The 242,191-nt window shown below is 38.5% G+C and overlaps 1 protein-coding gene and 1 long non-coding RNA gene across 3 annotated transcripts; one reads left to right on the top strand and one right to left on the bottom strand.

Moving 5' to 3' along the window:
- Positions 1–11,087: 11,087 nt before the first annotated feature.
- On the top strand, positions 11,088–22,737 carry LOC139041159 (uncharacterized). Its single transcript, XR_011495955.1, has 3 exons — positions 11,088–11,262; positions 11,698–11,825; positions 19,080–22,737. It is a non-coding gene; the product is annotated as an uncharacterized lncRNA (long non-coding RNA).
- Positions 22,738–43,005: 20,268 nt separating this feature from the next.
- Positions 43,006–139,368, bottom strand: ANO5 (anoctamin 5). 2 transcript variants are annotated; one of them, XM_014841460.3, is made up of 22 exons: positions 138,588–139,368; positions 128,218–128,267; positions 116,233–116,280; positions 104,867–104,908; positions 102,795–102,908; positions 97,248–97,316; positions 95,917–96,201; positions 90,816–90,929; positions 88,116–88,231; positions 73,613–73,747; positions 73,160–73,265; positions 73,004–73,064; positions 68,469–68,620; positions 66,362–66,436; positions 64,554–64,776; positions 62,704–62,873; positions 61,998–62,095; positions 57,013–57,143; positions 54,607–54,812; positions 52,753–52,931; positions 51,265–51,370; positions 43,006–48,241 (listed from the first exon to the last, which is right to left on the bottom strand). In XM_014841460.3, exons 1-22 carry the CDS (start codon positions 139,351–139,353, stop codon positions 48,041–48,043), a joined length of 3,447 nt encoding a protein of 1,148 aa, XP_014696946.3. In that variant the 5' UTR covers positions 139,354–139,368; the 3' UTR covers positions 43,006–48,040. The 2 variants fall into 2 exon arrangements, with proteins under 2 accessions (XP_014696946.3, XP_070347456.1); XM_070491355.1 differs by lacking the exon at positions 104,867–104,908.
- Positions 139,369–242,191: the final 102,823 nt, after the last annotated feature.

The raw sequence follows: 242,191 nt of genomic DNA, 5'->3' as shown, positions 1-242,191 counted from the left end.
AAAATATACATCTCCTATAAAAAACTGAACCAAATTTTTCTAAAACTCTGGAATGCCTCAGAATATTTTCTATCCCCAAAGGCGATCAGTATGAGGATATAAAAACACATTAAACTACCTCCTTTCAAACAAAAGATTCAAGCTGCTCAGGACTTGACTCATCTAGGTGCTTTTCAAAATATGTATGTTTTTCAACTCTTTGGGGGCCAAATTCATTAAATTTAATTCATTTAAGGATACCCATGATTTTGAAATTCTAAAAAGTTATGCAAAAAATAAAAGTTGAATAAATATCTGTGAAGCCAGGATGATGACATAAAAATGATTCTCCTAAGCACTCCTGCTTAAGTCTGACTCCAGAGGACTAGAGATCTAACCCACCAGTAACCTGATTGCTAAGTCTGCACTGTATACATCTGAAGGGGCACAAAGCAACACAAATCCAACATGACAACGTTCTTTCCAGAGTAAAGTGCTTACATTCACCTTTATTGAAATAAATGTCATCTGACTCTCTCTTCCACTCTCTTGATAACAAGGTGAGTACTTGAATCAGAATTACTTCTAATATTGATTTATTCATTCTAAAAATATTCTTTTAGCACCAAGAATTGCACTAGGTTCTGGGAATGTCCCCTAAAAGATCTCACAAGCTACATGGGAAATAGACACATAAATACAATTACAAATAATTATGGGTGAAATTGGACAAGTTAAACAACCCAGCCTGGGAGTGAAAGTGGACAGAAAAACTTCCAGGAGGTGAGGTTTCCTTGTCTGTCTTAATATTTTAAGAGGAGCTTAGCCCTATGAAGATAATGGCAGCCCAGTGCAATTGGTGGGGAGGGATGATGCTACTTGGAGAGTATCCCAGCTAGAGGGGACATCTTGAGCAAAGTCATAAACAAGGGAAAAATGCTGTATGTGGAAAATTACAAGAATTTTTACTACGCTGCCTGAGACCAAAGAATGCCATTTAGGCTGTTCTTAAATTAATAGCTACTCTGAATACGAGAGATACATATTCAGACACTATTTACTAATCCAACCAATTTTCTTCAGGTGTGGTCCCAAAATCCGAACTCCAAACATAGACTTTTGTAACCTATTCACTAGATTATTCTTTATGCAAGGAAATGTTAGCAGTTATATATATGGTATTAATTTAGTGATATTGAAAAAGCCTTCCTTTTTCTGGACACCCTCCCTCACCCCCAACATCTTCCACCCAATTTTAGCAGTGCCTTAAGTTGAATTATTAGACAACTTTTCCTATTGGAGAAAAATTGTCCCCTCTTCCCAAGCACTCAAAAATAAAAGGAGAAAGTTTCATCGAATATACTTAACGTACGTAGTGTATTACAATTTATGAATGACTTTCATTTACATGATCTCAATTATCCTTATAATTCTTCTTCAAACTAAACTCATTTTATTCCCATTTTATTGAGGTGGCAAATGACATTTAATGAATTGCCGGAAGACATGCAACCAGTGATGAAGCAGCATGGGTTAGAGTAGTTTCTCACAATTTAATATCTTTAATGATTCTGATTCAATAGGTCTAGAATGGAGCCCAAGATTCAGCAGTTCTAACAAGTTTCCAGGATCACCTGCCAGTGGATCACACTTTGAATACCAATGGTGTGAACGTTGAAATGTGACATCAGTTGACTTGGGTTTGGGTCCTGATTCTGCTGATTATTATCCCTGTAGCTAAGAATCAATCACTTAATGTTAATAAACTTCAGTTTCCTTATTTGCACAAATGAGGGTTTATAGTAATCGATCTCTATTATCCCTTCCACTTATAAAATTTTATGACTGTTTCATTAATTTAACTATCAATGTAAAATTACTTTGTCTCTGTTTATTCTACCCTGAGATTATTCCACTGTATTTGAGCTAAAGGCTTAAAAATGAACTGAAAAAATGCTAATAATATAGAGAAATGTGCTCCCTTCTGAAGTTCTGTCTTCTGATATATTTTGAAAAGAGTAAATTTATTGCTTGTTTTACTATGAGTAGATATGGAGTTTTATTTGCAGTAGTCTAAACAATTGTCTTCATAGTATTCTTTGAAATTTGCATAAGATACCACCAGTAGCAATGTGATAGGTTTGCACTTGTGTATATCCTTGAGTGAGGAAATACTTTTGACAGATCATTTAAATGTCTTGCAAATGTTGCCCTCTGGTGGAAGGACATGTTATTATTTTAGAAGCAAATGTAGTCCTTAATTATGTAATTAAAACTACTGTATTCTTTCCACTTTTCTTTGTACTTGTTAAATTAATATCTACACCTAAAAATATGAAGGGAATACATTTGCAATTGCTGACCAGGTACAAAATGTCTTTAGAAATAACTTGAATGTCTGAGAACCTCTCAGTTAACCAAAGAGTTATTACAAGGAAACTTAACTCTTATCAAGATTTAGGAATGGTGTGGCTATCACATAGGGAAAGAATAGGTTAAAGTTTCTAATCCCAGTAGAATAAATTGTGATAATTTTATAAATATTTTGAAATAGTAGTACAAGTTTGATGCTTCTTTCCCCATTACCACAAAAATTATTTTAAAGGCATTATATTTACCGCTACTCATAAATCATTGCTAGGCTGTTTTCAAGGCAAATTTGTTTAGAAAAATACTTCAAGTTGTCTAACTCTGAGGGTATTTTAAATACAATATTTTCTATATATTATTTCAACAAATATTCACTCAACAGATACTTTGCACCTCTTGTGGGCTAGGCCCTCTTCTGGGATATAGTAAACCAATTAACTCAGGCCAGTTGTATAGCTTTTTATAATAGATGTAGAGATTGCACATTCTTAAAGAGAAAAGTGCCTCGAAAGCTTTTTTACAGTATTTCTTTATTTGATTTTGAATTCCTAAATCAACGTTCACTCTCATAATTACACACTTCTTTCAGGCTGAGGCTGTACAAATAAGCTGGAAGATTCATCTGTGACTTTTTTCTTATCCACAGTTTTTAAGTGGGTTGTATTTAGTCCAGCTTTATTTGACTTGGCTTTGCAGTGTTAGCCTCAGAGACATTTCCAAGAAATTATGATTATACAATTTCTTCAGAGCCAGAGATAGAATAACTTAGTTTGTCTTCCTCATGTCTGTGGACACAACTCAATACTTTTCACTGCTATATTTAATAGCCTAGTATAAACATCTTTTGATTTCTCTGTGACCTGTCTGATTAAAAAACTAGAAGCAAGAAGTTTTAAATAAAGATACATTGTAATCTTGAGTATAGGTTTTAACTACCAAAAATGTATGTACAGTGTATAATCATATACACAAAGTATCTTTCTTTTTGTGTGCATGTTACTCTGTATAATTTGCCACAAGAAAGATTTATACATCTTATTCCAGTCTTTTCTTTCTGTACTCAAGGAAAAATAACTTATTCACTACATGCCATTGTGCCTTGGAAAAACCTAAGTTTTAAAGTGAATAGAGACCAAATAGTGTTCTTCTAATTCCAGAAAAGTATTTCTAATTTTGAATCCTGCACTATATACATAGAGTAATGTGATAAATTACAGAATAACTTTAAAAATATTAGCCTCTTTAAACGTTCAAAAAATATTTTCTTAAAGTAAAAGATATGATTGTATAAGGCAATATTGGGAAACATTAAGAATGGGAAAGAGATGCATCTTGGAAAGAGAATAAAAGAAATATACACTTCAATATGAAGGAGACCAAAGAAGAGATCACCATGACTTAAGGTATTTTACATATAAATAAATAGATTCTATGACAAGTGCTATGTAATATTCTTCGAGTCTGATGACATCTCACCTCATTGAAACGTCTCTCTCTCTGGGTCCTATAGGGGTCCTAGTCAGCTGTCATCCTCCCAGGTTACTGATCCCTTCCTTTGGGTACCATGTTTATCACTGCAGATTGTGGAACATTATCTTCCATGAAGGAAAGCTTATAACATCATAGAAATCTCCCACTTGGCTGCAAACAGCTGGAGAATTTCTATTTAACTTCTTCACACTATTTTCTAAGTTACTTAAGATATCAGAGGCAGGAGGCGGGGGATTTCACTTCCAGAATATTTAGAGTGACGTTTTCAAAAGTAAAGATCTGAATACACAGTTTGGTAATAGGACAGAATATTTAAAGTATTGAATATTTCACTGCTGTAAGCATACTCTAATCATAATTTTGGAGAGGTGAAAAACATTAACAATAGCAACAACAAAAACAATGAAACGCAGTGCTGGCTAGAAATATTTTCTAACTGCTGCCCTCTTGTGGTGAAAAAAGAAAAAGATGTCTTTGCCTTAAAAAGGCAAACCTAAAGCAGGTTGATTTACATTGTTTTGAAAGGAGTGGGTAAACATGTTCCAAATAATATTCATATAAAATGTGTGGCTTTTTTTCCCCTAGCACAAAGGTAGAAGGGTGCTGATAAATCCGAATTGAAAAATTGTGCCACAACTTAATTTTTTGTGCCTTCCTGTGGATTATACTAATGGTAAAGACACTGTTAGACTGTGGTGAGAACCGTGGTGGGCAAATCTTATTGTGGAAAATGGAGAGGTTGTGGTCAGTCACTGAAATGCTTTTGGATATTGAGTGTCAACACCTTCAGTCATTCATTGTGGAAAAACAGAGTCAGAGATCTGATCAAACCACGCCTGAAACTTGATCTCTACCTAGACTGACTTTCCAAACTTTTGAGCCAATGAACCCCATTTAACTAATATTTAAGTTGGAGTTGGAGTTTCTATTACTTGCAACTGAGAGAATCTTGATATATCACCTTAAAAGTATTTTATGGATGGATGAATGGGTGAATGGAAAAAAGGTTGGATAGATGGATCCAAGGTTTAGAAGATAATTTAAAGCACTGGCAGGAAGGAAAGGTCATATAAGAGTAACCACAGAACAAAATACTAGAAAAGCAGACTAGAGTAAGACAAAAGAAAACCTTGAATTTTGAGCTAATTCGATTAAACTTTTACTCAACATTTCTAAGTTATGACAATATGCCAGGCCTTTTGTGGGACACCAGGGAAACAGGTAAATAAGACATAGATCTTGCTCTCAGAGAACTCAGATCTCAATTGAGAAATTTGGATTTTTTCTTATGGATAATTGATAAAAAAGTTAATTATGAGCAAAGCGATGCTTTGATCAAGCACAGTAACATTCTTAAAAGTTTAACCAGGCAATAAAGTGTGATAAATTGCGTGGAGAGAAGATGGAGGCAGGGCTCTCGGTTCAGGAGACAATAGTCTCTTGCAATGGTCTATGCGTCAGCTGGTAAAAAATTTTAAAAATTAGTCTTCTTTCCCACATGATGATCAGGGTTTCAACTCACTCAGGGACACACAGATAGTACACCAGAGCCAAAATTAGAACAATTGCTTACATCAGTTTGAAAATTATTGACTCAGATGTGCTTCTGTGGATAACTTAATTTCTAGCAAGCATATTTCATTTATCCTTAGCTGACTCTCCTGTTTCATAAATGGTATGACCCCAGACATTATAAAAGAAAAAATAAGAGCATTTATTTAGTGAGTGGACAAGAGGAAATGTCAACGGCAAATGGCATCAATCAACAGTCCTTACTCTTCCTACCCTTGTGCCTCCCACAGGACATTCCTCCCCAGGACAGCTGACAGTGGATCTGGTGTGACTGACTCCTCTTAGATGGGTTGACTTGGAAGCAAATGGACCCCCATTTTCTGGCCATTTGTGTTTTTATCCTAGGGAAAGCCTACAAGGTTCAACTGGGTCTTGAAACAACATCAGAATTGCAAAATGTGTACCATAGCAGGCCCACCATTTGAATGGAGCTCAGTATTCTTATAGTGCTTCCCACCCCGAAGGCTGGAACATCAGAGGCAGGGGGGTGGCAGGGACAGTAATTTTCAACAGCTCATTACTTCATATTCAAGGGAGGCAAAACTTTGCTAATGACAGAATTTAAAGCACTTTTCTATCTTAGCAAACAAGACAATACAAAATATCTCTAATCCATTACATATTTTACATTTAGTTTAGCTTTTATTTTATCAAAGTGATGCACGTACGTAGATTTAAAAGCTAAATCATTTTTTAAAAGCAGGAATCCTTTGACTTATTTCACCTGCTGACATTTCTTGCTACAAGATTGCACCACGTTTGTGGAGAAGATTAGATGATTGTGTGTGTGTGTGTGTGTGTGTCTTAAAGGATGAAGGATTTTCTGGACTAGAATAAGCACTATATGTGTCAGCTATTGTAATCATTACACTGCTGTTGGCTGATTTTCAATTTTTGATATGTTTATTGACATCCTCCTATGAAAGATGAGGAATTAATTTTAATTGTGCTTCCCCTTCTTTCTTTCTCTTTCTCTCTGTCACACACACACACACACACACACTTACCATCCCTCATCCTCTCACTAATTTTATTTAAATCAAAATGTGATGTTTATATAACAACCATAATGCTGTTAAACAACTCTCCCACGGTCACACAATTCAGCGGCAGAATTAGAATGGCCACTCAAGCAATCCTCCTCTTATTTCTCACAGCCAAACTGTACAGCAACTTTGCTTTCATTTCCTTTCTTAAACAGCATTTTCTTTTTCTTAGGGTTCCTAATTGCATCCTTCTATTTGTTGATGTGGTTTTCTTATGCTTCTTTGTTCCTGCCATCAATCCATCTCAAAACATTCCAAGAGTACCATAAAATTCCCTGGATATAATCAAACTCCTCAGGTAACCTATTGATTCCATTTTCTTCTCGGATATATTTCTCCTGGTGCTCCTCGCCCTCCTGCCTCAGTCTGAACCAGACGCTCTCCAGTTCTATTAGACAGATGCCAACTTGGAGTCATCTGTCACCAGCATTCTGGGAGGTCTTTCTGCCTTTCTTCTGAGTCACCTTCTTGTTTTCTGGACCCCATATCTTTCCTGGATTACATACTCCTGCAGTTTCCTGAAACAAAGCTCTGTTCATTCATTTATTAATTAATAACAAGGGCTTGTTATTTGAAAACTTGCATATCTGAAAATTGATCTTTTTCTATCTTCACACTTGGTAGTTGTGCTTCTGTGAATTCTAAGCACAGTAATTTTCCCTGATGATGTTAACGGCAATACCCCACTGCTTTCTATCACCTAGCGTCGTCATTGAACAGATCAATGTCATTCTAATTCCAGGAGCATTGTGTTTACTTTTTAAGAAATTCTTCTCTGGAAACTTTATGGTGCTCTGTGTCAAGTGTTATGAAAATTTATGACACATATTAATAGGGGACTTTTTTGTAGTCTCTCTGCTTGTCCCTCAGAGGCAGACACTTTCATGTCCTGCAAGTCTGGAAATGCTCTTCTTCAATATTCTTGATAATTTCCTCTCCTCCAATTTCTCTTCTTTCTGGAACCCTGCTAGTTGGCTATTGGTCATCCTGAATTGATCCTTAATGTTTAGGATCTTCTTCTCTCCAACTGTTTATTTACTTAAATTTTTTTGTAGATTTCCTTCTTTTTTCTTCCAACTTATCAATTAATTCTTAAAGCTTTTGCTGTTAGATTTTTGATTTCTAAGAGCCCTTTATTCTCGGAATCTTCCTTTCTTCCAACAGCATCTTATTCTTGTTTGAAGGATGCACTATTTTCTCTTTCTGAAAATATTAATTTTAACTGTTTCTATTTTTAGTTTTCTTCTGTTCCCTGTTTCTGTTTAGTTCCTCTTTTTCAGTTTGTTTTAGATTCTGTTAGTCTTTCCTTAAATTTCTAGTGGTCCTCGCTATCCATTTCTGTTCAACAGCAAGGCGCTGTGGGGATGGAGCTCACCAGCTGAGATTAACCACACGAGAGCTCCCCCTTCAATTACAGGCCCCAGATAGCAACAATATGACTTTTTTCTCTAGTTGATGAGCTTCTCCAGTCTCTTTCCTATAGGAGTCCTCCCATCTCTTTCTGAGAGAAGTTTATACATCTGGCAACCAGCAGCCTAGAAGCTGAGTGGAGAAAGGAGCTGGGGATAGAGTCATGCTATTCAGCATTCAAACCATCATTTCTCCTCCTGTTTTAAGTAAGGCATCTCACTCCAGACCTCAGCTGTGCCTGCTGTCCTCGAGGCCTGGGTCTATATGATTCTCCAGAGACGAATTTCTGCATTCTGCCATGATAGATGGGGTCCATTTGCTTGTCTGTATAGGCTGGGATAGGTCAAAGTCCTCTCTACATGGAATTGCAGCAAACCATCTGGTTTTAACCCCGGGCCCACAACGCTGCTTCCAGAGTTACTGCTCATTTCAACTGGCAAGCTTTTCCAGGGTTTGTGCACCAATCAGAGTGCTCCTTATTCGCTTCCCCCAAAAGGCATTTAGATTTCATCCTTCCTCGCTATCTGGGTCACTTTCCACTTGCCCATTAGCTTTCCATCTTCTGAATTCTTGTTGACATCTTCTAAATATTGTGGCCTCATTCTCTTTATCTTTGAGGGTTTATAGCTTTTTAAAAAACTGCTTTCCTATCATTTTAGTGAGGTCCCAAGAGAAAATGAACATAAACCCATATGTTCAATCATACTCAATTAGAAATCTGTGTCCATTTTATACTTAAAACAAAACTCAGTTGAAAACATGTCTACATGAAAACCTGAACATGGATGTTTTTAGTAGCTTTACTCATAATTGCTAAAACTTGGAAGCAACCAAGAAACAAGTGTCCTTCAGCAGGTGAATGGATAAATAAACTTTGGTCCATCTAGACAGTGGAATATTATTCAGAACTAAAAAGAAATGAGCTATCAAGCCATGAAAAGACATGGAGGCACCTTAAATTTATATTATTAAGTGACAGAAGCCAATTTGAAAAGGCTACATGCTGTATGCTTCCAACTATATGACATTCTGGAAAAGGCAAAACTATGGAGACAATCAAAATATCAGTGGTTGTCAGGGGTATGGGGAGTGGGGCTGGAGGGGAGGGATGAATAGCTGGAGCACAGAGAATTTTTAGAGCAGGGAAAACACGTTACCATATTGATGCATACATGTCATTATACATTTGTCTAAACCTGTAGAACATATAACACCAAGAGTGAACCCTAATGTAAACTGTGGACTTTGGGTGATTATGACATGTCCATCTAGATTCATCAATGTAACAAATGTACCCTTTAGTAAGAGATGTTGATAATGGGGGAGGAAGGGAGTATATGGGAAATCTCTGTACTTTCCCTTCAATTTGACTGTGAACCTAAAAGTTCTCTAAAAAGATAAAGTGTTAATTTTATATTAACTATATTTACTGTGTAAACTTTGAAGGAGGGCCCATGTTTCTCATTTTCAAGGGTAGAAAAAACATAACAACATTCATCACAGAAAAAATTCTACTATTTGAGCTTATGCCAATTTTGAATGTCCTCACTGTGACCAAGCTTGGATGATTACACACATTTTAAAGCACTTCCTCTCCAGTGAAAGCTACCTCTCCATCTTCATCTCAGCTGTTCCCATTCCTGCTCTGGACACACCATGAACACAGGCCGGGTGCCTTTCTGTGTCCAGGCCTTTTCCCTGGCTCACTACCATATTATCCTTTTTAATACCTTCTTCATTCTAGGTCATATCATTACCCCAAAATACCTTATTTTTCTGCTTCCTATCTGTTTTAGTTCCCTGTTGCTACTGTAACGAATGGACACAAACTTAGTGGCTTAAAAGACAATTTTCTTATCTCGAGTTTTGTGGGTTACAGGTCTGACACGGGTCTCACAGGGCTGAAATCAAGCTGTCAGCAGAGCTGCATTCTTCTCAAGGCTCTAGGGGAGAATCCATTCCTTGCCTTTTCCAGCTTCTAGAAGCTTCCTGCATTCCTCAGTTTGTGGCCTCCAGTCACCAGTCCAATCACTCAGACCCCTGCTTCCTCTACCACATCTGCCTCTCTGACTCCACTGCCTCCCGCTTTCATTTATAAGGACCCTAAGATTGCACTGGGCTCACCTGGATAATCTAGGACACTTGCTACGTTGCAAGATCCTTAATCACATCTGCAAAGTCCCCTTTGCCGCATAAGACATACTCATGGTGCTGTGGCTTTTGACGAGAACAGCTTGCCTATTCTGCCTACCACACTGTCTGTGGGTTCTTTGTTTTTTTGTTTATTTGTATCTTTCCAAGCCAACTAGAGAAAAATCCTAAATGGCAGAAACTGTGCCCATCCTAATTCTCAATTCTATTCCCAGCACCTAGAATTCTCCCCACTGCAAAGAAGTCACTCAATACATTTTGTCATTGTTGTCTGTTTGTTTTAAAGAAACTGATGTTTATTTTCAGTCAATCATATATCTGTTTTTCTGTGTAAGAGCCTGTGGGAGACCAGTTTAAGACCGCTCAGTGGTGTTTCCTACCCACTCGGTGGCCTGAGCAGTGGGAATTGCAGACCAGTCATCAGTGGCAGGCTGAGCGCTCCAGTCTTCAGTAGGTAACTGCTGGATTGACACGGAAGGCACCCACGCACCTTTAGACCAGTCTGCAACCCTGGGTTAAAGAGCAGAAAATTTGGGAGCGGGAGCAGTCCATTTACTCTGAAACTCCTCCTTGGCCACAGCCTTTTCAGCAGAGGCTTGCTCTTCCTTTTCCATTTCTTCAGGATCTCTGTAGAGAGGCATGACCTCTTCCTGGGCCAGCATCCACCACATCAGACCCCCTGTTGTTGCACAGGATGCCATGTCCACATGATGCAGAGGAGAATCTATGTTACTAGAATGATGTAGACAGGTTAACATAAGACAGCTCTGTGAGAGGCTAGTGGTCAGCCCTGGAATCAGTAACACCAGAAGACATGACTCCTGGATGAGGTTAGTGAAGGTTCCAGAAGTGAAGCAGCCAGAAATAAGAGTGACTCTAGCAGCAAAAGCAGACTTCAGCCCAGCCCCCTGCCCAGGATTCCTGGAGGATATGACACTGATTTTCAATGGGAACAATGGCACAAGCCATCAGCAGAAGCTTGTCCTGGTCCCCTTTATATTTATGACACAGAAGCCATCATTTATCTCCTTTTACGTATGGTTATTTGGAAGTCAAATTTTGTCGCCACCTAGGTGGATTCCTGCTGCAAGAAATTTGAGGACATCCTCTTTCTTCATTTTCAGGATATCAAGGGCTCCAAACGTTGTGAAAGTTTCCCTTTAAGTTATGATGGGAACCCAGGACGTTGCCGTTGGAACCCTGTTGGGTAGCATAGACAGGCTCAATGGACATTTTTGAATAAGTGAGTAATTGGAGTTTGGACTTAGAGTTATTTTCTAAGGAATGTGAATGGATTTGGCCCCTCTCTCTTATGACATTTGGCTCCTAAATGGATCTTTGGTGGCCAGTGTCTCCCAGTTAGCAGTCCATTTTCACACCCCTGTGGGATTCAGCTCCCTGAAGCAACATGTGGATCATTCCACTTGCTTTAGCAAAACCTTTCTGAACTTCAATCTCTTTAAAGAATAATTTCCCAGTTCCTCCTGACATTTGCTCCTTGGTCAACAACTGAATCTATCATTCCAAATTGATTTCCCACTTTCTTTGTCAGTGTTCTAGACACTCCAACAAAGTGGAGCACTCTGTTAGTCACAAATCCCCAATCTCTGCTCCTCTGCCTTCACACTTACTGTCATTCTCACTCATAATGCCCTCTCCCCTGCCCTCTGTTCACCAGAGCCCAACGTCACTCATCATTCAAGACCCAGATCAAAGGCATGCTCTCTAATGAAGTCCCTTCTTTTATCCTCACTGGAAATTGAGATCCTGCCTAGTCATTGGCAGAAATGCACACTCTTGAAGAAGGTAAGTAAATTTCATCATACCTCAGTTTATCTATTAAATAGAATGAGTCATATCTACCTTTTGCAGATCAAATTAAATAATGCATGTAAGCCACCTCTCACAGTGCCTGGAAAGTAAGTACTTAATATATGAGAGCAATTGTGATTATGATGATGGTTAATATTGTTATTAACCTGTACTACTTTTTTTTTTTTTGAGGAAGATAGCCCTGAGATAACATCGGCCTCCAATCCTCCTCTTTTTGCTGAGGAAGATTGGCCCTCAGCTAACATCTGTGCCCATCTTTCTCTATTTTATGTGTGGGATGCCTGCCACAGCATGGCTTGTTGAGTGGTATGTAGGTCCACATTCAGGATCTTAACTGGCAAACCCCAGGTCACCAAAGCAGAGCACACGAACTTAACTGCTATGCCACTGGGCCAGCCTTGTAACCTATACTTCTTATATGATCCTTGTCACTTTCTCCATTGCAGTCTTTGAAAATAGAGTCCATATTTGCACCACGTGCATTTTTCATTCCTCTTGCCAAAATATCTGACAAACAATATAAACAGTGAATAAAGTTGAATAAATAAATAATGTTCCTAAACTTTATTACTAGGCTCCCCTTGTGGCAAAGCGTATTGCGTTAGTTTCCTGGGGCTGCCATAACAAATTGCCACATATTGGAGAAGAAACAGAGATTTAAAGTTTGGGAGGCTAGAAATCCAACTTCAAGGTGTCAGCAGGACTGGTTCCTTCTGTGAGGGGGATTGTCCCGTGTCTCTCTCCTAGCTTCTAGTGGTCAGTGGCAATTCTTGTAGTTCCTTAGTCTGTAGATGCATCAATCAAATCTCTGCCTCTGTCTTCACATTGCTTTCTTCTCAGTGTCTGTGTCGTCTCTCCTCACAGGGACATCGGTCATTGGGTTGGGGCCCACCCGAAATCCAGAGCCATTTAATCTCAAGGCCCAAATAGGGTCACATTCTGAGGTTTGGGTAGACGTGAACTTTGTGGAGACTATTCAACCCATTGCAAGTATGTACAAGGCTCCCTCCCACTTACGTTATGATGAAGAATACGGATTCTAGCTGGGCTGCAGAGGTGCAGGCCTGTCCCACCCTTACACAATGTGTAGCTTTGGTTACATTGCTTACCTATACCCTGTTTCAGCCTCTGCACAGGTGAAATGAAGATAATAATAATAATATCCACCTTAAAGAGTTTCCGTGTGGATGAAAAGAGAGAAACCTTATAAAGGGCTTAGCGTAGCCTGGTTGTTATTAATCAGTTAATAAATGTTGGCCCCTTCTTTTATCTCTTTTTTCTTTTTAATAGGGCAGGTCTGTCTGCCTGGAAAACTCACCACCTCTCCCACTTTTTACCCGACTCACTCCCTCTAGACATTTGTGTCTCAGCTGAGGTGTCACTTCCTCAGGGAGGCATTCTCCGACATCTCAATAGAATCTAACAGACCTCAGTCCCTGTTAAAATTATATAATGATTGGTTAATTATTACAATCAAATAATAATTTAATACACTTTAGGTAACTAACATTTAATAGCCGGCTCCCCGTGGAGGTATCCACTCCAGAGGAAAAAGGGCTCTGTTCAGTTTCACATGGATTCAGATTGCCTGGGATTCAATCCTGGCCCCTTCACTCTGCCTCCTTGGCTGAGTTCCTGAATCTGCTCAGGTCCCAGTTTCCTTGTATGAAATGGCTATAATAACATTACTTACCTCCAGCAATTGTTGTGAGGATTAAATGAGATCCTGTATGTACCACACAGAGCCCACAGCGCCTGGCACATCCTAAGAGCTTAGAAACTGCTAATTAGTATTAATTTTTCTTTCAGCTCCTGGCATCTGTCTGGTTAAGTGAGTGAATTAATACCAAATGAATGAGCCAGGTTATTGGCCAAATCTAGGAATACAACCTGTGCCCTGGAATAGTGTGGCAATTCAATAGGTTCTAGTGACCTTGTCCTCATTAGGGATTTTCTCTAACCAGAGAAGCTAGAAAGCCCAAGGGAAGAGCTGCCTGCCACCGCTGCCCCCAAATAATTTCCTCTATTAGAGACTTTACAATCCCATTTAGAACCAAAATTAAAAAAAGAAAGGTTCAGAGAATCCAATTTGTTTCTAGCCGCAGGGTGGTCTTCCGGAGACGGAGCAAGGCTTCCGGGAAGGCGGTGGAAAGCTCAGGCCAGGGCAAGTCTGATTCCTCAGCAGGTGAAGCATGGCTGTAGGCACCAACGCCACAGCGGAGGAGGGAGAGAAAGTCATCAGGACAGTGTGGCCTTTCCTGTGCTTCTCTACAGTCCAGGGACAGAACAATGTCGCCTGAACATAAAAAGACAGCTTCAAAATTTAAAAGAAAATTATTCACTACCTGAGAATGAATTGGTGTTCTGGAAGAAATACACCAATTGAAGAGCATGCCGTATTTGTTTCTGCCTTGCCTGTACAGCAGGAGAGACAACTTAGCGGCACGGCTGTGCCATCGGACTGACCCAGTTGAAAACTCTGGTGGCAGTGTCACTTTCTTTTTTAAAGTGAGTCATGAATCACACAGGTCTCAATCCACTTTGCAGGGTTGATGATTTGATGGCTGAAGTCATTTATATTTCCTTAAATAGAGGTAGCTGAAACACAGTTTTTGCTGAGATACATAATTTTAGAACTTTTAGTCTAAAGCCCTTAGTTCACAAATGACGTGAGGAGGAGAGAGGTTAGGTGACTTGCCCAGGGTCACAAGGCAATTTGGTATTTTGGATTCAGGATTCAAAACTAGGTCATCTCACAGTTTTCAGAGACCTATCCTCCTGGCCCCCTTGGCTCACCTACCAGGGGAAGCTGTTCCATCTAAGGTTCAGACGCAGCATCATGCAACTCCTGGACCACAAGGGCTGTGAGGATTGATTTCACCTGCTCACTGAGTTCCAAGGGCACAGTTCTATGACCCCCACAGGTGAGAGTCCCTCCCTGGATTCCGTTTGTATTGTGACCCAGGAAAGAAGCTAGACTCTTGCTCTGTTAGTAACAGACTGTGTTTAATAACTGGGAAGGCTGTGTGAGTATAAATAAAAATGGTTTTATTTCTAAACAAACAAACAATATATATAAAATTTATTATATATATATTTTTTAATGAAGACTTCTTTTGCTCCACGAAGAGGATTTGACCCTCTTGTCTCCTCTGTTTTGACTTTCTCCCTTCACGTGACTATACGGAGCTTGGTACAATTCCAAAAACTAAATGGAGAGGAAGGCATCATTTGTCATTTAGGTCACAAGCTCACGTTCCATCTCAGAGCTCTGAACTGGGGTGCACCTATAATAAAACTTATAAACACTTGTAATAAAAATTATAATAAAGGAGTCCTTTGGTTCATCTTCGGAATTCTTAGGTACAAAGTCTCCTTAGTGAACATACAGAGGAGGAGAAACATGATTCATAGGGCAGAATTTAGGCATTTATGGATTCCTCAATGTATTTCCATCAAAATTCAATTTGCTCATTTATTCAAAAAACATCTAGGAAGCATCTGCTATGTGCCAGACTCTATTCCAGATACTAGGGATAAAGGGGTGAACGCGACAGACAATTTTCCATCGTAAGGGAGTTTTATTCTGGTTGGAAAGATAAAAAACAGCAATATGCGATCCCAATTTCTGAAAGCATTACAAATCATCAACCATTTATCAAGATCAAGACACTGAAATGCTTTATAAATGATGTTTCATTTAATCTGCATTGCAACTCTATGAAGTAGGTGTGTAACATTACATAACATGATATGAGATAATATAATATTTCATGGTATAGTAATGCAATATGTTGCAGATGAGAAACGTACAAAAACCCAAGGTCCCACAGTTCTTCAGTGTCTGAGGTAGGACCTAAACTCAGATTCATCTGAAGCAAGGTACACATATATGCATTTATGTTTTTTCATCCTTCATTTTCCAATATTATTAAGCAATCAATGTCTTGGGTGTTATTCTAAATACTGAAAAAACAAAGATAAATAAGACTGTCTTTACCATTAAGAAACATCCAGTTGGCAGAGGAGACAGACATAAAAATAACTCCTGCAATGACATGCTATGAGAACTTTGCTAGGGGACTGTAGAAGGAGCAGCGAACTAAGAGAGAAAGGTCTCTTCGATCTAGACAGTGACATAAGTCTCAGGAGGAAATGGCACCGAGCTGCATCCATCACCATGTAGAATTCCCTTTCTTTTCTTGGTGCCATTGCATCGAGCAAGGCGGCTGCGTGACTCAGTGGTAGAAGCAGGATGGGAGGGAGACACTCACCAAGGTTCTAGAGCCGACTTTGTTTCTAATTCACAGTGTGTGAAAAATGGCTGAAATTTCTGATAGCCCCTTTTTTCAGATATGGAACAGAGTTCATGATACCTGCCCCATTCCTGGAGTGGAGTAGCTTGCGAGCTCAAATAGGATAAGAAGTGAGGGATGACTTTATGAAAGATAGTGTCTGATGAAGATGTGAAGCAGCATGGTTATTAACATTAAGAACTCTGACCAAACCATTTCCTCACTTTCTAACCTTCTCTTTCGTAGGCCAAGCCATCTGACGGCCATAGTCTGTCTTCACACAGCTTGGTTACAGCCCTCTGTGCTCGACCTGCGTGGGGCCCACCCCACCACTCTTCCGTGGGGTGTCATCAGCATGTGGAGTTTGGCATTGTTCCCATAGAATCTTCTGATTCTGCTTCCACTTGTCATGTTATTCATATATTCATTCATTGCTTCATTCTTTCCTTCATTTTACTTTGAGCAAATTATGAGTGTTTTTGTTTGATTCTTCCTTTTTCAATTTAAAGACAGCATTAAAAAGTTGCTCTTGCTCATTCTAAAATTTAAAACAGTAAAATAAGAACAAAAAATTTTTAATTCCTCTAAAATTCTCCCACCCAGACATAACTTTTCTTTACATTTTAGGAAATGCATCTCCATACTGGCACTTCTCAGAGTTATGCACACCACAATCACCCAGGAAGTTGGCAAGAATGCAAGATCTCCCAGGCTCAACACCCAGGGAATTGTGACTTAGTGTATCCAGGGTGGGTTGAGGATTCTAAATTTAAAATATCAGGAGACGTTTTTGAAATCGGAGGCAATTCTGATGCTGATGATCTGCAGACCATATCTAGAAGCAAAAAACAAACAGCAGCTAGAAAATCACTGCTGCAGAGAACATTAAGTATCAATACAGAAAAGGTACGCGAATTCACACTTGTTCTTGTGACAGGCATGGCTGGTTGGCTCCTCCAGTGCCATTTCCAACGTATTTCTCCCTGTGGCCTTCACCTCTAGGGCTTTCCTTATAGGGGCCAGGCTCTCCTGCAGTTACTATTGGCCATATGATCCAGTTCTGGGCAACTAGAGCTTCTAGGAAATCTAATCTGTTTCCTCAGAGAACAGAAGGGTACAAGGGGGAAACTGATCCCCACTGCGCCATCAGCCTTGGAGGCAGACATTTATCACAGTTATGACTGCTCATAATCCTTTGAATTGCCTGATATAGAAGTTAGGATCTTGTAAGTGGGCAGGCATACAATCTAAGCTCCATCTTCAGACATCCTCATGAGAAGGCTGTGAAAGTGAGCACTCTTGGAAAACAGCTCTTATGGAGTTTCCACTTGCTATCACGGATGGTTGACGGTTGAGGTAGATGGATTTTGGCATCATCAGTGGCAATGGTGGCCGTTTGCTAGTGGTGGTGAGGTAGGGTGTCCTTCCCATCCTAGTTTGCCCAGGGCTTTCACAGTTTGCCACTGAAAGTCTTGTGTCCCCAGGAAACTGCTCAGTCCCAGGCAAATCTGGGTAGTTGGTTACCTTAAGGCTAGGATGACATGCTTGATGCAGGTTTAGTAGTAAACTCAAGTTTCAGTGCAACCAAGATCCTGAAATTTAGTGCTAAGCAATGGCAGTGGTTGAAGTTTCTGGTGTGTTTTGCAGTCAGTTTATCGGATTTTCTTCCAGAATCTCAACCAAGGGTCTTTTCCCCCACACTTCCAATGGTTTCACAAGCTGCTGAATACATTGTAAATTATTTTTAAGCTTAAACTAGCAAGAATGAACTTATTGTTTTCAACCAAGGTCCCCTACCAATACTCCTTCTTCCTGCTTCAAATACTACCACGACACCTAGAGATAGAGTAGCCATTTTGTAATATGAAATGAAAACAAGGACAAAAAACGACAGTTGAGGATGACGATGTAGAAAGAAAGAATGAGCTTACGTTCTTGCTGGTATGATTAAACAATGAACAAGTCCTGGAACTGCCTATCTATAAGATTCCTTGTACCTGAGATTACAAATGTCTGGTTTGAAGTCATTGTACTCCAGTTAAGTAGCTGTCTTAACTGATATGGGCTCATGATAAGCATGCTATTATGTAACCTGCTCTTTTCCTAACTCAGTACTGTGTGACTTCATTTGTCTCTGCCAATCATGTAGGTTGACAGCATCTATGATGATGGGAACCCTAACTTTCCTTGGATGCCCCATCCCCTTTTCCCACAAAGCCTCATTCATCTGTGTTTTGAACTGTTTTCTAATAATTTTTGGGTCCCTGTCTTATATGAGTTGGTTGATAAAATTTTAATAAAATATGAGAGTAAAAACGTTGTTATATTTGAATGTATTGATAAACACTAGACATAAAATACTTTTAAAAATGGTAAAAAAAAATTGCTATGTAAAAGCTGATGGATAATTTCTGTTGCAGCACAGATTTCTACAGAACTAAAGAATTACTTTACATCTTTTTTGCTCCCTCAAAACTTTACGTCCTAGAAGAGATACCTTGGAACATCTTATGCCTCTTCCAAACAAGAAAGGAGACAGTTTTCAGTTGTGAGAAATTTTACTGGTTTGCTCTGGTCAGATGATTAAGAGAGGAGAGGAGAAAGAAAGGAAAGGATAGGGAAGGAAGGAAGGAAGGAAAGAAGGAAGGAAGGCAGGAAAGGAGGGGAGGAAAGAAGGAAGAAAGGAAAGGAGGGAAGGAGAGAGGGAGCAAGGAAGGAAAGAAGGAAAGAGTGAGAAAAAGAACAAAGAAACAAAAATGATAAAGGATGTGAGAAAGAAAAGAGTAATCCAAACTGGAGTTCCAGTATGAAAAGCAAGTGATTATGAATACACATTACCTGACTTGCTTATAAGCTACACCCTCATGTGTCATCTCATTTAAAAACTCTTTCATTTAATCCTTGTAATTTTTTTTTCTCTTCGATGTGTTAGTGATTTCATAAGAAGCAAGGTGACCTCTCTCTTCCCAGAAAGAGCATTTTGCCGAGACAAGAAATTATCAGCAAGCACAGTGCTTCCAGCCCATGTGTCCTTCACCCTGGAATCTTCCTGCTGCCATGACACAGGCGATGCAGGCATCATGTTCCCACGGATCAAGCCCTACTCTCTCAAGGTCTGTGATCCATCAGAGACTCACCAAATGGACGTGCTGCTGATGTACTGGAGCTGTGTCTCCTGTATCAGGAACCTAAGCCGCCCTTACGTAGCCCCTTGTTGGTATCTTTGCTCCTGCTTTGATATGAAGATAGCAATCCTATTTTCCAAAACTGCATTGACAAATAAAAGCGAGAGAATGTGTAAAGCGCTTAACACAGGGCCCAGCACATAAGGGAATGCTGATTTCCCCCTCCTGGTTCCTACCTGTGCTAGCACTGGAGTTTCTAAGACTGTATTTTGACAGAGTAGAGGAGTGGGTCTAGAATATGTATTCTTAGAAAATTTTGTGACAAATAGCATGGCAATAAAATACTCAAAGGATCTGAGCTTGGGAACAAAGGAAGTTTCCTGGGATAGGAGGTGGCATCCCTTACAATAACCTGCTCTAGCAGAAGCTAATAAAGGAACTTTATCACTTATTTTTATTCTGCAGAAATTCCTCCAATAAAAATGCCAGAAAGTGGGGACATAGTAGAAAGGTCCCAGGTGTGGACCTATGCACCGCTTGTCAAGCCATGCTGTGGAAGGCGTCCCACGTATAAAGTAGAGGAAGATGGGCACAGATGTTAGCTCAGGGCCAGTCTTCCTCAGCAAAAAGAGGAGGATTGGTGGTGGATGTTATCTCAGGGCTAATCTTGCTCACAAAAAAAAAAAAAAAAAGAATCAGAAACACAGATTTGAACCCCGGCTCTGCCAAATACTTGTAAGAAGACCTATGGCTAGATATTTAATGCTCCATGAATGGATGGTATAGTGATATCTACTTCATTTTTTAAAAAGTTTAGTTAGTGCCATTGACACATAATTTATATATGTCACCCATTTTAAGTTGAATTGGATGAGTTTTGACAAATGAATACGCACGTAACCACAACCATGATCAAGAATAGAACATTTCCTTAACTCCTAAATCCTTCCTCATGCAGTTTTCTTGTCAGTGCCCTCTCTACATCTAGCCCTAGGCAACTACTGACCCATTTTCTGTGACTATGGATAAGTTTTGCATGTTCTAGAATTTCATGTCATTGAAATCATATAATATGTACTCTGGTATATGACTTCTTCCACTCAGGATAATATTTCTGATATTTACCCATGTTGTTACAAATATCAGGCATTCACTCCTCTTTATTTTACTCCATCGCACGCATATGCCACAGTTTGTTTATCTGTCAATCGTTCATGGACCTTGGAGCCGTTTACAGTTTTTGGGCATTATCAATAAAGCTGTTATAAATATTTGAGCATAAGTTTTTGAAGTGTATGAATGCTTTTATTTTCTTGGGATTTCTAGGTCATATGGCAAGTATCTGTTTAACTTTATAACAAACTGCCGATCTGTTTTCCAAACAACGGTAATTGTACTATTTTATTTTCTAATATCAGAGTTTCAGTACTCCATCCTTGCCAACCTTTGGTAGTGCCAGTCTTTGTTTTTTGTTTTTGTTTTAAGTTTAGTCGTTCTGGAGATTGGGTAATGGTATCTCGTTGTGTTTGTAATTTGTATTTCTCTGATTATTAATGATTATGAGCACAGTTTCAAGTGTTTATTGGCTATTCAGACATCTTCTGTTATGAGGTATCTGTTCAAATTAGTTGCCCATTTTTTAATTGGATTGTTTTATCATTGAGTTATAAACATTTGTACATTCTTACAAGTCCTTTGTCAGATATGCACATTGCTAACATTTTCCCTCGGTCTGTGGCTTGCCTGTTCACTTCCTTAACAGTGTCTTTGGAAGAGCAGACATCCCTAAGTTTGGTAAAATCCAATTTATTGGGGGTTTTTTCTTTAATGATTTGTGCTTTCTGTGATCTCTCTAGGACATTTTTGCCTAGCTTTGAATTGCAAAGATTTGCTTTTATTTTTTTTAGAAGTGTTATAGCTTTAGTTTTAAAGTTTAGGCATGTGATCCATTTCAAGTTATATTTGATGTAATGTATAAGGCAAGGGTTGAGGCTCATGTTTTCCCATAGGAACAGCTAGTTGTTCCAGCGCTATATGTTTAATAATGTATCATTCCCCATTGGATTACTTTGACACTTTTGTAAAAATCAATCCCAGATCTATGTACGGGTCTATTTCTGGACTCTCCATCTCTCCCATTCATCTATATGTCCATACTTATACCAACTCCTTACTGTCATTACTATTTTAGTTTTATTTTAAATCTTGAAATTATGTTATCTAAGGCCTACAAATTTATTCTTCTCATTCACAATTATTTTAGTTATTCTAGGCCCCTGAATATAAATTTATGAACCAACCTGTTAATTTGTAAAACAAAACAAAGCAAAAGAAAACACAAAAACAGCCTTCAAGGTTTTGCATCAGGGAGGCACTGAATCTGTAGATTGATTGGGGGAGAATTAATGTTATAACATTATTGGCTCTTCCAACCTACAGATGTAGTATATCTTATCATTTATGCACATCTTTCTTAATTTTGCTCAGCAATATTTGGTAGTTTTTTCTATTACAGATCTTGAATATGTTTGTTAAATTTATCATGAACTATTTCATCTTTTATTACTATAATAAATGGTATGGTTTTTTGAATGTATTTCATTTTTCAGCTATTTGTTATGATTTATTTTTGTGTATTGACCTTATTGCCTATAACCTTGCTAAATTCACTTATAAATTCTAACAGCTTTTTTGCATATTCATTAAGATATTCTATATACTCAATCACGCTATCCAAACTAAAAATTCAGTTTTATTTTTTCCTTTCCAATCTTTACGCTTTTGACTTCTTTTTTATTGACTTATTACACTAATTAGGACGTTTAGCACAATATTGAGTAGAAGTGGTTTAAGGCAAAAACCCTGACCTTCTTCTGAAATTTCCCCTAAGTTTGATGTGTGCTATTGTTTTTTGATGATGCTCTTTATCAGGTTGTGGAAATTCTTTTTTGTTACTGGTTTGCTGAGTGTCTTTTTCCATGAATGGGTGTTCAAGTTGTCATTTTTCTCTCCAAAATTTTAATTCCATCATTACATGGTTTTTCTCTCTTATTCTTTAAATGTGGCTAATTATTTTGATTAAATGTTGAATATGAAACCAACTTTGCACTTTGGGAATAAACTCCATTTGGTCATGATGTATTATAATATTTATACAGTGTGATTTGACTTGCTGACATTGATTTCAAGATTTTTGTGTCTATCTTCACAAGGACTAAGCCTGTGCTTTTACTCCCTTGTAATATTTCCTTTTGATTTTGGTATCAGGGTAATGCTGGCTTCAGAAAGTGAGTTGAAACTCGTCCCTCCTTTAAGTTGTTGGGTAGATAGATAGACAGGCGGACAGACAGATGGATATATAGATATTAGGAAATTTAAAATCAGTGACCAATAATTTAATCTGTCACTTCTGCATCTGTTTCTATTGACTAATTTGACTTGGTTATGAATTATAATTTCCCACCTCATTACATGTCTAATAATTTTTTATTATATGCTGAATTTTGTAAATGTTACTGTTGAATGTCTGGATTTTTCTTTCTTGCTTTAAAGAGTGTTTTTGAAATGCAGTTCAATTATTATGAATCCATCTGATTCTGTCATGGCTTATTTTTAAACCTTGTTAAATTGGTGTAAGAGTAGCCTAGGGCTAATTTAGATCTCCTACTAAGGTGTGACCTTCCTAGGCTCTCTCCTGATTGTCACGGGTGTTCACAAGTTCTCTCCACCATACAGTAGTCCCCCCTTATCCATGGCTTCACTTCCTGCAGTTTCAGTTACCCACGATCAGTCTTGTCCGGAAGCAGATGATCCTCCTTCTGACGTGTCGTCAGAAGGTCAGTAGGAGCCTAGCACTATCTCACAGTGTCTACGTCATTGACCTCACTTCATCTCATCACGTATGCATTGTATCATCTCGCATCATCGCAAGAAGCAGCGAGAGTACCATACAATCAGATATTTTGAGAGACAGATGGACCACATTCACAGAACTTTTATTATAGTATATTTTCATAACTCTTCTTTTTTATTATTAATTATTGTTATTAATTTCTTGTTGTGCCCAATTTGTCAATTAAACTTTATCATTGCTATATATGTATAGGAAAAAAACATACTATATATAGGATTTGGTACTATCTGTGGTTTCGGGCATCCACTGGGGGTCTTGGAACACATCCAGAGGTAAGGGAGGGCTATTGTACGTAGTCAGAACTGTAATGTTTCCCATGCAAACATGAGCTTTGAGAGTTGTTCAGCAGGGTGCTAGTAGAGTTCTCTTCATTTGTTTCCCTTCTTTCAAGGAGACCAAGCTAGTGAAGTCTAGTAGTTTATAGTTTGAGGGCAAGTCCAGGACTGGTTACTCTGATATCCAGAAGCAGAAGTGCACTTCATGGAGGCTTGACAATAGGTGAATATTAAGCTGGCGTTCATACGCGAGTCCTCTCGCGTGGTGTCATAAATGGTGGCGCTGATAGCTGTTGTTCTCCCTCGCTTGCCCATTTCTCAGTTCATAGTTGCAATAAATCAATGTTTAGTAAATTATTTAGTCTTATCTATTCCAGTCCCCAATCTCAAGAAAAAGCTCCTCTTTGACATTTTATGACTGTGTCAGAGGTGTCAAACTCGAGGTCCTTAGGCTGAACATTGCCCACAGACAGGTTTTGTTTGTCCCTGACAATTTTTTAGAAACAAAAATCCAGAGCATATATTTTAAAAATGGGAGAGTTCTCCAGAGACATAAAGTAGATTAGCGCTTTATCGAGGGCTAGGGGAGGAGGGGAGGGAGTGTCTTCTAATGGGCACAAGGTTTGTTTTGGGAAAGAACAATATGTTCTAAAATTATATTATGGCAATGCACATTTGGTGACTACATTAAAAACATATCACTGCACACTGTAAATGGGTAAATATGGTGGTATATAAGTTATATCTAAGTGAAGCTATGATTTAAAGGTGACATTTCATATAAAATTCTGGATTTCTGGCTTTTCTCCAATAACTGGAAGACCTGGCCACTATGAGCCTTAACTCATATCTGGCAGCGATTGTGTAGAGCTGAAGAGCAGCTGCATCCCTTAGATGGGGTATGAGCTCTCCCCTTTGCTGTGGTCCCGCTTCTATGATTTCCTAAACCTTATAATCTTTCATACTCTTAAGCTGCCAGTCTGGATTCTTAGGACATATAAGTTAGCTATTCTTCTTTAGAGTATTAAAGAAAAAAATTTCAATATCCCTTAATCATAATAATTACTAATCATAATGAGTAATGTTTCTACGTTGCTCATTTTTTAAGGATGTGTTATTTTTATATTTCTTAAATAGTCTTTTATCTTCTTAAACAACTTAATCATGTTTATTTTAAATTCATTATCCACAGCTTCCAACACTTCTACTTCAGAAGGTACGTGTTCTCTAATTTATCGTGTTTTGTGGGGACACTGGTACTCCTCATTTATATCATTATAGTGGTCTGTAAACTTCTCTAGATGAATCACCTCCTCTGTGAGGTAATGCCACTGGAGGAAGGCATGAATACTACCAGATAAAGCCTCAGGTAACATAGTATCCCCAACGGAAACTTCCCTTTTCTCCCACTTCAAGAAGCAACTCCTTATACTTCCAGGAAAAAGTCACTCTGGGAGGAGACAATCTCCTGAGGCTGTAATCATAATATCATTTACATAACACTAATTATGTAAACATAATAAAGGCCATATATGACAAATCCACAGCTAACATCATATTCAACAGTGAAACTCTGAAAGTTTTTCCTCTAAGATCAGGAACAAGACAAGGGTGCCCACTCTCACCACTCCTATTCAACATAGTACTGGAAGTGCTAGCCAGAGCAATTAGGCAAGAAAAAGAAATAAAAAGCACTCAAATCTTAAAGGAAGAAGTAAAATTTTTTCTGTTTTCGGATGACATGACATGATATATGGAAAATCCTGAAGATTCCACCAAAAGCTCTTACAAGTAATAAACAAATTCAGTAAAGTTGCAGGATACACAATCAATATGCAAAAATCAGTTGTGTTTCTATATACTAACAATGAACTATCTGAAAAAGAAATTTTAAAAAATCCCATTGATGATAGCATCAAAAAAGAATAAATTACCTAGAAATAAACCTAACCAATGAGGTGAAAGATCTGCACACTGAAAATTACATGACATTGATGAAAGAAATTGAAGAGGACAGAAATAAATGGAAAGATATCCCATGTTCATGGATTGTAAGAATTAATATTGTTAAAACATCCATACTACTCAAAGCGGTCTATAGATTCTATGCAATCTCTATAAAGATTCCAATGGCATTTTTCACAGAAATAGAAAAAAGGCTCCTAAAATTTGTATGGAACCACAAAAGATTCTAAATAGCCAAAGCAATCCTAAGAAAGAACAAGGCTGGAGGCATCACATCACCTGATTTTAAACTATATTTCAAAACACTAGTAATCAAAATAGTACGTTATGAGCATAAAAAAGACACCTATGCATATACAGTCAACTGATATTTGACAAGGGGGCCAAGAATACTCAATGGGAAAGGATAGTTTCTTCAATAAATGGTATCAGGAAAACTGGATATTCATATGCAAAAGAATGAAATTAGACCCTTATCTTACATTACTCACAAAAATCAACTCAAGATGTGTTAAATACTTGAAAATAAGATTTGACACTGTAAAACTGCTAAAGGAAAACATAGGGAAAAATATCCTTGACATTGGTCTTGGTAAAAAGTTTTTTAGATCTGACACCAAAAGCATAAGCAAAAAAAGCAAAAATAAACAAGTGGAACTACATCAAACTAAAAAGCATCTGCACAGTAAAAGAAACAATCAACAAAATGAAAAGACAACCTGCAGAATAGGAGAAAACATTTTCAAACCATCTGTCTGATAAGGGGTTAATATCCAAAATATATAAACAACTCATACAACTCAATAGCAAAAAAACCCAAATGATCTGATTAAAAAGTGGACAGAGGGGCTGGCCCCGTGGCCGAGCGGTTGAGTTCGCGCGCTCCGCTGCAGGCGGCCCAGTGTTTCGTTGGTTAGAATCCTGGGCGCGGACATGGCACTGCTCGTCGGACCACGCTGAGGCAGCGTCCCACATACCACAGCTGGATGGACACACAGCAAAGAGTATACAACTGTGTACCGGGGGGCTTTGGGGAGAAAAAGGAAAAAAAATAAAAAATCTTAAAAAAAAAAAAAGACAATTCATAATTGCTTACCATTTAAAAAAAAAAAAGTGGACAGAGTACTTAAACAGAAATTTTTCCAAAGAAGACATAAAATGGCCAACAGGTACATGAAAAGATGCTCAACATCACTAAACATCAAGAAATGTAAACCAAAACTACAACGAGATATCACTTCACGTTTGTTAGAATGGCTATTATCAAAAAGATGAAAGATAACAAGTGTTGGCAAGGACGTGGAGAAAAGGCAACATTTGAGCACTGCTTGTGGAAATGTAAATTGGTACAAGCCTTTATGGAAACAGTATGGAAATTCCTCAAAAAAACAAAAATAAAACTACTATACGATAGGGCAATTCCACTTCTCAATACATATCTAAAGGAAATGAAATCACTCTCTTGAAGAGATATTTGCACCCCTATGTTCACTTAGGCATTATTCATGATAGCCAAGATATGGAAACAACCTAAATGTCCAATGAATAGGTAAAGAAAATGTGATATATATATATATAATAGAATATTATCCAGCCATTAAAAAGAAGGAAATCCTGCCTTTGTGAAAACATGGATAAACCCAATGTGGATTCATGTACTTACCTGTATTTCCAAGTATATACACAATTCACCTTGAGGACATTATGCTGTGTTAAACAAATCAGACAGAGAAAGAAATACTATATGTTCTCACTTACATGTGGAATCTGAAAAAGCTGAACTCATAGAAAGAGAGAGTAGAATGGTGGTTGCTCAGAGGTTGGGGTGTGGGAAATGGGGAGATGGTGAAAGGTAGAAACTTCTAGCTATAAGATGGATAAGTTCGGAGGATCTGAATGTACAGCATGGTGACTATAATTAACAATACTGTATTATATATTTGAAAGTTGTTAAGAAAATAGATCTTAAAGGGTTTTTTCCCTTCTCTTCCAGTACATAGCTGTGTATCCTACTTGTAAGTCATTCTAGCTCTTCTGTGTTGGATGCTGCCACAGCACTGCCTGACAGGTAGTGTGTAGGTGTGCGCCCAGGACCTGAACCGGTGAACCCTGGGCCGCTGAAGCAGAGCACGCAAACTTAACCACTCTGCCAGGGGGTCGGCCCCTTGAATGCTAATATCACAAAAAAATGGCAATTATGAGAGGGTGAAGGTGAGAACTAACCTTATGGTGGTAATCATTTTGAAATACATGTGTCTCAAATCATTGTATTGTACACCTTAAACTTACATATGTTATATGTCAATATCTCAATAAAGCTGGAAAAAACCCAAAATCAAAACTGCAAGTCAGTTAAGGTAACACTACAAAGGATTCAGCCAATGAGATCTAAATACATGAGTCCCTCCAAGAGAAATATACCATAATATTTTGACTAATTTTCATCATGCATGTGGGTCATCCAGTCTTTAAAAGTAAATCTACTTCTTATATATTCATTGCAATAAAATTCATACAATAACCAATTTCAGAAAGTGAAAAAAGGAAGTATGGCTTCCCTATTTCCCTCAACTTACTCCTTAGGAGCCACCATTGACAATTTGGTTTATATCCTTACAAAGCTTTTAGGTTCATCAAAAACTTACATAATTTTTTACATGTGTAAGGAGAATAACATTTTGAAAATTATTCATGTATTTACCTGTATTTCCAAGTACATATGCAATTCACCTTAGTCAGAACAAGATGTTGGTCCAGCTGGAGTAATTAAGATTTATTCAAAAAAGAATATAAAGAGGGGCCAGCCGAGTGGTGCAGCAGTTAAGTTTGCATGTTCCACTTCGGCAGCCCAGGGTTTGCCGGTTCGGATCCCTGGCATGGACCTACGCACCACTTATCAAGCCATGCTGTGGCAGCCATCCCACATATAAAGTAGAGGAAGATAGGCATGGATGTTAGCTCAGGGCCAATCTTCCTCAGCAAAAAAGAGGAGGATTGGTGGCAGATATTAGCTCAGGGATAATCTTCCTCAAAAAAAAAAAATCTAAAAAGGAGGGGCCGGCCCTGTGGCCAAGTGGTTAAGCTCATGCTCCACTTCGGCGGCACAGGGTTTTGCTGGTTCAGATCCTGGGCATGGACATGGCACCGCCATCAAGCCATGCTGAGGTGGCGTCCCACACAGCACAACCAGAGGCACTCACAACTACAATATACAACTAGGTACTGGGGGGCTTTGAGGAGAAAAAGAAGAAAAAAAAAAAAGATTGGCAACAGATGTTAGCTCTGGTGCCAAGCTTTAGGGAAAAAAAAAGAATATAAAGTATAAGGTGATATTCAGCTTCTAAGATGCAAGGGAGAATCTTGCAGCAATTTAATAATACTGAAATACAGGCATTATATATAGGGAAAGTATTTACTAAATTCATTTGTTTTCTCAAATGATTAAGCATTGGTTTATCATATGACCCAACAATTCCACTCTTCGTTATACACCCAAGAAAAATGAAATCCAGGTCTACACAAAAACTTGTATGCAAATGTTATATCAGTATTATTCATAATAGTCAAAAGGTGGAAACCACCAAAATGTTCATCAACTGATAAACAGATAAACAAAACTTAGTATGTCCATACAGTAGAATGTTATTTGTCTATAAAAAGGAATAAAGTACTGGCACATGCTACAAAAGGGATGAATCTCAAAATTATTTTGCCAACTGAAATAAACTAGTCATAAAAGGCCACATATTATGTGATGCTGTTCACAAGAAATGTCCAAAATATGGGAATCTACAGACACCGAAAATAGATTAGCGGTTGTCTGAGGCTAGAAAGGGGTTTTGGGTGGAGGGGAGGGTGACAGCAAATGGTACAGGGTTATTTTGTGAGGTGATGACAATATCTTAAAATTGACTGTGGTTGTGATCACATATATCTGTGAATATACCACAAGTCACTGAATTGTGCTTTAAATTATTGAATTGTATGTTATGTATTTATACCTCAATAAAGCTGTTTTTTGAAAAATAAATTTATGTGGCTTCCATTTGACAATCGAGAGCTAAACTTAGAGGTGTCGCTCACAGAGTTCTTCTAGTGCATAGAGAAAACAGTCTCGGTTTTTGCCAACAAAAAAACTTACGCAAGACTCGATTTAGAAGAGGGAAGAAGCCAGATATGATGAGGGGGAAATCCTACTGCTCGTGGCTTTGGAGGATGTGATAAGAAAGACGAAGTCAACGGGAGGAAAGCACAATAATTAGACATGAATCTCAATTTTGTCTCGTAGGCCTCAGTGGAGAGAGGAATACCTGTCCTAATAAGGTGAGGGGATGTAAGAAGATGCCATTGGTACCCCACCCATTGCCCTCCACTCATTTAGAGTTCACCTGCAGCCTCAGTGGACAATTTCCATGACTGTTGCCATTCTACCCCAAGTACTTGCATCTCTTTACCTGAATGATTTTTTACTGGCTGCAGAAATGTGAGCCCTGGTGGGGCAGGTAGAACTGCTTAAGAGTCATCAGTCCTAGAATCAACCCTCAATCAGTGAGCGACGGGAGTTGGTGGATAAAGACCCCCACCTTGTTCATCTCTCAGTGAGATAATTCTGAGCTTTGTTTTAAACAGTCCCCAGGAGGACTCTCAGTGATGCTGAACCCTAGTTTCCTGTAATGGTAACCCATTAATAAACACGTGCCTTATTCCCTGTCTCACTTTCTCACTCCCTGGCATCACATCCTAAATACAGTGCTTCACTAAATCCCGATTGCAGTCTCTGCCGCAAGCAGGGGAGCACTGAAAGCAGGAAGGTATTTGCCTGATTTCCAGTTGGGTCTCTAAGAGGACACTAGGAGGTTATACAGAGGACGCCACATGAACATGGATCAGCCCAGCATAACAACAAGGACGGGTGTGATCAGACAGAACATCTAGCTCTCCTCCTAAAGCCTCCCTCAATTTTTGTGCATATGGATCCTAAGCTGAGAACCCGTGAAATTGCCATTTAGTGCACCTGGAAGACTGAGGGCACTATCTAGCCGAGACTGATAGCAGGCCACTGGGTCAGGGGAAGGGGGTGGGGGGTGGGGTGCTAGACAGGTACATGACATAAGCCTAGGGGCTTTTAGCTAACAAAAGCTGAAGGAGAGCAGAGCTGGCTAGTGGAAGATAGTTGCTCCTGGCAAGGATTATTATTCAAGCCAATCCCACAGACTCACTTGCTGTAGGATGCTAGCAGATCTCCCAGTGACCACACCTACGAAGGTTATTTTGCCAAAGAACAGTGGAGAGCGGCGCACACTCTTCAAAATCACAGCGACACCAGAGACTCTTCTCCCATGTCACATTTCCTTCCTAATAAACTGGAACACCATCTTCGCAGTGGAAATAAGAGGGGAGGCAGGCTATCTGAGAGACTGGGCATTTTCATCCAGGAATTACTGAGACCCACTTAAAGTACACCTTTGTACAGTAAACCTCGGATCCAGCTAAATCGGAAATCTGGTAACGGTTAAAAATTATATTTCTCCGAGCCTGCCAGCAGGTGGCGATCGAGATGAGCGTAATCACAGACAGAAACAAGGTATTTTTGTTGCCTTTCTTAGTTTCTAGTGTGACTTAAATTGTGAACTCAACTGTACGCAAATGAAATTACTGTTTTTGCAGAGTCTGCATATTAATTTTAATATGGAGCCCTTAATATTAACTTATTTAATCATTTCTTTACTAATTACTTCTGTTATTTCCAATATTTGCCTGTTATAAACAATACTGCAATGAAAAGAATATACATGAACTATCAACTTTTTACTATCAATTTCCTATCTGCAGTTCACAAATTTGTATTTCTGTAACATAGATTTCTAGAGTGAAATTGCTGGTCAGACAGGATGTAGTTTGTTGTTACCTGTTTATTGTGAAAAATTTCGGACATATACAAAAGTAGAAAACATAGCTCTTAAAACCCCTATGTCCCCATTACTGAATGACAACAAATGTGAACACCTGGCAGTCTTGTTTGGTTTATATCTCCTTCCATTTAACCTGCCCTCCTCCACCCAGGATTATTTCAAAGGATGTAATCACCATGTCATTTCACCTGCAAATATTTAGGATGTATTTGTAAAAGATATGTACTCTCAAAATTATAGCAATAATACCATCACCATACCTAGAAATTAGAAATTATTCCATCTTCATTTTGAGATGAAAATGGTGCTCAAATTTCTCTTTCCCTCATAATTCTGTGCGGCTGCTGCTGCTTTTCCTCCTCCCCTCCTCTCGATACAGCATATCAGCCCTTTATTAAATGTCTTTTGCAAATCTTTTTTCCCAGTCTGTGGCTTGTCTTTTTCATTCTTTTTTTTTTTTTTTAAGATTTTATTTTTTCCTTTTTCTCCCCAAAGCCCCCCGGTACATAGTTGTGTATTCTTCGTTGTAGGTTCCTCTAGTTGTGGCATGTGGGACGCTGCCTCAGCGTGGTCTGACGAGCAGTGCCATGTCCGCGCCCAGGATTCGAACTAACGAAACACTAGGCCGCCTGCTGCGGAGCGCGCGAACTTAACCACTCGGCCACGGGGCCAGCCCCTTGTCTTTTTCATTCTTGACAGTGTCTTTTGCAAAGCAGAAATTTCTAATTTGAATGAAATCCAGCTTATCAATTCTTTCTTTCATGGATTGTATTCTTGGTGTTGTATCTAAAAAGTCATTGCCAAACCCAAGGTCATCTAGATTTTCTCCTGTTATCTTCCGGGAGTTTTATAGTTTTGTGTTTTACATTTAGGTCTGTGACTCATTTTGAGTTAATTGTTGTGAAGTGTGAAGGTCTCTGTGAAGTCTTAATGTCTGTTCTTTCTTTCCTGTTTTTTGCATGTGGGTGTCCAGTGGTCCTGGCACAATTTGTTGAAAAGCCTGTCTTTGCTCCATTGTATCGCCTTTGTTCCTTGGTCGAAGATCAATCGACTGTATTTATGCGGTCTATTTCTGGACTCTCCATTCTGTTTCTTTGATCTATTTGATTATTCTTTTGACAATACCACACTCTCTTGATTGCTGTAGCATTACAGTAAGTCTTGAAATAAGATAATGTCAATCCTCCAACTTTTTGATTCTTCAGTATTGTGTTGGCTGTTCTGCGGTTTTTGTCTCTCCACGTAAACTTTAAGATTTTATTTTATTTTTTTTTTCCTTTTTCTCCCCGAAGCCCCCTGGTACATAGTTGTATATTCTTTGTTGTGGGTCCTTCTAGTTGTGGCATGTGGGACGCTGCCTCAGCGTGGTTTGATGAGCAGTGCCATGTCCGCGCCCAGGATTCGAACCAAGGAAACACTGGGCCGCCTGCAGCGGAGTGCACGAACCTAACCACTCGGCCACGGGGCCAGCCCCATCCACATAAACTTTAGAATCAGTTTTTCAATATCCACAAAATAATGTGGGATTAAAAAATTGTTTTTATTGAGATATAATAAACTTGGTGTGATTTTGATTGGAATTGCTTTAAATCTATAGATCAAATTGGAAAGTACTGACATCTTGAGAATACTGAATCTTCCTATCCATCAACATGAAATATCTCTCCATTTATTCAGTTCTTCTTTGATTTCATCAGTTTTGTAATTTTTCTCATGTAGATCTTGTATATATTTTGCTAGATTTATACCTAAGTATTCCATTTTGGGGGTGCTAATGTAAATAGTATTGTGTTTTCAATTTCAATTCCATTTGTTCATTTCTGGTGTGTAGGAAAGTGATTGACTTTTGTATATTAACCTTGTATCCTGCAACCTTGCTATAATCGCTTATTAGTTCCAGAAGGTTTTTCTCCCCATTCTTTTAGATTTTCTACATAGATGATCATGCCATCTGTGAACAGACAGTTTTATTTTTCTTCCAAATGTATATCTCCTATTTCCTTTTTTGTTTGTTTTACGTTTTACTGCTGTAGCTAATACTTCCAGTATGATGTTGAAAAGCAGTGTTGAGAGGGGATGTCCTTGTCTTGTTCCCAATCTTATTGTAAAAGCTTCAAGTTTCTCACCATTAAGTATGACGTTAGCTGCAGGATTTTTAGATGTTCTTTATCAAGTTGGGAAGGTTACCCTCTATTCTAGTTTACTGAAAGTTTTTCTCATGAATCTGTGTTTGATTTTCTCAAATGCTTGTTCTGCATCTATTGATATAGTCATGTGATTTTTCTTCTTTAGTCTGCTGATATGATGGATTAATTAATTGATTGATGAAGACTGAAGCAGTCTTGCTTAAGTTGGATAAATGTCACCTGGTTGTGGTGTATAATTCTTTTTACACATTGTCGGATTTGATTTGCCAATATTTTGAGTATTTTTATGTCTATATTCATGAGAGGTATTGCCTGCCATACTAATGATGTTGAGCACTTTTTCATGTGTTTATTGGCTATTTGGAAATCTTTTTTGAAGCATGTGTTTAAGCCTCTTGATCATTTCTGTAACAGGTTGTCTGCCATTCTCTTATACATTTGTAGCAGTTTCCAAAAATATTGTGGGTACTTTGTCAGAAATATATGTTGTAGAGCCAGCCTGGTGGTGCAGCAGTTAAGTTCGCCCATTCTGCTTTGGCGGGCCGGGGTTCGCCGATTCGAATCCCAGGTGTGGACCTTTGAACTGCTCATCAAGTCATGATGTGGTGGGCGTCCCACATATAAAATAGAGGAAAATGGGCACAGATGTTAGCTCAGGGCTAATCTTCCTCAGCAAAAAAGAGGAGAATTGGCGGCAGATATTAGCTCAGGGCTACTCTTCCTCAAAAAAAAAAAAAAGAAATACATGTTGTAATATCTTCCATTCTATGGTTATAACTTCAATGGTTTTTTCTTTATATTGAGTTTAACTTACATAGAGTACAGTGAACAAATAAGTGTGCAGCTTGATGATTTCACACATACGCATACACCTATGTAACCACAACTCAAATGAAAATATAAAACATTACCAGCACCACAGGAAACTCCTTCATGCAGTCTCACAAATGATAGTTACTCCTCAAAGTAACCACGATTCTGACCTTTACCATCATAGGCTAGTTTTTCCCTGTTTTTTTAACTTTACATACATCAAAAACATGTGCATTACACATGCAAATGTACTCCTTTGTGTTAAGCTTCTCTTGTTTTCTGTGAAATTTATCCATAAGTACTTCGTTTTTTCATTGCTGTTAATATTGTATTTAATTAATATAACATAACTCTCCATTATATTGTAGTTGGATTTTTAGATTGTATCTAGTTTATGAATAAAGCTGCTATGGACATTCTTCATGTCTTTTGGTGGATATACATATTTAAGAATTACTCTGTCAAAGGGTAAAGCAATGTTTAGATTTAGCAGCTCATCCCAAACAATTGTCAAAGTGAAGGTAACAATCATCAGTCCCATTAGCAATGTTTGAGAATTCCAGTTGCTCCTTTTTTCCAACACTTGGTATTATCCGTTCTTTCATATTTGCCATTCTAGTAGGAGTGTGCCCATCTAATTTGCATTTCTCTTATGACTAATGATGCTGCTACCTTTCCATATTTTATTGGCAATTTGGATAACTTCTTCTGTGAAATGTCTGGTTAAAGTCTTTTTCCACTTTTAAAATTGGACTGTTAGTCTTTTTAATTTCACCTAGAACTTCTTCCTATATTCTGGGTATGAGTCTTTACTTTGAAAATATCTTCTCTTTGAGGCATGTATTTTCACACTCTTTTTTTTATTGGGTCATAATAGCTTACAATATCGTGAAATTTCAGTTGTACATTATTATTTGTCCACCGTCATATAAGTGCTCCCCTTCACCCTTTGTGCCCACCCTCCAGCTGCCTTCCCCGTGGTAACCATTGAACTGTTCTCTTTGTCCCTGTGTTTGTTTATCTTCCACATCTGAGTGAAATCGTATGGTGTTTGTCTTTCTCTGTCTGGCTTATTTCACTTAACATAATACCCTCAACGTCCATCCATGTTGTTGCAAATGGGACGATTTTGTCTTTTTTTATGGCTGAGGAGTATTCTATTGCATGTATATATACCACATCTTCTTTATCCATTCATCAGTCGATGGGCACCTGGGTTACTTCCACATCTTGGCTATTGTGAATAATGCTGCAATGAACATAGGGGTGCATAAGTCTGTTTGAATTGTTGATTTCAAGTTCTTTGGATAAATATGCAGTAGTGGGATAGTTGGTATTTCTATTCTTAATTTTTTGAGAAATCTCCATACTGTTTTCCACAGTGGCTGCACCAGTTTGCATTCCCATCAGCAGTGTATGAGGCTTCCCTTTTCTCCACAACCTTTCCAGCATTTATTTTTTGTCTTGGTGATTAGAGCCATTTTTAACAGGTGTAAAGTGATATCTTAGTGTAGTTTTGATTTGCATTTCCCTGATGATTAGTGATGTTTAACATCTTTTCATGTGCCTGTTGGACATCTGTAAATCTTCCTTGGAGCAGTGTCTGTTCATATCATCTTCCTATTTTTAGATCGGGTTGTTTGTTTTGTTGTTGTTCAGTTGTGTGAGTTTTTTATATATTACAGAGTTTAACACCTTGTCAGATATATGATTTGCAAATATTTTCTCCAGTTGTTAGGTTGTCTTTTTGTTGTGATCCTGGTTGCCTTTGCCTTGCAGAGGCTTTTTAGTCTGATGAAGTCCTGCTTCTTAATTTTTCTTTTGTTTCCCTTGTCTGAGAAGACATGGTATTGAAAAAGATCCTTTTAAGACTGATGTCAGAGAGCGTACTACTTATATTTCCTTCTGGAGGTTTTATGGTTTCATGTCTTACCTTCAAGTCTTTGATACATTTTGAGTTTATTTTCATGTACAGTGAAAGATAACGGTCTACGTTCATTCTTTTGTATGTGGCTGCCCAGTTTTCCCAATACCATTTATTGAAGAGACTTTCCTTTCTTCATTGTATGTTCTTAGCACCTTTGTCAATGATTAGCTGTCTGCAGATGTGTAGTTTTATTTCTGGGCTTTCAATTCTCCTCCATTGATCTGTGTGCCTGTTTTTATACCAGCCCATGCTGTTTTGATTACTACAGTATTGTAGTATGTTTTGAAGTCAGGGATTGTGATGCCTCTAGCTTTGTTCTTTTTTCTCATCATTTCTTCAGCTATTCGGGGTCTTTTGTTGCCCCATATGAATTTTAGGATTCTTTGTTCTATTTCTGTGAAGAATGTCATTGGGATGCTGATTGGGATTGTATTGAATCCGTAGATTGCTTTGGGTAGTATGGACGTTTTAACTATGTTTATTCTTCTGATCCATGTGCATGGACTATTTTCTTTGTGTGATCATCAATTTCTTTCCATAAAATCTTATAGTTGTCATCGTGTTTGAAACCAAGGTCTTTCACCTCCTTGGTTTAATTTATTCCTAGATATCTTATTCTTTTTGTTGCAATTGTAAATAGGATTGTATTCTTGAGTTCTCTTTCTGTTAGTTTGCTATTAGAGTACAGAAATGGAACTGACTTTTGTAAGCTGATTTTGTACCCTGCAACTTTACTGTAGTTATTATTTCTAACAGTTTTATGATGGATTCTATAGGGTTTTCTATATATAAAATCACGTCATCTGCAAACAGTGAGAGTTTCACTTCCTGTTTGAGAGTTTCATTTCCTATTTGGATTCCTTTTATTCCTTTTCCTTGCTAATTGCTCTGGCCAAAACCTCCAGTACTATGTTGAATAAGAGTGGTGAGAGTGGGCACCCTTATCTTATTCCTGTTCTCAGAGGGATGGTGTTCAGTTTTTCCCCATTGATTGTGATGTTGGCTGTGGATTTGTCATACACGGCTTTTATTATGTTGAGATACTTTCCTTATATCCCCATTTTGTGAAGAGTTTTGTCATAAATGGTTGTTTGAGCTTGTCAAATGCTTTCTCAGCATCTATTGAGATGATCATGTGGTTTTTATTGCTCATTTTGTTAATGTGCGGTATCACATTAATTGATTTGTGGATATTGAACCATGCCTGTGTCCCTAGGATAAATCCAACTTTATCATGGTGTATGATCTTTTTCGTGTATTGCTGTATTCAGGTTGCCAATATTTTGTGGAGGATATGTGCATCTATATTCATCAGCAATATTGGCCTGTAGTTTAGCTTTTTTGTGTTGTCCTTGTCAGGCTTTGGTATCAGGGTGACACTGGCTTCATAAAATGTGTTAGGAAGTGGTCCGTCTACCAAAAGTTTTTGTAATAGTTTGAGAAGTTTGGATATTAAATCCTCTTAGGACTACTTTTGCTGCATCCCATATGAGTTGGTTTGGTATGTTTTCAGTTTCATTTGTCTCCAGATATTTTTTGATTTCTCCATAAATTTCAATGATCCATTAGTTGTTCAGTAGCATGTTGTTTAGTCTCCACATCTATGTCCCTTTCTCAGCATTTTTCTTATAGTTAATTTCTAGTTTCATTGCACTATAGTCAGAAAAGATGCTTGTAATTATTCCAGTCTTCTTAAATTTATTGAGGCTTGCCTTGTTTCCCAAAATATGGTCTATCCTCAAGAATACTCCATGCACACTTGAGAAGAGTGTATATCCTGCTGTTTTTGGATCAAGTGTTCTGTGTATATCTATGAAGTCCATCTGGTCGAGTTTTTCGTTTAATTCCTGTTTCCTTGCCTTTCTGTCTGGATGATCTATCCATTAATGTGAGCGGAGTGTTGATGCCCCCTACTATTATTGAGTTGTTGTTAATACCTCCTTTTAGGTTTAATAGTTAATAGTTAACAGTTCTTTGGTGCTCCTGTGTTGTGTGCATAGATATTTATAAGTGTTATGTCTTCTTGGTGGAGTGTCCCTTTTATCATTATATACTACTGCTCTTTGTCTCTCTATACCTGTTTTAACTTGACTTCTGCTTTGCCTGATAGAAGTACAGCAACACCTGCTTTATTTTGCTTACCATTATCTTGGAGTATGATGTTCCATCCCTTCACTCTGAGCCTGTTTCACAATTGAGCTGAGATGTGTTTCCTAGAGGCAGCATACTGTTGGATAATGTTTTCTGTGTTTTTTTTTTTTGAGGAAGATTAGCCCTGAGCTAACATCTCTGTCCATTTTCCTCTATTTTATATGTGGGATGACTGCCACAGCATAGCTTGATAAGTGGTGTGTAGGTCTGCACCCAGGATCCGAACTGGTGAACCCCAGGCTGCCAAAGTGGAACCTGCCAACTGAACCACTGAGCCACCAGGCCACCCCTGTTGGGTCTTATTTTTAATCCATCCTGCAACTCTGTGTCTTTTGATTGGAGAATCAAATCTAGTTACATTTAGAGTGATTATTGACATATGAGGGCTTAATGCTGCCATTTTATCGCTCATTTTCTGGTTTTCCTGCATTTCCTTTGTTTTTCGTCCCCTGGATTTAGGACTACCAATTTGGTTAAGTAGTTTTCTTAGTTTTCTGTTTTTTTATTATTTGTGTCTCTGTCCTACTTATTTGCTTAGTGGTTACCATGAAGTTTGTATGAAAAATCTTGTAGAGAGATAATCCACTTTCTGATAAGCTCTTATTTCCTTAGACTAAGCTGATTCCATCCCTTTCCTTTTCCCCTCCTAAGTTCTTTTTGTTATGTCTTATTTCATCTTGTGACTTTGTGGTTAAAATGACAAGATTATATTTATTTTTGGTGTCTTCTTTCTCTTTCTATTTAATGTTTTACTTGAGTGTTTGCTAACCTGTTCTGAAGGAGAGCTATGATTTTCTGCTTTTTTTACTTATTTGTGTCCTTATTCAGGGTTTTGTGGCCCCTTTCTTCTTCTTTTTTCAGGTATGAGTGCCTTCCTGAGGATTTCTCGTGGTGGGGGCTCTTGTGGTGATGAACTCCCTTAGCTTTTGTTTATCTGGGAAAGTTTTTTATTTCTCCATAATATCTGAAGGGTATTTTCGCTGGATAGAATATTCTTGGCTGAAAGTTTTTGTCTTTGGAGATTTGAATGTATCATTTCACTCTCTTCTAGCCTGTAGAGTTTCTGCTGAGAAAACTGCTGAGAGCCTAATAGGAGTTTCTTTGTAAGTTATATTCTTCTGCCTTGCTGCCTTTAGTATCTTTTCTTTGTTATTGACTTTTGCCAGCTTCACTACTATATGCCTTGTAGTATGTCTTTTTACACTGATATAGTTGGGAGAGCTACTGGTGTTTCACTTGCATTTCCAGCTCCTTATCCAGATTTGGGAACTTCTCTACTACTATTTCTTTCAACAAGCTTTCTGCTCCATTCTCCTTCTCTTCTTCTAGAATCCCTATAATCCTTATGTTGCATTTCCTAATTGAGTGGGATATTTCTCGGAGAATTTCATCATTTCTTTTTAGTCTCAATTCTCTCTCCTCCTCCATCTGAAGCATTTCTTTATTTCTGTCCTCAATATTGCTGATTTGTTCCTCCATAATACCAGCTCTATTGTTCAGGGAATCCATATTCTTCTTTATCTCATCCATTGTTTTTCATCTCCAATACTTTTGATTGCTTCATCTTTATAGTTTCAATCTCTTTTGTGAAGTAGCTCTTGAATTCATTGAACTGTCTGCAATTTCTTGTAACTTGTTGAGTTTTTGTGTGATAGCTATTTTGAATTTTCTGTCATTTAGATTATAGATTTCTATGACTTCAGGGTTGATTTCTGGGCAATTGCCATTTTCCTTCTGGTCTGGATATTTAATATATTTCTTCATACTGCTATATGGCATAGATTTGTGGTTCTGCATTGTGGTCGTATTTGATTGCTGCTTTTACTTGCTGCCATGAGGAGTGGACAAGAGCTGTGTATTCTGAGCCCACTATGATCTGCATTTCAGCTCCCAGCTGCTGAACTGGGGCACTGCGTGGGGGGAGGGGTGCTTTCTTTCTTCTGCACAGTCTCAAGGGCTTCTTGCTCTGCTCTCCTGGGGTGTTAGCTTATGAAGACATCCCTGTGATAGCTAGTAACCTCTGTGTGAGGCTTTTCCTCGGGCTGTGAGGGAACCTAGAGAGTAATGGCATTCCCTTGGAGGGCCAGCGCCCCTCCCCTTTCCTCTTGGTGCCACATGCAGTCCCTGAGTTGCTGTCCTTTGGGAGGAAGAGGTTTCTCTTACCTTGTTCCACTTCCTCAGTGGAGGGGCTCTCCAGCACTTCCACCTTCAGAGGTTATGGCTGTGTGGGTCTCTCAGATGTCTTTTGTGTTGTGTGCATGTCCTCTATTGGAATATGAATGTCCTTTTCATTGTATCTTAGAGGGGAGAGTTTACCAGGAGAGCTCACTCTGCCATGATGGTGACATCACTCTCCTATTTTCACAATCTTAATGTTGTCTTTTATTGAATAGAATTTCCTAATTTTAAAGAAGTTAAATTTATCTATCATTTCTTTAATGCTTATTGTTTTGCCTATTCCCAAGTGCTGAAAATGTTCTCCTGATTTTGGTAATGTGGGATATCTCTTTTTCTTGATCATTTCTTGCTATTTATCACTTTTGCTAATTTTTTCAAAGAATAGACTTTTGTCTGTTAATTTTCTCTATTGTATGCTTGCTTTCTACTTCATTGACTTTTATTATTTACTCTTTTCTCCATTCTTTGGGCTTATATTGCCAACTTCTCTCCCTATATATTCGAGATAGAAGCTTAAATAATTGATTTCCATAATTTTTTTCTAAGGTATGCATTAAGATTTCTAGATGTTTTTCTTAAAAGTGATTTAGCTGCTTCACACAAATTTTGAGATGTCAATATTCATTTTAATTTAAAAAATGTTATCTAATATCCATTGAGATTTCTTCTCTGATCCATATGGCATTGAGAACTATGTTCTTTAATTTAGAAACATTTTGGGAGATTTTCTAATTATCTTTTTGTTGCTGGGTTCATTTAATCCCCTATGGTCAGAGAATATACTCTGAATGATTTCTGTTTTTTGAAATTAATTGGGTATGACTTATGGTCCAGGATATAATCTATTTTGGTAAAAGTTTCATGTGAATTTGAAAGGAATGTGTATTTTGCCATTGTCGGATGTAATTTTATCTATATTTCAGTTGCCATGTTGATTGATTGCATTATTTAAATTTTCCATATCTTTATTGCATATTTTTTCTTGTTTAGTCTTCTAGGTATTAAGAACATGTTAACATCTTCAAATAAGTTGTGTATTTATTATCCCTTTTAGTTCTATCCACATTTCTTTTCTATATTTTTATACATTTTACTAGATGTGTCCATATTTAGAAGTTATGTATTCTTTTAAAAAATACCATTTTTTCATTATAAAATATCTCAATCTCTAGTATTGTCTCTTGCCTCACAATCTACTTTGTCTGATACACATATAGATCTATTTTATTTCATTTATTTTAGTCAGTGTTTCCATGGAGTATCTTTTTTCTGTTATGTGACTTTTAACCTTTCTGTGTCCTTATAGGTGATGTTGCAACAGAAAGCTCTGGAATTTTATCAGGGCTATGTATCCTTGGTGGACACTAAACTTAAATATTTTTCCTAAGCCCTGAGACTGCTGAATACTCAGCTGAACGTCTCTTCCTTTCAGCTTTACTTTAGCTTTTGGAATCTCCAATTTACTTGAGGGAAAAATGACCACAAACACAGGCTTAACTCTCTGACTGTTTTTCTCTCCTTTCCTAGATATTGATTCTATAATGCCACAAGTCCCCCTTTGCCTTGTAATTTGCTTGATATTTTCAATTTTTTAAGCATTTTACCCAATTTTTCTAGTTGTTCTAAGGGTTTCAATGGTCTGAGCAAAATCCAGGATATAATTACTAGAAGTGTAATTTCCCATTGCTGATTATAAAGGAGCAGACTCTAACATGTTTTCCTGAAGAATAATGTTTTCTGTATGCTTTTCATTAATTTCTCCTCTAAATTGATTTTTCGTTTCTCCTATTTTCTATTCGCATTACTGTTCTCTAACTTCTTTCAATGCTTAGCCTGTTTTTTTCTGTCCACGTTCTTTCTGAATAGCCTAATTAAAGGCTATATATTTCCCCTAAAAACCACCCACAGGAAGTATTTAGTGCATGCACAAAATTTGAGCTGTACAGCACTTTTGTTACCATGTAATTAAAATTGTCTTCTAAATTCCATTTTGATTACATTTTGATCAAATTATTTCAAAATTTGTTAAATAATTTTCCTAGTTATCTTTTTATTATTGTCTTCTAGTTTCATTTTATTGTGGACAGAGAAAATTATCAGACTAATTTTAGTCCTTTGAAATTTGCAGTGTTTTTTTGTTTAACAGCCTGATATTTGGTCATATTTTTTTTTTCTTTAAAGATTTTATTTTTCTCCTTTTTCTCCCCAAAGCCCCCTGGTATAGTTGTATATTTCGTTGTGGGTCCTTCTAGTTGTGGCATGTGGGACACCGCCTCAGCGTGGTTTGATGAGCAGTGCCATGTCCGCGCCCAGGATTCGAACCAAGGAAACACTGGGCCGCCTGCAGCGGAGCACGCGAACTTAACCACTCGGCCACGGGGCCAGCCTCTTTGGTCAGATTTTTTAAATGTTTAGAATGTGCTTAAGAAGAAATTCCTGTTCTTCAGTCATTGCATACAACATTTTATGAAGGCAAATTAAGTCTATTTTTTAATCACAATGTTCAAATGATCAATAATTTTATTAATATTTTTTGGTCTATACGGCAGTTTGTACTATGTCAACTTGGTTAAGCTGGAGCTGCAATTTCCAGAAGCCTTTTCCCTGTTTGGTGTCAGGTCAGATTTGCAAAGCAGGCAGACAGAAGTGAAGCAGTAGTTATTTCTCTCTCAAGGTCTTCGAGGCCTGACATGGTGAAGGACATACAGTTGGCTCCAGCTTGTCCTCACTCTTTTCCACTCCATGTCCAGATCTTCCTGAGCAGCAGTGGCCCCAAGCCCATGAATGAAACTTGGCTGAAAATTCACAGCAGTCATAGCTCTACAGAAGCAACAGCTGCCACAGACTTCTCTAGCTGTCCTTCCCAGTCTCATTTCAGCACTTGGATATCCACTTAGATATCCACTACTACAGGAGTGTTTCAGGAAAGCTGAGTGGCCGCCTTTTCTCTGACCCTTCAAATCTCCCTTCCAGACCATTACTTCCCAGTTCCTCCCACAATTTCAAAAGGTCTATCTTCTATAACAAATCCTTTATTCTACAATAGTCATAGTAGCTTTGCTATCCAGATTAAATCCTGAGAATCTATTTCTTTCTTTCAAATACTTACAATGTGATGTAGTCATCTTAATTTCTGCTCAGTATGCACTTTATTTCCTTGAGTATATTGGTAAAATCAAATACATGATATCTTTACCTTTCTTAAGCTATTTTTTTTTAATAAAGTAGCAACTACAGGTCTAGGGTTCTTAGTGTATAAGATTTCAACTACTTCTTCATACTGCAGGATTAGAGCAATTCTACAGATTTGGAAATCCTGAGTCTACATGACTTGACGTATTTTCCTGATGGGTTGGAATGATAAATGAATATTTGAGAGTTATTAGAAAAAAATGCTTTAGGATAGAGAATTTGGCATTTTATGAAATTCTCATCAATGTTATATCCCCAAAAGGTAACCCTGGAGATTTTCTAAAGCCCCTCTCATAGAGTCTCTTCTCCTAGCGATCTGGGGCAGGATCAAGGGCTATGCATTTCTCACAAGGAGCCCAGATGACTCTAATGAAAGTGGTTGCCAATTTCCTTTTGGGGAAGATGGGACCAGAAAAAAAAATCAGACAACATCTCAACATACTATTTTCCCCTTTTGGTCTTCCTCTACACCTTTATCCCCTCCCAAAGTAGAAAAAAGAAAGTGAAAAAACAACAAAATAAACCTACCACCTTTTCCAATTTTTCTGGACCAGCAAGCCTCTTACTTCAAGGAATTTCCATCTTTAAATGTGACAAATGTAACTTCATGAAACGTTACATGCAAAGCATATTAATGTTTCTAAACAAAAAAAGACTTAAAACGTCTTAGAGCACTCAAATTTGGAAAAATCATATCAACATTTTACTGTAAGAATAAATTGAGTTCATATCAAAATGTAGTTTAAAATTAAGCATTACTTTATTCACTGAGTGAATTTGAATCTCTTGAGATTTATGTACATGTTACTTAAGAACAAATTTCCCTGCATACCTGCATACCCTAAGCTCCTTGCAAAAAAAAAGAAAAAATTAGAAGAAAGAAAGAAAAGGAAAAGGAGCACTTATTGTTTTGGTGAACACCATGGTACATAATCACTCACAGGAAAGACATACCTAATTGAATATTTGGGGGTGATGGAAGCAGGTACCTCACACACACTGAACCATGCGATCCTTGATATTCTCATGAATTTTTACATAATGCTGGACGAACCGACATACTTTAGTTATTACCTATGATGTAGAAGCGTAAAACTGTCTAGAAAAAGAATGATACGATAGTTATAGTGAATCATGGGAGCAGGCTTCTAAGCCTGGCCAATGGTACTATTTGAAATGCTACTTTCCCTAATAAGATTCTTTGATAACACAACTATTACTAATTAAAAACAACTATTAGAGAGTTCCTTTCAAAACAGTAAGTTCTTGTTTTGAATGAGCAGGACAACTTCCTCACCCTCAGCTGGAGTCAGTCAACAGAGATCCGGGGCTACACAGCACTGAATGCTGCAAAATCGCTTCGGAATCAAAGTTTCACTTTTGACACATAATAGTTTTCAATTTGAAATTTCTTTGCTGTTTCTCTCACCCTCATTAGATGGCTTAGGACAGAGATGTCCATCTTACCACCCACAGCTGCAACACGCCGCCTCATGACACCTCTCCCCACAGAAGCATGCGTGGGGTGGGTTTATAAGGAGAGACCTTTTTGATCTCTTTTCCTCTGTCCCTCCTCTTCATCTTCATCTTCTCTCCTTCTTCTCCATGATAACTTGCTTAATGGCTTCGTTAAAAGAAGAGTGTTACAGCCAAAAGGAGTCACGAGATGCAGCAAAAATGAGACAGCATTGCATTTAATTAAGACACTCCCTTCTTGACGGATTCTTCTAAAATAAATATTTTGAAGTGGCTTCTGCATCTTGTGTGCAAAGAGAACTGATGGAAGCAACAATTGGTGATGACATCTGAAAAGAGTTGTGAATTTTTTGGCTTTTGCACTTAAAACTATTTCAAATAAGATCTCAAATGTTTCTTGGAACAATTCTTAAAAAAGTAATTATGGGTTTGATTAGATGCACATGTGTGCCATGGTGATACATATCAACTTACATTTGGTAGTGAGGCACTCTTGATTCAGCCCTCCCATAATGACCAGTGGGTTTAATTAGATAAGACAAACTGCTTTGAATCGATTTGGCTTCGGATTCTGGTTAGCAAGCTTTTAGGAAAATGAGGGATACTTGTATTTCATTTTAAAATTTGTGAAACAAGAAGAAACTTTTTGGTAGAAAATTAAAACATGATATAAAGTACTTGTGAATAACATCTTAAAAGGAAAATATATCCCAATCATAGGAACTATTTACTTTTCTTGAAAACTATTTTCTCCCTGGTTAGTTCTCCATACATCCTCGAAACTCGACACTTGAGTTGCTTTGTTTTAAGATAATTTTGTGAGTTAAATTTGTCTTTATTTATCTTATGATCTAGCTCTATATGTAATGTTCAGCCATAAAAATTAAAGCTTATATCCAAGAAACCAATTCCATGCTCTTCCTTATTTTTATTAGCACCCAGGAAAGAAGCAATATGAGCTGTGTGCCACGTACAACATCGTAGTAACACAGAGTTTAATTTCACAAGCCAAAGATACTGCATCCGTGGCTTATTTCATAGCAACACTGACTCATTTTCTCAAGCAAGAAATATATCTCCTCAACATGTGAAACTACTCTTCAATAATGAATTTCAAATTACGCAAAAATGTTCATAAAATCTACACAGAGGATGACAAATCATTACTACCAATATTGGGGTAACTGTCTCATGGTCTTATAAAATTTATAATCCTCAGTTCTAAATGCTTAATATTGATCATTAGTTAATACTACCTGCCATATTCTTAATACTGGTACTTTCACAAAAATGTATTAGCATTAAATAATGAACCACTACTTTAAAAGAAAACATCTTGTGATAAAGTTTCTTCTTTTGTATGCAATTAAGAAAACACTATTCTTTTGAAAGTGGAGTGTAATTTGAAACTACAGATTCAAATACTATGTAACTGCACAGTATCTCTGACTCTAAAGTGTTAAAAATCCAAATGAAGTATTTTGGGAAAGAGGAACAAGAACTGGTGTTCATGTGCCATAGGCCTAAGTATGAAAGAAAGAATTCAACAAATATTTTATTTCACTTAGCTATCAAATCCATCACCTCATTCTCACTTGGTTGATCCCTTTTTGGTGTTATACTCTGGGATTGATGTTAAACTGATAATTTCTCTAAAACAAGCTCACATTTGAGATGTTACACCATGTCATATTAACAGCCAATAATAACACTTCTTGTGTGTCAAAGGCATAGGAACAAGGCACCGAGCGTTGTATGAAGCGATGCCTCAATAGAAAAGACTGTCAATTCATTAAAAGATTTGAGATTTCTTTAAACAAAGAGATCAAATTTTATAAACAACTTGTACCTAACTTATACAAATAACTAATGCTCAAACAGGCTTCATGATGCAAAATAGGTATTGCAGAATAAAAAGGATTTTTAAAAATAATTCAACGATTTTTTTAGATGAAGGTCAGTAAATTAATCAATAGACATTGTCTTGCATTTGTTAACCACTAAGAAGACACATTTACTTCTCTATAATGTCTTTCATTTACTTGAAGACCTGAAGCAATATAACCACTTCTTAATGCTGTTTTCCAGATAAGACAATCCAGTTTTGAAACTACTGTTACCAAGATGTTATCTTTTAAGAACTGAGTTGTTAGTCTTGAGTTGGAAGCCAAACATTCTGTCTCTTGAAAAATCAACTCGGGAAGGACCATCTGGGATTTTGATGGAAGTTTAACTTATTCAGGATGATTTCAGGAACAAACCCCTGCCATGATATCTACCCAATATTTTTAATATGTGAGTTTCCTTACGTCAGGTGATTTTGGTTTTTCATTTGCATAGTCTAAAATGGCAGGATATATATGGATCAGTAGGCCTCTTGACTTCTTTTCTTTTTGTCCCAACATTTTCTTGATGGGAAAGAGGTATAAAACAACCCAACAGAAGACCATGAACATGTGCAGAGGCTCTGGAGGCGATGGGACAGCCCACGTCCAGTGTTTAATTCTAAGCTGCAACATCCCATGATTTTCCAGTATTCTGATTCCATGTGCACTTTTAACAATCATTTATAGAAGCCCAGAAAACAGTATCTGGGGAGGGCCCTGCCAATGCAGCAGACAAGTGGTATTCTTCCGACCTCATAAAGATGGCCTCTATAAAAGTATACAAAAACTTTTGGAGTTAAAAAAGAAGAAGAAGAAGGGGTAAAACTGACACATGGCTTCTGGCCTCTGGCCCTAAAACCAGGGGAGAGTTGTCTGGCCAGACAGGCCACCAACTGCTCCTCAATATGGTGATGAGAGTGTTGACTTGCCCAGCTATACTTGGTTTTCTTGGATCATGACTCGCTTGGAAAATTCAGCAGAACTAGTTCTCAAGTTCTCTTTTAATTTGTTAAGCTCAAAGTCATGGAGAATCTTGATAGTTATTAACTTTTCTCGCTTGATTTTCTCCAGAACATCTTTTGGAACATCAGGGATCATCCAGGCCAACAAAAATTTAACTAAAAACACAATGTGCTGGAGGAAACAGAAAAGCACATCAGAGACATTGTTAGACTTGTCAAATGTCCAGCAGGAAGTTCTTACAAATCATTTCATTCATTCAATAAACTATACTCGACACAAAAGGTACAAGGAAAAGCAAGAAGATGAAGTCCTTGTCCTGGAACTTTCCTACAAAGATTAACATTAAACAAATATATACTAAAATATGTAATTACAGAAATTCCAGTTGAATACAGTTATTGAATATACTGTTTATCTACGCTCCCTCCTGAAAACCTACTAACATATTTGTAAGGGAATTTTAAAAAAATGGTATAACTCACAAAGACAAAAAGAAGAGAGAGGGAACAGTGACAACAGAGTCAAGAGAGTGAAGAAAGCTGGCACCTAAGCTTGCATTTGGTGACTTGGTGACGGTAGAAACCAACCAGACAAAAGCCAATTTTGTTTCAGATCATCAGAAAAGTTCAGGAAAGAAGGTCCTAAGGACTCTGCAGGCATAAGTGTGGGTGGAGTTGAAAATAAGGGGACTAGTTAAAAATCTGTACAAGGAGGAGTTGAATTTTCAGAACCTCTCCCATCCGTATCCAGGAACTACTTTCTGACCCCACCGTGGCAGTAACTGAGTAATTTATTTTCTGTAGAAATTAAAAGAGAAAGCTGTGGACTCAGGGACACCAAAGCTAGTGGAGGATGGAGGTGCGGTGCCATATTGAAAACAGGGCAGCTAAGTGGAATTTGGCACACTGAATCCCAGGATCCCTAGTCCCTCCTGCCTTGCTCAGCTCTCAGAACACAGGCAGCCATGAGATGGCTCAACAGACAGGCGGTTAGAGGATTTTTCTCTGGGGACATAGTCTGTGAAATTAGAACTACAGATATCAAAATTTTGTAGGTCTCAAATGAAAAAGTCCCTTCACTACCTTATCATCCTACAGTGAAATGCAAGAGACCTTCCCCCTGTATGCACACAAAGCTTATAGTCAGCATTCACTGCTTGACTCTTATACATAAGCAGATTACCAAGAACCACCAAATATGTAAGAAAGTCTAACATGAAAGAAAAAGATCGAAACACAGAAATAGGAACTAAGGGGAAACAGAGGTAATGAAGGAAGCAAAAGAATAGTAGAATAAAAAGACAAAAGTATGAATCCCTCCATTTTTTTTTTTTTCAAAGATTGGCACCTGAGCTAACAACTTGTCAATCTTCTTTTTTTTTTCCCTCCCCAAATCCCCCCAGTATATAGCTGTATATTTTAGTTGTGGGTCCTTCTAGTTGTGTTACCTGGGACGCCACCTCAACGTGGCCTGATGAGTGGTGCCATGTCCGCGCCCAGGATCCGAACCAGGGAAACCCTGGGCTGCCATAGCAGAGCACGCAAACTTAACCACTTGGCCACGGGGCCGGCCCCATGAATCCCTCCATTTATAGGAGAGAAAATAAATGATAATTAGAATTTCAAAACAGGAAGTATAACATCCGAATAATAGGAGTCCCAGAAAGACGGAACAGAGAAAAGAAGGAAATTATCAAAGAAATAACACAGGCAAGTTTCCCAACTTGAAGTGTAAGCACAATTTTCAGATCCACAGGGTTCAGTGAGTGTTCAGAGCAACGAAATGTTGTCCAATATCAAGGCACTGTCTTGTGAAGCTTCATAAAAGAAGGGCTAGTGAAAGAATGCTCAAAGCTTATTGATTTGTAAAAGGATCATAAAGACTGAGGAATCAGAATGACAGTGGATTTTATCACAACACTGGAAGCTGACAGAAAATAGAGCAATGTCTTAAAAAACTTCAGGAATACCTAAATAAAGTCGGTTAAAATTTTTTCAGGGAGAATGAGCTTTCATCTTGAATTCTATACCAATTAATCATCTATGAAGAAAGAAAAGAAATTTTCAATATTCAAAATTGATGGCCTATAACTTTCCTCAGAAAATTACTGAAAGATGCGCTTCATCGAAATAAGCAAGCAACCCAAGAATGGGAGAAACACAGATTGCAGAAAATGCAGGATTCAATACAAAAGAAGGTGAAGAGAAGTTTTAGGGTGATGGTGGGTCAGACAGAGCCTGGGATGATTCAAAACATTAAAAGGAAAAATAAAGAAAGAAAAACAAAAAATCAAAAGAATTCTGGGGCAATTTATCAGAGTGAAAGGTAATCCAAACTTCTGATGGAAGATGTGGAATGAAAGAGTGATAAATTCATAAAGAAGTGAGAGAGAAAGAGGAAAACCACAGGCAGGAATATTACATAAGACTGCTCTTTTTTTCATCATGTGGAATTATTTGACTTTAAACTATTTACATGTATAACTTTGATAAAAGTAAAATAAACTGAACAAAAACTGACTGGAATTTGTGTGTGCTTGCATTTAACTTGTCTATTACTGAGCTTTGCTGGAAAGTGAAAAAATGCCTTCCATCTACTCTCTCCCTCACTGGCCACATGGCTGATGGTCTGTAGCTTATTCAACCACCCTCTCTGTGTCCGTTCTCTCTTATTGCATGCGTTACATCCATAACTAGACGAGACAGTCCACAAGGGAGGAAACATGGTGGGCGGAGCAGAGGCTTGGGAGTGAGACCTCTGGCGTTGAAACTCAGGGCTAATATTAGCTGATTATCTTTAAACCAATTCCCTAATTTTGCTGAGTTTCAGATTCATTTTTCAAGGGTGAATAATAAAATCTAACTTACAAGGTTGCTATCATAGCCTCTGGCACCAGTGTACAATAGGTATTCAGTAAAACCAGTGGGTCCTCTGCCCTTTTCCTGAACTCCAGGGAAGAGGCCATATTTTTTCTTTTCTTTCCTGTCACCTTAATATCGTCAGCAATAGTAAGTGAATAACAGGCAATCCATTGTACTGAAAATATCTCTAAGTTGCTTTTTGTGACAACAAATACTTATTTCAAAACAATTTACTGATATAATGCTAATTTTTCTGCTGAGCAGATACTTTTAGAAATACATGCCTAAAAGGAGAAAACAGACTAGCTGGAACGAAAGTTAAGACAGGCTTACTTCCATAACTATGATGAAGGTCATCTTGGCAGCAAGGACATGCCAGTACTGCATATTATGAAAATATTTCTGATCATGATCAGGAGGAAATCTGTAATCTCTGTACCTGAAAAATACAAGTAAATGCAAAAGTGAGCTATCACTTCAAACAGCGAGGCCCAGCAGAAATTCTTGTTATTTCCCTTAAGACCCTTGTAGTTGATCACAAAAGTCAAGTCATAGGAGGATAACTGCTCTCATGAAACATTTATTTTTCTTGTATGGATAAAAATCATGGCCATACGTTACTTATGTAGAGTACTGATGCAGCTCAAGTGAGACGGGGAGACTCAGTGAAACTTCTCTCCTGCCCTTCAGAGACAAATTTCTCCAGTCAGCAAAATTTGTGGTCTCCATTTCCTTTCTTCCTACTCCTTAACATACTTAGCTCTACCCATCGCTCCACCGAAACCAACTGTTTCCTGTCATTAAATTGAAGGAACGTTTTAATCATCATCTCATTTGATCTTTCAAGGATAGGACTTGACATTGTGGGCCATCTACTTTCTTGAAACTCTATTTTCTCTTGGCTTATCTGACGCTGCATTGCTTTTGTTTTCCTTACCATCCTTCTGGAGTTTTCTTAGTGCTCAACTTGGTAATCTCATTGTTTTCTACAAAGTTGCGAGATGTTGATGTTCTTCAAAGACTTAGTCCAGCTAGGAAGTGATGACATCAAGAAATCGGACAGAAGTGTCCATGCTCTTAAACACTATCCTATAATTCTTCTATATGCAAATATAGACTATAACAATGATTTTGTCTACCTGTGTTGCAACATTTTGCTGTTTCTGTCTTGGAATCCCAGATGAAGCTGTTGGTTTAAGGGTTAAGTTAAGGGGCTTTGATGTAATATATATATTTATGTAGTAAAATATAATTATATATATTATATAAAGATTATATGGAAATATAATCTTTCCATCCCAGAGTAAAAGATCCTCCTAGTACATGATACACTGAGTGTGGAAACAGTAGGTTCACAAATCTAGTTTCCTGTTCTCCGTGAGGAAGAAACCCTCAGGTGGGGTGGCCGGTGAACTCGTCATATTGTTATTTCTCTTTCTCACTCTCTCTTTTCAAGGATATATAGTTAAATTTGAGTAGATTAAATGCATATATACAATGATCATGCTGTATGATCTATAGATATTACAATTTGGGACCAAGGGGCATTTCTTGGTGAGAAGTCTTTCTAATAAATTTAGAAAATAAGAAACAATTGAAAACTGATATTATCTCTACCCCTAATTTTCTCTTACTTTTGGACATTCTACTTTTCCAAATCAGAATCACACAACGTGTGAATTCTAGAACTGATGCACTTTTTTCATCCAGGATTTTTACTGCTCCAAGTAAATCTTGTTCATCATAAGAAATGAAGGAAACAGAGAACTTAAGACATATATTTAAAGGGCAAAATTGAAACCTAAGAAAACAAGAGGAAACCTGCAAGTGGTGAAGTCTCGTTTTTCTGAAGGTACAGTGTGGTTTGGAAAATCAGCGATCAGGAATGTTGACAGGCTGTTATTGATATATCCTTTCATGGGCTCAGTGGCATCTGTTGAGTAGGCATAGTAGTAAACTAAACGAGGAATGATGTCTGACGTAAACGCTACAATAAAAGCCTGAAGGACAAAGCAAGAGAGAGATCATGAGCTAACAATCCAGTTTTAAAAATGTCCGATTTGTGCATCTCAGTTCCATGTGCCATGTGGATGCCAAATGATTAAAATGTTATTACAAATCATGTTAATCTATAAGTCTTCGGCTTAAAAGATAAAATAGTTCATTTACAGTGTATGATTCGTATTCCAAAATTTCATAGCTAGAAAGTGGCTAAGTTGAAAACTGAGCCTAAATGTATCTGTCCCCAAACACCATGCTGTTTCCACCATGCCTTGCTGTTTCTTACATTTCTCCTTGTTTCACAGTACAGTTCACACTCTCCTTAACCAAATTCCCTTGCCTAGACCAACTCCACAGGTTAGGGCAGTGATTGTGTGTGTGGGTGCGCGCATGCAGGAGGCCGGCAGGGAGGGAATGGAGAGACAGAAGACCCTGTGCTGGTAAATTTCCCACAGTTCAGTGCAATTAATCAAGTAACTATTTGATTCCCCAGGAATGGTGTTTTCTCCTCCTTTCCTAAGCTCTGGAATAGTATCAATAGCATGTTTCCTTTAGGTTAGATAAGTCAATTTAAAACCATCTGGCTCTGCCATCTACATTTTTAGTGGTAGATTTTTTAAAACGTCTAATATTACTTCTGTAGCTATTGGTGCACTCAGGTTTTCTATAACTTACTGAATAAATTTTGGCAGTTTTTATTTTCTAAAAAAGTGTCAGTTTCAAATAGATTTTAAAAATGTATTGGAATAAATGATTACATAGCAATCTCCCATAATTTTCTCACTTGCACCTTACAACACTTTTCTCTTGTTAGAGTTTTTCAGAGTTTTGCTTGTTTTATTTGTCTTTTCAATGAACTAACTCTTTATTTATTTAGCAATTATATTGTTTTTTGTTTGTTTCCTAATTTGATTATTTCTGATTATATCTTTATTAATTCTTACTACTTTTTATTGATTAGTTTTACATTTTGCCTTAGTTTAAGGTATATACTCAGCTCACAGTTTTCAGTCTTTTTTAATAAGGAAAGCATTTATTGCTCTGAATTTTTCTGTAACTGTGGTTTTAGTTGATTCTCATAGGTTTTCATTTTAATTAAGCTCTCTATAATTTCAATTTTGTTTCCTTTTTATACGATAAAGCTTACTTAGAAGCGTGGATGTTGAGCAGTTAGATTTTCCTTTTTAACTAGTTTATTATCAACTTCAATTTTTAAACCATTACTGTAGGTGAACATGGACTGCACAAATTTCTGCTTTGGGGAATTTGGTTTTATTATTATTGTTAATAAGTGCTCCATAAATGTAATAGGTAACTGTTGTGTATTCTCTGTTTGTAGTAAACAACTTTATGTATAATCAAGCTTTAACTGCATTACTCAAACCCTTTATACCATTACTGATTTTCTGTCTACTTTGTCACACCCTATGAAACTGTTATCATAGTATTTTAACAAGAGTGATTTCATAATTTTCCTTGCATTTCTAAGAGTTTGTCTGTCATAGATCTCTCTGTGTTGTTTAGTGCACTGAAGTTTAGGGACGTTTTATTTTATGGATTGTCACCATGAAGAGATCAATGTAAATAAAGAGTGAGTTAAGCATCATTCACATCTCCCCATCCCCAGGAAAACAAAATAAAATACAAAGTCACCCCCGAAATAGGTACACTTACATTAGTTGCCACAGAAAGGACAGCCATTCCATAAAGAATGTCTTGCCAAACACCTATGCTATGAGCTTTAGCAGCTACAGGTCTCCTGTACTGAGTAGTAAGTTTCCAGGCATCCACTCGGATCTCTATGATATTATTCAAGAGAGCAAGAAGAGGAGCCAAAGGAAAAGAGGCCACAAATAATGTCACAAATCCAAACTGGATGACTGCAGAGAAAAAAGAAAAATTCACACTCATTATCGTGGAGGGGAAAAGAGGGGACACTCCACCCAACTCTGGCCACTTCCCTCATTTTGGAGGGATCTACACCAGCACAACAGTCCAGGTCTCTTCCATCTGCCAACTCCCTCCTCCCTGTGGGAGGCATAGGGACTTATCTGCTTGCTAGAATAGGAAAGAGAAACTGCGTACACATAGCTCAGCTCCGACCTTGCTGTTTTGTTTTGAGATCTGCTTGTCTGAAGAAAGCATCCATTCTTATTAGATAGGATATACTTAATCCTCTTAAAACACAGCCTTTTATAGTGGGCTATGTTTAGGTCTATGCAGGTCTAGCCTTTATATCCTGGTATTGGCACATCAGCAAGGCAATCAAGGTTTACTCTCTTGGTAATCTATGTACTTTTTTGTGCTCAAGGATAATGACTGGTTCATTTGGATGCTTCCAATGGCCAGCACGTGCTGGGTATATAAAAGCACTCAACTACAAGCCTTATCAACAAATGCATCATTTAAGATTTAAAGAAGCTAACAGATGAAAAGGCAGTGCAAAACAAGATATTTGAGAATAAATCAGAAAATGATCTAAAGCATCAGAAACATAAATTATATGTGGGCAAAGGAAATACACATTTTCTGGAATGAGGTATTTGTCGAGGTCCTCATCCAATGTACTATCTTGACATCTTTCTAAATAGGTTTTACTCTTTCCTCTTTAAGACTCAACGCTTGTGTAGAAGCTGGCTTCTCTTCCAATTTTTGTTCTTTTGTTTCCAACAATGCTTGTGGTAAAAGACTCCACGCAACTGGCAGCCTGGGTTTCACACAAGTAAAGAAAAAACAGTCTGAGATACAGGAATGGCTTTCCATTGAAGGAAAGAAGAAAGAAGGAATCTCCTGCTAGTCCTCTATTTCAGGTGGGTCTTGGTTGTGTCTAGATTTCAGCTTATCTCATGAGACTGCCTTATAAAACTCAGTCTTGTCGTCACTAAACTAAGTGAACAAACCACCTCTTTTCTTGCCTTCTCTACTGAACCAAGCGATAGGTTAAGAGGAAGCGTCATGTAGAAACAGCTTGAATTTTCTAGGTTCAAATCCCAGATCCGTATCTAAAATCCTGCAGCCCGTGGCAAATTAATTAACCCATCACAGTTTCAGTATCCTCTAAAGTAAAATGCAGCAAACAGTGACTACTCTCTAGAATGTTTCAAGATTAGAGATAACGGATGTGTAACACATCCAGAATAAATTGACTCTTAGATGTGTCTCAATAAATGGTAATCTTGTCATGAAACCTTGATTTCATCTTTTAATTTCAGCTACCTTTAATGCATTTATGCACAATTCATTTGAAATTTACATAATTAATTAAAAATTACAGCCTTATCACTCCATAAAGCAAGGACTACCTAATTTTACAAGAAGCTTATAAAATAGTCTTCTTTCTATTTGTCCTAAATTTACCTATTTCAATCCAGATATCATATGTATGTATTACGGTGGAGAATCAGAAATAATTTCAGATCATTTCGTTCATGCCACCATGATTTTATGGGCCTAGAAAGTAAGTTAAGAAAATTGTCCTCCTAATTCCACCAGAGAAGCAGAGAAGGTCCCTTGAGATGAAGCACTCTGAGTAGACTACACAAGCAGCCCCATCATTATTTCTCCTAAAATGCCACCTCGAGATCTCTTCTTTGTTCCGTCCCTAGAATGCCTTATGCATTTCTCATGGTCAGCCGGGCTTTCTGTTGCACGCGTGCTGTTAGCCTTCTTCTCAGCCTGACACTAAACGTGTGTCAGGCTCCAGAAATGCTTTTCAACTTATTCTCTCTCTGAGCTGTCACTGAGGCAAACAAAAGGAGGAAGAGCTATTTAAGCTAATTTGAGACAGGTGTTAAAAAGTGATCCTTACTTTATTTGGTTCAACAATATTAACATCCAACTGATAGGAAAAATATCTCTAAGATTGGTGTTTTGAAACTAAACATCATTCTTCATTCTATCGGTGAGGAATATAAATACTGAGCCAATCTTTTCTATATTCGTCCATCTAGCTTTTCATCCACCATCCAATAACTTATTGAACATCTACTATGTCCAAGGCAGGAAGAAATATTAAGAGCTGGAAAAGCACTTACTTTGCCCAGCCTGACTCTGTGTTTCAAGACAGTGGTAGAGAATTACCTGTTTCTAAGTACTCATAGAATAGCCCAAGAGACCCAAAAGTCTCAAGGTCGTGATCCTGCTCCCATCGACTGTAAAGCTTTTCAGAGTTGGTCCGAGCTTTTCGGCGTCTCCACCAATTCAGAATCAAGCTGTAGGAAGTAACAAGAGTAAACACATGAAATAGAGTTAAAAAAACAGGGGTCAGAGAATCAGAGAGTTAGATTAAGAATTTGGTAGAAGGGGAAATTAAGTAACTTAAGATCACGGAGCAAGCAGAGCTATGACTACTGCTAAAGTCCAGATCAGAATCTAATTGTTCTTTTCACAACACATGCTGAGGTCCAAAGTTCTTTATTGGGGAGATTAAGAAAATAAGACAACCCTGACTCTCCCCATGGAAATACATTTATTCTGAGAGAGTTCTGTTAAAGAGCATGTGGAGGAGAGGGTCATCATAGGATCATTTTTTCTGTGTAATTCACTAACCTTCATTTTGTCAGGCTACTCAGGACACTCAAAGAAACGAGAAATTGGTTACAATAGAAAATGTATGACAAAGGAAATACAGAGGATCAGGTAACACATGAAAATGCATGCAATAATCCCAAACAAAATATTACCTAACTAAATCCATACTATATAAAAAATAAGGTATCATGATAATGTTGGACTACTTTAAGGAAAAAAAAGGTTTTTTATTAGAAAATCACTGTCATAGACCACATTAACAGATTTAAGGAGAAAAACATAAAATCATGTCAATTGATGGAGAAAAATTCATTTGATATATTTCCAGCACCTATTAAAATCTATTTATGACAGAAAAGTAGGAAAAGAAGGAAATTACCTTAATCTGATCAAAAGCATCTACCAAAATCCTGGGGCAGACATCATTCTTAACAGGGAAAAGTTAGAAGCATTCTTGTTAGAATCAAGAACAAAATAAGAGTGTGCATGGTCACACTCAAGGCTCTGCTGGAGGTCTGAGCCAACACAACCAGACGAAAAACAAACAGGTAAAGAAGGGGACGTGAAGGAGAATCTATGATGACTAACAATGATGTGATGGATTGTCTGCACAGAAAATCCAAATGAAGTCAGACAGAAATTATTAGAAATAATAATAGAGTTTATCACTATATTTCGTTTCTATACATCCACAAAACACAGGTAGAACGTAAGTTTTAAAAGATACCATTGCAATAGCAACTAAAATTAAAAGTACCTATAAATGGATTTGACAAAAGATTTATAAGATGTATATGTAGAAGTTTAAATCTTTCTTTAAAGTCATTTAAGTGCAGGGGACAGCCCCATGGCCTAGTGGTTAAGTTTGGCGTACTATGCTTCAGCAGCCTGTGTTTGGTTCCTGGGCGCGGACCTACACCACTCACTAGACATGCTGTGGTGGTGACCCACATACAAAATAGAGGAAGACTGGCACAGATGTTAGCTCAGGCAGAATCTTCCTCAGCAAAAAAAAAAAAAAAAAAAAAAGTCATTTAAGTCCAAATAAATGTTCATGAATAAAAAGACTTGACATTATAAAAATGTCAGTTGTTTTTATTGAAACAACTGAAATCTAATTTCAAACAAAAAATCAAAATATTTTTCCATGTGAAATCTGACAAGATGTTTCTAAAATTTATACAGAAAGACGAAAGATCAAGGATAGCCAAGATACTTCTATAGATGAACAATCCATTGGTAACACTTTCCCCACCAGATGTCAAGACTTAAAGAGCTGTATTAATAAGAGAGTGTAGTACTGGTGCAGGGACAGACGCCTGGAACAGCATGGGGACCCAGTAACAGCCTTGCACTTGCTGTCTGGCATAAATGGTATTGCAGATCACAGAGACCAGGGAACAAGAGCTTCTCCATCAACGGTAACATGACAATTATACCTATATGTGGGCATGAGTGTAAAAAATTAAATTTGAATTTCACATCAAACACAAAAATCTTTTCTATATATATTAAGAATTTAAACGAGAAAGACAATAATGTTACAATGCTAAATGTATGAGAATATCTTTTTGATCGTGGGGTAGGGAAGGATTTATTAAACAAGACTTAAAAAATGCCACCTATGAAAGAAAAGATGGATAAATTTTACTATATTAGAAGGATGTACTGTTGTCCATCTACAGCAGTGGGTCCCAACTAGGAGTGAGTTAGCCCACAAGGGAACGTCTGCAATGTCTGGAGAGATGTTTGGTTGTCACAACTGGCGAGAGGGTGGGCTGCTGGCACCTAGTGGACAGAGTCCAAGGATGCTGCCAAACCTCCTACGTGGCAGAGGGCAGCCCCCACAACAGAGTTATCTGGCCCAAAACGTCAATAGTGCTGAGGTTGAGAAACTGTGATCTAAGGATACGATTAAAAAAATGGAAGGACAAAACTTATGTTGGGATAAAATATTTGTAACACATATAACCTAAAACAAACTAACAAAAACACAGCAACCAGAAGTTATAAAGTATTCCTACAAATCAACTTAAAAAAAGACAGACAAGTAGAAAAATGGTTAAGCAACATGAGCAAGCATTTCATTGAAGATGAAATACCTATGACCAAAAAATGCTCATTCATGTCATTACTCAGGGAAATGCAAAGTGAACCCAGACTGAGATATCATTTTGCCTCCAAATGGGCAAAAATTAAGCAATGAGACAATACGAAGTACTCTAGCAAATGCAGATTAAAAGGAACACATATACTGCTTATATCTAAACTGAAAAACACAGAGAAAAAAAGATAATGAAAAGGGAACAGAACCCCTGAGATTTCTGAGACAATGTCAGACAGATGGACATGTGTGTAACTGGAGTCAAAATGGAAAAGAGACCACCCAGTTCAAGAAGAGAACTTTGCCAGGAATCCCACGTGCTCCATTCCAACTACAAACTCCTCGATCCCCACAGAGTAACCACTATCTTGAATTTTATCCTCATCACTTCCTTACTTTCTTAAAAATAGTTTTATCATCGGGGCTGGCCCCGTGGCCGAGTGGTTAAGTTCGCCCGCTCCGCTGCAGGTGGCCAAGTGTTTCGTTAGTTCGAATCCTGGGCGCGGACATGGCACTGCTCATCAGACCACGCTGAGGCAGCGTCCCACATGCCACAACTAGAAGAACCCACAACGAAGAATACACAACTATGTACCGGGGGGCTTTGGGGAGAAAAAGGAAAAACTAAAATCTTTAAAAAAAAAAAAGTTTTATCATCTATAATCCATTTTGAGTTAATTTTTTGAATGAGGTGTAAAGTTCACACCGAGTTTCGTTAGTTTGCATATGGATGTCCACTTGTTCCAGCACCAGTTGTTGAAAAGACTGTTCTTTCTTCAATGAACTGTTTTTGCACTTCTCTCAAAAATAAAATGGCCATATGTATGTAGCTCTATTTCTGCAGTCTCTACTCTGTTCCACTGATCTATGAATCTATCCCTTTGCCAATCCCAGTCTTGTAAAACTAATATAGTTTTACAGTTGTCTTAAAATCAAGTAGTGTAATTCCTCCAACTTTATTCTTCTTTATCAAAATAGTTTTGGCTATTCTAGTTCCTTTGCCCTCTATATAAATTTTAGAATCCACTTGTCTATATCTACAAAAATCCTCTTGATACTTTGTTTGGAATAACATTAAATCTATATATCAATTTTGGAGATAATTGGTTGAGTCTTCCAATCCATGAATACAATGTTTCTCTCCATTCATATAGATTTCAAAATAACCTTTCAGCATACAAATTCCATTCCAGTGTGTAACTGATCCCATCTGTTCTACTCTATTTAAAGTACCAGTTTTCATTTACGTGCAATTGATTCTTTTTTTATACTCATTTGTTCTTGCTTAATTTATATGTTTTTACTTAAATGACTTCCTAATCCTTTTTCATGACATATCACCTCCTCATATATTTTTAGACTTTGCCAGAATCTTCTAGATAGAGTAAGTTCACTTTCTAAAACTTGATTTTGTTAGCAGCCTTTGTAGCATTAAATCTCATTATAAGTTTTGGAATTTTGGTTTGTAGGCTTAATTTTACTTGTTTCTTTTTTCTTTTACTCGCCTGTCTGCCTGTCTCTTATCTTGTCTGTGCATATTTATCGCCTCCCTTGTGTTTGGTTTATGTCCATTCTGTCCTCTGTGTTCTCAATCTGGAGCCAGCACTTAAAACAACGGCTTGGAGTTATTTCTCTGTGGCAATACTAGGAATGTCGTGGATCAAATACTGCTTGAAAGGATGTCTATGTCCTTCGTCAGCACATGAAATAGAAGCCCGGGAGCACATGGAACTGCGCCAGGGCAGCAGAGGGAAAGGATCTTTTCAAGCTTCTTTCATGAATAAGTGAGAATGAACCCAGTCCCTGGCTTCAAGTACATGTAGTGAAGCTGCCCCATCCCCCAACTTAAGCAGGGCATTTTAATCCACTTCACGCTGCAGGTGTGAGAACCTGACACTGTCATTTCCTAACAAGGAGCCCTGCAGGACCACAGGTGTATGAGCCTTCTCTTTTTATCCATGGGGATGTTCATCTTATATTGAAGATCAACTGTCATTTTGGTTGTCTCTTTTTATAATGTATTCATTATTGCTGTGCTTTCGGAACAGAGAGCAACCTCTTCACATACCAGCATTTCATTCACAACCAATTTTTGTGCCTAGGTGTGTCCATGACATATAGATCTGTTTACAGAGTTCAATGCTTAGTAATCCTGAGAATAATGTGCATCACATAGAATAATCTACAGCGGAGATAATGTCTAGATTTCCAGTGGAACCTTCACAGGAGAGGTGGATACTCAGTAGAGATGCATATTTAAAAGCCTCTGTTACCTTAATTCCTTCTTGACTGTTGATTAAAAATGAAGTTTTTTTATTGACTAAAATATTTGCTAACAAAAGCACCATGATAATCAAAGAATTCCATTTTCTTCCAGAGGAAATCTCTCATGGTTACTTAAATTAAGCAAAAGCTTCCAAGTCGTACATACGGATAAATGGCTTCTTTAATGTTTCCGAAGATCTGTTTCCCAGTCATTATGATGGTCAACTGGGTTGTTAATTCTATCAGACAGCCTCCAGGATCACACTAGTCAGAAGCAAGAAGAGAAAAAAGAAGTGAATGATGAAAGATGGACTTTTGCAACAAAAGAAATCCCAAACCAGAAGATCAGAACCTGAAGATTTTGTTTGGCATGGATAGCAAAGGGATATTTAGCTCAATAGGTCCAAGTGTGACCACAGACCAGCACCAGGCTAGCTGTATTAGATTCAGCTGGGGATCTCTGAGTCTCATTGTTAGAAAATTCTGAATCTTTATTTGGATGCACAGGCAGGTTTGGAAAGCACTGATCTGGTCTAACTCTGTAACTCCTGGTGGAGCCCTTTCTGCCACAGCTCCAGAAGTTGTCATTCATCCTTTGCAGGGAGCCGTCGGCTATACAGAACGTACTTATCCCATTTCACAGCTCGTTTTACTGCCAAACAATAGGCATAATATAACTTCTTGCCCAGAAGAAACTGGAAAGTCTATCTGATGGCCGGATTCTAAGACTAGTACCCTCTGTGGACAGGATCAGCATCTCACACTTCTCTTGCAACTTGACAATATTGGAGTTAGCGGTGGCCACACAGAAGGCATTTGGTTAACACTGAGTTACTGAAGCCACAAATCTCCGCTCTCAAGGGAATTCTTACCTCTTCACTTCTCCACACATTGAATAAATATGTGTACTTTCCGGGATAGCCCACGAACTTCCCTTTAAAGAAAGCTACATAGAAGCAGGACGAGTAAAAATTTACAAACTGAAACAGGAACATTTTCAAGGTAAGACTGCTCTCATACTCCTGGTAAGTTCGAGGAATTTCTGTTAAGTAAAAAAACACCAAAGTTTAATGATGTACCTTCCTGTTTCTCCTTACATTTCATACTTCCTGGGACAAGCGGCTATCTACTCATCTTATTCCGAGAGCCTGCTGCAATGATCCCCACTCCACCCATAATAGACCAACAGTAAGTAACTGTTGACTTTGTGCCAGACTTTCTATTAGAGACTTTGTATTACTCTATCACTGGAGAAGCCTGGGAAGCCGTCATTATTACATTTCGAGGGGTGAAATACTTGCCCAGGGTCACCCAGTCAGAATATGGAATTCAAACCCATATCAGACTACAGAGCCTCATACTCAACCCCTTACAGGACATGATGTCCTGTAAACACATCAGCTCCCTCTCGTGTGTTTTCAATCAGGTTTAAACAAAGCAAACTCCTGTCAAGGGCAGGGGATGATTTCCAAACCGAACTGCGTTTCCTCTCATGAATTAACTGGCTCTATCAATTTTGAAAACAATGCCACGCAAATGGCGGCAGTTATAGCACACATTTCCCTCTCTATTTAAAATGCATGATCTACCATTTAATGAATTCCAAAGACAAGAAAATATGAGATCCTCTTGACCCCACAGCAGGGTATCATGAGGCAGATAAGAGGAAGGGAGCGTGTTTTTCTGAGCTGATGATTTCCCAAGCGCATGAGCTGATCCAGCCAAATCCATCCCATTTTCAGCAATGCGGAGAGAGTGATACAGATTACTCTAAACACACAGGCAACTTCTCCCTTTCAGTGAAATTTAGCTGCATTCCCACAAAATCTCTGATGTGAATATAAGTGATTTTTGTCATTGAAAAAAGCTGTGATTTTTCAGGTGCTGCCTGCGATGAATGGTTTTGCTGCGGATAGCACAAGAAAAGTAAAATTGAGAGACGGGAACTCCAAACCTGAAGAGAGTGTCTAACGAAAGTTGCTCCCCAGTGCTCACTCCAGTGCTGAGGGAATGACGTGCTCGTTTTGTACCACTGGGCACGACCTCTCTGCACAGGTCTGGAGGCGGGCACGGCTCCTGGAGAGCGTGCTCAGAGAGGCTGAGGCCTCCAGGAGAGTCTCTGACCTTATTTCCGAGTGGCGGGGGCAAGGCCAGAAGCACCTGTGCTCCGCGCTCCCCTCCCTCACTGACTCTCCCACTTCACCTGTCACCCCGCCACCTCCCCTCATGGCCTGAGGGGAAATTTTAACATTTTCTAAAAGAAAATAATCCAGGTTCGAAGACATGGCAACTGAAAAGAGAAGTGCGAAATTTTAGATTTCTTCAGGAGGAGCTAATGGTTCTGTTTTTCTCATGATCGTTTGCAAGATCAAATACCTTCTAAATACCACACACATGAAATAAAAATTATGTCTTGAGAAAAGTGAGGATTTTTCGTAGGATTCAGCTAGCCCTAACAAGGGAGAATTAAGACAAGAATACTCAAAAAGATCTACAGCATCCTAATTCTTCCTTTTAGTTCTTCTTCCTGCTTCCACTGTGATGGGCCTGAATGTCGCTGTTAGGTGATTCTGCCGCACCGGGCTACGGGTCCACCTATAGAGTAGAACTGCCTTAAAGTGTACCTTTAAAAAATGAACTCCCTGCAGGAAGGTCCAAAATGGATGTAGAGCACTGGTAGGGACCCTTGTTCAGAGTCACACTAACGCTCTGGGCAACTTACCCATTTTTGTAATCCAGGCAGATATCTTTTCATAAAAGAAATTCAAGATCAAGATGACAATGAAGTTCAAGCACGATCCAGTGAGTGAGGTGGTTATCTGGGGAGTGAGGAAACTTTTGACCTGCTTTAAGGATGCTTCACTTTCCATGAAGCTGGCAAACGTGGCAAAGACTGACAGGCGGTATACAATCACAGCTACCATACACGCGATGACGAGAGACATCTGGGGGAGAGAAACAACGAATTGGTCACCCTGGTCTCTGTGTCTCTGTGATGCACACATATCTGCAACACACTGTTCTCTTTGTCTCATACATTAAGTTCAGCAGCTCTGACATGGAAAGCAAACCAAGTCAGCCTCTCGCCCCATAGACGGCAGGAAATGAATACCAGTAAAGTAAAAGGGTTAGAGATGAGGCATATGGCAGCAGCTGGGGAAGTCTAAAAGAGAAATCTACTGGCTGCCCATCCTCTAGCAAGAGCTGGAAAACTAGTCAGAAGTCCCAATTCTGCCCATGGCCTTACCTATTCTTAGATGGCCCTGGAGTTAAGGATGTTTTTTGCATTTTTAAAGGTCATAAGGAAAAATAAAGACAATTATGCGCCAGAGACTATTTGTGGCCTACAAAGCTTAAAATATATCTGGCACCCTTACAGAAAATGTCTGCCAACCTCTGCTCTAGGCTGGAGTTAAACACGTGGTGTGAAGATCACTTATTTCCCAGAGAAAAATACATTTAAAGATTCTATTTCATTTCCTCTCGGAATGTTGCCATTAGTGGTCTGATACGCCTGGTAGTGTAGATATTTGTGTAGAGTCTGCATAAATTTTATACACTTTCCAAACCACAAAAACACAAAAATCTAGGGATGGCTTTATAGAGATAATTGGAGAGTTTTATTCTGAAAGTTGAGGAAGAGACTCAGATTGAATGAGTACTGAAAACAAAAGGAAGAAAAATCTTTCTGGGACCAGACTCCAGAGTAATTCACGAGGGGCATTCCAAATGGATTACTGTCCCCCTTTTATTCTACCATCTCTCCTCCATGATTGTTATATCATCTAAGAAAATGCATTTAAAATAGGAAAATTAATACCTTCACCAAATGCTAAATGCCAAAGATAAAAAATCATGAGACAATATGGATGGTGAGGTTAAACTATAATCTACAATTGCTAATGATATTTCAACCTGCTAAACTGTCAGAGGGTAACATGACCTCTTTTCCTCAAATTAAAGGCTGCCTGTAGGAGGGCACGAATTTGGAAAAGGGAAGGCAGGAAATAGATTATGGTGATGGGGGAATCTAATGGCTAAAAGGCATGGAGAAAACCCGACTCCCTCACATGGGATAAGCCAACTGAATTTTTCAAGGAGAAGAAGGAAGATTTTCTTCTGTTTATCTCAGCAAGAGAATGAACTTCAATAGTATATGCGAGTTTTTTTCTTTCATTTTTTGCAGATATTTTAAGTAGAGATAAAGATAAATGAATGATTTTTTAAAAACTAACCAGAGTCTGCAAATTGTCATACTGTTCTGGTTTCAAATTCTCCCCTAATCAACGAAGAGCTGGGAGGGGAGAGGGTCAGGCTCTAAGACAAAGCTCCTCGCTCTCCCTCCAGCTCTTCTTCCAAGGTTCAATTGTGGCACACTCAGGTGGACTACGGTTTATTTTGTAAAGAGCTCTATTCAAGATAAAAGGACGGGGGAGGGAGGGACTCAAGAGCTTCTGCAGATGAAACTGTGGAGATAATCCTAATACGACTGCATGTCAGAGATGATATCAGTTTTTAAAGAACGCTTACCCATAATGTCACCGTGGCTCCTGACAAAAAGTACCATGGAAGACGACTACATAGAGGCATGTAGGGTTCCATCTCCTATAATTTTGAAGAAATCACAGCAAAATTCAATGTCTACTTCAAAGTTGGGACTCCAAGCAGCAGTCAAAATCACAATGCCGAAAGCAGAAACTTCCCCAAAGCTTCCACTACAGCTCACGGAAGACTACATTCTAACAATGGTTCCTTCCCTTTAAGGAGAAACCTTCCGGGATCTCAGATGAGATGTGATGGACACACACTAGTTCCTGAGTGTTGCATCAGAGTGGTATTCAGGGCCTGGGAGCCAGGAAACAAGTCAACCCCTGAGGGCTGCTGCTTGAGTGGACATGCTTTAACGATGTTACAATTTTATTCTAAGTGAATTAAGTTGAATTGCGTTGCTCTGTAATTGCTTGGCATGATATTAAATAGGGGGCCTTCTTTATATTTATAGGGTTGTGTTCTTCCACATAGTCCAGGGGCCAAGGATGTTCTCCCTTGATGCTTTTTTAAGTCATTAATGGAAGATATTAATGATATCAACTGACATTCTTAGCTATATCAAGGGGCAGTTAGATCTTACCCAAAAGAATACTGCCATATGGTAAAAAAATAGTTGTCAGTAGAAATCTAAATCGTGCAATTCTATCTAAAACATAAGATTTTATACCTTAAGGATTTAAGAGGGAACTGAATGCAAACAGAACTCAACAGGCAGCATAGGCTGTCCACGAGCTCTCTTAAACCCCAGGATATGTGTGCACATATGTGATTATACATGTGTGTGTCCGTGTGTGCGTCCATGCAGGCATATGTGTGTTCCCTACACAAACTCAAATGTGAAAGTTCTGGTTGTACTCACCACTGAGGAAACACTGCACGTAAGTCAAAAAAACTTGACTTCAAAACCATTAAAGATAAGGGAAGTCCATAAGTCATTGTGAATCAATACATATTATTTTTCATCTGGTTTCAAATGTAAACATTCATCACATCTTGTTTTTATGTCAATAATTTTTGGTAAAGCCAATAGGCCTGCTTTTAATTTACTTTTTTATCCCATAAAATATGAATAGATACACATGTCATTATTATGACAATATCTCTTTTAATATATTTTCTTAATTTCAAAATGCCACCCAAGTTGTTAATGTATTTTCTGAGGTGTTTTTTCCTTTATTCATTTCCTGAATTTTTTGTAATGTTTCCATGCAATTTAGTAAAGGTTTAGTAATGTCTAAAGTGTGAACAGAATTTTGAGTATCACACCTCAAGAATGTGTCCTGAACAGAGTCGGGAATTCTACTGCAGAACCTGTTAGAAACATATTCTACCCTCCCTTTAGTAGCATCGGTAACACAGTGATGTCAGGTTACGGAGAGGGAGGGGCTCTAAGAATACGTGGCCAAGAGTCTGGTCTTTGAAGGCAAAGTACCTTCTATTTTCACATAAAAAATTGAAGTCCAAGAAGTCAAATTGCTCAGTCAACAATACACAGCTGGTTTGCCAGTTAAGGATCTCAGAATCTGAACTACCCCCCACCCCATACACCAGTGCAATGATCTTCCCTTTATAATCAATTAAAAAGCATTAGGTGAATAAAATTTGATCTAATGAAGCCATCACCCATAAGCCCACTATCTTAATACAATGTTATTCAAATTTTTGCATATTAACTTAGCATCATTTCCATATGCACATTTATAATAAAACCCACAGTACATATACTAGTCTCGGTTTTCTTTTTATTTCACTTAGTATTAAAACTAAGTATTTCATAATATGATGTCTTGGATTTGCTTCAAAATAGTCTAGTGGCAGAGAGGAATAGGTGTATAAATGTAACAAGACTGTCCAAGAATGAGTATTAATTTAAGATGGCTGAGCAGTCCATCCTGGGGTTCATTTTACTTTTCTATCTACTTCTGTATGCATTTGAAACATCTATTAGAAACAAGTAAAGAAGTTTTTATGATTTATAGTTGGAGAATATATTAAAGGCAAATTAAAATACACATTATTATTTGAGAGGCACCCTACAGCAGTGTGTCCACTGAGACATGCTGCCCATTTCTGTTTCCTAATCTACCTTAGTCACTGGATTCATTTTCCTGTGTGTGCACATCGCTTCAAATTCCGGTCTCAGCTGAAGCTGCTGCTGCTCCTCTTCGAAGTCCACCAGGTCCCACTCATACTCTAGTCGCGCTTGTCGCTGTTTCCAAAACTCCAAAAACAATGTGACTACAAGCAAAGAAATGTATAAAAACAACTATAATCAAGAGACAGAGAAATAAAGTGACTAAGAAAATAACTGGGTTTTCCTCTACTTTTAAAAATCATTTGGCTGCATGATTGTTCTGTCACTATTAAGTTGGACGATAAAATTATAAAATGATTAATGTTGGCATAATACATGTAATAATGTTGAAATAACTCATATATAGAAATTCAAGTTATGAGGTCGGCTCTGTGGCATAGTGGTTAAGTTCATGCCCTCCTCTTTGGCAGCCCAGAGTTTGTAGGTTCGGATCTCGGGCGTAGACCTACGTACAACTCATCAAGTGATGTTGTGGTGGTGTTTCACATACAAAATAGGGGAAGATGGAACCAGATGTTAGCTCAGGGCCAATCTTCCTCACCAAAAAGAGGAAGCTAACAGATGTTTCCTCACCACAAAAAAGAAAAATTCAAGTTAATTTCTTAAACAGTAGTCCATGCAAAGAAAAAAATTTTCAGGCACATTGCTGTCTCTCTTCATTCAGATAATGTAAAGTAACATTTAAACTTAACTTTTTACTAACATCTAGAATTTGTTTGTATGCTGTTTATTGAAATCATTCACAACTGTACCACTTTCTTAGGCTTAGGGAAATTTAAAGAAAACATAAGAGCCATTCCACAGCACAATCTCTCTCTCTCTCTCTCTCTCTATATATATATATTTGTATGTACACACAAATATATATTATATATTACATACAATTTTAACAAACTTTCATTTGAAGAGTAATATATTTCCAGAAAAGTATATCAAACATAATTGCACAATTGAAAGAATTTTCACAAAATAAACACATTCATGTAATAAACATCAGCATCAAAAAATAGAACACCACCAGCACCCCCAGAAACCCTCCCTTATGTCTCTTCTGAACCAGAAATTTAACTAGTCTCCTAGCTTCTAATATTATAGGATAGTTTTGCCTGTTTTTGAACTTTACATAAATGCGGGTTTTATGTCAAGTTTTGTTTCAGTTCAAGTTTGTTTGTAAACTGAATCCATGCTGCTGTGTAAAGCAAAAGTTCATTTCTTTTCATTGGTGTATAGTATTCCATTGTATCACTAAATGACAATCTCGTCTGTCTATTCTTGGGTTCATGGGTTAAAGACTTGAGTGTAAGACCTGAAACCATAAATCTCCTAAAAGAAAACAGAGTGGGTAAGCTCTTTGACATCAGACTTGGCAATCATTAGCTGGATTTGACATAAAAGCTAAGGCAACAACAGAAATGTAAACAAGTGGGCTACATCAAACTAAAAATCTTCTGCACAGCAAAGAAAACCATAAACAAAATGAAAAGGCAACCTACAGAATGAGGGAAAATATTTGCAAATCATATTTTTGATAAGAGGTTAATATCCAAAATATATAAAGAACTCATACAACTCAATAGCAAAAAAACAATAGGATTAAAATATGGGCACAGGATCTATTAGACATTTTTCCAAAGAAGACATACAAATGGCCAACAGGTACACAAAAAGGAGCTCAACATCACTAAGCATCAGGAAAATGAAAATCAAAAACACACCTGTAGAATGGCTATCATCCAGAGGACAAGTGTTGGCGAGGATGTAGCGAAAAGGGAACCCTTGTCCACTGTTGGTGGGAATGTAAATTGGTACAGCCATTATGGAAAATGGTATGGAGGTGCCTCCAAAAATTAAAAGCAGAAATACCATATGATCCAGCAATTTCACTTCTAGGTATTTATCCAAAGAAAACAAAATCACTACCCTGAAGCGATATCTGCTCTGCTTCCTTGCAGTGTTATTTACAATAGCCAAACCATGGAAACAACTTAAGTGTCCATCGACGGATGAATGAGTATAGAAAATGTAGCATATATATACAATGGAATATTATTCAGGCAACAAAAAAGACAAGGAAATCTTGCCATTTGCGACAACATGGATGGACCTTGAGGGTATTACATTAAGCGAAATACGTCAAACAAAGAAAGACAAATACTGTATGACCTCATTCATATGTGGAATCTAAAGAAAATCATTGAAACAGAGTACAGATTGGTGGTTGCCAGAGGAAAGGGGTGGTGGGTGGGGGAAATGGGTGAAAGTGGTCAAAAGGTACAAACTTCTAGTTATGAGACTAAGTTGTGGGGATGTATGCACAGCATGGTGACTACAGTTAAAAATACTGTGTTGCATATTTCAAAGTTCCTAAAAGAGTGGATTTAAAATGTTCTTACCACAAGAAAAGAAATTTGTAACTCTGTGAGGTAATGGATGTTAACTAAACTTATTGTGTTATCATTTTGCAATATATACACATATCAAAACATTATGTTGTACACCTTAAACTAATTCAGTGTTATATGTCAAATATATCAGTAAAACTGAGGGGATAAAAGTGGAAGTGACCTAAATGTCCAATAGAGAACTGGGTGGATAAAGTGTGATAAATTCATAAAAGGCAATCATATTCCATTAAAATACACACACACACCCATCCACATATTATTGTTATGGAAGGAGTCTCATCACTCGTTGTTGAAGAAAAAGTAGGCTTAAAACTATGCATATTTTTATACCATTTATGTAAAATTATATGAACACATGTGCCCACACATATAGAGTAAAAGATTCTGAAAAATCGTTGCCAAAATAATGATTCTATTTCTAGTAATTTTAACATTATTTTCTTCCTGCGTCTACACACTGCTTGAAGTTCCTAGGATGGGTATGTATTTTTATTACAAATAAACCAAAAAGTTAAAAAAAAAAAAAAGTATCTCCTACCATCCACTACAAAGCGTGCTACGCATCATTTTTAGGTCTCGACCCCTTGGATTAGTGTTGTTTCTTTAAGGTGGAATACTTTTCCTTCACACCTAGTCTGCCAACTCACCCTTTGATTCAGCTTAATTGGTTATTAGTTGTTGTACTAAAACAAACATCCTTGAAGTTCTTTCCATAGAATTTGGCCAAGACCCTCAAAAACCAAAGCTAAATCAATTCGCTGCTATGATCAACTTTTCCGAAAGAGTGATGGCAGCGCCCTTCAGAATCCTTACAGTCATGCTAGGTGTTCCATATACAGCTGCTCCTCCATCTTGCTGGAAGGTAAGTTAGTGTTGGTGCACAGTCTCTCCCAGTGAAAACAGCTGAAAACTATTACATTTGTCGTAATTTGTGTGCCTATCACTCACTTCTGATTCCAAGTAATGGTACAGGCAGGATTTGGCAGCACGTGATGAAGAGATGGCCCTACACTAACGTACCAAACTCGGGGTTGCTGGAGAAGTGTTAGTAAGCTTTCTCTGTCCTCTGTTCTCCCTTTGAATCTGGGCTGCTCTCTTCAGGCCACAGCCAAGCAGAAGTGAGAGAAACTCATAAAGCCCTCTGCTTCACACACACTCACAACTTTTGGTGCCTTTTTGCCTTGATCAAGATGCCCTTGCTCCCTTGCCCAGTTTTTAAATGCATATATTTGTGTTTGTTAAAGACTTTTTTTTTTAATTGGAAAGAAAAAAAGTCTATTTTTTCCCAGAGTCCCCTAGATTTTGAGACATATTTTAGAAGTCTTCAGACTTCCTCTTGCTGAGTTATTCTTACAGAAAATATTTTCTTCACTGATGGTAGGAACAACTTCATGACACTTCTATTTCCTGTGTGAAAGGAGAAAGACAAACTACGGGGACATTTCCAAAATTAAGGGGAATTCCACTTTATATGGAAGATTTTCAACAAATGGAACTGGAACCTGAAACTAGAATTAGACACTGAGAATTCAGACTCAAACATTGATTTTCATCCCTCAGCAGTTTTTGATTCTTGTTTCAGTTTGTATCCGTGACTCAACATTTTGCAGCTACAAAATATTTATCTTTATTCTCTCCTGAATTAAGTACTTATTGAGTTTTTACCACAGTGCTGAATACACGTAAAGTTTCAAAAATTATATTTCTCTTGGGGCCAGCCCAGTGGCATAGCAGTTAAGTTTGCATGCTCCGCTCTGGTGGCCCGGGGTTCGTGTGTTCAGATCCCAGGTGTGGACCTATGCACCGCTCCTCCAGCCATGCTGTGGCAGGTGTCCCACATATAAAGTAGATGAAGATGGGAACAGATGTTAGGTCAGGGCTAATCTTCCTCAAAAAAAAATTATATTGTCTCTCAGAGAAATGAACAGATGATCAATAGAGACCATTTTTGGACCAAGGACTAAAGACCACTGATGTGGACTCCATCAGTGTATCCATGCCAGCAAAGACACAAAGATCTAAAATTACCTTTGGTACATAAGGTATGCCATCTGTACATGTTATACGGATGGGTCATATAACATAACGTGGAGAAAGTTTTTTACACGACTATTTACTCACCCCAAATTCCCATGAATATTGCAAAGAACACTGTTGACTCGTTATCAAATAAATGGGAAACCTTTAAAAACAACATCACAAAGAGTACTTAGTATCAGATGCAATACAAAGGAGGGAAATTGCAAGTCTTTTCAACATATCACAATACATCCTTACCTGTGAGGCCAAACACGTAGTATTTAGTCTCCAGTAATCACACACGAAGTCACAGAGTGGGCACATGATAATCTGGCCTCCAATCAGAGGGTCACAGATTTCAGTGCTGCAGACGGAACAGCAAAGTCATTTTAAAAATGATGCGTGTTTGAGAGTTCTTATCAGAACAACTGTTTACACAGCTTCTCACATATGGCAGAGGGGGCAACGAAACAGCCATTTCTGTAGTAGGTCAAGCCATGCTCTGAAGAACAAAATCTTTAGAGCTGATCATTAAGAACAGATTTTCCACAAAGCACCAGATGAGGGGTAGCTGCTATGTTTGGGTCTTTTGCGGAAAAACGAATTATATGCTACCATGAGGAAACATTCTGAAACAAATGCTGGGAAATAACAGTTCCATTAGCATAAGATCACGACACTTTCTCTACACGGGAGACTCAGCTCACTTACCTGCTTGATGTATCGCTCATTGATAACAAGCCGTAAATAAAACAAGCTAAGCCGACTACAGCGGCAAAGGTCAGCATTTCTGTGTAAAATCCGAGAAAAACAAAATAGATGCCAAATTTTTCTCCGAAATAATTCCTGTGAAAGAGGGTGAAAATAGAATCAGAGGTTGGAAGAAGGATGCAGCCCAGGGAGGCTTGGTCTTGCATTCAGACAGGCCTGTGTTCTAATTTTGGCTCCACCGCTTTCTAGCCCTGTAATTTTGGTCAAGCTGCTAAGCTCTCTAAACTTCACTTTCTACATCATAAAATGCAGGATGACGCTTCTCCACAGCATTGGTGGAAGGATTAAAAGAGAGAACGCATATAAGTAGGAAGCCAACTGAGCGGAAGTTAAGTTTTAATTTTGAAATAATAAGGTAATTTGAAAACTCCTAAAGAGTTTAAACGTTTTGAAATAAACTGCAGAAGATTCTCCAGTGTGACTTCTAGCAGTTAGCTTAAATCAAAATGACATTCACAATCTGCACCGACCTTTGCTTTCTCTCTCTTTCTAAAACTGAACAATGTACTCTGACCACAGCAGGCGAAAGCGAGTGTGTGTATAAACTTCTATCTTCCTTCAAGTGTGGCTCTCTGATGGATGCTTACAGAATTGAGATGCGTAGCAAACCAAGGAATGAAAAGTGACAGCTTGATAAAAGTTCCATAGAATATACAGTTCAGCTCTTGCATTACAAAGAGTTGAAAAGTGACAGCATTACTTGGCATAAATGTTCGAATCTCACAAGCAAATTATTTTGTTCTTTTTTTTAAACCGAGTCCCCCTTACGGAATCCCTCAGAGAACCAGAGAATGTCATTTTCTCTACCTCAAAAAACTAGTTTTTTTTTTTTAAAAAAGAATCATGTTCCTCATTCATAAAGAGCTCAGCTCACCAAATCTGTGAAGGCTTTCCACCGTTTCCTATGATCCGATAGATGTGATCTCTCTTGGGTTCACGTAGCATGCTATATGTAAATCTATTAGCATATGGAATGTGCCATAGCATGGCTTAATGAGCGGTGTGTAGGTCCATGCCCGGGATCTGAACCCGTGAACCCCAGGCCACCAAAGCGGGGTGCACAAAATTAACCACTACACTACCAGACCGGCTCCTCCCAATGATAAAATTTTAAAATATTTTTCTCATATCCAATATTAATTTTATTGAATCTCCTTTATTCAACATCTCATTCTTCTAATCTTTTCTAGTTAAACAGGCATCTTTCTGCTGGTACCGTCTTTCATTCTTTCCAGTCATAATAAACATTTTTACATTGTTCTTTTCCCTTGTTCTGCTCTTCAAACTACTATAAACCTTGAAACTAAACTATGAGTCCATCATATCCCCTTGCTAATTTGCCATTCACAACTTCCTTTGGTTTTCTCACACATAGGATGAGTGAACTTGCTTTTTTCCTTTTTTTTTTTTTTTGCTGAGAACTATAGCAATTACTGTAAAAAAAAGTGAACACTGCAATATGGCATAACATCAAAATCTAGAATAAAAGAAAATTATTTGATTTTGTAGAATTTACTATTCACCATATGTATTTCCATTTGATGCTTTAAAAGTTACAGAATCGATAATTTTTGTAAAACATCAATACCACTGCCATAGATTTAACCTAAAAATTCTTCAGAAATTCATACAGAATTGGATATTTTAATAGCCTTACTTTTAAAGAACTACATTTTCTCCCTTTAAAATTTCAAGAATCTTATTTCATAAGAATTAGAAAAGAACAGTCCTCAAGAACTGCAGACTTTTAATTAATATTCAAAAGATTCTCAAGGGGCCGGCCTGGTTGCACAGTGGTTAAGTTCACATGCTCCACTTTGGCGGCCTGGAGTTCACAGGTTTGGATCCTGGGTGCAGACCTACACACCACTCATCAAGCCATGCTGTGGTGGCATCCCACATACAAAACGGAGGAATATGGGCACAGATGTCAGCTCAGAGCGAATCTCTCTCACCACAAAAAAAAAAGATTCTCAAAAAGAGAAATACTGAGGTAAGCATTTATTTTATAAGGGTTTATAGAAATTATTTTACTAATCGTTGGGTTTAGGGATCTTAACAACACATTAAGAACTAAACCATCTCTTAAGAGGGCAAAAAGTAAGAGACAGGTCCTAGATCTGTATTATGGTAGAAATGTATACATTATTAAAATAACATTTAAGGTGTTAAATTATCTTATTGTTCAAAACAAAGAAAATGAGAGAAATCTAATAACATGAGACACTCTATAAAGACTGAAATATACGGAGAACCCTTTGTTTTAAGTATTAATATTTTAGAAAAGTGTGCCTTATATTTATACCTGTGGTATTTCTCAACTTGTCCATTTAACTGACCAGACTTTCAACTCAACAGTGGCCCCAGACCGTCTAGCATGGCATTCGGTAGGCAGAAGACATTCGCTAATTCTGGTTGAGACATCTTGTGAGAAGGCACTCATCTAATTTTGTATTCCTAGGACCTAGGACTTAGTCTGAGGCACAGCACATAATCAAAGGAATGATGATAGAACTGAACTGAATACAGGCTTGAGGAATGAATTAAAAAAGGCAAACATTCGGTCTAAAGAGATTCATTTTTATAGTGAATCCACAGACATCTGAGAAACTTAGCTTAGCTATTACAATGTCTTGGCATTTTAATAGCACCATTATCATCACTGTAAATACATTTATTTAAGCTATTTGCTATATAGCAGAACATCAATTTTATTTCTAAGTATCAGGCCACTCAAAATAGGTGCTATCAAAAGAAAAATTATATGAAGCTCTTGAATTGGAAAGAAAAATTGGGATCAGAGGGCATATAAAATTGAAGACGGATAAACCAATGATTGCAACCTTGGCATTTCCATTTTTCCTGAAAAAATATAATCTATTATGACAAAATGATCAGTGCCCCAAAAAAGGCAGTAAAACTATTTACAAAGATTTGGACACGGAACTTAAGTTTGGCGTAGAGATAACAGAAAATATGTGAAATCTAGGAATTTGAATTCTTATATTCTAAATCTCTTTCTAGGCACCCCAAGACATCCTGCCTTCTTTTCTGTTTTTAATCCTCCATATCCAATCTTCTACTAGGTCCAAGAAATTTTGTCATAAAAACCTTTTTCTAATCCACAGTGCCCTCTCTTTCCTGTCACGAGTGGCTTGGATATGACTTTCAACATCTATTACTGGAAAATTTTAACAGCCTCCTACTTTGCTGACTTCAGTCTTGTATCCTTCTAAACTACCTTCCTTCTTTCCAATAGGGTGAGGTTTCCAAAGCAAAAATTGAACAATGGCCTTTCCCTCCTTCACAGGTTTCATCCTTTCATCTTAGCAGTGTTCTTCATGATTTTGTTCCTGATAAACATTCATCCATCTCACTACTATTACTTCTACATAAAGAACCCCGTGGACAATGCTCTTCCTCAGCCCAGGGCTCTGTACTTATTCTCTCTGCCTGGGATATTCTTACCTAACTTGTTTACCTAGCTACTTATCTCTCAAGACACAGCTCAAGAAGAAGCGTGTGAACCTTTCTCTGAGGTTGTCATACAGGCAGGTGCCTTTCCTCTGTGTGCTGTTCTCTGATGAGTATCACTCTGCTTTAATTATTATGCATTTGTGTATCTTCCTGCAAATACATTCATGTCAGGAAACCACGTTCTGATTATCTTCTCAGTCCTAGCCTCCTGCCCGATATCTAGTGATGCTTCATAAATGCTCATTAAAGGAATGTGTGCATTGTAATTATATATCTATGGATAGTTTCCTTCTCTTTTAAGGATATTTTTATCAAATTTTCCCACAAAACCTTCCTCAAAACCGTAAAAGCAACAAGGAGAGGAAAGAAAACCACACCTGATACAGGCCTTCAGGATCATGACAGAGAACACCATGATCTTCAAATGACCCATAAGTGAAGAAATAAAGCCAATTCCAACACACCACCTGCCACCTGTTGCCACAAACCTGAGGTACAGAGAGCAGCGAGGAAGATGCTTATGGGATTCTAGGCACAAAAGGGAAAGCAGGGTGGAGACATTAGACAAACAGACAAGATCAAGATGACTCCCGGAACTAAAGACTAACTAAATTCATAATACTGACCACATGTTGGGACCTGGTCATTCATAGCACCAGCTAAAAGGAAGGGGTCTGAAAATGAGCAAGACTGGAAGTGGCAGCCTCAGAAAAGCAATGTACCTGGGGAAGAATCAGATACAAAGCGTGGTCCTCCTTAAAGGTATGGAAGTAAAGAGAAAGAAGGAAATAAGAGGGATAATTAGGATCCTGTAGAAATGAAGAAATGGCACATGACAACCACACACCATCATCTGCAAAAGAAACTGCATGGAATAGGAAAGAACAAACCAAAGAGGGAACTCTGATGCTAAAAACTCTGTGAAATAACACAACAGAAAAAAGCAGACCATGTCCACACAAAACTACATTTAAAAAACCGAAAATGTGGAGCTAGCCCGGTGGCATAGTAGTTAAGTTCGTGCACTCTGCTTTGGCGGCCCAGGGTTCAAGGGTGTGGATCCCAAGCACAGACTCACACATCGCTCATCAAGCCATGCTGCCATGCTGTGGTGGCATCCCATGTACAAAATAGAGAAGTACTGGCACAGATGTTAGCTCAGGGACAATCTTCCTCAAGCAAAAGGAGGAAGATTGGCAACAGATGTTAGCTCAGGGCCAGTTTTCCTCATAAAATAAATAAATGAAACTGAAAGGGTGAAATAAAGGATTTCAGCTAATGAAAATTCTCCCAAAAGAACATGAGAAATACTATAATAAAGCACTACAAATTGAATTAAATGCTCTCAAATAAATAATTGTAAATATAGGAAAACAGCATAAATATAAAAATAAGAAGAGAAGTGGGAAAAACAGGGATAAATTAAAAAAGAAGTGAACTCCCAGAAAAAGAGGAAAAAGAAAAATCATATAAAATCATATCAGAACTGATGCTGAAATTATGAGGTATTCAAGAGAGAAGAATGGGAGAATTAAGTGAAAATCTAATAAAAGACAATAAGAAAAATAGGAAACCTATGAAAAGAATGAAAATCACATAAAGAAGTAAAAAAGAGTCTCAGAGAAGTTGTGTGATAGGAAGATAGACAATAAAAGACCAAACATGCATATGTTTGGTCCAAAGAAAATAATTAAAACACTGGGAAAAACTAATACTTTAAAATTATAACCCAAGAACACTTTCCAGAAAAAAACAAGAACAAAAATAGAAGCTACATACTGAAAGGATCCATGAGGACCAGAGAAAACTGACTTAGAACAATCAATTCCAAGGCATAATCTGTTAAAACAATCAAACTTTAAAACAAACAAACAAGCAAACTCTCAAAGACCTCTAGCAAAATGGTAAGGTAGTATACAAGGGCAAAAGCATTTCCTACACGAGGCATTTTCACAAAGATCAGGAACAAGAAAAGGAGACTCATTATATCCACTATTATCTAACATTGTTCTGAAATTATTAGCCAATGCAACTGCACAAAGGAAAATACTTAGAGATCTAGGAAATAGTAAAGAAAAAAAATATTTCTATTTAAAGATGACGATAACATACCTAGAGAGCCTTAAAGAATCAATGATAAAACTAATTCAATAAAGAATTCATCATGGCACCAGAATATAAAATTAATACACAAAAATCAATAGCATTCAATATATAAATAACAACCAGTTAGAGGATATAATGTAAGAGAATACATAATTTGTAATAGGAACAAAAAATATAAAATACTTGGGATAAAACTTAAGAAAGTTTCATAACCTATACAAAGAAAACTCTACAACACTCTTGAAAAAGCCAAAAGTAGGCTTGAAAAAGACATCTCTTTTCCTTGATTAGAATGTCTTAATATCACTAAAATATCAAGCCTACCTAAGTTATTTTATAAACTTAATGCAACCCCCATAAAAATACCAACAATTTTTGTTGGTAAGGAGCTGAGCAAGTTGACACTGAAGTTTATATGGAAGAATAAACATACAGAACGCACAAGGAAACACTGTAAGAGCTATGATGAGGTATTAGCCTCAGCAGATGTTGAGACATTACAGCAAAGCTGCTCGGAGTAAAACAGCCTGGTACTGATGGATGAATAGGTAGCTAGACCAACAGATTAGAACAGAACATCCAGAAATGAACTCGACTGCATAGCAAAATCTAGTATGTGATGAAGGTAGTACCTCGAATCACTGGGGCAAGAACGAACTTTTGAATAAATGGTGTTGAGACAAATGGATCAAATTAGATCTATTCCTCACAGGATATGCAAGAATAAATTCCAAATGGATCAGGAATCTAAACATAAAAAATGAAACTATGCAAACAGAAGAAAATGTGGGTGAATTCCTCTTTAACTCATGCATATAAAAAGGCATTCTGTCACTAAAAATCCAAAAGCAATAAAAAAAATTGATAAATTTGACTTCATGTAAAAAAAGAGTACTTCTATGTAGCAAAAACCAACCAACCAATGAAACAAACAAAAAACCCCGTAATGAAAGTTGCAATGCAAATAAACTGGAAGAAAATATTAGGAATATATATCACAGATAAAGAGTTATAAATCTTCAGTATATACAGAACTTATAAACATTGAGAAGACAAAAATCCTATAGAAAAATGGACAAAAGATACGAATAGTCAATTCATAAAAAAAGATACAAAAATGTCCCTTAACATACAAAAAGAAGTTCAACTTCATTCGTAAAATGGGAAATGGATATTAAAATATACTAAAATACCATATCTCAACCATCAGCTCGGCAACAATTAGAAAACTTGACAGTGCACTCTGTACTTTCATACAGTGCTGGTGGGAATTCCAAACGGTCCAATCCCAGTGAGGGGGAGTGTGGCAACATTTAACACAGCCACACATGCATTTACCCTGTGACCCAACGATCTAAGGTACAGGGATCTAGTCTGAAGATACACTCCCAACAATACAAAAATACACATGCACGTGGTTATTCATTGAAGCATCTTTTAATAAGTATGAAACACTGGAAACTACCTAAATGTCCAAATACATATAATGCCGTACCATAAAGCCATACAATGGATGAGGAATGCCTCTATGAATGCACGTGGATTGATTTTCAGGATACACTGTTAAGTGAAAATGGCAAAGTTCGAAAGAGTCTATATAGAATGCCACTTTTGTTTAACAATGAAGGAGAAATTTTAGCTAATACATATATCTCCTTCTTTTTATAAAAATAAACACAGGCAAGATAAACCAGCAAACACTGAAGTAGGTTAGTTCTAAGAGATGACTGGAGAAGAGGGCCAGCTGGTGCTGGTGTCTCACAGCGGGCCTGATGGGGCTGGTTCTTCAAGCGCTGGGAGCAACTCTGAGGCAGCAACAGGCAGGCACTGCCACAGCACTGTTGGGGGAAATGCTCCCAGGAAGCAAACAGGAAACCCATTACAAACAATGAAAACAAATCCTTTCCTCCTCCTCCAGCCTTTCAGTCTCTTCAGTGCCTCTTTCTGGCAGAGCCTAACAGTGAGCCAGCTGGTAAAGCATGTATGTGGTTTTCAGAGGTCCAGCCTCAACTTCACAAAGCAGACTATAGAAAGGTGGACTGGAGTTTAATAACTGGCTCAAGGCACAAATGAGATCCCACTAAGTATGCAGCCAGTATTTAACCATTCAATTGCCACTTCCTACCTGCACAACTCAGCCCCCATCCCCTGCTTCATCTCCTTTGTGGTGTCTTGGGGAATCCCAAGATGTGTCTCACCTATACCAGGAATGTCTTTCTCAGACAGCTTTCAATACTGTCTCCAGGCCACGTATAAGGATCTCAGCTCGTCCAAGCCAATGCTGCTCAGTTCTCCAAGGAGAAGTTCTCCCTCCCTACTCTGAGATTCTTCGCCAAACCCTATCACATCTGCCATCCCAGAAGGTAACTCCTCTTAGAGGAGTGGTTTTTCTTTTCAGTCAAATTGACTGAGGTATAACTTACATACAATAAAATAAACCTGGCTTAAGCGTATTGTTCAATAAGTTGAAACGCATATGCACTCATGTAACCACCATCAGAATCAACTCACAGAGCGTCTCCATCATCTCCCAAGCTCCTTGTAGCTAACCCTTTCCCCAACATCCTGATGCGGGTAACCACTACTTTGGTTTGGGTCCCTAAAGTTATGCCTTTTCCAGAGCAATGTTTCATAAATGAAAACATAAGAGTATGTAGCCTTTTGTGGCCTGTGTCTTTTCTTTAGTATAATGCTTTTAAGATCCATTCTTCATGTTGCATGTACTAGTAATTTCTTTCTTTCGATTTCTGAGAAAAAAATCTATTGTATGGATACATCATAATTTGTTTATCCATTCTCCAGTTGATGGACATTAGGGTGGTTTCCAGTTTTTTATTATTGTAAGTTACGTTGTTACGAACATTGAAATAATGGTGTTTCTATGGACACACACTTCATTTTTCCTGAGCAAAGACTTAGAAGTGGGAGGCCGGCCAAGTGAGGCAGTGGTTAAGTTCATGTGCTCCCCCAGGGTTCACCGGTTCTGATCCCAGACATATACCTACACACCACTTAACAAGCCATGCTGTGGAAGATGTCCCACATATAAAGTAGAGGAAGATGGACACGGATGCTAGCTCAGGGATAATCTTCCTCAATAAAAAAGAAAGACTTAGAAGTGGAATTGCTAGGTCATATAGAAAGTACATATTTAATTTTATAAGAAACTCTCTTGCAAAGTTGCTATACTGTGTTGCATTCCCACCAGCAATGTTTGAGATTTCAGGTTGTGCTGCATTCCTGTTAGCACTTATGGTTGTCGATCTTTTAGATGCTAGCCATTCTAGTGCATGTATAGTGGTATCTCAACAACATTTTAATTTTTGTTCCTCTAGTGGATAAAGGTGCTGTGCATCTTTTTATGTACTAATTGGTTATCCATAAATAGATTTCTTTGGTGAAGAATCTGTTATAATCTTTATGTACATTTTTAATTATTTTGTATTATTATTGAGTTGTAAGAGTTCCTTAAATATTCTGGATAAGAGTCCTTTGTTGATAGTGGGTTGCAAGTATTTTCTCCAGTCTGTGGTTTGCCTTTTTATCTTTGTAACAGTGTCTTTTAAAGTACAGACATTATTAATTTTAACAAAGTCAAATTTATCCATTTTTTAAATTGTGCTTTTTGTGCCTCATCTGAAAAGTCCATGCCTAACCCTGGGTCACATAGATTTTTCTCCTACATATTCTTCCAGAAGTCTTGTAGTTTTAGCCCTTACACTTAGCTCTCTGATCCATTTCAAATTAGTGTAAATTTTCATACAGGAAAGGGTCAAGATTCATGTTTTTCATAAGGATATTCATTTGTTCTAGCACCATTTGTTGAAAGAACTATCCCAATGAGTGACCAGGCACCTTGCCGAAAATCAACTGAACGTATATGTACAGACCTATTTCTGGACTCCCTTTTTATTAAAGTTTTAATTTGGAAATAATTTCAAATATATAGAAAATTTGCAAGAATAATTCAAATAACATCCATATGCCTTTTAATTCTTTTATTGTGAAGATACTGTTCCATTTGCACTCTCTCCCTATATATGTTTCCTTTTATAACTATATATACGTATATATAAATATCTTTTTCTGAACCATTTGAAATTAAGTGGATTAAACACATTACATTACTTTGCCCCTAAATACTTCATTATCTATTCCTAAGAATAAGGATGTTATCTCACACAACCACTGAAAAGAGACCCTAGGAATACCTGCTGTTTTCTGCAATTGCTACCTCTGTGATAATGTATTGTTTTCTTTTTTGCCTTTTCAGTTACCTCGTTTAAAACTTTACACCTAGTATCACTCTTGGCATTAAATTTTGTTAAAAATTTAAATTTATTAAAAAAATTATTTCACTATAGAAATGAAAAAAGAGTATAACTTTCTATAAATGGAAAGTTATAACAGAATGAAAAACTTTAAAAAGTTCCTAAATTCATGCTAGACACTGTCATCTGATGGATCAGCTGAGCTTCCCCTTTGTTGTAACAGGAAATCAGCCAAGCGCTAGCAATGCACACCCACACTGACCTGCAACATAATGTGTTTGCATATAATTAGGGTTATACATATGAATCTTTGGGGAATACTTATAGCAGAAACATCTGTAGACAGTTAAAAACTGTTAGGTGAATAAATACTCTCAATATATTCTGAATAATGTAAAACATGTAAACCTTCCTTCTCACAACTTTGCTGCTTTGAAAATATTCTCCAAGGGCACAGTGTCCGCAGATGCTTAGCAGTACTGATTGTAATAGTGAAAACTTGGGGACAGCATAATGTTTTTCAATAGAAAAACAGATAAATGAACTACGCGAAATTTATAATATGGCACTCTGTGTTTGGTTAGAAAGCATGAGATAGATCTGTGTGTACAGGGAAGGGTACCAATAATATATTATTCAGTGAAAAAAGATAATCTCAGTAAAAAATAAATAAAGATGCCACTGCTCTAAGAGAAAAAACGTGTTTGTGTACATGTTTCATCATGCATGCAGCAAGACTGAGTGGATATGACCAAATCTTCAAGAGTAGTTACTTCTGCAGAGTTCAATGGAAGTGAAATTTCGCTTAAAAGTTTGAACATCTCTTTATTAGTTGAAACTCTTTTTGATAAATGTGCTACTTTTACAATTTAAAAAATTAAATGAGCATTATTCAAAACAATTAAAACATCCATCTAACAAAGAGTTCATACAATGATCTACAGAAAGCACCAGTTTATACATGCTGTCTTTTATTTATTCTCAAAAATTTCCCACTTATTTGCCTTAAATGAAGCTGTCGAGATAACATTTCAGTTGATTTGGATGTGTGCATTGAAATCAGTCTCCTTAAAAGGATGCCATTCTGCTGCGCAAACATAGCAGCACAAACATAAATCGTCAAGTGAAAACACTGCCTAGGAGGAAGAACCCATAATTCTAGAAAATGAAGTGAAAGCTGTCCTGAAAGCACTGGGAAGAAATAAGTTGCCAGGGGTAGATGGGAAATCGATAGATTTATTTCGAGCCACAGAGACTGAACCTGTCAAAATCCTAGCAAGAATATGTCAACAAATATGGAAAACAAAACAATGGCCTGTGGACTAGAAACACTCAATATATGTCCCAATCCTCAAGACAGGAGATGCCAAGGAGAGCAGTGACTACAGGACCATTGCTCTAATTTCCGGCGTAAGTAAAGTGATGCTCAAGGTGCTGCAACAAAGGCTTTTTTCTTTTTTTGGGTATGCTTTTTGGTGAGGAAGAGTGGCCCTGAGCTAACACCTCTTGCCAACCTTCCTCTTTTTTTCTTTTTTTTTCCTCCCGAAAGCCCCAGTATATGGTTGTATATCCTGGTTCTAAGTCCTTCTAGTTCTTCTATGTGGGATGCCTCCACAGCATGACTTGATGAGCAGTGTGTAGGTCCACGCCCAGGATCCTAACCAGCAAACCCTGGGCCACCGAAGTGGAGTGTGCAAACTTACCCACTACACTATGGGGCCAGCCCTGCAACAAAGGCTTTTATATGGAGCAAGAAATGCCTGATGTCTAAGATGGATTTTGAAAAGGGACAGGCACATGAGATTTAATTATGATTATTCACTGGCTACTGGAGTGCTCCAAAGAATTCCAGAAGAAAGTTCGTCTATGTTTCATAGGCCACAGTAAAGCCTTTGACTGCATGGCTCATGAAAAGCTACGGGCTGCTCTGAAAGAAATGGGTGTGCCTCCACACTTGATTGTCATGATTTGTAACCTGTATTGTGGACAAGAAGCCACTGTCAAGACAGAATATGGAGAGACAGGATGGTTTCATACAGGCAAAGGTACATTTTGTCTTCATATTGTTTGTATCTATCAGACAAGGGTGTATTTTATCCGTTTCATCTGCACACAGAACATATCATACGAAAGCTGGGCTAGACTCAGAGGAAGGAGGAGTGAAAATTGGTGGAAGAAATATTAACAATCTAAGATATGCAGACAATACCATCTTACTGGCAGAGAGCAACAATGACTTGAAATGACTTCTGACAAAAGTGAAAGAAGAAAATGCCAAAGCAGGACTGAATTTGAACATCAAGAAGACAAAAATCATGACTGCAGAACTACACAAGCTTAATGTAGACAATGAGGACACTGAAACTGTTAGAGATTGTGTTTACCTTTGTTCAGTCATCATGTAAATGGAGACTGCAGCCAAGAAATCAAGAGAAGACTGAGACTCAGAAGGGCAGCAATGAGAGAATAAGGAAAGATCATCAAATGCAAGGAAATGTCATTGGAGACCAAGGCCAAAGTTATCCACGCCCGCGTATTCCCAACTACTATGGACGGGTGAGAAAGCTGCACAGTGAAGAAGGCTGACAGGAAACAAATGGACTCATTTGAGATATGGTGCTGGAGGGGAGCTCTGCGGACACCCTGGGCTACCAGAAAGGTGAACAAGTGGGTCCTGGAGCAAATTAAGCCTGAACTATCGCTGGAGGAAAACTGATACAACTGAGGCTGTCCTACTTTGGGCACATCATGAGAAGGCCAGGTTCTCTAGAAAAGGCAATAATGCTGGGAAAAGTAGAAGGCAGCAGGAAAAGAGGAAGACCAACCATGAGATGGGTTGACACCATAAAGGAAGCCATATGCATGAGTCTACAGGAGCTGGGTAGGACTGGTGAGGATAGGACATGGTGGACATCACTCACTCAGAGGGTCCCCAGGAGTCAGACCCGACTTGATGGTGCATAACAACAAAGAGCAGCCAGAGGTCTGTGATCTGATGGATCCTTACTGAAATCATATCTGGACTCTCCTAATATCCTGTATCTATGTAGTTTTATTATGGTTCAAAGCAGGAAGCTGCAACCACAGTCTTCTTGCTTAGCTAATAAAACTGTCTAAAGAAATAGGCTGAGAGGGGCTGGCCCCATGGCCTAGTGGTTCGGTTCCTGCGCTGCGCTTCAGCAGCCAAGGGTTTCGCTGGTTCGGGTCCTGGGCGTGGACATAGCACCACTTGTTGGGCCATGCTGGGGCAGTGTACCACATAGCACAGCCAGAGGCACTGACAACTAGAATATACAAGTATGTATGGGGCGGGGATAGGGGGGTGCTTTGGGGAGAAGAAAAAAAAAAAGAAGATTGGCAACATATGTTAGCACAGGTGCCAATCTTTAAAAAAAAAAAAGAAAGAAGCTGAGAGCCTGGAACTCAGACAGGGTCAGACACTAAGCCTGTTGATTACCTGTGCCAAAAGATTTAAAAAAAGAAAAAAAAAAAGAATTGAGGTTATATAACAATTGTCAGCACCGCTCTCTGAGATTGGCACACACACATACATATCCATATACAACCTTTCTGCCATCTTCTAAATTCCTGGTCTCAGACAAAAACAAAACAAAACTTGTATATATTGTGGGGGACTGGAATTGGCCACCCCAAGATATGTCTCTTTGGCATGAGGATTATCTTGGGCTGGTTACTTTTAAAAACTGCAGACAGGAAAGAAACTCTGAAAAGTAGAATTTACTTACCCTTTGTTAAGAGACATTTACAGTTGTAAAGGAAATCTCCATCTGTAAAGGTGTCTCCCACTCTGTACCAGGAAGAAGGGGGGATGACCTTATCTCTAGAAACTCTTAATCAATGTGGAAGGCAAGGACTTACATCTGCATAATAATCTTACCCTTGTTCACTGTGCTTTTCTGGTGCTCTCCCATAACTAACTCCTCCACCCCCAACATCCTCCTTTTGTCCTTTAGCTGAGGGTGGCATTTAAGGTGGTGGCTTCAGCCATTTTGGCAAGTTGCTCAGTTAGCCTGAGCCTCTCCCATGTATACATGCTATAAAGCTGTGCTTAATATTCTCCTGTTATTCTGTCTCATGGGAATTTAATTCATTTTCCGGCCAGAAGGACCCAGAGTGGGTAGAGGAGATGTCTTCCTCCCCTACAATATTAAGCACTAAGTACTAGGCCCTATGCTAAAAAATATACATCATCTCATTTAATTATCAAATAACCCCATAGGGAAAGTACTACTATTATTCCCATTTTACAGATGAGCCTCACAGAGGTTAAGTAACTCAACCAAGTTTACACCAGCTTCTAAGAGGAAGAACGTGGATTTGAACCTACCTACCTAAATATGAAGGCCAATATCTTAACCACCAAATTCTATCTGCATGGTGCTTTAGAGCGCTCTGGCAACAGCAATCTGCTCACAAATGAATGAGCAAATGACAGTGTCGATATAAAACTGGGAAGGTGTAAAATGCAGTGGGTGAAAATAGTCGTAGAAAGAAAGAATATGATGCCAGTGCGAATAAAAACCACATCATCAAGTTTTAATCAGTTTGATCCTGTGTACGAAACTTACCTAATCAAATCTAAAGGCTGCTCCTTGTAAAAATAGGAAAATCGAGCCCAATTCTGGCGAAGTATATACCTTTCATTGACAGGGTTAGGAGGTTCTGATGGCTTCCAATATTGACCCTAGAGATAGTGAAGAAGAAAGTACTTGAATGACAAAGCAAAAGACCAGGGGGAGTAGACAAACAGTGCTTTTAAAAGAAGGTTTGTAAATGAAGCAAATGCTTTCTTACTTCTAGATTTGGATTTTCATATTCCATTGATGTGGAATAATTTGCTAAAATCTACCATGCACTATAGTAACGCTTCACTTACTGAATTCTTCAACCCAGTTATTCAAAAATACAAGTTAAACTTTGAGACTTTGCCTTTACTCAAGCTCTTCCTTTCACCCAGAATGCCCGTTCTTCTCTACTCAAATTCTAATAGAACAGCCACGGCTCAGGGATTCATATAACTACACAGCTGGCTGGGACTTTAGAAACAGGCTAACGCTTTCATTTTACAGGTGGAAAAATTAAACCCCAAGCAAAGGTAGGTGAGTGACCCACAGTCACACAGCTATGACAGGAATCTCCTCTATGGAACCTGTCTTGTCCTCGCTGGCCATCACTGATAACCATTTCCCGAAAAACTTAAAATATATACAACAAACTTCAGCACTTAAGAGCCTCAGTATTGTTTCATGCCTAAGTTTTCCCCATGGTAGATCCTGCAGGGCCTTATTCACATCCCTTTAGGGCCCAGCAGAGCACTGACTACACAGCCATTCAAAGCATTCTTTTTAAGCGTTAGCCTACACAAGTGAACCGCTGAAGACATTCAATAAGTATCCAATTTAAAATTAAGCACAGGTGAAAATCTCTATGTGACAAGGTATAAGATTTTATATCATCCAAATCCTAACTTTTTTCTTCTTCTGTAGCTAATCCCACTGAATCCTGAAAAATGGTACAAAAAAAAAGAAAGAAGCAGCCTATTTGGGAACATTGAAAAATAATTCTTTAAAGTATGTAACGGAAAACCGGTACCTAAAGTTGCATTCAGGAAAGAAAGAAAAAAAAGTAAAATTAACAGTAAATTACTGCTATCTCTAATAAGAGCTCAGTAACCCCGATTTCCTAGTGAGCACAAAGGACTCTACAGGAATACTAGATGCATGGATTAAAATTGCTGGTGACTGAGGATACTAGTTTGGCTCTATGACCTGGTAATAGTAAGAAGAGAATGAATGGCCTAAAAACAAATGAACAAACAAACAAATTCTCAAAATCTTCAAAAAGGGGATGAACCCTTTTGTGAAGAAAGATTGACAAAGAATGCATTGCAAAGTGTTTATTAACCCACCGTAGATCTCTCTACATCACCAAATGCCAGTGGCCTTATTTAGAACCCATAATCCTCTAGAAATTCTTTTGTCCCAGGGAAAACTTGTGGTGGTGAGGAGGATGGTTTCTCTGACATTTAAGTTAAATTCACCTGAATTGATACTCCTGTATCATTTTGGAAAATATTGCTGTATCCTTATAGGAAACATATCAAAGATAAATAATTAATCAGTGTTGAACAGACCTAGAGTCAATTCTCATACTATTGAATAAATACTGATAAGGAAAGCTGGCACAATAGTTTAAGTCCTGGAAAAGAGATAGTTTGGCTCTGTGCTTTTGGAAACAATTACAGCAAAATTCCCTTCAAAACCTGGCCAATGATTTGATGCTGCTTGTTTAAATGAAGATGCTCCGTTCTTCTATATTCCTGGGGAATGTGTTTCTCGAAAAGAGAGGACATCATCAAAAAGTCTTTTAAGTATGAAAGAGAGCAACGGAACAAAAGAAATGGAAGTTCCAAGGGGTGTGAGCTCTAAGGAGTGTACATAGGTTCAGTCACATAATGTCTACTGCCAACAGGTGGTGAAATTTAAACAGCAATATCCAGAAGGAAAGGTTTCCCTCAGAAACCCCCAGAAACTAGGCTGTCTTGGTTGTCAAGCCAAGTTTTCAGATTTGGTCGAATAGGTGTATCATATAAAATGTCACTTCTTTGTTGAACTTACAAAGCTCAATATTTTTGTACGATGATCTGTTAGGCCCTAAGAATTACTCTTCTCAAATTCAGTTGTCTCAAGCTTTCTTACAGGCGGAAGTCTTTAACTCGTTTTGCAGTTGTACATGTACTTTATTTCCCAGAAATCCCTGGTCTGTGAGCTTGGATTCATGGTCGTGTTCCAATAATACTTAATAGGATGCTTTATATATAATTAAAACCAAAACTATTTGATGAATGAATACATGAATGTATGTAATTCAAATCCTTTACGGCTTCAAAACTGTATAAATGAGAAAAGATCTGATGGATTCAGATAGAAATTTCCAAATATGATGTTCTAAAAGGTTCCTTTAATATAACAGCTATTTTCAATATGGGTTCTAAAGAAAATTCATGTGAAAAGGTAACAGTTTTTTTTAATGAATTTCCAATGAAATCCCGATGTGAAGAGGTACTAACTACGTGTTTCAACATAGCTGGTCAAGTTCTCAGCTTAGATCGAGGGAGACTGTAGGGATTTCCCCAACATGAGAGAGAATTAACCAACCCGCCATGAAAGAGGAAGCAAACTGAAAATGTCTCTCCCAACAAGGCAACCTCTGAATGTGGAAGAGGGAAAATGAATGGGCTCATAATTCAAGACCACGAATATACTTACATCATGGAGTGGATAGGCAGAGGAGTAAGTGTGAGAAGTGAGCAGTCTTTCAATCCCAAATCTTTTCTTCCCGTCTTCTATGCCAAAAGGACACCGTGAAAGAATATAATAAACCTACAAGGTAAGCAATAAAGAGACACACATTTCAGAACTTTATACTTTCCACATTTTTTTTCAATCACAATTTAACAATGTCCTACTTGGTCTGAATATAGATACAGGCTATGCTTACAGAAGGAAGCTTCCCTTTGATGTTTGGGGGAAGACGTAGAGGGTGAGGTTGTGTAGAGTTTGAAGGTATTTTAGCTCCTGGGTATGGGAGCACACTATTCCCTTGGGGAGAAGGGGCTATGGATCATAAGTGATCTTGCTCCTCCTGTCCCAAGCTCCTCTGGGAGTCCCTTTGCCAGAATTCCTACGATAATCAGGGCTTCAAGTTGGAGTCTAATATCACTGCTCCCAGCAGTTCAGTCAGGGGAACATAAGGTAGAAGTGATACTTGGCCAAGCTGTCTTTAACACTTCTTCCTTTAATTACTCTGATGATTTCTACAGGGCCTTTTCCTGATATGTGAACATATTAAATCAACATTATCTCTATAATTACTTCGCAATCACTTATATCTTTATACCCATTTTCCCCTCCATGTAATTTGGGCTTTGGTGTCCTCTGCTCTTGGATTTCTATCAATTCAATTTTCTCTGCTTTTTGGCTTCCAGCAACTTTTCAGAATTTTTGCTTTTCTGATTTCTGAATTTGGTCTTTTTAGCACTGTTTTAGATATATTTGCCTTCTCCCTCTGTTTTTTTACATTTCACCATTTAAGAAATTAGAGATTGGAATGGCTGTTGTCCTTGAATCATCATTATCTAATCTGGTTATTCATTTTAAGGGCAGCTTAATATTCCATCTTGGTAAACAAATCATAATTTCTGTAAGGCGGTTTTAATTTTTATGAAAAATATGATAAATATTAACTATTCTACATACTTCCGATTGTTTCCTTAGGAACAATTCACCGAAATAAGAGCTCTGTCTTGGGGTGTTAATAAAGTGGAAAATTTTACTCTACCAGATAGTAAGACTTAGTATAAAGCTATGGTAAAAGAAACACAGCATGGTATTGTCAAATAAAAACAAATCTGGACTTAGGGAAGACATTACTAGAAAAGATCATTGTGAGTGGGTGAGGCAGACTATTGCAATAGGAAGATCTGTGAATGTCTGAAAGTCAGACAGAAAAGGGCTTTTCTTTTATAGGGAGAAGTAAGTTCAGGTTCCGGAGCGTCTTCCTTTGTGTTAAGGAATGGCTATTCCACAGGCCAATGCTGGCTCAGGTTGAGGGTGCCTCATAGCTTAGGGTCCTGTGGGAAAGAGAGAAGTTTAATGAAAGTTTGGTCAATCCAGCTAAGAAGTACTTTGTTTTGATGGATCAATGGGGATAAATAGTTCAGCTGAGCATCTATGAAACAAAACACAGGAACAGGGAGTGCCTGTGTCTGACTTCTATTACTAGAAGGTGGTAACAAAAGGAAGAGACTGCAAGAGTAAGAATAGATCTAAAAGAACTGATATTTCTCTGGTGTCTAAAGAGAAAGAGACTTTCTCCGCCTCCTTTTTTCTTAGAGCACTTCCTTTAGAGAAATTATAAGTTCTTTATCCTTTTGAGATGTACATAAATCTTTATAAAAGCTAGACAAACCTCTTGCCAGTTTTACAACCCAGGAGTGTTTTTCTGAAGTTTTCTGGGTGCCATCTCTTAAATGTTAAAGTCAAGAAAAAGAGCATCCGTATCCCCTCGTCTCTATGGGAGTAGAGCCTGGGCACCTGGCTCTAAGTTGTAACTACCTGCTCGACATAGGATATGAGAAGTTTCATTTTTTCCTTGGATAAAGACAACTAACACAGAAGGACGCTTCAACTACCGAGTGAATTTAGGATGAACTATGTGGTAAATGGTGCTATCAAGTCACACTGTGGGGAGTTATTGATGAATATTCTTGAAGTCACTGGGGAAAGGGTCATTCTTCATGATAAGCAGTTTCTCAGAACGAGAAGAGTGGGGCATATCTTTAATTGTCCCTGTTTTCCAGGACTACAGAACTCAGGTAAAGTTCAACCTTGTCAGTATTAACACAAAAATAGATAAAAAGATCAAAGCAGTAGAATTGAGCCCAGAAGTAAACCTATGAATACATAGATTCTTGAGTTATGACAAAGGTGGAACTGTAAAACAGTATGAAAAGCTGAATATTTTCAGTAATTGGTATAAGTTGAATGACTATACATCTTACAACAATAAATGGGGGGAAATTATACAACGATATATGGGGGAAAAATTGACCTCTATCTCACACCCTGCACAAAAATTAATTCCAGATGGATCGTAGTTCTCAACGTGAAAAGTAATATAATATAACTTCTAGAAGATAAAATAGGAAATTAACTTCATGATCTTGGTGGTAGTTAAAGATTAAGAGCATTATTCATAAAGTAAAGGCTTGAGAAAGTAGACTACATTAAAATCAAAAACATTGTTTATCAAAAGAAACCATTAAAAGAAAGAAAGGGAAGCACAAAGTAGGAAAAAAATCAGTAAAATATACAATGATCAAAGGGCTCGTTTAAAGATTATATAAACCGTTCCTACAAAACAATGAGTAATGGGAAGATCTAACTGAAAAACAGACAAGAGACGTTAGCAGGGACCTCACAGAAGCACGTATCTAAATGCCCAATAAACATACACAAGGTGATGGATCTTATTTATGTCAGACAAATGCAAATTAAAACCATGACACAGACACAAATAAATTTCCATACAAAGTAATGAAAATGAATAAACAAAAACTTACATAAGAGCTAAATTAATCACCCAAATGAACTTTGAGCCAAAGAAGCCAGACTCAAGAGAATACATACTATATGATTCCATTTCATAAAGTTTAAAAACAGGCTGAACTAGTCTCTGCTCTTAGAAGTGGCAGTGGCCCTCTGCTGAGAAGGACAGAAACAGTGACTTGGGGGCAGCACTGGGGCTTCCGGGGGAGACGGACACTTTCTGTTTTGATCTGGGTGATGGTTACACGGCTGTGCTAATTTTGTAATAATTTAGTGAATTGTACACTTATGATTTGTAGGCCTATCTCTATTTATGTTATGCTACAATTTAAAAAGAAAGATTGGCAATTTCCAGTATTAGGAGAGATATGTGGATAACTTAGCACGCTCATATGTTGTTACCAGGAATCTACAATAGCATATCTTTTTGCAAAGGGTGATAGTGTAATATATCTAAAATTTTACATATGCATGCCCTTAAATCCATAAATTTTACATGTGATATCCATTTTGCAGAAAAACTTAAATATATGCTAAAATATGTAAATACCAGGTTGTAAACGGCAGAATTGTTTGTAATATCAGAAAAGTTGGAGACAAACTCAATAGCTGTCAGAAGTGGAAATGTTTAATGAAACTACGTTGTATCTATGTATTAGATATTACAAAATACATAGCATGAGACTCAGATGTCATGATGATTGTGAAGATGCTTTGAAAAGCATAAAATTCTATACTGACGTAAGATGCTCTTGTGATACTATTCAACTTGCACATACATAAACAATAGTGTTCTGGATGAGGGTAGAAAGGAAGGGATTTTTCTACTAGTTTCCCAAATAACTTCCTCAACAAAGCGAGAAGAGTACTGCTCCCCTCAGAAGGGGGGAAAACTGTTGTGTTTTAATGCTGAATTAACCTAAGGTAGCGGCACTCTTTACAAAGAACAAGTCAAGATAAATGAATACTGGCATGTCTGCACCTGATCCAGTTCCTCATCTGTTCCTACAGGGTCACCGGCCTTTTGTTAACAACTTTCTAAGGCAACAAGCATATCAGAAGTGCTTCACAACTTGCAGAGTGCTTCACATACACTCTCTCATTTGATACTCCCAACCATGCCAGTATCCATTGTTATCTCTGTTTTAAGAGAGGTTATCTTATTGAGAAGGTAGCAGAGTTAAGACTTGAAACCAGGTCTTCTAATTGTGTGTCACGTGCTCCTTATTCCCTTAAAAGCTGCCTCTTAGGATTGTTGTTGTTTTTTAATCCTGGTAAGAAAAGGGAGAAACTTTCCAGTTTGTGGATTCACATTTTTATATGTAAATTCTAGGCATTACATTTTGTTTAATATTCCTGTCAGTAAATTTAGGAACTAGAAAAAATGATTATTTCAAGATCCTTCTTACACACTTAAATGTGCTGAACCTAAAGACCTCTAGCTCCTCAGGGCAGAGGGCAGGCAGCCCCAGGGGAGGGTCTCGTGATTGCTGGAACCCTGTGACCACATTAATAGGCAACAGACAGAAGGGTAAGAGCAACAAAGACCCTGAGCTTTTTCCTTCTAAAGTCAGATCAACGATAACAACATCTAACACTCATGGAGCACTTAGCATGTTCCGGAAACTGCTCAAAGCAAATCATTCAATTCTCAGGGTAACCTACGAGGGGGATGTTATTCCTATCTTTACACAAAGAAACTGGCACAGAAACCGCTATTCTTGAGGAGAGAGGGTTTTAGTGGGAAACTTAAAGAGCCTAGGACTACAAATAGAGAGGAAATATTATTATTCAAAAGACTGAAAATGGTTTTAAATGAAAGTAAAAAGTTCTGAGGTTTCTCAAATGCTATCTATATATAAAGAAATTAAAACCTTCCATTTCCATTTGGAATGACCAATATTCCTCCTACAATGCACTGAATTTATAAAACCAAACTCTAAGATTACGAAACCATTTTACAAAGATCTTATACACTCAAAGTCCTCTGGCTCTCAACCAAGTGCTTCCCCAGATCACAGGATGCCTCTTTCCTTCCTGTGTCCACACTGTCAAGCATTCACCTTTAAACAACACTTTGAGAAGTAGGGAGGTTAACAGATTTGATTGGCCCAAGTGGACTTCCAAACCTGCCCGATACCACCAAATGCTTATCAAAATGTACGCAGACACACCCTGCAAACATAGTATCTCTCATATGCACGTACACATCACACGTCCCTCACTGGAAGGGATGTGCTCCCAGCACTTATCTACCTACAATTCTGTTTCTCATTGAGGATGGAAAGAAGCTTGACTCGTCTTCAATGAGGAAGAGTTCCTGCCGATTTCTGCTGAACTGGGCAGTGAAATATTCAGGACGAGGATGCTTCACATTCCTTGGGAGCTTCACAGGGCCAGCCAGATAGCTCAGGGACATTTTCTCATCTCGGGGAATCTCAGTCTCCTTAATGGGCATTTTGACTCCCAGCACTTCCGCATAAGTAACTAATACCTCCCATGGGGCATGGATCTTGACAAAATAAGTTCTTCCATCTTCAGAGTTCTGTATAAAAAGGAGGCAAAATAATAGAAAGCTTACTGATCTGTTTGTTACTGAGCTGATTAAAGAAACGAAACAAAATTTGATACCATCTCAAACAAATCAAAGATATCACAGCATTTTCAATTTATTGAAATTTTTCAGCAGAACTTTTAGGCATGCAAATTCTCAAAACATATATATATATACATGTGTGTGGGTGAAACAGAGACAAAGACTATCTTTTTAAACATATTTCAGGGTCAATATACACTAGACCGAAATCCACAGATACATATGTAGTTCCTGGCAATGTCTTAAGTTTTCATGCTTAGGGCATATGAGGGACACATACAAAGTGTAAGACCTACTCAGTCTTCTTACTCAGATTCTGTGTACAGCCAGTACCCAGAGGAAGAACTTTAGGTAAAAAGGGTTCATTACACAGGAGAATAATTAAGTTATAGATTGTGTGGTATAATATATATTTATTAGTTTAGTAAAAACAGGAATAAGTAAGAACTAGAAAGTATTAATTTAGAACTAGAGACTATTAGAGTTTCATGGACAGAGTGGGATCTCAAACAGGTCTTTAAAAACAATTTTGAAGGAAATTCTAGAAAACCAGTAAATGGCAGGAGATAAAAAAAAAAAAAATGAACTTGGCATATTCATGAGCAGAAAAAGCATCTTTTGCCCTACCTTGCAGCTTGTGCTGCAAGCTAGTCAGTTAACTAGTTAGGGCATCTTCAAAACGAGACAGATTAGAAACAAAAACCATTATAGGCAGCCTTCAAAATGAGACACCTATGAAACAAAAGCCATGTCTTCACTGTCTTTGTATCCTGAATAGACTGACATATGTCTGTTTTTAAGTGTTCCACTCGTTATCTCATATTCAGAGCACTGACCTACTTACCCGCCTGCAAGCCCATCGGCCCTACCATTCCCAGTGTACATATCTGCGGCCAAAAAGGCTACTGTATGGCTCCCAAACTCAGTCTATCCAGTCAAAGGCCAGAGGAGGAGGAAACAACACTTAAAACACCAAGATTCTAGTATAAATTTACCCTTTTGTCTTCAGTTTCCAACTCAAGGCCTGTTTTTCTGAGATTTTGCTCAAATAGTTTTCTTCTTTCCTATGGAAAAACAAATCAATACAATTATGTAGAACATTTCTATTTGCCCAGTGGTAAACAGATTTGTTGTACAATGACCATCCCTTCAGCTGGTCCTCTGCTCTTCCCATGGGTGTAAATAAATGTACGTTATGTATTACCCCCTTTTCGTGCCATGTACTGGTTTTCCCCAGTACTATAATTCACAATATAACTATAAAAATTCAGTACATCTAGGAATAATCTCCAGGAAATGTGCAGGATCTCTACCTGAAAAAAATGCACAAAACTTTACTGAATAACATGAAAAAAACTGGGTAATCAGAGAGACATATCCTGCTCCTAGTTGAGAAGATTCAGTATTACAAACCTAACCGTACTCTTCAAATAAACTATATATTTAATGCACTTTAAGCCAAAATATCATCCTGACATTTTAATCCTGAACAACAGAATGGCTTCAATTAGAAAAAGTAAAATTAAATTAAATACAAATAATCATTACTTGTAGAACGTAAAGCATTGCATTGATTGTTGAAAAATCTTTTGGCCTTAATTATGATTTAACTGTAAAAAATTTCACAGTCACGGAAATTTTAAAAGGCTTCCTAGGATATTACAGGACATTCATTTTCGAATGGACATGTGCACCTTGAGATATCTTCAAACTACACAAGGAACGAAAGATCATTTTCTTGTGTTCTTTTTCTCCACTTCCAGTGTTGACTACATCTGAAGCTAAGTCTGTTCCCACGTATGAGAACAGGTCTATGACGATGGAGCAAGCTGTCCTTCTCAGCTCCCCTTCTGTAATCGCCCTTCCTCTATGCTGCCAAAGTAAAGCAAACTGCCCGCTTCTGGGAAACAAAAAAGGGGGAGGGGCAGGAAGGCTATTCAGAATATTTTCAGTATTGAAAAAGTGAGTAACTCTTCTCATTGTAGTAACAAATGCTTGTGCAAGTCATATGGTCACCAATTCTGTAAGTTCAACAAAATTGAAGGCAGAGCTAATAGGATTGTTAGCTAGGAGACCATTAAATAGTACACTTACGACAAATCACTTCGTAATTTGGGGATATAATTCAGGAGTTAAAAAAAGATTAAAACTGCTAAAATAATACTCTTTCTATTACAATTTACTTATCTAGCTGAACAAGCTTAATTGATACTAGTATATATAAAAACAAAAGAGGAATATAGTTGAAACAAAACCATCTCATTCGAGGAGTAATTTTCATTCATTTATGAATAAAGAAAATATTTTTTAAAGCCCCTCTGTCCATCTCGTTAATTGATGCATTTACGATAAGTTTGCTTTTTAATCTCTTTATTTTATTTTATTTTAATTAATTAATTAATTTTTTTGAGGAAGATTAGCCCTGAGCTAACATCTGCTGCCAATCCTCCTCTTTTTGCTGAGGAAGACTGGCCCTGAGCTACCATCCATGCCCATCTTCCTCTACTTTATATGTGGGGCGCCTACCACAGCGTGGCTTGCCAAGTGGTGCCATGTCCACACCAAGGATCCAAACAAGCGAACCCCAGGCCGCCAAAGTGGAACGTGCAAACTTAACCGCTGTGCCACTGGGCCAGGCCCATGATGAGTATGCTTTTTATATTAGATAATTACTTGTCAAATTTTATAATATATTCATGATGTTTCATCAATTATGCATTTGTATAATTGTTAAAAAAAACTCAAAAGGAAAAGTTCAAGGCTTAGACTGTTATGGCTAAAGGAAACAAAAATATTTCAATGTATATACATATATTTGTTTTAGCAAACTTATGACTGAACAAACAAAAAAAGATTCCCAAAGATAAAACATTTACATTGGGAAAAATTTATGCATGGAAAGTGGAATGGAAATTTTAGGTGAAGGAGAAAAATAAATGATGTCAGATTTTAAGTGTTATAAAAGGGTTTCTTCATATAATTTCTTTTTTTAAATGAATGATGGTGGGTGTCAAATTTCCATGGTATTTACTTTATTTGGATATATGCCAAAAAATGATTTAACTGGACCATTTACAATATTTTGTAAATTACATCTTTTGCAACTACTGAAATGTATGATGAATAACTGTAGATGGAGAAGGCCAGTAAATGGATGGGGCTTTCGAGGGAGGTTCAGGAGTTCATTTCAGACCTGTTGAGTCTGAGATGTCTCTCAGACTTCCAAGTAGAGATGCAGAATGGTCATATGGGAGAGAAGTATGGGCTGGAAAGGTAAACTTTGGAATTAACACAGACTTGGTTTTAAAACTGGGAGACAGGATGTATCTTCAATGAAATCGATGCAGGTTGAGAAAAGAAGAGGATTAAGGAATGGAGGCTGAGGTGCTATAATAATAACGGACCAGGGAGAAGAAAAGATTGAGAAAGAACAAATAGCGTAATAAGAGAAAACTAAGAGAATGTGGAGTCCTGGAAGCCAAGCGAAGAGCATACGTAGTAGAAAAAAGAATGATAAACTGTGGCAAATGCTGCAAACAGGTCAAGTAAGATGAGAGTTGAGACTTGACCACTGCATTCATTTATACAAAGATGGTGAAGGCCTGATAAGAATGCGTTTAAGAGAAAATTGAGAAGAAAGGAATTTCAGAAATGGACAACAGCTGGCAGGGAAATTAAGATCAAGAGAAGATTTTTGTTCTTGCTTTTTTCTTTTTTTTTTTAACATGGAAGAATTAACAGCACATTTCTTTATTGAAAGAAATGATCCCACAGGGGCTGGTCCGATGGTGTGGTGGTTGAGTTCGCGCACTCTGCTTCAGTGGCCCAGGGTTTGCAGGTTCGGATCACAGGCATGGACTTACCACCGCAGGTCGGGCCATGCTGTGGTGGCATCCCACATAAAACAGAGGAAGATTGGCACAGATATTAGGTCAGCGACAATCTTCCTCAGTGAAACAAAAAAAAAGGATCCAATAAAGGACAACAAAAAATATAATTTAGGAAAGAGAGGCAAGAATTGTAAGAGCAATATCCTGAAGCAGGCATAGAGAAGAGTCAATAGAACGGGCTTGAAACTGCTCTCCTTAGAAAGGGATCTGCCTGCACGGTTGGCTCTGGCATCTGGGAACTTGGTATTCAGGAAGGTTCCCATCACTCCCAGAACTGATCAGAGTGGTTCACTTTACCTAAACTGTTTGTACAAACACTATAGTTTATGCTGAACATCTGTTTTCCTTCTGGGACTATGAAACGTTGGTATGTGCTAGGCAGAAGGTGACAAGGTGACCAGCCCCCAATAAAATCCTAGGGCTCTGAGTCTTTAATGAGCTTCCCTAGTAGACAACACTTTCCATGAGATGTCACTGTTACTAGAGGAATTAAGCACATCCTGTGTGACCCTACTGGGAGAGAATTCTTGGAAGCTTGCTCCTGGTTTCCCCCGGACTTTGCCCCGTGCATCTTTTCCCTTTGTTGACTTTACTTTGCATTATTTCATTGCAATAAAACATAGCCATTGAGTATGACTACATGCTGTGTCCTGTGAATCCTTCTAATAAATCACCCAACCTAGGGGTAGTCTTGGTGACTCCTGAATTATAGGCAAGAAGAAATGAGATCCAGGGCACAAGCGGAGGTGTTTGCTTTAGGGAGAAGGATAGTTTGACCGTGCTAACGGGAAGAAAGGTAGATTATACAAGTGAAGATGCTGGTGGATGGACAGACGTGGTGATGGAAATTTAGAATTTCTCTTCTGCTTGCTTCATTTTTCTCAGTGAATTAGAAAAATGTGGTCAACTTAGCTTGAAAATGGGGAGGAGGTATTGGAGGTATGAGAAAAGAGGAAAAGTTACAAAGCAGTCATCCAGGAGAGTGGGAGGCTGAATAGAATAAGGAAGTCAAGTCTGATTGCCAGACAGCATTAGGGACCCAGCAGAGGTTCATGGGTACAAATATGTGGGAAAACCAGTAAGTGAATCTTATGTCTTTCTGCATGGCTCTGGCACATGGTAGGTGGAGAGCTGAGGTTAACTAAAGTTGTTGTTTTGCCAATTAAGTACAATTGAGAGAGGGGCAAGGAATTTGATGGCATGTAATAGAGTGATTCCATTTATTGAGCATGAGATTTAAGCTGGATAAGCATACAAAGAGCTGAATAAGAGCAGCAGTGACAAGGGGCTAAGATCAGTGTATCTTTTCTGGTCCTGGCACAGCTGAAAGAGGAACCCTACTAGTCAGAAAGGTCTGAGGGCTTGTTCAGATAGATGGATGCCTGGAATGAGATTATAAAGAGTTGCAGTTAATGCTAATGACAAGTTCTAGGGGAATGGATGGCTGAGTTAGAGACAAAGATAATTTCAGGAAACAGAGACGCTGGGATGCTGACATAATCATCTATGTACACATTGAGATTATCAATAATTAAAAAAGGAGAGCCTGGCAGTGAACTTGGAGCTAAAACTGTTGAGAAATAACAGGGAAGACCCAGGGACAGATTAATAACAACGATACAGGGGAGTGATGACTCTGCTGAGATTTAAAGCTCAGGAACTCAGGGATAAAGGAAGGAGAATGAATGCAATCCTCAATAAGACACAAGGAGGGCAGGCATTCACTCACCTGCGGAAAAAGGCTCCACAAGGAAAACACCACCACTTGGGAGGACGGGTGGGGAAGGCAACGAATCTCCATGAAGAGCCGGGTTGGAGGGAGCCATTCAGAGAAGAGGTGAAAATGCTGATAATGAATGAATTTCAGAGGGCTGCTGGAAGAGTTTCCAGGGAAAAGGTGGAAGAAAGGGACAGAAATGGATACGTTTTGGGTCTTATGGAGATAATATCTATAGCTGTTTATTTTTACTTTATATCACATTTATTTCCTATGTAAGTATATTAGTAAATGTGTGTGCATATATACATGCTTATACATATGGATTAATATATTAATTCAATATTTCAAATATCTAATATTTACTGAGCATCCATTATGCTCCAACCACTGTTCTAGGCATTTGGGTATACAGCAATGAACGAGACAAAATCCTTGGTCTTATGAACTTAATTATGGTGTCGGATACAGCAAACAAAAAAAAAGAATAAGTAATATAAGTTCAGAAAGAGATGTGAAAATGAAAAGACAAAAGGATAAGAAATAGGGCATAGTGTGAAAGCTGTTTCCGATAAAATGGATTAGCCAAATGTCTTCAAACTGAAAACTGCATATAAAAGATAAATATTACATTCAGACAAACTCAGATTTTGAATGTCACGTTTCATATCTAAGGTGAGCTGTTTAAAAAAAAATCAGTTAGTTGGAGGCAGAAGAAAAGGAAGTTAAGTGTCTGAAATGTCCAAAAAAATAAAGTCGAATTTACACATCCATTCTTAGGCTGCCCGTGTCGTAGTCTTCTCACAGAGTTTTGGCTTTCAGTAAACACTTCAGAGGCCTCTGACTTTCACTACATAATTCAGCGGGAACATCCCTGTGAAACTCTTGCAGGGGCCTCTTTCTATTACTCTCGTTTCTCTCATGTAAGCACTTACCGCCTTTAACTCGGCTTCTTTCTTTATGTCATCAACATAGGAAAGCACGAAATCAATTTGCCTGATCCCATCTCGGAAGAAGATAGAATCTTTGCTTTGTTCATCTCTTTTAAACTGCAGGAGACATGAATGACACAACTTTAAATCAATTTCATTTTCAAATGGCAAAAACATGAAAGGGATTAGCTAAAATTTGGTCACCATCTAATTTTTTTCAGTCCCCAAATGGTGGTGAAGGCAGATAACCAGAGTTCCCATCAACAGAAGATGACGCTCGTTTTAGAAAGTGACATCCCATAAAGGAGATATATACGAAACAACAGGGGCTAAGCATGTTAACTACATGCACACACAACAAAAATGCTGCAATTACACCAAAGTAGGAAATGAATATATGCATACACTCACCCCAAAACGCATATTTAGAGAGAGACTTGTTATCTTCATTAAACAACATGCCCACTAGTCCAACAAATAATTCATGGTTGCACACTGCTTTAGGGGTGTGATTAATTACAGACCAATTAATGAATCTCACAGTAAGAAAATAAACTTATGATTAATGTTTATACTACATTTTCATAAAATTGCCAATTTATAATTCAACTTTGGAGGGTTAAAATAAAATCAAGGTGCAGTTAAAAACGAGAAAGCAGGTAGCTTGCCAGCCGGCTTCTCTATAAGTAAACTCTCATGCAAATCACCTTTCAAAATCAATTTCCTAAATGAACCAAAATCAATCCTTTGTTTGAATTTGTGTTATCAATTCTCTCAGTATAATAGTTAGACTTAAAAATTTGCTTTTCACATGTTTTATAGTTCTAATTCCTTCCCTTTCAAAAGTGAGAAAACACTAGAGAGCTTCAGAAAGAAGAGATTTTATGTTTGACTGATTTGATCTTCTTCATAGTTTATATGTAATTTTTGATATTTAGTACTGGAATAGCCTGCGTATAACACTTAGAATGATACAAAGAGATGAGGTATGGACATACGTGATCTCTCTAACCCTGTGATGCAAAGTTGTAATACAGGCAACTTTCCAGGCGCTTTAACTAACCTGTGACTGGGGAACCGGATGTTTTTAATTTTCATGACTGGTATTTATATTAGCTTATGAGTTTCTTTTATGGTACTTTATGCTTTTTTTTCACCCAAGTCAGGCCAGGCAGACCTCCCATAAAAAGGAATGGATATAGATCAGTCATGTAAAAATAAGACAAAAACCTCCTGTTGGATCTGCGGTGTGTGAACAGAGTAACTGTATTTTATCTATATGAACGCATAGCTGACATGTCTCAGAAAGGGAATGAACAAAGCAGCTAGAAGAACAGTGACTCCAACGATTTTTCTGAGTGTTCAGTCAAAATGGGTATATCCAGACTTCCCTTCTGAAAGCCAAAGGCTACCGAGGAAAACCCAATTTCTAGCATTATGTCGTGCCCCAACTATGAACTGTGACATTTTTTAAAATACAGAGAGATCACTGGTAGCCTTGTAAGTCACCAGGAGGTACATGTCTTAGGACTGTTAACAAAAACTGGGTAAAGCCAACCGGGGCAGAAAAACCTCACCATTTTGTTATGTATAACTGAATACTATTAAAACACATCCTTCTTTTGTTTTGCTCAAGACATGACATTAAGACCATATTTTTCAGTGTGTGTATGTGTTTGTGTTTACATTTGATTTGTTCTTAGAAATGCCTCTTTATAATGAGGCAAACATCTGGGCTGCTTTTCTCCGAATGAGGTCGTTATTTTGAGGTTCATAGACCTCAACTCCTGATGGAGGTTCATAAACCTGAGACTGTATGTAAACTGTGTATGTATGTGTGTATATACATATGTGTATGTAATATACACACACACACAGATTTTTGGAAGAGGGTCCATAGCTTTAATCAGATCCAAAAAAGATTAAGAATCACTATTGTAAAACCTCAATTGCCTGGGGACTAAAAACCAGTGACAAAGTCCCCCAAAATCAATAGTGTTCATTGAAAGAGAAATGACTCCGGCTATCACTGCAGCATCCAGAGCACAAGCAGCATCATTCCACACCAGTTTTACCAGGACACGTCGCCGCAGGAACAAATTGAATCGCTTTGCGGGCTGTGGAGCAATCAATGGAGAGTTAGAGAACCCTGCCCAGGATTAAAGAAAAGTTTCCCCCAAAAAGGACACGCACACAAACCACCCCTCAGTACAATCACCCGTGTGAACTCGTGTGTGTGATATTTAAAGCTGGGGTGGGGGGGAAGTTAGCAAGAAGGAAAGAACAAAAAACAGGAAGAAAACAAAGAAAGAAAAGAAAAAACCAAAGACTTCCAAGTAATTTTCCCTAAGTTCTTTATACAGTAACTTTAAACCATACATATTTGTGGAACTGAATTAAGGAAGAAAGGAGAGAGAAAAAATAAAAATGAAGTGAAACGCAAATAATGAAGATGTAAAGCAAAATAGGTATTCTGTTAAGTGTACCCCTATCAGGCAAAGAAAGCAAAGTTACTACAATTATTCTGGGATTATTTGTATGGTATGGAAAGTTGACCCAATAGTGTAAAACATTTCATAGCCTCCCAAAACACTGGGGGGAAAAAAGGAAATGTCATTGGATTATTCCAACGCTGAGTGATCTTCAATCTTCAGTTACTATGACCACTATTTTTAAACACCAAGGCAATTACCTAAAAACATCTGGAGTAATCAATAATATTTGAAAGAAAACCAAACCTATGGTACAGAAAGGCAAGTAGTCTGTGCATTTTATAGTCCATGAAATGATAGCTAATCTAATAAAATGATCAATAAAGGGTTTCAGTTCTTATCGTACAAAGTTTTGCTTAAACTGTTGTTTCCTACAATAGCCTAACATTGGAGAGAAAATTCCTGCTTTGTAAAATGCCAAGCCTACTATGACAGATGAGTTAACACTGCTGTTATTTAAAAACACGACAGATACATGATGGATGCTGGTCATTGAATAAAGCAGATTTTGAACTATATTCTTCTGTTGGGCTGAAATTTTTCACCTCAGCACTTTGATTTTCCTGGAATCTTTCATGAGATTTACAAGTTACTGTTTTTCTCAGATGTTCTCCCTAAATTCGTTACAGAATTGTTAAGGGAAATGTAACAGGCGTACCCTAAGGGGCCATGCAGGACTACATTATGACTTCCATGGGCCCTGGCCTGTTTGCCTTTCATGGGCCCCTTCCTCCATTAAAAAAAATTAAAAATTAAAATAGATATACATATACACACACATACAGATAAGATACATATTATTATATTTGTGATTTTTTCTTCTGATTTTAAAAGAAATTAAAATTAAGACATTTCCATGGGCTCCAAAAAAGTATTGGGGCCCCTTGTCGGCACTGTGCCTACTGTGCCTAAAGGATCAGTTGGCCCTGGAGTCAGGTTACCTAGGTACCACCACGTTCAAGAGCTGCTGGGAGCTCAGTGTACAAAAATCACCTAGATGATTGGTAGAAAGCCTTCTGTGATAAATACATCTAATATCAAGTTAGTTTGCAGCTTCTCCAATACACATGATATCTTCACATTATAAAAACCAATGGGCTCAATACCAGCAATTGGTCCTGAAAAAGTATTGACTCAATAGTTAATATTTTTTTAACTTGATTTTAAATATATTGAATGAAGATCACCAAAGGACTTGATTAAAAAAGGTAATATTAACATTCTACACAATAAAAATTCAGAATAAATAAATAGAATAAATAATAGAATAAAATAATAATCTATTATATATTTCCAGCTTTTGCTGAATGTGTTCACTTTGTATTAAAAAAATGGATAACACTGAAACTAATGAAAAGTTACTTTTAAAATCATTCCTATTTTCTTGTTACCTCAGTATCTATTTGATGTATTTATTTCTGGTTTTGTCTAAGCACTAAGTACATATTTAATGTACACAATTTTCTTGCCTTTTTCATATTACTGTAATATTAAAATAAATTTTCATATATTATAAGCTTTTCATAAACATAATTTTGTCTATATAATTTTGATTCATTAAATTCAATCTAATTTATTTGTAAGAAGGTACTTTAGATTCCCTTCTCTAGGAGCAGAGTTGAAAACCTATATTGCTGTGCTATATTGTAGGAGTTGTCAATAGCATCTTTCTCTCATTAGATACAATTTTTGTCACTCTTCTGGATTATTATTCCTTTCTTTCTCATTCCTCACAGCCTTCCTTGGCTGTTTTTGAATGTCCTCAAGAGGCCAGCCACTGACCAGTGTAGGCGCTACCTAGTGTGGGAGTAGCAGGCAGCCCTCAGGTAGCTGACTCCAGTTGCTGTCTCAGCTCCCTGATCATTAGTGAGAGTTTAGGGAGAAAAAAGTCCAGTATTATAGACATTTCCGGATTGTATATTCTAAGAGAATGAAAATCAATTCATGGAATTATATAACAACCCATTCAATGTTCTGAATTTCTAAGCAAAAAAAAAAGTCCAACTGCTCTTGAGACTTGAATTTCATATTAGAAACTATATCATCCCTTGATGTTAAGGATATAGATATTCAATCTACAAACTATAAAACCTCTTACTGAGTGGACCCTTCACAAGTCCTAAATTTAAACAAAACCACAGCAATTAAATAGTAACTAGCATACCCTGATTTCTTCGTGCCAGACACTGTGTATTCTGTATGTTTAATAGTGTTATTGGGTAGATCCTGTTAACTTTCAGCAAATGGCAATGAAGACATATAAGCACCTTGGTACACCAAAGGCTGGGCAGTGGTGCAAGCAAAACGAAAACAAGGAAACCGACAAAAAGTCAGTTACCAGCAAATTCTAAACAACATCACTGACAAAATAGTCCACCCTGAAAAATATAATTTTGTCTAACTCCTAAACAGTTGCTGAGCTTTTGTTGAATTTTAATAACCTATATGTAAGTTTCAATTTTGTAAATGGAGGTTAATTTGGAGAATCCCCAGTTATATGTGACCAGATCCGGATATGCCAATGATCGTGGATTCAGCAATAGACCTCGCTTTGAGAGTATACGTGTAATTGTCTTGAAGATTGCTTTGAGTGCATGTCATGTTCCCGGCCTCTGTGGTCTACATATTCCTATGTTTAAACTATAACTTCAAAATAAACAATAACAGCTGTGTGAAATTTTCCTTCCTATTTTTCTAGTGCGAAGTACTAGATGAATTAACCAGACAAAAATATTTGCAAGCACCTGCAAGGAACCTTGAAGTTTGTACGGTGAAACGTCAAGCTTTAAGCCTGTTCCTTGAAGACTGGCACAGAGAAATTGTGAAGAAACCATTAATGATGCAGCAAAAAATTTAAGGAAATGGATATCCGCACATAAAAAGAGAATCCAATTTATAAGGACAATGCCAGGGAAAATGACAAAAGACGCCTGTCTTACATGGCCAGAAAAAACCAGAATTTCAATGTTTGAATTCATCAATCAGTTTCACCAAAAACTAGACATTCCTTCTGTGGTAATGGGACCAATAACATCAATATTCACTCTCATTTAGCCATTTTCTCTGTTTTTCGCTTTTGTTATTTTTGCAGAAGAAGAAAAACTGAAAGTTTTTATCAAATATAATTGAATTTAGGATGGATTTTTCTGGTGAAGATCCTTCTACTGGAATTCTTTTTCCACGGCAAAAATATTTGAAAGCAGATACAACAGATCTCAAAACAACAAAGACATGCACAGTATTATGATTTCCTTAGTTAACTGTGCAATGGGATTTTGTGAATCTCTAATACTCTCATCCTCATGTTCAAAACTTTCCCTAACTATTGGTATAGCTGTTGCTTCACGTTAAAGAAACTTTTGAAGTTAAAAGTAATGAAATATATTCTTTGATCAACTATGAGTATACTTTACAACTCTGGCTATACACTGTTGAACATAAATATGCAAAGCTCAACTTTAAGTACATCACTGACACATTTGCAAAAGGTCCCAAAACAGGCACTATAACACTATTATTCATTTCTGAGATAGACTAATATGTAGGAACAAGGTTTTCCCTCATTTCTTCAGAAAAATTAATTAACATAATTTAAAAGTACTGATTCATCTTTTTTGTAATAATATATTTACTTTTAGTTTTTACTTTTTTAACTGGCAAAAATATATATATATGTAAATTCAATAATACAAATTTTTCACTGTATGCATTTCTTTTCTGGCCATCATTATTATTTATTTCATTTCATGATTAGGCCTGCAATATATTTTGTCGTGTAGAAGAGGTGTGTTAAGACAAATTAACTATTCTGGGTGTCAAACAAGGAAGAGACTGGCTCAGAACTTTAAAACAATGAATATTCTGGTGAAGCTTCTGCATATATTTTATTAAATACCATAACAACTAACACAGAAAAAAATAATTCAGAGTAAATATCTCCTAATACTACCACCATCTTTTTAGGTTATGTGAGACCACATAAAGGAATGCTCACATGTAGAACAAAGCTTAACATCAAGAAGTTAAAGAAATGTGGTCTAGAGCCTTCTATATGCTTTCATTTCATTCAAGTCAACCTCCCTTTTTTCCAAGAGCCCATTCTGACTTCTTCATGACTTCCCTCCGTACAGTGAGGGCTCTGTCATCTGACATCCTCCTGCCCTCGCGCCTGCACTGCTCACGTGGCACTAGCACGCTGCTTTAGGATGTCTCATATGCTGACTGCTGTCATCTTTGCATGAATGCACCAACAGAGAGAGATCTAGAAGATAAAGTCAAGGAGAACTCCAAGAATAGAGAGCAAAGAGACAACAAAGTTTAAAATGAGAGAAAATTCAAGACAATCCCAATGGTTCAGTATTTGCCAATAAAACTTTCCAAAAGAGAGCATATGGAAAATAAAGGAAAGAAATGATCAGCAAAATACCAGAGAAGAAGTTTTCCTTAGCTGAAAACAAGTGCATAAGTCTTAGGACTGAAACTGCCCTCCACGTGCCATGAAAAATCAATGAAAGCAGATTACATTCAGAGGCACGTCAAAGCTCTGAGGCTAAAGACACAAACCTAACAGTATTTCAGACATACAAACCTAAATCAAACAAACTGAAAACAATAGATTACCTATAGTAAAAAGCAAATCAAATTGGCCCCAGACTTCTTATGAGCAATGATGGATTCATTAAAATAATGGAGCTGTACTTTCAAAGGTTCCAAGGAAAATTTATTTCAAACTTAGAATTCCAAATGCAGAAAGACTGTACTGTGCTATATTCCTTTCACTCTTCCTTCTCACCTACTTTTGAAATTATTCAATTTTACCCTCTAATAGTTGGCTATTCATTCCTTTACTATATTTTGCCCAAAAGATAATACATACACCTCTAACTTATAAGGATCTAATATAAATTAGCATTTTTACTACTTCCTGTACAATGAAAATACCTTTGAACACTTTAAGTCCTACATTTTGAACTATTCTGCCATGTATTTCAAATCTGTATGTCTTTTAAAACCAAGATAATAATTTATATATATATAGCAATATCCAATTGGAAATTGAAAAAAAAAACATTTACAAGAGTATCAAAAAATATGAAACGTTTATGGAGAGATTTAACAGTATATGTGTAAGACTTGTCTACTGAAAATGAAAATGTTGCTGAGTTAGATTAAAGAAGATCAAAATGAGATATATTCCATGTTCATGTACTGAAAAATCAATATTGTTACGATGTAAATTCTCCTCAAATTGGTCTACAGATTCTATGCAATGCAAATCAAATACCAGTAAATTTTTTAAAGAAATTGGCAAGCTGATTCTAAAATTTACATGGAAATGCAAAGGATCTAGAATAGCCAAACAATTTTGATAAAGAACAAAGTAGGAATAATTAATCTATCTTATTTTAATACTTACTATAAAGTGAGAGTAATCAAGACAGTGTAATATTGGCACAAGAACAGAGATATGATGGGACAGAATAGAGAGTTTAGAAAAACTCACACATACATAGTCAGTTGATTTTCCACAAGGCTCTCAATGTAATATATGGGGAAAGGATAGTCATTTCAACAGATGCTGCTAAATATGCATATTAAAAATAAGTACATAAACTTTGATCCTCATCACAAATCCTCTATAAAAGTTAACTCAAAATGGATCACAGACCAAAAGTAAAAGTTAAAACTACAAAACTGAAGAAAATCTGAGAAAATTTCCCCGTGCTCTGATGTAGACAAATATTTCTTATAGGATACAAAAAGCAAGGATCTTAAAAGAAAAAGGATAAGAAACTGAACTTTGAAACTTTTCAAATTTGCTTTTCTAAAAGTATTGTGAAGTAAATGAAAAGGAAAGTCACAGATTGGGAGAAAATATTAGCAATAAATACAGCTGACAAAGGACTTGCATTCAGAATAAACAGCTCTGACAAGTCAATAAGAAGAGAGTCAACGCAATTTTTAAAAACGAACAAAAGAGTTGAACAGATAGTTTAGAGAAGATAAATGAATGGCCAATAAGCCCATGAAAAGGTGTGTAATATCATATTCCTCAAGGAAATTAGAACTGAAATCACGAAATACCACTACCGTCCATTAGATTACCTAAATTAAAAAGTTGACAATATCAAGTGTTGGTGAGGAAATAGAGCAACTAGAACTCTCATACACTACTGGCAGGAATGAAAATGGTACAAACACTTTTAAAACAGTTCCATAGTTTCATATAAAGTTACACATACACTTTGCATATGAACCAGAAATTTTACTCCTAGGAAATTAACCAAGAGAAACGAAAATATATGCCTACACAAACACTTCTTACATGAATGTTCCTAATAGCTTTATTTATAATGGTCCCCAAACTGAAAACAATCCAAATATCTATCAACAAGGGAATGGATAAACAAATTTTGGCATATCCATAGAATGGGTAAACAATAAAACAAACAAAAGAACTCCAGGTATATTCAACAAGAGTCAATTGATCAGCATGATTTGAAGTTTTGATGAGTCACCAACATCATGATGAATGAAAGAAGCCAGAAGGCAGACATAGAACAGTATATACAGTTCGAGTCCATTCACATACTACTTTAGAAAAAATCAAGAACAAATCAGTGGTTGCCTAGGGCAGGGGTGAAACAGCAAAAGGAAGCTCTTTGAGGTAAAGAGAATCTATATCTTGATTGCTGTGGTTTGTTAATACTCATCAAACTGTATACTTAAAATGAGTGCATTTCATTGAACGTAATGTCTAACAATAAGGATGACAGCTTTAAAAAAATTTTGGCTTGAGCAACCAGAAGGATGGATTGTTTGTAGCTGAGATATGAAAGACTTTAACAGAGCAATTTTTTGCAAAGAAAGAGAAAAATTTGCATTTTAGGCATATTAATCTTGCGATGTCTTTAGACAACCGAATGCATATGATTGGAAATTACTTGGATATTTATGTCTGAAGCTCAGGAGAGATGTCTATACTGGAAACTGAAATTTGAGAGTTGACACCATGCCAGTAGTATGTAAAGCCATGAAACTGAATGAGATCACCAGGAGACTGAATTAAATGTCTGAACTCTGGAGCAATCATCTCTAAATATAAACACAGATCAATTATAAACACTATGCTATATTCATACTAATTGCTTCTGGTCCATTTATTCATAAGTACCTTCCGGTTGGTATGAACTTGTGCTATACAAGTGGTTAAATAATTGGACTATCACTCCTGAGGTTAAGGAGACCCAAACCACTTCAAAAACTGAATGGCATGTTCATTGTTGTTTAAGCATGCCTCTAGAGTGCCTTTCCAATTCCCACTCCTCCTTCTTTAAATTCTAAGTGCTTCTCAAACTATTCCTCCCAAACACAAAGGGCACTCACTCTGAGACAAGTTCTCTTAGGTACAATTTTCTCCATTTTTCTGTATTTCATTTAATGACTTTAATACTAGCAATTTAGCTAGCCATTTAGGATCTCAATCAAATCCAGTGTTGACTACTTTATTTCAAATAAAATGTTAAATTATGATAATTTTATATTTATAGAATCATAAATAATGAAGTTCTATCACAATAATAATGGTAAGAACCATACGATTCCATTTTTTCCCCTATAGAAAATATGTCCAATGATACATATTCTGCTGGATAGCTCTGATTTGTCCCAGAAGATCCCCTCTCTATCCCTCTCAACCTTGTTTTTTTCTCATGAAGGTGATTGGTATAGCTATCAAAGAGTTCCCTTGACCTCTGGCTTCCCACAAATGATTGGATTCCTTCCTGTGGCTGGATTCAGGATGGCTGTATCCCTCCAGTGAAGGCCACTGAGCCTCTCAAGAATGTCTTAAGTACATGACTCTCTCCTCTGGGTACTAATAATTGCTCCCTTCAGTTGGGGTGATAACAGATTGATGGTTACTAGATGTATACATCCTGGGACTGTCCTGCACCCTATATTTGTAAAAGCTTTTTTTTCTTAAGCCCTCCTCAAATTATCCTACTTAGAGTATGCTAAATAGGACCCTGACTGATAACGAATTTTTCTTTTGAGATATTTCTGCGACATTAAAAGAGAAACGTCCCTAGAGAAATGGTTGACTCTAGGACCGACACAGGAAAAGTACAAGATGAGCTTTGAGCATCTTGGAGCTCCAGAAAGTAAAAAAATGCTAAACACAAAGCAAAACAAAATTAATGGGGATATGTCAAAGGGATAAAGGGTCAACTGAAAAAGCTCTCAAAAGCCAGAGCTAGAAGAATCTGGGCAACAAAAAAAGTAGTATTGGGTTTATAACATAAAATATAAAAGAAAGATCCATGAGTCGATAGAGATATAAATAAATACACAAATAATACATAAATAAATACAGGAATAAATAAATAACAAGATACAAATCTCCCAGAGAGAAGAATTCCAAATAATTCATTTACCCTTAAAGAGGTGGAGCACAGCCTCCCGATCCTTGAGTGTGGGCTACACATAGTGACCTGAACTTCTTCCAAAGAGCACAGGAAGGAAAGGGAAATGAAAAGAACAACTTTACAGCAAAGCAACCTGACCAACGCTCTTCAAGCCAGGCATCAGGGTCACGCCAAGAGCGAGAAGTCATATTGACAGGATGCACCCTTGATGTAACGTGATGAAAACAGCACTTTACTTCTACTGTCTTCCTCCCCAAAACACATCACCCCAGTCTAATCAGGAGAAAAACACCCAAAAAGTCCTAATTGAGCGACCTTCTACAAAATACCTGACACGTACTCCTCAAAACTGTGAAGGTCATCAAAAACAAGAAAAGTATGAGAACGTGCCACAGCCAAAAGGAGGCTGAGGAGACGTGACTACTAAATGCAGTGTCGTACCCTGGATGGGCCCCTGGGATAGAAAAAGGACATCAGGGAAAACTAAGGAAATATGAATAAAGTACGGACTTTAGTCAATAATAACGGACCAACGTTGGTCCATTAATCGTGACAAATGTACTAATGCAAGATGCTAATAACAGGGGAAAATGGATGTGAGGTCCAAAGGAACTTTACATAGAGTATTCATAATAAATCTAAATTAAAACTATACTAAAATAAAAAGTTTTTTAGAAAAAGAAACTGACTTTAATTTTAACAAGTTACTGTTCAACCAAAGACAATGCCATCATAAAAAATGAAGCACTATAAATCACTTTAAAATTATCTGGAATCTAAAATTTCAATTATTAGTATATGATGTAATTGGGGAAATTATTTGAAATTTTTACCACAGACCAGGTGATAATAATAAATATGTAAACAGCTCCAAGAGAAATCAAGAGAAAAAAGAAAGACCTACCAGCTTGACAGGAAAACAGACAAGATATAAGAATAGAATGGTCCAGTAAATTAAAATGACCATTAACATAGAAAAAGATGAATATCTCACTCATATTGAGAGAAACACAAATTTAAACTACACTAAAATATAGAGCTAACTGAAAAAGCTCCCAGCAACCACCATCACACTGTCAGATAGGCAAAAGTCTAAAATCATGACAACACACTGTTGACGAGGCTGTGGAGAAACAGGCACTCTCACACGTTGGTTCGAAATGCAGAATGGAGGGAAATTTGGCATATATGGCAAAATTACATACGACTTTATTCTCTGATTCAGAAATCCTATTCAGAAAGATACACTGGCCAAAATAGTATAAGACTGATTCCCAAGGGGATTTATTGTGGCAATATTTGCAACAGCAAAAGACTGAAAAAAACTCAAATGTCTATCAGTAAAGGGAGTGAATGAACAACACGTCCTGCTGAACCCCCACAACAGAATATTATGCAGCTTACAGATGAATGAGAATGAATTCCCTACACAACACAGAGGGAACTCCAGGATATGGTTTTAAGTGAAAACCAAGGAACAGAGCAGTATCTACAGTAGGCTGCTGAGTGTAAGAAGCAGGTGGAATATCAAGCAGGTGCATATGTATGTGGACACACACGCGCTCTTTGAAAATGCGTTTCATGGTTTCAACCCAAGATAGACTGAGCTTCAAGGTAATAAAGTCCAAGCCCCAGGGCCTCTTACTTTGAGCAGCCCCTCTAAGATTTAGGGAGGCCTCTAGCAATGTGTTCTCATGGTCAAACACTCTTGTAAACTTTTTAAAGAAAATTATTGTTCCACTATTGTGCTTAAAGAGTGATACCAAAATAGCATAAGCTTCAGGCTCCACTAAATTTTATTTGATCTATGGTTTTCAACTCTGGAATCATGTAAATGCTTTACATGGCCAAAAACCAAAAATAAATAAAAAAGAAAAACAAGCCAATAAAATTTCAATTATAATTTGATCAACCCACAACCTTCATTCTGGAACAATAGTGAAAAGCAAAACATCAAAATTAAAACTGTCAATATAAGAATGTAACTCTATTTCCCCATCTTCCCCAAAGCACCTTTTATCTACTAAGCAACTAATGAAAAATGGTGAATCCCTTTACTAACCTCTTAATTGATATTCAAATTTGATTTTTAAATAAATTGCACTTCTTCATAATCAATCTTAGGCATGCAGTACAGGTAGGAAGTGTGATGTATGGAGGAGAAAGAATACTGGACTAGGCCTCAGAAACCTGAGTTCTAGTCCAGGATCTGCCCCTTAGATATACGGATAATTTTGCCAAGTCATTAAACCTCTCAGACCTTGTATTTTCTCGATTGTAAAAGTGACAAATTAAAATGCAAGCAAAGTGCTTTGCTTTATGTGTCATTCTCATTAATATGTCTGATGTGACTTTCTTTTCCCATAAGAAAGTGATTTTTTCCAAGGTAATAAATTCTCAAACATCATGTATGAGGACCTAAAAAATAATTCTGAACTGGTGAGGAGAGCATCACCATCACAGACTATAAAAAGAGACCCCATTTGTGTCCACGTCAAAGAGTGTAATACTGATGTTGCTTACCTCGGATTCTTCAGTGATGAGGAAGCTGGTCTCTCTGCTGCTCAGGCTCTGCCAACAGCACCATGGGGAAGACAGAGTGCTGTTAATGACGCAAGTGCGGAGTATGCAACTGTCAACAACAAAAACTCTAGGTTCTCTACGCAGAAATACTAAACCTGCAACTCATGGGAGCCATGATACACTTGAAATTGAAAGGAAAACTGCGTGTATATGAGTTTATAAGTGTGTGTATGTGTTCACGCATGTGTGGGTGTATATATGTGTGTGTATGCATGTGTGTATGTGTGAAGAGAGAAGCTTGAGAGAGAATGAGAATTTTGGAGGCAGCTTTATCAAATCATAAAAAAAAAACACACAAAAGAAATACTTAAGCACTACTATATTACAGGGAAATAACAGGAAGCTCCATTCTTTGAATGATGCTGAATTCTGAACAGGACCAAAGGGGCAGAATTAATTGGCTATTTTAGGCCTTCCATAACTTTTTGAAATTACTAAAGTGAATATCTTGGAAAAATGCACCACCAGGATTCTTAAGGATTTATACTTACAACCCAAGAAAGAAAGCCATACGTGGATATAAATACACATGAGCCACTTGTAATTAAAGCAACAGTGATGCCTCCCTTGGTGTACAGTGGACTTTAAATCCACACGTCCCACGACAGACCGCATACTGCAGCACATGCTCCTGAGACCATGGCCAATCACTTCTCAGCAATCTCTAGTGACAGGGACAGTAGGGTGCCAGGGAGAGGTGGTAGCTGGCAGAAATGACCTCAAACTCATGTCCAGACTGGGAGTTCACCTACCTGATTCTTGGAAAGTCACAAACAGCCTCTCATTATACCCAGGTGATGCTGGGCAGACCAGTTTTGAAAACAGGGGATAAAATGTGCTATGGATATATTTAAAAAGAGCTCAAAGGGCACCTTGGAAATATACTCAATGCTACAAAAAGAAGCAGAATGTGCCACAGAAAAAGCAGTAACTCATCCACGCTCCTAAGGAGGATGAGGAAGTGAGCATTGAATACACATCAATCTTCTTACCACTGTATTCAATATGAATTCCATAAAAAGATGAATGTCATCTAACGTATTAAAGTTATACTGAAACAGAAGGAAGAGTTGTGGGAAGCTGAGAGTCTATGATTAAATATATGCTCAAAATCCTATTTCACTGTTATGTGATGCTATCTACCTGTGGACCTTGAATGAATTCCATTAACTCTTCTAAATACATCAGATATCAAAGAAGGCTAATGAATATCTTGATTACTCAATTCTGAAATAGAAGCCTCTGATCTGTATTTCTGCGTTTAAAACAATATACAAATTTATTATAGATTCACTGTATACTGACTCTTCATTACATGATTTTTTCCACTATGCTGGAGAACAGTCAGTCGTCGCACTTCTAGAAGGACACAAGAATACTGTGTATTAAAGGTTCCAAAAGCAACCAGGCTAGTCACTTTACAATCTCTCGCTTTAGGAAAACTGAGTTTGCTGTGACTTTCTAGTCAAAAACTGTGGTTGTATCTTCAGTTTGCAAAATGTAAAATGAAATAACACAGGTTTCTTCATGCTTTCTGTTGAGTACTTGCCACATCTCATTTCTCACTGACCTTAATCTCAGGCAAAAGGAGCATCTGCGCTGTTCCCAATTCTACACGCCCCTCTCCAGGGGTCCTGGCTTTTAGATCTCAGGTGCCTCTTTCCCTGACCCCAAGCATTAAGGAATTGAATGAAGCGGTACAAAACGGAATGAAATGAACGAATGATACAAACTCTCACTAGCAAGAAAAGATGGCAATATTCAGAAGATCTATAAATCATCATAGAAACTGAGTAGCCATCTTGAATATTCTAAACATAAGTAGCAATGATCTGGAGACTGAAATTCAGAAGAAAATACTCGTAGGCAGGGTTCTTAGAACAGCATTCTTAAAGAAATAATACTGTAGAGTGCTTAAGAGAGCATGCTCCAGAATAAGAGTGTCTGGGTTCAGAACCCCAGGACCAAGGCATTATAACAATAAACCAATTTATATATTCTCAGTTTACAGACTCCTCATAACCTTCTTCTTTGATTATGCAAAATGAATTACTCCATATATGTAATCTCAAGCAAGTTAACTTCTCTATGCCACAATTCCTGTACAGCGACATTAAATAAGATAAATGCATGAGAAGCGCTCAATAAATGTCGGCTTTTTAAAATTAATTTTTGCTTAATTTCTAGTGATCATAAGTTTAATATGTTTATTATATCATAAATTTTTAATTCACATAAGATACTTTGAAAGTATAAACCAATTTTTAAGTAATGAGCCTGGAATTTCTACACATTCTTCCATCTTGTAAAAGGCCCAAACATTCATCATAACTATAAATTCGCTAATGGGCCAAATCAAACTATGCTAGTCATCTCTGCCTCAATCCGAAGCTTGAATGAATTTTCTGTTATCGATGCCTTTTTTCAAAAAATTGACTGCAATGTAGAGTTTGTGTTTCTACAGCATTTGAGCGTCAGTAAAAGAAAATCAAGACGGCATTGAGGAAAGTTAAATAAGTTGTATCCAATTTAATTTTTTTTTACTTTTCGTTTTGAAATAATTATAAATTCACAGGAATTTGCAAAGATAGTAAAAAGAGATCCCATGTACCCCTCCAACCAGTTTCTCTGAATGGTTACACCCTACATAACTATAGCAGCATGTCAAAACCAGGAAACCGATATGAGTACAACGTGTGTGTGTCATTCTATGCCATTGTATCATGTGCACATTCGAGGAAGAACCAGCCCAATTAAGCTAGAGAGCTATTCCATCCGCAAAGATCTCCCTCAGGCGACCCTTTAACATTATGTCTACTTTCCTCCTCCTCAACACGCATAACCCCTAGCAACCACTAATTTGTTTTTCATCTCTGTAGTATTGTCATTTCACTGAAAATAGAATCATACAGCATGTGGTCTTTTGAGATTTTGTTTTTCCACTCAGTACAATGTCCTGGAGGTCAATCCAAGTTGTGCGTATCAGTAGTTTGTTACTTTTTATTGGTGGGTAGTATTCCACGGTGAGGCTGTGCCAGTTTATTTATCCAGTCACCTACTATATGACATTTGGGTTGTTCCCATTCTTGGCTCCTACAAATAAAGCTGCTAAGCACAGGTTTTTGTGTGAATATAAGTTTTCACTTCTGTGGGCTAAATGCCCAAGAGTGTGATAACTAAGTCACATGGTATGATATATGTTTAGTTTTTAAAGAAACTGTACCATTTTGCATTCCCACCAGCACTGTATGAGAGACCCAGTTTCTCTGCATCCTCACCAGTATTTGGTATAGTCACTATTTTCCATGTTAGTGGTTCTAACAGGAGAATAGTGATATCTTACTGTGGTCTTATTTGCAATTTTCTAATGGCCAGTGATACTGAACATCTTTTTATGTACAGTCATGTGTCACTTACCGAAGGGAATAAATTCTGAGAAATGCTTTGTTAGGCAATTTTGTCACTGAGTGAACATCAGAGAACGTACTGAAGGGGAACAAAATTTGCCACCCCAAAATGTGTCTCTTTAACATGAGGATTATTTTAGGCTGATTATTTTTAAGAAATCAAAGACTCTGAAAGTTTTTCTTGTTACCTCCCGTTAACTGCCTAAAACAATCCAGACTAAAAAAACTTGACTCAGGAAGTGAGCTATCACCTTAGCATGATATGAATTAGTGGTAGGCAGGGAAGAACCTGGAAAAGCCTGTTTGTTGGGCTCCCCTCTGTGTTCTTCTGTTTCTGGTTCGCCAAATACTTGTTTTCAAACATTTGCTCCTTTTCGCCTACCAATGAATTGCCTTCCTTCTCTTTGAAGTCCCAGACATTCCCTAGCTCCAACATCTTCTTTTGTCTGTAGCTGAGGATGGTATCTACGGTGAAAGTTTTCACCATTCCAGTGAAACGTTTTCCTGGGTTTCACCCATGTATACATGTTTTAAACTTCTGTGTGTTTTCCTCCTGTTAATCTGCCTCATGTCAATTTAATTCTTAGACCAGCCAGGAGACCCTAGGAGGGTAAAGGAAACTTTTTCCTTCCCTACATTACTCACACAAACCTAGATGGTATAGCCTGTTACATATCAAGGCTACATGGTACTAATCTTCTGGGACCACCGTCATACATGCGGTCCATTGTTGACTGAAACGTCATTATGCAGCAAATGACTGTATTTATTTGCCATCCATATATCATCATTAGGGAAATATCTCAGTATGTATTTTGCCTATTTGGGTTGGCTGTTTTTCATTTTTTTTATTTTTCTAAAGACTGACATCTAAGCTAACAACTGTTGCTAATCTTTTTTTTTTTTTTCTGCTTTACCTCCCCAAATCCCCCTGGTACATAGTTGTATATTCTAGTTGTAGGTCCTCCTGGTTGTGCTATGTGGACGCTGCCTCAACGTGGCCTGAGGAGCAGTGTCATGTCCGCACCCAGGATCTGAACCAGCAAAACCCTGGGCTGCCGCAGCGGAGCCCGCAAACTTAACCACTTGCCCACGGGGCCGGCCCCTGGGTTGGCTGTTTTTTAATATTAGGTTTTGCCATTTCTTTATCTACCATAGAGACTAGTCCTTTGTCAGATATGTGATGTGCAAATATTTCCTCCCAGTCCGAAGCTTGTCTGTTCCTCTTAATAGAATCTTTCACAGAACAAAAGTTCTTAAATTTGATAAAGGCTGATTTATCAATCTTTTCTTTTATGGATCATACCTTTTGTGTCATGTATAAGAATTTTCCACCAAGATCTAGTTTCCAAAGATTTTCTCCTATTTTTTGCTCAAAAAGTTTTATAGTTTTATGGTTTACATTTAAATCTATGATCAATGTTGAATTAACTTTTGTACAAGGTGTGAAGTTTAGGTCGAAGTTCATAATTTTGCCTATGGATTTGGATATCCAAATGTGCCAGTACCATTTGTCGAAAAGACTATCCTTCCTCCATGGAATTGCTTTTGCACATTTGTCCAAAAAAATTTGGCTGTACTTGTATGGGACTATTTCTGCAGTCTCTACTCTGATTCATCAATCTATGTGCCTCTCTCTGCAAACACCACAAAGTCTTAATTAGACTGCAGCTAGAAAATAAGTCTGCAAATTGGGTAAAGTGATTCCTCCCACTTTATTCTACTTTTTTCAAAATTGTTTTATCTCTTCTACTTCCTTTGCATTTCCATATGAATTTTAGAACTACCTTATCTCTATCTACAAAAAGTCTTGCTGAGATTTTGATAGGAATTGCACCAACCTATACAGCAATTTGGGTTTCCACGTATTCATTACTGGTATATAGCAATCCAATTAATTTCTGTATGAAACTCACTTAGTTCTAGGAGGGGTTTTTTTTTTTAAATAGATTTCTTGGGATTTTCTATTTAGACTGTCATGTCATCTGCAGATAGGGAGAGTTTTATTTATTCCTTTCTGATCTACATGGCTTTTATTTTCTTTTCTTTCCTTATTGCAAGAATTTTCAGTACTACATTTAAAGGAGTGGTGAGTGAAGACACCTGTGCCATGCTCCTGATCACAGGAGGAAAGCTGTCAGTCTGTTACTATTAAATATGATGCTGTTGTAGGTATTTTGTAGATATTCTTTATCAGGTCAGAAGTTCCTCTCTAGTCCTAGTTTTCTTAGAGTTTGTATATACATATAGGCATTGAATTTAGATTTTTTTCTGAAAGAAAAAGAGACAAAATCATGTGATTTTGATTCTTTAGCCTTTTAACATGACGAGGTACATCAACTGAGTTTTGAACAATAAACGTGTCTTCCAGCATTGGAACAAACTCCACTTCACCATGGGACTCAATTACTTTCATATACTATTTGCTATATTTTACTAAGCATTTTCACGTCCATAATCATGAAGGATATTAGGCTGCAATTTTATTTTTTTGTACTGTTTTTGTTAAGTTTAGTATCAAAGTAATGCAAGCTTCTAAAATGCATTGGGAAGTGTTCAATCCTCTCCTATTTCTTGAAACAGACAATATAAAATTGGTGTTAATTATTCTTTAACCTCTTGGTAGAAATCTCCAGTGAAACCATTTGTGCCAAGAGATTTCTTTTGGGGAAATTTTTAAATTACACATTCAATTTCCTTAGTAATTATAGGACTATTCAAATTATTGATTTCATATTGAATGAGTTGTGCCCGTTTGCGTTTTTTCAGGAATTTGTCCATTTCATTTGTCAAATGTATACGTAAAGTTATTCTTAGTATTCTGTTATTATCTTTTTTATATCTACAGAATTTATAGTGATATGCCTTATTTTATTTCTGATATTGGTTATATGTGTGTCTCTCTCTTTCCCTCTCTCTCTTTTTCCATCTCTATATCCTCTTTTTGTCCATCTAGCTAGAGGTTTGTCAATTTTATTACCTTTTCAAAGAACCAGCTTTTTGTTTCAATGATTTTCTCTAGTATTTTTCTGTTTTCAATTCATTGATTTCTGCTCTTATGTTTACTATTTCCTTCCTTGTGTTTTCTCTGGGTTTATTTTGCTCTTATATCTTGAGATGGAAGTTTATTATTGATTTGAGACTTTTCCTCCTAACTAACATTAATATTCAGTGCTATAAATTTCCCTGAGCATTTCTTTGGCTACCTCCCTCCAAAATTAATATGTCACACTTTCACTTTTATTCAGTTCAATGCTTTTTTGTTTTGGTTTTGGTTTTTCCTTGAGACTTTCTTTGACCCTCGGATTGTTTAGAAGTCTGTCGTTTAGTTTCCAATTGCTGGAGATGTTCCTGTTATCTTTCTGTTACGGATTTCTAGTTTGATTCCATTGTGGTCAGTGAACATACTCTATATGATTTAAATTATTTTAAATTTGTAGAGGCTTGTTTTATAGCCCAATATGTAGTCTATCTTGGCTTTTGTTCTGTCAGCACTTGAAATGGATGTGCATTCTTCTGTTGTTAGGAGAAGCAGTCTGTAAATGTCGACTGTATCCTGTATGTTGATGTGTTGATTTCATCTATCTCCTTGCTGGTTTTCTATTTAGTTGTTCCATCTATTGTTAAGAGGTGAAGTCTTCAGTTATAATTATAGATTTGTATATTACTTTTTTCTATCGGTTTCTGCTTCACATATTGTGATGGTATTATTTGGTGCATGCGACTTTATTTTTGCTATGTCTTATTGTTGGATAGACTCTTTTTATCATTATACAATGTCCCACTAAGTCCATGGTAATTTTCTTTGCTCAATAGTGTACTTTACATGATATTAATATAGCACTCCTGCTTTCTTTTTAATGTTTGCATATATTTTCAGCCATAATGCATATTTTTTAATCCTCTTTCATGTGTCTTTTTAATCCACTTTGCAAATCTTTGTCTTTCAATAGCTGTGTTTAGACCACTTACATTTCATGTAATTATTGATGTAACAGGGATTAATTCTTCCATTTGTTTTTTGCTTTCTATTTGTTCCCTCTGCTTTATGTTTCTCTTTTATTTTTCACAACTTCCTGTGGGTTATTGGAATATTATTTTTCATGATTCCATTTTAATTTACCTAAACAGTTTTTGAGTGTATCTCTTTGTACAGTTTTTCAAATGGCTGCTTTTGATATTACATTATATATATTATTGCAGCCACAGTGTACAAGTTTTATCTGTCAAGTGAAGTATAGAATGCTCACCTCCTTTTATATCCCCAAATCTTCTTTGTTTGTAATTGTCTTAAATGTTTCCCTGCATACACTGAGAACCACATCAGACACCGTTAAAATTTTTACTTCAACTGTCAAATATAATTTTGAAAACTCAAGAGGAGAAAGTCTATTGTATTTAATCATATTTTCACTCTTTCTGTTGATTTTTCCCTCCTCCCCATGTTACAAAATTCCTTCTTATGCCATTTTCTTTCTGGTAAAGGACTTCCTTTGGCCAATCTTTTAGGATAGACTTGCTGGTGAAAAATTTTAGTCTTCCTTCATTTGAGAATGTCTTGATTTTCTGGTCATTCCTGAAGAATATTTTCACTGGCTGTAGAACCCTGGATTGGCATTTTTTTGAGCACTTGAAAAAATCTGTGCCACTTCTTTCAGCCTCCATGGTTTCTGATGAGAAATCTGTCATTTTAATTACTTTTCCCCTACAGTTAAGGTGTTGTTTCTCTCTCACTATGTTTGAGATGTTTTTTCTTGTTTTTAGTCTTCTGAACTAGTTTTAGTTTGATTGCTGTGAATCTCTTTGGGTTTATCTTGTGGTTCTTGAATCTGTAGGTTTATGTATTTTGACAAATTGAGATATTTCCAGCTGTTATTTCTTCAAATCTCTTTTCGGCCCACTCTCTCTTCTCCTAGGACTACAATAACACAAATGCCAGATCTTTTATAATAGTCCCACAGGTCCGTGGGTCTCTTTTCATTTGTTTTTTCAGTTTCTTTCGCTCTACTGTTCAGATTGGGTAATTTCTATCCTATTTACATTCAGTGGTTCTTTCTTCTATCCCTTCCACTCTGCTATCTAGTTTTTTATTTCACTTATTCTATTTTTCAGTTCTAAAATTTCCATTTTGTTCTTCTTTGAAACTTCTCTTTTTTTGCTGAGATTTTCTAATATTTTATTTGTTTCAAGAAAGTACACAATTGCTCACTGAAGCATTTTTATGATAGCTGCTTTAAAATTCTTATCAGATAATTCTAATATCTGTGTCACCTCAGCATCGGTATCTATCGATTGTCTCTTCTCATTCAGATTGATATCCTTCTGGTTCTTGGTATTAGATGTGACTTTCTAAAGAAATCTGAACTTTGGGAGGATTACATTATGAAACTCTAGATTTTACTGAAGTCTTCTGTTTTAGCACGTCTCCTGACACCACTCCGGTGGGGTAAGTGGGTGATGCCTCACTGTCTGACGGGGGCAGAAGTCCTCACTCAGCCTCTGTGGCCATGAGGAGGTGGTGGGGTGGTGAAAGGGTTTCTTGTTACTGATAGGTGGGAGTGGGAGTCCAAGCTTATTATTAGTCCTTCAAAGATCCCAACCTAGCTTGAAAGGGCAAGGTGCCCCCTTAGTCTCCCCTCATGGCCTCCGATGTCACCATGGCAGGGAGTGGTGTGGGGGTGGCTCCTCTACCTCTAGACAGTGGTGAAACTCCTGGCTCTCTACCGGCCACCTCTGACACCAACCCAATAGAAAAGAGTTGAGCACCTTGCTACTGCTGATGAGAGTGGAAGTGCAAGCTGCCTACCTGGTTTCCAGTGACACCATGCAGAGGGGTGTGTGAGAGGAGCACAAGATCACCCCGTGGGTATGAACGTCCTGGCTGCCCACTCAGCCTTCTCTGACACCAACTGTACAGGGAGTTTGGACACCCTCTTACCATCAGGTGAGGGTGAAAGTCTATTCTCCCCACTTAAGCTCTTTTGGAAGGGATGGTGGTAGGACCATAATTTTTTTCTGTGGTATTTGGCTACAAAAAACAGTTATTGATCCAAAGTTTCCTGTATTCCTGGGTCACCCTTTTCCTGGTCCATTGGCTAAAGAGAGTAGGCTTTTCTTGATGCTTTATCTGTCTGGATCAGTTAGCATTCCTGCATTGCCGGCTTCTCCAGCACCCGGTCTGCAATATATGCAGGAAAGAGAAAACCCAGGGAACTAACTTCAGTCTTATTCTTTGAATCCCGTGGTTGCTAGCCATTCTGCCTTCTTCCCTCTAACTTTCATAGTCTTCTTATGTGTGTTTTATATATAATGTTCAGGATGTTTGGTTGTACTTAGCAGAAGGAATAGGGAAAATTTTGTCTGCTTCATCTTTCTGGAAGCAAAAGCTAGAGTCACTTTTGAACTGTTTAATTCAATAATATATCCATTTAATCACTCTAAACTTTATCAGCCATTCTTCATTTTTGTTTCAGGGAGGTGCTGTTTTTACTCCAAAGTACTTTATATTGAAAAGGTAAGCTATATATATTGGGGCCAGCCCAGTGGTGAAGTTGTTGAGTTTGTGCACTCTGCTTTGCTGGCCCAGGGTTTGCAGGTTCGGATCCCAGGCACAAACCGACACAGTGCTCATCAAGCCATGCTGTGGTGGTGACCTACATACAAAATAGAGGAAGACTGGCACAGATGTAACCTCAGGGCCAATCTTCCACACCAAAAAAAGGTATGCTATACAAACTACAGATCAAGTCTACAAGGGAGCTTGGCATGGCAGTGCTCTTCTCCTAGGATTGAATCCATTCCCCTTTCACTTGTGGCCTTCCTATAAAAGTAACACTAAAAAAAACTATTAAAAATTATGACATATGATATTTCTAAAATACTATGGTTTAAATTTAATTAAATAAGACTTCTCAGTTTGGCAAGGCAAATGTAAAGCTTAAGAAATCTGAGCAAAATTGTTTCAAATGAAGACCTGTCTGAGGTTGAAAGCAAGGAAGCAATATCCATTACTCTTGAAATGTGCAAAGGGATGGGGAACTGCATAAATATGACTGGATGAAGTGGTTTTTCTGTTATAGAAGTTTAAGTCTGGAATATATAGAAATATGAAGGATACACACAAAGCAAACAATATGAACTGTAATTGAAAATAACTTGAGCAATACCTATAAAGATCTCTGAGGAGTATATTATTATTATGTTAATATGACCAAAATGAAAATGACAATATATTTCGTATCATTTAAACTGGATCAATCTCACAAGGTAAATCTTTCCTCAATCTGCTCCAAAGACATGAAGACTTTGACTTTGCGTGTTCTTTATCTTCTAGATAACTGTCTTGACTCACTGACTCAATACACATTTCTCTGTGCCACAATTATGTCACTTTCCTTGTGGACACCCTGCTTTATGACACTGGTTTTCAAACTTTAAAGGTCTAAGAATCACCTAGGGTGCTTTTTTAAAGTCATGATTCCTTACCTTATTTCCAACAATACTGATTGTCTGAGGTTGGGCTCAAGAGTCTGCATTTTTAAGAAATTCTTCATATAATTCTTATTCAGGTGGTCTACAAATTACACTGTAAAAATCACTGCACTAAATGATTTTAATAGTCCCTTCACTGCTCATACTCTGTTGTATTCGGCATTTTGGTCACTGAGTTTTTAAAGGAATCCCAGAACTTCTGGGAATCTTGAGCCAACCAGCTTATCCAGCCAGTTTATCCAGCTAACTAGCACACAGCCAACCTTTTCTAGTAGGTTGTGTTTCCCCAGGATGGGAATTTCAGTCATTCTTAACAAGCTATTTTTAAAGAAACTTTTTCTACCTGGCTAGACACCCACAACCCAGTTCAAGGATATATATTTATCTCCAAGAGTGTTGCTCTGGGTCAACTAGAGAACTAGGGAAGATTATTTTATCTGAAATACTGTTAGAATACTTCGATGCCGTATATAAGAAATCTGAATTGTTGGTATCTTTTTGCAAGTTTATGTAAGTAAAATAAGATTTTTGATTAAGACAATTTTGTATATTTACAACTTATATTTAATTTGATTTACTCTTTTATTTAATATGTTTCCTTAGTTTGGGTTGACTCTCTTGAACTCCTGCACAGTCATCGATAAGCATTAATCACACACTAATAACTATATGATAAATGCCGTCACTGCATTATACTCCAGCAAAGTGTTAAGCCAAATATTATTATCTTGCCTACCAAGTCTCGGTAGAGCTGGGTTTATTTCACAGGGAGCCTTAAAACAAATCCAAACTTCTGTTTGCTCCCTTTTAACATCTAGAGAGATCCAATATTAAATCTACGTGAAACATGGAATTTGCTTTGCTTACTGATAAGTGAACAGGTTAGAAGACAAAATAGAGACAATGTAGTGTGAGTCCTAAGTAACTGAAGGACAAAGACCTAAGTATTCGTATGAAGGACATTTCTAACCTTGTGCTGATTTTTCGTTCTGACTCACAGGAAGCTAATACATACAATTTAACTTACCTCATCATTTATATGGGAAGCATAGTCTGGTTCTCTACTGGTTCTTCTCCCTAAATTAAATAAGAAAGAAAAAAAGAACATGTCAAAACGGCCAGCTAATCAGAATATTTTAACAGTCTGTATAAAGAGAAAACAAGAACTCAAAAATCAAACAAAAAAGTTCAAAGAAAAAAATGCTGGGAGAAATTGTCCAAGATCTTCCTGGAGCTAAGCTGTTCGAAACAGCCTTCAAAGGAAGTCAGCACCAAAAACCGTCTAGAATCGAGGGGAGAGCATCAAATACTGATGTGTAGAATATAACCTCACCCATTAAGAAATCAACTTAACCCTGATAAATGCAGCTGTTAACCCACAGCTACAAAACTGCTGGGCGTTAAACATCCAGTAGGGACGTCCGTCGCCATCTCTCAGTTCTCACTCTGTGACATTTAATATTCTATCAGCATGTTTTCCAGGAACTGAACCAAACCGGTTGCAAGTAAAGCCCTAACAGAGCACCACCATTTCTAAATCGGCCGGATTACCTTCCTGATGCACAGACATCTTCAGGATGTTATGTGTTGAATCATTTGGACTGGAATGCATCTTCAAATAAGTTTCTGACACTAAAACAATGTTCAATATGGAATTCAGATTCTTATTCTCTAGTGATTTCAACTTGGAAAAACATTGAGAAAAATTTCTCAAGTCAAAAACTTTCCATGTAAAAAATTTTGGAGAAAATCGCAATGGAAATGGAATAAAATATTGCTACCGCTTACGGTCCATCTACACAGTAACTGTAATTTTAGGAAGTGTTAGTATATATTCTGAAAATACAGAAAATACAAACCTACCATTTGTACAGCTTTTTTTGTTCTTTCCCAGTTTTTTTCATTGTGATAAGATCTACCATTTTAACCATTTTTAAGTGTACAGTTCAATGGCATTACACACGTTCATAGTGTGGAACAAACATCACCACCATCCACCTCCAGAACTATTTTCATCTTGTAAAATTGAAACTCTATACCCATTAACAACAACTTCTCACTCCAGCCCAAGGCAACCACGATTCTACTTCCTGTTTCTATGATTTTGACTCTTCTAAATTCCCCACATACGTGGAATCACACGGTATTTGCCATTGTGTGAGTGCCTTATTTCACATAGAATAATGTCCTCGAGGTTCATCATGTTGTAACATAGGTTAGAATTTCCTTCCTTTTTAAGGCTGAATAATATTAAATTGTATGTGTATACCACATTTTGCTTATCTATTCATCCGTTCATGAACATTTGTGTTGCTTCCACATTTTAGCTCTTGTGAATAATGCTGCTATCAACATGGGTGCACAAATATCTCTTTAAGATCCTCCTTTCAATTAGTTTGGGTATATATCCAGAAGTGGAATTGCTGGATCATATGAGAATTCTATTTACAGTTTTTTGAGGAACCAGCAAACTGTTTTCCACAGCAGCTGTCCCATTTTACATTCACCAACAGTGCACGAGGGTTCCAGTTATTCCACATCCTTGCCAACTCTTACTTTTTGTTTTTTTGATAGTAGCCATCCTAACGGATTTGAGTGATATCTCATTGTAGTGTTTTCATTTCCCTAATGGTTATGATGTTCAGCATGTTTTCATGTTCTTATTGGCCATTTTTACACCTTCTTTGCAGAAATGTCTATTGAAGCCCTTTGCCCATTTTTGAATCAGATTGTTTGTTTTATTGTTGAGTTTTAGGACTTCTCCATATATTATGGATCAGATATATGACTTGCAAATATTTTCCCCCATTCTGTAGGCTGCCTTTATACTGTTTATAGCATCTTTTGATGCAAATTTTTTTAAATATTCATAGGTACATTTGTCTATTTCTTTTTTCTTGCCTGTGTCTTTGGTGTCATAGCCAAGAAACCAGTGCCAGATCCAACGCTGTGAAAGTTTTCCCTGTTTCCTTCTAAGAGGTTTATAGTTTCAGGTGTTACAGTTAGGTCTGTGATCCATTTTGAGTTAATTTTTGTATGTAGTGTTAGGTAACGGTCCAACTGCATTCTTTTGTATGTGAATATCCAATTTTCCCAGCACTATTTGTGGAAAAGACTGTTCTCTCCCCACTGAATGGTCTTGGCACCCTTGTAAAGAAATCATTTGACTATGTATGTCAGAGTTTATTTCTGGGTTCTCTTTTCTATTCCATTGATCTCTAAGTCTGTCTTTATGCCAGCAATACTGTTTTGATTACTAGAGCTTTGTGGCAAGTTTTGAAATCAGGAAGTGTGAGTCCTCCAGCTTTGTTCTCTTTCAAGATTAACTGGCTATTTGAGGTCCCATGAAAAGCCATATGTATGATTAGGATGGGTTTTTCTATTTCCTCAAAAGACATCATCGGAATTTTGATGAGAATGGCACTGCATCTGTACATCACTTTGGGGAGTATTGATAGCTTACCAATGTAAAGTCTTCCAATTTACTAACTTAGGATGTTTTTGCATTTATTTATACCTTTTTAAATTTCTTCCAACAATGTCTTTAGTTTTATTTGCACAAGTCTTTCACATCCTTGGTTAAGTTAATTCTTAAGTATTTTATTCTTTTTGATGCTACTGTAAATTGAATAGTCTTCTTAATTTCCTTTTCAGATTATTCATTGTTAGTCTACAAAAACGCAACTGATTTTTGTGGTGACTTCGTATTCTGCTACTTTGCTGAATGCATTTATAGGTTCTAACTGGTTTTTGGTGGAATTTTTAGGGTTTTCTACATATAAGATCATATCATCTTCGAACAGAGATAATTTTAATTCTTCCTTTCCAATTTGGATTCTTTTTATTTCTTTTCATGTGCTTAACTCATCTGGCTAGACCTTCCAGCATTATGTTAAAGTGGCAAAAGTGGCTATCCTTGGTAAATAACAGTAGATATAACTCACATAAACAAAAGCTCTTTTAAGTTCCTAGTAACTGTTAAGAGTATAAAGGGGTCCTGAGAGTTAAAAGTTTGAAAAGCGCTATTTTAAGTATAAACTGAATCGAAATACGTGCACATGCGAATGTACAAGAATGTTCACAAAGTACTATTGGGAATAACTAGGAAACCAAAATCATCTCAAATATCAAGAAATAGTAGAATGGATATTCACAATGTGGTATAATCATACCACATATTATATTTAGCAACAAAATCTAATGAATTTTCCAATAGTGTGCAAAAACATGGATAAATCTCCAAAACTGTTTAGCAAAAAAAGGCAGAAACTGTAATATTTCAATTATATAAAGTTAATTATGGAAAGCCAAAGTATGCTACTTACGGATGAATACTTAAGGGCATTTATTGTTGGGAGACAATTCTCCTTGGCTCTCTCGTGTTTCTGTGCATCTTGCAAGGAAGACACTGACGGCTCTTTGTTCTGGATTATCTTTTCAAGGATCTTGGTTGAGTGAAAAGCCTTGGAAGATGGAGACAGTGTCTCTTTCTGGAGCAAAAGGTAGGTTTGCTTATAGTCTTGGAAGATGGGAGCAGTGTCTCCCTCCAGAGCAAAGGGAGCGAATAATTACTGACCAACACAAAAGACTAAAGTTCCCTAAGCTTAAACTGCTCTCCTGTGTTGCAACCCATCACACATGCAGGTATTATCTGGCCCTCTTTGTGTTAATCTGTGGCAACCTGGGCTTGGGAAAGTGGCACAAAATGCGGCTACTCTGGTTACAGTTAATACTGTGAGTAATAAATTGTCCTTTATCTCTGATCCAATATCCATACCTATCTCATGTCTTCTACCAGTATCCACGAAACTGTGACGGATTACCTGCTAACTTCCAAGTTCAGTAAAATCTCAAACCTATCACAGTTCTTGACAATGACCATCAATATAATAATGATAACGATGGTGATCATGGCTAACATTTGTTGATTCTCTATTGTCAAGAAATCTACAGTACTGTGGAGGGAACAGACCAAAAATTGTGATAAAAGCTATAAAACAGACAGAGGTGAGAAATGGGAGTCGGGGGAGGGGCTGTAGTTTAGATATGAGAAACTCTGAAAATCTGAGGGAGTATATTTATACTGATATCTGAAGGTCGAGAGGATGCAAGCCATTTGAGAACACATACAGGCTGGAAGGCAGGAACAATGTGAGGTGTTCAAAGAAGTGAAGGTGAGGCTAGAGATGAATAGGTAAATGGCAGAGGGGCAGGAGAAGATGCTGGACAGGCACGGTGCGGGGACAGTTTGTGGAGGACCCGGTACACGTGGATTTTTCTCCAAATGAAGCAATATGCTATAAAAAAGCTTTTAAATAGTATTTACATTTACAGTTTATAAAAAGCACTAGTTGCTGAGTGGAGAAGGGGTTAAAAGAAATCAAGCACGGAGGAAGGAGACAAATTATGAGGCTGTCGCACTGAAGCGCAGGAGATGCCAGCAGTCTGCACAGGGGTGGGGTGGTGCACGTGAAGACACGTAAACGGATTACAGATATTGAGTAAAAATTTGAAACAAACTGCTGTCAAATTTCAGATGTCCAAGTTGAGGGGCAAAGAGGACGGAAGCAACCCTAGGATTGAGCAATTCAAGAAGATTCCATTTAATGAAATGGGGCAGATTATTAATGGTGGGCAATTAATACAGCAGGAGCTGCGGGCCGCCCACAAATATCCTTTGTGTGCCTTCTTCTTTACTAACAAAACCCGAATTATGTGATGCAGCAATATGCTCTAACAAAAAACACCCAAAAAACAAAAGCCACATTTCCTAGCCTTCCTTGCCACTTAAGAATAAGACACAGATTCAAAGCTATCAAATATCATATAAATGGTACTGAGGTCTATCTCATGAGGTTTGTGTAATCATTAAATGAGATAACGCATGTAAATTGCTTCACGAAGTCATTGGCACATAGGAAGTCAATGAATGTTGGTTATTCTTGTTGATATTATTATTAGGATATGTTTTATTCTTTCATTAATTTTCAAAACTGTCTTAAATTCTTTGGGATAAGTTTTAGAGTGTCAGAATAAAGACAAAATTCTTTTTTGTACCCAGATCTCCTTGATGCAGGATCTGTCATTAAAAAGTTAATAGTTATTGTAAATCAAGTATGAAAACTAACAAACTTTAACTAACTATAGCTCTATTACTAACTTTCCTGAGTGCAGGTTTTCTCATCTAAAAGATTAAAAATGTAAGTAAAAATTATTTGAAGAATCTAAAGCTTCATAGGGTTCTACCCATAAATACTGTCTAGATGCACAGCGCCAAACTCCGCAATGTCTTGACCACGTCTCATTGGATTTTTGAATGAAAAGGAGACCAAGCTAACAAACTCATATACTGAGTAAAGAATGGGCTGCTAAGAAATACATGTCTTGCTTCACCAAGTATTCCCCTGGAGCACTGACTCATGGAGGCTTTTGTTTTCTCGAGGACAAAAACAGTCACGATTATGCAGAAGAACTAAATACAGTCCCAAGCACAGAGCAGACAAGTGCAAGCCCTAAGCTAGGGTTCAAAGAGTATTCATAATTCTATTTTTTAGAAGAGAAAGTTGAAAAACTGCAAGTACTAATTCCTCCCTCCTATAACTATTTTTGCTCCTTTTAACACAAAACAACTAGTTGAAAAAGCATTTTCAAACCGGGACCAGGACTTGATGCAATGTGTTCATTTGAGAAAGTGTTAAAGGGACGCTAGGGTTCCTCCAGATTATCTCCTACAGCTACTAGTTCTCTCTTAACGCCCTCATTCAACCTGCTGCTTCCTTTCCCCAGAAGTAACAACTGTTCTCTTCCTTGGTTAACGCTTGCTGATTTTTCACATTTTGTCAGTTTTGACATCGTCCTCTCAGGCCTGGCCTGAAACCTCCTCACCTGCTCCCCAGGTTGGCCTCCTGCCTGCTCCCTCTCTGGGAACCTCGGCCAATTACGCCTCACTCCATAGGGGAGCACACTTTGTATAAACTCTATCCTTTTCTGAAAAGCAGAAAGATTAAAGAGGATAGATGTGTTTCCTCTCACACTATGCTCCCTCTCACACACAATGCTCACTAGCTCCCTCTGGGTTGCACACACACAGATATTCACACATGCCATAGACGAAGACACACTTTCACACTCAGTGAGTCTAAAAAGCTGTAACAATTATGCCTAATCACCAAACTTCTGTCAAAACAGAGACCTGGCTGAAGAGGCAGGAGCTGAAGCCAACACCTCTAAGTCAGCTGCTTGTCATTCCTCCAACTTCCTCTAAAATCAACGGACATGACAATAGTCTTCCTATGGGCTAGAAACCAGATATGACGGGGTTAATGCCAATCACTTGGAGAAACACAAAATATGAGATAAAAGTAAAACCAGGCCAAAGACTGAGCTTTGAGAGCACATTACTAAGAACACACACCCCAGCAAATGCAGAAGCCAAAAATAGCCCTTGCATTTACCAAATGGTCATCTCAGTTTACACTCCCTCCAGCAGCATAAAATAAATACATGCGATGAAATATTCCCTTACTAAAGGACAGGTGGTTTGGTTAAATACAATGCTTAATGTAGATGGAAAGATGCAAGCAACTTTACATTCAACTGAAAAACTGTCTTTTCCAAAGCTGAATGAATCATTAATCAGCCAAAGATGAATATTTCAAATCATAACTTCCCTACAACATCAACCAGTCAATAGTTCGATTTCAGCGACACTGGCATTTTACTACAGTCTTTGTTTACATAGCTATTTAAATTTTCTTTTACACTTTGCCCTGAGAATTTCATTTTAAAAATTATTAGATAGTGGGGAAAATAGCTAATTGGAGATCACTGATTGCTTAATATGTTCAATTGTGAAGAAAATAACCTCAGAGAAAACGTAACGAAACCCAGAAATATCTCATTAACTACTATGTCAAAAAGGCAAAATGTTCACATTCTCTCTCTGGGAAGAAATCTTATCACATGTAAATCAATTGTTTAACTTTCTCATATTTACTCTTTAAAGGCAATTTCGGAAATACATCATATACAACATGTAGGCTTACCGATATCAGTAAATTTACTTTAAGAAATCCATTTATATTTTAAAACACAGAAATGAAAGTAGCTCCTAAAAATTCATGTGGTGGAACCCAGCATTTTTCAGGCTTCTTCAATCAGCACTTTTGTTTTCATAACCGTGTCATTAAACTCCAGGAAGAAACATATTTTTAGAACTGGGCTTTGAAAAATTCATTCGATTGTCACTGTTAAAAAATATATTTTCAGGGACCTGCCGAGTGGCGCAGCGGTTGATTGCCCATGTTCTGCCTTGGTGGCCCGGCATTGGCTGGTTCGGACCTTAGGCGTGGACCTATGCACTGCTCATCAAGCCATGCTGTGGCAGGCCTCCCACATATAAAGGAGAGGAAGATGGGCACGGATGTTAGCTCAAGGCCAGTCTACCTCAGCAAAAAGAGGAGGATTGGCGGCAGATGTTAACTCAGGGCTAAATCTTCCTCAAAATAAATAAATAAATAAATAATTTAAAAATAAAAACAAAATACATCTTCATTCAATGCCGTTTTCATATAACCCTAGTAATAATACAGCTCTCAATAATAGGCAATAAAACCAGCCTAGCAAAATAACTGAGAAACATTTAGAAAAATACGAGTCATCTGAATGGCCTGGACCACCCTGCTGCTTAGGTTCTGCTCACGCCAGTGCCACACTCCTCTGCTGCTTGGGTTCTGGATCTATGAAGAAAACGGGAAGCAGGAATAGGGGCAGGATGCGGTCATTAGATCCGCTCATCAAATGTAAGGTATTCCACATCAATATCTTTTTCTCCTATCTCCACCAATATCAGTGGCAAAATCTGCAATCACAACAAGGGGGAATATAAATCAATTATAAAGGCCTTTGCCAAGAAAAAGGAAAACTGAAATCATCTTGGGAAAAATTCTAAAACCTTCCTGGGATGGCCCCAAGCTGCTGGATCAGCTCATGCTGAAGTAAGACTAATTGCAGTACACATTGTAGGAAGTAAAATCATGCTGACGTGAACTTAGATCATACTTTTCTAACACCTGAAAGAAAGTAATGGGCAATCTCTGTAACGCCATACTAATACGTTTTTCCTTCATTATACATAGAAAGTTACATACTCCACATTTTTTTCCTCCACTCTTCCCTCAGTGAAGAATGTATTTCTGTACCTTCTCATAACTTTACTTCAGAAGACCTAATCATAAGGAATTAGTGAATGCTTTAAAGGAAAAAAAAATCTATTTCGACCTTTGGATTACTGAAACTACAACAGAAAGTAATTCTCAGCAAAGGAGGAAACTATTAAATAAGTATAGAAAGAGGACTACAACTTTATACACCCGAAAGTCATTTAACTTCTTTTGCACCACTCAATACGAATCATTTTCCCTAACAACTAAAGTTATTGTATCGTTTAGCAGAGCCATTAGTTAAAGCTTAAAGTTTTCATTAGTTATATTTCCCTCTATCTTTAAAATATTTTTTGATTTTAACAAGAGGGGAGTTCCTTCAAGTGACACCATCAAGAACATGCAAAGACAACCGACAGAATGGGAGAAAATATTTGCAAATCACATATACAGAATACATAAAGAACTTGTACAATGCAGTAATAAAAAGACAAACGATTCAATTTTTTAAATGGGCAAAGGATTTAAAAAGACATTTCTCCAAAGAGGATATGTGAATGGCCAACAAGCATAGGAAAAGATACTTGGCACATTAGTCATTGGGAAAATGCAAACCAAAACCACATTGAGATCCACTTCACAACCACTAGGATGGCTATAAATAAAAGACAGACAATAACAAGTGTTAGTGAGGATGCGGAGAAATTGAAACCCTTATGCATTGCTGCTAGGAATATAAAATGGTGCAGACACTTAGAAAACAGTTTGCCAGTTCCTCAAAATGTTCAATATAGAGCTTCACATGATCCAGCCACTCTACTCCTAGGTATACACCCAAGAAAAATGAAAACATACGTTCATACAAAAACTCGTACATGAATGTTCATAGCAGCATTATTCATAGTAGCAGAAAAAGTGGAAACAACTCAAATGCCCACCAATTGATGAATGGATCAAGTGTGGCATATCTATACAACGGAATGTTACTGGGCAATAAAAAGGAATGATGAACCAATACAAGCTACAATACGGATGAACTTTAAAAATATTATGCTAAAGCAAAGAAGCCAGTTACAAAAGATCACATTCTGCTGGTCTATTTACATGAAGTGTACAGACCAGGTAAATCTAGAGAGGCGGTGAACAGATGAGTGGCTGCCTGGAGCTGGGGGTAGGCAATGGGAAGTGATGGCTGAGAAGTTTCTATTTGGTATGATGAAAATATTCTAAATTTAGATTATGGTGAGGATTGCAAAACTCTGTGAATATACTAAAAACCATTGAATTGTACACTTGAAATGGGTGACATCTACGGCATGTAAAGTATATCTCAACAGAGCTGTTAAGAAAGGGAAGGAGGATCCAATGACGCATTGTATTTCTTGGGGCGTTTGAAGACTGAATAGTAAAACTGCTTAGATCTTTCATCACTTAGAAAAACTGTTTCCATGTGTAGATCTAATACTAAACAAGACATAAAAACCAGTGTCAATGAGGTAACTGCGTGTCATTTGAGGCTCCCGGAGATAGACTCAGAAAAATATGTGCATTTTTAGGAAAATGTGTGCACTGAAACAGAGCCAGCGAATATAAACCCGTACAAAGGCCTTCGCAAATAATAAGCAAATATTTCTCACTGGAAATAAAGATGCACTGAACGCTGGTAAAACAGCAGCGTTCCCAAGCGCCTAAGGATCCCAAGGTGATCCACCTTAGATTCCGCCCCTCCTGTAATTAAGAAGGGTCTCAAAGCGTGAGCGGTAATCAGCAAATAAAGAGAGGCAAAAGGACTCAAGCGAGGGCCGGCTCCGCACACACGGGGCCGCTGTCATGCACCCACGGCTGCGCCTCTCGGTGGGGATCCTTTCTTCCCGGCGCCCGGGGTCAGAGGCCCGGGCCCCTCAGCTCCCACGCTCGGCGCGCTCGCCTCGCCTGCCTGCATCACCTCACCGCCCCGCGGCCAGGGGAACAACGAGGGTGGTCTCGGCACCCCGGGGGTCACGGGACACAGGTCCCAAGCTTGCGGGAGAAGCAGGGGAAATCGCGGGGCGCCACCCCCGCCCCGGGCAGGGGCCGTTCCTCTCGCAGTCCCCGTCTCGCGCAAGGCGCGCCGTTCCGCGAACGTCCCCGGGATCCAGGCCGCGGAGCCGCCAACGTCCCCCGGGGTCCCTGCGCGCATGGTGGCGGGGTCCGCGCGGAGCCCGATCTGCCCCTGCGCCCTTCCGCCGGCTCCCACCTTTCTCCTGCACCATTTCCAGGACGTCTGGGTCTCCCATCTTCGCCAGCTCGTTGATGACACTGCCCGAGGGGCGGCAGGGAGAGGACCACTGCGACTGGCGGCGAGATCGGGGGCAGAGAGTGAATCGGATCGTGGGCTGCCGCGGTTCCTGGTCCGGGACCCAGCCCACCAAGGTCTCCTTTGTCTCCTCCGGGAGGACGTCGCGCTCCCCGTTGTCCACCGCACTCGGCTTCCTCAGCCCCTGGGGCTTCCTCTCCAGCCGGTACTTCCACTTGGTGCCCGGCGTCCACTTCCTCTCCGTCCTCTCCCGGTAGCGCGCCCGGGACCCCTCCCAGTACCTCTCCCGGAACGTGCGGGGCGGCCGGCCTCCCGGCTTCTCCGCCTCCTTTCCACTCCCGCTCTCCCGCGCCTCTCCCCGCCCCTCCCTCCTCCTCTCGACCTCGGGGGCCGCCATCTCCCCGCCCCCCGGCCCGCCCGAGCCGCTCGGCCCCGGCTCCGCCGCCTCCTGGGGGCTGGTCCCCTCGCCTCCCTCCTCGGAGCCTGTCTTCTCCCGTCCCCGCTCGGGGCCCGCCGCCCCCCGGCTCTCTTGGCCGGTCGGCTCCATTGTCAACAAGCCTCGCTGGTCCCATTCCCCCGGGTCGGCCCCCGTCCCGGACTCCTGGTAACCCGCGGCTGCCGCCTCCCCTGTCTCCGAACCCTCCTCCTCCGATCCCCGCCGCCGGGCCAGCTGCGCCCTCAGCCAGTTGGCCTGATCCTCCTCCATCTGCCCAGCCTTGCGCCTTCAGCCGGGTGGCACCGGAGGGAACCCCCTCCCACTTGGGAAGTTATTTTTTGTCGGGTGGGTAAAAGCCCTGTTTCCTTAAGGAACACCCCGCCCCGCCCCTTAAGACCCGCGCCTCCAAGATTCTAGCAGCCCCCTCCTTCCCTCCCGCGTCGGGCGAGTGGATTTTGATTTTTCTCCTGGTTTCTGGACGCCGAACTGGATCTTTGTTTAATACAGTTGGGGGAAAGTCATATATTTTGGCCTGAATTTGAATTTAATCTTACCCCTTAAAAGTTGGATGGCGTTGGGCAAGATTCTATAAGCTTCAGTTTTCTCATCTTTAAATGAGAACGATAGCAGTTCCAACCTCTTAGGGGTGTTTCGAAGAGCAGGTGTAGCATCCTGGCATAATGTGCTAACAATTTAGCTGCTCTCAAAACTAACCCATGTACGCTGAGCCCTGGTCCACCTCCAATGTCCTTAGTGACTCCGGCGCTTCGACCTCAAGCAGCGTGAATGGTCCCATTCTTCACAGGCTCCTCTGAATTGGTTCTGTGTTGTTGAGACCCTGTCCACTGCCAGCTCCCTGATAATTGAGAGATAAGAAGAATTACTGTCTAATGGGGAGAAATGTGGATGACCGATGATGAGCTAAGGGTGAGGTGCAGATCTGAGCTGAGGGCCTTGAGAGTGCTGAGGAGGTGGGGAGCTTGGGACAGGGATGGGAATGACAAGGAGGAGATGACCAAGGAACACTTGACCTTTCTTCAGTTTAAGCTAGTCTATTTTTTCCCCTTTCTGTTGACATTTTAGAACTGAGAATTATCTTTTATAGGTGAAGAAACAGGCCTAGAGAGAAGTGTTTAGGGGAAGGTCATGGTTAACTGTGGAACTAGAAATCACGTTTTATTTCTGTACCTTGCTATCTGTTCCCTATTAAAACCTCTGGGAATACATCAGTTCTGGTCAAGCGATTTGAAATTAGGTAATTCCTTACTTGATGCATTTGGAATTATGTTTGAAATGCCAGTATACATGTGACAAAGAAATGAAAAGCAATAGGATATATTGGAGTATATGAGGAAGCCATTTGGTTTAAAACTAATTCGGCCTGAACTTGTTTTTCCAAAAGTGCCTGACGTGGCCTGTTAAGCATGCACTGTACGTCTGCTTTAAACATTTTCTATATCCCAAAGACAAGAATGATGCCCTTACAGATGGAGATGTAGCTCCCCCCATATTGGCATTTCTTTAAGGATAAGCATCTCTTCCTGGAAACTAAAGATTAATTACTGACCTGCTGTGCTCACCTTGTGACCACTGACCTGCTGACCACCGACCTGCTGTGCCAGTTAAGCATCTGGTGATAGCAGTAAAAGAGATATTCCTGTCATATTTGATGTATGCACTTTGTTCCAAGATGCTATATAACCACTCTGTACACCTCACTTCTTCGATGCCCTTCCTTCCTTGGGGAAAGAAGGTCCCGAGCTATAGTTCTCAAACGTGGCTCAGAATAAACTCATCTCAATTTTGATTTGTAGATTGACTATGGATTATTTGCATCAACATGTAAGTCAAGCAATAGACTTGCACATAATTATAATAAATTGCTGCTTGCATTACAAGTATTTGTTTTTACCTCTTGATTATTAATCATTGTTTGATTCTAATAAAATGTTTACAACGTGATTTGTTTCATGTTCTTCCTGTATACCAGGTACTCTGCTAGGTGCTGTGGATATTGTAATTTAACAGGCGAGAACAGTCTTTTCTTTACATAGAATAAATAAAAATAAACACAATAAAATTACTTTTCTATAATTTTATAAATTATACGTTTTACATTTCTTGATTCTGCACCATGTTCTAAGTAGCACTGTAAGATGACATTCAATGTTCACATTTTGCACGAAATTAAATGGAATATTTGAATGCTGAATTAGTTGATATTTTATCAACTTCCGGTAAACTTTGTTAACAAAAAGTTGAAAGCTCCTTGTGTTCTTTTGGTGAAGGTCTCTATCTTATCCACACCTCTTTAGATCTGGAGAAATTTTCTCTGTATTCTTATCACTAACAAATTTTATGTTGCTTATCCATTCATAATTTTAGGATCTGTCCATTTCCTCCATCGCTACGCCCTGCCTCTTTAGACACAAGCTTCAACCATAACATTTCCAGAAGGATGTTCTGAATCATGAATACCTGTTCCCTTAATGTAATTGACCACACAGTTAAGTATTGGATTGGGGTCCAAAAGTTGTCTTTTCTAGCCCTCCAAATGATTTCAGCCTGTGTTTCAATGCTATTACAATCCGCTAATAGTGCCTTTTTTAAAAAAAAATGCCCTTTGTGTCCTATACTAAGGATGGTATACAAAAGTATTCAAATGATAATAGAAACACAGCCGTAAAGATATAAATGGTGATACTTAGGAAAGTAAACTGTCAACTGGAAGCTCAAGATACTTGCTTGCCAACAGATAAGTAAAAGTGTGAATTTGCTATGGGAAAAGCCCTTTGGGGGGGGGGGGTCTGTATACAATGTGAGAAAGCCTGAGCTGTATGAAAGGTAAATGTGTACACGTGAGCGACACCCGCATGGAAATATTTCTTATTCCGGCAGCCTGACTGAATAGATGGATTTAACTCTGAAGAGGGGAAGTTCATGAGCTCAACTCTGGAGGCCAGAAAAGGCTCCGGGAGGTCATCTAATGCATCCTTCTCCCCTCTGGTGTTTAAAGCTAGGATATGGCCCCTCGGTTCTGTGATCTGGATTAATCTACTTTTCAATCTCTCCACATATCAAGACTTTAACTCCTAGAATGTATTTCTTCCTCCTTTTGGGCGACCAGGCATTCATTATTTTTTTAAGCCACTAAAAATTTCATTTATCCATATATTTTCAACATCACTACCATCCAGGTAAAATAGTGTGCTCTAATGTATGGAGCTTTGAATCAGGAGTCAAAAGACCTGCATTCTATCTCTGTCTCTGTCCCTTAATGAGCCAAACAGCACAGTGACCGGGAACAGATGACTTTGCTTCTTTGAGCTCCAGGTCCTCCATCTGTGACTATTAAGGCTGTTAGCCATTCCGCCCACTTCCCAAAGTTGTTAAGAAAGTCAAACAAATCACACTCATGAAAGGGCTTTGGAAACAATAGAAATGTAACAAACATGAGAAAGTTTTATTGACTGGCAGAAGGAAGGTTATCAATTTACCAGTAAGTAGGATCACTAGGTGTGGGGATTGTTTTCTCCTCAAAACGCTGCTTTAACTGTTTCTCTGGAATTTGTAGGCTCTTTCTGACTCCATACAGATTCCTCATTCAGTACCCCCTGGTTTCAGAGGCATGGCGAAGTCTCTTTATTTGCAAAATTTCTCTCTTTGAATCCTGACTTTTTTAAGCCCTAGTCCTGTTTACTAGCACTTTCATTGCTGCCCACCCTCTTGCATTCTTCCCTCTCCTAGAAAAAGCTCCCTTTACAGGCTGGCCTCTGAAACCAGCGTGGTCATCAGCCAGCCAGTTTAATACATAGCACTCACATGTGTGCTTGATATTTGCCATTATATATAATATATATGTGTGTGTGTGTATATATATATATATACATATTTATTGCCTAGGATGGTGCGTCTATTCTGCCTTGTAACTAGAAAAATGGCACTGATTCCCAGACTAAAGAGATGTCACTGTCTCAGCAAAAGACAAAGAACAAGGATGTGTTATTCTCTCCCAGGCCTGCTTACAACAGCAACTGAAGTTACAAAGGGCACTGTCCTGCTTGCCGTTTTACCTCTAGGGGAGCCCTAAACCCCTTTCCTGTCAGCACGACTGCAACACTATATGTGCATGATCTGGGCCTGGCTAAATCTCTATTAATAATTTCCCACCTCTCTTGTCACGTTCCAGCCACACGGTCTTGTTGCTGTTCCTCAAACACGATAAGCACTTTCCCAACCTTTTCCCAAGCACTTTGCACTTGCTGTTCCCCACGAAGATCTTCACACAGATGCTTGATGGTTCCTTCTCTTATACTATTCAGTTTTCTATGCAAATGTTACTTTCTTGGAAAGAGCTTTGCTGAGCACTCTAAGACAACCATCTCACATCCCTCTCCTCTTAGCTGGCATGATTTTTCTCCATAGCTGTTATCTCTTTCTGACTTTGAATATCTATTTGCTCCTGCATAATTATTTGTGTATAAGCTCCATAGAGGCTGAGGTTTTGCTGGTTCTCTTCACTTGTATCTGTGGCATGTAGGTTGGTGCCTGACACAGAAAGGTTCTCAATAAATATGTGTTGAATGAAGGGTATGACCAAGGTCTATCATCCAATTTCCTCTTCCCTCAGTCGGGAGCTGACTCCTCCAAGGCCCTTTGCTTTCTAGCAGCTGGAGGAATAATTGGATTACACACTTACAGTGGCCTGTGGCTCTGAGAGCGCCAAGCACCATTCTGAGAAATAATTTTCTAATTCTGAAGAAATTATAAAAATGATCTAAAGAAACTAGTGGAATCAGCAGAGAGAGAGACAGTAAATCAGGACTTTGTCTTTCCATCTGAGCACCAATCTCTTGGCTTCTCTTTGAAGACAGATGCTGGACCTTTGGCAAGCGGGGGCAGCAAATGACAGAAGAGGCAAGCTCAGACCTCTCTGTGCTTTATGCTACATATTCCCGTAAGGACAAGTGGCTTTCAGTATAAAGCAATCACATCCTCTTGTTTAAATGGCAGATGCTTAGGATTGTTGTTTCTCTTTGGCATACACATAAACAGGGGATTAAAAGAAAATGAACCCATATGGTCTACACTGGGTGCATCAAATAAGAATCTGGATCTTGGGCCTTGAGTGGATATACCTATATTACTATATTTCCCTTTCATCGTTTACAGATAAAGTTTTCCAATAAAGAGTCTATACCCACTGGCTCTACATTTTCTTTACCATCAAAGCTTTCTTGGAACCTTCTCATGTCACCGAGAAAAACTGTTCCCCTTCAAGGTTATCCTTCACTGCCCCTGTATCACTCATTACATCCAGAGCCTCTTTCCAAATCTTCACAATGATTGGCAGGACCCATGCCATGCTGAGTCTCCATGCATAATTCTGACTCTCGCACTTTCCAGGAAGTGTGATGCGGAAGAAAGAGCATGCATGTTAACATCAGAGCATTCTGGATCAGGCACACTTGTCCCGACTCTTCTATCTATTTCAAAGTCACCAGTATTATCTCAAGTTAGTGATTAATAATTGCTACTATTATAATATTGTATTTATATTGTAACTATATCTTATAGTGATTATAATTATTGGTATAGCTGCTATTATTAAAATATGCATTATGTGCTTTGCATGTGTTACTACAGTGACTCCTCATGATGATATGAGGTGGGTCCTTATGATCAGACACCTCTGGTATGTGTGCACAGCTTCCTGGCTCATCCTTCTTTTAAAACCAATTTTATTGAGGTATAATTTATGTTAATAATTATAATTACATTAATAATTAAATTCACCAATTTTAAGTGTGCAGTTAGATAAATTTTGTGACATGACTACAATTATGTAACCAATACCACATTCACAATACAGAATATTTCCCAAAACTACTCCATGCATTTGTAGCCAATCCCCGCGTCCCGTCCACTGGCCCCTGGCCATCACTGATATTCTATCACTAGTTTTTTGGTTCACCTTTTTGTTCCAGTCTTTACTGTGGCAACTAGATGCACACAAGGATGATTTGACAGGACCTTGCCTCAGCTCTCCTGAGTATCCCATGCTTTCTGCCCTGGGGTTTCTCCACCACCATGAAGTGGGTTTCTTATGTGTGTCCCCTGTGCCACTCTAACATATGTGCAAACCTTTGAGTTGGAGGAAGTTAGCACAACATGAGGCAACTCTGACCAATAGGGGACGATAGATAAGTATTCCTCTCCTCCATTCCTTGGAGGGGCAATTCTGAGGTGCATTCAATAAACACAGCTCTTCAAGGTTCACTGGAGGGACCGACCCCCATCTGCCCTTGGACTGGCTTTTCTTCCCAACACCCCCACTACCCCTCAACTCCTCTTCCTTAGGATCATTTCCCAAAATAATTCTCCTGCACATAAGTCTTATGTCAGGCTCTGCTTTTAGTGGAAATTCAGGCTAAGACAGAATTACTGTATTCCTATTTTAAAAAATCATTTAGTAAACTGAGGCTAAAAGAGGTTAACTGCTCAGAATTGCACAGCTGTTAACACACAGCACAAGAGCTTGGATCCAGAACAGCCTGACTCCACAGTTCATGGTCTTAATCACCACATAGCTTTTCAAGGTGGAAACTAAAATCAGCTCCGATTTTGTCCAATATTTTTATAACACACACCTAAATTACTGTTATTTCTTCTTTTGAAATGTCTTGCTCATCAGTTATTGAAAATGATTTCACCTGGAAGGAAGCCACAATGGGTAATTTCCTACTGCTATCACTGTACAGCCTCTCTGATTCCTATGAAGCCTCATAGTTGATTTTCTTCCTTCCCATCAGGCAATATTGTTTGTGGATAAGTGTGTTGGCTTTGGGTTTTGATGGAACTGATTTCAAATCTTAGCTCTCTCAGTTCTTAACTGTGTGATATTTGGTGAGACTTAATCTCTCTGAGCTTCAGTTTCCTTATTTACAAAATGGAGAAAATTCACAGGGTTATTTGGCGAAATACATATTAATAACTCGTTTTCACTTGTTCAGATATGAAACTACAGGAAGCCATTTTCATTTTATTGCGTTTGTTATTATTACTGTTGAGTTGATTTTAAGTGGTAGGATTTTGGAGAAGCTTGGACCTTTGATTGTTAATAGTATATTCATTCCTTTAATTTTCAGGAAACGGTTTATTTTTCTCAGTCGAATACTTCTGGTAATCTACGAGGAAAACCCAGAAATTTCTGGACTATGAAATCAAGTGCATAGTGCATAAAAATGTCAATACAACTATGGCTAGAAGCAGTGAAGGAACTTAAGACCCAATGGACTCACATATTGATTAAAGTACTCCATTACATAGCATTAAAATGATCTTTAGTGCTGTGGCAATGAAATAAAAGCCTCTGAAAAATAGTAGGTTTCCATTAAAGATGATTTAATGCTTGGATTCAAATATACTCTTGGCTAATTCATGTTTCCTGTCGACCTTAAAAATAAAACAGCCAGTCATTTTACCAGCAAGACGGGTTTATTCAGAAATACCAAAGGAATTACAAATCAGAACAAACAAGCTATAGCGAAAGCCCTAGGCAAGTCCAGCAAGCAAAAAAGAGGAACAGTATTTTACAGAGAAAAAGGAAGAAGTTGAGAGGGGTTGTTTTGGACAAAAGTCCATTGGTGGAAAGCAAGAGTGACAGTTTCTCATTAGCTGAGTTGCTGGGGTATTTGATGTCTTGTAGGAGATGTAATGTGCATCTTTTCCTTTTAGGGTCTGTAATTGGTGATTCATTCCTGTTGACTTCTTCTGTTGGGACCTGTAATTAACAATTCTTCCTGTAGTTGACATCACGTGGTACAATGGGGAGTAAAAACTCCCCATTCGAGTCTCCCAACTCCATTTTAGTAAAGTTTCTCTTTATTAGTTTTCATATCCCTAAAATACATTACGCCCGCTACTTAAATTCAAAAGGAGTCCTTAAAACTTGGATTAAATAGAAAACCAAACTTGATTGAAATACGGGAGCTTCAAGTTAGTGAAAACATATGATTACGTATACTAAAATTGCTCAGGCCTTCTATAAAATATGTTTATGGAAACAGCCTATTTTCAAAGTGTCTAATTTGGTTACAGTTTCAACCAAGAGTACAAAGAAAATGCAATTAAAGAGTTTCACTACTTCAATTACATATGTGGTTTTGTCCACCTAATTAAATCCTTTTTCGTGTGCTCCACCCAGTGGCTCTAAGTTTTTCACAGTAGCATAAGAAGCATCAAGAATACGTTTCATTCTTCCCAAATCATGAGCATACTCGTAACTGAGCCTGCTGTGGTTTGTAATTTCGTGTTTTAAGGAGAAAGTTTTTAATCACATTCTTTATTTAGTTCCCCCAAGTTAGACACTTATTTGTAGTTTCAAGCCGTCACTCACAGAGAAAATGAGCCTACTCTGCTTAATTACATATTTGTTTTACATTAAGGGGATGGCTGTAATCCTGAACTGCCAGAAAAGTCATCTTCAAAGGCGAAGAAATGAGAGTCTGTAAAATGAAAACAGGCTGCTTGCCAAGTTAACTGACCGACATCCACGCCACTGAGGTCAGAGAAGTCCCCTCAGAGGGACCATGAGCAGGGTCAGAAGGACCAGGACTTGTCCAGGAAGGGAGTATAACCAGAAGAGAAAAGAACTCTGGGCACTCCAAGCATATTTTACATCTGTGATTATTTGGTTGCTCACTGATCTCTCCTCCGTCGCCCCATGAGGACAGGAACCAAGTCTCTTCCTCATCACTGCAGCCACCAGAGGCAAGCTCAGGCCTTGACATAATTAAATATACGTTGATTGATGGACAGACAAATCTCTCGTCCATTGTTTTGCTTTCTGATGGTTTCTTCGGCGACTGTCTTATCTCCCCAACTAGACTATAGTCACCTGAGAGCAGAGAATATATCTTATATTCCTCCAAAATTCTTCCCAGTGGTGTTCCATTCAAGTCAGTGACAACATCTATCTCATGTGAGGCTGTGAATCTGAGAAAGCAAAGGAAAAGAGAGGGAAGAAGGAGTGGTAGGAAAGGGTTGTGATGATTTCTACACAGCACATCTCTAAGTACACATGGAAGTATATGAAATTCCTGAATGTGACCATTTTTGACCTATAAATTCCTATAATTTCATATAGTTCCATCTAACTACTGTGAAGTGATAAAAGTTGAGAAATCAAGAAAAAAACATGGCATTTTGGGTGGGCAAACTGGAATTTAAATCATAGTTCTGTGACTTACTGGCTTTATAATCTTGCTCAAGCTTCCAACTCTCGTCGGATCCCAGCTTCCTCGTTTGTGAAATGGGCATAATGCCATTTTGGGAGGATCGCGGTGGTGAGGCAAGGAAGCATGTAAGTCTCTTGACACGCAACGAAAGTAGCTCCGCTCCCCAATCATCTCACGCAGATATCTTTATAGCTCCTCGTCTCAATCTGCCCATCTGTAAAACAGTTAAAGAAATGAAGCACGGCTCAGAGCTCATGCTCATAACTACTATACTGTACTATGCCATACTATAGTGTTTAATTAATTTCTAGTTAGTTTTTATAATTGTTTACATTTAACTTGTTTGAAAATTAATAGTCCTTGAGACAACAAGATATAGAGCTAGTGTAAGAGAAAGACAGAAAGAAAGATGTGTGTGTTTCTGTGTGTGTGTAAAAGAGAGTGAAAGAGGCTAAAGACATCTGTGTCTGGCTTGGGTCATCTATTTTCTTCTCAAGGCGTGAATGAGTGCCTAGTATGTGTCACACTTCAGAAATCTTGGTGTGCCTAACCTTCCTTTGGTAGGAGCGTGAGGTATGTATCTCTGAGTCAGAATTTGCAAGTCTGCTCACACTGTAGGTTTAGCTGTTTTGAACAAAAGAAGATTAATAGTACAAGCCTGTGTATTATTTTCTTTATATATAGGGATCTTCCTCTTAACCATTTTATTCAACTGATTTCAATTCCAACCCTGGCACTGCTCTCAGGGCTTTATGGATATGAACTTATTGAATCTTTTTAACAACCTCATACAATAGACGTTATTCGCCCTCTTTTTCTGGTGAGGAAACTGAGGCACAGACAGTTTTAGTAACTTGCCTGAGGTCACACAGCGGGTAAGTGGTAAAGCCAGTATTTCCAAGGAGGTCAATAGGCTCTGGAGATTATGTTCTGGCTTTCTGCACTATTCTAAGTCCTAATGGTTTATTGATTTTATACATTACAGCTGAAAACTCTTAATACCTGGCAGATGTGTTGTATGCAAAAGGGATCTCTAGTTTATGTTATGGAAATGCCCCTAGGGATGCCCTAACAAAGATTACTCTCTAACTGCCTGTAATTGCACCATTCAAGTTTCATTTGTTGCATCACAAGTTACCTCTTTTAAGATGCATCTGGTGGGTAAGAACGTGAGGCTGGGCATGGGGAGGGGAGAAGGTGAGAAATGAATCCTGGAGCAATGGAGAACTGCTGGGTGCTTGGGACTGGATTTGGTGCCTCAGTATGAGGCAGGCAGAGGAGAAAGAGAGGAACTGCCCTATTAGGTTAAACTGTTCACAATAGTGAGATGTTACTATAAGACCAGTTTGTGAACAAGGAAACTGAACATCGCACAGGTTAAGGACTTGCCCATGGTCACATAGCTGGTGAGCAGTGGAGCATTGGCAATCACATCTAACTGACTCCATATTTAAGTACTGTTTCCTCCATTACCTTGCGTACCTCCTAGGGAAGGGGAGAAGAAGTGAAAGAGGTGTTTCCAGGGTCCTGAAAGGGTCAGAAGGAGAGGATGGAGAAAAATAAACCTCTTTCTAAATGTCTAACGTTGCCCTGCTCTTTGACTTTTTATTTATATTCCTTTATTATAAATTCATGTCAACATGTTATCCTCTTGGCAGTATGGGGTAGGAGTGGGGTGGAGAGAGAAACATTTTATCCTCTAAACCTCCAAGGAACTTATGGCCTGGTTAGAGAAATAATACGCACATTATCTCCTGGATAAAGCCCAAATTTCTGAGCCTGGCACACAAGGCTCTTTCTTACTGGATCACAGCCTTCCCTGGTGTCCTCAAAACTCTCTACCCCTCCTCACTTTGACCTCGTTTGAGAACATCCAACTCCTCAACATGCAGGCTGGTGCCTTGGTGCCTCGGCAAGTACAGGTTTCTGGAATGCATCTCTCTTTTGGGGTACTCCTTCCCCTCCTGACACAGAAGCTGATGGGGTAGAAGCTAAGGAGTGGTCACATGACTTTGCCAATTAGATGTTCCCATTTAGTTCTTTGAAACATGAGCAAATGGCACCAAAACAAAGAAGAATATCCGAATTCATTCACCATGGCGGGAGGTGGAATCTAACAATGCTGGTCTGAACAATGCTAATCTGAGCAATGACGTGCTCAGCCGTGTCAGGACGGCAGTAACAACATCTAGGATGGGAGGGTGTCCTGGCTAGACCATTCCTGCCATAGGATGGTTATTGCCTTCTGTTCTGGACACTTTGAAACTGCTTTGACTCCTGACTCTTTCCTAAGCCTGGCCCTCCTGTGAAGTGCTGAATCACTGAGCCCTGATAGTCTTTCACTAAGTCCCCTTATGTTGCTGTAACCAAAAACAGCTAATTATCTGTCCTCAGACTGAAATCTTTTTCTCTAAAACATTTTCTATCTTTGATCTGAATTACATATTCTGTTCTTTGTAAAATGTGCCAGTTACTATGTGAAGTACATTGAAAAAGACAGGAAGGAATTTGAAAGTATATTATTCTCTCAGAGTTAGTACAGTACAGTATGGTATAGTTCATATTAGGTCCTTTTATAGAACAAAGACTCAGGACTTAACTAGCGAAAGTTTATTGTCAGTAAGTAACAATGATCTTCTCGGGTGTTCTACCATTTCTCACTTTCTTTCCCTCTTTTCTCTCATTCATTCATTCAACAACTATCACTGAGCATACTCAGTGTTGACTGGCATTGTTCTAGGCTCTGGGGACAGAATAGTGACCAAGACAAATAAGGTCCCTAGTCTAATGAAACTTCCAGTGTCTGGAGGAGAGATAAATAAACAGGTAAAAAGATTAAAATGATCATTTCAAAGGGTTATAGGAACAACAACAGAGTAATGTGATAGAGAATGATTGGGCTGGGGGCATGAGAGAGGTTACTTATGTGTAGTTTAAATAGGGGCTTCTAGAAAGGCTTCTTTGGGAAGATGATGTTTAACCTAAGGCTGAATAATGAGAAGAAGCTAATTGCAAAGAATCAAAGGAAGAGTAAACCAGGTAGAGAAAGGCCCTGCAGTGTGTTTTTGTGTTCAAGTCCAGGAAAGAGACTAGTGTGTGGGAACAGAGTGAGTAAGGTGTGAATGACAGGAGAGGAGGCAGAAGGCAGACATAGGGGCTCTTTCATTAGGGCCTAATGGGTTACTTTGAAATGTGCATTTTTACCCTTTCATTCTTCATGTAATATCCCCCTGCCATTCTGTGTGTCTGGATTTCAATCCTAATAATTGAACAGATTACTCGTCACCCTAGCTGCTTGTATTAATTAAGAGGATGTTTACTCCTCTGATACAGAATTCTCAAAATCTCAGTGACGTAATACTGAGTGGAAGGGAATTGTATTTCTTACTCCATTCCTGATCAGTGTTGGGGAGCTCTATTTACTTAATCATTCAAGGACTCAGACTGATGGAATGTTGGCCATGATCAACACATGGCTTCCAAGCTTTCCCCGAATGGAGATATCCAGACGGAGGTGAGTTAGGGAGCGTGGGGGGAGCAGTGAATGTGTGATCTCATGAGAGGGTTTGATGGGTTGGCTGAAGTGATGAGCAACATTTCTGCTCACATTCCTTTGGGCAGAATTCAGTTACATGACCAAATTCAAGTAAATATGATTTTTTCTAGAAAATAAAAAACGCTAAAGTTTTGATAATACAAACTATAGAAAATATAGCTGGACAAAATTGTCTTGCTTGGTTGAGATGAGCAGAAAATCTAGTGATTCTCACCTGAAGGGACACATCTGTAGGACAGGGTAGCAGGTTGGATAGTGTCCGCCTCAAAAGATATGTCCAAGTCCTAGTCCCTGGTCCCTGTGAATGTGACCTTATCTGGAAACAGGATCTTTGTAAGAGCAACTAAGTTAAGTGTCTTGGGATAAGATCATCCTGGATTTAGAGGTCACTCTACATGGACACATGAGGCAGAAACGAAAGTAGGTTCCCACCTTGATATTGCCCCCAGTCAGTACTTCCGAAGTACCCTACTCCTTTGCCCAGCAAAGTGTCTCCCCATACCATTTCCAGGGATCTTTAAAGAGTGCCCGTAAAACGTGCTCAGAGTTCACTCTCCCAGCTTAGCCACAGCCAGCAAACTACTATATAGCATCTGCTGCTTGTTGCTCAGCTCTCCCTTGTCAAATCCAGTATTTCACAGCTGCTTGAAGGAACCTCAGCACGCCTGTGACAATTCAGGCATTCAGTTAAGCCAAAGCTGAGGATGTCCCCAGAGGTCAGAGCAAGGTATTTTTAGGAAGGGAGGGGAATGATTCTCTCCTCAACTCTCTGGCAACTGAGCTCCAAGAGGCTGTGCCAGTTCCTAGACTGTCACCAGGTCCCACATGACAGGGGCTCCATCACGCTCACATCTTAACTCCTCTCTTGCCCAGACGTTCTCATATGACCCAAGGGGGTTAGTGGGCTGCAAACATCACCCCATTGCTTCTACTCTCTCCATCTCTTCCACTGTCTTGGCATCTCTTTCTAAAAAAAAAAAAAAAAGTGGAAAAACAATCTTTGTTCCTCCAGCCAAAGCCAAAGCCCCATGTAAGACAACTTACGTAAAGAGAACCCTTGGCAAAGGAAGGAGTGTCACCTAATCCCACACAGCTCCACTACAGGTAACTTGCTCACTGCATAAGGAAAAAGAAAGTGGGCTTCAGTTTTCTGGAGACTGAGAAGTCCAAGATCAAGGTGCTGGCAGATTCTTGGTAAGGGCTCTCTTCCTGGCTTGCAGACAGCTGCCTTTTTGCTGTGTGCTCACATGGCCTTTCCTTGGTGGTATGTGAGGGAGATCTCTCTTCCTCTTTTTATAAGGGCACTAAGACCATCACGAGTGTTCCACCCTCACGACCTAATCTAAACCTAATTACCTCCCAAAGGCCCACTTGCAAATACAGTTACACTGGAGGTTAGGGCTTAAATATATGAATTTTGGGGGACACAAACATCAAGTCCATAACAGACACAGAGGCATCCTGAGTAGGCTGGATGGGTTTGTGAACTGAGATGTTGGCAGACGTTACTGGATCTGCATCCATATGAATCACCATCAACGAGCACCTCTCTCCATCAATTCCCTTGACCTAGGTAGATGATTCCTTATTCCAAGTAGTTGTTTATGGTTCATTTCCTAGCCCCTCAGAAGTCTATTGGCCATATCCAACTTCTTGCAGCTGGGGCTCCTCTGCCCTTCCAGACAGCTTTGTTGGCCAAGACCTAGGATAATCCAATACTGTCTCTTGGTCTTGCATGGTTTACATCAAGTTAATGGGAAAACTATCTCATTCCCCTCACTTTATTGAAGTCTGAGAGTTCAGGACCATCTCAGTGTAGCCCCTACTACTTTGTTCTCATAGACTACATTGGCATTCTCGGATACAAATCAGTTACTGGTCCTCAAGGCTTCTTGAATGCAGCAACACATTTTAAATCTCCTGAGTGGTCCTATGAATACTGCCTGTGACTCCACAGCTTCAAGTAAAGGTTATCCAAGGTCTGGGGTGGGGTGGGCTGACGACTCCCTGTGTAGAAACAGCTCTCTCCAAGGACATCTCCTCACTAATTTTTCTGCCTACCCTCCAATCCTTCTATGTTCTTGATTTAGCTTGAGACTTTCAAGAGTCAGTTCAAATTTCACATCTATTTTATTTTGAGATCCTGGTCAAATCTCACATATATTTACCCAAAGAGAGTCAGCGAATGTGAGAGAGAGAAAGAAAAGTATGCTATAAACATTAAAAAAGATGGAGATAGAAATACAAGGATAAGGAGGAGAGAGGAAAGAAGGGAAGGAGAAAAGGAGGAGAGAGAGAGAATAGAATATGCTAAAACTATTAAAGGTATTTATGTAGGAATGGTGGAAAAGGTGATTTCAGTTTTCCTCTTCATATATTTTGCATTTTCCAATCTTTTTACACTGATATTTAAAGTAAATTTTATTTTAGAATAGCTTTAGGTTTACATAAAGAATTGCAAAGATAGTAGGGAGAATTCTCATATACCCACAACCAGTTCCACCCATTACTAACACCTTACATTATTACAGTACATTTGTTACGTTAATGAACCAAAATTAACACATTGTCATTAACTAAAGTTCACAGTTGTTCACATTTCCCTACTTTTTACTTGATGCCCTATTTCTGTCCCAAGATTCCACCGAGAATACCCCATTACATTTAGTAGGTCATGTCTCCATAAATTCCTTTGGCTGTGGTAGTTTCTCATTCTTGCCCTGTTTTTGATGACTTTGACAGTGCTGAGGGGTACTGGTCGGGTATTTTGCAGAATGTTACTCAATTGGGAACTGTCTGATGTTTTCCTCATGATTAGATTGGGGTAATGTATTTTGGGAATGAAGATAGAGGTAAAGTGTCATTTTCATCCCATCATATCAAGGATAAGTACTATCAACATGATTTATCACTGTTGATGTTAACCTTGATAACCTGGATGATAGCGTTTGATAGATTTCTTTACTGTATAGTTATTCTTTTTACCTCCTTTTCATATTGTACTTTTTGGAAGGAAGTCAAAATGCTCAGCCCACACCTAAGGAGTAAAGAATTATGCTCCACCTCTTTGCATATTAAAAAAACTATATAAATTATTTGAGATTATTCTGCCTGGGAAACTTGTCTCTTGTCTCCCTTTTATTTACTCAATCATTTGCTTGTATCAGAATGGATTCATTGATATTTGTTTTATATTTGGGGTTATATGATGTTTTTCCTCCTCAGAAAAAAATAAACACTAAAAGCTAAGCAAATAAAAATATTTCTAATTTGGCATTGAATTGAAATGCATTAATTATCTTATAAGAGAGCCAGCCCTGATGGCCCAGTGGTTAAAGTTTGGCGCACTCCAGTTCAGTGGCCTGTTTGGTTCCAAGGTGTGGAACCACACCACTCGTCTGTCAGTAGCCATGCTGTGGCAGCAGCTCATATAAAAAAACTAAGACTTACAACTAGAATATACAACTATGTACTGGGGCTTTGGGGAGAAGACAAAAGAGAGGAAGATTAGTGACATATGTTAGCTGAGGGCAAATCTTTCCCAGCCAAAAAGAAAAAAAAAACAAAACATAAGAAACTTCAATTTAACTTTTTCAAGTAAGCTAAATTTAACAAAATATAAGTACTTTTGTAAAAAGTAGAGATGCAAAGATAATTGTAAAAAGTAATTTTTCAGATAATATAACTTTACTGAAGGGGATAGAAGAGCTAACCAAATAACTTTTAAAAATGATTTTTAAGCCAAATAACTTTTGAACTATACCCTTAATTCTAAAGACAAAAAGAACTGTGCACTAATCTCAAATTCTCCTGTAGGTCTGCATTTCACATAGTATGAGTGTAGCAATTCTGAAACTTCTTTCTGTGTACTCAGGATTAAGTCAATGAGTGAAGACCCTGACGATGTTTGGAGCTGGGGTTTCCCTCTTAGGGAAGGGAGATAAAAGTGTGGAATAGAGGAAGGCAGAAAAGCACCCTGGAGCTTTCGATTGGAATTTTCCAGGATTGGGAGAGGAAAAGCACAAAATGAGCTTGGAACATTTTGTGATGTCACAAAATAAGGAAGTGGTCAAAAATAAAAAAACAAAACAGAAATGATGGGAGCATGTCAAAAGGACAAAGGGCTAGCCTGAAGGGGTTTCCAGTGGCCAAATCTGGCACAACTGGAATATCAAAATAAAATATGATAGTGATGGATTATAATCCATTGACTAAAAGAAAAATCCATGCGCCTTTACTGCTAATAAGTAAATGAGGGAAAAAGGAAATCTTTTTAAAACAGTAGAATGCCAACTATTAAAAGTACAAGAGATGATGGTATTAGAAAGTCATCATCTTGTGATTTTCATAGTAATAATTGATTCAGGTGTGAATCATCAAAGGATGATAAAACTATAGCGTAAATTTTGATGAGATACAGGGCACGTACATTATCTCAAAACATCTTCCTGGAAATTACTTATTAATCACCAAAAATGGGACATCTGATGTGACTCATTTCATTAGTGTCCCAGACAAAAATGCATAACCTGAATTGAATTATAAGAAAAGAAAAACCGCAAATTGTTGAGAGACAACCTACAAAATAAATGGCTTATAGCCTTAAAAAAAATTTCAATTTTCCAGGGACAAAGAAAGCCTAAAGAACTCTATCAGGCTAAAGAAGACTAAGGAAATATTGCAAGTAAGTGCATTGTGTAACCCTGATTGCTTCCTTGATTGAAGAAAAATTCTACAATGGAAATTATTGGTATAGAGGTGAAATTTGAATTTGGACTGTATGTTAACCTAACAGAAAACTCAGGCAGTAGTAGAATTACTAACAGCCCAAAATATCACAAGACGTATATTCAACTTCAACAATAATCAAGCAATGTAATATAAAACAAAAACATATTATTCCATCCTGGTAAGTACATAGCAAAATAGGTGCTCTTGTACACCACTCATGTGTGTGTCTTGATGGATGGACGGATGGATAGCAATATATCTCTTAAGCTGAACACTTTCGGCTCTTTAAACCTATCCTAATAAGAGGATTTTTACTATTCTTGAATCATTGTGGAAACTTTGATTTTTTCTTCAAAATACAAGTTAAAAATGTTTATTTTCTCTAATTATGAGTGGCATGTTGCCCATTCTAGAAAATATTAAAAGTTGGAAAAGAAAATAAAAAGGATCTGTAATTCTGCGGTATAAATCTAATGATCAGTAATAAAGAACATTTAAAAAATATATTGGCAATATATGGTGTATATAATTTTATTTTCCAGTTTTTAAAAATTTAACATTATAGCATGTTATCAAATATCATTTAATAATTTTTGAAGACCTAAATTTCAATGAAACCATAATATTCTATCTACAACAGTAATTTATCATACCCTTTTCTTTACGGTGAGGCATTAGGTTTATTTCCACTTTTTACTACTCTATTGTTTGGCAAATGTCTCTGTACATTCATATTGTAGATATCTCATTATTTTCTTAAGGCAAATTTAAAGAAGTGAAAATTTTCACATTAAACAAATCTATCTATCTACACACATTCATCTCCACATTGCTTTCTGGATCTTTTTTTAACCAATTTAATTTTTAACCAGTAGTGTAATGAGTGCACCTGTTCTGCTATGTACTTCCTAGCATTGAGCACTATAATTTTTCTTTTGTTTTACATTGTATTGCTTTTTTTACTATTACATATACATGAACCATTTTTCCTTATAAATTTTTTGCCGTGCTACTTCTGTGAATTCTGCTTTCATGCTTTGCTCGCTTTTCTATTGAGATGTTAGAATTTTTCATTATTTGCTTTGTGCAGTATATATTGATATACATATCAATATCAATATACATCTAAAGGTATAAAGCCAGACCCACAGCTGGAGATGGAGGTAGACACAGAGGCGTCAGTGTAGAGGGAGGGAAGGACAGAGACAGAGATGGGGGATAGCAATGACAGGGATGATACGGATATAGATTCTCCGTCACTTTAAGATTCCTGAGGAAGAGATCATCTTTTCTGGTTGATTTTTGTTATAATTCTCCTGATAGTAATATATTTCTTAAATTAACTTATGTTAATCTAAATATTGTAAACTAAAATAGTAATTCATTTACATTAAAATAAATATTTGTTCTCCTGTCTTAAAGTAGCATATATATTTTATATAAACTCTTTCAAGACTATGTATTATATTATTTTAACGTTTTCTTTGCTCCCTCTAGTGAGAAAATCTATTTATGTACACTTCGTAAAATTTCCGACTTCTTTTTCAGTATTTAGCGCCCTCTGGCGTTTGTACAGGGGTAACAATATATTTTGCGTCCAGTTTGTTTTCAGCTTATTAGAATTCCTTGGTATGGATGAATTGTATCTATACAAATTGAGCTCATGCTGGAAGATTGTCAAATTTACTTCAGAAATAAAAAAGAGTGACAGACATTTGCTGTTATTTTGGGAGAGTTCTGGCATTTAAAACGATCTGGAATTTCCATTTAGAAAATGACAGAATAAAAATTGCCCGGGGAACTTTGTTAGCAGAGTGGCTCTCCTTTACAAGGTCAGAAAAGGAGACATTCACTTTCAGTCTGTGAAGTGCATTTTTTGGTGACAGAGTAAGTCTTGTGCAAATAAAGACAGCAAGAGAGACGGGGAACTGCCCAGGAGGAGAGAGGAGCGATTTTTCTTTGTTGCTAGAGGACTGCCGACTGCATTCTTTACAGAGAACTGTCCTTCTCTTGAGGGCTTTTCCTTTTTCCATCTAATGTACAGATTCCACGTTGGCCACCTATGCAGCTCAGCGTTATTTCACTTATTTAAGAAAGTAGAGGAAGATGGGCATGGATATTAGCTCAGGGCCAGTCTTCCCCAGCAAAAAGAGGATTGGAGGCAGATGTTAGCTAATGGCCAATCTTCCTCAAAAAAAAAAGAAAAAGAAAAAGAAAGAAAGTGAGCTTCAGTTTTCTTATCTGTCCACTGAAATTTACCTAGTCCAATAATTTTCAAGCGCTTTTGAGGGAGATGAGGAAGAGCAGGCGCTTATTCAAGCAAAGTATTTCATGGAAGTCTAATGTATAACACAAGGAAAAACAAAATCTGTCCGATTCAAGTGGAGCAGAGGGCTTGGGCAGGGTTTTGGTTCCCTGCCATTGAAGCTTCCCCTCGTCCACCTCCTGCTGAGCTCTGGGTCACCTCTGAGGCTCCCCAAGTTCTGGAGGAGTACATTTTGGCCATTAGGGGCAGCCAAAGGGAAATCCACAAAATGCCTGCTCCCCATAAGTGGCTCGATGTTACCCTCAAATGTAGAATGTCTGCTCTCTGTAAGTGATTTTGTATTTCAAAAACTGGTAAAAGTTGGGGCCGGCCTGGTGGTACAGAGGTTAAGTTTGCATGTTCCGCTTTGGCAGCCCATGGTTCACCAGTTTGGATCCCAGAAGGCAGACCTACACACTGCTTGTCAAGCCACACTGTGGCAGGAGTCCCACATATAAAGTGGGCACTGATGTTAGCTCAGGGCCTATCTTCCTCAGCAAAAGAGGAGAATTGGCAGCAGATATTAGCTCTGGCTAATCATCCTCAAAAAAAAAAAAAGAGAAAAAACTAGTGAGAGTTCTTTCATTTATTTATGTACTTAACAAATACTTAAGGATAATCAGACATTATGTTAGATCCTGGGGGCAGAATGAGTTGATATGTTCCCTGTCCTCCATAAATGTATAGCCTTACAGGGGAGATAAAGATTAACAAAATGATTACATGAATACATATAACATGATAAGGTGCTACGTTTAATGAGGAGAAGTAAATGTCACCATGAGGGCATCTGATAGGAAGATTTGATCTGGACAGGAATACCAGGAAGGCTTTCTAGGAGAGGTGATGAGAGAGAGAAGCTAGGAATCACCCTGCTAAAGCAAATGAGCAGGAGTGTTTCCCACAGACCACAGGGCAAGAAGCAGCATGGCACTTCAATTAATCGTAGGTGGTCAACATGGTTAAAACAAAGAAAGCAAGAGGCAGGAGAGGGTGGGGTGAGTAGGGGCCAGGACAAACCGAGCCTTGTAAGCTACTCGAGGGTTTTGATCCAAATCCTAAGAGAAGTAGAAAGCCACTAAAGTGTTTTAAGCAGAGGTGACCTCATCAGATCACTGTGGCTACAGCACGGTGAGTGTATTAGGGTGGGTGGGTGAGAAGTGCAAACATGGACAGGGATGCATGTGGGCAGACTGCTGTCAATGTCTGGTAGAAAGACTATGGTGTCTTAGACTGGGATGGGTCCCTGGAGATTGAAGAAGTGCATATATTTAAGAAATTTTCAAGTGATAAAATTGACTCAACTTGGTGATGGATTGGATATAGGGTGTAAGGGAAAGGAGGGCATCAAGGAAAACCTCCAGATTTCTGTCTTAGAAACCGAATGGATGCAACATGGACCATCACAAGAAGAGTAAAACTTTTGATGAAAGGGAGTCATAAGTGTGGTTTGGATGTGTTATGCCCGAAGAGCTTTAGACAATTTGTCAAGTTGACCATTGCAAGTTCATTCTTGAAATACAAAGGAGCTCTCCGAGCTGGCAATATAGATTTTGGACTCATCCATGCTTAGGGAGCAACGGGCATGGGAGCATAAATGATGGTTCCAAGAGAGAAAGTGCCAAGTGACAATATAATAGGGTCTCTGATAGAACTTTTAGGAGCTTCAACACTAAAGGGCTAAGTAAAGAAGGCAAAAGAGTTTGCAGTGAGCAGCCACAGCTATGACCAAATCAAGAGTATCATGCCCCGGGAGGCTGGGGAAGAAAATGTTTCAAGAAGGGAGTGGTTAGCAGAGTCAAACAACGCTGAGAAGTTAAGTAAGAAAAGGCCCGTAAATATCCACCGGATTCAGCAACAGGAGATTTTGGGTGCCCTTCATGAGACCTGCTTCCGTGGAATGACAGAGGCAAAACTCTAGACTGGCGTAGTTAGAGGAGTGAGTTGGAGGTGAGTTGAACACTTCTTTGTACAAGTTTGACCTTAGAGGTGAGGAGAGAGTCAGGCTGCTAACTGGTGCAGGAGGTAGCAGAGAGGGAAGGCTTTTATTTTTAAATGGGCGAGACTCAAGTATATTTAAACATCAATGGAAGAACCCGGAGAGATGTTGCGATGTACAAGAAAGAAAAGGAACAAGAAGGACAACTAATAATGCAATTTTCCAGAGAAAAGTGAAAATGATGAGACTGAAAACATAGAGTCACTGACCCTGGATAGGCAAAAGGGCCGTACTTGTACCTTAACCAAGGACAAGCACTGTATGGCAAGAGTGAATATTAGGCATTTGTGTGTGAGTGTGCATGCATGTATGTAATTCTTGTACTTTCTCTCTAAGGTAAATGGTGACATCATCTGCTTAATTTTTTTTTTTTTTGAGGAAGATTAGCCCTGAGCCAACATCTGCTGCCAATCCTCCTCTTTTTGTTGAGGAAGACTGGCCCTGAGCTAACATCCATGCCCATCTTCCTCTGCTTTATATGTGGGACGCCTGCCACAGCTTGGTTTGACAAGCGGTGTATAGGTCCGCAACCAGGATCCGAACCGGTGAATCCTGGGCTGCCACAGCAGAACGTGTGAACTTGACCACTGTGCCACAGGGCTGGCCCCTCATCTGCTTAATTTGAAGAAGAAGGGAGAGTTAAGATCTGAGCTTAGAGTAGCAGATCAAAACAAGAGAAGAAGAATGAGTTGACCAGACAAATGTAGAAGTATGCCTGGCAGTGTTGAGGGCATATCAAGGTTGGTTACTATGAATTTATGGATATCCAATCTACTCTCCTTAGCCAGTTCACCTTCATTTCCTTTTGCCTTTTACCACATACAGTTTAGCTGGAACAAACGTAATAAGAAGGTAACCATGGAAATACAATTCCATGTCTATTTCAAACAATCTGCATGGTATTCTGCTATTCACTATATATAATGACATTTTGAAATTCCCTGGAGCCATCCCTGATATAATTGAATAAGTAGAAATGTAGAACAGTGATCTAAGCATTTAGCATATAACACCACTTAGAACAAGAGGCCAGAGGCCAGAAGAGACCACAGGACCACAGAACTAACGGGGCAGTGAGATTTTATATCCTAACCCTCCCTGTGGTTGGGCAGGGATGACAGAGGCAAGGAGTGGTTTCTTCACGCTTTCAGAATGCTTATAGAGGCAAATCTACAACACGACAAGCAGGCTGGTGTAGACAGACGAAAATGCTGTTATGTAAAAAGAAGGGAATCGGAATTTAATGTGACTAATGTCTCTTCTAAATCGATTTTTCATGCCATTGTATGAAACCTTGGGTCCCAAAGCTGAAAATACAGGTGAAAAATGGTGAGGGGGCAAATCCTGGAACATTTTGCTGCTGCCTCCTCTATTTTATACGCAATTTATCATCCTTTCAATAAGACTCACCTTATGTCAACAGCTACTTTCGTTTCCAATAAAATCTGGCTATAGTGTAATAACTACTATAGCTTCTCTTACTTTAGCTCTCCAGTGTATTTGGTGCACAGGTACTAAGGAATTTGGCCTGCACAAAGAGAGATCTAGCCTTTGTTCCAGATTCCTGGGGGTAAACTCCTAACCCTTGGAATTTCCTGAGTGACAAGAGTATCTTTGTTATTCACGGTGGGACCCTTGGACTTCATCTGATAGGGTATGCTACCTCCTCCCAAGGTGGCTCATGTGGGCCCCCTGGCTGTGTGAGGTGAGCCCAGTCTCTAAGGAGGAAGAGGGTAGAGGAGATTGAGTCAACCACGTGAGCAATGATTCGATCAACCATGCCTATGTAATGAATCTCAATAAAATCTCTGGACAGCAAGGCTCAGGGAAACTGTCCTGGTTGGCAATACTTGTGCATATTGTCATACATCATGGCCGGGAGAAGGTAATGCTGTCTGTCCTTAACTCCGTGGGGAGAGGATGACTAGAGGCTCCATGTTCGGACCCCTCCCAGACTTTACCCTATGCACCTCTTCCTTTCGCAGCTTCTAATTTATATCTTTTCTCTGTAATAAATGTGACCTTAAGTCTAATGGTGAGTTCTGTGAGTCTTTCCAGAGAATGATCAAACCCAAGGGTGGCTTTGGGAACTCCCAAACTTGCCGTTGGCATCAGAAGGTGTGGGCAGACTTGGTGTCTGAAGGACTGTGCCCTTAGCCTCACAGTTTGGCTGACTCCTGGCTATGCAGAACCAAATCAAAGCTTTGGAATGCCCCCTCGATTAATTTGGATGACTTTGGACTCTAAGAAGAATATCTCTTTTGCATCTTAAATCAAAGTTTATCTGTCCTTCAAATATAGTTCTCCTCTTCCAAAAATCTTGTTATCCTCCACTGACATCTCACTTCAGAAATCATGTCCCTCTGGGAGGCCCAGCTGTGAGATTAGAAGGCCCCTTTCCTAATAACATCACGTCTAAAATCAGTATTGCTGGGTCTCAAAATCTTAGAGCTGTATATCAGTCAATGCGCAACCAGAAGACCAAAAACTACACAATACTGAATAGAGAAAATTTAATTTAAAGAATTCTCAACGGTTAAGGGATTGGAGCAATGAGGGTTTGGAGAGTGAGAAGTAAAGGGAGTTCTAAAGAAGACAGGGCTAGCAGATATAGGGAGCAGCCAGGCCCTCTGGAGCTAACAGAGCACCCCAGGAGATCCTCCCTCACCCCCAGGGTCAGATCCAGACCTCGCTGGAGAAGGTTCTGCTGTGGACCCCTGGATGGTAGGGAAATTGCTGTGGTGTCTCGCTAGTAGAACTTGCTGGGAATCTGCCCCTTGAACTTGTAGGAAATCCATTGTCTAGGGTCTAGAGAAAGTTCTTCACAGAAAGCTGTCCTACCTGAGGCACTGTAATACGAAACTGCCTGGGGGAGAGGAGTCTGAGTCGGGGGAACGGCTTCCCGCTGTTCATCTCAGGAGCCAGGCTCTGGGGAAGCCACTGTTGCTGCGGGAGCTGGGTGCTGGAGAAGCAGTGTGTGCCGCAGAAGCCTGCTTAGCAAACAGAGCGTCACTAGGAGGGAAAATCCGTTTCTTCCGCACTGTCTTTCTAGCGCCCTCTACTGACAGAGCTTACTATTGTGCCCGCTGACAAAGAAAACATGTTTAAGGGGCCCAGCTCAATTAACATAGGCAGGCAATAAATTATGCATTTGGACCTGAGAAGAAATAGATTGATAACTGGCAAAAGCTTAAAGCTATATGAAAAGTTTTTTTTACTATCTGGGAGATTAAGGGACTTGCCTAAGGTCACACAATGAGGAGATGGGACCAGGTCCCAGATCTTCCAAAGCCCAATCTGGTGTACTATATATATTTTACCATGAGTTCATCCAACTGAAAATTGGGTTCTTTTTCCCTCTAAATTATATTCTTCTAGAAGGATTTGCTCTCTTTAAAGTGATAGCAACAGAGACAGTGGCTATATTTATTGGGCAGAAAGTGTGTACTCACAAAAACCCAGTGAAGAAGGTAATATTATCCTCAACTTACAGATAAAGGAAGTAAGGCTCTGGGAGGTTAAGTGATTTACAAGGTCAGACAGTAAGTGGCAGAGTAGTTTGTCTGATTCCAAACCTGGCTCTTAACTGTTATGCCAGTTGAATCAAATACACTATTAATTACAGCAAGAAACTCTTACCAAAGCAGAATGGGAGTGTTCCTAGGATTAGGGGAAAGAAGACAATTATGGAGCAGTTATGGGAGGAGAGACAACTGTGAAGCAGAAGACCATATACCAGCACGAGGGGGCTGCTTACTTGCATAGAGGAGGGGTGGAGGGGTGGAGGGGTTGTAGACGAGCGTAAGTTAAGGGAACCCTGTTTCTTGGCAGCTGGGCAGAAGCTGGAGGGCAGTGGGAAGCAGGAATTGGAGTCAGAGTGCGTGGCAAGAGGCCTTTCCAGATCATCAATGCCTCTTTCACAGCTGGCTAAAAATACAGCTTTCTGCTTACTGCTTCCACCTGGGGCTGATCCAATGCTCTGCTCTGTGGTAAGATGCAGGAATGTGTGTGTGTGTTAATCTCCCCTTCCCCATTCTGATGACCAGCTGGGTTTGGGAACCACTGAGCTAGCCCAACCCCCTCATTTTACAAATGGGAAACTGAGGGCTCAGGGAGCAGACGTGCTTTGCCCCACACCACGGAGGGAGCGAGTGAAACTTGTAATCTCCTCCTCTGCTCCAGTGTATCCTAATCCATAGGATATAAATTCAGCTGAGTTGTAGATTTCTTCTCTCCTTCTTGCCTTGCTTCTTTAGCTGTGTACTATAAATTTTATTTTTATATTTGGAAGTGGGTAGCCACATCATTTAAATAAGGGAAGGCTATGAATTTTGAGCAATTACTCTGGTTTTACAATGCCACCACACGTCGCATTCTCGATGCAGAAGGGTCCAGAAATTCTGCCAAGTTCTTCAAAGTACCTGTGGTATACGTGCAACCTTTTTTATGGAGCATAACTGCTAAAATGTGGTTTCATTTGAGTCCTTGGTTAGAAAATAAATTCTCAGTGAGATGAATTAAATGTCACTTGAGGTTGGGAAGGGAACACTTTAATATTCTTGAATCAGCTATATTTAAATCAGCCTGGCCAGGAAAGGCAGATCTCCAGGTCAGTGCTAGTTGTGGACTCAGATTGGCTGCTTCTGAGCCACTGAAGTTATCTGTGCTTAGGGAATGTAAACAGATTTTCTTATGAATTTACAGGGGCAAAAAAGAATAAATATCGGTAAGCATATTTACAGTTGAAAGGGATGAGAAAAACAAAAACAATTTCTACTATGGGGGAGCAGAATTTGCCACTCCAAAATGTATCTCTTTGACTTGATTATTTTTAAGAACAAAAGACTTAGAAAGAAAGTTTGACTTTCCTGCTAACTGCTCAAAGGAAGTTAAGATAGAAGGCCTGTTCCAGGAAGGAGCTATCCCCACAGATAACTATAGTATAATATAGACTAGATGGGGTAGACAGGGAGGAATTTAGCAAGGCCCGTTTGATCAAAGGCCTCTCCATGTCCCATTGCCTCTGCAAGGCATGGCCAACATTGTTTACCAGATATTTTTGCTTTTCCATCTCCATGTGAATTGCCTTCCTCCCCTGTGATGTCCCAAGCCACTTCCCCCAACATGCTGCTTTGTCTTTAGCTGAAGATGATATTTAAGGTGGTAGCTTCAGCCACTTTGGTGAGTTACTCAATTTTCCTTGGTTTCTCCCATGTACACATGTTAGTCAATTTGTGTGATTTTCTCCTGTTATTTTGTATCATCTCAATTTAATTCTTGGACCAGCCACTGAAGAACCTAGAGGATAGAGGAATATTTCTTCCACCCCTACAGTGCAATAAAAACTGCAAAATTCTACAAAAACTGCAGTTCTACAAAACACTTTGTAGAATAATAGAACTGGAAAATATCTTAGATATAGTCTCATCTGGCCTCTTAATTTCATGCAAGATGAACATGAGAGTTGAGTTTTTCCTTTGATGGACAATTTTGCCTTCAGAAGTCCTTTTAATAATGCAAATTACTACCACATGATGTACCATATGGACACGGAGTCAAAGCTGTAATTATCAAAACCACCAAAGCAAAACCACAAACTTAGAGCTAACAGGAACCTAAACCTCGCCTAGTCCAGCCTTCTCATTTCTAAATTGGGAAAGATGGAGGCTTTTCTGAGCCAAGAGTATAAATCATTTCTCCTGCTTTTCTGTTGGTAGCTCTCACATTTACTAGGCGTAGGACTTCAGGCACAACCTTCAGTGGCCTTCACTTATTCCCTTGTAAAATCAGGATAATAATTCTTTTTTTTTTTTTTGCTGAGGAAGATTCACCCTAAGCTAACATCCATCGCCAATCCTCCTCTTCTTTTGCTTGAGGAAGATTAGCCCTGAGCTAACATCTGTGCCAATCTTCCTCTATTTTTTGTGTGTGGGACGCTGCCACAGCATGGCTGGTGAGTGGAGTAGGTCTGTGCCTGGGATCTGAACCTGTGAACACCGGCCACCAAAGCAGAGCACATGGTACTTTAACCACTCAGCCCCGGGGCCAGGCTTGGGATAATAATTCTTTATAGTATGGTTATGAGGATTAAATGATTTAATAGCTAGAAAAGTAGTTTCAAAATGTGAAGTACCACATATTCATGCAAGTAAATATGAGTATACTGTATACTAATATATAAAAGCAATGAAAGTATTATTTGTTTTTAATATATAAAAGGAAAAGCCCTAGATAAATCTAAGCACTGAATAGAGCTTTTACTTTCAAGCAAGGAAACTCAGTTTTTAGAAAAGCTGAGCTCCAAAGAAAACAGGCAGCATTTAAGGCAAATACACAAAGTATATCATATAAATTGATAGCATTGCAGGAGTGAAAAGTCACTGTTCTTGTTCTGAAATGTGCCTAAGGCTTCATCTATTTTAGTGCTAAATGGCAGACCGTTGATTACTTTTAAACTATGTTATCAAATATCTCTTATGCTTAGCACACCTTCTATTATCACCACAAAAATGCATCTGTCAGAGAGAGCAGATGGAATGTGGGGCAAGTTCACTGTGATGAAGGCAGCCTGGAAAGTCCAGCTTGGGAGAGCTGCGGAGAAACGGCCTGGAGAGTTCTGCCCGTCCACATCATTTCTACCTCTGTACTTCTCTCTCCCTTATCCTACATGATGTTCTTTTTAAGCACTTACAACCATTTGCTATATAATTGTTTTATTATTCGTATCCACCCAATAAATGTAAGCACCATGAGAAAATAAAAGTTAGATAATTGAGAAGAAAGTCTGGACCTACTGGCTGCTCGGTAACCATTTGCTGAATGAAAGCTACAAGTCAGACTATGGGAGGGGGAGAAATTGAGGAGTCAGATGTAAGCACCAATTATTTAAAGCTTGTTTTGGAATCTCAAGTACGGTGTTTACTTGCTGTGTTTTTCTCATTGCATTTGAAGGATCTTCGGCACTCCCGCTTCTCCTAAGGTTCGATGCTACTTCAGATGTGTCCACGTAATTCAATTACGGTGCAGAGTAGGTTTCACTTTATACCTCCGTTTACTTGGTGAGAATTTAATTATTTTAGGAAGCGAAGCAAAACTCTCGGCTCACAGTGAGTTTGAGTCAATTCTAACTCTAAGTTTTATTTATCTGAAATGGTGTTGGGTGAAATGTCTACGTTCTCGAAAATGTGTGTTCGTTTTTCAAATCTAATTCAGGACTTTACTCTGTTCCTATTGCAACTTGTCAAAAGCTTTTCTAATATGTTAGCTGCCTTTTTCAGTCGTTATAGGTTGTTTCTGTCTGGATTTAGCCTTTCTGACACTATTCGCACAGTTTCCTGACGTGAGCTTGCATAAGTGTGAAAGAATGGCCCCTGACCAAGACGGCCTTAACATTCCCCTCAGCTTGACTAAACTTTGGACAGGCTTCCTCCTGAGTCTAGGCCTCTGACCTCCCTTCTCTTGGAGTATTTACTTTAGAAAACTTGCAATCTCAAATCCTTTCCCTGCTCCTTTGAGATATAAATCTTTTTAAAAGTCTATTGCTAGTTTTACAACTCAAGAATGTCTTTCTCAAGGGCTTGAGAATCATCTCTTCCAAATGTAATTGTCAAGGAAGTTAGGGCCCCTGTCTCCCAGTTTCTGTGGGAGGGTAGGAGACTAATTTCAGTTGGCCCCTTGCTCCAAACTGGAAAACTGCCTCCACTCATGAAGGTACGAGGAAGTTGACTGTTCTTTGAGTGAGGCCAGTTAGCAAACACGTGGCCTGCTCTCCCCACCCCAGGTCTCAAAGACTGTCCAGCTCTTTTTCTCACGGGCACTGGGCATCCAGATGTGGTCTGTGCTCTCTCCCTGACTGCAGGTAATGGTCTTGGAATAAAATCAACTTCTGTCTGTTCATCGTATCTGCTGTGATTTTTCCTGAACACCCTCTTTCTACACTTGTTTTCAAAATCGGAACTCATTTGGATGCTCTGTGAAGACCCCAGCTGGGCTCTCTGGGCACCTCCCTTGTATCTTCCTCACAATATGTAATCATATAGTGAGGATTTATTTCTAGAAACAATTCCTTGAATTCAATTTTTTTTTTCTTTTGGAGCTTCCTGCCATGGTGCTATGGCTACAGCAGAGTGTACGGAGATTTATTTCATCATTATTATTCTTGTTTACATTGGCAATGACCGTTTAATAAAATCATTACATTTTATACAGTAATTTGTCTAGTGCTTATATATGTATATATGTCTTGAAAAATATGTATGTGCCCAATGAAATTCGAGAAATTTTGCTTGAAGGGCCTTCCTAGTATGCTAATATATTTTGGGGACAGTTGTCTGATTCCAGTTTTTAGTAAAAACACATTTTTGAGAAATGTCTAATGGAGCAAGAACCTTAGAGCTCAGGGTAATTCCATTCAGATAAGATCCTTTGAGAAACAGGCACCATATAAATCAGTATTTATGTGGTGATTACTTTGCCAATCAGTCAAATGACAGGAAGCCACACTCAGCAAGAGACACTAGAGAAGCAAGGCTTATAAATAATACTTTTCCTGGAGTTTTGCTGAAGACAAGTATAAATGACAGGTAAAAAAAGGGGAAAAGTCAACTTCAATTCACCCAAAAAAGAGCTTGGGCATTATTCATTTTCTAGCGGCATTGTTAATTCTTGATCTCAAGACTTTTGCTCACCTTCTCATTGTGTTCTCTCCCTGGGCCTAGAGCAATGCTTGGTTAACAACAGGCCTTAATAAGTGAATGAAAGAGATTCTCTGTTCTAATCTCATTTTAAATTCTTAGCTGGTGGAAGCAAAGCAAAGAGATTGACATATTTTTCTTCTAATGATGCCAAGTATGTAGTGTCACCAGGAGGGGAGTGTCCATCACTCTCCAAGAAGTTAGATTCTTCGCTGGAAGGGAGGAACCATAGGGTTACTTTCTGGGCAAAATTTTGTTATAAAAATGTAATAATAGTAAACATTTATTGGGCACTTTTATGTGTCAAGGGCAGTGCTAAATACTTCATATGAACTATCTCCCTTTTTTTTTTTTAAAGATTTCAGTTTTCTTTTTTCTCCCAAAGCCCCCCAGTACATAGTTGTGTATTTTCAGTTGTGGGTCCTTCTAGTTGTGGCATGTGGGATGCCGCCTCAGCCTGGCTTGGCAAGCGATGCCACGTCCACACCCAGGATTCGAACTGGTGAAACCTTGGGCTGCCAAGGCAGAGCGCACAAAGCCAACCACTCAGCCACAGGTCCAGCCCCAGAAGTATCTCCTTTTAATCTTCACAATGACAGTATACATTATACCCTATTTTTATCCCCATTTTACAGAAGAGGATTCTCTGGTCAGTGGCTTGTCCTAGAACACACTCATGCACCATCCCCTATTTCCCCATTTTTTTCCTACTGTAAGTTCCTAAGAGCTAGAACTGATAAGTCTTGGAAGGAAGAGACTAAAGATTAGACAAGATGAGAGGTTTTACCACATGGAAACTCTATTGAAGATGTCAGAAACTGAGAGCAGAGTGCTAGTTAGTTGTGGGAGAGTGAGGAATTTGGATTCAAATTTTGTGCCCCCCCCCCCCCCACATTTACAATTAGGACAGAATATAGATATTCAGATGATTTTAAGCTGGAAACTTAATTGGATTGATTTTCTTGCCTTTCTTTGTTAATCTACAAGAATTGAATGTAAATGTTCCTTCTCACCTCTGGGACCATTTGAAGATTAAGCCCTCTTTTCTCTCAAAGAATGGGTAATAATTTAGGATCTGAGTTTAATGAGCCTCCAAAGTTAATTGAGAAAAATGAGAAGAAAATCTAGGGTTTGATGAAAGAGGATGGGAGAAAGGGAAGACAGAGGAACACTTCCCTCAGGCCAGGGCTAAGGGAGAGAGAGGGAGGTGTGTGGATCCTGGGGCTCTGGGGATCCAATGCCTGACTCCTGGCAGTGCCCTGAGAGGGGACTAAACCTCTGAGAGAAGGGCTCTGTGAGGAGGGCACAGAGGAGAAATTCTTTGTCCTTTGCTTCCCCTCACTACGCAAGTGAGGACTGTAAAAATTCCCCCCATGTCTCCATTGAGACATTGTTAAGTCCAGCAAGGGATGGCTTTTGCCTTTTATAAGCCACAGTGTTCAGCAGGAGGTGATGTAAGAGGTGGGGCTTAAGGGCAGGATGCCTGTGGGATTCTCATTAAGAGACACTCGCTCCGTCCCACCCCAAGGGGAAGGTGAGTCTCTGGACCTCTTCTGGATGTGCCTTCTGAAGGCTGGAATTGTGGGGTCTAAGTTTTGTTTTATTGAGGTAGTCTTATTTAGTCCAGTACTCTTAGGAAGGATCCCTGATATGACATACCTGCATTCTGAATATAAGCTAAGTACATGCTAGTTTATTAAGATTCTTACACTTAAATTTTTTTTTTTTTTTGCTTTTTTGGTTTGTGGTTGCAAGAAACACTGAGCTAAAATAATGTTCTTTGTGTTCTGAAGGAACCAAGATAATCAGATTCCGGTTCCAGTTCTGCAGCTTATCCACCAGGAGGCCTAGATGAGTCACAGCCCCTTTAGGCCTAGATGGGGCAATGTAAAAGAGGTAAGGGGTATTGTAAAGATTTCCCCTTTCCGAAAGGTAGAGAGTGAGCTGGTTGCCATATAAAGTTCCAGTCAATTCTGATGACTGTGAATCCCCTTAGTCTTTCATACAGAGCCATGTTATTCAAATGTTACCCACAGGCTGCCAAATGGGCTAGCTAATAAAGACTAAAAAGTAAAATGGCATTTAGAAATGACATGGGGATCAGTTCAGATTGAAAATTGATGAGGAGTTGGTGAGTTGAAAGAAAGATTTCTTGGCCTCTCAAGGTCTGGAAGTAGTGCTCTTTTATTCAGAGAATAGTATGGAATAGCATGGGGACAGGACCCATGGGCAGCGAGAGCTGCAATGTGTTGAGGGTTAGAGCTAAATTTATAAGGCATAGCTATGTGAGTTATTTCTTTACAAGACAAAGGAAAGATCATGAAAAAAATCATTAAAATGGTATTAGTGCAGGTGGGGTCTGGTTGTTGAGTGGTCCTATAACTTCAGATAAGAATCAGATCAGATTAAGTCAGGACAGCCTATGCTTCCCAGAGGATGATATAGATCAGTATGTAGGGCAGGACGCCTTGGGCTTCTCTCCATGGGGCAGCCTTGATCCTCATCAAGACCGAATAACAGGAGAAAATTAAACAAAGCTTTATAACAAGTATACATGGGAGAGGCTCAGGCAACCTGAGCAAGTCGCTAAAATGGCTCAAGCCACCACCTGAAATATCATCTTCAGCTAAAGACAAAGGGGGATGTTGGTGGTGGGGGGAGTCAGTTACATGAGGTTACCAGACAAGTACAGTAAACAAGATTTTTATGCAGGTTTAAGTCCTTGCCTTCTACAGTAAGAGTTTCTAGAGATAAGGTCATCCCCCCTTCTTCCTGGTGCAGAGAGGGAGACAGCTTTATAGATGGAGATTTCCTTTACAATGTAAATATCTCTTAACAAGGGATAAGTAAATTCTACTTTCAGAGTTTCCCTCCCGTCTGCAGTTGTTAAAAGTAACCAGCCCAAAATAATCCTCATCAAAAGGGAGTGTAAATCCCGCAGAACTGTGTATTGGAGAAGTTGTGAATTTGGTGGCCTCTGCTCCTGAGCCTTCCTGACTGACATGTTAAATGATGAAGAAGGGACCGGAAAAGGAAGCCTTGGGAGGGAGTGAGAACTCAGGCCAGTGGGCTGCAGCTGCTGTCTGCTCCCACCAGGACTGTCGGAGCTGCGTGGAAATCTACCTTCTCAGCTACGTCTGGAAGCAGCAGGGTCCTCTTGAGCATTTCAGGCAGCCAAATACCTGCACACTAAGAGTCAGTAGGTCTGCTAGATTATTATTAATAATAAAAATGACAGGGGCTGGCCCCGTGGCCGAGTGGTTGGGTTCGCGGCTCTGCTGCAGGCAGCCCAGTGTTTCATTGGTTCGAATCCTGGGCGCGGACATGGCACTGCTCATCAGACCACGCTGAGGCAGCGTCCCACATGCCACAACTAGAAGAACCCACAACGAAGAATATACAACTATGTACTGGGGGGCTTTGGGGAGAAAAAGGAAATAATAAAATCTTTAAAAAAATAATAATAATAATAAAAATGACAGTTTTACCATCTATTGAACACTTACCTATACACCAGGGCCAAGGGCTTCTGCTACCTGATCTCATTTCATTTCTACAACAACCCTGTGAAGTGGGTATTTTTAGTCACTCTATTTTAGAGACGTGGAAAGTGAGATTCCAAAAGCATTAATGATTTGCCCAAGATGACCTACGAAGTGGCTTTGTAATAGGTAAAGAGGTTGACGGCTATTATTTCGGGAGGAAGTATAAAGGAAAAGGCCATCACATCCCTATTTATCCCCCCTTCTACTCTCCTGAAAATCCTTTCAGTATCTGGAAGTGAATTCAAATGATGAACTGTGTCCAAGCAGCAGTTAAGGTGGGGAAAAAGTCTCAAAATGTTAAGAATTTGAGAAGCTTTGTGTGAAAGTAAAAAGGAACGGACTTCTTGATGTAGGGGTGGGGGATGTGCCGCAGCTGACTGTGTAGGCAAGTATGCAACTCAGATTGTTTTTTTTTTTTTTAAAGATTTTGTTTTTTTCCTTTTTCTCCCCAAAGCCCCCCGGTACATAGTTGTATATTCTCAGTTGTGGGTCCTTCTAGTTGTGGCATGTGGGACCCTGCCTCAGCGTGGTTTGATGAGTAGTGCCATGTCCGCGCCCAAGATTCGAACCAACGAAACACTGGGCCGCCTGCAGCGGAGCGCGCGAGGTTAACCACTCGGCCACGGGGCCAGCCCCCAGACTGTTTTTTAATATGTTTCTAATTCTGTATCTTTTCTTCCTTGGGCAAAGTCCTGACACAAGTCCCAGTAGATAGACAATGGTAGTCTTCCACCTCAGCAAGTTGTCCTGTGGTGTGGAAGGCTTTGATTTTAAAATCATCCCAATGCACGAGGAAAGAGAAGTGAGCCATAAGTGCTCTCAAGAGACAAAGTATACTTTCTGACTCAGTGGATTGGAGGCAAGATTTTTATGCATAAATACCCATCTCCCTTCTGGTGCTTCCCTTTCACCTTGATTAAAAGGATTGAAATAATTTTAGTCTTTACCACGTTACAGTTAAAAAGAGAAATTCTTCGCTGGGGAGTGGGAGAGCTGGTTACTGCTACAATCGAAGTCTTCAAGTACACACCTCAGGCTAACCTTCCCACAATGGATCCCGGGATATACTAGTCTCACAGGTGCTCTCCAAATGAAAGGTTCTGTGGTCAAATTCCTTTGGGGAGCATTGCATTCTCTGCCACTGTCAATGAGTTGTGTGGGATTATCCTAAGTATTGGAAGACTTTTAGCATCCATGCTACCTGGCCTTTAAATGTAAGTGGAGATCCTCAGCCATCATGATAATCAAAATCGCCCAAATACACTTCTAAATGACCCTTACTGGCTGATACCAAATCTCAAGGAGAACTGATGTAACTATCATCTTATATAAATTCCCAGAGCATATTGCACATTATTATTGTAGGTGAGAAACAATTATTCCTCTGCCCTTCTCTGTTCTCCTGGCTGGTCTAAGAATTAAGTTGACATGAGACAGAATAACAGGAAAAAATCAAGCAAATTTAATAATATGTATACTCAAGAGAAACCCAGGAAAATTGGTTAATTCATTAAAATGGCCAAAGCCATCACCTCAAATACCATCTTCAGCTAAAGACAAAGGATGATGTTGAGGGTAGTGGTTTTGAAATTCAAAGGGAAAGAAGGCAACTCACATGGAGATGGAAAAGCAACTGTTTGGTAAACAAATGTTTCCCATGCTTTGCAAAGACATTGGGACACGGAGAGGACTTTGATCAAATGGGCCCTGTGTGCCACACCTAGTTCATGTTATGCTGTAGTTATCTATGGTGATAGCTCCTTCCTGGAACAGGCCTTATATCTTAAATTCTTTTAGGCAATTGGGGGGAGGTCAAAGTTTCTTCTTGAATCTTTTGTTCTTAAAAATAATCAAGCCAAAGAGACACATTTCAGAGCAGCAAATTCTCCTGCTCTATGCTATATTAAAGACTCTGAGAAGAATTCCTTTTTACAAACATTTATATTCAATTCAGCATATCTTAAATAAATATGGAACCTCCCTAATCTCCCTCTGTACCTCTTGTTTTTCTTCAGAACATTAAGTGAATCCCATGAACCACCCTTTGAAAAATACTACTTTAACAAGAGGGACCAGGAAGGGTGAATGTCAAGAGATACCAATGATTATCTAATGCCTGGCACCTACTCTCCACCCCATGAGTCACATATGGCCTACATGGCCCACGGGACTTTTAGAACTTTTGTTTCAAACATGATTATCGCTCATGATCTTTTGAGCCATTGGGACCTAGCCGTCTGTTTCTCTGTGAGACTAATTGCCTGGGTATCAGACTAACTGGCTTGGATCAGTGAGTGATTTTATTTAATGCTGATAGTAATTCATTATATAGTTTCAGCTGTTCAGCTTTCATTTCACTAACATTTCATCAGAAAATAAGAGAGGACCCCTATGAAAGATTCCTGCCAAAAGGAAAGACGTGATAAGGCCTCCATATGCACTTTACTCATGTTTGGGTCACGCACGCGCAATACTTGTACACCAACTGAGGGCCCTTTGACTCACTTTTGTTTTCGGTTAAAAATATTAAACTAGGCAAGCACATGCACATAGATGTCTAATTATGTAGTAGTCAACAAAAGAACAAAAAATTCATCTCCTGTCTTCCAAACTCTGTATATTTTGCCAGGGAGAGAAACCAGCCCAGAAACTTGTCAGTGAAAGAGATGTGCTTTGGACCCAGATATCCTGACTCTCAGGCAGGAATCTTTGTATTGCTCCATTTTGTTCTCTCTTAATAAAAGAACTACTGAGATGTGGGAAATGAGGTATTTGGAGTGAGAGGTGCATGAAGGAAAGAAACTGAGCTTGATGAGAGGGCTTTATAATGGAAAGTTCCCTGAAAACCGTTATTTAACTGTTCTAGTACTAAAAAAAAAAAAAAAAAGAAAGATAAAAGTTAAAAAAACCCCAAACAACTCATTTCATGCCAAATATATAAGCAAAGTAAACCTAACAACCGCTTTGATGACTCGTCAGCACTTGGAATGTTTATTATCAAGGAGCAGCGAGCCCAGATGGCAGGCTCAGGTTTCTCAGGGGCACATAATAACAGACCAAATAAGGCTTTGCTTTGTATCCAAGTGCAGTGGAAAAGGAGGTCTGGGTTTCCCACATTGCAGCCTGTCTTGGGCAGGTCTTGATAAGATTATGTGGTCTTTTCTTGAAAGACCTCAAACATTCCTTTCATCCGTGTCTCAGTCACAGTGCATTTTTTCTTCCATTTGACTGAGAAAGTTTTCTGGGTGCTGCTCTCTCTCTTCCTTTGCTGCAGCTGTAGAAATGGATTCAGAAATGAAACAGTAACTCTACACTATGTTCTTTTGATCGTTTTTCTTCATAAAGAGAACTCTCTCTGTGCACTCTTCTCCTGTTTGAACTCCAAGTGATAAGAGCTGTCTTATAAGCAATTAGGTCCTAAATTACAGTTTCTCTAGTGTACTTTTTCCCAGGCTTGTTAGCCCTTCTTATGTCAAAATAAGAAAACATTTAGCTTGAAGGGGTTGAGCTGTGAGAATGTGGAGGAATCAACAGTAGTTTTTTAGAGCAAGTGGTTCTTGAATTCTGTGTCAAAGCAGAATTCCAGATACCTGGTGGAATCTGGGCACAAAACAATAATGAGTGAAATGGGCCAAGTATATGAAAAATAACTGCTCATGCCTGATGATAAGAGGCAACTGACATCAGGTCAGTGTTGGTCAGCACAGGGAATACTGACTCGTAACTGTGGCAAACTCTGGTGGACATCTCCCCTTAAGCAGGTCAGACATGACTTACCACAGCCACGGGGAATGTGGGCAGCCTTTCAAGGGAAACTAGAAATCTAGATTTTAAATACTGGCAACCAATTCATAGAAACATTAAGTGGATGAACATATCCAACAGAATGGGCTGCGTCTCACTGGTTCTTGGCTTAAATAGACTTAGCCCTATCTTCATATCTCTCTGCCCTTCTGAACCAGAATCTTCCAGAATCAGGCACCATTCTGATACCTTTCGTATCCCTGGAGTTGGTTCTCAGTGTCCAGGTGTTGTAAGTCCTTTTAGCTTCTGATTCTAGTAGTTAAAGAGCCAGCAGGGGGAACCCACAGACTGTGTAACTTAAAACCAAAGGAATAGATTTCTAAAAATTTATACATGGAAAAAATTTTACAGCAATTTTGAGGACCAGCAACAAGCTTCCAGCTGTCTGGCCAGCAATTTGAGTTGTATCTTACATACCAACACTTTCTTTTACTTGTCTAATAAAATATTATTACGCCAGTCATTGTTTACACAATTGGAAACACTGAATACAGTCTTTTCTGGAACTTTGGTCAGCATACAGAATGTGGCTTAAATGCCGACATTAAGAATCCTTCCCTCACCTGTACTGGTCCGAGCACTGGCTCAGGTGAATGAGGGGGTGGTGTGTCCTGCAGTATTCATTTCAACACAACATGGACTTATATCAACCAGCATTTTATTACCGAGATTTTACTACGAGTGGAGCAGTGTACTATGCACTGTGGAGTTGCGAAATTTTATAATACTGATTCGCTGCCCTCAAGGAATGTTAGGAATGTTTAGATTAATTCTGAGAGCTAACACACACACGCACAGAAAGAGAGAGAGAAATGGCTAGATTAGTATGGGCTGTCCCGTGGAGAAGGCTGAAGTAGGATTCCCACAGGCAAGTTCTTTTTAACTTTTACCTTGTAATGGTATTTGTCAAAAATGATATTTGTAGGCAGGCTAGGGAAACTTAACAAATATAACTGCATAAAAGATGAACAGCTTTGGCTTCCCCAGTCCTCATGTGGCCACGAAGAAGGGGCTCAGGCTCAGGGCCAACCTTCAGCCCACCTGTGGCATGGCAGAGTGCTGTGGAACAGTGGCAAGGGAGGCTCTGCTCTAGGAAGGTAAAGAAAGGGGAGAGGAAAATAGAGGCCACCGTAAGAACGATTTTCCTTTCCCTTTTCACTTTTCCTAATGTTGATTTAGTTATTTCTCGTCAGCATTTGTCAAAAGTAAATTAAATCCTTCATAATTTTTTCTTCACTTTGGAAATATAGGACAAAATTAAAGATTTGGTTTTCCAGAAGCTTTCTCCCCTTTCCTCAAGTTCGAAGAGTGGTACATCTTATCTCTAGGAAAGATGACATCTTTTCCCAAGTGTGTGTTCATCCTACTGCAAGAGCTGGTTTAGCCTTGTTTGGCTCACTCACTTTTGGTTGTTCTATTGTTTTGGAAGAAGAGAGAGGTCAGCAAGTGGGGAAAAGCAGAGAGAAGAAGGCCATTGTTGACATTATTGTTATTTGTAAATGAAAGCCTCATGAATACCCCCTCTATGCTGTCAACCTCCATATTCACAGTTGGTTCTTTTGTAAAAAAAATGGGATGCTACTATTTTGGAATAGAGTAATGTTGAGTTATAGTCAAACATATTGAAGTGTCATGGGAGAGCTCTCAGTGAACTGGGGGAGAATGAAAATTTCCATCTTTATGCAGAACAGTCTTAAATGACTGCATTGATGCTCAATGGGTTTCCTTCGTCCCTCCCCTTCACAGTCAATCAAGTCAGATTACACCATTAAACAAGTATGCTTTCACACTTGGGAGCTCGACACAAACCTCTATAAACAAAATTAGAAGTAGAAAGGTGAAGAACCTCTCTTTCCCTCAATTTGGAAAATGAAAACGTAGAATTTTGGAGTTTCAATGTTTAGCACAAGCTGCCAAGAATTCTGGTCATAGCTTAGCTGGAATTTAAAAGGATGAGATAAAGCCTCTTAGGACAAGTGTTTCTTCATCATCCCCTTGCTCTTATACTCCCTCCCCAACTACATCTGTGATGATGCTCTTATGCTGAGAAAGGGATTGTATTAGCTGGCAGGGACTTGAAACTTTGTCGTAATTTTGAAAATTATAAAATCTTTAATAATGCTTTCAGTCTGAGTTGGGCTGGACCCACGAAGATACTACTTAACTCCCAAAGTGTGAGGGTGCTATAAGAGCAATCTAATTTTCCAGTATTCTCTCAAACCAATGGTGGCTGCCAGTCCTTATAATACCTCTGGGATTCTAGAGCTTGTAGCTCCCAGGATAAGGCATCCTCATCGTTGCAAAGGAACTCCTGAACAATTTTCTCCACTCTTTCAAATTTTATTTGAGCAAAATCTCTCCCAGTGGCCCCTAAACCCCACTCCCTATGAGGTCAGGATATTTGCATTCTGGAAGAGAGCATCACATCATCAAGTTTTCTCCCTTGGACTATTCATGCCCACTGCCCTCAAACTCCTCACTTGAAGAATTATCACTCACTTTTTTGAGTCATTGGTCAGAACAGATCCCAAAGCAAGATTATATAACTTTTGAGTCCAAGGAGAAAGTAGTCATAGAAGTGACTGAAGAAACAAATACGAGTATCGATTAGAGAGAAATCAGAAAGCATTTAATAAACTCTTTCCTGGGTGAGTTGAAGGCCATTTGGGATCTTTGACTCTGTGGGGAGGGAGGGTGGGAGGTCAGTGGATCTCAGCCCAACCTCTCTACCAACCCACATGATAATTTCCAAGCTGGGATCTGTAAGGCAATAACGTAGGTTTTGCCTACTTTCCTTTGAATATTTTTAAAAACCTAGTATAAATTGCTCATTTTTTTCGTAATGATGCCCTGTAAGTTAAAAAAAAGAAAACTTAAGTTCCTTTGCTTTGGCCAGGGATTCTGTCTGCTAAAATATTTACAATATGTGTTATCTGTTAGGCAGATTAAAAGCCCTGATGAGCTATTGTTGGCATTGATTACAGTGGTTCACAGAGAAACAAAAAATTCAACGATTTATTAGTGATGGAAAGACTGAGAAGTCCTCCACACTAAAATAACGTTAATAAAACAACAATAATTTATACAGTGCATTTGAAGTCTCATGAATGATCTCGTTTGTGTATCCCAGTAGCTCGGATGCAGTGGAGTGAAAACTGAGAACGAGGAAAGGGAGGTGATCTTCCAAGGTGAAAACAGATGCCACTTCCCTGATCACTTTCACCGCCACTTGGTAGTAACCCTCTCTGACAGGTACTGTTTTTATTGCTCCCGTAATGGCGTAGTCATGTGTGTGGACTCTGGACAAAAATCACCGGGGGTTCCAGTTGTGACTCTAACCCATATTAGCTGTGATCTGGGGAAAGTGACTCACTCGTGTTCTCTATGCCTTAGTTTTCTCATCTCAGATTAAATGGAGATAAGACTATTATCTAGCTTGGGGGTTGTTGAGATGATTATTGAGTTAATAGACATAAAGTAGTTAGAAGAGTGCCTGGAATAATGAATATCAATAAAAGTTCATCATTATTATTATTTCAGACAAGAATATTGACTCTTAGAAACTAAGATCCACAACCCTTATGTGGTAGATTCCAGATTTAGGTCAAGGTCTATGTAACAACAAAGCCAAGTTTTCCTGTTCAGGCCGCTATGCTATTTAGACCATATTAGTTTGAGCATCTCCTAAGGAACTCATCACTATGCAAGACACCATGGCAGACTTAAAGCTATTTGTTGCTGAATGCATGTGAAACAGACATTCAGGGAAAGTAGCGTCTGTTTCACATGGGCTCGGGTATCAAGGAAGACTTCATGAAAAGAATGGAGGTCTAACAGGGATGGCAAGGTCAGAGGTGTCCCAGGGTGGGGGATGAGCTTGAGAGAAGGCACAGGGAGAACTGACTTGGCAGCTACAAGGCCAGGAGGAGACCAGCCTGGAGGGGTCTCCATTTTTGTTTTTAGAAAAAGCAGAAGAGAAATTAGACAAATAAGGTGGGATCTAATTAGAGGGAATCTTCAAAGTCAGGCAGAAGAGTGTGGTAGACACTAGGCAGCCATGATAGATTATTGAGTGTGGGATTAAACCGATTAGAATAGCATTTCAGAAAGATTAATGTAGCAAAGAAGGAATGAAACCAATTAGAAGATCATTGCAGTAATGTAGGCATGTGATGACAAGGGCTTGGACTTCAGTGACAGTGGGGATGTGAAAGAAAAGCATAAATTTAAAATATAGGATATAGGATCTGCTCCTATCATAAGAGGAGAGGAAAAAAGTCAAAATGACTTTAGACCTGATGTCAGAAAATGAATAGCAGGACAGATATGATTTGTAATCTGTTATGTTTGGTTTGCATGGCACTTTAAAAAATGGAAAATTTCAGATAAACAATGAATTTCCAGTGACTTTTTAATACATAGCAGCTCTGGTAATGCTCTTCTTGAATTTCCACAGGGCCAGCGTTAGAGCTGATTAACGGCAGCCCAATTAAAATGAGTTACGTGCTCTGACCTTCATCATATCCTCCACCTACCTACTTCTCATACCTGTTTAGACCTTATGAGCATTTGGTTTTGTGACTCCTGCTACAGGACTTTTGGCCTTGATGGTTGGAATAATGATAGTGAGGATGGTGATGAAAATAGGATATGAATGGTTTGAGAGAGGACCCCACGTTTCTTAATCCCGATCTCTGGATTGTTCTTTCTCTCTGCTACAATGCCTGGGATTTGTAATGCTGACCCATATTTTCAGATGTCTCAAATATGAGAATAGGCAATAACTATTTAAATTCATACTAATTTTACATGTATTCTCAGAACAAAATTTGTGTTTTTCAATCTCACTTGATCCGCTAAACACCTCATGAGGTATTTCCTTCCTTTTCTAGATAAGCAGTAAGAGCCAATAAAAAGTAGACTGGTTCAAAGCAAAATATTAGCAGACCACAAAGACAACAGATCAGTGAGTCATTATATGATGTGAAAATTACTGAGAAATTGTTTTTAACTTACTTGTGAATTCATTTATTTAACAAATATTTACTGAACATTTAAAATGTACCAGGGACTGTGCTAATGCTTGTAAAACACTTGGAATGTTTTCTGGCACAGAGTGAGGACTCAACAATTATTTATTATCATTGTATTAAGCTAAGACTATTCAGAGATTTTAAAAAAAAAAGTTCCTGTTCCTCTAATTCAAGACAGTGCTTATAAGACACAATTATTTTCAGTTCTATCTGATCCACAGTCATCCTTCGGCCTGTAAATTTAATAGGCAAATATTATGTGAGAGAAGCAGGATTCTTCAGATTTTCTGAGTAGGCGCAGTGGGTGGCGGGTGGGGAAAAGTTACAGACACATTCTTTATTTGATCCCCAGACTTCTTAACTACTTCTTTGATAAAGTCCTTTCAAAATCATAGAAAGTCCAAAATGATAGACAGCTGTATCAGGGAACATTAGGCTCATCTTATCAATAGTCTGTTGAAGATATCAGACTTGGAATAATTAAAAGACTTTCCCAAGGTCACACAGCTAATTAGTGGCAGAACTGGGAATAGAATCCGAGGCTCCTGACTCACAAGCCAAGGCTTATTCAGTTAATTCACATTTCTTAACAATTTATATACCAAGTCTTGAATTCCCTGTCATGCTTGTAAAACTTTTTACCAAAGGAAAGAATATGACAATACACTAAAGTCTCTATTGTACACCATCTAGAAAATTCAACTTTGACAACCTTGGTCCTCTAAGGAGCTGGCATTTTGTACCATCTGAAATGCAGGTACAGACTAGAATGCTAATCTGAGCACCGACTTTTGTGTCAGTGGTGAGGATGACTCATCCGTTCCACTATTTGTAGATTCTATTCTTGGCAAGTGAAATGGTGAAGGACAACAGCCTTTGGTGCTTTGTCTTCACAACTGAAATCAACAAAGGTGGAAAATTCCAAGCAACATTTCCTCCATATTTTCCCATAATAGAAAAATTTCAACGACTCATTTGGGGAATAATCATAGACAATCTGAGTTTGCCCTTTAGTGCCTGCCAAGGAAAAGTGAAGAAAAACTATTCTTTGGCAAGACTATTGAACATGGAAAAAGGATTCGAATTATTCTGCATGTTTTTTTTTCCTAAAATTATTTTATTGAGGTCATTGGTTTATAACATTGCACAATTTCAGGTGCACATTATTATATTTCAGCTTTTATATAGACTACATTCTGTTCACCACCAATAGTCTGATATTTATCCATCACCATATGTATGTGCCCCTTTATCTCTTTCTTCCTCCCCCAACCCCCTCCCCCTATGGTAACCACTAATCTGTTCTTTCTATCCACATGTTTGTTTATCTCCCATATACAAGTAAACTCATATGATATTTGTCTTTGTCTGGCTTATTTCACTTAGCATAATACCCTCAAGGTCTATCAATGTTGTCTCAAATGGCATGATTTTGTCTTTTTGTTTTTACAGCTGAGTAGTATTCTATTGGATATATATACCACATCTTTATCCATTCCTCCATCAATGAGCACTTGGTTTGCTTCCACTTCTTGGCTATTGTGAATAATTCTGAAATGATTATAGGGTTGTATATATCTTTTTGAATTGGTGTTAACTTCCAAAATATCTAAAGAACTCATACAACTCAACAACAAGAAAACAAACAACCCTATCAAAATCTAGGCAGAACATATGAACAGACATTTTTCTAAGGAAGAGATACAGATAGTCAACAGGCACATGAAAAGATGTTCAACATCACTAATTGTTAGGGAATTGCAAATCAAAACTACAATGAGATATCACCTCACACTCATCAGAATAGTTATTATTGAAAAGACCAGAAGTAACAGTGTTGGAGAGGATGTGGAGAAAAGGAAACCCTCCTATACTGATGGTGAGAGTGCAAACTGGTGCAGTCACTAGGGAAAAACAGTATGAAGATTCCTCAAAAAATTAAAAATAGAAATACCGTGTAATCCAGCTAGTCCTCTTCTGGGTATTTATCCAAGGAACCTAAAAACACTAATTCTGCATGTTTTTAGAGGGCAGAACCAGACCGAGTGAATTCAAGTTACAAAGAGGTAGATTTGTCTTACTATAACTAGGAATTGCCCTTTGAGCTCCCTGGCTCTAAGCACAGTGCATAGGACACAATAGGATCCAGTAAGATTTGCCGATTTCTGCTCCCGATATACCTGAGCTCATCTCTGTCTTGGCACTTTCATCCTGTGTCTATTACCTTTTTACTTTACTGTCCCTCATCATACAGACTGTAAGCTACATGAAATTAAGGACTGTATCTTGTTCATATTGTATCCACAAACCTCATACAGAACTTGTGATATATTAGCATTTCATAAGTATTTTGGGAAGAAGGAGAGAAAAAATAAAGAAAGGAAGGAGAGAAGGATGGAGGAATTACATCGGAGTTGTCCAAAAATGGAATGAAATACTTTGCAGCAAACTTTTGCAACCCTGGTTTGATAACCATTTACTGGAGCTGCTGTAAAGCTAAACTGAAATTTCTTTGTGTGATAAAATCTGTCAGGTGGTATAATCACACACAATATTTGAAAAGCTATATATGTCCTTTAAGATCTCAATTATTTAGAAATTCCATTCAAAATGTAGTGTTTACTTGCCTCCTAAGTTGTAAATCTGTTATTTAATTGTCATAACATAGCTAAGGAAAGCCTTGGCATTGGCTCAAGATGCATCTTTGACAAACATGGCACTTTAATTCTGAAACAGAAATGCTCCATTAGGCTTATAGTTTTGTAACTACAGGAAGAAGACATTAACTTATTCTTGCTACAAAAAAGAACACTGAATTTGGGAGAACTATTTTTAATTATGTTAAATTGGGGAAAAACTTGATTCTGACAATCTGTAATTATATCTACATTATATCTGCAAGAGAAGGCTTCTAAGGAAAGAGAATATTCTCTCATTTGTACACACCCGTGTGAGTGCACATCTTAAACTCACTTCAAGCTAACTCATTTCAAGGTAATGCTAAATTTCATATCAGAACTTCTTTTTCACAAACTTCCGGAAAAGTAAAGGTGATTGTTGTCATTACAAAAGGATTGTGGCATTGTGATGTCAGTGGGAGTAGGGAAGAGTAGGGGCCATTCACAGGTGCTCCCTGAGCAATGTCATTTGTGTGTGCTCTCTTCCTGCCATATGCTGCCTCTACTCTGGCTTTGCCCGGAGTGACTCAAACCAGTTTGTGAGCAGAATATTTTGTCATACCTCACCAGGATATTCAAAATCAGTGTGCATGAATCATGCTTGACAATACCTCTGAGAAAGATGAGCAGACACAGTAATTCGTTTGTTGCTGTTCTACTCAACAATCAGTTGATAAGTGGCCTTGTCACTCCAACTTCTTTAATCTAATAGATGAACCATAATGGTCTCAAGTTACTCTTAAATGGTCTCAAAGCTAACTCTTATAGTTATTTTGTTCAGATTCATGATTTTTCTGATTCAACTAAAAGAAAGAAGGAAGGAAAGATGGACAGAGGGAAGGGAGGGATGAAGGAAGGAAGGAAAGGATGAAATGAAGAGACAAGAGAAGAAGAGAAGAGAACAAGGAAAAGAAGAAAGGAGGAAGAGGACAGGCTAAAGCAAGAAGAGAAGAAAGTAAGAAAAGAAAAAAAAAAACGGTGTAGCTGGTCTGGTGGTGTAGTGGTTAAGTTCAAGCGCTCCACATCTGTGGCCCAGTTTCACAGGTTCAGATTCCTGTCGCAGACCTACACACGGTTCAACAAGCCATGCTGTGGTGGTGTCCACATGTGAAATAAAGGAAGATTGGCACAGATGTTAGCTCAGGGCCAAACTTCTTCATCCAAAAAAAAAAAAAAAAACAGGAAAGATAAGATCTTTTCTAACTTTGCAAACAAAGATACCACAATAAAATTAAGAGGTTCTGGATTTGGATGCTTCTGGCTGCATATACCATTAAAATGCCTAAAACAATAAGGAAAATGTATTGTCTCACATAACAATTAACCTAGAGCTGTGGTTCTCAACCAGGATCAGTTTTGGGCATTGTTTTGGCAGCCAGGGAACATTTAGCAATGTCTGGGGACATCGTTTATTTTTATAACTAGGGGAAGGGTGCTGGTAGCATCTAGTGAGCAGAGGCCAGGGATGTTGCTAAGCATCCTACAATCCCACAATGCACACTGGTCAGCCCTCCACAACAAAAAATTTATTCAGTCCAAAATGTCCATAGTGATGAGAGTGAGTAACCCTGGCTTAAAGGTAGGGAGAGTCCAGAGTTGGTAAAGTTAAATTCAGCGGTTGCAGGACATTATCGAAAATCTGGTTTCTTTCCATCTTTCTGTTTGTTTCCATTTAGCTTGTCCTTTCAAGTTGACTAACCTCCTCTTGTCAAGATAGTCGTCATGGCCCCAGGTCACTTCCAGATCACAGGATCTTGGAAGGTGAATAAGGTAGTGTTTCATTTGGCTTGTACTTTCCAAACCTCTTTACTGATATTAGTTTAAGTCCATCATGATTCGCTCCTTGAGGTTGGAACAGGTTTAGATTTCTCTAACACACATGGCTGCCTGATACTTGAATAAAATATTTTTTCTTCCCTTAACAAGGAAGAAAGGGAGCAATTGTTGTTGGATAGGAAAATGACTTTTTGTTGAGTTTCGACACTCTGATGCTCTTATATGCACTCCAGGGATAGATAAGCCTAAAAGGTGGTGTCAACCTAAATAAAGGGGTAAACTGGAGGCAAGCTCAAGTTATCAGAAATTGAGTTTATTCAGGAATAGCACAGGAATTGCATCTTGGGAAACACATTCTGTAGCAAGCCACAAGCGAGTCTATTGAGGGCTGAGGGAGGGCTGGATTTCTGGGCAAGGAGTACAAAGAGGAGGAAGTCCAGCCAGAGTCCAAACATTAAATTCATTGGCTTGAGGGTGGGGAGAGATTCTTGTTGTACGTTCATTGGTCAGAAGGTAAGTCTCAGTCTTATGTAAATCAGGCATTTACAGGAAATCAGTCTCTGGGTTCTTAAATTCTGGTCTTCTGAGGGTGCATGTGTGAGAGTCTCCATTTCACATTCTCTGGTCCCATTTTAGAGTGAAATCCTTTTACAGTGGGAGGATGCTTCAGTCATCTTGACAAGGCACTATCGCTCTGGCTAGGGCTCGAGGGACATGGGCAAAATCTCTCTTCCTGACTTTTATTTTTCTGTTTCCATCACTTTTTAATGCCCTTATGCTTGACATTACTTCTTTAGTTATGCTAATACCTTCAATGGAGTTACCCTGTTGTCTTGCTATCATGGAAGCTATTCTAATATTTTCCTCTCTGTATTGATGGTGTATACCACTCCTTTTAACCATATAGTTATTTAAAATTTTAACTCTCAGAAAGCAATATTATATTTCATTTATTTCAAGAGGACACTTCACTATTGTTTTCCTTCCCCATGTATTACCTACAACATGAACAGTTCAATTCTTAATCCTGAAATCTTGAATCCTGAAAGCCGAGATGTAACTTTTGCTAGATAGTCTTTTAGCAGCATTTCTCAAACTTTTGGCCATGACATTCTTTTTTGGAGTAGGTTATATGTTTTGGGTGACAAGGATGAAATCTTTAAAAAAAACATGTGATCCATTAGCTTATTTCTAGGTAGGATCATTTCTTTAAAATTTATAGCATATTTAAATTAATTATGCACAAATTATATTTCAATAAAATTATGACAATTGTGACTTAAGAAATATTTATTGCAAAATGACTACATACAGAACTCTGTGAAAGATGTCAAAGTTGGATAATGGTATTATTGCTTCATTATCTGCCTTTCCAGACTTCCTTTTTCACCCCAACAAAAGACCTTAACCTATCCTTTTGAATAGCCTGGAAATTCGACTACATTTTTCTGTGACTGGATCAGGCGATGAGGAGCAATTGGAATCCCAGGAGAAGTCACATAGTGATGAGTACTAACAAGTACAACACAAGTGCTCCCATTTCTGGAGCACATATCATATTTGATCATGGCACTTGCCTCCATTAATGTTGTAAATAACTTGAATGCTTTAATAGTCCAGATCTGCACTGTCCAATGCTGTACCCACTTGCTACACGTGACCATTTAAATTTAAAATGTTAACAGCTTTTTGAGGGTTCGGCAACATACAACAAGCTGCACATATTCAAAGTTTACAACTTGATAAATTTTGACATGTGTAGACACCTACAAAAAACATTAGCACAACCAAGAACATAGCCATCATCCCCAAAGTTTCCTCCTGCCTGTTTGTCATTTCTCCCTCTTGCCCTCCCCTGCCCCACTTCCAATCTCCAGGCAACTACTTATCTGCTTTACATCTCCATAGATTAATTTCTTTTTGAAGAATTTTATATAAATTGAACCAAACAGAATGTACTATTTTACGCTCAGCACAATAATTGCTATGTAGAAAATCATGTTGTCTGCAAATAGAGATGGTTCTTCCTTTCCAACTCAGATATCTTTCATTTCTTTTTGCTGCCTTATTGCACTGGCTAGCACCTCTAATACAATGCAGACTAAAAACTATAAGAGCAGATAGCCTCCCTTTGTTCCTGATCTTAGTGGGAAAGCATTCTGTCTTTCAATATTAAGAATGAATTTAGCTGTGCGTTTTTCACAGATGCAGTTTACCAGGTTTAGGAAGATCCTTTCTATTACTTTGCTGAGAGTTTATTAGGAAGAGATTTTGAATTTTGACAAATATTTTTCTGCATTTATTGATAGAATTATACTTTTTTTTGGATTTGTTTGCTAATATGGTGAATTACATGGATTTTTAAATATTAAACCAACGTTACATTCCTGGGATAAATCCTACTTGGTCATGGTATGCTGTCCATTTTATACACTGTTTAATTCAATTTGCTAAAAATTTGTTAAGAATTTTTGCATCTATATTCATGAGAGATATTGGTCTGTGATTTTGTTTTCTTATAATATTTTTGTCTTGTTTTGGTATCAGGGTAATGATGACTTCATAAGATGATTTGGAAGCATTCCCTCCTTTTTAATTTTCTGGAAGAGCTTGTGTACAACTGATATTCTTTTTTAAATGTTTGATACCAGTGATGGTACGTGAGCTTGGAATTTTATTTGTGGGAAAGTTTTTACCTCTAAATTTAATTTATTTAATAGGTATAAGGCTATTCTAGTTATCTATTTCTTCTTGAATGAGCTTTGACAGGTTGCATCTTTCAAGGAATTTGTCTATTTTCTTAAAGTGGTCATATTTAATGGTGTAAAATCGTTCACTGAATTTAGTGTGAAGTAATTAAAGTTTAGTGCAATTTAAAATTTAGTTTACCAATCACACTAATGAATGTTGAGGACAAATCCTCAATGAGTACATATGGCCAGTTACTACTCTACTGGACAGCAGATATAAAACATTTTTCTCACTTAGAAAGTTCAATTGGAAACACTAGAGATGGCTATTAACAATTAAAATAAGATGCACTTATGATGAAACCCACTCCAGTATGTTATTTATTAATTAGAGTTCGAGATTGGGAATAGGTCAGCTCCAGGTGGGAAGTAAGTTGTGTTCCAAAAACCAATTTAGTTTTAAGAATGTTTTTATTTTTAATTATATTTTCAATCTGGAGGATAGATAATAAAATCACGCACTCCTTTGCTTAGGTTTCATTCGCTTTTGATGTAGAATTTAACAAAGAAGACAGTCTTTTCAACATTCAGAAGAGCAAGCTCTGAACTGAAGCTGGCCTCACCCACTTGACTTAATGAAGCCTAGGAGAGGGAGGGCAGTAAACTTGAAAAAAGTAAAGAAAGAAAAGAGAAAAAGACACCATGGAACTTCTAATCTGTAAATTCTATTCTTTAACAAAACCTCTGAATCTCTGCATTTTACATCTCTATAAAGTCCTTTTCACAGAGAATTTTTCTGACTCGTTGGAAAAGATAGCTTGGCATTTCTTTATACTGAGATGGGCTCTGTCTGCCCTAACATTTGCAAATCAGAATTTCCATGGTGGAAGCATCATTTGTCATAGGGATTGATCTTTCAGGGGATTAGGGACACTCAGAGGGCTGCTCTGAGCAAAATTTCCTCCTTGTTTCATTGGCATTTCCAAATGATTTCTTTCAAGTGGCTTGCCCCATTGATGAGCGTGTTTTCTAATTATTCACACCAAAGCAGTGATAATCAATTACATTCAACATCCTGACCTAAGGAGCAGGTATTTTCTCAGGACTGGTCTTTTTGAAATGGAAAAACAAATTCTTTACAATTTAGAATTGATGTGGACCTTTGCTTTTCTTACCTGGGAGAGAATCAGAGGCTCCTTTAATATTCGTTTAATTAACATTACTTGATAGCTTTTTTTTAGCCATCCATATTTTCATAGCTGAGAGATTTATTCTTAACAACTGAATGTTTGTTTATTTATTTCCCTTGATGTTGGGTATTTAGAGCTTTGGAGCAAAATAGATCTGGGTTTGAATGTTCTTGGCTCTGTTACTTAGTGCACCTGACACTCAATTTCTGAGCTTTAAAATTGGTAATTAAACATACCTCACAAGGAGATGCTAAAGCATAGTAATTAGATGATGTATCTTAGAGTTAGACAGATTTGCGTCCATAATCTTAGGTCTACCACTTACTTAGCAATTTGCTCTTGGAAACTTACAAATCTAAGTTTTCTCATTTGTAGATGGACACAATAATATATATATATCTCATGGGATTGCCATATGAGTTGAATGTAACAGCATTTGTAAAGTACTTAGCACAATACTGGCTTAAAAAATAGAAGCTATCCTTATTTTCTTCACTAGTTTATTGTCAAGTACATAATATACAGTGCCTAGTGCTTAGTAGATGCTTGACAAACTTTACTTCTCTTCCATTCTCCCCTTCGAGCCTATTACCTTGAATTCAGGTTTTACTTTATAGAAAACTAAGTAGATTCAACTCTTAATATGTATTTCTTACTTTTTAAAATATTTTTCTTCCTTCCTTTTTCTCTCTAATCATGTTTGAATAATTGATTCTGGGAATATCCACAGATATTATCTTAGGGGTATCCAAATTTGCAACTGTGGCCTGTCTATATGAAATATTTTCAGTAATTTTCATCTACACACAATTAAACATTGCAGAAATTGTTCAACAAATGTACCAGGATAGCCAGTCATCCAGAGCTTAGAGGAGTGAAAGAAATAGTCTTGACCTGTTACTTGTAGAGTGGGATAAAGAAGTATCGTGGTACTCCATAATGATCGAGACAAAAGAGATTTTCACTTAAGATTCTAGTACAGTCAAGAGGTGACATTTAGGACCTTAAAACTGCCCTTCCATCATCAAATGCTACACCATTTATAGGATTTGGGAGTGTACACCAGAAAGCTTTGTCAGGTTAGAGCGAGAGCAGCAGGTCCATAAACCTATCAGAAAAGACAGAGGGCCAAAGTTGGAAGAGTAACATTCTAGAGAAGCCAATTTTCAACATTATACCTAGGTGAAAAAATTAAGCAAGTGCATAACCAAAGACTGTGAACATCAGATAAATAGTTACTACAGCTGTGAAACAAGGAAAGGATGGACAGAACATGTGGGACTAGGCTTCATATTGAGTTTAATTATTCCAACTCTTGAAACATGCCGAACTCCTGCCTTAATGGAATTTTATACCCACACCCATTTCACAGATTTTAAAGTTTATTTTTAGTAGTTACACAACAGTATAGTATATACGACAATATATATACAATTCATATTACATAGTTTGGGGGCCGGCCCAGTGGCGCAGTGGTTAAGTTCTCATGTTCTGCCCTGGCAGCCTGGGGTTCACTGGTTTGGATCCCAGGTGCAGACCTACACACTGCTTGTCAAGTCACGCTGTGGCAGGCATCCCGTATATAAAGCGGAAGAAGATGGGCAAGGATGTTAGCTCGGGGCCAATCTTCCTCAGCAGAAAGAGGAGGATTGGCAGCAGATGTTAGCTCAGGGCTAAACTTCCTCCAAAAGAAAAAAACAAAACAAAAGTCTCACTTACATAGCTTGAATTGATTTGCTCTTAGCAAATTATTTTGATTTTCATAAAGTTCCAAATGAAAGAAGCCTTCCATATAGTGTTATAGAGATGTGCTTGACTTGACGGACCCTACATAACTACAAACAGTCAAAAATTCTGCCAGGGCTGGCCCCATGGCCGAGAGGTTAAGTTCATGTGCTCTGCTTCAGTGACCCAGGGCTTCACTGGTTCAGATCCTGGGCGTGGACCTAGCACTGTTGATCAAGCCATGCCGAGGCAGCATCCCACACAGCACAACCAGAAGGACCTACAACTAGAATATACAACTATGTACTGGGGGGCTTTGGGGACAAGAAGAAGAAGAAGAAGAAGAAGAAGAATGGCAATAGATGTTAGCTCAGATGCCAATCTTAAAAAAAAAAAAATTCTGGTGCTTATGTATTAAATGTATTTTAAAATAGTTAACTTTATTGGTAATCAGAGAAACGAATTTTGTAATAAAACAGTATGCCTTGCTAATTTATCTAATTTGAAAAAAAAATTGTAAAGATGACACTCATTGCTAGTCTGAAGGTGATGTCATGATTCCTCTCATATATTGCCATTGGAAAGATATATCAGTAAACACTTCTGGAATGTAATTCAGTGATATGTGTCTATATGAGTAAAATAACGTATATTTTCTGATGTAACAATTTCATTTATAAGACTGTAAATTGAGGAAATCATCAGAGATGTGAACAATGATTTATACACAAACATATTTATTGCAACTTTATGATGTCAAAAATTGGGCTCAATATAAATGTGCAACATTTAGATATCAGTCAGTCAAAGTATGATATGATATATGCATGTGACATAATGGCATATGAACATTTAAAATCATGTTTTGTATTGAACGTGGAGGAATTAGTAGTAAAACCTCCCAGTGCTATCCTAGTTTTACTATATATGTATACATGTATATATATATATATATATATATATATACACATTATATCATACGTTCTTATTTATATAGTCACATGCCACATAACAATGTTTCAGTCAGTGAGGGACCACATATACAATGGTCTCATGAGATTAGTACCATATAGCCTAGGCGTGTAGTAGGCTATACTGTCCATGTTTGTGTAAGTTCACTCTGTGATGTTTGCACAATGACAAAATCATCTAAGGAAGCATTTCTCAGAATGGATCCCCATCGTTATGTGGCACATGGCTGTATTAAATAGTAAACAATGGGAAAAATATACCAAAATACTAATAGCTATTTTCTTGGGTTGGAGGCATTATAGGAAACTTTCATTTTTTCTTTGTAAGTGCCTATATTTTCTATAAGGAAAATATGCTAATAGAAAGACACAAGCATTCTTTGTAAAAGAGAGAAGACAGCAAGAGCACTCCTAGTGGCCTGAGTCCTCTACACCGTTCACGTTGACCTTTGATTGAGAATAAGCAGAAATGTAGAGTCTCCTTGAAGGAATGGCTCTGCCTCACCTTCTCTAATCAGAGAGGAAGGAGAGATGGGACGAAACAGCTAAGCCTGGCCAGGAACTTTGGCTGGTTTAGCAGCCTAACAATGTCCTGGGTAAGTGCATCGCTCCTGCTGCTCTCAATCTGTTTTGGAACTCAAAGAGCTATGGTAGAGCGCCTGAGATTTGAAGCTTTTACCATTCCAGGGCACCTTCACCAGCTTCCCAAAATGGTAATGTGGGGTGTGAAATTCTGGCTTGAGCTGCCATCCATTACTATACTAGACATATTGTAGCTGCTGCCCATAATGATTCCTGAGCTGTGCTATTAAAGGCAAGGTATTACTCTGCAAAGTTTATGGTAGTAGTCTTGCTGAAACAAGCAAATACCTTCTATTACATTAATGTTCTATTTAAATAACAAATAGCTGGCCTCTGGCTCTGCTTTATCCTCTCCTGTGTGTCTGGGAGGTTGGGCCTGCGTGCTGGGGAATATTTTTAGGCTCCTTCAAGTAGCCAGAACACCAGTTAATGCAAGATCATCCTGACAGCCCTTTTTAGATTTTGACACCTGATGCTTTCTCTGAGTGCTTTGTAAAAAAAGCGGTGTTTACAATTTCCACTTTTAATACAGTCATAAAAGTCTGATGTGTCTTTTCAGCAAAGAACTCTGTTATAAAAAGGGACAGTTGAAGAAAATTAAGTCACGGAGCTTTTTGAGCCATCAAGTAAGATGTTGTATACCATCATGACGTTTCGACCCACAACTTGCTCTGAAGCTTATCAGTTGAGCTGATGAGCTATGTCTGTGCAAAAGTAAGGGTCCAAGCTAGTCAAATACCTTTGTAAGCAGCTTGCCTTATCACGGTCTGTTTTTCCCAGCACCTAATCAAGAGCATTTGTTTCCCATGGTTGCAGTAAAAATGGAAATATCAATGGAGAGCAATTGGTTATTAGAATTTGCTCAGTGTTCGGCAGGGAAATTGCAGAAACCTTAAGCTTTATCCATTCACTCCTTCATAAAAGCTCCATCCTTTAGCAAACTCTTTCATAATTGGAGGCTTTTTTGAATTAAACACCAATACATTCTTTCTTTATATGGTTGTGGAAAGAAGGATTAATTTAAGTGGATATGTGAAAAAGATTATAATTCATACACTAATTGTTAACGTATTTGCAAAGACGTAACAGTGATTAGCAGCTTTCTTTTGGTCTCTAACTGTCCTTTCCCACTGTATTCAGTAGGGGAAGTATTTCCATGATCTTGGATTGCAACTTGCACATTTCTCATGACTTCATTCCTTACCCTCAGATAATAAATAGATTTATGACTCCTTAAAGTTGCAAATGCAGCTTTAATTTAGAGATTAGATGGTCCAGTCCAAGATATTAATCAAATATTTCAATCTTCATTCAAAGGTAACACCTAACCATTTCCCTAAAGTAAAGACTGTCGTACAGGAGTGGAGGTATAATCAGCTTTTGCTCCTCTATTCCACTCACCTCTTTTGTCATTCACACAACAGTAAGAAGGGATAGGAAGAAGAGTTCAGGGCCTAAGGCAGACGTGATCTCTTTAATCACATTTATGATCGTGAATCCCAGATTTGTGTGACTGGCATGCATTTCTCTCTTCTCTCTAGATCTATATTTCCAAGTGCTTTTCCAGTATGCCCATTTGGATTTCTAATACTTCTCTTAAATTTAAGATGTCAAATCTGAACTAAGTTGTTTTTCCCTAAAACTTCTTCCATTTACAGTCTACCCCATCTCAGGAAATCATCCTTCCAATGGTTGAGGCCAAAATCTGTGGAGTCACTCTTGATTCTGTCTTCTTTTCATTCATCTGGTTTGTCAGAAAATCCTATTAGTGCTACCTTCAATATACACGCAGAATTCTCCACTCTTACTGTTACTGGAGGAATCCAAACCATCATCTTCTCTCACTTAAATTATTACCTCCTACCTGGTCTCCTTGCCTCCACTCTTGCTCTTTCATTCTTAATAAGCAGCCAGTGTGATCCGAGTTTGAAATTCTGAAACAGATCTGTTGTACTCACAGCAAAAGCCAAAGTTGTTACAACGGGCTATAAGACCCAACATAATCCATTCCCATTATCTTTTTGGTTTCACCCATGATTAGTTTTCCCTCACTCAGCAACAGTCACATTGACCTTTTTCTTATTCCTTAAACGTGGTAGGAAAATTTCAATCTTTTGGATCTTTACACTGACTGTTTCTCTACTTGGAATATTCTCTCTCTGCCTTGCTTCTGTCTCTGTGACTCACGTCATTACCTCCTTCACATCTCTGCTCAGATTGTTACCTACTCAATGATGCCTGCACCATCTACCCTGACATTTCTGATCCCCTTTGTTCTGACTTTTATTTTTATATTTACCATCTGTGTCCCCCCTCACTAGCACAAAAGTTCTATGAGAGCAATGATTTGTGTCTGTCTTGTGTCCTGGTGTATCCCCAGCACCTAAAACAGTACTTTATACTGTCTAGGAACCCAGTAAATACTTACGGATTGAATTTGAAGATGTGCTTTCCTAGGTAGATTGGAAGTTTCCAATATGGACTAGGGATTTTTCTTCAACAGTTCCTTTGACCCAGGCAGATGTGTCAGTTTTCTGGGTGGATACTGTTACTGTTGACTCCTTCTCACTCCCTTAAGTGTCCATTGTCCACTCTAGTTTCTTGCTGCTGTGATGCCTTCGTTCTTATGTAGCCCTATTCATTAGGACCAAGAAGACCTCAGTGATCCGCATCTGATCCAGGGGAAACATTCATTCCTTGTCCCAACAAATAGGAAATGCAAGTCAAACCAACTCTATCCTGCTAACATAGCCTGCTTTACATTCTCAGGTGTGAGTCAGACTGTGTTAATTAGAGTTCTCCAGAGAAACAGAGCCAATGTGATGGTGGCACATATCTCTGCAATCCCTCCATTAGTGCAGTGTTGCTTTTGTTTTACTGTTTTTCTAGGTAGAGGCAGTTCTAACGGCTTCCACTTGGCCTTTTGTATCATAATAGCACAACTCCACAGGTCAAGGAGCCAATGTGGGGATTCTGTGAGTTGCTGAATATGTCCACTCTAATTATGCATTCCAGAAAATAAAATGGATTTGGGGCAGTATTAGGGTTATCCAGAGAAACAGAATCAATAGGATATAAATAGAATATATACGTATATTTTAAGGAATTGGCTCATGTGATTGTGGAGTCTTGGCAAGTCCAAAATATGACAGAGGAGGCTGGCAGGCTTCAGACTTAGGTAAGAGTCGTGTTCAAGTTCAAAGGGAGTCTGCTGTTAAACCAGGAAGAGCTGATATTGCACCTGAAGTCTGAAGGTAGTCAGCTGGCAGAATTCCCTCTTGCTTAGAGGAGGTCAACCTTTTGCTTTATTCAGCCCTTCAACTGATGGAATGAGGGGTAGCCATATTATGCAAAGACTTTACTCAAAGTCCCTGGATTTAAATGTGAGCCTGATCCAGAAACACCCTCATAGAAAAATCCAGAATAATGTTTAACCAGATATCTTGGCACTGTGACCCAGCCAAATTGATATAAAATTAACCATCACAGTGACCCATTGGACCCACTGTGAGATGAAACTAAGCTAAAACTCCATTGATCACCAATGAGCCCCTACTCTGACTAATGGATCACAGAGACATTTTGGGTCTCCTTGAATTAGTGTTAGTTCAGAACCAAGGACCAGTAATTCTTGAAAATTCTGATTGTTTCCTTTCCTCAATGCAGTCACCCTGGTAAAAAGACTTTCTCTTTGGAGAAAGACGGGAGAAAGATTAGCAGCATAAATTTCGGGCAAAATAGCTGGGTGCTTCCTCGAAGGGGCCTGATCTTCCTTTCATTCAGGGGATTCTGGATATGTAAACTGGCTCAAGTCTGGGAATTGTTCAAATGTGTTTTTGTGATTTAAGTTAGACTTTTGTTCACTTGACCTTGAATTCTTTCACTTAAATAAAGATCAAGAATTTAGTAGACTTCCAGTATATTTCACTTCTAGGGACACCATGATCAACTAACCTATGTCATATGTGTCTGTGAGTCAAACCGTTCTGATTACTGATTTGACTCTGCTATCTGTTAAAGTAACCATGCCCATCTTGCCTTTAGCAATTAAATGTCTCCTCTTGGCCCTGGCACACTGGGTTCCAATTATCCCAGTTGCATTTAGGTTACCCAATTCCAAAAATTGGTCTTTAAGATTCCATTCGTCTAGAAACACTCAGGGTACCAAAATCTGTAATAGTCAGGTTCTCCTGAGAAACAGAACAAGTAGGAGAGCTATAGATATAGATATAGATACACATATAGATAAAGATATCTGAAGAGAGAGAGAGATGTTAAGGAATCGGCTCACACAATTGTGGTAACTGGAAAGTCTGAATTCTGTTGGGCAAGTTGGCAGGCTGGAGATTCAGGTAAGAGTTGATGGTGTGGTATTGAGTTGGAAGACTGTAAACTCAGGCAGAATTTCTCTTTTTAAAAATTTTTATTTATTTATTTTTATTGTAGTAACATTGGTTTATAACATTATATAAATTTCAGATGTACATCATTATATTTCTATTTCTGTGTAGATTACATCATGTTCAACACCCAAAGACTAATTGCAATCCACCATCATACACATGTGCCTAATTACCACTTTCTCCCTCCTCGCTTGCCCCTTCACCTCTGGTAGCCACCAGTCTAATCTCTGGCTCTATGTGATTGTTTGTCATTGTTTTTATCTTCTATTTATGAATGAGATCATAAAGCATTTGACTTCCTCCCCCTGACTTATTTTGCTTAGCTGAATACCATCAAGCTCCCTCCATGTTGTCACAAATGGCCAGATTTCATCATTTCTTATGAGTGAGTAGTCTTCCTCTGTGTATATATACCTCATCTTCTTTATCCATTCATCTCTTGATGGGCACATAGGTTGCTTCCAAGTCTTGGCTACTGTGAATAATGCTGCCATGAACGTATACTTACATATATCTTTACGCATTCATGTTTTCATGTTCTTTGGATAAATCCTTAGCTGTGGAATAGCTGGGTCATGTGGTAGTTCTATTCTTAAGTTTTTGGAGAATCTCCATACTGTTTTCTGTAGAGGCTGCACCAGTTTGCACTCCCACCAGCCGTGTACGAGGGTTCCCTTTTCTCTACATCCTCTCCAATACTTGTTGTTCCTTGTCTTCTTAATTATAGCCATTCTGACCAGAGTGAGGTGATATCTCATTGTAGTTTTGATGTGCATTTCCCTGATAGTTAATGATGTTGAACATCTTTTGATGTGCCTGTTGGCCATCTGTATATCTTCTTTGTAGAAAGGTCTGTTCAGATGTTTTGCCCATTTTTTAACTGGGTTGTTAGTTTTTTAGTTGTTGAGATGTATGAGTTCTTTACATATTTTGGATATTAACCCTTTATCTGATATATGGTTTGCAAATATCTTCTCCCACTTGTTAGGCTGTCTTTTCATTTTGTTGATGGTTTCCTTTGAAGCTTTTCATTTTGATGTAGTCCCATTTGTTTACTTTTTCTATTATTTCCCTTCAGGTAGATTTTCCATGTTGCAGTCTGGAGGCAGAATTCCTTCTTCGGGAAACTTAGTCTTTGCTCTTAAGAACTTCAGTTGATTGGATGAGACCCACCTAATAAATAAATGAAAAGCAAGAGGATATATTGGAGCATATGAGGAAGCCATTTGGTTTAAAATTAATTCAGCCTGACCTTGTTTTTCCAGAAAGGCCTAATGTGGCCTGTTAAGCATGTGTTGTACACCTGTTTTAAACATTTACAATGTCTCAAAGACAAGAATGATGCCCTTAAAGATAGGGATGTTGCCTCCCTTATGTCAGCATTTCTTTAAAGGTAAGCATTTCTTCCCAGAAACTAAGGATTAATTACTGACCTGCTGACCACTGACTTGCTGTGCTCACCTTGTGGCCACTGACCTGCTGTGCTAGCTAAGCATCTCATGACAGTAGTAGAAGAGATATTCCTATCACATGTGAGGTATACTTTTTGTTCCAAGATGGTATATAACTACTCTGTACACCCTACTTCTTTGTAGCGCTTCCTTCCTCAAGGCAGGAAGCCCCTGGGCTATAGTCCTCAGACATGGCTCATATAATAAACTTACCCCAATTTTGATTTATAGATTGATTACAGATTATCTGCAGTGACACATCCATATTATGAAGGGTAATCTGTTTTACTCAAAGTCTACTGATTTAACTGTTAACCACATTTAAAAGAGTACCTTCACAGCAAAATCTAGGCTGATGTTTGACCAAACAATTTGGCCCCACAGCCCAGCTATGCTAAAATAAAATTATTTATCGCCCAGACCTAATCCTCTGTGGAACTTCAGGAAATACATTTCTGGCTCTCTAAATGGTACCATGGAAGCTTCTTTAAGTAGATTTGAGGCAAATTAAGTACCATTCTACTTTTCTTCCTTGTTCGGACGTTGGGAACTCACAGCATGTAAGAACCTTTTTCAAAAATTTATCTTCACAAATCCTTTTTTTGGCATTCTAATACAGTTTCCTTTAATCAGTTTTACTGAGGTATAACTTACATATAATTCCCCAATGAAGTGTATAGTTTACTGAGTTTTGACAAATAGAGTCATGAAACTACTTACCTCTGATCTGCGGTAAGTTGCTTAAATTGCATTTTTCCTTTTTTAAAAAAAATTTTGCTCATCTTCAAAGGGCAAGATAAAAATCCAAATTCCTCATAGAGTTGTTGTGGAAATTCAATGAGATGTGGATGTAAATCACCTGGTATAAGGCCTGGCAGGTCCTAAGACCTTGATTGATGTTGGTTCCACATTTGTCCTTCTCCTGATGTCAGAGGCTGTGTTTCATACACTTTAACACACCTAAGCGATTCCTCTGAGGCACAGCACATAGAAGATGCTGAGTAAATATTTGTGCAATGAACAAATAAGTCAAGAGCTATAAAGACACAAAAGGGAAAGCGATTAATTTTAAATTCATTAAGATCATCATATTTCTTTTCCTTCACCTCTGTTCTTACCAAGCAACTTTCTCATATTAATTCAGTTTCCAAGCAAACTTGCCCACTAGAAAGAGAATACACTATCCACTTGACAATTTTGGTCCATGAAGCAATAATGTTTCTCATTATAAATCAAGAAGTTAGCTTTCGAGTTACTAATCAGTCTCTGGTGAGTTTAGTTAGTATCAATCAGTTCCCTAGAATCTGATCTGAACCTTGAATAAACGAAGAGGAGAGAACTTTTGATGTTGACAAGATGAGGATCAGGTCTTAGGCCCATGAAGACATTGCAAGGAACATGCAACCTTCTTACTGGGAAATTGGTGAGTCTGAGTTTAGCAATGTGTCTACAGAGATATGAGGCCTGTGTCTACTCTTTTTCTTCCCTTTACTTTAATACTGCTTATATTTTTGAAGATAAATTGCTACCAAATTAAATTTAAGCTCTTTCAAAGGACATGCAGAGCCTCACCACAAGCTGGTTCTAAAGCTGGGTACCTGAGGGTTACTGTAAATATTCAATAAGAACATTGTTACCCTTTGACCTTGTTCCCAACAAAGACATAGATGAAAAGAAATTACTCTAGTCAATTTGCTGTTTTCTTGTTTAACGTGAGGGATGACTCAAGAGTCATAAGGATTTATGAGCTTGTTTTACAGAAGAAAAAGAATGCCTTCAAGGAAGTTATGATCACCAGACAACCAGTCCCCCAGTTGCCTCTGAAGCTGGATTTCCCAAGGGCTTATCAGGAGTGAAAGAAACATGGATTACTCCTTGTTTCTCTGAAACTCCTCCTGCCAAGCCCCTTAGCTCCATAAAACCCCCTGCTTTCTTCTCTTGTTCCAGCAGATTTGAGAGAACCTATCCTCCTGCCTTCTTGTTTCGGCCAATTCAAATAAACCTTTCTCCATCTCCAAGCGCTGATGTCTCAGTGATTAGCTTCCTGCACACGGGGAGGGGATGGGGCACATGAACTTGAGCTTAAGAGGGAGGTTTAGTATCAGTTCTATCAGTTGACTGCATTACCTTTCACCAGGCTCTCTCTGTTCACCTTGTCAGCCATAACAGACTTCCTGCTGCTGCTTCTCTTCTTCATCTTTTCTCAGCCCTGAAATGCCTTGTGTCCCACGAATGTCTGAGGGTCTGTTTATTTTTATTCACATTTTTCCTTTTACTGTTTGTCCTTCCTTTCCTGTTACTCAGGTTTGATAATGGTTATTGACCTATCTTTAAGATCTCTGATTTTTCCTTTTCTGCTTAAATTGCTATTGAGCCCTTATAGTGAATTTTCATCTCAGTTGCTGTACTTTTCAACTCTAGATTTTCTATTTTATTCCTTTCTATTATTTCTATCTACTTATTCATATTCTCTGTTTAGTGAGATATCATTTCATACTTTCCTTTGTTTCTTTAGACGTGGTTTCCTTTAGCTCTTTGAATGTAATTTCAAAGGCTGATTTAAGGTCTAAGTCCCATGTCTAGGCTTCCTCAGGGACAGTTTCTATTATTTTATATTTCCCCCCTGGGTCTGGGCCCTACTTTCTTGTATCTTTGCCTGTCTTGTAACTTTTTGCTGAAAACTGGACATTTAATATGATATAATGTGGCAAATCTGGAAATTGGATACGCACCCCCCTCCAGGTTTTTTTATTGTTGCTGATTGTCGTACTACTAGCTATTTGTTTGTTTATTAAGTTTCTGAACTAATTTTGTAGAGTCTGTATTCTTTGTTATGTGTGGCCTTTGAAATCTCTACTCAGCTAGCTTAATGGTTATCTAATGTTTTAAGGATTTCCTTAAATGCCTTAAACTAATAAATATTCTAGTCTTTGCTGAGGGTATGTGTTGGGGCATGCCTTCAACACTTGGCCAGCAGTTTACAGTGCTGCCTTAGCCCTCGGGTCCTGCTTTCAAAGAGGCTCAAGGTCAGCCAGAGATGAGAGTTTAGGGACTTCCAGGTCTTCTTTGAGTACGTGCACAGCCCTAAGAATATGCATGGCCTTCTAGATTCCCTGAAGCGTTGGAGCTTTACAAAGTTTCCAAGTGCTTCTCATTCCTCAGCTGTTCCATTTAAGTCTTTGGATTAATCTATTGTGTGCCCTAATGCTTACCCATCACTAAGACAGCTGCAATGTTAAAACACTCGGCATGTAAACGCCCTCCAGGATGAGGCTTTTAGCACTGGGTAAGCTCTGAGTCAGGTCAAATTCAGAAAGCCTTTCATATAGGATCTTCCAGGAAATCAGTTGGCAGGTAAAATAATGATAATCCTTCTGGAGTGAGGTTTTGAAAGGGCCCTGGCATTATTCTGCTCCCTCTGTCACCGGGAATGCTCACTGGAATTTTTCACAAGGCTACACAAGGAAGTTGGGGATAGGACTTGAGTAAGTTAAAATACCACAAAGCTCACAGATTTTTGTTTTTTAAAAATCAACATTCAGTTGCCTTTTCTGAATAAATGCTTTCTGGGTTGCTGTAAGGCTTCAGATAATTTCCAGTGTTTCGTAAAAGTTGATTCTGACAATTTTTGCCAGTTATTTTGTCACTTTATGAAGGCACAAGTTTTTGGAGGTCTGATGTTACCTCTGAGCCATTTTCTTTTCTTTTATACATTGCATTCTGTTGTAATATCTCTTTGAAGAAAGAATTTTTCAAACACCCCCACACTCCATACCCCCAACCCCCACATAATTGAGGGCTTGACTCCGTGATTTCCCAGTTCTAAAGTTCTGTGATTACCCTCTTCTCACTAATTGTAAAGTTACTATAAATTTATAAATCTTTCCAGTGTTGGAATTTTAGCTTTATATATATTTTTTGACTTGCGTCCCATTTATATCTAAGGTCATAAGTACTTCATTCGTTTTTTTTAGGGTGAACAGTAAAATTAGTTTGTGTTGGCTGAAGTCATGGGGTGCTCTGTACGATGGGAGTTTTAGCTAAGTTAATTTAACCCTGAAGACAGAGCTTTTGGGGAATAGGGATGTAATATGAATACATGTAAAGGGAAAGAATATATTAACATAAGAGAAATTGCCTTATGTAGAGAAAAGAGTTTAAAAGTGGGTATTCCATATTACCCAGGAAAGGAAGACATTGGATCAGGTGGACCCAAGCCAGCATATCTCAGTTATAGATAAATTTGATACATTGTGTTTTCCGAGGTCTCAGTAGCTTCCTAAAACCAAACTGCTTTTCCCTTTGCCTTTTGTGCTTGCCAAGAAATGGTTTGAGCAGTCAATTGGCTTGCTTCACACCATTATAGTGGTAGCAAGTGAGGTTAGGTACGGAGTAGGGAGAGAATGGACCCTGGGATGGAATACAAACATTATGTTCATCTATCATAAAGCAATACAATGGCATTTTGGTTGATAGTGACAAATACAAATGACAAGCAATAGGATATATTGGAGCATATGAGGAAGCCATTTGGTGTAAACCTAATTTGGCCTGACGTTGTTTTTCCCAAAAGGGCCTGACATGGCTGTTGAACATGCATTGTATATCTGCTTTAGACATTTACTATGGCAAGAACAAATGGCCTTAAGATAAAGGTGCAACTCCCCCACTCCTCCAGCGTTGGCATTTCCTTAAGGATAAGCATCTTTCCCTAGGCTAGGAACTGATTGCTGTGCTCACCTGGGACCACCTAGTTCCAGACAACAGACGTGTTACCTACTGTGTCCACCAAGACAGCAGACCTACCTGCTGTGTCCATCAATTGCTGTGCTGACAGAGCAGTCTCGTGACTATTGTAAGAGGGACATTTCAATCATATGTGAAACATGCTCTTTGAGGGTATATAACCACTCTGTATGCCCCACTTCTTTGGTGCCTTTTCTTTCTTTGGGAAGAAAGGCCCTGGGCCATGGTCCTCACATTTTGGCTCAGAATAAACTCATCCAAATTTTCATTTATAGATTGGTTTGACAATGGAATGGTCTTGTGTGATTAACTTAGTATTTGGCTACCACTGAGAATTAGGTCACATTTGGATAAATAAGGAAACACAGCTTTTGAAATTTTAAGACAGAAATCAGTACTCTGAAAATGTAGCTTCCCAAGAGCTGCTGTCCCTTGGTGGCTTTGCCAATAGTCACTTGGTTATCCTGGATAACACTCCCATTATGCATTCCCAACATTGAAATCATTTGTATTTAACAAAAAACAAAAACAAGCAAACAAACAAAAACTCATCAACTGAGTTTAACTTTGTGGTGCTCTGGTTTCAACTGGCTAGGTAGGAAGAAAGCATTCTGATCTTCCTTCCTTCCTTTCATTCGACATACATTTGTTGAATGTCTACTGTTGATGAAAATAATCCATAACCAATCTATAAATCAAAATTTGGGGTGAGTTTGTTGAGTCAAATGTGAAGACCATATAGCCCAGTGCCTTCCTTCCCCAAGGAAGGAACAACACCAAAGAAGTAGAGTGTACAGAGTGGTTATATATCCTCAAAGAGCATGTTTCACATATGATTGAAATGTCCCTCTTACAATAGTCACGAGACTGCTCTGTCAGCACAACTATTGATGGACTCAGCAGGTAGTAGGTCTGCTGTCTTGGTGGACACAGCAGGGTGGCAGGTCTGTTGTCTGGAGCTGGGTGGTCCCAGGTGAGCACAGCAATCAGTTCCTAGCCTAGGGAAAGATGCTTATCCTTAAGGAAATGCCAATGTGTGTGTGGGGAGAGTTGCACCTTTATCTTAAGGCCATTTGTTCTTGCCTTTGATATATAGGAAATGCTTCAAGAATATATACAATGCATGCTCAATGGTCACGTCAGGCTTTTTTTGAAAAACAAAGTGAGGTCATATTAGGTTTACACCAAATGGCTTCTTCATATATTCCAATATATTCCTATTGTTTGCCATTTCTATTTGTCACTACAATGCCAGACCCTGTTCTGGGTGCTTGGTAAACAAGGCAGACATATTTCTTTCTCTTGGAGTTTACATTCTAATCAAAGTAGAGATTAAAGAAACGAGAAATGGGTAAGACTTTCAGAAAGGGCCATAACAAAAACAAAACAAGATATCATAATAGAATGTGACTAGAGATGGGAATCATCTACTTTGTAAAGATGATAAGAGAGTCTCTCAAAGATAGTGGTATCTGATTAAGACTCGTGAAGAAGGATGAGCTATGAAAATATCTGGACAAGAGTATTCAAGAGAGGAAACAGCTGTGAAAATGCCCTGAGCGCAAACACACGTGGCATTCAAAGTTTGAAACCTGTACAGATTTAAACCTATACAGAGCTATATAAATTAACCATTTTTGGAAAATTCTAATTATAACTTGGACTTTAAGTTAACTTGGTCAGATGTGGAGTGCTCAGCAGCCATTTTTTTTGGTTGTGGGGAAAGGAGGTGTGTAATAAGATTCATCTTATTTATATGCCAGCTTTAGAATAGAGTGAAATGAGGTTTAGGAGATTTTGTTCCATGTTGTAAGAAATGTGCTATCCTTGACTAGTTTGCGCTGATATTGATAAAATAATCAGATATATGCCAATTTGCAAATTAGTAGGACTCAACTCAAGATTGGGCTAAAGTGGAAATTTATTGGCTCAAAGAATCAAAAGAATGGTTCAACACAAAACTGGGGTAAGGGAAGGAATTGAGTTGAACGTCAGTCACCACCAGGATTCTCTTTTCTCTTCTTTACCTACCCCTGAGTTAACTCCATTTTCTCCAGCTATAGGTGGGTCTCTCCTGAATGGAAATTGACATGGCCACTGACAGCTTGTGAATTTCATGTTTTCAAGCTTCTGCCACCAGCAGATGCTGCTCTCTCTGAATCCCCAAAGTCCCATGTAAGGGCTCTGATTGGCTCCGCATGTGTCCTACTACCTCCCCTGGAACGAGAAGTTGAAGCAGAAGTTGAGCAATGTAGAAACATGGTAGTTCCGCTGGGGAAATTCAAAGAACAAGGAGTTGCTTTTTCCTTGAAATGAGTGGAGTGAGTGGGCTGGGAGATGCTGTACAGTTAAGACAGTTGATATTCAATACCTTGTTATTTACCAATATCCATTTGAAAGCCATTGTAAAACACTAAATCTACTCCAATATGGCCCTATTTCTGTCCACAACAACCATAGCAACCAAAATAAATATAACAAAAAGGACCAGTAAGCTCTTCTCATTGTTCATCTTTAATCACAAGATTCAATCTATTTAGAAACAAAGGTAACGCGGACAGAGGTAAAAGTCCTAACATCCTAAAACTACCCAAATGGAATTTTTAAGATTGAAAGTGGATGTTCCAGATCTGAAAAACAATAGAACTAGGGAAGTCTGTCCACATGTGAATGTAGGCATGGTTTTTTTCAATGTCTACATGAGTAACTGTATCAGAATAATTACAAAAACTCCACTCTATTCTGATTTCCTGTAAAAGAGAGAATAAGTTTCATTTACGCAGACTATTTAGACCCTGTATTTTCAATTATTTTAGGCTAAAATTTGTATGTTTCTCTTTCAAACTTATATTGTCTGAACAATTGTCTCAATTTTATGCTGTATGCTGCTTCTGATGGTTAATTTTGTGTCAACTTGACTGGGCTAAAGGATGCCCAGATGGCTGGTAATACATTATTTCTGGGTGTGCCTGTGAGGGCATTTCTAGAAGAGATTAACATTTGAATCAGTAGACGGAGTGAAGAAGACCGCCCTCACCAATGTGAGTGCCCAGTACCCAGTTTCATTGAGGACTGACTAGAACAAAAATGTGGAGGAAGGCGGAATTTGCTCTTTGCTTGAGCGGGGACACCCATCTTCTCCTATCCTCAGAAGTCAGTGCTTCTAGATCTCGGATCTTCAGACTCACACTGAATTATACCACTGGCTTTCCTGGTTCTCCAGCTTGAAAATGGCAGATTGTGGAACTTTCTGGATTCCAGAATTGCATAAGCCAATTCCTATAACAAATCTCCTCTTATTTATATATATATATATAAATATATATATAATGTATATATATATAAATATATATATAATGTATATATATATATATATATATATATATATATATATATATATATATCTCCTATTGGTTCTATTTCTCTAGGAAACCCTAATGAATACACTGCTTTACAGAAAGATTTAGTGATTATGTAGTCAATTTGACCATTATAGATAAATGTGATAATTCAATTCCCAGGACGGAATTATTCTGTTTGCCCTTCTGTACTGACTATATCAATAGGCTAACTGAAGCTGGGTACTTGAGGGTTACTGTGAATATTCAGTAAGAACATGGTTACCCTTCAGCCTTATTCCCAACACAGACACAGATGAAAGAAGTTAATCTATGCATCATTATAAGCTTGTTAATTTGCTGTTTTCTTGTTTAACCTGAGGGATGATGCAAGAGTCACAAGGATTTATGAGCTTGTTTTGCAGAAGAAAACGAATGCCTTTGTGGTAGTTACAACCACCAGATGACCATCCCCCCACTGCCACTGATTTCCAGAAGTCTGGCTCCCTATGGGCTTGTCTGGAGTGAAAGAAACACAGACTTCCTCTTTGTTTCTCTGAAACTCCTCCTCCCATGCCCCTTAACTCTGTAAAGACCCCCTGCTTTCTTCTTTCATTAAGGTATATTTCTTTTGGCCAATTCAAATAAACCTTTGTCTACCTCCAAGCACAGGTGTCTCAGTGATTGGCTTATTGTGCATTGGACACACAAATTTGAGATTAAAAGGTTTGGCATCATAACCACCAATTGCATTCTTTGTGTGTGCAATGTGTTTTTATTTAAGATGTTTGTTCTGTGTCTACACACTCAGTTTAATTTAAATCCCACAATAGAGATGATGTTCAAAATAACCCCAACCTTCTAAACTCAGAAATTTTTTACTGATTATTGAAACCTCTGAAGATGTTTACCGCCATTAAGATAATTTGGCGTTTTAGGATCTGGTTGTTTATTTTTGGATGTGTTCAATCCTTTTCAGATTACAGTGAAGTGGCAGCAATAAACAATAAGAAAATTATGCAACACACAATTTCCTACTAAGTAATAATCACACACCAATTACCTTAAGGGAGCAATCTCATTCTCCTCTTGCCTGCCCTTAGCTCCTCTAATTATGTCATTTTGGAAGCAGGTAAACTTTATGGAGATTTAAGGTGCTTCAAAATACCATTCTATTTGTTTATTTTTTCCTATTAAGCTCCATGAATAATGTCTAGCAAATGAGGAGAACAAATAGATAACGTTTGTTCTATAAAACTTAACCAGAACTGTACTTCTCTGAGATTGCCTATTTAAATAGCTGTGGCTTGGCTTGTGCTTATTTTAACAAACCCTTAACGCGGTATCTCCTTGTACACTCATTTCTTTCAGCACTAATCATGAGGCTTTTGTACTAGGTTTTCTTGTGGGACAATTGAGATACGTCTAATTTAGATTATGTCACTTCCACTTGAATAGACTCTGTTCAAGCAAGATGGTCCCTCAGAGCTGTCTCAGGTAGTTGATATTTTGCACAGCATTTATTCCTCTGTGTGGGTTTAGAAGGATTTCCAAAACTGTAAAACATTTTGTAAATGGGGAGATCGTTTGTTGTAGCTCCACTGCTCCAGAATTATGGTGCAAAGTAGATTAAAGAAACACAGCGGTCCCTGGTGGAGGCCTGTTGTGAACTGAGCTAAGTCAGTAAGGAGGTCTGCAGTGGAAGCCCCTGGGGTTAGAGGGGCTTGTAGGTTTCCTTGCTCACAACCTCGCTGTTAGTGGGATGTTACAAGAATGTGAGTCTCCTACCAGATTCTCATACCACTTGTATGTTTAGTACTGAGGAGGCACAAAAATAAGATCCTGCAATATGACACCCCACTCTATGACCTCAGGAACTCCAAATGTACCATGTTCGAATGGCTCTTTCTGAAACGGACTGCAGGTCAACCTCCTTCTAACTGGATAAGGTGAGAGGAGAGTTCATTGGATGGGGGGGACCCAGGTTCCAAACAAGTCCAAGACCTAAGGAGATGCTTTGAAGGGGTTGAGCAACTGTGCTTGGTGAATTTTTATATCTGGTTCACGAAAAGGCACTGGAGCTTATAAAATATTTTTAGTCAACAAGAGGTCTTGAATGCCACTTGCTTTTTCCAATGTGGGGAATCAACATTTCTTTTGTAAATTAACACCTTGTATTACTAGGATATATTTAGAATAAACATCTGAAATGCTGGCATAGTCATCTTAGAATGTGCATTCTCGATTGCTGTGTTTCAGGTACTGACTAACTGTCCCTAGGGTGCAAATTAAAATTAATTTACACACATAAACATGCACAGTGCACACATCCATAAACACACATCCACACAATAGGCTATTATTTATGTGGAAGTATTTTAAAGTAAATTGCCGCACAAATTATAACAAGGAAATGAAACGATATTTCAGAACTTCCATAATCTAGAGTTGCTTCACAGTTATTACCTTCTCTAACCCAATAGAACCAAATGTCACCTCCTATGTATTCACAACCCAGTGCACCCAGGAATAAACCGGGTTCCTGAGTGCTCTCTGCTTGTATTAGTCCTTTTCAACTGACATTAAATGCAATTGTTTGGTCACAAATAAATTATAATTGAGAGAAAATGATGTGCCAGTGGCTCCTGTGTTTCATACTTCGTTTCTCCTTCTACTATCTTTTAATTCTTCCCACTCGAGCAGAATTGTTGGGGTGGGTAGAAGGCAGGAGCAAGAGTCAGCAGAAGAGAGGTCCCATTTAGCTACAGAGTGTCATACACAAATAACACCAAATTTACCTCTTGCCCCTCTCCTACTCTTTCCCTTCAATTTCCTCAGAGGTATGCCCTTTTTACTTCTGCAATTCTGAGATTGAGTTTCTGGAATAGTTTAATGGAGAAACTCCCCATGGAAGCAAGTGGCGCATGTCACAGTGTCCTTCTTAATAGTTTCCAGGAATGTCTCCTCTTGATTTGGTGAGGTCTTTGAGGACAGGGACTGGTCTTCTTCATTTTATATCTCCATCACTGAATACTTAGTGAGTACTCAAAAATGTACACTGAATAAAAGAGTCAATGAATAAATAAATGAACCAATGAGAGAAATAATTAATGTCAGCTTATGGAAACGAAACAAAAGTAAAATGATAAAAAAGCCAAATGAGATCATTCAAGTCTTTGACCAGTAGGGGTAAGATCAAATATTTTTTCTAGAAATAGCAAGATGAGCAAATTTTTACTTCTTTTAGAAATTGTCTCCTCGAAGGTCAGTAGAATCAAACAACTAATTAGTCTTGTGAGGATGCCTATGAAGTGAATTTGGTTAAATCTAAACATGAGGATTTATTATTAGTCTTTATTATTTTAAGCACCCAGTATAATGAGCAATGACTTGAGGGAAGTGAGAGAGTGAGGAGCAAGGATATCTGGCGAACACTGTTCCAGACAGATGAGCTGCAGCGGTCCAGACCCTAGAGCCTGTTGAAGAAGCAGTAACTTGGGTGAGGTGAGCTGGGAGAGTAGAGGGGAGGCGCTCAGAGGCCACACTGGGTGAGGACTTGGCATTTACCTGAGTGAGGTGCGAAGACTTCAAGGAACTTGAGTGGAAGAATGTAATTATTAACTTACGTTTTAAAAGGATCATTCTGGCTACTGTGATATCAGGCTGGAGACATAAGAATGGAAGTCAGGAACCTGCTAAAGGGCACAAGGGGGGTTAACCCTCTCCTTGGAGGGGATAGTAAATAGGTGAAAAAGATCAGCTCAGGAAGTGAGAAACACAGAGAACAATAATGCTGATGTGACAGAGGCTGGGGACTGGGCATGCTTTTCCTCGTAGATAAGGTCATTAGGGTGAATCTTTCTTAGGAAGTAACATTTTCACTTAGACCTGAAGATGAGAATACCAGCTATATGAATATGTAGGGGCAGAGGATTCTTGGCCAGAGAATAGCAAGGGTGGGCGTTGCTCACCCAGACCACACAGATGGTGCTTAATGAATTTTCTCTAACACTAAGCCTTGAAGGGCCTTTCAATATGGGGCAGATTTGGGAGGGTGTGGTATAGCTGAAGGGCACAGGCTCCAGATCCAGGCTAATTTTTTCCCCCTTATCAGTTCTACAACTTAAGGTCAGTCATTAACCCTCTGAGCTTCACTTTCCTCATTTGAAAATGAGGAGAATAAAACCTGCCAGACAGTGTTGTGAGCATTAAATGAGATAACACACATCAAGCAGCTAGCAAGTCTCCTGACGCATATTTCGTGTTCAATAAACATTATTCCCTTCTTAAAATGAAGAAAAGGTAAACGTGTCGTCTTAGCTGAGAAAGACGAAGACGTCTTTTCTCTGCGGTAGACAACGCTAACCTGGAGCAGAGGGAGTTGCTTCCCCTTCTCCTCAGGGCCTTGCTTTGCACACACACGTGTTCTGTGGACCCTCTCTTAGAGGACAGGGTGAGTTCAGAGTTGACAGCCCTACAGTGGGAATGCTGTGTGGGCCACCTTCTTTAGCCTAACCTTCCTTAGGGTCAACAGTTCACCTTTATGTGACGCTGGGCTAGGGGAAAGGATTCCTCAAAAAATTGAAGAGGAAACACCCCGAGGCACAAGTCTAAGAAATGCAGGGGTGTGGATGCCTCAGCTCATGTAGAGTAAGTGCTGTCTGCAACAAAACTTGTTTTTATGCAACACACAGCCTTCAGTTTAGTGACCCAAAACTTCAAAGTCAAATATTAAATGCATGGTTTAAAATTTTATTGGTTATTTTACTCTGAAAAAGTATTTTTAACATCTCAATAGTGAGTATACACCTCTGTCTACCCACAAACTCTAGTGCTTAAGAACCTTACCTTCGTGTCTCTATCACTCAGTGTATTTCTGTTTCAAGACCTCGTTCCCCTGATGACAGGAACTAAAATCTCAATCAATTCACGGTCCTGCCCCTTTCCTCCAGGATCACTACTAAATTCGGCAGCTCCTGTTGCAGGGCACGGCAGTGTCTGGGTCCTGTCACCTGTCCTTGCAGACCTCTTCTGTGCTATCAGTCATCTGGCCTGGTCCTGGGTCACAGATTCCTGCAGAGTGCTGTTGTGTGCTCCTTTCTTCCAGGTCTGGCTCTCTCTGCTGCCCCAGAGCCCCTCCTGATGGAAAACCATCGACTGCTGCCCGGTCTCCTCTGAAGCGAGGGGAAACGGGGAGATGGGGTGGGGCTGTCTCACAAGGGACACACAGCCACTTCTACTTTAGTGTCTCTGGCGCCCCTTCCCAGGAATCTCACCCACTTCTCAGCTCTATTCAATTCCCTCTTTCTTCTATCTAGACTTTTACAGCTCAAAAATCTCCAAACTGAATCAGGCATTCTGCCGGGTCGCCCCATCCCTGGAAGAGTAAAGACAAAGACTCCCAGTTGCTCTGCTTAGGAGAAGGAGTTGGGTAAGGAGACGTAGCTTGGAAAAAAATTGAATAATATTTCAAAATATTATTCTGCCTCACTTCTATAGCAAAATAATTTTGACATGACTATGATTATGTAGAAAAATGCAATTGGTGAAAGAAGCTTTTATCACCTTTAGTCAGAGGTGGTCATAAATGCAGAGAGAAGAGGATCCTCACTCCTTAAGCAGCCTGAGGGTCAATTTCATTGCTATGTCTCTGGTGCATCTCCTGGGTTTGGTTCCTCAATCTTTTAGAGACAAACTCTTTTTTTCTCCCCAAAGCCCCAGTACCTAGTTGTACATCCTAGTTGTAGGTCCTTCTGGTTCTTTTATGTGGGATGCTGCCTCAGCTTGGCTTGACAAGAGGTGCTAGGTCCACACCCAGGATCCAAACGGGTAAACCCCAGGCCACCCAAGCGAAGCACGTGAACTTAACCACTACACCACCGGGCCAGCCCCAAAGACAAAGTTTTTTGAGTGACTCAAATCGCCATGGTTTAAAGACTGCCTCCATCTCATATTCTTAGATAGTTTTGTCTAAATCTTATACCCTAGTCAAAAGGAGTATCACAAACAAGGTGGTTTACATTCTGTCTATATTCTGGGAAAACATGATCCTAGAGATTATGATCATGAAAGACTCCAATATGTACTGTGTTAGCATTCTTTTAGCAAAAAACCACAGAAACCTAATTTAAATTCTTGAAGCTAAAAGGAGAATATATTGGCTTACATATCTGGAACCAGCTTGATTCTGCATATCAAAATTCAGTGACACAAACGACATATTGGAGTTTTCTTTGTTGTTGTCTGTCTCATCCATCTCCATCTTTCGGCTTTTCTTCCTTCTGCATGTAGGTTCCATTCTCAAGACAGACTTTCTGTGGTGGGAGAGATGGCCAAGCTTATATCCTTATAGCCTGTGATAAAAAAAAAAAAAAAAAAAAAAGGACTCTTTTTTTTCCCTCTCAGTTTCCAAGTATCAATTATCTGGAGGGCTTTTACTTCCTTGGGCAATGTGTCCATTTTTAACCCAATCACTGTACCCAGAGAGATGGAGTACTCTGATTGGCTGGCCTTAATCCCGTGCTCAGAGCTATAATTGACAGCTCCACCAGGACCACCTAGAATGTGGAAGTACTGATTTCTTACAGAAAAAGCAGTCTTCTGTTACCAGAAGAACGGAGAAGGGCTAACACAACAAAACAGACTTCCTCTATAAATGGGGAGAGGGAGGTAAACTGAGGCTCTCTTTACGTGATTTTTTTTTTTCAAATCTATTCTTTGGGCTATATCTGTGTTTATAATTGATTCATTCACTGTGATTAGAGACCCATAATGCCCGAAGCACCTTGTGAGAAAAGACAATGGCTATTTTCATATCTCTCAGCTAGATTTTCACCTTGTTTTTAAAGATCCTCTATGGAATTTTTCATTAAGAAATATTTCGTTATTTTTTCCTGCTATCTCCGCCTTCATCCTATGTTACAATATACAAAGGAGCTTTTGTGACTAAGTTTGCACTGTTGATTGAACAGGCTATTTACTGAGCCAGTTGAGACGGTGATAAATATTTGTTTGGGTGGGATTTGATCCAGTGTGTTTAAAAAAAGTTCTTTCCAGGCTTCTTTGGAGGTTACCTCATTCTAGGTGAAAAAATCAGGAGCCAAACTGCGGAACCCTTCGTCGTATATCATACTCGTGTCTCAGAATCTAATTCCTCTTCCTCACTTTGTCTCTCTGGCATGACATATACTCCTGCCAAAGTCAGAATTACCAGGGATATGGGGAATGAGACTAAATCAGATTTACTGTAGCTTGTGGATAAAGTACCTCCAAATCAGGCAGAAAATGTCAATACCATTGACCTCAAGGGAGATATGTGGTTTTTGCACAGCGTAGCTTTGGGCTCTTCAGCCAGTAGCGAAGCATCCAAACATCAGCAGAGAGGGGCTTTCTCATGACCAGAATGTAAAGTGCCATTGTTAACCCAGACTTAGGAAGGACTGCAACAGTTCCAAGCCTGTGCGGAAAGAACTGGACCTGAAGCCAAAACACCTAAGTTCTAGTCCTGGTTCTTTCCCTGCATCTCTGGGGCTTCTTGCTTCACCATTGGACCTCTTTCTGCACAACTGTCCTCTTTATTTGATATAAATATGATGACAATAGTTCTCTTGGTGTCTGGACTAGACCTTGCTGCTCTTTTTACTTATGACTATAAGGTTTCCAATGATAATATTGTGATGGTTAGTTTTATGTGTTACTTAACTGGGCTAAGGGATGCCCGGATAGCTATAAAACATTATTTTTGAGTGTGTCTGTGAAAGTGTCTTTGGAAGAGTTCAATATTGGAAGCAGTAGCCTGAGTAGAGATGGGCGAGGGGGCTCACCAATGCGGATGGGCGTCATCCAATCCATTGAGGGCTTGAAGAGAACGAAAAAGGTGGAGAAAAGAAGACATCCATCTTCACCCACCTTCTGATATTGATGCTCCTGTTCTCAGCCCTTCAGACTCAATGTGAGGCTTACCCTATTCACCCCCTAAATCTCAAGCCTTCAGACTTGGACTGAATTACCTCACCTGCTTTCCTGCTTCTCCAGCTTGCAGATGCCAGAGATTTCTTGGCCTCCAGGACCATGTGAGCCAATTCCTGCAATAAATCTCCTCTTATATATATATACTTATCCTATTGGTTCTGTGTCTCTGGAGAAGCCTGACTAATACAAGGATCATCATCTAGTATTCCTTACATGATATATGTGCCTTTCCAAAGACTTTTCACATCTTCTGTGTCGTTTATTCTTTTCAACATCCCAGCCAGGAGAGCATTTTTATTTATTTCACTCTTCTTTTAGAAGAAGAAACCAAGAATTACAGAAGTTAGCAGACTTCTCTACAAGCCCCAGGATAACATGGAAAGTTCCAGATGTAAACTTCTGTCTCTACACTCTTGACATCGTGCTTGTTCTTTTCCTTGTTTTTAGTTTTGTGATTACTCTATATAACCCTTTCTTTGCCTGTAAAACCTTTTTCACTCTAAAGCCATGAATTTCTCTTTCCTCTGTCTCTTCCGTATTTGTAAAAAATTAACAGGAGCTAATATTTAATGAGCATTTACTATATGACAAAATTTATGCAAAGTGCTTTATACTCATAGTTGTCTCATTTATTTCTGGTTGCAACTCTATAACTTAGGGGCTATTCTTATTCTCATTTACAGATGGAGCCTTAAAGAGTTTCAGACACTTGTGTAAAGTCACACACGGAGTGTCTGAGCTATTAGATACTTGAAATACTGCCTCCCTGATCTATAGAAGCAATTTTCCAGCTTCCTCAAAAAAGATGGATTAGGTAGATATGCCCCTAGGGAGAGTTATTTTCTTCTCTATGCCAAGTTGTTTCCTGTGTTTCACATTGCTAGCTCCAGCTTCCTTTAGTTAGGCTATGCCAATTGAATATACCTTTCTCTTATTCATTCTCAACATAACAGAACAAACATGCAGGAAAATTTTTTGAATTCTATCTTACCATCTCACTCTTCACAGTCTCCCTGGATAATGTTATCTGTGTCCATCTTTACCTTTTACCTAAATGCTGATGACTTCTAAATATAATATCCTGAGGGATGCTAGGAGGACGGTTGATTAAAAATGTCTATGTTCTAATAAGTTTGGAAGACAATAGATTTTTAACAGTGGAACTTTTCATAGTGTTTGAGATAATGATGGATGTTGTGAATCACTAAGAGGAAGACTGGGTATGAAGCCTTACTCAAACTTATTTGTTGTGGAACCCTTGTTGGGGGAACATCTTACAGAGCTGATGCTCCTTGGAACCTAGTTTAGGAAATTCTGCCTAAATTTCCAATTCTTCATTATACATGTACTGGGCTCCAGGTATAAATTTCTAACTTCATTCTTGGTATCTCAAGTTGAACAACACATAGCTATCTCAAAATCACTATCAGATTTTTCTTTTACTTCTCCTTTTTTTCTGTTTAACTATATACATATATTTGGAGTACATGAAAAACAGGTGAGGAAAGAAAAATTATTTGAATAATTAATGGCTGAAAACTTTCTAAATATGATGATGGAAACTATAAACACACACATCCAAGAAGCCCAATGATCCCAAAGCTGACTAGACGTAAAGAAAACTACACCAAGACACCCCATTATCAACTTGCTGAAAACCAATGATAAAGATAAAATCGTAAAAGCAGCCTGAGAAAAGCAATGTATTACATACAGAGGAATAAAGATGAGGGTCACAACCAGAAGGCAGTGCAGACTGCAATTATTAATGTACTTCAAGAAAAGAACTGTCAACCTAGAATTCTATAACCTGAAATAGGATCTTTAAAAAATGGAGGTGAAGCAAAGATTTTTTTCAGACAAAATAAAACTGAGAGAATTTCTTACCAGTAGATCTGCAGTCAAGAAATTTTAAAGAAAGTTCTTAGTTGAAGGAAAATAATACCAGATGGACCTTTGGATCTATAAAGGGGAATGAAGAACACAGAAAGTAATAAATATGTGGGAAATAATAAAGTACAGTTTTTCTGGGGCTGGCCCGGTGGCATAGCGGTTGGGTTTGCACACTCTGCTTTGGTAGCCAGGGGTTTGCCGGTTTGGATCCCAGGTGCGGAGATGGCACCGCTTGTCAAGCCATGCTGTGGTAGGCGTCCCACGTATAAAGTGGAGGAAGATGGGCACGGATGTTACCTCAGGGCCAGTCTTCCTCATCAAAAAGAGGAGGATTGGCAGCAGATGTTAGCTCAGGGCTAATCTTCCTCAAAAAAAAAAAAAAAAAAAACAAAGAAACAATTTTTCTAATATTTAATCTCATTAAAAATAGTTGGCTGTTTAAAGCAAAAATAGTAACAAATGAGATTTATAATTATGTAGCTGTGAAACGTATGAGAATAATATCACAAGGGAGATAAGGAGGAAATGGAAGTTTATTGTTATAAGGTTCTTATACTATACATGAAGTGTTATAATAGTATGTGAAGCTAGATCATGATAAGATGAAGACATGTATTGTAAACCCTACAGCAAGGATTGAAGAAACTATTGCAAAGAGGTATGGCTAATAAGCCAATAAAGGAGACAAAATGGAAACATAAAAGATATTAGTTAATTTAAGAACAGATAGGAAAAGAAGAGAAAAGTCTATCCCGATATTCTAGGAGAAAGATGATCATTCCTTGGATTGTGGTAGCTATACTGGATGTTGTGAGATGTGGTAGGGTTCAGGATGTATTCCAAAATGGAGTCAATGAGATTTGCTAAAGGAGTGGATGTAAGATGTGAGACTGAGAGGAGTCAAGGATGATTCTCAGGCTTTTTGGACAAAGCCAAGGGTAAATGGAGTTGCCATTTACTGATGAGTGAAACTGGGAGAGGGACAGGTTTATGAGGTAAAATTATGCATTGACATTTGGAAATTTTATGTTGAGATGTCTATTCATGTGGAGATGTGGATTAGGCAGTTGGACATTCAATCTCTCGTGCCAGGGAGAAGATGGTGCTGGGGTATACATTTGGAAGTCACTCATTAACAGGTATTAGGGTGAAATCATTTGCATGTCAGAAGCTTGTATTTTTCCTTTTATATGATAGAGCTACTGGAGAGAGTTTTAAGCTGGGAAATGACATTGTCAGATTTGCTTTTTGAAAAAGACTGCTATGATGCTCTTGAGAATGATATTTTGGGGACAGAACAGAACATAAAAATAAAATGTAAGGAATTTTTGCCAGTAGACAATGGAGTTGAGGGCTTACACAAAGGCAGTGGCAATGTGGTTAGAGAGGATAGTAGAAATCTGAGTTATAATTAGGAAGTGTAATTGGCCAGGCTAGGTGACAGTTAGATTTGGGAGACGAGTGAGAGGAAATTCTAGGAATTCTGTCTTGAGCAACTGGGCGCCTGGCTTACCGAGATGGGAAGTACACAGGCAATCACGTAATTTATCCTCCAGACTAGGACACTTGTAAGAGTAAAGGGCAATCTGGGACAGTGGAGGGAAACATCAGTAGTAACAGCATCGTGTTTGCAGGGCAGTTGGTTGAGAGTGGACATGAACACTTCAGTTACGGACACACAAAGTTTGAAGGGCTTGTATGGCATCCAAGAGTAGATAGCTAACATGCCACTGGATAAACAGGTCTAGACTCTGAGGAAGGGTTTGGACTTCAGGCTGTTCTACAGGAAGTAGCTGAATCCACGGAGGTGGACCCCAAAAAGTTTATAGAATGGGATGAATAATGGATTACAGGTTGATTCTCGTCCACCCTTTTTTTCACATGTCTTGGTTTGCAGGAGCTGGGAGTGTTGGGGGTGGTTTGTGCTGTAAAGTGACAGTTACCACCAGATAATAGCAGTCTTGTTGGGGAAGTTCAGTACGATAACCTGAAAGAGCTGGGGGGATACATTTGAAGCAGTTTGGTACAAAAGACAAATTTTTTCATGAAGTTCAAACACAATTCAGCTTAAGCTTGCCGAAGACAGCCGAACTTTCACACATGATACTGAGGGTTTTTACTACATTCCAGACATTGTTCTAGGTGCTTTTACTACATTCCAGACATTGTTCTAGGTGCTTTATAGACATTAACTCATTGAATACCCACAACTGCCCCATAAGATAGTGTGCTATTGTCCACATGTTCTGGATGAGAAAAACAAGGCTTAGTAACTTGAAGGTAGTTACAAAGCTAGTAAGTGGGGGGCTGGGATTGGCATTAGATGATGTGACTTCTGAGTTTAAGCCTCATGATCATCTATAAGGATCCTGCAGGTCCTTTAATGTATTGATTCAGAGTCCAGTTTCCTCTCATTTGTTTTTCTATTCTTTCTAGCCCTGACTCAGGCCAGCCCAATCCGGCCTGCCATTACAGGAAGGATTTATTCTTGACCAATTGTGCCTCACCTGGTTTTCCTGCTCACTCAGAGTGGAAGAAGGGGAAAAGAACCCAAGCACGCAACTATCTCTCTTCCTCTTTATCTCTCAGCTCTGACTAGCAGCCTGCACTTGCTGACTTAGTTCCAGGAGAGGCAGTTCTCATCCCAAGTGCAGATTTCATCGTCGACTCTGTTGGTTTCAAAGACCCACTGGCCTCCTGCTGGCCAACCCTGATCCATGGCAGTTGCAGATCCTGGTTCTTATGATGGGAATGCCCCCAGCTCAAGTCATAATTAGAAGGACATTGCTCCTGAATGCAAGGTTTCTAAGCAACAGATAAAGAGCCAATCAAATGTTATTGGCTGCACATCCTGTCCCGCCGCTGCGTCCATGGTGCTTGTTATAGAGGCTCTTGGCTACTTCTCTGCATGTCCATCTGCTAAGATGGCAACATGCCCTCTTGTTCCGTGTTTGGATTCTTGCCCATGGCCGTGGCTGCCAGGCCATGACAGATGCCTGCTGATGAACACAAGTGTTAGACCTTTTCTAGCTATGTCTCCCCCAGCAGCCACAGACCTTGTAAGACCTGATGCATAACTGTTGAATGTCATCTGCCAAACCATATGACTATTTGGGAACAGGATTAGGGGAAGGCAGCTGCCGTGAAGACAGGCTATACAACATGTGAAACTTGGAGCATCAAAATCCCCCGTGTATTTGATGAGAGAACAGGTCTATGCTAGAGGGCATGAGGAAAGTTCAGGACAGCAAAAGGTGCCAAGAGTTTAAGAAACCTCAGACCAACACAGACCATGGAATAGCAGGTCTTACTACGGGCTTTCTCCAGTATGGACAACTTGCCAGAAGCAGACTCCAACAGGGTTGAGAGAAGCCTGTGAAAGAACTCACTGACCTTTATAAGAGAAAAGAAAAGTAGAGGATTTAAAATCTCACCCTTGTGCCTGTAACCTGTAAGAAATGTTTTCCAGCTGCCTGAGTTCTAGGCATTTGACGAGCAGTGCATTCACGTCTGTCAGTTGTGAGCTTCCTTATTTTATCATAAGCTGTAGAGGTGATCTGAATGGGGTGCAGAGGAGACAGCATCTTCAGATCCTCTTTACTCTTATGGATCAAGAATAGGATAGGGTGGAAAAAATTCTTTGACTTTCTATCAAAAGTTTGATAATTCTGCAATAATTTTAATGATATCAAAAGCTTTAAATATTTATCAAGAACACTATAGGCAGACGTATTTAAAGAGTGTAATTTGATGAAATGCTGTAGCGTTACACTGATTTGGGATATTTAATACTTTTTTTGATGAGTCCTAACAAGAATAAAAAATGTGTCAATACTTTCTGTGTTAATATTTTTGAGCATCTACTACCTGTTGGATATTTTATGTGCATACACACATATTCTCTTCACACCACCAACTCTATGAGATAGATGTCCTTACCCTATTAATATTAATAAAGTATAATAATAATTAATTAATATGTTATTAATTCCAATAACCTACAGTCACTTTCTGAGGTTATTTAAACACTTCTGACCCCTACATATTTATGCTCTAGGCCTAGGAAGAATCAAGGGACTTGCTAGGTATATGTGGAACATCAGGAAGATTTAAAGCTAATTTGTTTTACAATTTTGTTCTAGTAAAGACAAATATATTTTGTAGGTTTCTGAGTGAGAGATTTAGATTTTATATATCTAAATATAAATGTATATCTAAATATGTCTAAAATGTAAGCTTACGTTGGCAAGGCTGCTTCTATCTTGCTCATTATTATGGTCCTAGTGCCAAGCACAGGAACTAGATACAGAATTCACTGAATTAAGAAATAATTCACTGAATTAAGAATGGTGGGGCCGGGCTGGTGGTGTAATGGTTAAGTCTGGTGCACTCCACTTTTGCAGCCCAGGTTCATTGGTTAGGATCCTGGGTGTGGACCTACACTCCTCATCAAGCCATCTTGTGGTGGCAACCCACATACAAAATAGAAGAAGACTGGCACAGATGTTAGCTCAGACAGAGTCTTCCTCACCAAAAATAAATAAATAAATGAATGGTGGAATTGGGGATAACTGGCAGTCCCCCTCCAATTTATTTGTTGTAAAATTAATATTCTCTGCACACAAACACACACCTTCCCCTGGAGAAGGTGCTGACAATAGAGAGACTCATTAGGAGGACAAGATGATAACAGTCTAGATCAGAGAGAACCAGAGAGCTGGCCAAAGCTGTGGCCATGGGGAGAGAGAGCAAGGACTGATGCAATAGCGCCTTCTGAAGAAGGCTAGAAAAGATGTGTTTGCCCATGACGCATGCTGAAAGGGCAGAAGTGAGAGAGGAGGAGCTGTGTAGGGGGGCTCCAAGGTATCCGGTAGATGTCCCTCGAGACGGGATAATGCTTGACAAGAGCGTGGAATGCCTTGACATGCTTTGAGAAAGGAATACAAAGCTCAAAATTCAGGCTCAGGTCTAGAGGGCTCAGACAACAGTCAAGTGAGGACAAATTGGTCCCACTTGGCCTTCTTGTTGTCCCTCATTGTCCAAGCCCCCTCAGAGCCCAGCAATTCTCTGAAGACAGTAAATGCTCAGTGACAGCAAACTGACTAAGGAAATGTATGTGTGACCAAAGTTTCCCTGGAGGCTGTGGCTTCTTGGAAGCACTGAGAGCACCTGTTGTGTAGCAGGAAATTACTGCAAATGGTGGCTTTCTAAATAGAGTTAAAGAGTGTGACCAGGGCTTCCTAAATAGAGTTAGAGAGTGTGACCAGGGGCTTTTCATTTCGTAAAGGCTAGGATTGAAGCAAAACCAAATTACATGATAGATGCTAGAAGAGATCTTGTTTTCTGCAGCTGGTGACATTTATTTCCCTGACTCTTAGGTATCTCATTAAAGTTCCTATTAGTTTTCTGTTTTCATTACTGAGTTTTAAAAGATAACATTTCAAATGACATTTTCCTACGAGAAAGTTTCTTGCCACTAAAAAATGTAACTAGTCACTCGGCATCTCTCAAGTTATCCAGATAATGCTTTCCCAAGTTATTCACGTTTTCTCAATAATTAATGAAGCTATTGTAATGAAATACTTTATTTCCTAATAAATAAGACTTTTAATTGAGCTGTGATAAATGTGTCCTTCTAAGTCTTCCTTTTATTTATTCACATTGCTTTGTAACCTCCATATAATTGACAATCCCCAAGAGCCCAAAGGAACTGAGTCATTCACTAGAAGTATTGGGATGGGAATATACAAGTAGAAAATACTGTAAATTATTTTCCTTTCCAGAAGAGAATGTACCACTGAGATTAAATTGGCTGGAGAAGACTGATTTTGAGACCATTCCTACTTCTGAATCTGGAATAATCCACTAACGGTCTGTAGTGTAGGCTCTGACAGTCAACAGTCAGGTTTTCCTTTTTCATAAGGCAAGGGCCTGACTTAGAGCCACCCACTTCAACGATGGCGCCCACATCAAAGATGGCTATCTCAAATAAACACATCGCCAGCCACACGACTAGATGAAGAGCCAGGTTCCTTTGTTCTAGAGATCCTGCCTGATTTCGATAAAGAACCATTTGGGTCACTTTTTTTTCTCTTCTTGTGCTTTAAATTCTGGCTTTTATGTTTTAATTTTACCAAGAAAGAGTGAGCCTGTACCCACTCTTAACTCCAATAAAAGCAGAACCCCAGGGTTCTGCTCTCTCTGTTGGCGACCTCCCTGTGTGCCCCAGGGGTGCCCTGTATGCTCCAGGATTTGTAAATAATAAACCCTTTCTTTTCAAAGTTTCCTGATGGTTATTGCTGAGAGCATCTTGTAATCATAATAAGAACCACAAAGGCTGTTTCAGCCACAACAGTGGTTGTTGAAAGGTACACAACATTATCTCACTAGCAAGTCAAGTTTTTCCCTCTTCTGTGTCTTCATTCATGTCACTCTCTACATCTGGATTATCCAATTCTTAATAATTCTTCAGCACTGAGTCCTGTTCCTCATGCCATTATGAAACTTTCCGTGCTCAATACAATCCATGATATTTCATTTGCTCCTTCATTATTCATCAAATACTGTTGGGCAAGCCAGTGCATTATAGTTACGATTCAATATGGGAAGTGCTAGAATAGAGGGTTGGACAAGGAGTATGGAAATAAAGCAGAAGCCCATCTTCTTTCCACCTATTTATCATTTTTGTCACTTGTATCTTGCTTGTCACATCTCTTCTGTTAAATTTAACTTTTGTAAAATTGAGTCTTTGTTTTCATGACAGAAAAAAATGTAGGAGGGATAGAAAGAGTGGGAGGGACGGAGAGTATGGATATAAGGTTAATGGTTGGTTAAGAAATGCTAATCTGGCTGGGATTTGGGGATTGGATGGCTTCTGTGAATATTTTTTCTTTTTCTTAAGGAAAAAGATGAAATCTAGTTTTTGTTAAGAACAGCTGAATGCTAAGCACAATCGTGTACACACCCAGTCATAACCACCCACCCACCTACTGCCTTCCCCATCCTTCAGACACACATTTATGAGTGACAAAGAATCACCATGTAGGTTTGGGCCTTATAAAATGAAGGGAAATAAATTCCAATGGATCCCCTGACATCTCTTTCTAATTTATTGCATTAGTTGAATCTTGATGTTTCACTTCTTCATTTTCCCTGAAGATAAAGGGAACCAGAGTGGGCCATCACGACGTATGGAGAGGACATACAGGAGAAGACCAGAATGACTGCCTTTGAGACTTCCAGACAACTAGGTGACATTCTGTGGTTTCTTTCTTTAACATCTTCTTCTTTCCTAACAACAAGTATAGCAGCTGATAAAAGAAGCTAACATAAATGGGAACATATATGACAATAGTGTTCCCATGGAACAATTTGCTGGGATGGAAAATCAAGAACTCCTTATTCTGAGATAACCTGTGGTTATACTATTAAAACTTTTGTTTGAGGAAAGTGTGAGCTCCTGAGTTCAAGAGGGCCATGGTGAGATGATTTTCATTGGTGGTCAGAGATGTGAGGGTGGGAAAAGACCTCTTAAGAATGTGGTTTTCAACAGATCAGCTATGGTACACAGATGTCAGGCAAACTCTTCAGTATTGGGCCAGCTATCAAATTTTAAATGAGATGTAAAGTTTGCTTTAGAAGCAACTAAGGATACATATCATTACTTTGACGTATCAGATGGAATGTTGCGCTGAGGGCTTTGTGCAAGATTTTCTATAGGTGAGTCCCTCTTGCTGTGACTAATCCAAAAGAATAGGATAATATGGAAATGGCTTACTTACAGAAGCACAGGGATCTCTGTCAAGTGAAGGAATCAATGTAGTCGGATGCTCTACTCAATAAAGACAGAGTGCTGAAAGGGGACTGAGGAAATCATGGAGTACTTGTGAAAATAATGTAATCTTCAAGTCAGGATGCAAATCCTGGGATTAAAGTGTGCCCAGGAATGTGAAAGACTGAGAATCACTACCTTAGTGTTCATGGAGAGTTTCCATGAGGTGGAGGAGTTACCTTTGGGAAGGAGTGTGGACATAAAGATAGGATGATGGGTCATGTTCCTTTGAGGGCTTTTATTCTTGCTCCAGTCCATGGTCATCAGAGTTCTTGCCAATGAATAATGCTTGTCACAAGAAAGCCAGGCTGGGCAGGGTATGGCTTGGTGCAAGTTCACAATGCTCATTCTTTGAAGAAATATACATTGAGGACCAAAGTATGGAGATGCAGGACACAGTGTAACTTTAATTGTTCTAAAATATGTACCAGGAAGTAAGTCCTTGACTCTGTGGAATTACACAGAAGAATGCCTGACAATAGTAGTTGCATGGTGGGTGTCAGAGACGACCTCTCAGAGGAGAGGAATTTAAAAGGAAAGCAAGGAGAAGAAATTAGCAGGGAAGAATTGAAGTTTTGGGTGCAGTGTGAAAAATATCTCGCTGAGGAATGGAATATTCCAGACAGGAGGAAAGTTAAAATATATACCTCATTAATGGGCAACAGTCTCATCCTCCTCTCCAGGGAACAAGAATTATTTTTAATGTTTACAGTATAAGTAGGAATATAGTTTGGCTTATGACATGTATAAGTACTTTACTTATAATCTATTGTCCTTCCTTTGTTGACTATAAAAAATGTTGTTCTTCTAATTATCCCAGGATGATGTTCTTTTTTTAAGCTTGAGTTTGAAAAGTAGAAAGGAGTGGGAGGAACTGAGAGATCAGAGAGTTTTGCGTTGATGACCTAGTCCAACGTTCAAAAACCCCTGAGAATCATGTTACAGCAAAATCAAGAGATACACTGTCTTAAAAGATTGGGTACATTTGATTTTTTGTGATGGTGCAAAATGAGTCAGGAAATCTGGGTTCAAGTCTCAGATAATCTCCATGACTTTGGACAAACCTATGCTCTCTGAGTATCATTTTATTTTATTTTATTGGGAAAATGAGGGGAGTTAGACTAGATGATTGATAATATACCTTTTAGTTTTAATATCTAATATGATATTTAATTCAATTATCTTGTGGTGACAGCACCTACCAGCATTAAAAAAAATCTACTTTCCTTTAAATGATATGTGTGGGTTAAATATAGAAAGGTAGCTATAGCGTGATGGTGAATGGCCAAGGTTTTGAAAATGGATTCCTTTCAGACTTTGGCTCTGTCACTTAGCAGCTTTGGGAGCCTATCCTTTAGTATCTTTCTCAGTAAAAGTGTGGTAATGGAAGCACCTTACATCGTAGGGTTGTTGTGAGGAATAAACGTGTTAATACATGGAAAGTTATTACACAAGCATACCTAAAATATAGTGAGCACTCAATAAATGTCCTTTATAAGTATTAACCATCTTATTTGGGGCATTTACTAAATATCTGAGATTGGGATTAACGGGATATTTTTAATAAAAATGGCAAAAGTTCTAAAAATGAAAACTGATGAGTTGAACATATTTTACAGTCACTTTGGTTTTTATCCAGCAATTATCTAGAGAATACAAGGAAAGACACAGTCCCTGTCTTCCAGTTTTGGGGGAAATAGTTTAGGAAAATGTATGGAGCAAAAGTATAATGAGTGAGAAAATGAGTCTGGAAACTTATATATTTTTATACCAAAAAAGTCAGTGGTCAAAACATCCTAAAAGGAGAGGAGAAACTCTTCGGAATTGGAGATAAACTATTATATGACTAGTGACAGAAGGATGATCAAACAGCATATAAAAGCCAGGGCCCAACTCCTCTTTCTCTGCTGTTACTTACCATTACTTAATAGTAATAGGACTCTCCTTAAAGCCTGGTTTGGTTTCCCAGGAAAGTCTAAGGAAATCTGGATTCTTTTACAGAGGGAAGTGAGTGGATGCATAGTTTGTAGGTTTGTTTCTTTCAGGAGGTGAGGTGGAAAATCAAGATCACTGCTTGTGATCATATGCCACAGTGAGCAGGTCCCTGGGCCACATGGACTCAAGCCTGTTGCCAGAGTGGAAAACCAGAATTATAACCACACAAGTTGGTTGAGATCCTGATTGGAAGCAAGGTGCCAAGGAAGGAAAGGATGCCAACAGGAGGAGAAACAATAAGGTCGGATCCAGGAGGTTAAGGAGTAGGGAAGACACAGGTGTGATTGGCACTGTGATTAAGAACAGGCCTCTGTTGGCCTACTGACCAGGATTCAAACTTGTAATGTCACAAATGTGAGGCATTTGTGCAAACTTATACTTCTTTAAGCCTAGTTTTTCATAAATAAAGTGATAATGCTGGCTGATTCATAGTCCTTGTCACTCGACAGACATCAGCACTGGCACTTGCCAGCTCTTCCTCCTCCTCCATTCCCTTTGCCCACCCTGAGCCTGTGGCTGGCGAGAAGGTGCTGTGGCTTCTTGTTTGCGCAAAGTCTGAGCATGCATAAGGGTTGGAGGGAGCAGTGCAGGACCCGACACACTAAGGTAGATTATTACTCACCTACTAATATTTGGAAGAATACCTAATGGGACCTGAGGCACCTAGGTGGGTAGGCATCCACTGAGGAGAGGATTTGGAAAAAATGCTGTGTGAAAAGACTGGGACGCCGCATCTTTTTATGATAATACAGGAAATGACTTGACTCCTTCCCTTTTATGGAGGGGAGAATTTGTGGGTGGTTCCCTGGGCAGTAGGGAGCTTTTGGGGCAATTTGGGGTGGTGATCAATAAAGCTCAGCTATGTTTCAGGGACATCTGTAGCATTTGCTTGGAATGAGTTAGGAAGACACTTGGGAGGCTATTGTAACTGTCAGTTTGACAGGAAGGAGGAGGACGGAGTAGGATAATGGTGGAGCTGATGGAAAGGATGGAGGAGGAAAAGGATGTCATGGTTGGAAGGGTGGGCAGCTTCTGTCCAATTCAGTTCTTCACAATAAAGGATTTCTTGGTTCTCTCTCTTGGAAAAGCTGAGACAGATTATTTCCTTCTTCTAAGCTTTCTATCTAGGTCTTCTTTCTTACCACCCCCTTTTTCTCCTTTTCTTTCAAAGTTTTCCCTGTGAGAAATGACTGACAAACTACCTACCCTAATAAGCAAGGGCATAATTTGTTAATAAAAGCTATTTTGCTACATAGGGTATTGCATCTAAAATGCTTAGCACAATGTCTGGTTCACATTAACCTCCAGTGTATTAGCAATTACTACTAGTAATAGTAAGAGCAACAATAATAATACCTTATAGCATAGTCATCATTATTGCTTGTTATGTGAGAATGATTTTAGCCTGACAGATGGATTATTCCCCAAGGTAGCGGCATTCTATGAGGCTCTGATAGATAGCTAATTAACGGCATATGCAACCATTAAAAAGATATAAAGACAGGATACCACCAGGTCTAAGAGTTAGAACATAATACTTAAAAAAATATCTTCTAGGGGGCTGGCCTGGTGGCTGAGTGGTCAAAGTTCTGTGCACTCGCTTCAGCGGCTTGCATTCGGGGGTTCGGATCCTGGGTACGGGCCTACATCACTCATCAGCCATGTTGTGGAGGCATTGCACACACAAAGGAGAGGAAGACTGGCACAGCTGTTAGCTCAGGGCGAATCTTCCTCAAAAAGACAAAAAAAGGAAAAAAAAGAGGAAGATCAGCAATGGATGTTAGCTCAGGGTGAATCTTCCACACTAAAAAAAAATATATATATATATATATATATATCTTCTGATATCATTACATGAAACCAAAAGTTGGGCGAAATTATGATGCAATTCTCGTAGTACTTATGATGATAGAATTTTTTTCTTTTCTGGATGTCTAAATTTTTCCGATACACACTTTCTTATAATTGAGTCCTAATTCTCGTTCTGCCCCTTACACACTCTGATACCTTCAGTAAGCTTTCTATCCTTTCTAAACCTGAATTTAAGAATTTAAAATGAAAATAATAATAACTCCCTCATACAATTCTTTTGAGCAGTGGATGAAGGAAGGGCTATTAAAACCTTGAGCATAACAGCTGATACAAAGTGCTCAAAGTCTGTTATAATAAATCTTTAATAATAGACGATAAGAGTTTTGAAGTAAAATATGAAATTACAGACAACAGGTAAATTAACTTATTTAATTTATTCATTCATTTTTAGATTTATAAATTCACTCATTTGTTCATTTAACAAGTATCAGACATCTATTATTTTCTAGAATTGTTTGAGGTGCTGGGAATATGGAAGTTAAAAAAACAGACAAAAACCCTTGCCCTCATGAAACTTAGAGTTCTAATGAATTTATTTTGATGTACATAAGTCCAACAAAGTGAAAATAAATAAGGATAAAATTTACAACACCAAGCATCAAGCGGTGAGCATGTACCTCCATGAGAAATACGCGCAGCGTGTGGGTTTCCTGGGCGCTCCTCAGGACACAGGATTTGGGTGTCAGCTTCAGCAGGTCACAGAGCATGATGCATGACCCACAGTCTGAAAGTGTTTAAAACACGTCCAGGATGCTGACCTAGTTCAACTGGGCTTGAGGTCCTTTAACAACATTTAATTCTCCTATGAATGAAATAATTTCTAGGTCATTTAAAATCTTTGTGACTCTCCTAAAATTCTGTTTAAGCGATGTATTATCACTATAAGGAGAAAAGGAAGAAAAAAAAGACAGTCAATAAACAGGAACAAAGAATAATGAATCAGAAAAGGCACAAATAGGTGAGAGGAGCTCCGATTAAAAGGAGCAAGACAGCTGCCAAGCCTGCAAAAGGGACGCTGAAGATTTACATTTATGAGGTTTTTAAAAACCCTATCAGACAAACTGATTAAAACTACAAATTTTAATTGGAGTTAATTGGATTGGGTAGTTGAATGAAGGAAGTGGGGGAACAACCCTCCCCTCTCTTCTCTCCTATCAAACCTTCTAATGGATGATGAAGCACACGCAGTTAATCAGGGCAAAACCTCCAGTTCGCTCGCTGAATCCGAGAATGTCAGCGCCGAAGGGTTTTTACATCAACCATCTCAGACCATCATTTGATAGATGAGGACACTAAAAACAAGGTCGGATAAGTGATGTGCCCAAGGTCACCCACAGCGCCAACCAGGGAAAGAACTTGTATCCAGTGTCCCAAATTAGAACTTTTGCAATAGACTATGCGTAAATTATACTTCAATTTTAAAAAAACGATCAGGTGGAAAATTTGAAGTGCCTAACAGAGACCATGGTAGCCTGTAGGCTTTTTTCCCCCACAGTCTGAAGGCTCTTCCTTCTCCCTCTCCCGCTCTTCCTGGTGAGTCTGGGATGTGCTGTCAGACCCTTGTTCCGCTACTGAGCTCCCTTATTTTGGATTCTGGACCAAAGAAATCCCAGGCTCCTTTTTAAACTCTGGTACTTAAAATTTTTGTTAAAACTAAAATGGAATCCTAATTATTGAGCTCTGTACAGCCCCTTTAAGAAAGTTCCCCCCCTTTTTTTTTTGCTGAGGAAGATTAACCCTGAGCTAACATCAGTGCCAATCTTGCTCTATTTTTCAGCACAGCATGGTCACTGACAAAGTAGTGTATGTCCATGCCCGGGAACCGAATCCAGGCCACCAAAGCAGAGAGGAACTTAACCACTAGGCTGGCTGAAAGTTCCTTGTGAAAAGAAAACACAAGAATTCTTAACCTAGTCCTAGTTTTAGCCCTGAGCTGAACTTTGTCCTGCTCCTGAAAGTTGGAGATCTGACTCGATTGCTACGTCTCCTATTTCCTGCTTTACCCTTTTGGGAGTTGGTATTATTTTCCTGGATATGGCCCGAGGCTTCCCCTTGATCATATCGGTTTATTTTCTCCTTGAATTCCCTTGATTTGGCATGTCCCTAAGGGTAGTGCATTCACACAATTTGCTCCACCTTCACAGACCCAATAATCCCTGAGCAAATGCAACAGGATTAAAATTTGTTAGTTTTAATTGAGAGATGATATATAATCCTTTGACTTTAACACCAAGAAAATTAAAATCCAGATACTACCCTGGCCCTGAATAGCTTCAACTCAGTTATATTTGCCTGTATCTACAGGCCTGGGGAAAATGTGCTTATAGAGGATAAGGAGGGGGTGAGGCTTGAGCCCTGTCTATATCCACATAAAGAAAATTAATGAAACTATCAACTTTTAGGGCTGATGACCTGGCAGACTGCAGATAGAATTCAATCTCCTTAAAGCCTGAGTGATGATATTATTAAACAATATCTAGCAGAGACTTTAAAAATCTGCACCCTTTTTTAGGCCCTCATTAACTATGGAAGAAAAGCGGTCTTCCCTTTCATATGCGTAAGCAGGAGCGATCACCTTGATGGACTCCAGGGGCCTATGTGGTGGGCTGGCTGACAGATGGACAGCAGGAAAAACTTGCATGTGCCCAGTTTGAGGACCGCAGGACCCCTTGCCCAACGAAGAGATGCAGAATGTTCATGTGAACAATTTGGAACCTCACCGTGGCCATTTCTCTGCTTCTAGGGTAGAAACAATGTCATCCTTATATAACCACTGGTAATTTTCTCTTTTCACCATGTAGGAACTGAGTCACTTTTTGCTTCCTCTCTTTGTCACATAATAATTGTTCAACCTTGGACAAGAATTGCAATCTCTTTGAGCCTATGTTTTAGATTACATAAAATCAGAGGTTTTCTCAACCTTGGCATTATTGAGCTTTTGGGCTGCATAATTGTTTGTTGCAGGGCCTGTCCCGTGCATTGCAGGATGTTTAGCAGCATCTCTGGCCTCTGCCCTCTGGATGCCAGGAGCCTACTCCTTCCCAGGTGTGAGAATCAAAAATGTCTCCAGGCAGTGCCTTATGTCCCTGGGGCAAAATCATTCCTGGTCTTGAACCACTGCCCTAAAACGTCAGTAAGTTCCCTTCCACTTTGTACGTTCTGTCATCTTCTGTTGCCTGGAGAGAGATTCTTGCTTTTTCACTGGATAAAAACAATTCCTAGAAATACAGTTCAGGAGGATAAGATGAGGATGAGTGGAATGGTGACCTGAGCTTACAGTGAGTAATTTACGTTTCTCTGGGAAATCTAGATTTGGGCATTTGGTTCTTTTTCATATGAAGTTTATTTTATTATTTACAGAGTACTATTGTTTACTACTATATTAAATTACAGAAAAGAATCATGAAGAAAAAAGTCAATCTTAGCCAAATAACCAAGGAAAATCACATCAACATTCTGGCATATTTCCTTGCAGGCTTTTTGTCAACAATGACCTAAGTTCTTCAATAAAGAAGCTTCAATCATATTTACTGGACTTTTGAATTTGTTGTCAAACTTGCCTGAGAAAATGGTTCTTAGGGGGAAATTCTTTGTGCCAGTATTTCAGTATTGGTCCCACTGTACAGGATAATAATTTGTACTTAGGTTATTTACTTTTCAGCTTCATTTTGACATCATTGTGAAAGGAATTCTAAATACTTCCACTTTCTTGCAGGTTCAATGCCGGGTTGGGCTTCATCTGTAAAATACTCATTAGTATCATCACTACTCTGATAATTTGGATGTTTCTTTGGATCCCATGGGAACATCTTCCAGGCTTCTTTTACTCTCTGAGATATTCACTTGTGCTTTCCTATTTCAATTTCCTGGTTGCCCAAGTTAAGTGAGTGGTGTATTCTTAGCCCCTGTATATTTGAGAATGTCTTTTTTTGTTATTAACATGTAAGAGATAAGTTTTCTGACTATAGTTTCTAAAGATCACATTGTTTCTCTGCTCAAATTCTCTATAAATTACTTCATTGTTTTCTGACAATAAGCATCTTAAGATGGGATCAGAGGAGGCATGACTCCTGTTTTTTTGTAGATTAATGTTTTTTCTGCATAGATACTTGGAGGATTTTTTCTTTATTCATCTAATTCAGAGATTCTTCTGGGCTATGTCTAGATACGCATTGTGCTTTAGTAATTTTTCCTGCAATATATTGAGTTCTGTGTACAATGGATTTGCTTTGTTTTTTAAGCTGAAGAAAATTCTCTTCACAAGTGACTTTTTGTTCCAACTCTTTGGATATGTTTCTCAAAAATACTGCTCTAATTACCTAGCTCGTAGGGTGGAGGTGGGAAGCGAGGGGAGAGTTAGAATGGCCTTACATGCCAATCTGTCCAGGTCAGTCCTGGGATATGTCAGTTGTTCTGGTGTAAATATTAATTTAAATATTAATATTTTCTCTCAAAACTCTCTAGTTTGGACTGTATTCGTTGCTGTTGGCTGCTCACCTCAGGCTGGATAGCATCCTACAGCCCCTGAGTGTGAAGCTTTGCTCTTCCTGCTCCACTGCAGCAACAGGACAGCAAATGACACACCCAGGCCAAAGTGGTGGCCTGTTGACACATCTGGAGGAGAGAAAATAGGTAGCTCCCCCTGGTTCTCTTCCACCCTGACACATTCTTTCCCCTCATAGGGCAAACCCAATATAACCTCAATAGTAAATACTGAGCATTTCTTTGAGATCCATTAACCTCTCACATTTAGAGCTACAGGACACAGAATGGCTGAAAATGAAAAGATAGGAAAAAAAGGGGGAGCAGGAAGGCAAATGCAGCTAAATGAACATTTGGTACAATTGTAATATTGGACAAAAAAAATAACTTCAGGCAAAAAATGGCAAGCATCAATAAAAATTGCTGTATATCGATAATGATCAAGAATATCTAAAGTTCTTGAATACATATACAGTTAACAATACAGTGTCAAAATACATAAAGTTACAATCTAGATAAAAATGAGAGGGTATAGATAAAATAGCAATTATAGTTGAAAGAGTTTAACAAAACTCCTCATAAAAAATGATGGATCAAGATGACAAAAACAATAAAAATTAACCAGTTTGATATAAAATATGCCTATAGAATTTTACACCAACAAACACAGAATACATCTTCTCTTTAATACACGCCATAGTCACAAACATTAAGTTTGTACTAATGTCTTAGATTGGGTCCCCTGGAAACAGAATCTGAGGGGAGGGCCGTACGCAGAATATTTACTGGGACGTGTTCTTAGGAGAGCCGCCTGTATTTATGTGAGAATGGCGGGATTAGGCAGAAGGCAGGCTGGCCCACAGTGAGGTTGCAGGTGAGGCTCAGTGAACCCTAACGGGAGCTCTGGAGCTCTTCAGAGTTGTTCCAAACTGACATAAGGGGACTGTGCGTGTCACTCGCTGCAAGCTGCTCCAGGAAAGGGGCATAACCTTGCTAGAGGGATTTCCCTGCGTCTGAGGGTGACTTCCAGTGGGGGAGATGCTGGGAGCCCTCAGCAGCTGGGGGTCAGGTGAGTGAGCCCGGAAGAAACCGCCTGGGCAGAGCAGCACAGTGTCCGTTACAGCTAGATCACAGAGGAAGCCTCGATACCTTCAAACAGACTGGTATTGCACAGTGGATGTTCTCTGGTGACAAGCCAATAGTGCATCAAAACCAGAAATCAACAAGCAAAGGAGAGCTTAAAATCCCATATGCCTCGAAACTTAACAAAACAAAACAAAACAAAACAATGAAATTATCACTTGGTTAAAGAGGAAATTATGAAACTAAAATGATGAAATACGTAGAATCGAATGACAATGAAAGCACCACATGTGGAAATTTGTGAGGTGAATCTGAAGTAGTCCTTGGTAAACGTTGAAAGCTTTGACTATGCTTCTGAGGAAACAGCAATGACTGAAAGCACGTGAGCAATGAGGGCAGCAAAAGAAGCTAGAAAGCTTGGAATAGAGTAAACGCAATGAAGCAGGAAGGAAAGAAACAGTAAAGTTAAGGGAAAAAGTCAAGACATTGAGAATAAAAATGGTAAAGTTACTAAAACCAAAGCATGGTTCTTTGAAAAGTCTAACAAGATTGGTGGACCTCTGGTTAGACTGAGGAAAGTAAAAAGAAAGGGAGCAGGAGAAGATAGGATAGAAACTGTCTCTGCTTAAAAAAACACAGAATGGCAAAGGGGAAATAGTGACATCTATGTTATGAGATGACTCACTATGCTAGAATATTAGAAAGTGTTAGTTAATACATTTGAGAGATGAAATAGACGAAAAATAAAATGGAATAATTGACACAAGAGGAACTAGAAGACAGAGCAATAGCAAGGGAAATGAAATTATATTATGTTCCCCACAAAAATCTCCACACACAGATGTGATTAGGGAGCTAAATTTATCAAATACAAGTTGTTCTAAAAAATAAAAATAGGAAAATTACCTAACCCATTTTATGAGGCTGATATAGTCTTGATCCTAAAATTTAATACGGACAATATGAGAAAAGAAAATAAAAAGATAAATTCAATCTTAAACGTATCTGCAAATATCCTAAACAAATATTACAAAGCCAAACCTATAAGTTTAAAATAAATATACTTATCCAATAAGTATATAAAGATGGCTCAGCTTTAGAGAATCTATCAAGCCCAAAACATGAAAAGTAAAAACATAAAGTCAATAGAATAAATAGCAGGAAATAATCTGTGAGAAGTCTTAAACATGATGTGAAAAATACTAGCCATGAAAAACTGTGATGGATTTTATTATAATTTACTACATTAATATACTTAAGGAGGAAAATTCAAATGACTAACTCCATAGATTCAGAAAAAGTGTTTGAAAAAGTTCCCTACTTACTTATGATGAAAATGAGCTCTTAGAAAGCTAAAGATAGAACTTATTTTGATAAGGACTCTGAAGAAAGCCTGTATCAATGTCTTCCTCAACTTGATGCATCTTCCCTTTGAAGTTGTTACTAAGACAGTGATTGCTCTGTTACTCCCACTGTTAATCAAAGTCCTGGAGGAACTGACAAATGTATAGCCTAAAACTGAGCAAGAAAAAAGATACAAAAGAATTAGAATGATCATTATTTGCAGATTTCCATAGAAAATCCAACAGAATCAATAATCTGTAAGAACAAGAGAGTTTGGAAAGTTGTTGAATACGAGATCAACATACCACAAAATTAACTGCACTTCTCAATGCCAAAAATAATGGAATAAAATAAGAGAAAGATATTACTCACTAAACTTAGAAAAATATCATTATCTACAAATTAATCCAACCAAAGATGCACAAGAACGTTAGTGCAGAAAAAAATGTAAACTCGTCCAGGACATAAGAGAACATCTGAACACCGTATTTATGGCTGGCACAGTTTAACATGTAGACATGTTAACAATCACCCATCCATCTTTAAATTCAATTTCGACTCTAATTAAATAGAAAATTTTAAGTGACTCAAAATTTAAGTGAAAAAATAAATATTCTCTAATATATCAGGCAATTTTGAAAATATGACATACCAGATACGAAGACATAGCAGAAAGTCTTCATAATTTAAAAAGTAAGGTCTTGGTAAAGGAAGAATTCAGTGGAACAGAATAGAGAGTGCAGAAACAGATCTATGAAGATGTAGGACTCAGTATATAATAAGAGTGATGTCGTAAACTGGTAGGGAACAAATGAATTATATAATTATATAAAAATGTATATGTATGTTTACTTGGGTATACAAATATACAAATTATTGTATTTAATGTATTGATATTAATATGATATTAGTACTATATTAATTATATTATATATGATGTTTGTATAATTATATTCATATATAAATTACACATCAATAATTATTACTCTATTAGTATAATGTATCATCACATATAATATATAATATGGTAATATAGTTATATAGTTATATAATTACATAGAGTGGGAAGGACTCTACTTCCATACTCCAATAAAGTCAGGTTTGTCCACGTGACTTACTTTACCCAATGAAATGCAACCGGTGCCAACATTCCAGTTAGAGACTGCCTCGAGAGAAGACGGCCTTTCATGGACATGCAGCATGATGAGAAAGAAATTTTTGTTGTTGTAAGTGGGAGACATCGTTGGTGTCATTGTTGCACCAGACATAAGTTGGTGCAAGTATGGGCCTACGGGATCTATGGAAAATACAATTTAGTTAAATTCAAAATTACACACAAACAACACCACTATCTATTTTTTTATAACAGGCATTCATAAAATATGGTATGATGGCTATGGAAGAAAGGGGGCTGTAGCTAGAAATTGGTGATAAATGAGAACACGAAAGATAGCCATGGAAGCTACAAACTTTGTTGTAAGCAACAAAGATGAGGAAAGTAAGTTTCCTCATCTATAAGATGAGGGAAATAAAATAGTAACAAACGTCATGAAATTGTTGTGTAGATTAAATGAACTAATGTACAAAAAGGGCTTCAAGGAGTGCCTGGCACCTAGTAAGCTCTTTAAAAAGTTTGATATTAACTATTAGTTATTTATTATTAGTTAAAGAGACTTACTAGTCTTGAAGGTACAACAGAAGGAGTTCCCCGTCTTGTAGCATGAAAAGTAAACAATACATAAGCAAGATTAAGAGACAAGGAAGATAGAACGAAAAAGCCAACATATACCTAACAGAAGTCACAGGGGTAGAGAAGGTGGAAGAGTCAATATTTGAAGAGAGAATAGTTGAGAGATTAAAAATAAAATATAGATATCTCCTCAATTTGAAAATCATACTGAACTTTTAGGAAGATGAAAAAAATCCAATTTAGGTACTTCATAGTGAAACTTCAGAAACAAAAGGCAATGAGTAATAATAATTAAAAAAAAAGCAGGAAAGGGGGCCAGCCCTGGTGGCCTAGTGGTTAAGTTTGGCCTGCTCTGCTTCAGAGGCCTGGGTTCGGTTCCTGGCTGCAGACCTATACCACTCATCTATCAGTGGCCATGCTGGCACAGTGGCTGACATACAAAATAAAGGAAGATTGGCAACAAATGTTACCTCAGGGTGACTCTTGCTCAGCAGAAAAAAAAAAGAAGGAAAGAAAGCACCAATTACCCACTAAGGAATAAAATTTTATTTTCTTCAGTAAAAATTGGTACCAGAAGATAGTAAAACAACATCTTTATATATTAATGGGAAATTGCCCAGCTGGAATACAATGCTTGGCCAAACTTCCTATTTAACAGCAATGATGATAAAGATATATTTAGACAAAGACAATATTTTTCTCCTTCTCAGACCACAGCTGACAAAGACCAAGGATTTCCCAGAACTCTCTTATTAGTTGTTGCACTGATAGTATTGAAGTATTGGTTTTGATGTTTGCTTGTTTTTCTCCAAATTCCCACAGAACCATTTAATATTATATCACTTTATTATCCAGATATATTAAAAAAAAAACCTCTATTGACTTTAACAAATTCCTCTCCAGGCAAGTAATTTTAGTAGCTACCTTTGAAGACCAATGTAGCAGAAGAAAGGCAACCTAGACGGACTTCACCATGAACACACATCCCTGTCCTCAGCATCTCTCACTGCTTCATCACTCGATTCAGCAAGTCACCTGCCTGTGCTTCCCATCGCCCCTCATTATACTTTCTCCTTTGCTCATTATGCTCAGCTACGTGGCCTTCCAGCTGTTTCTGGAACCTCCCAAATTTGAACTCATCTTAGATCCTTTCCCTCTGCCTGGAATACTCTCTCCCATCTTGCAAGGCCAATCTGAGTTTACTTTTGATCTCATCATTCAGCTTTCCACTCTCCTCCTCAGAAATGTAGTCCTTGTTCACCCTAACTGGAGTAGCCACCCAATAGTCTTTCAATGACGCGATTTGTCTATCTTTCCATTTAAACTCCTTGGCAATAGGCACCCTGTCTATTTGTTCACCACTGCATGTAAAATGTAGAATAAAGGTAGGTACATGGTAAGCACTCCATAGTTATTTATTGACTACATGAATTAATGATTAACTTAGCAAATCACTATGAAATCTGGGACTAATGATATCTTTATTTCTAATCCGCAAAGAACTTCACATTTATTATCTTGTTTAGTCCTTATGGCAATCCTTAGGAAAAGGAGCAAAGAGAATAAAACAAACAAAGACCACCTTGGTCGGCAGAGTGATTAATTATCCCCATTTTGCTGAAGAGGAAAACAAGGTTAAAGTGGTTAATGATTTACCAGTGATGAGGCTTGCGGTAGATAAAATAATGGCCCCCTCCAAAGATGTCCTTGTCTAGTTCCTGGAACCTGTGCATATGTTGCTTTCTATAGAAAAGGGGGCCTTGCAAATATCATCAACGTTAAAAACCTTGACATGAGGTGATCATCCTGGATGATCTGTGTGGGCTCAACCTCATTTCACGAGTCCTTAAAGAACCTTCCCTGGCTGAGGTCAGGGTCAGAGGGAATGTGACTGTAGAAGAGTGGTTGGAGAGAGACGAAATTGCTGGCTTTGAGGAGAGAGGAAGGAGGCCACAAGACAAGGAAATGAGAGTGGCCTCTAGAAGCTGGAAAAGTCAAGGAAATGGATTCCCCTCTAGAGCCTTCAAAGGAACGTGTGCTGCCATCCTGACCAGCCCAGGGAGACCTGTATCAGACTTCTATAACTTACAGAGTTGTAAGATAATAAATTCACGTTAATTTAAGCTATTGAGTTTGTGTTAATTTATTACAGCAGCCATAGGAAACTAACACAGAGCAGAAACTGGAACTCAGATCAGGAGAGGCCTAGTGTGGAGCTCTGTCCACTACACCACACATCATCTTCAGTAACTCAACTTTCCTTAAACTCCGTGGCAAACAGATTAAGTACTGACTCAACAGTGCTGTGACAGGAAAGCGTCTCCTAAATTGGAGAGACTGTAGTATATATATATATATATGGTACATGTGACAGATTCTTTAAACTATCAGCTATTTTTTCTTAAATTTCAAAAAAGATAATGGTATCATGAAACAGGGCTGTATAGAGCATCTAAGGAGGAGAGAGGAATCTTAGCAGTGTGCTTTGAATAGATTTTATTTGAATGCATTTATCATTCTCATTATATTCATCATAATGAGAAAAAGGCTCCAATCTTATTACAATCTATGTCATTGTAACATAATATACAGTACTGTTCTGGAGAGCAGTTCAATGCAGCCAAATAGCACTTTTTTTCTTATTTACAGGCTTATTTTTGCATTTTCGTGCAGCTTATGGAAGAGAGGCTAAACCAGTAAGGAAAAGAAGAAAGAGAAGAAAATGAATGAAGGAAAAGCCAAAGTGGGTCACAGAAAATTTTGAACCCACAGCATCCACTGATATGGAATAATGCACAGGTGTCTGGGGTGAGGTTGGATGGTCTGGGGCTAGTTTGTTGCTTACCATATTTCTGAAACAAAACAAAGCAGTTAACATGGTCTTAAGAGGACTTTATTTTGAAAAGTAAATTTATCAGTATGAAAACTCTTAAAAAGATATGTAAATTAAATTACACTTAACTGTCCGACACTGATTCATTGAATACAAGAAAAGGGCAGAAAACATTTACTAAACATACAACTATTAGTCAATGAAAGAAATATTTAGATCCTTGAAATAGGATCTATTATAAAAAATCCTGAGATGCATAGTCACATTAAAATGATGGGTAAACTTTGTGGACTGAGGTCAAGTACACAAGTTTCTTTAGTGTTATTTACACATTTGAATACATACACATACCACCATCCCCAAACAAGATATATGGTAGCAGTGTTTGTGCTGGAAATTATTATTTAAAACTACTTCAGTTCAAACAATGCAGTTTGTGTGCATACAAGTTAACACCCATCTACACTTTAGCTATTGTTAGTTAAGATGTGAAAAACCCATTGAAGGTGTGTTTAATTCGTACCTATGGCAACTTAATCACAAATATACACTCTCAAGTGTGATGTTTTTAGTACACAGCAATAGCATTATCAAAATCTACATAAGAAGGTTTATTAACTAGCATAATGAATATTAGAGTATCTTTTCATTGGAGAAATAAGTGGTGTTGAAAATGAGTGATGATAACAATAGCATGTTTGGGCAAATCGGGTGAATTTGTGTATTCATACTAAAATCAAATAAAATATTTTTCCACTTTTGATAAAGCAAGTAATGCACTGCACTTCATTTAATCACTCAAAAAATGCCTGAAAGCTTTTATAAGCTACTTCTACTGAGTCTGGCACTGTGTTGGATTCTGAGATTACAGAGATGAATAAACTATAGTCATCACACTTAGGGAACTCATTGTCCAATTAAGCAAATATTCTGGGGAAAAATAACACAGAACACCCTGCCTTAACTTGATAAGTGGGTTCCCTCAAACATCAACTCTTATGAAAAATAGGAAGCAGTATTTCAAAATTACTGAGTGCAAATCTGCACAGAGTTGGCCTTCCTCATATTCCAGGATTTAGCCTATATTTTTCATCACAGTTGCAATTTGAAGGACACTAGTGGTGTTTATCTGTTCCAGCTTAAATAAGGACAGAGATGATTACAGTGTTAGGGCTTTGTTGGACCCTGTCAGAGACTCAGAAAGTTACTGGTTAGCCTTGGTTAGGAGCCCATTCTACTTACAAATTCAAGGGAAATTGGAGAACACTGGAGACTTGGGTATCCACTGACTACACCTTGCAATACTTCCCAAGATGGGGCTGCCGGCAATATATCTTCCTAATCTTCTGACCCTTTCCTCATGGCAAGATGCAATGTTAGCTCACCTCCTGCCCCACCTACAGAGAGTAGGTGTAACTAATCTCCAACCAAGTAATACCCAATTTCTTGTTATGGTGGGGAAATATATACTGAATTGCGATTCAAATATAGAATAAGTCCTACTGCAATAGGAAATGCACAGTTAAGTGAGAGCATAGTTCTGTAGAAGAGAGACTCCCTGACTCTGTCTGGAGGAGTGGAAGTCTACAGAAATGGGGCTGCATTTGAGTTTGGACTTGATACATGAGCACAGTAGGCAGAAGATGAGAAGATCAGAAA

This window comes from Equus asinus, chromosome 20 (assembly GCF_041296235.1).
Source record: "Equus asinus isolate D_3611 breed Donkey chromosome 20, EquAss-T2T_v2, whole genome shotgun sequence".
Classification (NCBI taxonomy): domain Eukaryota; kingdom Metazoa; phylum Chordata; class Mammalia; order Perissodactyla; family Equidae; genus Equus; species Equus asinus.
This window is presented reverse-complemented; position numbering and strand designations above follow the sequence as displayed.

Coding starts and splice junctions, on each gene's coding strand:
- ANO5 (XM_014841460.3), bottom strand. CDS start 139,353: ATGGAGGAGGATCAGGCCAACTGGCTGAGGGCGCAGCTGGCCCGGCGG. Junction 104,909..116,232: donor TCATCACTGAAGAATCCGAG/GTAAGCAACATC, acceptor ATTGCTCCACAG/CCCGCAAAGCGATTCAATTT. Junction 73,266..73,612: donor ATGAGCGATACATCAAGCAG/GTAAGTGAGCTG, acceptor TTCCGTCTGCAG/CACTGAAATCTGTGACCCTC.